Here is a 288,358-nt window from a genome sequence, read left to right as displayed (position 1 = left end):
TAAATCCATTAGCAAGCTTTGTCAACATTGTTGTGCAGGTGCAACTAGACAGTTATAGGCAATGTACCAGTATGAAACAGAAATTAAAATTTATCAGCCTTTCCACTAGCAGCACCTCACTCAGGAATAAAATTTTACAATGTCAGTTGTATGAGCATCACTAAAAGCATCTCTTTTGTGACCTTGAGATTTTATCACAAGACAGCAAAACAAACCTTTGAAAAATCTCCTGGGAAAAAGTTAGGAATAAATAACATGTATTTCTGGGGTGGGGGTCTCCATGAATAATGCACAAAAAATCCAGACATACACCCCCTCCACTAATATCAGCTTAATCTTTAGTGAATTCTTTGGTTGAAACAGAACTTCTTTTTATTATTAATAAAGGTTTATTTTTATTGCAGCATATTCTCCAGTCTCCAGACCACATCCAGGACACTATAAAAACACATAAGAGCACCCCTGACAAACATGTTCTGTGAGACGGTCTCTGTCTGCCCTGAGGCATGACTAAGCTAAATAGTGTGGAATGACAGCATTACTCTCATATTAACTCTGAGCAATAAAGGTCTGGATTCTCCCATTTATTTCTATAGAAATTTCATATGAAATAATTCATTTGGGGTCATGTAGAAAGCCAGGAGCAGAAGTAGAAACAGAACCCAAAATTAATTCCCAGCTCGTTTTTCTAATCTCCCTTCCCTTTAAAGCCATCTTTTAATATTCAGATTATATCAAGAACATGTGAAAAGAACATGCCAAAATAATGTGCATATTTCCCTTCACTAAACAGAAGGGAAACAAGACACTGAATAGATTCAATAATTTGCAAAACTTTACAAATGCAAGATTTCCTTAGCTCTTCCTAGACATCCTCCTGGAGTCCTGAGGATGTTTTCCATAGAGGTCTCTGCAGGAGATGCTCTGTGGAGCACTGCTGGTTCTTCATCCTGTGTGGCGGCCACTGTCCTTGGTCACACCGTGCCAGCCCACGCTCACTGTTTGCCAGTGCTGCTGGGGCTACACAGCACTGGAAGATATATCCTGGTGCTCTGTGCCACCTTCCCTGGGGCATTCTCCTGGCATTTGAAATAAAACAGTATCGTTTCCCACACCTCTCACACTGCTGCCCACAGTTTGGGTATTTTTCTGCCTACCCTTTGTGCTGTTTTTATTCTTGAATGGACAAGATCAGGACTCCACCATTTCCACTTGCCTCCTAGGTAAGTTTTGCTTAGACTTGAGCATATGTGGTTGGTTTAGCCTTTTGGGGATAGTCTGATCACCTTACTCTGTAGGGCCATTTATTTAAGGTCCCTTTTCTCTCCTTGAAACTCCTCTAGAATTGCAAGCCCATCAGTGGCAATCCCGGAGCTCCCTGCTCTCTGAAGAAGATATCTACCCTCTTCATCAGCTAAAACCACAGAAACACTACCTTGTATGCACACAGTCCTGTTTTGTTCAGGGTGGGTAAGGTTGGAAGGGACCACAGTGGGTCACCTGGTACAATCTCCCTGCTCAAGCAGGGCCATCCAGAACTGCATCTATGGGAACAAGCCCAGCCAGCTGCACCTGTGGTTCAGTTAATTAGAATCAAAAAGGAGTGTTTCGGCCCTGACCATGTTTGGACAAAGACAGTAGTGCTGTGTTCATGGTTTACCATGACTAAATACAGTCACAGAATAATAGTGCAATTGTGTGAAGTCAAAACATTAGGTCAGCAAAAATCTTGGGAATTCTGGTTAACTGCGTGGCAGCACCAGGTGCTGTTTACCAAATAATGCTAAAAAAAGGGAAACACAGAGGGAAATCTGTAGAGAAATCCCGAAAACTGGATCGTGTGTGTGCAGTCCCATTCATCCATCACTGATAGCATCTAGATAGTTCTTGAATATCCCCAGTGAGGGAGACTCCACAGCCTCTCTGGTCAATCTGTTCCAGTGCTCAGTCACCCACTCAGTAAAGAAGTTTTTCCCCATACTCAGGTGGAACTTCCTGTGCATCACTTTCTGCCCATTGCCTCTTGTCCTACTGCTTGGCACCACCAAGAAGAGCCTGGATCCATCCTCTTGGCACCCTCCCTTCAGATACTTACAGACATCAAGGAGATCCCCTCTCAGTTCAGTCTTCTCAAGATTGAACAGGCCCAGCTCTCTCAGCCTTTCCTCATAAAAGAGATACCCCAGTCCCTTAAACATATTTGTCACCTTACTCTGGACCCTCTCCAGGAGTTCAATGTCTCTCTTGTATTGAGGAGCCCAAAACTGGACACAGAACTCCAGATGTGCCTCACCAAGGCTGAGTAGAGGGGCAGGATCATCTCCCTCGACCTGCTGGCAATGCTCTTCCTAGTGCACCCTAGGATACCATTGCTCTTCTTGGACACAAAGACACACTGCTGGCTCATGGACAACTTGTTGTCCACCAGGACCCTCAGGTCCTTTTCCATGGAGCTGCTTTCCAACAGTTGGCCCCGAGCCTGTGCTGGTGCATGGGGTTATTCTTCCCCAGGTGCAGGACCCTGCATTTGCCTTTTCATTTCCCTCCACTGCCTCAGGCATTGATCCCACACAGTATGACTTCTACACATTTTACGACGAAGCGAATCAAAAAGACTTCACGTTTCATCTTGGTTTGTGTGGCCAGCTCAGGACTCAGATCGAGTGATTGCTTCTCCTTTTGCCTCACTTAGGCAAAGGTCTCTGTCAGGAGTTACATCTCTAGCTGCATCATCTAAATAAATGCATCCTCAAACCACATGAACCATGTTTCAGTCTTCAATCACAATTTTCACCGCAAACGTGGGCCTAGCTCCACCAAGACATCTTTATAGCATAAAAATACTCTCTTCTTAACATCATCTTATGGGACTAATCCCAAGTTGGTCATCAGAAGAAAAATCATCAAGTAGCTGACCATTTCTATTATTTTGCTGAGTGAAAGAAACAAACAACTCACCAAAATCAAAATGAAGAGAGTTCAAGCAATCAAGTCCTGCTGAACATTTGTATGAGTAAAGCAATTTGAAACCCGCATTAACTAGCTAAACCTCTGGCACTAAAGATAAAAATAATTTTCTTCAACTGTAAGTGCATTAGATTACATATGGAAAAACTGAGACTGGAATGTCCTTGAAGCAAAATGTCAGAGACTCGCCATTCCAATTCCAAAACCAGTTCCTATTTCGGAGGAAAATCACAGAGTTGCCTCCTAAATATAGATAATTATTCTCAGGAATGACTGAAGAAATGTCCTGCATGGACTGCAAGTCAAAATGAGAAATGCTATTTCAAATTTAGGGAAGACAAGCTCATGAGACCCATTAAGAATTTAGATAGTGTTAGCTTCATGATTCTGCTTCACATGTTTTTTTTGCTGTTTGAGACAATAAACTCTAACAATTATTCTAGTCTATATAGTAACATCCTTATAAAATGCAACAGTGTTTTACACAGTGTTCTTCACCATTTTGCATGGCTGAGAATTGTAAGTACCAAGAACAGAAGAAAGGGGTCTTGATCTCAGGGCTTCTTGGCACACTGACCTGTTCCCAGTGTACAGCAGAGAGCATCCTTTCCTATCTCCTTGGAGCAGACTTTAAACCTCTTCCCTCATGCATGGGGTGGCCCTCAGCTATCTTGACTCAAGCTTCCTCCTGGCTCTTAAGCTGAGACAGGTTTTGCCTACCAGTTCTTTACCATTCCAAAGAGTGATAAACTGCACTTCGCTTACACAGTGCTTAAGAAAACACACTGTATTGCCCATGATGAGGAATATGTTGCATTTGCTGTTAGATATTATCTTGAAATACAGTAAATCTATAGATTTGGAAGAGATATCAGTCTAATTCAGCTACTGCCCAAGAAAAAAAATCATGCAGTACCCATCTTCTTTTACTTTCAGTAGACTCAAAATGCTCTCTTGACCACAACTCTCAAAGGATACTGCTACAGATAGATTTCCAGAATGAACACTGGAGACTAGAAAAGCACACTGCAAAACCCCATGTGTTATTTTTATTATGAGAATTGATAAAACCTCACCGCTAGTTTTATAATAGCCTGTTAAAACCATAAAGAACCAGAGAGACAGCTGTGTGTCTGTGCTTGGGCATTAAGTTCACAGTATGGAATATACAAGCAGGCATACTGCTACTCTGGTCTCAAAGCTCACTGCAGAACAATATCCTACAGAGTTATCTGTCAAACTGCAAATATTTCCTTTACAGCTACCCTGAAGAACTTTTGCTCATGCTAGCATATTGAACTTTTGGATGGGCCTGCTCCTAAAAAGACTGGCTAATGGCTTCTTCTATCACCTTCTTTTAAGCAAATGCTACTGAATTTGGGCAGAGATAGACACTTTTACCAGGCACAATACTGTTTTTGTAAAGGCATGTAAGACCTGTTTCTGAAAATTCAATATGCTTTGTAGATTAAGGACAGAAAATGCCATCTGCTAATCTGCTTCTGCCTCAGAGAAAGAAGCACTGCATACGCTGTTTCTGATGGTTTGAGGTTACAGCCTTTCTCTGCTGCTCAGGAAAAATATGCAATGCGTGTCATAAAATCAGTTACACTGAGTTCTTTGTAGTTTATCCCACAGTGCCACTGTCTGCCAGGGGGTTTCCTGCTCACCAACAGCCAGTGAAACAGTTCTCCAGTTACATACGGCGTGGTAACCTAACCAGCTGTAATGGTTTGACCAGACACTGGTATTTAGCAATGCCTGCCAGCTGCATGGCTACCTGCTGTGCTGCCAGAAGCAAGTGCTCTTGCAATTCACCTCCTTTCTTGGGCTTCTCCTTTTGGTCTGGAACACAAATGGGTGAGAAGGTACAAAGCCTCTCAGTCACCAGTTTGTGAGGGAGCACGCAGACATACTCACAGTTCTGGAAGAATAACACAAGCCTTGTCCAACTTGCATGTGGCTTAAGACCCTGATCTTTGGTAGAACTCATGAGAGCACTGCCTTAGGATAGTCAGCCAGACGTATCGAAGAGCAGCAGAAGGGACACAAGAGTGACCTCCATCTCTTTTTGTTTACACAAGAAGTTCAAATACTACTCCAGGCCACGTTCTGTTCTTAGGCCTTTTAGTTCTTCACGAAAAATAAATCAAACCACCAATCTTGAGCTTCTGGTCGTTATCAAAAGGCAAGAGAGGAATTAAAAAAAAATAGAACAGATTTATGAATATTCCAGAAACTTAACTAGAGCAGGTGCATCTGGAAATGGGATGGGCAGAGAGGGAGAATTATTTTTCTGATTAGTTGCCTATCTCCAGTGACCACCTGAAAATCAGGCCTCTCTGAATTGTCTCATGCTGAGTATTCCACATCACTACTTCAAAACTCTTGACCTAAAAAGCAAATGTGTATTTTTAAATAATTAATAGCATTCTCTAAATGGAATTTTCCAGCCCCAAATAAGATGTGCAGTTGAGTTCCCCTGAGAAGAGGTATTTATAATGGAAACATTGACACAAGTGAAATGATGATGCACTGAGTAGCATTAAAGCTTAGCACATGCTTAGTCATCTCATTCTTCTTATCAAATTGGACCTAGTCCCACAAACCTATCATGGCACTTTGCTTGTTTGCTTGGCCTCAATTTAAACACCCCTACAGCTTACAAAAACGTATTACCAGTCCAAGTGCTTTCAAAGTCTAACATTAATAAAACCCACAACTCGATATGTACACAAAGAGCCAGGCCTGGCACCCAGCAAAAAGGGCTGTACTCCAGTTGCCTCTGCTGTAACTTTGGCATAGGCATCTGGGAATCTTCCTGCAGAACTACTACACCCAAATTACCTCAGAAGCAAGGCAAGACCCTTCAGCCTGGCCACCAGTCGCTCTGCTTTGTCCCTCGTGTGTTGGCTGATGCATGCATTTCCAAAAGAGGTTACATCATCATTTTGGTAAATGACCTTTACAGATTTAGGGCCAAAACCTGCCTTTTGCCATATATACACACATATGCATATATGTATACACATGTGCATATACACACGCACACACAAACACATACATATTTTTTACAGTATCAAAAGCAGCATAAACTATGTTTTTGAAGGCCTTAAGAGGTCAGACCCAAACCTGGACAGTGCCATCACTTTTTCTCCAGCCCTATAAATGTGTCTGTAGGATTTGTCCTCCCTACATGTTGGAGCATGAGTAACCTGGACCTTTACTAATTGAGGTTGCTTTTGAAACTGGATCTCCTACCTAAATTTTATGCTATCTGGGACAAAGCTGGACTAGAAAGTCCCTGAAAAGACGCCAGACATGCTATAAAATACATAAACCTACTTTTAAGACAGACCAAAGGGGAAGAATGACAAAGAACCAGGAAAAGATCCAGGGACAAGAAAACGACGGGCAGTAGTTGAACAAAACATGTGATTACTTGGTGTAAGATACAGAGACACGTATCAGTGAAACATCTGTATCCTTGCAAGCAACAGGATTTTTTCGTTGATTTCCATGAGTTCAGAAGCTCATTCTCTGAATTTTGTCATGAGTTAGACACATGTGAAGAGAAGTTGTGGACCTGGTGGTAAAATTTGGACAGCAGAAGAGAGAAAATTTCCACAAAAATTATTACAATTTTTCAGCCAAAAATCAAAATACTCTAACCCAAACCATTAACAGCATATATAATTCCTGCATTCAGGAATCAGTGGAGATTTCACCTTACACTAGCCATATTCTCTTGTTAAAATATATGTCAACTACCTACCAGATTCACGAACCTGCTCTCAAATATGGGCTAAGGCTTTTGGGTCAGACTACCTTTTTTCCATGACAAAGCATGGTTTCCTTTTGTTGACAAGAACAAGCACATCCTGAGAAACCCACCAATTCGTTCATCATATCTGAGATGAAATGGTTTCAACAGAGATAAAAATGAGATATTTCCCCTCAGCAACTTAAGAGTCTTACATGGATATAAAAGTAAGTGGATGCAAAAGTCTGTCTAATCATCCTTCATCCTACCCCTTCCTTTCACATCAGACTGTATGCAAAAATCTCCTATTAGCCCAAGTGGGAAGAGGAGGAAAACACTTTGCATCACAAACACACTTGATATTTCTTTCAGGAAAACACTCTCCAATCACAATGTTCAGCATTTCAAAGCCTAAAAGCCCAGACTCACCCACTCTGATAGAGACCAGAGTTAAGGTATTGACCAAAAAACATCACTGGTTTATAATAATGCATTTGTCTAATCGGATACATTGCAACTCTTTAAAGTTTATCACACTGGCTGCAGGCAAGAAATTCCTTGAGCATTCACAATCAGGAAATTTCCACGTCAGCATCCTCTTGAACAACAAAAAACACGCTGCAATATTTCCCAGCGGTATTCTGAAGCCAGTCAATAAAGGGGGAAAAAAGCCAAACACATTTTTAACTTCATAACCTCAGTCTTTAATATCACATTTAAATTATATTAGTGACGCATGCTGCAGATAAGTAAATAAATAAGCAGAAGATTAAAAAAGCGCAGCCAGGCAGGTCTTATCGTGACGTGAGGCAGTAATGTTTTATTCATCCTATGAGAAGAGAGAGGAGTTTGCAGCTACCCAGGGAGAGCTGTTTCAGACGCATGGGGAAGGGGAAGGATAGGACACAGCTCAGTGATGCTCTTAAGCAGCAGGGATGAAGGTGGGGGAGTGGAAGTGCAAATAGAATTTCCCCCCTAAATGTTCAGGTGGCTTCACTGGATGTTTATTAATCAGGGAAAGAGCTATTTATTTCAGACAGGAGGAGAGTCAGCTGCTCTGTCAAAAGCAAAATAAGGGACACTCAGGACACTGCAGGCTGCTGTTTCTGCCTGATGGCAGGTGTGTTGTGTCCCTAAGCTGTGCTCCCACTCACACCAACAGGGATCAACTGGGCAGCACTGGGACCAGCTGCCTTTCAATCTTCTTGGGCTCTCTGCTCTCTAAGATGCTTCCCTTGTTATTTGGCCATGGCAGGGTAGAGCAGGATCTGAGCATAGCATTGACCCCATAATGGATCCTTGACCATGACAGTATCTTTGCTACAACTGTCCCACAGGCTGTGGGGTAAGAGAGCTGGATTTACCCCACCTGCACATGTTGTGCATCACTCCACAGAAAACTGTTACTACAGGGAGAGCATGCATTCTTTCCCATGCCATTTACTTTTACAGAGCCATTTGCCCTCACTTTCTCCAAAATACAGATGTATCTTTCAAACTGAGGGAAAACTAAGACACTTCCTAGGTTTATAACAAGGGCCTGAGTAGATGTGGGACCAGCACCTCACAACCAGACCACTGAAGGTGCTACACTGTGAGATGCAGGTTTATGGGTAACTGCCACACACATTCCCTGTGGGAAAATTTAGAAACAGAGCATGCTGCAGTGGCAGAAGGCATCACAACTTCTGTGAAGTAACATAATTTCAGAAATGATGGGCAACAAAACCTCCCACTGGACTCAAGAGCAGCTGCTAAATCTCAGCACTTCTGAGAGGCAGGCCATGCTGCGAAAGCAGTCATGAACCTTTGAAGATTCCAACATCCCAAATCATAAGCTGAAAAATGCATAGTAATAATAAAAATATAAATAAGCAAGAAAATCATTGCTATGAAGGACTGGTAATAGAACACAGTGAGGAGCTCACTGTTGATTATAGCATCAACAAATCTCCCTTGTGAACCAGAGGTAATAATATCTATAAGATGCAGAAAAAACACCTGTCTCCATTGACCTTGTGTTCCTCCTCACTGACCCTCCATTTTGTTTACACTAGCCACATACAGGTGTAATTGCTTGCAGGGACTTATCAGCACAGTTCAAAACAAAACAGGAAAAGAACCGGCTGGGAAAAAAGCAAATGTTCGTGAAGTCTCCAGACATGCCTACAATTCATATTCATAATCTCCCTATCTGAGCAGCCAAAGAACAAGCTCTAACAGTAGGAGGTCATGTACTTTTGCAGGAATTGTGCAAAAACATGAACTGCATTCCAACTGCTACAGCACCTAAGCAGTACTTCAGGGTTTCCTATGGCACCTCGATACAGAGAAGAAAGTAACTGGTCAAGTTCCCTACTTCATCCAGGTCTGGCAGATTCTGGTTTCATGTATCACCAGCAGGACCCAGGTAACTTACCCAATTTCCAGACATTATGTACCTATCTCTTCTCTCTTCCACGCTCAAAAGACAGAGTCTTCTGAGTCACTCCTCACACAGAAGCTATTCCATATCTATGGTAACACTTTCATACTTGCTGCCCTTTTCTGAACGTTTTCCAGCTTTAATATACCCTTTAGAAATGAGGGGAACAGCACACTGTAATCAAAGTGTGTGTGAATCATAGATCTATACAGTGGCACAGTGACATTTTCAATTCTGCTCTCTATTCCTTTCCCAATCACTGCAAACATTTGATTTGCCTCTTCAACTGCTGCTGAGATACAGGTATCCCCAAAAGAGTGTCATGAAAACTTTTATTCTTTGCCACACTTAATAGAGTTCACCCACGGGCAACCGCAGAAGAAGAATGTTTTTATTTTAAAAAAGACATTTCCAGACAGATATTCTTCAAGCTCTCTTTGGTTTTTGAGTATACAGTAATAATAAACATACTAATTGGAGCATTCCAAGTGCAACAAGGAAAAATATCAGACCACCTTCTGCTCTTCAGTCGTGGCATAAGTTAAAACTTTTGAGGACACAGGAGTGGTGTGAATAGGCAGCTTCAACTTGCACCACTAACAAAAGTGAAAGCAAGAAAATGAGGTGCAGTGGGGCTTCATTCTGTGCATTCCTGTTGTTTGCCCATTCCTTCTCCCTTCTCTGTGCCCATACCCCCAAGTCCCTTACTTTGGACAGCAGAGATGGACAGAGGACACTGGTGCCCCAGGCAGGGCAGAGCAGAAAGGTGGCACACAGGCAGCATGGTCATGGAGGCACTCCCCAGCCCAGGGTGAGCTGGCTCTGGCTCATGATGCTTCGGACCTGGCTTTGAACTTCTGGAAAAACAGAAACCAAAAATGCTCACACTACTATTCCCCAGTTCCCTGACTGTGCTCTCTCGTGTGAAGCACTGCAGAGCACACTACAATCTATCAGCAGCATCACAGGGAACACTCCATGTGGGTGCACAGTTAACTGCAAATGTTTTTACACCACTTACACTCCTGTCATCCCCCAAGAGTCACAGTCATCGAGGTATGTGACAATTTCCAGACAAGCCAATGCATTTCATTTACAACCTTCTTGTCTCAGTACAGTGTGGATTTTGTTCCCTGCACCTGAGGGATATGATAGAGTAATGATCAGTGCGTGCCAAAATTTGGCAATGAAGAGACAACCTAATAAAGGAGATAAAGAAGCATCTGACAGGAAAGAAAAAAATCGGTTTTCTGCTGAACATTTCCCCTTAGTGCATGTAGGAGCCAAAAGCAAGAGAGACACACACAGAAGCACTCTTGGGTGATTAAGTCCAGGAAGTGAGTGCTGAGAGCAGCACCAATAGGATAATTTGAGAAACTTCTCATTTTGTCAGATTTCAGCAGGTTAATTAATCTTTTGCAGAAATTGACCTGTTTTGCCAAAGCAGCCATAGCTGACAGGCAACTTCCCTTCAAAAACCTAGTTTGCTAGCAAATTTCTGACAGCCTCTACACTCCCTGCTGTTTGGGAGATCAGGCTTTGGGACCCTAACATTTCCAGAGCAAACAGCTATGCAGACTGTCCCCCATTCCAGGGACAGCAGAGGCTGCAGTGCCAGGAATCAGCAAGAGGCAAGCAAATGGATTGTCCTATAGCCTTCCACAGCTCTGTCCTCTGATGGTCCCTTGGCACACTTTGATCAGATTTACTCTGAAGGGAGTTCAGGAGAAAAAAAAAAACTGCTTTCTGCTCAGAAAATCCTGCCTTCTGCACATGCACCTTAGTCCTCAATGATGTTAAATCTTTCCACTTGGTTCTGGTGACAGGACCCAGGCTCTCATCCACACTGCAGGCACATCACCTATTCCCTCTGTGTGCTGTGCTCCTCATCTGCAAGGCAGGCAAGGTGCATCACAGACAGATTACAAATTTAAGGGCTGATGTTCACAGCAGTGGAAAGACCAGTGCATTACTATTAATATTCTTCAGAGATCCTTTGTCCACCTAGCAGCTGAACATGACCAGATTCCCAATTACCTCATTTTCATTTATGCCGGGGTCCCTTACACAAGGCAGAAGCACAGATGGACCATAAGACAGGAATAGATCATATTAATTGCAGCTCAGAGTCTCTTTAAACCAGACACAGTGACATAAAGGGGCTTTTCTGTAAAGGAGAATCTGGTCCATCAGTCTTTTTAATGCCCATAAGCAGGTGATAACAAGCTGCAGTGCACTTTACAGATGGCTGGCAGCACGTAATACAGAGTAACACACTGTAAATAGAGCCACTACCTTGTGAAGGCATCACATGCTGTAAATTGTAAGAGGAATAATGCTTTTAGCAGTGAACTTCAACATGGGGTTTAGGTTATGTACCAGCTGTGGGCTTTCACATAGGAAATTGTTCTTAACAAATGCAAGTGTGGCAGCCTTAACTGAGCAGTCAGATCAGATGGCAAATATAAGGAAAATGTGTTATTTTCCCTGTTTTAAAATTACATATAGTAACCATTTTGCTATAGTCCTTCAGCTTTTAACCTGTTCTGGGCATGAATGTCATCACCATAGAGACATTATTCAGCAACAGAGAACCCCAATATGGTTTTCTCTGCCTCTGTATCCCAACTCTTGATGGTTTCTGTCTGGGATCTGATCCAGATGAGGACATCAGATCCGGTGTCTTCTCCTTTTTTTCATATCTTTCAAGGTAGGATTGTATTCCTCTTATGCAAAGAGAAGTCTGAGCAAAATATGTGAAGAAAACCCCCATATAGAAGTCCCATGCACGCATACAAAGAAGTACCAAGAGCAGTCCTGGTACATCAGTGGACAGCTCTCTCCCTTCTGTGCAATACATCCCAACCTGATACAACAAAGCACTGTGGTTTCTGATTGTCCATGTATTTCACCAAGAAGAGAAAATGCTTCAGAAATACTTCAACTACTCCGGGCTAATCAGTAATTTCATGTTTATCTTGAGCAATAGCACAACTTCAGCAGAAAACAGGCAAGTGTAAACATAATCAGAGACATAAACCAGTCAGATCAGATGGGGACGAAGGGCCCATCTTGTGTGTTCTCTAAAGGGGTTGCTGGTACCTTCAGTAAGTGCCAGTGCAGGTTTTTATGCCTCTGTGTGTTCTCCCAGTTGGTTCAGTTATGATTCTTCCTTTCACAAGCACAGCTTCTCTGTTGCCATAGCAGAAAGTGACCTTCAAAAATCAACCATGACAAGTTTTTACAGTAACAGGACCTTTGTTTTATGAGCTTAAATTAATCAGTTAATCTTATCTACTGTGTAGACATGTTTGTGATCCAAAGCTGTTATTGCCTGCAGTGAGATTTGTTAAGGCTCCAGGATTTGGGTTCAAAGCTCATGAAAAGGGCATCCTCAATTTGAAAAGCCTCTTAACTGATTAATCTCACTATAAATGACAAGAAGTATTTTATATTATTTGCTTATTGGAAGCCCTCTGCCCATGAGTTTTGAGAGTCAGCCTCAGTAACATTTGCTCAGAAGATGCTGTCCATGTGTATGCACTTAAAGGCTCTCCTGTAATCTGTGCCTTTCATTTGGCACTCTCTGGTGTATGAAGACACAAAGCAAGTTTGTCTTTAACAAAAAGTGACAACATGTCAACCAAGCAATAGAGACAGGACTTGCAGGATGTAGTGAGAAGTGGTCTGCAGCTGGTCCCTAAAACCATAATCAACAAATCATTCAGGTTGGAAAAGACCTCTGAGATCATCAAGTCCAGCCTTTGACTCACTACCACATTGTCAACTAGACCATGGCACAAAGTGCCATGTCCAGTCGTTTCTTGAACACCTCCAGACTCCATCACCTCCCTGGCCAGCCCATTCCAATGCTTAACAGCCATTTCTGCGAGGGAATTCTTCCTGATGGCCAACCTGAACCTCCTATGGTGCAGATTAAGGCCATTTCCTCTTGTCCTGTCACTTGTTATCTGGGAGAAGAGGCCAACCCCCACCTGGCTACAGCCTTCTTTCAGGGTAGAGAGTGATGAGGTCATCCCTGAGCCTCCTTCTATCCAAGTTAAACACACAGCTTTCTCAGTCACTTCTCATAGGACTTATGCTCCAGATCCTTAACCACTTCCATTCTTCCACTGCCCTTCTCTGGACATGGTCCAGCACCTCAGTGTCCTCTCTGAAATGAGAGGCCCAGAACCGGACACAGGATTCGAGGTGCAGCCTCAACAATGCCAAGTACAGAGGGACAATCACTTCCCTGGTCCTGCTGGCCACACTATTTCTCATACAAGCCAGGATGCCATTGGCCTTCTTGCCCACTTGGGCACACTGCTGGCTCCTGTTCAGCCACTGTTGACCAGCATCCCGAGGCCACTCTGCCCCCAGCCTGTAGCCCTGCATGGGGTTGTTGTGACCCAAGTGCAGGACCTGGCACTTGGCCTTGTCGAACCTCATCCCGTTGGCCTCGGCCCATCAATCCAGATCCCTTTGCAGAGTCTTCCTACCCTCCTGGCAGATCAATACTCCCACCCAACATGGTGCCATCTGCAAATTATCTCACAGTACACTCAATCCCCTCTTCTAGATCATCAATAATTATGGGTTACATTTGAGTACAACAGTAATGATAAAAGAGTGCTGTGGCTCTTGGGAAATTTCTGATGATGGACAAAGACCTACTGATCTGCAAAAAAATGTGATCTGAGAAAATATATGGCCAAACTGGACTTTCTTACTTTGACTAAAAAAAGACTTCACTGAAAATGAAAAGCAAATTTTGACTGCATGTTCACATTTCATCCTCATGTGAGAAACCTAGTAACAGATGAGGGGTAGTATGACTAGTCCTCCAAGAAAAAAAAGAAAAACTTCTGATGTTCTTAGAGTGAAACAAGGTTGACAGATAAGCTATAGCTTCCTGAATATGTGAAGTAGTAATGTATAATTTTCAGAAGTTACTTTGCCTTTTGTAATTCTAAATCCTGCTGATTTTTAGTGAGAATTATCACCACATTTTCATAAGCACTTAGGAGTGTTATGTACCATTTTCAGAAGTCAAAGTATTATGAGCTTAAAATGATGTGCACTGATGTAAGTCCATAAAACTCAGTTCCTTTACTGCTGTTGGGAATGGAGCTAAAGGATCCTAAGCCATGTCAATAGCTGTGGAAAAAATTACACAAGAACCTATCATGCTAATGAACTCAACCACTTGAAATATTTTGTTCTTCTAATTGCCCTGTATAAATCTGACCACACTGGCCAGGTCTTTACAAAGAAATTAACTTAGAAATCCAAATGAAGGAAGACAGATATTCTTAAAAATCCAACCCTCTCTTTTCCAGCTCTATCTCATCATGCTGATCTATTAGCTCCATACATCATCCTGGCACTGCTATCCTAGTGATGTCTTACAAAGCATTTGGCAGCAGCAGAAAGAATCCCTAGGGAAGCTATTTTCTTCTGATATAATTATTTTTCAATCTTATAGATGAAGTGTTTAATTAAAACAGAAGAACACAGCTTGGAGAACCATGAAGAACATGCATTAAATCTTGGTCCATGCTCTCAGAAGCTCACAGAACTGAGATGCATCAAGCTGATGATGAAAAATGAAGACACCGAAGAGGTAGGTCACACTATGAAATGTTTTCCCAGATTTCACCGTGAACAAAATATAATACATGCCATGTGTTTGCAATTCCCATTTAAGCTAACTGTCCACTCAGCAGTAGCCAAAGGCAAGGCTTGAGGTGAACAGACTGTACAAGTTGTGTGAACAACTGAAAGCACCATGGGTAGCAGCACCTCCCTCACCCACAGCCACATCCAAACTGAGCTTTTCTGACACTCCCGAGTACATCAGTGACCAGGCTGATTTTCTGGTAACCAGTTAATAAAGTAAAAAATATCTTAAGACACACTTTCAGATTAAACTGTGCTGTTGCCTTGCACTAGCCCTTCAGCTGTTCTGATAAGATAGCAAGTTGGGTCAAAGTATAAATATTCAATAATGAAACCTTATTCTTGATAATAAGAATACTTTAGTTTTCAGCCCTACAAAACCATGTTTTTGGTTCACATGCTGGAAAAAATATCTTCTAAGGCAGATGTGGCTATAACATGTATCTTGTTTAAATTTAGGAATTAAAAGATTTTTGTTTATCAGTACAGCAAGCAGCAGTACTTCCCAAGCCCTTAATCTTACTGCAGATCCATTTTCTATCGCTGCATTTCTCTACATCATGATTTTTCCCAACCTGATTAACCAACGAAATTGATCTTATCAAGAGATCAAAACAATACTGTGAAAAAAGTGCCCATACTGAAAAAAAACATATTTCAGAGCATACATGGGAGAAAAAACATGTATGCTTAAATAGACAGCTCTCCAGGGATAGGGAGGAAAAATGTGCTCTGAACTGATTCACCACATAGACGATAAAAATAAAATAGGTTTTCACTGGACTAGTCGCTTCATCCCTAGCTAGGATTAAATTCATTTAATCAACAGTACACACATTATATCACCAAAAAAAAAAAAAAAATCGAACATGCAGTTAAAACTTGCAAGAATTGCTATTCATTATAGTTTTAAGAGACGTAGATTTAAAATCTAGAGCCTTCTTAAAAGTACTGGTCACTCTCGGTTTACTCGGCAGTTCCTTTTTTACCCACTGTTTTGAGTGTTCTTTAACAACAAGCTCAACTCTTTTTCTTTTAAAATTAACCTTTCCTAATTTTCATAAATTTTCGCCATTTATTTTCATAAATGTGTACACAACTACCACTGGGTAGTACAACTGCTAGAAGAACCCAGTTGTTGTCAATGCCCCTTTTTAAATCTTAACATGTGGCTAGATTCCACAGAAGAGCTCATAAAATACCACTAAGCATGCAATATAAAATTCAGCTCTAACCAACCATCTCCTTGTAGCTTCTTGAAGTAATTTGTCTGTAATTAATGTAAATCCATTTAATTACAGAATCAGTCAAATAAATGTAACCGCATATCGACAGTGAGGAATTTCAAATAGCTCTGTTTCTATTCATAAATCTATACAAACCTCACCAATCAACCTGGAAGACACAAGTACAGACATGCTGTAAATTCATCCGTGTTTAGAAGACTACAAAATTCTGGCCTAAGTGGCAGCAAAAGAAAGAGACTGTGATCACAGCATTCTTTTTTGTTTGACCCTACAGTAACAGAAGTTGGGGAGGTAGAAAACCTCACAAGGCACAGATTTGCTACAAAGCCTCAGTCTTTCTGGGGCATTTTAGTTGCAGCTTGTGCCTTCGCTAATCTCTCTGTGAAGTAGCAAACTGCTATGTCTCAAGGATGCAAAAGCCTCACTGTAGCCTCTTTTTATATTTCAATTATCCATCCAAGAGTAGGCTACCATAATTCTTCATTAATGTAGGATCAACAGGGTCATCACCATTTCAAACAGCGTCAGAGGCTGAGCCTGTTAAAAATACATATTTTATCAAGGGCTTTTTTTCTTCAAACAGGAGAATAGTGAGCAGAGTCCCTCTACATTAGCTAATCCTCCAGGCTCTCATTTAAATAACTTCATTAACTTTATCTAGAAATTAGACTGGGTAATACCAAGTCATAACACTGAATCCAAACAAACACAAGACACTGAAAAAAAAAATGTTATCAATTATTACCTAGCCGTGTTGGACTGGATCAGGCACATATCTAGATAATATCATCAGATTTATCCAATGCCTCTCCTTGATAAATCTTCCTCAAGTTAACAAAGCTAGAGTCTCAAAGTAACACATAAAGAATTTAATAATCCATAAAGAAAGATGTATTACTTCTAGACTGATATTAACTCCTTATTTGAAAAAGAGAATAATTATTTGAGTACAGATGATTTATGGACAGAGACTAAGCTACTACCAGCTTATAATTAGAAATCCTCCTCTTTCTTAGACTACGTGATATTTCTAATCAAGAAAATATCTTGCTGGGCAGAGAACACAATCATGTCTCTACCTCCTGTAGTTAAAACTACAGCAATCTCTTCACCATTATCTTTAATCTCTGGTACTGAGAAAGCTTGGTCTTAGTCTTGGCCTTATTACTTAATCCAACACAAGTAATGACAGTGTGAACAGGCCATCTTAGATAAGGTGTGAGAGAGAACTAGATCTCTGCAAATCAAATATGCCTGAAAAGTCGTGGTACAGAAGAGGAAGTGTTCTGCACGTGTCAGTATTGTGAAACATCAGTGTACTATGCACCAACCTAAGTACTGAATGTGAAGTATATAACTCAAAAATATTTTCTAGTCACAAGACTCAGGAAAGAAGTATTTCCATCCATATGTGTCAGGAGACATTTGCACCATCTCTGTTTCAGTAACTGGATGACTTGCAGCACAACAGTTCTGTTTATCCTTCCACCTACTTGTATTCCACAGAGAATGGAAAAAACCATTATCAGCTGAGATTTACAAAAATCATTTACAACCATGAAATGTTCTACAGAGGTCTAGTTAGAGCATGGATCCTTCATCATCCATGTTGTTGCGTGAAGGTAAGTCGAGATTATATACGCCATCAAGCCAGAATACTTACATTAAAATGACTGCATCTGATGAACATTCACATTTGAGATCTTGGGTAGGGCCAGGAAACAGAAATATCTAAGCATTGAAATTGGATGCATATTTAATACCATCTTCCAAAGCTTCTCAGCGTTCTGGAGTGGGAATGCCCTTGTGTCCCCATTTAGGCCTATTTGAAGCAATGACATTTAAGTGATTGTAGATTTTAAGTTGCCATTATAGACTGTGTTTGTATTACCTTAGCACATAACAAGGTTTTGGCCAAGAATGTCCTCATAGCTTTCCCTCTCAGTTATTCACTTTTTAGTTGTACCCTATCAAAACAGTTTGTATTATCCTTCCTTCCCTAATCAGTTTCAAAGGTAGAAAACACTATTTGTTGCATTTATTCAACCAGGTTTATGTGCTAACTTCAGAATAACAGACTGAGAATCATTTTCAGCTGCAGTGCAGAAAGCAGACAGGGATGGGCAGTGCCATTTACTCTCTAGTTGCTACTGTCAATCAGCTCAAGTTCACTTTCAGATAGCCCTAACTTCTTGCTGCTTAGTTGGATGGTACAAGGTAAACCCAAGTCTCATTCACTGGAAAATTCTTTTCCATGAGATCTTTCCAGATAACCCAAAACACTCAATCAGTTGGATGAGTTCTTGAATGAATTTCAGACACTCTGATTATTATCATCATTTATCCTCAAACTACCTCTGCAATCAGAGAAGAGGCCTCAGATGAGAAGAGCCCCCACTGTGCTCCACACCAAAATCCTCACACTGGGACTTGGTGCCTACACCAAGGAGCATAAAGTCAAAATGAAGGGTGAGATACATGAGCAAGTGAGGAAGAAATTTGCCACAAATCCAGTGTGCAGCAGAGCCAGGACCCAAACGCAGCTCTGCAGAGCTCCAATCCCAGCTTCTAACCACCTCCTCATTTAAGCCATTCCTTTTGAAATAGACCCCACCACATTTTTTTCCACATTGCAATTTAAATTTTAAATCTTTTGCTGCATTTCGTTTGAAATAGTCCAGTTTACTTAGCATTTCCAAGCACACTTGAACACATATGCAATTAACAAGTCTCTTATCTCACCGTGATAGCATAGGCTGCATTTTAAATACAAAGAAAGACTCATAAAAGCATGTAGAAAGATAGTTCTGCTTCTCACTCACTCATTTGTTTGAGACACAGTAGATCCTGCACATAGTGTATAATAAAGACAACTCCTGACACAGTGCCATTTGTGTCATATGGAAATACAAAACAGCACGGAAAACTGTGGGTGCATAGAGGCATAACTGAGAGAAAACTAAAAAACACAATTTGGGGGTTCATAAAATGTGGTGGAGTTTTTTCATATCTTCATGCTGCCCTTTTCCCCATAACTTCTATGCCTTTCATATCCTGGCCATAAGTAGCACTCTGATAAAGTCAGTGGTACAACTTCCATTGACTTAACCATGCCAGAAGCCAATTTCCTGAAATACTGTAAGAAAACCTTGTCTTACAGTATATCCTCCTTGACCAGAGAAATACTATCAATCTACCAAATTTGTTCTAGTGGGAACCAAACATGAAATCTCTCCACCTCCCTGATTTTCATACACTTCCAGCTTCACTCTGTAATTACAGTCATCCTTCAAAACAAAACAGTCCTTTGTTTCCATACTCCTTTTTTTCACCATCATCAAAAGCAATGTAATTATTTAGACTGATGGATTACTATCAGAAGAAGAGTTTTTTGATTACATGTAAAAGGACTATTTGGCAATATTTTTAGCACTGCAGTAATGTTTTTTTCATAAACTAATACTATAGATTAAAACAAACAAACAAAAAAAAGCCCATCCTAAATTTCTTTGCTTCACGCTGCACAAGGGTTGTTTTCTCCTAGCAAGCCAGTATGAAATACAAAAGATCAATCCAAGATGATGGCCCCAGCTAAAGAGGCTTGGTGAGTCATTTGTTTTAAATGAAAATAATTTTCCATTTACCAGACAATCTACCTGAGACAACCGCTATCATTTTTCTTCCCCTTTAAACACAGGATACAGAAAAAGTGAGGCAGAATGATGGTACCTCCAAACCAGGAGGAAGAAAACTGATTTCCATATCTTTCACAGCATTTTTAATCCAAGATTCTCAGACTATTCCAATTATCAAATATAGTCAACCTCCTCTTATAAATATACCTCTTCTACTGTCTGTACCTCATTTCCAAAAAAAAAAAAAATAAAGACAAATTACTATCCAAAGTACACAGAATAACAGGCTACTGGTAGAGTCCAGCAATACATAAGGTTGGCACTTTCAGCTACTCAGAGTTGATTAAATTCTCTCAACACAGCGACAGAGCACAACAGATCATCTGTAAAATAGCTATAGTCACACTGGAATATGTCATTATCATCAGTTAGATTAGTGTTTACTTTTATCAGAGCTTTGTAACTGGTAGCATCTTGCCTACAAGGATTATAAGGAACTATTTGATTAGGGCCTAATGTTGATTCATGTAATCACAATCAAGGTGATATTTATTGCATAACTAAAGAACACTTTGTATTTTCAAAAATAATACTGAATTTTGGTCCATTTGGGATTTTCTGTGATTTCAAGCAGAACATCCTACCTTTCCAGGATTTAGAAATCCAGCAGAGAGGCATGTTTTGACCTGAAGTTTCACATAATACACACTGGCTTGCTTTTAGCTTGCTTTGTCACATGCCATGCACAGTGCCCGGCAGAACTTTGGAGCTGATCCTGCAAAGCAGCGCCCAGATTTAAGATTCCAAATAAATTAATTAATTAATTAAAAATCAACCATGACTACACAGAACCAAAGACACTGGCAGAAGCACCTGGCTCTTGCACAGGCCAGCTATCAGCAGGAGAAAGTCTCATTCTCTTCTTTGCCTCACCACCCCTTTACTACAATAAGTTCTGCAGTAGGGTTGAATGTCTCCCACCAGCTTAGGAACAGCAGGTGCTTCCCCTTTTCTGGTCACAACTGCTTTTTTTTTTGACCAAAACAAAACACAAAACATGGTGTTCTCATGTGCCTATGGTGCCCAGAGAGATGCCTATGGTTCTTTTGTAGGACACCTACAGAAAACAAGTTTAGAAAGAGCATCAAGGGTAGTGTTACACATTCTCTGACCCATTCCAATAGCAATAGCACCCATAACCTTTTTCTCAGAAACTTATTTATCCTCTTCTTAAAAACCTGTATGCAAGTTGTTTATGCAGCCCTGCTGTTAGAAAGCTTTCCCCACTCTCTAATAGTTTTCCTCCAAGGGAGTTTAAGCCCACCATTTGTTGTGCAATCTGCACCACACACGGAGCATACCTCCTTCTCTGAGGTAGCCATTTTATTTTATCTTATGAACTCTCACAGCTATGAAGCTATCCTGTCTCTAGATTAAACAGGTTAATCCTTTCAAACTTTCCTCACTGCCTGTGTTCCCCAGATCTCTGATCTTCACTCACTCCAAGCCTCCATGTGGGGCCTGAAAGAAGGCAAAAGGTTCCAGCTGCAGCTGCACTGGTGCCAACCACAGCACAAAGGTTGCAGGCTATGGTCTTTTTTATGTTACCTTGCATCACTATGAGAGCCTCAACTGCTGTTCAGTTTGTTATTTGCCATAACCCCACATCCTTCCTTGAGAGACTGCCAGCAAACCGCTCATTATCTTTTAATCTCACACAAATTTATACCTCGTCATAGGACTCTGTGCCTGTCCTTGAACTGAATCCCACTTAATTCAAATGAGTTCTTCTAATTGTCAAGATTCTTTTGAATGTTAATCCTTTCATCCAAATGCTTGCAGCCTTTCCAGCTGAGCATGGCCTAGAAATGCACTACCTATATTTTCTAGTTCCTTCCACAAATCACTGCTCTTTGAACTGACAGGAACTAGACTTACCACACCCTCCTGAGGAATCCCATACATGGCCCCATTTGAACACAAACTCACAGGCTTTTCAAGACTCTCCCCACAATAACACTCTCATTTTGTGTGCCATTAGTTTACAACAATATCATTCAAAATACTATCAAGAGGCTCTCCTGCAGTGAAGATACAAGTTGTCACTTCCTTATTGACACAGTCTGCTATCCAAATGTGTAAAGAAATTAAGATCGTTGTCATGGTTTAACACATTTGGCTGTATTAACATCTCATTGTATTCAAGATGGTTTCTTTTAAACTTTCCTTTCCAGTGCTTTTCTAAAACTGAAGTTCTCTGCTTTTCCCCTCAGCCCACTGCTTCCATTCACAAAGCTATTTCAAATGTTGCCCCACTCTGAAACCTCACCCATCCTTCCCTAGTTCTGAGAAGCAATTCCTGATGGATTTTTACTGAGTCAGCCATTCCCCTTTCAACACTTCAACTGCCCCAACTTATTTCCCTATTTTAACCTGAGCTGTTATCCATTCTCACCAAGGTTAGCTGCAGGACCTGCCTGATCATTGCTAAGAATTTTTTAAAAACTAAATCCAAGGGGGAAAAAAAAATCCCTCAAAAATATTAAATGGTTCTCCCTGACATCAGCTTGTTGTTCAGATAAAAGCTTTATCCTGATTTGCCAGTCAGCTCTAGGGAAAACAACACGACCTTTCTTCTTTACCCTGAAACTTCCTGCTGGCAGAGCTCCCAACACACTGTAGCTCCATGAACAACCCCACAGCCTCCCTAACCTGCCTCCTCCTCCCTCACCTCCTCCACCTGCATGCTGTTTCCTTTCCCAGCATCATTCAGCCATGTGATTTATCCCACTCAATCTCTGACATGGCTAATTAAGCCATCTTTTTGATTGCACATAAAAATGCTCAGGTCCTTCTGCTAGAGTCAAGTATCTTTTTTGAGAGAAAAAGAAAAACTGCTTCTAGAACAAAATATCTAAACAAGACTTCTACTCCAGGAGTCTAGAGTAGGATTTTTAAGAGACAGACCCTAATTTACCTGTTTTAATTCACCTCAAGCATAGGTGAATTAAGTCCTCCTATTACTCCACTCCTGATTATTCTCAATGAAGTCTCCTATAAAACAGTGCACAAGCTGCTTTCTTCCTTGTTATGTTTCCTTATCTGTAGTGTTTAAGCCATTTATATTATTTTCTTCACTACTAAGCAGATTTGTCAAAATTACTTTGACAAGTAATTTTAATTACAAAAACAATCTTTTTTTCAATTAAACCTTTCTCTCCACTCCATTTTAACCTTGAAAAAAACCTTTAAAAGCCAATTTGTTATAAGCATCTGATGTAACCAACAATCATGACACCACTAATCAAAAACAAAAATAAAATTCTTGAGACAAACTAGATAAACAGCCAAAAAAGAGCTAAAGAAGTTAAATACCTGGCTGCTTGGTGTAATTATCTTTGCCCTCCTTTCCCACACTATTTAATCTTACTTTAAATAAACTCCTCCTTATGTGGGTTCACACCTGGCTGTCAGCTTTTAGGAGCACTCACCCAGAAGAGCACACAAGGACTGCTACAGTTACTAAGCCTTGGGTATAAACCATTAGTAGCAGGTTCCTTTAAAAAAAAAAAAGGAACAGGGACAGGGGGGGCATGGATGGCCCTGAGCTCCCATGGTGTCCCCTAAACAAGACAACCAGTGAGGTTTGCTGTCTCCTCAGAGGTGACACAGGGAGACACAGCACAACTCAAAAGACCACCAAAGTCTCTGTAAACTACCTTTTCAAATGTAGTTTCAAAGGCACCTTTCAAAGGGCCCTCCCGCAAGGCTCGATACCACCAGCATCCTTGACACAGCACCTTTCCTCTGCTGTCCTAAGGACCTCCCATGCCTATTCCCCTCAGCAAATTTTACCACTAATAACAGTGTTACAGGAAAGAAAGAGCATAAACTGACATGGAAACACTGATGTTCTAAAGCATAGCAGGGCAAACACAGGCACGGTCACAGACTGGGCAATAAACCCTTGCATTAAGTACACTGCAGGACCCCAGGTTAGGAAATCATGGAGTACTCACTAGCTCCCAGCCAGCCTGGATAGATTTTTTTATTTTTTTTTTTAGCTCCATCTGGTGGGCAAACAAGCTGCTTTCTGGGCCACAAACAGCCATTCCCTTTTAATAGTCACTGTTTTATGAGAAAAAGAGATTATTAAGGAAGATAGTCTTCATTAACAGCAATTTTTGCTTCTCCTGGGAAGAACTCCATTTATAAAGAGTAAAATACATCCCTGCTGGCTGGGATCATTTCCTGCACGTCTCTTTCTATTTCTACATATTTCTGTTAAAGACCTGTGTTTACCTTCACAAGTCCCAGACAACTGAAACTACAGTCCCAAAAAACAGTCATGTCTCCTAGGACTCAAAGTACTCTGGTGAAAGCAATCATCAGGCAATTCATGAACAGCTCCTAGGCAGAAATGGAGTAAACAGAACACCTGCAAGTGGACTGTCTGCTGCTACTACTGTGCACAGCCACAGCACAGTCACTGGGCTCGATTCCTTCAGTCATTACCCAGGGATTTGATTCTGCTTGGAAGAGTGGAAGGAGTTGTAAACTGCACCCCCACTGTGCATGTTTCCTCAATAAAGACCTTACCTAGCTCTTCCCTAACAAGATGGATGACAAGTAAATGAACTGCAATAGGAACTCATGACAAAAAATTCAGTAACTCCTTGAACTTGTCCTTGTCCGTATGTTTCAAAAAAAATAAACATTACATAGGAAAAAGGTCCAGCAAAAGGCAGGACATTATAATACATGGCTGCATTTAAATTCATGATGGATTTCATTTGTTCATCCCATTGACAGGCTCTGGAATAATTTTTCCTTCTCTGTTGTCAGATTTTTTTATACTTGAGAAACAATAGGGGTCTAATAATTGAACTAAGGAACAAGATAGTCTCAGCCATTTTGTCTATGCACTCAGGCTAATGACAGAAGCAAAAAGAAAATATTTAGTTAAGTATCTGTCTGCAAGCTGGATGCAAACCAACAGCATTAATAACCCCCTTTAAGACAGACATATGGACCAAAGCCCTAGATCATATCTCTGTAATTGTGATTACAATAGGTTTCTAGTCACTGAAATATGTGTCCCAGTTTAACAAGGTCCCTGCTGTCACTATTTTTTGAAGTTAAAGCAATAAATAGTTCTGCAGTCTCGATTTCTGTTTTAAAAAAGAAACAATCCTTATGGTATTGCTATGGCCTTTTCAACATCAGAGTTCCCTTCTGTCTTTATCCTTTTTATTACATTTGAGTTAATTTATTACATGACAAAAATATTTCTCCCACTCACAACCCTCCATTTGCAATAGCAACTGTATTTAACTGCATTTAATAAGTATCAACTTTTTTTAATTTAGAGCTGAGTAAAAATGGTTTCTTATCAAGCAAATCTACTCCTTCTTAAGCTATATTTAGTAATTATCATGACCAAAATCTATTTTTTTAATTCCTGAAGATGCAGACTTAGCTCATCTTACACTTGTCATAGCAAAACATCTTATAAAGGAAGATATTGTCCTTATTGTATAGGTGATGGGGCTGGTGAGGCACAAAGAGATGAAGTGTTTCCCCTCTGGAGGTCAAAATAGGAACTGAGTGCAGCTCCATGGATTTTGATGCAGTACCATATCCCACGACATGATATAGATCCTTCACATACTCTATTGCTAAAGCTCTTTGCTATGTAAAAGCTTCTCAGTTTGCAAAGGTATCTTCTGGCAGCTCTGAAAAAAGAACAGGTTCTGTTTCAATCCAGCTACATTTTCTGCTTGAGCTCACACGGCGGACACCCTCCTGGAAAAGCGGGGCTGTGCCTCTCACTTGCTCATTAAATGACATGCAGCTGTTTATTATCCATGGTATCTATGTTTCTCAGAGGAGACAGACTGCCTGAATATGCAGCTATGTACTCATATGTGAGCAGCACTGATGAGTCACATCATGAAATTTTACTCATCTAATCTAATTGAATCTATCCCAGACTGTAATAACACTAAAGGGGGAAAAAAAAAAGGGGGGGGGGGGGAATTTCACAGCCTCTGTTCCCTTTTTCATAAAAAGCTCAGCTCTGAGTGTAATACACCAGGGCAATATTTGAATGCTACAGTGCACAGATGCAGTCACACAGAAAATTAGAACTGCTCCAAATTAAAAAAAAAAAAAAAGCTATATTACATAGCTGCATCAGTACGAGCTCAACAGTGGAAAAGTACTTCATCTGCTTAGCCCCCTTTCTACTCTGTTGGTGACGTCAGTCAGGCACTAATGAAAGCCCAATTAGCATATCACCTTGTGTGTTTGAATGTACAAGTGGAGCAGCTGATGATTCTCTTCTGAGATTTTAAATAACTACCAAAGCTGAGCCAGAGCTGCTGCTTGGTAGGAAAGATTTAGCTTCATAACATACCCAGTTCCCTCTGCAACACAAACAAATGTGCCAACGGCAGAAAAAAAACCCAATCCAGAACAGATACATTCCTCTGAGGAAAGCAACACAAACCAGCTCCAATTTTGAACAGCATTTCACTTGGCCCTTATTCAAGAATAAACTGAGTTTGAAAACTGCATTGACTATTTGCTCACAAAAATCAGAGCATATACCTGGATGAGCTTTAGGAAAGCCAGCTACCTTGTCAATTTTCCAGTTAATAGTGACTAAAGAGCAAACAGCCACAGGACAGAAAGTGCATCCTTCTACTGTAAAAGAACGCCCTGCTATCAGCCAGCATAGAAAAGAAAGGCAATTTGCAGACCATGCAAGTTCAAACCTTGACTGAAGTCTCTGATGGGAAGGGAGTTCTATGATTTCAGAGCTCTGTGATTCCCCCCAACCCTCATTTAGCCACCAGTGCCCAAGGGAGGACAGCAATGCATGGCCCTCCTCCCATCCTTCTTACCTGAACACCTGCATCCAGCTACTTGTGCCATAAGCACAGATGTGAGTGCTGCCATCCAGAGAGCCACAAGTCATTTTTAGCACAGCATTGCATCAGTAGTTGGGACTAGATTTCAAATGACCAAAATGAATAGTGGAGATGGGAGGTCAAAGAGGAACCAACCTGCTGAAGCAATGTAACACTGAGGGACAAGAGAGGAAAAAATGAAAGACCTAATTCTGTAGCAAGAAACTGCCTATTAAACTCCCTGTACGTGGACTGAAAGCAGACACAGAGGCTTCTGCCAGACCTTAGAGAAATCCTAAAGGACACCACTGTTTTGCAGCATTTGAGGGCTAGAAACTGAAAAATCTATGTCAATCCAACAGCAATGACAGGGAAGTGCAGTGCTCTAAGCTAGAACTTCAACCCTGACCCAGATAAAGAGTATCTAAAAGAAAGAGGAATTCAAGCCCAGCGGGACTTCCTTGCAATCTCTGTTGAAGTGACAAGACTACTTATGAGGTTCCATTGGATTTGTAAAGTGCTAGTGTTGATCATTCTGCCTGAACGGACAGAAATCAAACCCCAAACACACAAATACACCAAGAGCAACCCTTCAATTCCCATACAAGTTTCTGTCCACTCCCTAGTCCCTTTACATAGTGAGTCTTCCCATCTGACCATGGCAGTCTTAGGACACCAAACAATCTGTGAGCATCAGTGAACGCTTCACAAGCAGATCAAACCACAACAGATTTAGAAAGGCTGTGTTAAATGAGATCATGTCCTTGAGTGATTTTCAGGCTCAATCCATGCTCTTACTCATAGTCAATCACATCAGCATTTGCCAGGTTTTGCAGACAAAAGGCAAAATGCTAACAAGTCAAATAAGAAGATGATACTACATTTAAATCTTTATTAAACACAGATGTAATTAAAGTTTGGGGTTTGATTTGGCAGGTATCCTCTATAAATAATCTTTCTGTTTCACTGTTCTTTCTCATTAATGCTTCACCAAAATCAAGAGATGTCCTTCAGCTCCTCCCCCACCCTTGGGGATAATCAAATGTTTTATAGCTCTGCAGACCTTAAAAGGGCCAAACACTACAGCTGTAGATGAAAGGGAATTATCTTCAAGGTGCTTTCTCTCATTTTCTTGCCTGGGGTGGGGAGACTTACCAGATAGCTGAGACAAAAGAGCAGGGCCCTGTTCCAAAGTGCAGAATAAGAACACAGACTGGATATCGTGGCTCATTCCAAGTGGTGATCTATCTTCTAAATGATCTATAGGAAAAAGAGACAATATTGAAAAACTTTAACACTGGAGTGAGGTACTTCTTGCCAGATTATATATTTCATCTTATCGTTTCTCATGAGAGATATTATTTTGCTAATTACATCTAATGACTTTTTATGGTAGAAATTTTCCAAAAGATTTTACATTCATTCTCACAGCACTAAAGAGAACCTGTCATGTTGATCCAAGCCCATACTTAAGCTTTTTAACAAATAAAGAAGGCACAAACAGTTGTGATGAAAAAATCCACACATCAACAGAAATGTGTTTTATTTTGAGATCTCCTTGTTTTCTTTTGAAAACATCCTTCCATTACACCATAAATTAAAGCAGACCAGAAATACAAGCTGAGCTTTTCTTTTAGCATTCAATAAACTCAGTGTACAACAGAAATCAGGAAAAGGAATACCAGCTGCATAAACAACAAGAAAAATGACATCTAATGGCATTTATTTCAATACTCAGAATAGCATCCAAGATCAGCATTTTTAAACAATCACTCTATAAATTGGAATACAGGAGTGTCTCCTTATAGCATTCTAACACTGAAGAAGGTAAAAAAATCCCAAAACTAACCTTTAAAACTAGATCAGTTGGCAAATCAGTTCCAGCAAAAGGGTATTTGAACAGAGCAGCAATCACAATTGGATCTGATCTTTGGACAAGTTTTCTTCCCAAACAGTCTTACAGCCTTAAAATCCCCCAGAAATACCTGGACAAGAGCAAAAGCGACAGCAATAACACAACTGAAACAAACATAATGAGATCTTTTCCCCAGAGTGATTTAGAGACACAGGGTATAAGAGATTTAAAAGCGCTCTTGTCCAATTTCAGGTCATTAACACCTGCAGAGTGGGAGTGAACGGCTACATCATCCAAAGGCAATGCTTTGCATTGACTTTCCTTAACGCATCAGCAGCTCCAACTAAACTTCCAAAATGTCCCTAATGTGCTCTGCAACAACACACGGGCAGCTATATCCTCTCTTATTCTAGAGGAAACAAAATTTAAATCCAATACAGTCAGCAGTTTCATCCAAGTAAAATGAAAGGGGAACTGAGCTTTCTCTTTCAAAATTGACAAAGTGATTTGCAAGCTGTAATGTAGAGTTCCTGCTTCCCCTTCCTGGGGGCTGAATAATGAATCTGCACACCGAGTATCTGGGAATCTAGAAGTACTCACTTCTCAAAGACTACGACTTGAAATGACTAATCTGAATCAATAATAAGGACACAACTGATTCTTTATTTGCTTCCAGTGGTTGCCCTTATCGACTTACAGTGTACTACATTTCAAAAATTCATAGGGGTCTTTGTTTGCTTCCAGAAAAAACATTTATTTCAGATAATCTTGCCTCCACAAAGTTATTTTTCAATTTTCTTCAGTCACTGCTGTGCCTTCAGGAATGTCTGATTACCCATAAAATGCTTTTTGACAGCTCAGATTCATTACTAAATTACCACATTTAAATTTTTCATGTGCACAGGGCAATTACTTTTATGAATGACTGCCAGCAACATTTCACTAAATCTGAATGAATTTTTAAAGGATTCTAATTGCCACTTAGATGCCCCTATAACTCTTGTTTTAAAGGTTTTCATTTCTTTTAGTCATACTTACCAGTGTTCCATGCAAACATGTTCCCTCTCACATTTTATATCACAGAAAATTATTTACATCAGAAACAAAGAAATATGAAACTGGTGGTACTACATAACCAGTTAGACTACACAGTAGAAATGATTCATAGTCAAAGTCTTGAGAATGAATAATTATCTGTAACTCTCATTTGGAGCTTTTGCATCAAGTTACATTATTCATTTGGGTTTTGGCAGGAGAAATTAATGAATACCAACTTGACAGACACCTTAAAAAATTATAAATTTTTCAAGTAGTTGGGCCAAACTAAACCTTTAATATGTCCAGTGAAAGAAAAAAGGGAGGTGCACAAGCAATGGGGGCTTTAAAAATTTTAAAAAGCATAGATAAAAATACATGTTCAGAAAGGACAGGTGGGTTTTAAATGACACCACTAAGATAGGCTGGATTTCTGACTTGTCTCCCAGTGGAGTGTCATCAGGAAATTTCATTAACACAGTCTAATTTTTATGCCAAGGTTGCTAATTAAAATGATAAACAAGATCAGAAATAAACAAATCATTGATGAACTCCCCCAATAAAGCTCAGCTAGACTTATGTTTCTCTTTAAAGTGCCACACTTCATGGCAAGTTCTTCATCCAAGTGCTTGCCCATTTCAGAGGTTTTTCTATTTCTCCTTCCACTTTCCCCGATCTCTATCAGTTTGTAGGGAGGCATCAAATCAAATGTTCCCTTCAAAACCAGACGGGTTGATGTTCCTTTAACTCTTTTGTCTAGAAGGTCCAAGATCAGGTTAACAGGAAAGAAACAGAAGCAGATGTCTACAATGCCTCCCGGAAGCTGTCATGAGTTAGGTCTAGAGAGCAAACCCAGCTGCTGCATGGACAGCAAACATGAACACAGAGCTCCAAGCAGGACCAGTGAGAGCTGGCAAGTCAGGACACCACTGAGAATGCTTGTCCAAGTCACCCATGCTGTGCATGGGCAGAAAACTGGGAGTATCCCAGGCAAGATATGGGGCAGAGAGGAAGCTGCATCCATGACAGAATTACAGCATGGAGATTCAAGCACAGACATAACTGAGCTGTTGCAGGTTCTCAGAGATAAGCAGTAATTAAAGAAGGCAAGAGGTCTAAGAGAGACATTTGAAGAAGGTCCCATCAAAAGGGACATGTTGAAAAATAATCTATTAAAAGGGCTTACTTTAATTATATGTGAAACAAATGACCTATTAAAATCCAACACTCTTGGATTGCCTTGCCGGTTTTGCCACTGGCTGACTGCAGAAATGTGGGCAATCCAGTGAACTACATCTCTCTGATTCCATTTTTAGTGGAGGGAGAACTGTAGAAAGCATGTGGCAAATCCACTTCTGTGAAGATTTTGAAATCTTCTGATGAATGTGCTGCAAGCCATTTCTAAGCAACATCAATCTTCTACAGCAGCAATCTATTTCTCTGTGACCTTCAGCAAAGGCCAAAACCCGAGGGATGGATGCCAGCAGTGAGTTACATTCTGGTATTCAACCCTGCACAGGATCCAAGAAGGGTTTTCATCTGCATCTAAACTCTAATTAGCAGCTCTCAAAGCTGTGTTTGATAACTTTATTCCAACATTAAACATCAGCCCTTAATACTTTCCTGTATCACTGTCCAAAATACACAGCTATAGATGAAGAATTGCTTGGAAAAGGAGATTCCAGCAAAACCTGCCACCTGTGAGAAACATTCCATTGTATCACAGAGGCAAGGACAGGTCAAACCTGGCTGAAGCTAAGCCAAGAGAGCAGTAAACTGCCAGTGTTACTCCCTGGTTCCCAGTGGTGCCACTGATCCCGCGTACAGTAACTTAATGCATCCTGGTCTTTGATCAGTTCTAATACAGCCCAGCTGGGCCCTGGCCTCAGCCTTCTGGCATGCTTAGATACAGATAAGTGGTATGTAAGTTTACTTCTACACAGCAGGCACAGTGGGTTGTGCTTTGCAGTTGCTGTGGAGTGATTTAAAAGAATTCTAGGTTGCTCTGATAACTGCCTACGTACAGGAAAAGCTGGGTTTTTTCGCCCCCCATACATTAGGGTACAAGCTACCATTTCCAAAGATCCTCAATGTTTTACCAATCAGAGTCCTGCCACAACAACTGAAAGAGTTTGAAGAAGCTACCTCAACACGTTCTTTTTTTTGCTTTGCCTCTTCTCCAGCATCCCACTTAAAATTCCTCCCAGATGACCAATACTGAATGGCTCTCCAAAAATGCTGAGGGTCTTTTGCCTTATCTCATTCTGTGAATAAAGATTTCCATTGCAAGGAACAGCTTTTGCGCCAGTTAACAGCTTGTTAACACTCCTAGCAGAAGGGAAACTCCACAAACTTTTCTAGCCTTTCCTGGAGATGTGATTACAATGGTAACTATTTGGAAAACGGAGGCTGTTCCCCTTGGGTCAATCGTGTTGCCCAGACACTAAAATTAACTGCATTCATTTATTTCTTAAAAACATCACAATGACAAAAATAGATGTCAAGCCTGGATGGTGCCTGTCCTTCTCATTCCTTCTTCCCCACTACACATGAAATGTAGCAGACTGTCCTTAGCAAAACAGAGTAAACAGGAACAAGTGGTGGAACTGGGATTTATTTAAGAACCAAAGATGTGAGAGATTTTACCCAGCCTGATTACCTCACATGAATTCACTTGCTCTCCTCCAAGCTTTATACACTCAGCTTTGACTGTTCCTCCCCAGAGGAATATCATTGTTAGCCTGAGAAAGTTAAGCAGTAAGTTCTTTTAGATCTTGCTGTGCAGCTGTGTGCAGCCACCAGCCTCAGGCACGACTGGTCAGGGTCCCTGCACATCTCCAAGCATTTGTCTCCATGCAGTTCACTGATTTCCAGGATCTACACCCATTTCCAGGTTTGGTACTCCAACCAGTTTCTTCCCCTCTTTCTTTCCAGGTCCCTTTCTTTTCAAGATCACTTCTTTTTGGAAAGTCACCTTTTTGGCTTCCTCTTCTGTCCAGCACCCAAGCCTCTGTTTCTCCCAGTCTAAACCAGGACACAGTCTCATCATTGCTGGTTCTTTCTCAGGCCTGTTTAGGATTTGGATCATTACTTGAAGGACATGGGACATGCCAATACTTTTTAGTCCACGTGCTATCAAAATTTACAACTGACCCATACCAACAGCAGCTAGCAAGCTTCTGCTTCTGCTTCAGAGTTCAAAAGTTCAGCTTCAGACATTCACATACATAATGATCTGCCAGCTGTGTGTGCTCACAGTTCCAGCTATTTCTTCACCTAAGACACAGACAGATACGTTATAGCCATGTTGAGACAAACTGAAATCTGCAGATCATTTCCACATAAGAGCCATCGCTCCCAGGAGACCAGCATGGTAACCGGATTAGGTAATGTGTCATCCTCTAGTCTCAGTTAACTCCCCACACGTGCTCTGGAGTCAGTTCAAAAGAAAGCAAATTGCCTTCATCCAAAATGCACTGCAGTCCATGGATGGATTTCTCTACTGAGAACGACTGAATCAGGCCCCAGTCGTGGGCTGTCATAGCGCTTGGGCGTTTGTCTGCTCCATGTGCAGCCACAGCAAAGTATTGGCAAGGCAGCACAAAACCACAAGCCCCGATTCATTATGTTTTTTCACATCTCAGTAGGGAAGAAGCAATTAAAAGTATCATAGGAATATTCTCAAGTGGATTTTAAAAAGTTTTGAAGCTGGTTAAACCCTTTATTCAAAGCTGACAATGGTTATTCTTAATAGCTCAGAGTAGGGAGATTTAATGCTTTACGTAAGACCAAATGACAGTCAGGAAAATTCAGAAAAGCTTTAGGCCTTCTAGAGGATCTATTTTGTTCTAGCTAGATCAGTGGACCTAATAAAAGTTTATCTGTCTCATATCCTCAGGCTATCAAAGCTACAAGAACACTATCTTCTTAATAACTTAGTATCTTACCAACACTGAGAATGTGATTTCATGAAAGTGTTTCCTGTGAGAAAGGAGACAAAAACAGATGGAACCACACTCTGGAAGACTTACCATGCTATTTATACTTCAGGAAAGGTATTTGCTTTCCATGGGAACTCAAAGCTATCCATCAGTACTAAATTTGAGTTAAGTGTATTTTTATAGTTTTCAAATAAGACAATAGATAATGTATCTGGTTTAACTGTTTTTCCCCCAACACATTAAGAGAGTCAATCTGTTGAGTTTATCAGTGGCAGAAACTTTCATTAACATACAAATAACTGTATGTTGTACATACACCCAGAGAAGAGGCCACTTTACACTGCAGCTTCCATCTGTCGAGCTATGGTTCCAGTACTGCAATACCCAAGCAGCTCAGACATCTCACAATATAACTCACCCCCTTGAGACTAGGGATATACCATCATTCCTAGTTTGCATTTAGGTAGCAAGAGATGACTGATCAACCTAAAGACACCTCAAGTCTATAGAACTACTGTAATCTGAACTTCATTCACCTGTGCCCCAAGCTGATGGTCCTCAGTGCAGAACAGTCCCTCTTGGGGGATGGCTGTTACCCTCCACAGTTCACTTCAGGTGGCCCTGTTCCTACACTGCTGACAGAATTATTATCCATCATGTTAGTAGCCCTCTGTTCACTAAGAACAGAAAAAGTAGTGTTGAGAGCTAAAAATCCCCGAAACACAGCTATATACATCATGGACAGTCACAGCTAATTGCCTTGACACTCGGACAAAGAAGAGACAATACTAGTAACATTGAAAAAAGAGTTATCCTCAGCCCAGCCATGCACTGCTGTCTCCTCTTTTTTTAAGTGGCACATCCCTGTCTCTTTAATTACAGCAGGCAGGATGTGAACAGATGCTTACTGCACCCAGCAGCCCAATGATTCAGGCAAACTTTTAGCTATCAGCAAATCCTTTAGGTAGCTGACTCAGGCAAACAAGATGTGCAGATTCCCCAGAACTGATTAAACACTGGGTTTGCACAAGCTTGGCTCATTGACCACAGCTGCTGGAGGTACAAATGTCCTCAGCTGACAGCCCTGTTCTCATTTTGGGTTGAAAACAAAAATGTCAGCATTCGCTGACATCTTGTCTGGAGTTGGGACAAAATACCCCAAATCAGTAGGAGGTGAGGAATTCCTGCATGAAATGAATCACAGGTTGAAGTTATTCAGATAATCAAAAAGAAAAGCAGAGAACAAGATATAGGCTACAGGGATACTCAACCTGCAGTTCTCTAGATAAATCTGATGGATTTATGTACTGCTTACAGACATCTCAGTTACGAGGCCTGGCTCTGTAACTACCTCCCAAGGAAACAAAATCCACACAGATCTTCAATGACATACAAGCAGCACGTGAATTCAATTTCTTTAATAATCAAAACTAAATCCCTAGCAGTTCCTGCTGTTGTGTCCATTCCTAGCTTCTGCAGGCACTTTATCAGCCTTTACAACACATCCACTGGTTTCTGCTGTGAAAAGGTTTCCAGTTTCACACCATCCAGAAAGAAGATACTCCAAAATCCTGTGCTACAACATGCAGGTGCTTCTTGACAGCCTCTCTAGCAATAAGTAGGCACAGTTCTGGAAAAAAATGAATGGATCTTGCAATTCTTCATCTCTCACCACATCTGTGTCTGTTCCTGCCACATCTTTTATTCCGCCCTCTCCCTCTACACCCTTTCCCTTATCCATAGAAGAAACCCTCTCTTTGGTAAAGATGAGGCTTTCATAATCCACTTGCTGATGAGAAAAGCAGCAATGGAAGTAAGCACACATGCCTATTTCCTTATGTACCTTTAGGATGCCATAGAATTTTTCTTCAGCTCTGACTGAATGAATCTGAACACTGGAAAGATACAGACGAGCACTAGGATGCCTGCTGTAACCAAACAAGCATTGATGGTTAGTGTGGGGATGCTGGGAGAATGTTATATATAAGAAGTCATACTAAGTGCCAAAGCTCAAATTCCTCAGAGTTTTACAGGTCTTTTAAATATCACAGCTAATTATATCCAACACCCAGACTTTCTGAGACAACTATAAAAATACAACAGATGTCACAGTTTAACTATATTGGTTCATGAAGTTTCTTTCACTTTGAACTTCATGGGTTCAAATTTTAAGTGTAGATTCCCCACAAACAAGAAGCTACTGTTCATTAGGAGTCCTATCATGCAAGGTGCTGAGCATCCCTGCAAGCTTCAATCATCTGGGAACAGTCAGTAAAAGAGATGAGGACCACAGCTTGTAGGATCAGGCCCTGAGAATGGTAGTGCAATGCAGACTGCCAGACTGAAAGACTGTCCAAGACGGTATCTTCCTATGAGCATAGTAAATAGGCTTTAGAACAGTCTGAGAAGGAAAGGAATAGAGAAACCCCTTCCCTCAAAACATGTACGTGCCATTCAATGTTTTGCTCATTTGCCATCCAACAGATGGCTCTGTTGCCATCCAACATTTTTCTCATAATGTCATCCAATATTTTGCTCCTATTGAGCAAAAAGTCACATGGCCTTCAAGGCGTTTGTGAGTCACTCAGGTTAAGGAGTCCATGTAGTCCAGTTGCTTGGAGGACAAACTTTTGCTGGTGAAAAAGAAGGAAAGGGAAGGAGGTGAAATGGAAGGAACCTTCTTTCCTACAGGACAATAATTCTGGATTAGTGATGGGAGTAAAAGAGAAAACTGCATTGCTAATCACTCTCTCTCTGGAAAAAAAGAAAAATCTGCATTCTCATTTTGCATATGCAAATGCAGAGCCTGCAGTGACTTTTTGGATTAGCAGATTGTACCATCACTATACCCACTTATCAATTAGCCTCCAAATGATTTCCCAGGTCCCAAGGAACCAGAAAGAGTTATCATCAGTGCCCAGCAATAATATAGTATTTCAGCACTCTAAATATCTAACAGGAAAAATGATAAATAATCGTCTTAAGAACTCCACTGGTTCTTAGCTTTGCTAAAATAAACAGTACTATGTTATTCCATTATAATACAAATACTTTGCATTTCCTATTTTATTCTGGTGCCATTTTCCCTTCTTCTGAATGATCATAAGGTCAAGCTGGAAGAAGGGGAAAGAATCTCGTAAAATGCTAAATCTACAGGAACTGAGGTTGCTTAGCACTCCACAGAGTGCAGACGAATGACAATAAAACAAATAGACTCGAGGGAAGAAACTGAAATTGTTATTCAGTCCTTACCCAGACAGTCTTACTGGTATGTATTGGATTTTCATCACTGAAAGGTTGAACAAAGGAGTAAAAGGATTTGCTCCTGAAAAGTCAGAGAATTCGCAGGGTAACAACCAAAACTATTCTCTTAACACTGCTGCTACCACCGTGCCTATGAAACTCAGCCACAGATAAACCCCACTGTGCTAAACCCTACCCAAGGACAGAAGAAATAGTTCCAATCTCAAAAAAAGAATTAAACTGACACACCAAAGGAGTATGAATTAAACAGAGGAAAGCAAGGAGAACATGCTGTCTCTATTGTCAGGCTGTCCCAAGCCTGGCTTGACCACTGTAGACACCAGTGAAAAGGAAAGCTTTAAGGAAGGTTTTGTTAGGGGTAACAAATGTCTGTGGAGAGCTCCTCCCAAACATCAGAGCTAGCATGAGTCCAAACACCAATATGGTCATAGGAAACTAAGTCCAGCCTAAATGGACAGCAATTCTGACACCCCAATAATGAATGAGAGAGGAAAGATGAGTGGTAGTAGCCTTGGATAGGCCATCAAAGGGAAGGTTAGAAATGTAATGTTTAACCAAATGGCCAGCGCACGGAGAAACACAAAGAGAGAAGTGACGTAGCCAAAGGGACAGAACCCAGGTTTAGATCTAGACCTGTCTTCTTTGGTCACACCCAGGCTGAGAAAAAGTCACTCTGCTTACAAATCTTGCTCACAAGTAGAAGGGCAGTGCCCTGGCATAGGGAACAAACCCAAAGCAGGACACACTGAAGAGCTTGCATGGGAAGATTAAAAGCTCCACATAAATAAGGATCAGCCTGGGCTAGTGATGACTTGTATCCCTGACATGATAACCAAAACTGCAGTTTAGACAGAAGATAATGAGTGCAGAGGTAATTCTGTGAAAGCAGAAAAGTCATTATTTATGGAATATATTACTTTTTGGCTACATACACATATAAAAGAGAAAGAAGGAGAGAGAGCAGACAACTATGAGACCCAGAAATGCAGAATGTGTGGCAGAAGAATTACCCACTTAAACACTATCTCGTAAATAAAGAACAACAGAAATGTTTAGAGTAGATGTAGATATGTCCAAGAAAGAGCAGTCCCACACAGCCAAAAAGAACACGCCCAGAAACAAACAAGGTTTGAAACATTTTTCTTTCGTTTATGATTCACCAGTGCACTCCAGACTGTGTACCAACATTATGTGTAACAGTCTGAAGACTGCTCTTAAAACTTACCAGCTTTGACCACAGCATCATTCCCAAGGAAAAAAGATCAGTGGATTAAGAATCTGGACCTAGTCACCTTTTCTCTGGCTATGTTCCCAGCCAGCAGCAGAGAGAAGATGGTCCCTCAGCTGCCACCCCAAGCCAAAGGCCATTCTCCAGCAGGGAATCCCTGCAGTGATAGCAGGCTGTGTCTGTCCTGCATCACCAGCATCCTGAGAGTCCAGACCAACCTCTGCACTGCAGTTTGATTCTGAACACCTCAAAAGCACCTGGGCATCCAAACCCAGACACAAACACATTGTCAGAGAAAGAGAAACGCACTCAGCGAAGCGAATAAATGAAAAATGAAGTTCAAATCGATCCCATAACTGATGTGAAGGCTATTACAGGGAATTTTGTGGTTTTATTTGGTGTTATGTGGACCATTTTATTTGATATTGTTTTATAAATGGTTTCTATCGGTGCATATGACTGACTGATTACAGCGTATGTAATTTCACTGTATCAGGCTACTCCCCACAACACATAGCAATATAAATTACCTTCTGGTGAGATTTATGAGGTTTTCCTCATTCCCCTTGTTTTACAAAAAATGGAGTTTTAAAGCCAATCAACTCGTGCCACTCCTAAAAACACACCTACAAAAATAGTCTTAAGATAACCCAGAGTTAAAGAAACCCAACAATTAGGCAGTTATGAAAGAGCAACGCTCAGTTATGGGAAAAGGCATATGCTAATCACCAGCTGGAATCAACAAAGAACTTTGTCAACACACATATTTTCAACACATTGCAACACCAGGTACCCAGAACGCTGTCCTTTCAAGGTTGTACAATCCCTCAGCTTTCACTGGAGTGATAGCTATAAACTTTTCACTCAGACATGGTCCTTAGCCATATACGCTCATAATATTTTAATAGTGAAGTTTAACTAATATTTTCACAATTTCAAACTCAGTAAGAATTACTTACTTAGTCAGTATTTCTATATTTTTAATTTCTTACTGAGTTTGGAATCCTGAATCACTAAATGCTTCCAAACACTTAACATTCAGGATTTTTTTCCACATATATATATTACATATTGTAAAACATACAAGAAACAACCTCGTGCTCAGCAGAAAAGAACTGCTTGTCTAACAACAGCGAGGCAAAAAACTTACACTGCTCAGGCAAACTGCTATGAAATAAATTTATTCTAAATGGGTAGACTGACTGCTCTCATGGTTACACACAAGAACTTGCTTGAAGTGGACAAACAGGACGTTGCTCAAAATAATTTTCTCATCTGAGTCTACTCACTGCTCAAGTAGTGAATAGTAGGTTTTCTACAGACCTGTTTTTATCTTCTTATCTAATATCCTGCAGGGGAAATAAGCTTTCTATTTTCTTCAGAGTATGGCCACAGTGAAGAAATTTCAAGATACATCTTATGAAAGGATCTCACGGAGGCATGAGAGCCTTGAAGCTATCTACATTTATGCATCAACATTTAATTTCAGTAAATGTAAAGACTCTTCTCTTTTTTTTCACGGCAGATGGACCCGAAATATCTGTATGCAGGTTCAGATATGGATTCACTGCTTGAATTTAGTCATCTTATTTAGTTTCTTTTACTGTTCCAAAGCATGCTATTCCAAAAGGATGATGTCTTGACTATTTTGGTGATAACAGTATGCAGTTCTGTCATTTTCAGGTTCTTATACCACACTCACATATCTAATGTCCAGGTACCGTAAAGTAACACACTGAGTGCAGGTGTATTGGTTATTATCACATGCTGGTTTTTTCTTCCTTCACTTCCTAGGGAAAAGGACCAAGGTGTAGGAAGGAAAGAGTATTGCTTGCAAATTAGCTGATGCAGGCTAATATGCATTTATTTTATAGCAGGTAACAGTAACAGAATTACAAAAAAATGCAGTGGATAACAACCCCAAGAAACTATATAATCCATATTCTGCCCCATGAAAGAATCAGCTGTCCTTCCTGACAAAGTCTAGTAAGTCTTTATTGTCTTTCAGTGGTCCCCACTGCCTCCTTATGCGGTATTTAGTTTGCTCCATTTTCTTGATTATCTAGTACCTGTCCCAAATCCTTCTTGTTGCAAATTAGGCCCACTCATTTAGAGAAGAGATTTTTTTTCCCTTCTTCTTTTAAGAGTATCATTATTTCCTCATTGCATGGACGGCTCATACTCTCCCTTCACCACTTGCTCAACAGAAGTCTGGATAGCTTTGATTCCCTCAAATTCCCTTACCACCAACCTTGTGCTTCAGTGAATTCTTCTCATTTTTCAGAAAGCCCCACAAATCATCATCTATTTGATCTTCCTGGTGGGCTAAGCTGGAAAAGGTCTTAATCATGAAGTTTTCTATATTCTTCTCCCTTTCCACACCCATGAATCTTACTCATATTTTGGGATTTCAAAGCAAGTATACCTACTACTAATAAAAGGGGAAAAACCTACTTCTTTATTTACATCTCACTTCTCTGAGCAAGTGATATTCCCTTTTACCCCAATTCATATATAGTTCTCCAAAAAGGTAAGTCATACTGTTTATCACATATCAAAATTTCCAGTTCCTTTTATTTATTCCCTCACTTCAGTATATTCTTCATATAAAAGACCATTTTTTCTAGGCTTTATTCCTAGCATGTGTCATACTGATAGAAATTTTCCCTTGGGACATTCAAAATTCCATCTTCTAAAGAGCTCTAATTTTATGTGACTCGGTTCAGAGAAAGAAAAAGGTTTAAAATTTCTGCCTTGATATAACTCACTCACTTCCAGTCGCTCCTACATAAACAGAAAGTTATAAAAAGCCTAATTTACACACAGTATTTTTTTGTCTGCCTGTTCAATGTCATTATAATGTTAACATTATAATGCTGTAGAAAGGCAGGTGTTGCCAGCAATGGGCTAAGTGGAAACATTAATGTGACAGTTTATTAATGAATTCCATCTCACAAACCCTAATGTAACAAAAAGAATCATAAATAAATGCCTGATCTGTTAAAGTAATATATGGCCTTCACACTGAGACATAGGCCCACTTTAAATTTCTTGGCAATTTTAAGTTCAGGCTGCTAACACTTTGAAGGATAATATACTAGCTAAAAGCTGTAATGTTTTAAGGTAGGTTCGTGCTTGCATGTAATTTTCAGTGAAGTTCATTACTATTGGAAGGCTCTGGATCAATAGTGCTGGTTTTGAGCATATTTACCTTAGACTTTTCCCCATGGTCTTACCCACGTGAAACACAATTCAGCTTAGCTAGTACTTAGTGAGCCCTTGCTGGTTTCTCAACTTCTGAGGACCAATTCTAATTTAAAAATAACATAAGATACTAGGCATGAGACAGTTTGTTGGCTATAGGGAAAGCCCTAAAGTAATCTCCCACCTTTAAAGCAGGCAATATTTACAGCTCTGTGCCCCCTTGCCCTGGTGACCCATCCTCACTCCTGTGCTGTCAGACAAGGCTGCGCCTGCATGTGGGGAACCAGAGGGGAGAACTGGGTTAAAACAAACCTGATTGTCACACTTGCACTGCCACAAGGCAAGGTGCTGTATGGGAAGGAACGGTAGGGAGGGAAACAGCTGTTTCTTTCAGTAGCTGTGCTGGCTTCCTCCCTGGTTAAGGCACTCCTGAAAACCTGATGTCCATTTACTGCTGAAAATCAGACAGGATGAATCCAGGTCTCCCTCAGTTTTTCTCTCTTGTACATACAACAGACTGAAAGAGAACTGTACTGTTCAGCTGGGACAACATTTTTGCATGGGGTGAAGGAGAACTGAGCGAGATAAAGTCTGTCACATTCCTTTTCATAATCACACACAGATGTTCCATATTAAAAACTAATATTTACTGAAATACTTTCAAAGTTGCATCAGAACTCCTCAGAGTGTGTTAAAAATAAGCACATGCAAAATATTACATTTAGCTGGGAGCCAGATTCCTTCACCAAAACTACAGACAACTACACAACTGTTTCTCTGCTAATATGGTGAGCCAAATCAATCCCTTTCCTCTAAACACCTCTGAACTCTGGGACTGGTTTTATCTCAGACTGTATTTGGCCAAATGATTGTTACCCTCCAGTGAGTACATGACCACATACAAGAAGTTCACAGCATGATCAGTTTATTACATGAAGAAATGTAATAAACTGTGATTTAAATTTAATAGCCTCAGACAAATTTGCCTGTTTGTTCAACAGAATGAACTTTTAACCTTCACTCATTTACACAGATCCAAGATTCCTACACTGCACACAGCAATTCAAATTGCCTCAGCAATTAAAAGAATCATAGAATGGTTTGGGTTGGAAGGAACCTTAAAGATCATCTAATTACAACCCCCTTGCCATGGGTAGAGACACTTTACATTAGACCAGGTTGCTCAAAGCTCTGTTCAACCTGACCTTGAACACTTCCAGGGAGGGGGTATCCACAACTTCTCTGGGCAACTTGCTCCAATGCCTCACCACCCCCATAAGAAATGTTTGTTTCCCCTAATAATGATAAGTAACAGCAACAACAACAATAATAATAATAATTCAGCACATGTGTTTCTGATAAGGCTGAGATAAATAGGATGGCCTCAAATTCCTATTTGATTAAGAGACCATCATATGACAAATCCAGCAGAATCAAGTATCTGTCTGAAACCCAGGGAAAGTGCTTGATTTACAGCAGCTAAGTGGACGTCTGCCATGATTTTCGCACACTTTGCTATCTTGGCTGACCTCTCCCAGACGTATTTTCTGCACACCAACAGATTTCACATGTTTTTAAATATGGTGACAACAGGGAATTCATAAATAATACATCTCCACTGAAATATAACTGCCACGTCTGAGCAGTTCCGGCTCCAGGCTTGATCTGCAGCAAAAGCCAGACAGCTCAAGTTTATAGCAGCTCTCCCCATTCTGCAGCTACACTTAAAACGACTCCACTTGTACTCAGCTGTCCAGATGTGGAGAGCTCAAGCTAATGGTACCTAAATACAAGCATGAAATGTTGCCTCTTGTCAGGAAGAGTTACAGTCATGCATGACAAATTTAGGTAGGTAAAAGTGCAGAAAGTACATCAGATGAAGTGTGTACGTGAATACTTTGTTTCAAAAAACAAAGATCAACTTGTTGGATTTCTGTTTGTTTTTTCAATTTGTCTTCAGCATCATTCATAGCCATCACATGGGAATGTCAAAGAGCATTCATGGACTCAAATAACACTGCTCTCCTGCAATTCCAGGCCATGTTCCCTGCACCCCTTACACAGTACTTTAGGGACTACTAATTTTCTGTTTGAGTACTAAATATAGAAGTCAAGCTTGATGGAAATCCCTCTATTCTTCCTTGCTTCTCAAATTGCCTGAACTGTTATCCGGGATCAGAAATCACAGGAGAAATAGGATTTGCTCTAGACCCCAGATTTGCAATTCTAGCCTTTAGCATGAAAAATGAGAAGTATAGGCAACATACAGAGGAATTTTCACAGAAGCAAGTACACATTTGATACTTTTGTGTTCTCACCATCTCCATTTTCTCTTCTGAAGTTTCTTTTCTATATTTCCTGATCATCTACAGTAAAGACTCTGTATACTGCTTGGGACACCACAAAGGGTCTGATCTGAAATCACCAGTCACAGACTGATGCTAAAAACTTCTTTCTCTGCACATGCACACACATCCTGCTCCAAAAATCATCAGAAACCACCATGTTCTGCCTGATTACAACCATAAGGCACCATCTGAGACAGAAACTGAGACCAGACTCCCTTGTTACTACCTCAGATTCAACAGATTTGCAAATATAAAAACGTTCCATCTTTCTGCCCTGTAAAAAACATGTCACAGCTCACACAAGAAAAGCCGCTCAAAATCCTAAACCATGCACCATCAAACAGCGACGTGAGGTAAAATGTCTCTTTATGCATGAAAAATCTTATCATCTCTAGTACCTGGAGTGCTCAGAGCAACTTCTAAACTTACTTTAACTATTCCATGTAGGCACTCCCACACAGATGATTTATAATTTCCTGAAGTTTTTTAAAATACTTAGGAAAAAGTTAAAGCAGCCACCAAGGTACCTTCACAAGCAAGAGCCTGGTATTCCGTGGGTGTGAGAACCACAAAGGACAGCCAAGACTTTCTGACACAGGGAAAGGGAGTCCTGTTACTCTCTTCACTCAAATGTACAGTCCTTGCAATGAGAGATGGGAAAGTCCAAGCCATCTCCAAGTCTAACAAGAAGGGTCATTCCCCTGGGCTTATCCACCCGTCAGTTCCCGATTAGTCAATACATGTATTCTTGTACCTCACATCCTGGGAAAGAAACTGTTGGTGTAATCAATCTCACAGCTATGCACATTGCCCACTTGCTCAGTCAAAATTCTCGCTTCCTTTGTCTCATTCCATTACTCCTAAACACCACCCTCAAAACATCCTTCTATGAGGAGTTCTGCACTCCCCTCCTGTGCCTTCTAAACATCATATTTGCAGTTCGTAATTAATCACATGGTTCTTTTCTACTGTTAATGTTGTACTTTGGCCATTTTAGCTTCCATTGCTATTACCAATGATGTCATCTCCCAGTAGAGCTAGATGGAACTAGGGTAGAGAAAACTCTGTTAAGGAAAAGCAGAAAGAGAATTCCCAGGTTGTCACTCCTCAGACAGCGTAAAGTATTCTGCCTTCTGAGAACTTTGTTATGAAAGGAGAGTACATTCTTCCAAGTCCTAGAAAAATCCTAGTGAATTCTCCCTCCTGTGGTTTGTCCTTCCATCCTTTCCCACAAAGAACCATAATACAGGAGGCAGCTATGTGTTGGTAGGGCTAGTGGTCTTGTTTCTTTTAATGTGCCCCTTCCTTGCCATGGATATGTATGAGTCAAGGAAATGCATGCTGGAGTAGGGAGCAAGTTGGTCTCTAAGAATTATGCAAAAGATCAGGGTCATCATCAGATGGACAGTTAGGGTAGAGCTCTGAAATCCAGGGCAGGGCCAGACACGAGGAGTGAGTTACAAAACACACACTCTTCCACACTCACAGGCTAGCAGGGTCCGCACTGAGCACTGTCCTTCCTGTGGAGAACTGGGACAATTCCTGATGATACATGAATGACCAAATGCTAGAGCAGGCAAATCCACCTACTCTGCTGAGCAGAGGACAGCTCCGATGGTGCAGCCGTGTGCCTGGCTGAGTGCAGTTAAGTGCTTGCTAATACCCTATGCACGCACTGGGAACTGTAATGGCTCTTTGTGAGATGTTTTCCAGATACTGCCTGACTCTTCCACAGAGTCGGCAGCTCTCATTAACATTTTAATAAATTGGGTCAATAATTGCAGCAAAAGCCCCAATGCTCTGATGTAGTGCTAAGCTGAAAAAGGACAGGGAACAGCACTTGACTGGAGTGCATCCCAGTGCTACACGGGGCCACCTCTGCACTTGTAAATCTGGTCAAGCTCGGTCTAAAGATCATAGTCATCCTTTTGAGAAATGCCATGATTTGGAGTTGCCCTTCACAGTGGACAGGAATGTTTCATGGTCTGCTCCTGGCAGTCAGTCAGTGACTGAGCTGCTCAAGGGAAAGGGCTGCAGTCGAGCAAAGGCAGGCAGAAATCCCAGGAGCCCGACAGCACGTCTACACAACAGGCAGCTCTCCAAAAGGTCCAATAAGCAGATGTGCAGGTAGGCACAAGGGTCTGCAAGGGCAAGGTCATGTTGTCCTCTAATCCACCAATGCCTTGTTTGTTGCCTGTGATGGGCCCCAAGCCAAAAAGACAGGCCCTAAATTCCATGTTTATCTTGAGACAAACCAAACAAGGTAACTTAACATGATAAACTCTTTCCAGCATTGCAAAGTTCTCCCTCTGTAGGAGACAGACAAAATGTATGTGCATCTTGAAACCAAAAAAGTTCTTGCTTCTCTTGTACATCAAACTTTTTCTCCTTCTTTACCCAAGGTCTTTCAGAGGAGTCCCAGTGCTGGTGAAATGCCAGATACATCTACAATACAAAAGATAGCACCAAAATTGGCTGTGAACCTGCTGGTAACTATTTGCCCTATGCTACACTTCTCCCAACAGCTGTATTTTGCTTTATTGGCCTGGTAAATTACCATGTACAGTCGCTTCTATTCCTCTGTGCCTTCTCCCCTTAATGGCTGCTGAAAAGGGATCCCAAGGAACAGAAAAGCTTTGGATGTTCAGCCCACATGAATGATTGTCTATACCAGCTAACATCTCTTCCACAGAGATACTCTTCTTTTTCTTCAGTGAACAATAGAAATATGTGCAATCAAATCTGATGTTGCTATGACTAGCTGATTGGGCAAATTATATAAGCTTTTATACACTAGTGAATTCCATAGAATAAAACCATTTTTCTTGTTTTTTAATATATGTAAACATTTAAACTTTTTTTAAAATCTATTCTTTGTATGCAAATCTCTGTCATTAGTTTGTTTTTTTCCATTTTCTCTCGTTTTCACGTTTAAATCATTCTGTAGGAAAAATAACTGTTGGTGGGGTCTTTTTAAGCTACAATATCCAATTTTATGGGAAGCTATTTTGAAAGTGTACAAAGGAGGACCTGACCACTGGGTCATACTAAAAACTGAGACGTAGACTTTTGCCTTTAAAGTCCCCTATCAAACTACAAAACAGTTTATCCCGTTTCTCTAGCAAACATCTCCTCTCTGAATAGTTTAGGTTGCAGAAATTTTCAGTCCTCCTCTGCAGTAAATTTGCAAGATTTCCATTGATATTTCACTGTAAATGGGAGCAGAGTTCAAACTCTTTGAAGTAACAGCTAAAGAACCTCACAAAGAACACCTCTCTGACAAAAAATGTTGCTTTTCTAAGTGTTATTTTTATGTAGTGCGAAGTACTTCAGAAAGAGTAGCAGTAACTGTGGCATCTAATAAGGTAACTCCACCTGCCAGGTAAACAGTTTAGAAAAAAATCATGCTGTCCAACAGGTTGAGTATTTTTCTTTCCAGAGGAAAATTTCTTTGCTTTAAAGCATCTGATGATGTCTACTCTCTTTTCGTTTTCTGACGTGTGTTCTGACATTCCAACATGTTGTACTTTGCAAGTATGTGACAAAATTAGTTTTTGACAAAAACAAAGGCATCCTTTAAAGAAATTCACTCCTTCCATCTAGAATAAAACCTAGCATCTACAGCTGCATCTCTAGTGGACTTTTACCCTCATACACTAAGAAAAGTGCCCTCATATGAAATTCTGACTTGAAGGTTTGAGTTTAAAAGCAGGTTTGTCCCTAAAACAAAAAAGTGGACATTCACAAATACATACAATTTATAGACTGAATGTATTGCAATGTTTGTTGTGTTTTACTTTCACATAAGCTACTTACTGTGATAGGACAAAAAAGGGAATATAGCTATTTTCTGTATACATAATACATATAGTATATACACAGGTCTATCATACATATATAATATAAGCCCCCTGAAAACATCAATGACAAAGATAAACAATAGCTCAACTGTTGGTGATGAAAAAGCCATGTAAAAAGTTGGAACAAACTAAACCAAATGTTTTCACTGGAGCAATGTCATAATTTTCTTTTTTTCTTGACAGCTTATCAGAAATTGATCCAAATAGCAACTCAAACTCTGTTTTTATTTGAGTGGTTTTTAATGATAAGGAGTAAATGGTACAAAAAATGTAATGTAAAAGATGTTCATGTTCATTCATGTTGAGTCACAGACAAACTCAGCTGCAGTCTTGGACTCCAAAGTTTAGACATAGAAGAAAACAACACTATTCATTCTAATTTTAATAAAATTATTTCTAACTTCTATTCCACTTGTGGCTTCTTCTGGGAACTGGATGAAGAAATCCTGAAATAGGTATATGCTGTACCACCCATTTATACACTTGCACAGGAAGGGAAAATACTACACTCTGCAATGTGCAACAGGACTGTGAGTCAGAACTGCAACTGGAACCTCAGTTTTGTACTTCTGGACCCTTAGCTATTTTAAACACAGTCTTAACACTAAGTTGGCATGAGATTTTGCATTTCTAATATAAGACTCAGTACTCAAACCCAACACTATTTTCAGGACCTGTGTAAGGAAGCAAAAGCTTTCCTTTAGCCTTGCTACTACTGCCTGCCCATATTAGTTTTCTGGGGAGCTAAGTAAAAGATGTCTGACTTTGCTGGTAAGGATTCTTGCATCCACCAGCTTTGTGGCTGGACCTTTCCTGCCCCTGCTGCTCCCTGGCACTGCTCGTGGGCTTGCATGGCAGTCCCATGGCTTTCCACCTGAGTTCTGACCCCAGCTAAACCCATACATGCAAGGTTAACAGAATCTTGCCATAACAGCAACATGGCTCAGGAGTCTTCTTTTCATCCATTACTATTTTCCCAGAGATGCACTTTCTCTCCATATAAGGAGAAAGGAGGAAGAATGCAGCTGTTGCAGAGAAGGCTGTCAAATCCTGTAGTCACCTAAATGACCACTGCACTGAGATCCAGAGCTGAAAACCTCTCTGCTGCTGCCTAGAATAGTGCATCTTAACATCTCTCTTCTTCTGCTACCCCTTAATAGCTTCCATGAAAGAGTAAGTACCTCAGAGAGCAAAGTAACTATAAGCATGGATGATAAAAACACATTCAGCAAGAATGTCTCATACCACTTCCCTCTCCCTGTTGGCACTAAGATGACCATATGCTCTGTGTTTTAAGGACTAAAAAAGCATATCAAAAATCCCAAGCACATTATTTTCACATCTTATTTGCATAACAGATGAATAGTTTTTAAACAAAATCACATCAGTAGCCCATTAGCATCCATATTAAGACACTGGGAGGACACACTCCACAGCACAAAAGAGGAAAAACTTGCTTTTCAGAGATATGTCCTCCTCTTGACTCCTACCTACACTAGACTAAGGGTAAAAGAGGCATGAACAAAGAGTCAGGAGGCCAAAGCAACCACATATCTCACGACACAGAGCAGACACTTATCTCTGTTCACTGAGATCCTTCACATCCACTGGAATGGTGTCTAGGTGACAAGGACTGTCAAGAGGCAAGCAATATATCTATCTGCTTACTGTATTTATAAAAACAAAATTATAAAAAGAAAATGGAAAGGCTATCAGAGTAGCACAGTCCCTGCTGGAAAATTGTTCCAAGCAGTGCTTAACTTTTCCTATAGTGTTTACACCCTGGAAAAGCAGCTTCACTGAGGAGAAGGCATGAACAATATGCCATAGGAAAGACTTGCTGAGGAAGATCCATGCTAATTATGTGGGGCAAAGGGAGCCACATCTATCTTCATCTTCTTTGGGAAGGGGAAATCACTGTTTAGTTATGGCCAACACATGCCTCACTGAAGCAATGAGGCTACTAAAAAAGTTGTCTGGAGCATCAGCTCACCTTGCAACTGCTCTTGTACTCCACCAGAAAACCTAGAGCAACCTTGAGGAGCCTTTCCATGATACCCCTCAGCTGTGGGACTGCAGCAAATCAGTTTTCACTCCCTCAAGTCTGTGACACACAGCAGACAACCAGGCCTACAAAGTGAGAGGGGTTCAATGTTCCACTTAATCAGGTTAGTGCTGATACTTCATGTTCAGACAGGATGTTTTACTCAGAGACCCACATCACACTGCATGAATATTAAATTTAAAACCCCATTACATGCCTCTGTAATGGAAAATTCCTTTTATTGCACAGAATTATACGGGCTTGAGTGAAGGAAAGCCCAGTTATAAATAATTCACCCAAATAATGAAACAATCTTGAGACCTGGAAGGAATGCTTCATATGCGGTTCTTTAATGAAAAAATGGCCTCTTTTTGTCTTTTCTTTGCAACTCAGACTTCTTTTTTTTTTTAAAGCAATGCCTATTTTTTGTCAAAATACCCCATAAAATTATTGAATGCCAAATTATTTTCTTAGCCAACCCAAATGCTATTTTTTTAAGGCATTGGTCCATATAAACACAATCTTTGGCTGACTTTCTTAAAAACCTTTGAAGAACCTGTTGTGCTCTCCAGCTCATTCACTTGAGGAATGGGTGGGAAGCTCAGCAATCTATCCATTGCTTTCTATCTCCAGCTTTCCACCACTAGTATTGCTACATGGGGAGACACAGCAAGGTCTTAGTTATATGCTGGGCTCATAGGAATTCAAGTATAGCTGGAATGCCTCCACCCTACTTTTTGCCACTGTGGGACAGACAGCTAAACTCACCCCCAGTATATTAAAATCTAGGTTCTGTAACACCAAAGTTCATATACTCCAACCCTTGCAACCTCTTAAGGAAGTAATAAAAACATTTTACTGAACAGAGACAGATTTTGGCCCTCAGACACTGCTCCTGCAATACAGTAGCAGCTACAGAGCGTCACAGAGCCTGCATATATTTGTACAGTGTCACCATCTTTGTCCTTGGCACAGGGGCAAAGTCAGGGATAGAGGTGTGACCGAGGCATTCTGTGCTCCAGAAACAGAAGCAGTTGGGTACAGCGTCTGCAAGAGCACCCACAGGGGCTGCTCTAATTTAAACTGGCCTCTGAGCAGCTCAGAAGCTGAAGAACAGAAGCAGAGATGGCCTCAAGCCACTGTTGTACTCTCTTCCTGAAACTGCACCTTCTGAAGCACAGCAGAAAATAACAGCAGATTGTAAGAGGGCCAGGAATGAAGCTGGGCAGAACAAAGTCTCATTACCAAACAGTCTCTTTTACCCAGACACCAACAACACCCCAAAACTGCGGCCCTGCTGCAAGTTAGCATTGCTTGATGTGTCAGCTAAGAGGAAGAAGGAAATGTCTCAGCTTCTAATCATGTTTATTCCAGCAGCAGTAGAAATAATGTCATTTCACTTCCACAGCATTGCTTTGGAACCCACTGGAAACTAGGAGCAGTCAGCCCCTCTTTGCATACAGAACTGATCAAAATTTGACTTTTGATCTTGGTATCATCCCAGATTCTCAAAGCAATCACTTTGGGACTTTTCCTAATCAGAGGAAGAGGGTTAAACAGGTAACAAGCAAAGAACTTCGCTGTGTCTTACAAGTAAAGAATCTCACTCAAGCACAGTGCACTGATAGCAGACTGCATATTTCTGATGGATTAGGTTGGCTGCTAAATGAAACTACTCTTTCCTAATATACATGCTCTCAACGGGGAGAGTTGGGAACAGAGGAAGAGAGGAGCAAGGAGGAAGAAAAAGCATTTATCCCACAACACAGTGAACACACAGAAGCTAAAGCAGGAAGCTGGAAAGTCTCTCATGACCCACACGAGCTTTAAGACAATCTCCTGGACATTCAGCCCTGCTAGTGAAAGGCTTTGGCAAACCCAGAGGGGAGAAATGCTTTCTTTTATGCCACTGCTGACTGCTACACATCTGATGGTGGGGCACAAGTTCTAGCTTAGCAAAGTTAATTTCTCACTTGGACTCACTCAATTTTGGAATTGAGAGGAATGGAATAGCCTCCAGATATGTCTCCAGATACAGTCCAGGTTCAAGGTCATGGAATGTTCAGGATTTTACTTCAAACCAAATCAGAGTTAGGTTTCTCCTGTAAATTTAAAAGAGAGATACAGGTTTCTAGAGCCTTCTGTGATCCACAGCATTTCTGGGAAATATCGTGTATTCTTGGGCCTAATTACTGACAGATTCAAGCACACAAATAGATCCCTAGTCTCCAAATAATTTTAAATAGAAATGCTGGGTTTATTGGCCAAAATGATCTCAAAAACTGAGTCTACAGCAGCTGCAGCATGCAACTGAAAGCATTTCTCTAGCCACCTCTGTTACCTTTCAGTATTGGTCACCCTGCCTCTCCTTGCCAGCACTGAATAGAGAGATCATTCCAAAAGCGAATGAAAACCTAATGCTGAGCTTTTATATATGGAAAGCCAGCATTCCCAAACTCACTGAGATAGCCAGCACGTGGCACACCAACCACATGATGAGAAGGCATTAATAAGCTCCTCATGGAAAGAGGAGTTTTCCTGGGCCTGCCACACACTTTGTGTGCACACTTGGCCTGGGGACAAGGGGCCCTCATGGCACCCGATCTCCCCTCAGGAATCTCTTAGCAAGTTATTTACCAGGTTTCCTCTGCCTCAGGGGGAGAGAGTGAGCACAGAGGAACCAGCAGGTGTGAAACCAGCACTAAAGGGGCTTTCATGCAGCTGGTGTTGCCCTCAGTAAAAGACATCTTCTCCTGCATGACCTTATTCCTCCATAGATCCTCCTGTTGCTACTATGAGGGTAACCAAACGCTCTATCTCATATGGGTGTTGCAAGAGGAAGTGCAACAAATCTTCAAAGTGCTGTGGTAGTCAAGTAAACGAGTCTTTACCTTAAAACACAAGAATTTGTTTCGAAAGCAGAGTGGGCTTTTGTATATTTATAACAAATACAAAGCAAATAAAATAATGTGAATGAAATACAAAGCGACAAAAATAACTAAAAATGCCAATTTTTATTATTTGCATTGGAGGGGTAACTAGCCATTTTGCAAAGACAAGAAAGGCAAGAAAGCTGTATTTTAGCCCAATTAATCAAAACTAATGAGCCCCTAAAACCTTATGTTTCTCTCAATCAACAAACTATCAGCAGTGACACTATAGTAGCCTTTCTCCATCAAAGAGCAGCCCAGGGGCCATCTAATGACACTGCAGTGTGAGTGACTCAGAGTTTTTCCATAAAGTAAAGCTTGCCTAAATTTCCAGACCAGATGGTTGAACTGTGAGACAATCCATCAGATGGCTCTGAAGTGTTTAATACAATTAAGGATATGCAATCTGGAAATGCCCTGGGCTCAGATAATTTGTCCACAGATTTCTGTAAAGCTTTTAGAAACAAACCCACACAGTTTCCTTCTGAACAAGGTTAATGATTTCTTAGCCAACAGCAAGGAGATCAGCCATTAAGGGAAGCAAACAGAATCCCTTCCTAATGCCCTCTCACCCCTGTAATGGGTAAGACAACAAAGGAGCAGAACATCATCTCAGGAAGAACTTCTTCACTGAAGGGGTTGTTAAGCATTGGAATGGACTGCCCTGGGAGGTGGTGGAGATGCCATCCCAGGAGGTGTTCAAGAAACAACTGGACATGGCACTTCGTGCCATGATCTAGTTGACAAGGTGATGATCAGTCAAAGGGTGAACTCAATGATCTTAGAGGTCTTTTCCAACCTAAATGATTCTGTGACCAACACCTGAGAAACATCATGAAATAGGATCTGTTTTTTAACAGCAAACATTTTATGTGCATAATGCTACTCATCCAAGCAAAGGAAACATTAATCCTCTCTACACTCCTCAATTATACCTGCACAGATAAGAAAACTGACACACGTTTCTCCACAGCTTGTCCCCATCAAGGAAATGGTGGGAGAACAGCACATACTAGACCCACCTGCCTTTTCCTCTTTACTCACCCTCTTCTCCTTTTCTTTGTTTTCCATGTGCACCACCATCAGCCTAAGGAAGCAGCTCTCAAACCCCTATCATTTTGGCAAGCTCAGGAAGACAGCTTGCCTTTGACACCAGGAGAGACACAGGACTCCCAGCGAAGGGGACAAGCCCACACTTCCCACTTCAGAACAGCAGAGCCGAGCGGAGAGTGACTGTGAACAGAATCACACCAATACATGGTCCTACCTACCCTTTGTCAGTCATCTCCTTACCAGGAACAGGAATACCTGGTAGCAAACATCCCACATATGACACCTCTCACATATATATTTATTTTGCCTACTGTAGACTGAAGGGAGAGACTTCCTGCCTAAACATACACTCACGGACTGGCAGAGGAAAGGAAATAAATGGAGGAGAGGTTGAGCTGCTGCAGCACAAAGGTAAAAACTAGCACCATGGATGAATTCAAGATCTCCTGCTTGCAGGTGTGCTTTGTGATCTGTTAAAGGGCTGCAGGGAGATGACCACAACACCACAGTGGCTGTAGTGGGCGGTGTAAGTCACAGAATCATTAGTGTTAGAAGGGACCTTTGGAGATCATCTAGTCCAAGCCCCCTGCCAAGGCAGGGTCACCTGCCAAGCCCTCTCCTCTCCAGGCTGAGTTTCCCAGCCCATAACATTTCCTTTGGACCCTGCAGCTCATGATGGAGGCTGTTGTGCAGCCACACAAGTCCCACTCTTACTACGGCTCAACAACCAGAAGGGAAAATATGTCACTGCACAACTGAGAATTGTATTGAGAACTGTATTTGTTGCCCATGCTCAGATGAACAAATGAAGGCCTTATAGATTAGCTTCAGTTCCTGGCTCCACCAGCTCCTGGGTGTTTGTTTTCATATGTTTCTTTTCTGCTTCAGGTATTGATCTGTTATATATCTATGCACACAGGGAATATCCTTTTCCATTGTGCAAGATACCTCATGTAGCTATTCCTTTTTAAATGGCCATACACTACACTTGACAGCATACCAAAAAGCAAGAGAAAACCTCTTACTATATATTTGATTATGTATAATAAATGGAGATTGTGCCTGTAAAAACAGAGTGGGGAATCGGATGTTAGATTACAAAGAGCAAACAGGACATAAAAGGCATTTCAGGATGGAAAACCCCATCTACCTAGTACCCTGGAAGATCAGAACTCAGTCAGTAAGTAATTATTTAACAAAATAGGATCTCCAAGCCTGTAAATGCTACTCCACAGCACCTTACAGCCTTTAAAACCTGGGGTTTATGGCAGATCAAAACTAAAAACACCACATGCATTCCTGCCTTAAATATCTTGGTTTATATCTCTCTCAGAATGCTGGAAGGACACAACACAACTTCAGTGTTTGGGATGTTAGGCTTGCTGATGAATGCCAGACAAGTGCATAAGGATGTAACAGGAGCAATTATGGGTGGACTGCACCCCTCCTTGCATTATGTAGCACACGAGCCCACACGTATCGGCCACTAGCTGGAAACCCCTCCTGCTCAAAACAAGTTACAAGCTGTCTCCTCCAGACTGGATATAGGATTAGCTCCCTTCCACTTCCTGCAGCACAAATGCCCCATAACACTTTGCTCAAGCTGGCAGATGCAGCAACAGACACAAGGAGTGCAGGAGCCATACCAGTTTGAAGCGTCACTCTTCCCAGAAGAAGACTGACAGGTTTAAGGGGGTGAGAAGTGACCTGCTACAACCTTACATACGAGCAAGTGCTTCCATCCTTTAGAGCTGTCATGTAGTATGAAATTCATAGTTTTCATGCAGATTATTTGTAAATGAGTTCAATATATACTGGAACTTTCTTTAGTGTTTATAAGCAGTTGCACACAGCTTGGCAGCCCTCGAGATACATTCTCTAATTTCTCCAATACTTACTTGTAATCATCTCACATGACCTGTCTCACACATTGCTCATAAGCTCGCTGTGCTCCACACATCAATATCTCACCCTGCATGTAATGTCTGCCAAAAACCCCTATGCACAGCTCAGCTTCACTCTCAACCTGCTATACTCCCTCGCTTCCCAAGTTCATAAAAAACACCTTCCCTAGGCAGTTGCTTCAAACAAATTCTTGTCTACAAATGCTTTGATAAATGGTCTGTATTACCAGAAGGATGTTATCTATTAGGTAACGTTACTGGTAATGCTGAGATTGGGTCTCCTGGTACACTTCCATGATGTTTTCTATTATTTAGCAGAACTACTGATGAAAGTCAGATGACAAAGATAAAAAGTAAAAGGAAAATAAAGTCTTCACGCATTGTGCCATGGTCTGTCTTTCAGAGACAGATGGAAACTTGCAAAATGATGAGCTTCAAACTGTATGTGACCCAGTGGGTTTAGTGACACTACACATCATCAGCTGCCTGGCCCTGGCAGAGAAAGGCAGGTGGGATTACACAGGGGAAAGACTTCCTTGGCCTCTGTATGTATGGGGTAGTATGGGAGTTGGAAAATCACTTCATCCTGCTCTAAATCTGTGTGTGATATTTTGGCTGACAAAGACATCTTCCTTATTTTGTTTTGATAAAAACTTTGGACAAATTATCATTTGTGTGGTTTTACAGATACCAAATCTGACAGTTTCAGACAATGTCCTTTCCTGCAGAACAAGGACAATTTCAACCTCAGTGTGTAATTCAAATCTCATAATGTCATTGGACAATTGCAGATTAGAGCTCTGAAAAGGTCTCACTTTCTTCCCCCTGCTTCTGAGGTGAAAATGAAAGCCAGAGGGGAGCACTTGATGAAGATTTTGCTGATGGGATCACCTGCAGCTTTCTCTGTTGGTACTGATCACAGCTTATAAATTCAGATAAATAATTATTTTCATGAAATAGCATCCCACAAACCAAATTATTTTTCTATCCAGAAGTAGCTATGACATATAAAAAGGATATTAAGCACAAGCAGTATAGTTTGAAATGTAAGCATCTCAAAAGAATGTCCAGTTCCTCAATTACATGGCTCAAATCATGATTTAAAATCATCAGCTTAGATTGTCAGAGGCTCAGGTTGTCATCTAGCATTGATAAGAACAGCACAGTATAAGGCAGGATCTGAGCTTCACAATGGAAACACGGATAAACAACTTGCTCCAATTTGCTCCCAGAAGTAATCAGCTCTATGTCCTTCACTTGTACTACGACCTGCCATGCAACTTACGTAAATCGCTCACCCTCCACAAAGTACATCAACTGGATGTACCACAGCTCCTTCTCTAATACAGGGACTAGTTGAATTCATGATCAGCCAGAAGAGCTTTGTCATGTTAACTGAGTAAGAGAGTCCACATTTACAGCGTAGTATAACTCCTGCTGCCAGGAGTACGAAAGTACCTTCACCTGTGCCTGTCACAGGAGCACCCAGAATCTAGGGTGCACCCACAGGGACCTGCAAGGCAGCCACTGTCAGACAAGATGATCATCTAAAATCAGACAGCTACATCCAAGCGTAAGGAGCACTTAAGGAAGAAGCTTCCTCAAGGACAATGCATTTCACTTTCCACTGGTGAGGCCTGATACCATGAATCTGGGACTCCTGGCAACTGGCAGTGCCCATCAGCACAAGTAAAACTGATGACAGAGCACCCAAAACAGGTGGACAGGGAACATATGCTCACACTGTTCCCACCTCTGAGGCTGTATTTGGGTACCATGTACCAGAAACAACATCTACACGTTATTCCAGCCCGGCTGGGGCACAACACACTGATCCACAGAACGAGCCTCAGTCTCACTGATGCTCCTCTACAAAGCAATGCTCAAAGAGAACACAAGCTTCAAGCTTCCTTCAGTTGCACCACAAGAAACATGCTAAAATGGGAATGGGAGAATGTGTTTGGAGAAGGCATTTAAGGGAATAACCTTATAGGTTATGAGATAAAGGCTTTCAGGCTCTGCCAATTCATCTAAACAATACTGTGATCAGGGGCAAGGGCTTTGGGAGCTTCATCTACATATTATTCAAGTTTATTAGATTGATGAGTTTTCCATTGTTTTTTCTCTTGGCAAAGGTGCATTTGTAAAAGAAGCAGTATTTCAACTAAGCTGGAAAAAGCAGTCCCTCCCTACTTCCCCCCAAACATACACAAAGGACACTAAATGCACACTGCAGCAGCCAATAGCTGCTGGTTTTATCAATATTTCCTAATCTGTCCCCCAGCAGGTCAGGTGGAAAGAAAGGGTCACTCTCTGGGGCTTCTTCAGCTGAAGTTTGATTGATCAGCTCTTGCTGAACCAAATTGTTTCTGTAAGTGCTTCTGTAAACAAACTAATTACAAACCCCTACTAGACCGTATTTAGTTTATGTATTTAGCAGTGACACCTGCACTAGCTAAATCAGACTGGAACAAGCATACCTACCTCTGGCACAGTATCTACTGAAGAAAGCATATTAGCTTTCTTTTTGTTCACCGTTTTTTCTCCTTTCCCTCAAACCCAGCGACCCTTTGTGACAAAGATTTATAGAATCAGCAGTCTAAAGGGGGTCACTGCAGAGCAAGCAAGCATAAAATGAAAATGGAAGAGGTAACTGGAGATTAGCTTAAACCAAGATTCATGTCATACAATTATCACCATAAATTCAGGAGTTCAGGGGAGACAGCATCGTGCTATTACTTCTCACTAAGCACGTCAGAAGTGATTTAGGAGAAGTGACCATCGGTTCTGCTAGAAACAACAACTTATTCTTGAAATTACCTTGACTTGCTACTTGCTGCTTTAAACATGATCCACCTTCCAGTCTGCAATTCTCAATTCTCATGAGGAAATACAGCAAGATCTGAGATTTTCAGCAAGATATTTGTAAAAACATCCCTTTGCTGGGATTGCTGAGGAACATTCACTAGGGAAAGAAAAGTAGAAATGAACACCAAAGAACAGAAAGTCTCTTTGCATTGATTTATTCTCCAGTTCACATTCTTAGGCACTGAATTATCCATCTCCTATATAAAATGATGTATTTATTACTATCTATTTTCCAGACATCATATATACCAAGAATTATCCTTACAGAGAATTCTCAGTCCAAGGACACATTTAAGGGGTTGGGTACAAGCAAACCCACGCTTCTTTGACTGTCCTTCTCAGCTTTGTGCACTAAAAATAATGTGGGTTTCTCTACTCTTGTTTTGTAGGCAAGTCCAAGGACTCTAAATGTTAGACGTTTATGTGAGGCATAAGAATGGTTTAAGATTGACCACGTGCACTCCACACCAGCAAAGTATCTGGTGGATTGGAGATTAAACTAGTGCTTCTGCATTACAGCTGCTTCTTTTTCTATTCTCCAAAGGACTTTAGAAGTGTATGTATTTATTCTGGGAAGAATCCAAACAAGTTTCATTCACTTGTTCTATAAAATCATAATAGCTGAGTCAGTCTTTAAAAGCATGTCTTTTTTTAGTGTTTATCCTTCATATGCTCTTATTTAACATAAATAGGAATGGATCAATTTTTGTTTACTTGAAGATGTGAACACTTCTTTTTTCCAGAACTGTTTGAAAAAGAAATTTCTCAGTCATAATCTCTTGTTGCATATTAATGGACACAAGAACCTTCGACCTTGAAGCAACTCTGCTTTAACTGTAAAAACTAAATGAAAAGTTAATTAATATTTTTTACAGAACCACGACAATTCACCATTGGTCTGATTTATCACAGTGTTAGAATTGCTTTCGCCAAAAGAACAGCCACAATTAAGCAAAAGGTAAGTGTAATTTTCAGTAAGTTTTTGCCCAGGATTGTACCAGTAGAAAGGTCACCCGAGCTGGGTCCTCTGTAGGTAAGACATCCTCTCTTTTTGAATTTTTTTCTGGAACACCAACAGAGAGCTTTTCCACTGTGCTGAACAAATGCTAGCAGGAAAACAAAAATGCCTCATAAACACACCCACAACACAATCCTATAATTCATAATGTCTGAACTAGAAGACTAAGAACATTTCATATATAAGCTGCTAAATTATTCCCCACTTTGTAAGGTAAGATGTATTTGATAGCCCAGAAAGTGTAAAGCCACTATAAGAGCTAAGAAATACCAGGCAAAGGATATTCCATGTAATCTACATTTTAACTGCTCTGCTGATAAGGAACATGGTCTTTATACACTGGATGTCATGCTCTGGGTCACAGTGGATGATCCATCCCTTGTTTCAAAGCCTGTGCTGCAGTGCATGGAGTGATTCCCTGTTCCTCTCCTCATTCTCACTGGGAATGACTGTGGAGGTTAATCAGTACAACAACAGATGAGGCTTCCAGCAAGACATTGCATCTCTCAAAAGAAGATGTACTAGAAGGCACAGAAAAAGGCTATGGACTGGTACAAGCCAGGCATTTCTGCATACTTCTGAATACCACTGAAAGTGATGCTACTTAAATACTTTGCTGATCTAAGATCAAAACACGTTCAGATTCATATACAGAAACTCCTCATGGGATCACAGAATAAGCTGGATAGGAAGAGTCATCTAGTCCAACCCCCCTACAATGAACAAGGACATCCTCGATTAAATCAGATTGCTTATCACCTCCTTTCACTCCCACTGGACTTTTAAGTCTTGTATTTACCAATATAAGTAGTAGACTGATTCGATTACGATTTATTTGGCAGAAGTACCTCTGCCTCCTGACCTTGATCACTTCCTGTTTTTGCATACACAGAAATACTGACCCAGTCTTTCCACAGGGGTTGAATCAGTTCCATTCCACATTGCAGAAACCATGGACTTGGTAAATCCACTGCCTTTCAACTAGTCCTGGCTGGAGGTTACAAATTAATCACTTCTAAATTCACTCACATAATAGCAAAGTAAATCAGGACAAGCCTTTCCCAACACACTAGACGAATTAATGCATCAGTTACCTAAGTGAATTAAGATGCTTAATGTACCTTCTCTACCCTATGGCAGGTTGAGGCATCCTTCAATTAAATTTCAGTCAGGAGAAGCATTATTAGGCATGTATAAGCTTTGAAAGAGATCTGTCATGTATGAAGAGCAGCTGCTGATATTTATGCCCTACAGAGAGGCTCACTTGGGAGTCTGATTACCATGGTCTAATGTTCTGATTTGAAAATTACACTCCAGAACAATTTATCCCCTCATGCAGATGTGATCTAACCTCATCAGTTCCATTTGACATTCTCAGTGGTGCTTTTAACACTTCTGGACACATTTGATCATGGAGTCAGCTTGACAATTCTGCTTGAGGGGATTTGTCAAAGCCATTAGAGTGCAGACTGGATGCCAGTGTCTGAAGGATGTAGTATCACCTGCATTAGTCTTCACTGGCTAGATGGGACCTCAGTGGTAGATATATCTGCCCTACTATATAGAGAGCTAATTTAACAGAGACAAGCCTCAGACCAACAGCTTTACATACAGCTTAATCCAAATCCTCAAGATTCAAAACATTTTCATTCATTCTCGTCCCATTCATTTTCAGCTCCACATAATGTGTTATGTTTGGGAAAGCCAAAGAAAACAGATAGTACCCTCAGGACAGTTATAGTCTCAGCATTTCCAAACCAATCAAACCAGGAAGAATGGTAAAGGAGACACAAACCCAATCACAAAGCTGAACTGTGGGTCCAAGCTTACTCAGAAAAAAGGATGTTCAAGGGTCTGCAGACAGTTTGGTCCTTCAGAAGCAAAGGAGGGACTTGGAAAAGCCCATTTATCACCGAAAACCTGACAATTCTTTGTCAGCCAAAGCCTACTCTGAAACAGTAGCACCTTCCTGAAACTCAAGGAGGTGAGATTTTCCACGCTGAGTGGGCAGGCTTACAGAAACAGTGTCAGAAGAGGTGCTGGTCGCTCAAAAGCTGGCCTTCAAAACCTTTCCAAAATGTGATTCAAAAATGCTACGCAGCAGCAACTTTGTGAGGAGGAGCTTCTACCAATCACTAACATATGGCTGGGAGCAGAATCACAGCTTCCCAGCATTCAGGACACTTCTCAGATTGTTTTCTGGTTCATTTCTAACATAAACCAGATCTGAGCATAGGATACTCAGTCGGTTTGCTATCCTAAAACAAAGCCATTGTTAGATTTTATGCAGTGAGGTTGCAGCATATCTATGGACTACCTGCTATTTTTGTGCACCTCGTCAGCTGCAGATACTCCCGACTTGGTCAGTGTACACAGCACCCTCAGCAGATTGGCAGCTGAAGACAACAACACCAGAGCACACAGAACTGCAGCCACCTGCACAATCCACATTCAACACCTCCACCTGCAACAGAAACCAAGGGACTGGATTGCAGAGGACATGAAAATTCACAAATGGGAAAGTTAAGCTGGATGGACTTGGATAGTCCTGTCCACATACAGGCCTCTCAGTTGTTCTCTGGATGAAATGTGTTGCTCAGCAGCTCTGCTCTTCTCTCCCAGGAAAACACATTCATCTTCCTACTTATTAGACTGGACCAACATAGGCCACAGAACAAACTGAATAGAAAAGAGTGTTGGATGGGAGGTTTCTTCATACTTTTCCTTACTGGAGTAAGGATGGGGACTCTGGATTTCCTGGTTCCTCTGCCTCACACTCATTTCCGAATTGTCTGTTTTCCAAAGAACTTTAAAATCTTGATGGGAAAATGTGATCAGTATGTTTTTAGATTGGTTTTATTTGGAAAAGGGTTTATGTAACCACAGCGGTTGCCAACCCCTCTTCCAAGTAACCTTCAAATCTGCTAACTGATTTTAGACAAATTTGAGAGGATTAACAGCCTCAAAGATGGTCCTCACATTCCTGCACTTTTTGGAAACCAGCAATTGAGCAGAGACCTTCAGGTCAGTGTCTCGAGAGGGAGAATGCAGCTATTCCACCCTCTGCTCAGCAGCACAGACATGCATAGACATGTATATACATACAAAGACATGAACATGCATGTTTAGGGCAGACTGACCAGCACACGCACAGCTCTGGGTCAGCTATTTCCTGCCTCGTGGGCTTCTGCAGGGGACATGCAAGGACAAGAAGCTGGGTGATGGCAGCACACAGCTTTCAGTGTGCTAATGCTTTCGGGCAGCTGGCACGGCTGACACACGGGCCAGGGCTGAGGGGCACCGTGCAGCCAACACTTCATCTGCAGGGAGCTCGGGGTGGGTTCAACACGGATCAGGGCGGGGGGAAAGCACAGAGGACAGTGCACGCAGCTGCACTGCTCAGAGCACAGAAGACGTGTGGGTGTTGCTGCACTTTCTTCCCCCGCCCACCCAAAACCAGCCAGTCCCTCGTGGTGGCTCCAGGAGAGGAAGCCCTCGTGCTGCCCCGGAGGGGTGAAGCGCTGGGTGACCGTGCTTTGTCCTCCCCCGCTGGGCTCCAGGAGTGTCTCTGTCTTCAAGGCAAAGGCCAGGCTTGGTTTAGTCCCCTTCTGCACTCTGAAGAGTGCTACTATGTCCTTTGGCTAAGACCCAGGCCTTCTAAATGTTTTCCAGAAAGAGATGATCTTTTTTATAGCAGCATAGATGGACACAACTTCTTCTGAAGCCAGGGCAGGAAAGGAGAAATATTCTATCTCTTTCCCAGACTACATAACTGTCATGAAAACATCTTTCACTTGTAGCTGTGTAATATCTTGAAGCAGGTAGTATCTTGATTTTTTTTTTTAAAGAACTTAAGGATCACCAGCTACTTTGCTATCACAACAAGAAACACTTTATTATAATAAATAGCTTCAAATCTGATCTGGATCAGAGAAGTAACCCTGAAGCAATAAAATTAGATTACTCCTTTCTTGTTTCAGGGAGATGAAATCATAAAGTATTTGAAGACAACATTTCTTCTGCTTGCATCCCTCACATTAATTAAAAACACAACAGGAGAGAATAATGAGGCAGGGACAGCACTGTTCCCCTACAGTATGACTTAGGAAAAGTGATGTTTCTCCAAAGAGAAGTACTGATGCTCAAACATGAGCAATGAGCACCACAACATCCATTACACGGGCTGGCCTAAGAGCAAAGAGAGATGCGTGGATTCTGTCTTTACACATTCCTTGTGTGCTCTGTCACCTTTCTGAAGAACACAAAGAACTGAATTTTCACCGACACATCAATCCCTGCCTCCTCTTCAAAGCTGCACATAAATGCTGTTAAAAAGACAAGATTTTTTTTTTTTTTTGCATGTGATAATGGCTGTTTGTCCAAAAGAAGAGTATTACCAAAGTAAATTACCAAAGTAATTTTGAAAGGGCATCATATCTGTTGTGGTCTTGAACTTCTTTCCCATGGAAAGCAGAGTGTCAGGGAAGAGGAAGGCTGCACACCAGGATCTCTCACACTACTTTGGAATAGGGATGCAAGCAGTGCACAACCTTATACTTGAAAAGAGACTTCATAGCACCTTACCCAGTTTCTGTTTTAAATGGTAATTGTTAATGGAAAAATCACAGCAGATAATTTTTCCTGATTTTTTTAATCTAGTTCTAGCTCACGTTTTGTAGCCAATGTTTCAAAGACAAGTGGATCATTCCTGTGTAATTCGAAGAACAGTGATTTTTAAAAGAATTTATTGGTTCATAACTGCGGAACCACAGGGAGTTTCCTCAGGCACATCTCAATCAAACAGGACTTAAAGCTCCACAGGAAGAAGAGAAGGCGAGCCTCCACCATATGTTTAGATCCTTCCATGCCTAAAATACCCCAAGGACCACCTCCAAAAGCCACCCATATGCAGCAGGAAATGTTCCCTTGATTTTAATAACATATTACTCAAAAAAACCCCGTGCATTTGCACAAGACAAAGTAATCCATTGGCACTTGCCAATTAAAATGGATACACTAAACTCAAATACCTTCTGGTTACTACAGTTTCTTTAAGACACAAAGCCCAACAGTGCTGAATCTGTCAAACCATTAAAACCCACAGAACACCTTATTTCACAAGAAGACTGAAGCTGTGCTGCAATTCCTTTTTCACAAAACTTAACAAGGAAAGGCGAGCATACCAGTTTTGCAGCTCTATACATCTGATGAGGTAGTCCCAGGTGCACTAGGCTTCCCTCAGGACACAGAAAATCAGGTGCAATGAGGACAAAGGTAGGCAAGCCATGACAGCCTGTTAGGAGACACACCATGTCTGCAGAGAAAATATTTCCTGCTATTTATTTCATACTATTGCAGCCCAAAATGGGTCGCTGGTTTGTGCAACAAAGAACCAAACCCTGTGAAACACCAGTGAAACTGAATTCAGCAGGGAATTGGGTGGCAAGCTGGGTAAAGGAGTTTAGAAAAGAGAATACAGTAGTATAAGAGAATTTCCAGGGATAATTCATGAACCAGCTGTCTGAAGAGCCATTTCCTTTGTTCCCTTCTCCTGTTAGCATTTGAATGCAAGATATGGCAATAAGATCATATGGAATATGTATGAGATTACCTCACTGTGCTTAACGAGATGGACATAAACTCACAGCAACACAGTTGTCATCTGTGGACTGACACCAGCTTTACAAGCAGTTAAACACATATTTGTTCAGTGGGGCTGTTAAGGACAGCCACAGAGCTAATCAGCAACAAATAAGTCATTCTTTAATAACACCTTAGTCCAGACTGAGCAAGACCACACTTATTCTTACATTAGCCACCCTATTTTCTAGCTTGATACTTCATCTCAGTGTAGAGAAGGTCTAGGATATATCTTTCAAACCCTGCTCCTTCTTTACAGCTTTTCTCAGGAAGAAGAAACTTTTCTGTGTGTTGCTCCCAATAACGTCCAGCATTCCTCCCTACCATGGGAGCGTCTCTTACAAAACTCTCCGACAGGAAAGCAAAAGCCAAACGTGTGGTACCAGCCAGGCAGTTTGCAGAGGGCCTGTGTACTTCTTTCACAGGGCTTTTACCAAACGGCTCCTATTAGCCCTCCACTGCTTTCGGTATTAATTCACTGAACCGGATGAAAAGAACCCATGCTTGGGAAAGTCCTGGTTTAAGCAAGGGGACACACAACACAAGTTTAATCTTACTGCAAATCAGCAGAAATTTTACGGAGCACGTATAAACGTGCATCTTTACACGTTTGGCACACATTTAAAGGTAAGTCATCCTACAGATCTTTCTTAAAAAACCTGTGTGGTAAAAACTCACTTTTCGGCACTTGAAGTCTGTTAAAAGGATTTTTCTCATCTCTTGACGCAGTCCTTAGGTTCCACCTAGTGGCTTTCAACAGCCATGAACAGCAGACTAGATAGGCATTTATCGCCTGAATGCTTCATTTTCACATCTGTGCGTCTAGCTGCCGAAAGAATCATAGTCTTCTTTAGACGTATGATTTATCTTGTCATCTCCCTGAAAAGTCTCTTGGTCTTCTGAAGGAAATCTTCCAACTACAGTTATTCTAGTTTAAACATCTAAATCGAACGGGTATTAAATTAAACCAAAGGTTATTCCTGTGCTAACGAGACTGAGCACGTGGACTGGCCAAGAGCATTAGCAGCTTGCAGACAGGAGCTCTGCAGTGCTGCTGTGCCTATTAGACAAAGCAGCTGCCGTGTCCCAGCCGGGTCTCAGCAGGATACCTGCTCCCCTAACACAATTCAGGGGTACAAACCTGTCACACCCAGCGAGATGTCTCTGAACCGCTGACATTGTCAGCATCGACCCCCATCACAGTCAGCTGAGAAACAGGCACCATGACTTAGATGACTTATTGTAGAGGTTTACCTCCAGGTGAGATGAATTACATCCCAGAAGTGTCTAATTTGCATTACAAAGAGAAGTCAGGGAGCTTACTGATAGCGTGGTACTACCACCACACCCTCTGAATCCCACCCAGGGTGTTTGACTAAGAAAGACTGTCTTGTGACACAGTATTTGAGGTGTAGCCCGCCGGTGCAGTGAGCTCTAAGCGGGCAGCAAAATATGGAAGCAGGGAAATCACAACAGTTACACATTTGCATTTAAGTTAAAAAGCCCAGTGGTGGCAGGCAGCCATACTATCACAGAAGACTTATTTCAACACTGTTCTATTCTCAGAATACATCTTATCCTGCTGCTCAGATGTGTTAGACTGATGAAGGTAGAATTGTCTTATAGCATGAGAAGTGTAAGACAGTTTTGCTCCTGCCTGCTTTAAGGTTATAAAACAAGCTATGCTTATATTTCATTTCCCTGAGGCATTAGCACAACACTCACCACAGACATTTTAGCCCTCTTTAGAAGAGCTTTACCAGCCCTAAAGAGTCACTATCTTCAAAGGAAAGGGCAAAAAGGCGACCAAAGAAATGTGAAACTTCATTAATTTATCAGCTGCCACACTGGAGGTCAAAAGCAGATACTTTAAAGTAATTTTAGTGGCTTACATAAACAATAAGACAGAGTTCACCAGAACTGGTCTAGCTTGTCCACAGAGATCATATCCATTTAAAGAAAAGGTGAAATAAAAACTACAGAAAAAAATAAAAAGAGGAAGTTGACCTAGTTCATAATTTGTGGACTGTGGGATGGATGAAAGGCCTTTAACTCCCTAATTCAGCTTTTTCTGTCTATTCTCATTTCAAGGAGCTTTACTTTTGGTCACACGCAGTTCGAAGCTCGCACCCAGCAAATCATGTCTGCTTTTCTAGAACATTACTCCAGTGTGCAGCTAAACTGCTCAGATTTATTACCCTGTAGTGGTGTCTCTCAATTTCCTCTCCACAGCTTATCTTTTCACCGTCACCTAAGCTTTCATGGAGCGGGTCTACACGTGACAGACTGGCTCTTTTATGCAAAGAAAAGGAGAAAATCCTCAAATGGCCTCAAACTTCCTTGCTCAGTAAAAATCAAGAGAGGAATGGAAGGCTGCACAACGCCTATCCTGCTGTTGGGTTCATCCCCCAGTCAAACCAGACTTGTGGTTTATTTGCAAGAGAGTTAAACCAGTTTTCCTGCAGCGGTTATTTCACAAAACCTAATAGGTTTTACAACAGCGAGTTGATTATAATCTACTTAAGCTGACTCTTTCTCCCCACTCTGCACAAAACCACGTGCTGTGCAGCCTTACCTCCCAAAACCTTCCGTCAGGGAGGGGCTGCTCCCTCCTTCCCAGCACTGGGGGGACGCGGAATCAATGCCGGGAGCAATCCTCTCGTAAGCCTCAGGGTACCACCGAAACACCCCCACCAGCACGGCAACTTCTCCCGGAATTTGCGGCAGGTGCGACCGCCCACTGATGAAGGGGGGAAGGGCGCCGGCCACCCTCGGGCAGTGCCGTGGAGGTGGGCTGGGAGCGGGATTCACACCCCCGCCACGGGCAGCTTTTCCCATGGAAAACGCAGGTGCGGGGCGGCTCCAGGGGTCCGGCTCAGTGCCGGGGGTGTTGAGATGAGACGCCCCCAAACAGCTCCAAGGGGCCGGGAGCCTCGGAAGCCCCCGCGGCGGGACTGCCGCCGCTCCGCCTCCCTGGCGCTCCGGCGAGCAGACACTCCGCGCAGGGCAGGGCTCGGGGGGCGGCGAGCGGACGGTGCCCACCCGGCCCCTGCGGCTGGAGGCACCCCCGGAATCCAGGAGGAGCGCGGGGAAGCGGCGCGGGAGAGGGCCAGGAGCCGTCGGCAGGGCTGGAAATGATAGGTGGCTCCATAGCTCAGTGGTTAGAGCACTGGTCTTGTAAACCAGGGGTCGCGAGTTCGATCCTCGCTGGGGCCTTTACAGCTTTTCCTCCTCTTTTTTATCATTATCTTCCCGCTGACCGAACTGGGGGCTTGGGGTCGCTCACCGCCGGCTGAGAGCCGCGGCAGCGGGGAGGTGCTTTTTGCATTCCCGACCCGGTGTTTCCAGGGGGTGGCGGTCGCAGACGAACGTAACGCTGGGACTGCAAAATGACGTCATGGGCCCGGCGGCCTCCGAGGCCCAGGGCGGGAGCGCAGGTCCGGACCCGGCTGCGCTTCCCGGATAAATACATTTGTCTGGAACTGAACTTTTGAGGGTTGTGACAGCCTCGCGTCCCCGTGGGTGGTCTCAAAGCGGAGGATGGTTCCACCTCACTGCTCAGATGTAACTTGGGTGTTTGAGGGTGTTTCCTTGGCTCCTCCCCTGTCTCAATTTAAAGCTGTTCCCCCTCGTCCTGGCACTACATGACCTTGTAAAAACTCCCTCCTCATCTTTCTTGTGGGCCTCCTTTACGGACTAAAAGCCTGCTATAAGGTCTCCCTGGAACCTTTTCTGCTCCAGGCTGAACAACCCCAATTCTCTCAGTCTGTGTATTCATAGGAGGTGCTCCAACCCTCTGAGCATCTTGGTGGGCCCCCCTTTAAAAAGGAAAAAAAAATCTAATTTCATTGTCTGAAAGACAACTGCTCTTGAAATATACTTTTCACTGCGTCTCAAACAAAAAAAAAAAAAAGAGGAAGGTGAGGTCGTTGACATATCTCTTCCATATTCTTTGATCAAAGATGAAAGTCCCAGAATTTGGAGGCACTCAGATTTATTAGACAGTCATGCACAGATAAATCTTACCAGTGAATGTCCATCAGAGACTCTCATAATCACTTATGTCAGAAAAGGACATCATAGGAGGATTTGCAAAGAAAGTTAATATTAGGAGGCTGGTGCACTTTAGGATTAATAAAACCTATATAGAGACTGCTAGCACTGCCAGTAACAGAGGCACACCCGGGAGCACTGGTGCAATAAGTCAGTCAAATTCTCTTTTATTTGGTCACTATTCAAGACATTTGTTTCACCATCTTACAAGTGACTTGCTTATTCTGGTACATCACTAAGCTTCAAAAGCTGCTTCTTCCTCCTCTTCTCCAGTTTTCCCTTAGCTAGTGCTGCGTTCTTCGGAAGAACCTTCTTGGGTCTGGCTAGGTGGGAGCTCTTCCTTTTAGGCAAAGGTGGTGCTGGTGTAGTTCTGGAGCTGTGTGCAACCTTTTGTCCCTGCCTTGGCTTGTGAGGTTTAGCCTCAGCTTTGATTCTCTTTCTCTCTTTACCAGATGGAGCTGGTTGTACTGTTGATGCTTTTATTTTGGTGGATGGGGGTTTATTTGCTTTCTTAGAAGAAACAGCTGGGATGGCTGCAGGAAGGGTAGAAGATTTTTTTGGAGGCTTGGCTGTTGAAGGCTCATTAAGCAGCTCAAGGACAGTCTCTGAGGAAAATAATTAACATGGTTCAGCATCCCTGCTTTAAGACAAAAGGCTAATTCAGAGATACAACTGATAGAAATCCTTAGTAGAGCTACAGTTAAGAAAAATAGCTGACATTCTGAAAGAAGAAATGCACACTATAAAGCTCTCTTCTTCCATCAAAAGACCCTTGGTTTTCTTGGAAATAAAATGTTTAATTTTAGAAATTATGAATGTATATTTAAGGAAAGTTACTTCCAGGCAGAGTATGATGAAACCTTGCACCCTTTTTTGGCAGACTTAACGATACAAATTTTTCATATTACACTAATATCTGGAAATCCCAGACGAGATAACCTCAACTTGCTAAACACCATTTCTACTCAAGATGGAACTCCTGCCCTAGTTGCATGAGACTTTAAGACAGATGATGGCCAGAAGGAAGGAAGATTGACTCCCCTAGAGGTACAGAGAGGGGATTATTTGATTCAAGAAGGTTGTCACTGAGTCAGGCATAAGCGCTCAGAACTTCCCAGACCTAATCCAATGCTTGACTCAAAGCCATCAGTGCCCATGTACACTACTATTTGGCAACACGGGAAAAAAGAAAACAGAGAACGAGATTAAGAAAAAGCATGGCATCTTGTAGATGGCAGAAGCACAGGTTAAATGTGATAGCCAAACTTCAAGATTGGTCCTGCTCAGTGCTTTAGTTTTTAAGACTGCTAAAGATTCCAATCACATCCTGGAAAGATGGCTATATGTTTTGCTTGTCAGTAAAATGAGAAGCCTGACAACTTACTTGCACGTGGAACAAACGGTATCTGCTTACTCTTTGTTTTCACTGGAACAGGCTTGTATTTACACTTCCCAGGTGGAGCTCTCCTTGGAAAACAGAAACCCATATGCAGATGTCAGAGATTGTTAGGGAACTTTATTTATTTCATAGGCACACATCAATCACCTGTTGTCATTTGCCTCTGGTGGAACAGGCACGAAAGCACTTTAGGCACCCGGAGTGAAACACAGGTGGAATTCAAGAGCCTACACAAGGCTGCAAGCCACAAAATCCCTGTCCCAATAGCAGCTGGAAGGCTACAGCTTCTCTTCTACCACTCTTCTTGTCAAGTTTCTGTCATCAGACAGCCTGGGCTGTCTTTATCCGGCATCCATAGCCGGTTGGTTTGTTTGTTTGTGTGTGGGATGCTGGCCTGTCTGTGTGAACTCGATGCCCGCCACTGAATTCACGGGCATTTCATTTCAGACTATCCATCACTTTGGATTGTCCTCACCAATACTGGCTCATGCATCCTGCCTTGGAGCAGGGGAGTCTCACTCATGCACACAGGGCTTGTCAGTGACAGTTCTCTGCCCTCCCTCACAGTGCAGCACAAGGATCTCTGCACACACAGCAGAATGTTCCCACACAGCCCCACAACATTAGTGTGACCTTCAAAGGGAGCTGCTTCGGACACAACGTGGTGCTGCAGTGAGAGGGGTGAGACAGGAAAGAAACAGGCAAGGAGTGAGGGAGGAACAACTGCAAAGAATATGTGTCCATGTTCTTCTCCTGCTGTTCCCTGACAATTTCCCACAGTACAAAAGCACACAAAAAACCCAAACCTACGTTTTCCCCAAGGTAAAGCTGTCACATATTAAATGATGGGAAGGGGGTACAAAGAAGCACAACACACCTGTGTTTTCCCTTACCCACCAAGGGAACTGCTGTAGGACAAATAAGAACAGGTTCTTCCAATTTGGCATGCTTGACAGCACAGAGCAAAGCAAAGCATAACCTAAGGCATCACATTTTCTTATGATTAGCATTCTCTTTCAGAGAGTGACAAGAGCCAAGTACTTCCTCCACACCATTTCAATTTTTAGAAAAAGGTTACTAAAGCAGAGTTGTTGGCATTGCTTGCAGGGATTGGGGGGGGGGGGGTGTGATCCCCCCCTCTTTCTCCTCTCTAATTTTTAAATCACTTCCTAACTCATTTTCCCTCTGCTTATGACTGAAGGAATTTGGTGCGAATCCAGGCACCACTCTGCTGTCTCCAAGAGTAGTGCTGGAAAGACAAGCTGAAATGGGGACAAATGGCACTGCTGTCACCAGTTTTCCTGGAAGGTTCCTAGGGAAGTTTGAGTTGCCATCAGGTGTATGGCAGTGGCCCTGACAATGTTTTGAAAGCAGGTATTTGTGTGGCTTGCTGCCCTTGCCAGCGTGCTGGCTGATGTGTGGGCAGGAGGCAGGGAGTGCCTGGCTGAGCAGACTGGGACTGCTCCCATCAGGGGAGCCAGTTATCCCAGCAAGACAGTAAAGGAAAAGCCCTATAAACAGCATTAAAATGCAAAGGATAAAGGAGAAATCTCCACTCATGGTACAGTCAGGAGGAGGCCGGAGTACAGCCCAGGAGCTGGAGGTGTTAGGACACTCTGCTCCAGGGCCAAGCATGCTCAGGCTCCAGGGGAGCACAACCCTGGACAAGCCTGCAACATGCTTAAACAAACAGACAAGGGCAAAGCTGACAGAGCAGCATCCGGGCTAAGGTAAACAAGGTGAAGCAGAAAATACAAGAATAAATTCCAGGGAGCCAAGGAAATAAGTGCCTGGTCCTGCTCTAGAAGTGAGGAACATGAAGCTTCAAAAGCACAGGGTCTTCATGGCACATTAGGGACTGGCATAGAGACTATAGAACTTTTTTCTTTGGTGAAATACAGCAGGCACAAGCTCTCGATATTTATGCAAGCTCACAAATATAGATTTTTTTTTAGTTGAAAATATTGTATTTTGGTCAGCCACAGTTAAAGCAGTTCAAAAACTTCCTGGCAAATGCTGTGTTAAAGGCAGGAGTCTCCTCAAGCAATTACAGCAAGTAAAAGACTCAAAAGTTCCTATTCCCATCACCTTGGTACAGAGCTTGAGTTTACCATCTAGCTTTGGATTTAACTTCACAAGAAAACATAACTTGATGTCTTCATTTTGTTAGTGCCTGAGGTCTCTGCAACAGCACAGACACATTTGCACTGTATCAGCTTTACAGGGTGATTTGAAATCCATTTAATGCTTTTTAGCAAGATCCAAAATATTGGGAGAGGAAAAAATTATGTAAGTGTGCTTATTATTGTAAAAACAGACTTTAGCAAGGATAATGCTTAATGGGGAAAAATATTTTGCTTGGAAAAACTCAAATTCAGACTCCAGTTATTATTTGAACACTGCATGAACCACCAGGTTTCACTCATCTTCATGAAGAAAACTACACTGTGGAGTACAATTCACTTATTTATATTAAAGTGCATGGTAGGTATTTGATGTAATGACCCTGAAGGATATGGGCTGTAGTTTTTAAAATATCACTGTGCTATATTTCAGATATGTAACCAAGGAGATATTCTTCTAATCCTTAACTCTCCCGGATCTTCCAAGGTATTTGCACTCTAGTTCCGATTTCTGTGTGCACAGATATGACGAGTGAGGAATAAATTCATTAAAACTGATTAAAGTTGCACCAGATGTAGAGTGGGTGAACAAAAACCAAGGACTGAATGTAGATGTCAGTGCGATTATCTATCAGTAGTACTTAGCATTCTTTTACTGTGGTACCTGGAGAGCATATGGTGATTATAGAAGAATTTGGCCTGGAAAAACATCTTTAACTACAAACCTTGCAGGATCAATAAGCTTGTAGAGCGATCCATGTGGTGCATAGGCACTGGGATAAGAAGTAGACATAAAATACAGCTCACCTAAATGGAAGTGAAAAAAGAAAACTGGTCTTAGATTCAAGTGCCCAAGCTGAATCCCAGTTCTCCATTTTCCTCTCTTTCCTGGCTCTTCACTAATTCATGTGGTCAGAAAAGAAAACCCCTTCAGTTACCCCCTCAGTCATGCCTTATGTCCAAGAAGCAGGCTTTGGCCTCACCCTGATCTGTGCAGGTGGGCTCCCACAGACACCAAATCGTCTTTTGGCCACAGCAGGGTCCACACAGAACCAGCAGCTCTCAATCAGGCAGAATGCCTGAGCAGGACCTTCATTACCTCATGTCTGTGGCTCTCCAAAAGGTTCATTTCCTCTGTATAAATATGTATTTTTTAAAACATGTTTGTACCGAAGAAACAGCCAGAAACTACAAATAGAGGGGAAGACCACACAAGAAATGTTTAGCCATCTCATAGTCATACCGAAAAAAAAAGAAGAAATCCAAAAAGAACTAAATTGGCTAATCCATGGAAGACAGAAGCTTCTTACTTCTCTATGGTAGTTGTGAAAGACACAAAGTTGTTTTCTAAAAGCACCACCAGAAGAGACATTTAATATCCACTCACTCCACCTGTTGTTAGAACGGTTAAAAATTGTATACATTATACAACAAAGCCTGCATCTCCATGAAGCTTTGACAGAATATGCTAACCAGACCATCTAGGATCTTTTCATTGCAAGCAAATCTCTTTTCTGCTGAGTGGTGAAGCATCAGAGCTCACTAAACCACACCTGTGTTCTCCAAAAACTCACAACTGCATTTTGTGTTACATAGCTATGTCAGGAGACTGTAGAAAAGTGCACAAAATATGCATTGGTACTTCCACCTTGGTGAGAGATCTGGTCATTGTGACCTTAATAATATCTCATGTGCTGAGACCTTTACACTAAATTTTAAAATGAGTAGCTTTCCTGATACCTAAATAAAGCCTTAGTCTATAATCCATAGTGTAAAGTGCTGATGTTTTGAATAAGACTGAGAAACTTATACTAGGGAAGCAGAGAAAATTCAGATAAGCTCTAAGAACTCAAGCGAGGATGAGCTGTTACAATGAAAAGGTGAATTGCATTGATATAGCCTTTTGATTAATGAAACAGTACAAACAAACATCAACAAGAGGACAAGGAAAGGCTGCAACAAACAGGAGCTCAGCCTCCTTAGAGAACCTGGCATATTTCACGTGAGGATCTGTCTCCTGAGCTCTCCATCAAGCCAACCTGCAATAGCCACACAGGGCAGGAGACCTCTCTGAACCACAGACCAACCCTCTCTGCCATGCTGAGACAGCCACAAACCTGTTTGCAATGCCTGCTCTGTAGGAACATGTGAGGAGCCACATAATTTTGCACATTCTCCCTACAACAGAGATCTGACAGTACAGTTTCCAGTGAAGGTATGGCTAGCACGATACCCACCTGCTTCATCCTCAGCAAATGAGATGATGAATTTGCTGTAAGAACTGATCATTCCAGGGAAAGCACAAGCTGTTGTGCTGCCAATGCAGATATCCTGCTTCTTCCACTTATTTGTCTTCTCATCTTCCTGTAAAGCCATAAGTCGACTAGATGAAAAATAAAACCCTGTGTTTTATGTTTCCATTATCAAAATTAGTTCCTGTCAAAATCATGCATTACTGAAAAAAAGTCAGTGAGGACCCTGATTGTTGGCTGATTTTTGGAAAAATAGGCCTGAACAAAAGCAAACGTATCCTAAGGATTCTAAATTGGAGTAAGTTTAGATTCCAACAAAAAAAGTTGTTAAAATAATCAAACAGAGCATTTAATCTAGTACACAGACATTCGACATTCTTATTTACTCCAGCTCAAAAGGGTTTGGGATGCTCCAATACACTTATTTGCCCAGATGAGGGTACCAAATGGGAGCTGCAGAGAAAACAATTAGTCTCACCCGTTCATGAAATCACCAAAAATATAAAGGCCATTCAAGTTGGGCGATTCACATCCTCTGTAGACATAACCTCCAGTAACTGACTTCCCCACACTGCGGCCGTATGCAAATATTGGGAGAACGTCATCTGTTAAACTCAGAGAAATAAAAAGTCAGAAAATTTACTTCCAGAGAGCATCAAAAAGCAACTGCTCGATGACACTGACAGGTAGAATTAAAAGAAGGACCAATACAGTTGAACAAAGCACACAGTGAAATTTCAGTAGGAACTCAGTACTTTACTCTAGGACAGAACAGGCCCAGGGGCTTTAAGGAGCTCTTTGTGTACTTGCTTATCAAGGCTTAGTCACAATGAGCTTCCATGACACATAGAACCAAGATTCTTTGCATCAAGCAAGCAATGCAGAAAGGTATCAGCCTGCAGGAAGTGTTATCTTGCAGGTTTGTGACTGCACCAATCATTTCAACAAGGATCATCTTTACTGATGTCAGTATTTTTAGAGAAGGGAGTAAGATCAAGCACTTGCAATTTAACTCAGCATCTTCATAGGTTCACTAACATTCTCAGCACAGAACATGAATAAGTGTGCTACCTCTGTTCTATGTCATGAGACTTTAATAAAATAAAGACTTTGTCTCTGGCAGTGCTAAAATTTAATTCAGCCCTTTCTCGTATTGAATTATTAGATCCCACAAAATTTTAGTCCTGTCCTCACTTTTTTCCCCAGGATCAAGTAGCTTGTCTTTAATGATGAGGATAAAGATCACAAATGCAATTCATTAAAAACCATAGATTAACCAGCAAAATCCAAGTCAGTTTTGTTTTCAATGGAGGACTGGGCCATTAGGAAAGCAACCAAACAAAACACTTGAGAGCTATGTGGGTACTGGCACAGCAGAGAGAAATGCACAATGCACTTGCACTGCACTTGTGCAGTAATGCACACTCTGCACTTGCCTGCTCATGCAAATGTTTCAGAAACACCTGCACAAGCTTGAGACCAGGTGTCTTCAGGTCTCAGCTTAAGGAACATTATAATAATATCCAGTTCTTCTATCATGCTTTGCAAAGACCTTTACAAAGACCACCAATTTCTACTCTTTCTTTGAGGCAGGAATTGAGTTTGTCCATCAAACCCACAGTCAGACCCAGAGAACAGCTTTTGGGCATTCTACTGCAACACCCTGCTTGCTAGAACACACTGCCTCTGCCACAGGAGTTGTTTCAGGGTCTCAGGATCAGCCTTGTCCACTCTCCTTAGCCACAGTCATGGCTCAGAGCCTCTGAACAGAATCTCTTTTCTACGTAAACCAAATCCATTGCTTTCCTGGCTTCACTGGGAAAACGCTGTCTACAAAATGCACAGGCTTTGAACTTGAACATCTTGTCAGGTGCAGTGTGTGGCAGGGAATTCCCTGAATAAGCAGAGTGTAATTTCATACCAACACCACAGGGCTGGGGAGAAGGGATTTCTGCTCTTAAGTAAACAATCTCTGTTTAACACACAACATGGGATTATTCAGCTTCACTGGAAAAACAGTGCTATAGCCCACTAAATATACACATGTGATAAAGTAATCGTCTATAAGAAAACTACTTCCTTACCCAAAGAGGAATTGTGGCAAAGCTTTGTGTCGTAGCATTCAAATCCCTCCTTCGCTCTCCAGCCGTAGTTCCCTCCTTTAACAATGAGGTCAATTTCTTCAAACCGGTTCTGCCCGACATCCCCACAGAATATCCTCCCTCTTCCCTTTTTTGTGACAGGGTCCCCTCTGTCAACTGCACAGCGCCACATGTTCCTGACCCCATAAGCATAAACCTCGGGGCGGGCCTCGGGATCAGACACAAACGGGTTATCAGGAGGGATGCGGTAAGGCTTTCCATCAGGACTTTTTCCATCCACATCGATCCTCAAAACTTTCCCCAACAAAGTACTCCTAAGGAGAACAACAGGAAAAGAAACCCCAGCATGAGAGCCAACTGAAAACACAAAAATTATCTTTCTCTTCCCCCTTTTCAAAGGAAAGTTATCTGTACAAAATTAATTACCCAACAGCTAGTATGTCTTGCAACCTTCTCAAATTAGAAGACTCTCTCTTCCCTAAACAACTTGGCTTTCAAAATGCAAAAGAATTTTTTTTAAATACTGCATTGGATAGACTTGCAGGTGCACAAGCACTTTCAGGAAGCACTCTTACTTTATTCTTCCACACTGGCTCACTTCCAAACCTTGTATCTTAGTGAACAAGCTCAAAGCTTTCACTTCCCTTCCTACTTACTTGTTCTGAGCATTTCCAAATTTTCCAAAAGGGTCTCCAGCTTTCCCTCCATCCCCTGTGAATAGATACATATAGCCATCTACACCAAAGAGCAGCTGCCCACCGTTATGATTTGCAGCTGGTTCCTCAAGCTCCAAAAGATTCCTGGGAAAAAAAAGAAAAGACAAAGAAGTCCAGATGTGGGTACCGGGAAGGACTGAACATTTGGGAGGCTGCAGAAAGATCACATCACCACTCCTACAGAAGAAAGCAGGGTGTCCCAGCTGTACAGATGTGCCTGTCAAACACATTGCTGGGTGGTATCTGATTTCCTGTGAGCCTGCAGCATCAGGCCACCTTCCTGCCGTGCAGCAGAGCTCCTTTCAGTGTGGCACCCCTCGAGGAAACACTTTTCCCATGAACCAAGCAGCATTCCTGCTTTGGCCTGCACTGCATTAGCACCTCCTGTGCTACAGAGCTCACCCACCACCACGGGCACAGGAGTACCACAGCTCTTCTGAAAACGACTGCAAATACACAATGCATTCCTCTGCAAGGAATACTTGTTGCCCTTTCAACTTTGGTTGTGGCAGGTGGGTTCTGCTTTCTTATATGAGAAGCAATTGGTGAATTTGAGGGCTTCAGAAGCATCATAGGGTGATTGTGAAATTCTAGAGAAAAGAAGATCATTTTTAACAAATTTTCCTCCATAATTGAGAATTAGCTTTTTTGTTAGCAGGGAACAGGGTAAGTGCACACATAGCAGATAAAAAGAGTGTATAGTACTGTAGCAAAGCATCCCCCTTCTCTTACAGTACAAAACACTTAGGGCAGATGTGAATTCCATAATAGGCTTAAGGCTGTTATTTCTCTTTAGAAGACAAGAGTACAAGACGGAGAGAGAAGATGACCCGGAAGTCTAGATCCCGGTCCTCTTTTCAATTCAATTTTGATTTACTGCGTGACCTTGAGCCAACCTGTCTCTGGTAGTCACTCACCTGAACCAGGGTGACTGGGAATGTGCAGGTTCTGCAAGTGGAAAGAATCATAGAATGGTTTGGTTGGAAGGGACCTTGAAGATCATCTAGTTCCAACCCCTTTGCTGTGGGCAGGGACACCTTGGACCAGACCAGGTTGCTCAGTCTGGCCTTGAACACTTCTGGAGATGGGACATCCACAACTTCTCTGGGAAACCTGTGCCAGTGCCTCACCACCCTCACAGTAAAGAATTTCTTCCTAATATCTAATCTAAACCTACTCTCAGTAGGTAGAATTCGAAGCCATTCCCCCGGTCCTGTCACTACACGCTCTTGTAAACAGTCTCTCTCCATCTTTCTTATAGGCTCCCTTAGGTACTGGAAGGCTGTTATTAGGTTACCCAAGAGCCTTCTCTTCTCCAAGGTGAACAATCCCCATTCTCTCAGCCTTTCCCCATAGGAGAGGTGCTCCACCCCTCTAGTCATCTTGGTAGCCCTCCCCTGGTCTCGCTCCAACAGGTCCCTATCCTTCCTGCACTGGGGATCTCAGAGCTGGATGCAGCACTCCACGTGGGGTCTCACGAGAGTGGAATAGAAGGGCAGAACCACTTCCCTCAACCTGCTGACCACGCTGCTTTGATGCAGCCCAGAACACAGCTGGCTTTCTGGGCTTCAAATGCACGTTGCTGGGTCATGTCCAGCCTCTCATCCACCAGCATCCCCAAGTCCTTCTCAGCAGGGCTGTTCTCAGTCCATTCATCCCTAGTCTGTACTGATACCTGGGGCTATCTGTCTCTCTGACAGAGACAGAGAAAAATGATTTCTCATTGTGACCTACAGTAGCATTCAACTTGAACTTTACCTTTCAGAGCGTGGATCAGCTTTGTTGGCATCAGACGCCAAAACCTTCAATTCGCTGATCCTGATCTTTTCCACTCGGTTCTTATCCATGTATGAGTAATAGATATAAAACTTCCCATTGTACTTGTACTTGGGGTGAAAAGCCATCCCCAGAAAACCCCTCTCATCCCCTAGCCATGGCGTAGCCAGCACTATACTTTTAATATCCAGAAAGGGCTCCTCCAGCCGGCTGCCATCGGGCAGGTAGACCCAGACGACGCCCACCTGCTCGGCCACGAACAGGCGGTGGGAGCGGTCGTTGGGATGCACCATGAGCACCGGGTTCCGCAGGCCGTTGGCAACCTCCCTCAGGCAGAGCTGGATACAGCCTCCCTGGTCCTCCACCACGGAGCCCAGGTTGTAGTTGAGGGCCGTGTTTCTCAGCACGTTGGGGAAGCAGTAGTCCTCGTCGTGCAGTTGGAGGAGGTTGCAGAAGCGTGTTCTGTTTGTCTCGCAGCATTCTTGGATGTGCTTGTCGCGCGTCAGCAGGCGGATGGCAGAGCGGCAGTGGGAATGAAACTCGGAGCAGTAGTCAAAGCAGAGCCCTGGGAGGCTTCTTAGAGGTGTCCGAGGGTTTTCTGCATCATAGAGGTGTGCAGCATACGGAGAACATTCCTAGAAAGTAAAAGAAATTAAGTATGTGACTGTGTACACACATCTGGGAGCAGCCAAGATGTCTTCATGAAAGCAAACTGGTTAATAAAATGAAAAATTAGTAATGCAGAGAACATAAAGAGTCACCTTTGATGTGGAGCAGTAGAAAGTCACTCAGGATATGGCCAAAATGGATTTAGAGATCAGTAGTAGTTTCCTTCATCAAAGAGCAAAATTCTTCCCAACGGAACTACAACTGTGGAGGATAGGGATTCTCCACTCACTCAGATGGGACTCAACAGTCTTGCAGAGGGGTAATCAGAGCAGGGTAACAGCTTAACAGAGGTCTGTAAACATCACAAGTGACACGGAGAAGTCACTTGTGATATTTACACTTACCCCCAGAAGAAAAATGAGGGAGCATCAGATAAAGGTAATAGGAGCCAGGTTAAAAAAAGAAGGGGAAACTCTGCCAGATGTAAATTGATGTACATATGTTAAAGATGTATATCAATTAAATACACAGGCTAAATTAATCTTTGGTCTGATGTTGTACTACTCCAGTCGTGTTCCTGCATGCACAGTATTACCAAAGCAGATGTAGTTGAGATATAAAACTGATTCAGGTAAGTAAATATCATCTTATGCAATTCATGTAGATATCATTGACTCTGTATGTGATTATCAGGAAAAAAACACTGCAAGCAACATTCTCAAGTCTTATGTATTTAAATTATGTTCCTTCAAAGATTACTAAGTTTTAGCTGTGCAAAATATAGGTTAAATTCTGAAAATCAGGCATTGCGTTTGAATTTGTACCTAAATTCTGGGCCAGAACTTCCATAAAACATTTCCATTAAAATCCCACCTCTATTTTAATCAGCAAAAAGTTGCAGAAGTTAAAACAGAAGAGACTAAACTCTGCAGAAATATTATTTTATTTGTTTCAATGCCAGCAGTTCAAAACAATCTATCCAGGTCTTTTTTGGGCACACATGTAGGAAGGTAAGTACGTAGGAAGTCGACGAACGAAGAACTACTGCATTAGCAATTTTTCTGCCTCATTAAACAAGTTTGCTTCATTAAACAAAATTAATTTAAAAAATCTGGGCAGCTATACAAGCAATGGCTTTTTTTTTTTTTTTTGTGCAAAAAGCAGCCTTTCTAGGGTATTTAATGTGAAGACTACAGTCCTTGATTCCAAACTTCACACAGCAAGCTGTTTCCTGTGCCCACAGAAGTACCCGAGGGCTTCTGGCCATAATAAGAACAGATACGATTTGTAAGTAGTAAAGGTCAGTTCTTGGATGGTGTAGCAAGTTTCTCACTTTTCATTGCTGCCATTTGGTTACTAAGCTGCATAGAATGAACTTGTTTCTGTTGCTCCTGCATCACATCTGTAAGGAACCTCTCCCACTTCCCAAATCGGAAGTCTCCAGCCTTGCAAAGGGAGGCCAAATCTCCTAGGCCTGCCCTTGCAGCCTGACTCCAGCCCTAGTTGGCAGAATCACACCATTTTGCCCATGTTTAATTTCTTTCCATAACAAGGAAGGGCACCACCAGACCCTGAGCACCATCCGCAAAAGTCAAAGCTTCACGTAAATGTCCTTCTCTTTCTGTTCTCACCTTCTTGAAGGAGAGCAGCTTTGGTGCAGGCATTTAACAACACTTGGCTGGCATTTCCTGCCCTGATGCTTATGGAGTCCATTAGCCATTGCTCACCCTGTCTGCTTTCACCACTACACACTCATGTATGCACCCCCAAATGGGCTGAGGTTTTAGTTATATTTATATTAGCACCATATTTGCACAAAATGTGGTGCTGATTTCAAGTGACTAGGAGGCAAGGAGAGGTGACAGCCTGATAAGGTGTTTCCAAGGAAAGGTATGGGAGAGTAGACGGAGCCTAACCTGCATTTCTAGTCCTGGGAATCTCCCTCATTCCCACTAGCATGTGGCTGCAGCTGGCTCACCGCTCCGTTGTGCACAAGTCACTGGAAAACTAAAGCTCCTCTCAGCTCTGTTCTGAAGTGATTACTTTATTAACACCCTTGAAAACATTTTTAATTTCTCTCAAATAAGTGGGAGCAGAGTCCATCTCCCAGACCAGCAACCTGAGAACATTAAAAAAACAGCTGCTTCTGAAACAAGGCATATTCTCACCACCTCTGAGCTTCCTCAACTCTGTTCTGCCAACAGGCTGCAGCATAAAGGTCTCCTACAGTTCATGCTCCTGAATAAGTGCAGCCCCTGAGCAGCTGCCATGCTTTCCCAGCCATTGGGCTTCCCCCCCAGTGTTTGCCTGACAAAACAATGCCTGCAGCACATAGACCCAGCAAGACACATGAGATGGAGGCTGTTCCTCAGGGTCTGTGTAAACTCCCAGGATTAGCTGGCCTTGCAGTCACTGTTGGTTGTCTGCTTTCATTTCACTCAAGCATGCAGAAAAATTAATCTCACTAATTTATAAAACCAAAGAAACTTCTAAGATCACATTGATGCTTCTCTGCTGTTTTGTAATAGCTTCTCTGAAGAGTATGCATTCAGAAATCAAGTCAAGCCTCTGATTAAAACTGGCTTAGAAAGTATGTTGCTTTCCCTGCATCAGCTCCCATCGCATGCTAATATCACAGCTTTCAATCATCTTGAACAAGGCTTAATTGACCTTTTTTGGTTTTTTAAGCCTCTCCTGTAGCAGTTTTCTGAACAGAGAAGCATCCTCCCAGCCATCAGCCAAACAGGTGTTCTAGCACACATGGCAAGGTTTGCATCCAGGGAAATTTTCTAGCCACACAACTTGTACAGCACCTCTTTAAGAACACTACAGGCAGTTTTCAGAGTTTCATATTCAGTTTTTAAGCTAAATCCTAGAACACCTCAGCTGGGTGTCAGCCTCTAAAACTCTAAGTTCCTAAAACAAGTGTAGCTAACTAAAATAGACCCAGATCTTGCCAGATGCAAACTGAAACAGCTCTGCCAGCAGAGCCAGATTGCTTTAGATGCCTCTTCTAACCTGTCAGTTTTTAAGAGAAATGAATCTGGTTTAGAGTGACAGCAGGAAATCCATGATCCAGAACACATCCCTGTATAATCATCTGTCTGTTAAGAAACACACAGCTCCACTGCCAAGGTAAGGTGTGCTCCATGGCATCCTTCTTGGGCTCTGTGGGACCAACGAGACTGCTGCTGTTGCCAAAACCAGCTTCCTCTGTGCAATGCTCAGCACTCCCCTCATTGCCACACCAGGAAGGTTGTCTGGTTTTTACTGTCTGCTGGGTTTGGCACTGAAGGGACATCTAACTGAATGAGCTGCTTTGTTGCAACACACAGCTACTGCTCTGATCTTCCCCAAAAATGTGAAATAATGCTACCTTTGCTAAATTAGAGCAGCTACTATTCAGGTTTATCAGTAAGCACCTACACCACTTTCCTGCAATGTTTTGTTCAAAAGGCAAAAGCTAACAATATTATTTTGTCCACCGCTGCTTCTGAGACTAATCTTTGTGTCCTAAGTTCCATATGGAGAATATCAATAAAAGCACTCCTTACCAACAGCAGCGGTTTATCTGAAGTCCTGCCATACACTGCAGAAATAAGCACTTGGCACAATTACATGCTGATCACATAAATGCATCTGTATTTTCATATTTAATGTGGCAATAAGTACATGTGAGCATTTCACAGGTAGTGACTACAAACTGTCAGGATACTGTGGAGGTGGTAGAATGGAGATATTATCATTTCACATCCCTTCCACGTGAGATCAGCAACAATTTCCAGCAAAGTGACTTCCTAAAGCAAAACCATTTGGTAGATCTTCACTCTTTCACTAATTCAACAGCCAAATAATATTTGCTAGAGAACCCAACATCATTTCCATGGTTGTCACCAACTTGACCAGGAAGAGCAACACATAACACAATCACAAGCTCCTCCTCAAAGATTTAACAGCAATCTTACTCTAAAAGATAGAAAAAATAGTAATAGCTTATAACTTTGAAAATCTATAAGTAAATAAGGGTGTGAGGTTTGGGGTTTTTTGGTTTGGTTTGGTTTGTTTGTTTACAAAATAGAACAAAATTACATTACGCCCTGCAGAATGAGCAATCAAAGAAGCAATGGTAAATTTTTATAGTGTTCTTTTTCTACCTGAAACAGGTAGAAAAATCTTCATAACATCAACACCGGTGGTTCTGCTAGGACCTGCAACACATCTTTTTCTGGTTTAGCAACTTTAAAGTCATAAACCACCCTGATGCTACTTTTTTCCAGCCCTGGTGCTGAAAGCATGTGTCCCTTACACCAAGGAGATGCCACAGTCTTGCCAGCATCCAAAAAGAGTGGAAACATTTTGATACACAGATAATACTTTAAAGCTAAGGAAATATTAACTGCAAGAGTTTTACACATTCTTAGAAAGATTAAGTGTGTCTTTTGGCTGCTTTGAATTTTGGCATGCAGTGAGTCCAGCTTTGTGTGACTACCAGTTGTTAAAAAGGCAGGTGGGTTCTGCTCTCTAATTACAGGGATGCAGAGGAGCTCAGCCAGAACAGTGCCTGTGGTCTTTCCTCCCTGCACAGTGCCCATTTCCATGAGCCAGGTGGGCAATGTGGATACAGCACTGATGAAAATGCTGTGACTGCAGCCTCGGGACCTTGCAGCAGCTGTTTGAAACCACTGCCTACTAAATTTTGTTCTACTTTAACAACCACACCATTTGGAGCATCCTCAGCAGGAACACAGTCAAAACACATCCTTCATGCAGTGCAGAGATCCAAACACTTCGCCCATAATTCCCACATCATTTGATTGTGTAGAATTTGTAATCCAGCACCTGGTAGCTGCAAGCAGAAGATAAATATTGATCTGTAATTCTCTCCTTCATTATGAAAAAATCAACTGAGCAGCAGGATTCCCATCATCATCTGCACTGGGCAATGCCTTCATAAACCATTATTGCTAGCAAATGTCACTATATATTGCCAGATTCCAGAGTGCTGCACCTTACACAAAGCATTTTGCAAAACGCACGCTGAGGATTAGGTGCCATTACCCTGTCAGTCCACCTTTTCCCTGCTCCCACACCTCCCTTCACAGCAACACGACCAGCCATAAGGAGCTATCGGAATCTCAACTGACCCCCAAACCAGCCCAAAGCATAGGACACATATATTATTTTTCTGCCCTACCTGACACAGGATATCTTTGATGTATGTTCCACACAGCTTATGCCCCCGGGGATCAATGTAATCCATGATATCCCAGTATTTTGCTGCAATGCTGTTGTCTCTCTCCTGGTCACAGCAGCCAAATTTTTCATAGGCAGAGCAGAACTCCAAGTGAAAAGGGGGCTGGAAAGGTGGCCCATAATCTAGACACTGAGGATGTCCCAGCACACAGCCTATCAGGCACAACAGGAGGAGGCAAAGACAGACATGTGGGCAAGAAAAGGAAACTCCAGAGCTGCTGCTGCTCCTTTCAGCCTGTGGCCAAATATTCACTTGCTTTGGTGTGGGTGTCCTGAGGTCAGATGTATAGAAATCCTGGACTTCTTCAGAGTATGGTTCATTCATCTTCTCCACTTTATTAACTGCCAGCCATGGAGCAGGCACTGAGGTTTGCTTACATTCCCTCTCCCTTTTTCCCTCTGAAGTTTACTACTTGGCAGGAGAGAAACCCTCAGGGCTGCCTCTTTGGTATTTCACACGTCACATAGCTGAACCCTCCCCTCTGGGCATTTCTGGGCACTCACAAATCTAATCCCTACATTTTATTTTAAATTGGCCAAGAAATCCTTTGCCCAGAAATATGGATAATAAAAATACAAGATATGATATGTATACACAGGACTTGATAATCTCTCCCCCTTTACAAGACACGAGTGAACAATTTTCAATTGCTAACTACCATTTTGTTCAGCTTTTAAAATGCACCAAACTTGGGTCTGGTTTCATAAGGACTGAACAGGGGTCATAAAATACAACCAAATTAAGGCAGCAGCAGTTAACCATAGGAAGAAGTAATTTCAGGACCGAAAGTTTTACAGGGATATTGATGTTACCCACAAATCCAGGTATATATTCAGGGTTAAAATGAGAAGAAATTCAGAAAGTGAAGGAGAAAAGATTTATTTAAAGCACCAGCACAACCTGAACTCAACTATGATATTCTGTGTTAACCCTGTACTGTGCTTAAGCTAATGAATTTTTAAGGGTTTGATCCCAGTTGATATTAAACTGATTTAAAGCTACACAAGACTTTTGCCCACTTTCCCCTCTGGTGAAGAATGCAGGAGCAAGCCCTTCCCATCAGCTGTGCATGCAGGTGCACCCTGTTTGTACACACTGTACTCAGCCTGTGTTTGAGTATGACACTTCCCTAACTTTGCTCATCCATAAGCAGAACAAGGAAACTTTGATCACAACCAAGTGGAAAGGGAAGCTGCAGGGAGAATCTCACATGTGAGGACACCTCCACTCATTCAAAACTTCCCCATCTCCCCACACATCACCATTCACTCCCAGGATCTAGCTCATGGAGAAGTCAACGCTCCCAGTCCTGGCTTCTCAGTACAATCACCACTGTAATGTGACACCTGAGAATACTCTGTGACCGTGAGCCTCCTTTAAGTCTTTACTGGGAGACAGTTATTTTAAATTTCTGGGGGTTTAACCTTCACCTATTTTGCTCTAGTACCTTGACTGTCCAGCAGCCTCACAATAATCCTGTCTGTGCTTAGACTTCAGTGAACTGGAAATGTGCCAATCACAAGATTTCAGCACTGTCAGGAGATAAAGCTTTTTAAATCCAACTATTTATATCTGCTGAAGTATCAGCTTATCTTGGTTATTGCTCTCGTACATTGCAGACAATCACTGAAATTAAGGCATTACTTTGGTGTCCAGAATGGGACAGCTGCTCAGAATACAGAGAACCTGCTTGGGAAAAGAAAGGCAGTAAGAATACATACAATCAATATGCTTTAAAAAGCAGCTGACATTTCATTACCTGGTTTGTCTTAAACTTTAGTAAAGACTTAATAGGAAAATGCAAGCAGGAGCATCAAAACAGTGGATGGAACAACAGGGAAGGCAGAAGAGGCAGAGCTGATGTGTAATTTTGTGTTATCGGTATGTTAGGTTTTAATATGAAAAATACCAGGGCAAGAGGTGGAATAACAGAGGGACAACAGACACTGGTCTGTGCAGAAAATGTGGATTCCCTGAAAAAGTTCCTTGACTCAGCACAAAGGAGAACAGCAAAGAAAAGATGTGATATTGCGTTCATGGAAAGAAAAAAAATCCTCACAAAAGCTTTACACACAGGATGGGGAAGGCAATTGATAGGAAAATCAAACTTAGAGCACAGAATTCAGAGCCAAAGCAGATCATTCCAATCCCCTAGGATTTATCACCTTCAAAGTACAACACACAGGCTTGAAAATACAGTATGCACTGAATAACTTGCACAGAAATTTCACTGAGGACTTGTGATCCATAGATTTGTCTCACATGGAAGTACTACAGTGTCAAGAAACAGCAAGTTTTTTGCAGGACAAGAGCAATGCTCAAGATAATTACACGAAATCTATGCCTGTGCTGCTCTTCTACTTCCTGACTGCAGGACAGTAGTTCTACCATCAGGAGAGGACATGATCCCCAGCAGCAGTCCTGCTTCCAGAGATCACAGGAGAAAGCTGGAAGCTCAGTGGATTAACAGATTTTTCAAAGACATCAAGCTCCTCTTTGTCCTCTCGCTGTCCTTACCTTCACCCCAGTATCTGATGCTTTGTTTCATATTTCTTCCTCAACAAAAGCTCCTCCACATGCCCCCAAAGGAGCACAGACAGTGGAAGGGGGAAGCCCAAATAACACCCTGTTGCGATGCTCCCAGGAGCATCACAGGAGAGTCACCAGCCCATCAAAGGCCTGTCTTTGCAAGTCCAGAGGAGCAGAGGAGCACAGTGGTAGGCAGGAAGCCAAATTAGGGACTCAAGGGAAGGGACACTCTGCCTGGTTGCCTCCCAGGGCTCTCCCAGGACAGGTTTAGTCCCACTGCCCAGGCATGAAACCCATCAAGATAAGTCACCGGGAGCAACAATCTGGACCACCTCTCTCAGCTAATGGGGGAGTTGCTTCCCAGGGGTGCGGGGCACTTTATGAGATGTTGGGGAAGAACATTTTGAAACTTCACAATCTAAATTAAAATAGTCAAAACCCAGCTGAAGATCTCCAACAAAACCCCCTGACTATTACAAAGCCAGGCAACAGCATTTCTTGGGAGTCAGAACTAAATGAGCACACAGGTTGGGAATGATGAGTAATTGCCTTTTTTTAACAGAACATACAGTTACAGCAAGTAGCTCTCAACACTAGAAACACTGTCTTAAGGCACATCTCACATGACCCATATTAATCCAGGCCAAAACTCCAGAGAAACACTGAGTTTTTAAAAGCACAGGTGTACTTACCCATAAACTACTCTGCTACTAAAGACATCTTTGTTTCATTCCCAGAGGTGGGTTCCAGCAGTTCATCCTCCAGAATTCTACAGATCTCTCATTAAAACAGAAGTAGTACTTGGAAAGCATTTTGTTGTTGTTTTCAAGCAAGCTGGAATGCTAGTTTGTAACAGCACATGAAGCTGTGCTTTCCAAACACAGCAACACTGCACATTTCAATTCATAGGCAAGACTGCAAAAAAAAAATTCCAGAAAGTCTCTTCCACCAAGTAGAGTTTTCAGTATTTCTGTGCCTCTGCTCTTTCAAAGCAGTGTGGCCATGCAGCTACAGCAACCTTTCACTCCTTCCTACCACCAATGTGAAAACAATCCCTGAACTGGACAGCCCCTAAGTATGACATATGGAAAAACTGCATCATCTGTTTGAACAAGCCGCAGTAGATGTTCACAATCAATAATTCTTCTCAATATACAATGCTATAAAAAGTGACTGATGGCTCTCCATTTTCCCTATTTCAGGAAATGATCAGTTATAAGCAGAAGCCAGGTAACCTTTACAGGTTGAAAACACGTTTTGACAGTGTGCCAAGTACTGTTCTTGGGTTAAGACATGTCACCTGTTATGAATGCCACTGCTAGTCCTGAATGGAGCTTGAACTGCTTTCTACCATCTATGCATCTAGACATGAGGAGGCTCAACCTTGCAATACTAGTGAAATAGAGATTCCAAACCATAGTGACTAAGTAATTTTCAAGCTGTATTTGAAATCAATGCTGTTTGCATTTCACACAGAAATACAGGACTAACATTAAAGAAATTCTTCAACCTCATCACTTGATTCATATTTGTTTTATTATAAAATAAATACAAACCAAAGAGGTTTTACAGAAGTATATAAAAAAGTCTAGTACTGAGTCGACAGGGTCTGCCCAGAAGTTTTAGAGTAGCACCAACCCAGATGTCAGTTTTACGGAGAGGAAAAAGTACAAGAACCTTAAGGATGCCTTCTAATCAAGGTTGCACAGAAGAATCAGAAAGACCAGATATTCTCAGGTAGACAGGATTGTGCCTGTTCACAAATTTCTTCAGAATCCGGAACCTTTTCACCTGAGCTTTGCAGCCTTGGTGTGATACATATTTAAAGTACTTGCCATCTAGGGAAAAAACAAACAAACTGTAAGTTATACCATGATACAAGTAAATACAAAATGCTCTCATTGTTTAAATCATATGCAAACATCTAAGAAACTTTTCAGTACTTGAAGGTATTAAAATCCAAGACATGCACATTAGAGATATAACTGTAGTGATAAATACTCTATCCTCACTTAACCCAGAAAACATTACATGTATATAAATTATGCTGTCTTGCAAAATATTTTTTTCTTTCTTAAATTTTTGCTCTGCAAATAGATCACAAAGCAAAATTTCAAGGGTGTAAAGCAGCATTGATATCATACATTAACTTATTATGCTGGATAAGGAAAATAGAGGCTCACATTGACACCAATAAGACACCAATAAGCACTAAAACTTCATTCAAGAAAATCAGAACTGGAACAATCTTTTTAGCCAGCTGGAAATAAAAGCTGCAAGACATTTGATAACGTACTAACAACCAAAAAACCCAACATTCATTATAAGAAATTGTTTTATTAAGTCCAGAAGATAAAGTTATAGAAACAAAGTTATAGACAACAAACAAGTTGACAATCAGAAGTCCACACCAGTGTATGAGCCATGGTCTCCATGACATATTCCCATTCTCAATTTAGCAGCTGATTCTTGGCCTGATCCTCCACTTGGTTTTGGCAGCATTCCAAACAATGCTACTGAAGAGGTAAAGATCTTCATCTTCGTATCAAACTGCTGATGGTTTTCACTCAAGACCCTCTGTCCTCCTCTTTCCTGCACTACAACACCCCCATGGTCCTTAATGTCCAGCTGCTCCCCAGCATTTGCTGAGACACTGCCTAGGCTGGCAGCCAGCAAGCAAACTCTCCACTGTCCTCACAACATTCCCTCAGGAGTGTGTTGTGCCTTTGTGAAATTGTGGTTTGAAGGTTAAACAAGATAAACAGTATTGTGACTGCTCAACAGGGCCAGATAAAACAGAATTCTAAACCAGGATAAGACAAGTTATGCAAAATATGCCTCATTGCTAAATATCAAACCAATTTAAACATTTTTCATGTGTAGCTCCAAAGACAAGGATATTTCCTAGAAGGAAGAAATTGCATTTCTTCCAAGGAGCAGAACAGCTGCATCCCATCTTATTAGGGCTAGAACTAGACAGCATTTCTGTTCTATGTAGTGAAAAGGAAAAAACATGTAGTATTACCCTTTCCCAGTAAAATTCCAGCCACCAGAGCTTTTTCATATGAAAGGCTTTTATTTTCCTGCCAGTTCCTTTTTGCCAAGTACCGGCTAAAATGGAAGGCTGGCCACCAGTCCTTCCTGGAGTTCCACTCTTGCTTGATCCAGTCAAGATGCTTCTCAGAGCTGGAAAAAGGTTAAACAAGTTACATAAAAGTTTAAATTGTGATGAAAAGATTATTAGGAGACACTGACACTTATAACAGGCTTGCTACAAGTCTCCTAAATTGCTAACATAGACATACCGACTTTATACTCAGACTGAAACACTAATCTAAACAGAAATAAGCTATTTTTTTAAATCACTGGCAACACTCGTTGAGGCAGGAGGCAGTCTAAATAAGACTTTAGCAGTCTTATTTAGATTTGGCAATAACACAAATTATGGTGTGAAATGAAGCAAGCCTTTTGACTTTTGTGCCAGTTTGTCAACAGTAATATGGAAGTTTCTTCAAGTTTGTCAACAAATTGGTAGTATGAAGGGGCTGGTTTGTTTTTAGGAACGGTTTGTGTTACTCTAGGCATACTCAAAGACTAACTTATCCCAAATAGTTATTACTGTTATTGCATAACACCCTTAAAAAGAATCATAAAATATGCTGAGTTGGAAGGGACCCACAAGGATCATCAAGTCCAACTCTAAACTGAGCATTTCAGAAACAAAAGCTCTTTCCAGTCCCTCAAGGGAGCCTACAAGGAAGCTGGAGAGGTTTTTGCAAGGGCCTGTAGTGACAGGACAAGAAGGAAAAGCTTCAAACTGAGAGAGGACAGGTTTAGATCAGATATTAGGAGAACTTCTTCACTCTGAGGGTGGTGAGGCACTGGAACATGTTGCACAGAGCAGCTGTGGATGCCCCATCCCTGGAAGTGTTCAAGGCCAGGTTGGACGGGGCTTGAGCAACCTGGTCTAGTGGAAGGTGTCCCTGTCCATGGCAGGGGGGCTGGAACTAGATGGTCTTCAAGGTCCCTTCCCAAACTATTCTAGGATTCTACAAAACCATCTGCAACAGGAAGCAACATTCCCATAAAATGACCAAGATGCCCAGTATATTTCAAGATACTCTGAAGTTGTGTATTCAAAAACAAAAACGAAGGCAAAGTTAGAGTATCATACTACTTTTAGTAATTTAGGCAACAACACTCCTAGCTCTAATCCACTAGCTTCTGGTCTTAACAGCAGATGCTGTGTAGGTAGAGGTGGCAATAAAGCAGTAGAATGGGTCAAATTCAGTGCCAAATTAATTTACTGGAAATATTTAGGGCTTGAAACACACAACAGCCTGTTTGTTGGGTAAAATAAAGCCTAGACATTGGAGGCCTCCTGGGTGCAGATTGTCAGAGATGGCTTCTTCTGAAATCAGAGGCCATGTCTGTCAGAGTTGGCAAGGACATCAATCCCCAGGCACATTGGCTCAGATTTTAACAATACACCCACCAGCTGCACCCTGTAACAGTTACCACCATCACACAACCCACCAATCTGCACGGTACCAGCCCTGGTGCAGCCCAGCAGTTCTCAAAACAGCTTCCAACAATGCACACGTAACAGAACTGAACAAACAACAACCTTCCTGTCACGAAAGAGGGCGATCAGTGACGGGCAGCAAATGCTACCCCAACATCTGAATAACTCTTTGTGCATAAAGATGTAACTTGTTAAAAAAACAAAACAAAACAAAACAAACACCACAGCTTTTTTCAGGAAATGCAGTACTGGAAATTTTGAATTCTTCTCAATACTTTCTTCTTCCCTCCTAACAAGAGCACACTGCAGCCAAGCAGTGCCACAGAACTCAGAGCAGGCCAGGCAACTCTTCCCTTCACCAGCAGGAAGAGAAAGGCTACACAGGGACACTTTGCCAATTGCCAAAGGCAGAGACTTGATACATTTGTTTTTAGCACATTGCATCAGAGATACTTACATTACAATTTGTTTCACCTGTCTTGCCAAGCAGCTCCATGCTTTTACATTTTCTTTCCAGCCAGCATAATCCAGGGCCGCAAAAATAACTTCTAGCCCCAGTCGACGCTTTTTTCTTTTCTCTGAAAAAAGGTTAAGCTGATTAATGACTTACTTAGACCAAGATGAACTCATTAGTAAGCAACAACTGAAATACAGATCTCTATCCTGCCTCCCCAAATGCTGCTACTGTCCCCATTACTGAGGGTGCCCCCTGTTGCCTTCTGCTGCTTCCAAGAGCTGAAGTTCAGGAATACTTCCTGTCTCTAGAAAACAACTCACACCAGAGACACTCTGTCCCTACTCCCATCCTGCTCAAACACTGCTGATTCAAGAGGAACACATACAACACTCACTTATCACACTTATCTTTTTCCAAAGAGAGTTGCTATTTCCAAAGCTCACTAATCAGTGCCTCCAACTGGCACCTCTGCTCAATACATTCTTCCCATAGGAAGGGACACAATGCCTCTGGAATACTTCAAATCCCAAGATGCCACCAAAAAAATCAAACCTGATACCAAAATGACTAAAGTGGACATTTCCCATCATTTGTTAGGTGTCACCAGAGTTCTTAAAACAACACTTGACCTATGACAGCAGGTAAATGAGGAAAAAGTTATGTTTACCTGTATAAATGTCTTCAAAAAATCAGGTTGTATTAATTAGCTAAGAAAAGTTAGCAAATGTATCACAAATGAACAGAAAAAGGGAGGTTCCAGCCAAACAGTCTTTTTTACCTCCTTCCAATGAAGAATCACAGAATAGTTTGGGTTGGAAGAGACTAAAGATCATCTAGTTCCAAACCCCCTGCCTTGGGCAGGGACACCTTCCACTAGACCAGGTTGCTCAAAGCCCCGTCCAACCTGGCCTTGAACACTTCCAGGGATGGGGCATCCACAGCTGCTCTGTGCAACCTGTTCCAGTGCCTCACCACCCTCACAGTCAAAAATTTCTTCCTAAAATCTCTTCTAAACATACCCTCTGTCAGTTTAAAGCCATTAAGCCTTATCATATTAGAAAGGAGAACAATCTTCATTCAGGGGTATTTCACGAACCTGTTGACCTGCTGGGACATACCAGATCACAATAAGACAGACAACTTGGAATACAATTGATCTGCATGGAAAAAAGTCTCCAAATTGGAAGACTTTTCTACCAACTCCAAGATAAAGCTCTCTTGATTAATCAATAACAATGAACTAAATAACAGATCCATCTCAATTCCTCTAGAAGAAAAAGAATAAATAAATGAATCAGAGATCCTCAAAAGGGAACGGAGACCCTGGAATTCAGAGTAGAGTACCTAAAAAAAAAATTAAATTATTTTTGAGATTCTGGCTGTGCCTTACAACAGTTTGCTTTGATCAGCCTTTAAAATGAGAAAGGCATTTGTTTACAGAAGTTTGTAAATGCCTACTCACACATTCAACTTAAAGGTTTCTGTGATTGGAAAGCTGGGATTTGGGTTGTTTTTTGGTTTTTTTTCTTAACAAACAAAACTACTTTAAAAAGCAGAAAAGAGAAAAGGTAGACTTACTTGATTTTTGAAGCATGGTATTAAAATCTATCATAAGTTCATGAGACGGAACAATATCATGCAAGATCTGAAAATTAAAAGGCAAAACCCAGACACATTATTTTCATGTGAAAACTTTTGAACACTTCTACCTGATCAAGAGAAGCACAGGCTTCAGAATTTTAGGAGACTAACTCAGAAAATTAAGCAATCTAGTACCTTACTGCCTTGGTGTAAAGAATGAGTGTCTAGGTCCATTTTGCACATCTGTGACACTACTCTGAGACACAATCGATGAAATACTTTGATAGCTGCTAAAAAAACACTACATGAGGCAAATACAATATAGATTGAAGCCCAAATCCAGAAGGCAATGTCATTTTCTTCCCAGGCCAGTCCTAGCTGCTCTGTCCACTGCTCTGTGCATTGGATCAGTTTCTGGACCTATGAAACCAGTTCTTTGATATGTCACTACTTTTTAAGAGGCTAGTGTCTAAAGCCACTGCTAAAAAGCCCTGAAAAGGTGGAATTGTATACATACACCCTACAGTTTAAAAGCCTAAACTTTATAAAGCTGTTTTTAAACACCACCGGCACTAACGAAAGCACATTAGTGCCATCAAGTGGCAACACAGACTGCAAAACATTGTTTGCAAGCAGTACGAAGATCAAGGAGTGAGGGTAAGGAAAGCAGACAATTAAAAGCAACTGTACAAAAGCTTAGTCAAGCAAGGTCTTGCCTGCCAACAACCAGCAGACATTAACTTTTATTTTAGCTTTAATGCACAGCTCATTAAAAACAAGCAGAGAAACTAACTGCTAGATAGGATCAATATGTGAAAGAGCAAGCATCTAATAATTTCTACAATATTGTGAAGGTCAAACTTTAACAGAAATCAATGCTTGTTATGTACAAGACTGCTGATACAGACTTGTAGGACCATGTAAATATGTTCTCTGAGCTTGCACACTGACTTTAAAAACTGATACGACGTATCAGTTAAAGGCAAAGCAAGAACTGGAATTCAAAGACAGTAAAGGATACTGCTCCCTCCTGTAACTTCCCTCTAACCCTCTGCTTCCCACAAAGAATACAACAGGGTAAATAATGTTACAGAGTTCAAGGGAACCAAAGTGTCAGACCACCACTAAACATGAATGACACAGACTGTATCTCCCATGGAACACATACCTTCAGTGCAGAGATGACTGATTTCTTTGATTCACCCTGTCTCTTCAGGAATTGGTAGAGGTAGACATGAGCATTGGGATTGGCAGGAAACTTTGAGTTGTAGGCGTATTCATTCAATACTTGGCGGGCTTCATTATGGTCTCCATAGAATTCCAACAGCTAGAAGAAGTTAAGTCATTAGTTTGCCAGATACATGTAATCGAACTCCTACAACTAACTTTGGACTACCACAAAACTATCCAATAGCACCATCTGTAGCTAAGAGTGCAGCATATTAGGTAAGACTAAGAACAGTGTATTTTCATTTTACTGGCTACCCTCATGACAGAGAGACAAAAGTTCATACATAGAAGCTACTATATGAGAAAATTCCTTAACACTTCATTGTCAAAGAATTACCAGCACTTGCTCTCTGGAAAAAGAGCCTGTCATGTCTTTAAAGAGAGAACTTGGTGGATGCCAGCACCAAGGAAAATTCCTTAAGATGTGCTTAGAAAAGTCAGAGCTTATCAGCACTGACAAAGAGTAAACAATTCCAAAGAGATTTTAAGGTTAATTTTATTTCTTAATTACAAATTCTAAGCAGATATTTAAAAAACCCAAAACAAAACATAGAGGGGCTGCATGTTTGGCACCTCTAACATTTAATGTATCCAGAAAAAACACTGCCCTGCCAAAAAACAGAGAACTTGTTTTCAAGAATTCAAACAAAAGCAACTATGCTCCAATTTCTGTAGCACCATGAAAAAAAAAATATGCAAGCTGTTTGTCTATTTCTTTCTCTTGACAATGCACAGATAAAGTCCTTTTTGTACTCTGTGCAGGCTCTGCAGTTCTACCAAGAGTAAACTGTGCTCTATATCAAAGCCAGTGACATACATATACAAATGCAGAGCTTTTAAAATATTTTGTTTTCACCCACACACACATAAAAAAGCTGCAGACAGGCATCTTAATGAAAATTAGACAAAAGAAATACATGTGTGAAACATGCCCTTACGTCCACATAGCATTTCACAAAGAGATCCCAGACTCCAGGTATTTTAATAATCTCCTTTAAGTTCACCGCTGCCTTCCGAAAGCAACTGTGCATTTCCTGTTCAACAGACAAGTCTGCAAATCCATCCAGACCTACCAAAACACCAAAGGATAACACAAAGTTAGCTCTGCCAAGCAAATGAAGACCTTGAAGAGGCGGCGCACCTGAGACGAACACATTTTGCTAAACAGGGACTCCAGGCAAAGAGCTTCTAAGAAAAGATGCCTCAGTTTTCTCAGGAATGAAACAAGAAATTTTCACTGCTCTTCAATCAAATTTATTATCCTGCAATTTCAGCTTATGGAGCACAGTAAGCAGTACTCCAAGACTCGAAGATGCTACCAGCACAAGGTCCATTAACCAAATCCAACACTTAGTTTTCACAGAAACAAGTTTCACAGAAACTGTTATCAGTTAGATTAGATCTTAATCTAACTGATAACATAGGTATATGCAGAATTAGATGTGACACACTTGTAGCAACTTAGGTATCTTTAAATAAACAGAAGTTCAAACACAAGTTTTCAGGGCTTTGCTATCACTCATAATTTGAGCAGCAATCAAGCAGTTGCACACCTATTAACCCACTGCTTTAAGTGAATACATTCCTCTGACATTATTTGGTTCTATTTCACGCTGCCTGGATATAAGAAATGTGACTCAAGGAGACAAAAAAGTTTCAGAACAGCCATACAGGGCACTTCAGAAAGGTGGGGGTCAGTGTGCTATTCCGGCACCACCATCACTGCTGATACAGAATCACGTATCAGCCATACCATCAAATGTTGACGTTCAGTAAAGGAAAAGGCATCATTGCAAACTGTGGTGCCTGCACAAGCCAGCTAGTTAAAGTTTACACCTCAATCCAAAAAACACTTACCACGCTCCAACAGGACGTTCTTCTGCTTAGACCAGCTATAGTAGTCCAACAGTCCCCTGTAGGCCTGAATCAGTTTCATTTCTTTATCCTGAAGGGCTGTTTGTTCTCCAAACCTCCAGCTTTCTGCCAGGGACAGGTTTTGGTAAGCTTCATCAATTTGCCCATTACAAAGGAGTTGAAAGACATGCTCCAAGCAGACCTGCAATTCAAACAGTCCAAACCACAGCACTTCACACCTCCAACTGAGAGATTTTCAGCAATACAGCAAAGTTCTACACACAGATTGTAGCAAAAGAGACTTCCTGACATGCACAAAAAATACTGCCAACACAGTTAATAAAGTATTTTAATTAGAAATTAAAATATTCCTTTTTATCCAAAAAGTATCTTTACAAAGAATTTTGGAGAAAAAGGAAAGAATGGGAGATTACAAGTGTCACTTTGGGGAGAGAGATAAGACAAGAACCTATATATTTCTTTCTGTCTGAAGATGCTGGAAAAACATCAGTAATTAAAAGCATATCTGACATAGAAAGATACTTTCTGCCCCACAGGTTTCAAAAGCTTCAGTCTTTTCCCTTCCCAGCAATACCTTCTCAGGAAAAAGGCTGAAGCACTTGAAATCTGTGGGGCAGAAAGCCACCCATCAGGTGGCAGACACTCAGTGCTACTTATCAAGGCAGCAGAAAGCAGTTGTCTCAAAAACCTGCTCATCTTTAACAAGTGCTGTACCTGTTTTAGATCTAGAAATGACATGAGGAAACCCAGTTGGGTTGCATTTGCTGATTTTTCATTTGTCTACCCAACTGCAGAGCACCTGAAAGAGGGATGTCCTACCACCCTATCATGTTGATTAGGCACTGGATCAAAGCCTAAACCTCCACTTAACTCTAGCAAACTCTTGTACACAACTTCCTTCAAAGACCTTCAACAGAATGAAAGACAGAAGCACCATCCCAAGTAAGAAACAGCCAAGGAAACCAAAACAGTATAGGTTTGAATGAGCCACTCCAGGAAAAAACCCTGCAGCTGAGTGACACAGATGTGCACAGTGTGCTGTTTCATAGTCAGATTAGCTACTCAAAAAGTGAGATAACGATAGCAACATTTAAGTCAGGAGCACAGCGGTCAAATTAAGGACTGGAAACAAAACTTGGCAGGTGTTAACCTGTAATTAGATGTCATTGAGGCATGCATGAAAATCAATTTAACTGTTTCAAATTCAAATTAAAAGCTTAATTAAAGGGTTTAGGCACTTCTAAGAACTGACAATATGCATTTGTGATCAAATATATAGGCCAAAAGAGATAAGGTTAGCTATAAAATAACATTAAAATATCATGCAGTTGGTAACTCAAATGTATTATCTTTTTCTTCTTTTGACGCTGATGTCAGTAATATATTTCAAAAGAGAGACTCGGAAGCTAATATTCAAAAAGTGTTCAGGTAAATGTAGAAAATCATCAAGACTGCTTTAAGTATACTCACCTTCAAATACCTTTTTACTCCTAAAGTTTTCATCTGTTCCATGAAACAGTTGAACTCTTTCATGCTGCTATGGGAATGATGGCACAAAATTTCAGTTCCTATTCTCCAAATCATCTATGTATGGGGAGCAAGAGATTCAAAAACAACCTTAGTACAAAAATGGCAACAGTCACCATATATACAGTCTTATCAAACTTAGTTACTGTAGCACATAAAAAAATGTACAGTTGAATCGTGAATAAAAAAATAACACTATTATCTACTGCTGTAGTAACTTACATATTCATCTTGTAAGACTTTTACAGTCATTCAGTGCATGCTTCATAATTACTCATTATAAATGCAGCACTCCAGCAAAGCTTATGGAAACTGCATTGTCAGAAGGTTCCTCCCTCCCATCACTGAAAAATTATGTTCTCCTTTGATATTATCCCACTGAGACAGAAGGTATACACAGTTCTTTGAACATAGTAATAAAAATTATTTCCAATTAGATGCAGTTTCCCATCTACATGCACCTGTTTTAAAGGTCTGCAAGTTAGCAATATTCAAGTACTCCATTTCTTTAAGAGCTCTGATCCCTTTCCTTCCACTTGCTTCCATCTCAGTACCTGTGAGGAGTTTTGCAAGTACTGGAAGAGCCAGTAACGACCTAAATAAGCCACTAACTTTCAAACAGATTCTGACTGACGCCTGTGCCAGAGGCAAACACACTCACTGCTTTTCCATTTTAGAAGACTACTTTAAGCTGACTTTTCATAGATACACTCCTGATGGAATTAATTTATACCAAGCCAAGTTTTCATCTCTTGTGCTGAGAATCTGTGTTAAAAAAAAAACAACAACCAACGCCAAAAAAAAACCAAAAACCCCCACACTAAACCCAACACAACCCCACAAAACCAGCCTGCAAGCCCAAAGAACTTTTCAGGACTGCTGAGAACCCTGTCAGGAAAAACACTGCAGGTTCTCAGCACCCCTGAAAGCGAGACCTCAGCAGAATCAAGCTCTAGCAAGATGGGTTAAACCCTCAGCAGAGACATGTCTGTGCAGGGGCAGGCTTTTGGTGAGTAACTGGACAGCATTTGCCTTGAGCATTTACAGTGAGGAGGTCTGGTGTAGTTCCTGCAGCCTGCCACTCAAGAGTTTCTACATCAACATCTGAATAGTTGCTCATTTGCTTTTAGAAGCTTCACTGTCTTTATTTTCTAGTCTAATTTATGAAAGTTGAGTAATTTTTCAGGTCTTACCTGCGATTCTTTTTTTTTTTTTAATTTAAAAAAAAAATCAAACCTGTAATTAATTAATTAAGACAAATGTTGGTCCTGAAGTGTCATAGATGCTGCTTGCAAGTATTTTTTCAACTGCAAAAGAACTCAGATAACAGACATGGACTTACCTCTGATGGACCGATGGGTTCTCTGGAATAGTCCTTCTCCAGTGACTCAACATAGAAGGTCAGAAACTCTGCAGCCCTTTTCCACTGCTTTTGTAGCATGGCATCCTGAATGTAACTTAGACACGCTTCCTTGCTCTTCTTGAAGTTCACTTTGTGTTCATGGGAAGATGCTAAACAAACAAACAAACAACAAAAAGGTCAACCGAGCCCACAACTGTCACCTATTCAGATGACAATGTGCCCCCCATTTCAGTATCTTTCTTATATGATCTTTCTTGGACACTACAGAAAGTGATCTTAGACTCTGTGGTTTTGAAGATAAACACACCCACAAGTCCACAGTAAAAAAAAAAAAACTATGGGAAAAGTTGAAAATATAGTATGAAATGGCATTTTCTACAAACAGCACACAGCTGCAGACACTTAAAACAGTGACGAGCCAATTATTTCACACTACTGCTGTACCAGAATTAGAAGCCCACAGCGCTTAGACAGCTTCACAGCACATTTTGTGATATTTTAGGGACAACTCTCTTCACTTATTAATCATCATCTAAGTTTGTGACCCCAGTCTGCTGAAGATTTGCATACATGTATACAAACAGGCTATTCCAGTGCCAAAGCAAAGCAATTCCCACAAAGATAAATGTAGATAATTATTCTCTTTTGAGTACAAAAGAGGCCATTTAGCCTTTTTACATGAATAGTGGGTCAACTTATGTTAAAACCAGCACTTCGTGCCCAGATCTGTTTAAAAATCACGGCTGCATGCCATGGCCCTACAACAATGTTCATCCATAAAAGCCTTCTGCAAGACACATGAAGTGTTCACCAAGGCACCTCCTACCTGGAGGAGGCAAAGGAATTACCTAACTTAGCCAGCATTTGAGTTATCACAGAATCACAGAACTGCTAGGATTGGAAGGGACCTCTGGAGATCATCCAGTCCAACCCCCCTTACCAAGGCAGGGCCACCTCTGGCAGGTGACACAGGAACTCGACAAGGTGGGTTTTGAATGTCTCCAGAGAAGGTGACTCCATGGTCTCCCTGGGCAGCCTGTTCCAGTGCTCTGCCACCCTCAATGTAAAGAAGTTCTTCCTCATGTTGAGGTGAAACTTCTTGTGTTTTAGTTTATAGCCACTGCTTCTCATCCTGTCGCTGGGCAGCACTGAAAAGAGTCTGGCACTGTCCTCTTGGCATCCGCCTTTGAGATCTTTATATGCAATAGTGTGATTCCCTCTCAGTCTTCTCTTCTCCAGACTAAACAGGCCCAGCTCCTGCAGTCTCCCCTCATAAGAGATGCTCCAGACCCCTTATCATGTTTGTGGCCCTCTGCTGGACCCTCTCCGGTAGCTCCTTGTCTTTCTTGTACTGAGGAGCCCCGAACTGGCCACAGCACTGCAGCTGTGCCTCACCAGGGCCGAGCGGAGGGGCAGGATCACCTCCCTGCACTCCCTAATGCACCCCAGGACATCACCTGGCCGCAAGGGCACGCTGCCGGCTCATAAGACAACTAAGGCTATTTTCTAATCTCTTTCTCCCCGCTAACAGACGATTTGGAGAACGGGAGCTGAAATTTGGTGCCATCCTTCCCAAGGCAGCAGGAAGGAGCTCACAACAAGAACTCACGCAGCCAGCGCCGCCCTTACCCGGCTGGTGGAGGAGCACCGGCAGGAAGGGCAGGTGCAGGGGCGGCTGCAAGGTGCTCCCTGCCGGGGCGGCGGGGCTCCTCCTCCTCCCCACCGCGGCCTCCTCATCCTCCTCCTCCTCCAGGAAGCTGTCCATGGCGCCGCGGGCAGACCAGCACCTCCTCAGCTCATCCGCAGCGGGCAGTTGGCACCTCCCACCTCGTGAGGCAAGATCCGCCGGCCAAGCCGAACCCGGAGGGTCAGCTCGGACTGGGCGGGCAGCAACCGGACCTCCTCCTCACGCCGGCGATTCCCGGCAGGCGCGTGCGGCATGGGCGGGGCGATCCCGGCGGGCACCGGCGCCCTGAGGAACATGGAGCGGCTTTGCCGCCATGACCGGCGAGGGGGGCGGGAGAGCGGGGCATCGCCGCCGCCATGATGGAAGCGGGCGCTCCGTGTCCCCGTGGCGGCGGGGCGGGGTGCGCTTTTCCTCGCTTCCCTCTGCCTATGGAAGTGGGAAAATGAGGAATGTCGGCCAAGGGTGAAGCAGGAGGGATGGGGAGAGGCACAGGACGATAGCCGGGAGTGTGTAGTGGTGTGGTAGGGCGGCGTTTAATTCTACGCGTATCACAAACAAAGCGTCACTAGAGCCCTGGCTAATGCACAGGTTACTCTCAAAGTGACTTAGCGAGGTCCTTTGTCACTCTTTCCATTAGCTGTGTTGCTGCTTTTCTGTAAGTTCGTAATTCATCATGTTCTACAGAAGTAAAGGATTCCCAGTCAAAATCCTGTGCCTTGTAGAGCAACAATGTTGCCTATGCTACCGCAGAATACCTGGATTCTGGGCCTCTGCCTCAACCACAGATTCTGATTTGTACAAGTTTCTGCTGGGACTTGTTTCTTTAAACCACTTGTGGAAACTGAGTTTTTCGCGGACTGTTTTGATGTGGGTAAAGTCCAGTTTTCTGTGTACAGTTTTACAGAGTTTTTTCAGAACAGCTCTAAAATGGGAGAGTGTGTAAACAATCAACTGGCTCAGATTGAAGGTTCATGTAATGCAGTATCCTGGTTCAGCTGTGATCAATAACGTGTGTCAAGAGAATAGTACAAGGCAGAACAGTTGTTTGCAGTGTATGAACACTGAACCTCAGTACCATACCTTAGTACGACATTTAATAAGTGTGTAGGGACAACAGAAGTCTCCCTTTACTTTTTCTGTATTTTTAATCCTGTGTTCTTCCAGTATACAACCAGCATTTCAGTTCATAAATATTTTGTATTTTTAATTGACTATTAACTTACTGGACTAGTGATGATAAACTGTCATATAGCACCACCTCTCTAAGAGTGTCATCTTCTTTTACTGTCCTTTATAATTGACACCTTCCGTGAGTATCTCATTGATCTTTGGTGTTCCCCAAGCGTGATGGCACTTCCTACAACACTTCTGATCTTTTGTTAGATCAATTCCCTGATTTCAGTGTCCAGCTTACCCCACTTTATTTGCAAAAGTTTTCATGTTTGCATAGAAGGATATTTACATTTGGCTTGTTATTTTTATTTTCCTATGTCATACATGGGTGAGAGTTTTTGCAGATTCTTAGATAAACTTAGCCAACTGATCTTGTTAGTGGGTATTAGTTATTTTAGTAGGTATTTTACTGCAGAATAGATAGGAGAGCTGCTTTGTAACTGTAGATACACACAAAATGTTAGATTTCCCATGTACAGTGGGGCTACTCTCATAGTTGAATACATCTGTTTCCAACACTGGGGTTGAAGACTGAAGGAAATTTTGCCTAAAATATCTAAATTGAAGTAAGTAAAATATTTCTTGTTTGTGTCACACATTGGGGAAAGCTGGGTATGTTAATAATAAGTGGGTATGCTTTTACTCTGAAATACTTGAAATTTTAGGGAATGCTGGACAGTTGCAGTGGTAATCCTGTGTATACCTATTGGCTGCTTGCTATTGCACAATAAAGGCAATGACTTATGCAAGAACTATGTGATCTTGTTTTTCTTCACATCTCCCTTTCTTGCCCTTGTCTTTATGACCAACAGATACCGTTACCTTTTGTCTTGGTCTTTTAATAAAGATAAGTTTGATAACTTTGTACTGATGGAAAATTACTAAACAGCTCTTTCTTCACAAGAGATTGGACCTAAAGGTGTGGGCACTAGAACACAAGAAATATTAGTGTTGAGGGGAAAATGCTTGTGTTTCATTTGTACAGTCATCGTAAAATGTGACTTGAATTCATTTACTTCTATATTGTAAATTGTGACAAAATTCACTTCTAGGTTTTCTGAGTTAGGCTCTCCTAGAGCTTTTTATTAGCCAATATCAGCAATGGCAAATACGTATCACCTCATTCTACAGGAAGTGAAACACAAAAATGTCAAGAAAATTACAGGAGGGCTACAGCCACGATATTGCACTAGGTCTGGAGAACAAAGGCACTGGATGAATGAATCATTGCATTCCATTGTACCATGTGGATCCTCAGGATTGACAGGCAGGATGTCCAAGGTGGGCAAAGAGGTACCGACACTTCATTGCAGCACTAAGGTAGATACCTGTTTCTACCTTGATACTTTTTTGTAGTGTGATTAAAACATTAAACTGCTCGAGACGGAGGCTGAAAATTAAATGTTTACATATTTTTCAGAGGTTACATAGCAGTAACTAAACTTGGATCTCAGGCCCTGTATGATGGAGAAATGAGAGTCTGTAGAGCAAAAAAATCAGTAGCCATGAGGATGGGATAAGAACACATGCAATTAGAAGTGGTGATGGCTAACTCTTGAGATGTAGCATTTAAAAGGGCTCTTAAAAAAAACCTCAGCTGCCCAGAGTTGTCCTTTGACATTCACAAAAAAAAGCAGAAACATTCACCTTGACTATGAGTTCCGCTGAGTGCCTGTTCATTTTGGGAGCAGCTTCAGACTCTGCCCTTTGGAAAGTGAAAAAAAATTAAAATTAACCAGCAAGAGGACTGTCTTATGTTACCTGTCCATTCTTGGCTGTGTCATTTATTTTCTTTGTCCGCTCAGAGGCTCTGCTAATTAACATGAGACTGAAAAGAAGGAGGGATAAAAAGTTTTGGTTTTCAGCTGTACATTAGCATTGTCACTTCTTGCTGTCATCCTGCTATTTTAGATCTCTAAAGCAACATGAAAGTGACAGATGTGAAGAAAAGGGAATGCTAACCCAAACTATTCTGGAATTCTGTGATTTCATGATTCTTTTCTGCTCTCTCCCCACGGAGTTGTGCAGCTTTCCTTCACCAGAACTGCTTCTGACACAGCAACTTCCATTCAAAACAGAAGATTGTAAAGGCCAGAGAACAGTAAGTTCAAGCCTGTGTAACCAATTGAATTCACGTTGTTGGTGATTATGGTTCTAAAAATCTTCATTTCTTTCTTTTACCATTGCAGCATAATTCCAAGAATGTGAAATGTGTATAGGTAATTTTGATGAGAGGACTTTGGAACACCAGTGTATTTATTTCTCATTAACTACTCACTGTTTTAGTGTTACTGTGTATGTAATAAGCCAAATTCTTCTGCTCTCAAAACTTTGGCACGTGGTGGGATTTTGGGACCTTCCTGTGCCAGGCCAGGAATTGGACTTAGTGATCCTTGTGGGTCCCTTCCAACTCAGGATTCTGCAAGGGCGGGCACAGATGTGTGCAAGCACATCTTTCTGTTTGCAAACATTCAATACCTAAAATATACCAGCAAGTGGAAGCTGCAGCTACAGAAGGGCAAGGATAGGCCTGGTGGGGAATCCTGTATTTTCGGCTGCCTGGTGTGAAACCCTGCACTTTCCCCAGTGGGACCACGGCTGAGTGAGTTCAGAAACCCGCTTTCACTGCAGGTGTAACCTCAGGCTCTCGGAGGCCGCTGAGGGAGGCGACGGCTGCTCCTCCCCAGCGGAGATGAGAACTGCTCGGCAGGGCAGCAGGGAGAGCAGCCAGAGGGATGTTCGAGTCTGTCATATCCTTACAGGGGCCGAGTACATCCTTCCTGCAACGCGGCCAGGCCGCTGCGCCGCTCGCTACTCCAGCGATCCTCTACTAGCGAGACCCTCTATTAGTAAGCACAAATAAGAGGTAGAACCTTCCCTCTTCTCTCCCCTGCGGAGCGAGCCTGAAAAAGAGCCGGCGATCTGACAAAGATCCCTGCCCGGCGCGGCGGCAGGGATCGGGATGGGGATCAGAGCGGGGATCGGGATGGGGATCAGAACGGGGATCGGGATGCCGCCGGCAGAGAGGGAGGGTCCGTGCGCTGCTCTCCCTCCCTCCCTCCGCCGCGGCGGCGGCGGGGCCGCGCTTGTCCCTCCCCCGCCACATCGCCCTCCCGCCGGCGCTGCTGACGTGTCTGCTCCCTCCCTCCCTCCTCCGTCCCTCCTTCCCTGCCGGCGCCTGCCGACATGGCCGCAGCCCCGCCGCCGGACCCCCGGCTGCTGCTCGCCCTGCTGCTGCTGCTGCCCCCGCCGCCCCTGCGCTGCTCCGCCGCCGCCGCCGCGCCCGACCTGGGCCGCCGCTTCGCCGAGCGCAAGCGCTGCGCCGACCCCGAGTGCAGCAGTGAGTGGGGGCGGCGGGGGAAGGTGGTGGTGGGCGACGATGCCTCCCGGAGGCGCTTCCCAAAGCCCCCTTCCCCCCGCTCCCTCCTGGCTTTGGAACGGAAACTGGGGAGAATCGGGAAAACGGGAACGCGGCGCCCACGCGCGCCGTTCCGCTCCCCTTGGCCAAGTTTTCAGGTCCCCGCAGCTCCGTGGTTGTTTTTTTTTTGGTTTTTTTTTTGTCTCTTGCAAAGCCCTGTCGTGGTAAACCCGCTCTCTGGGTGTTCTCTGTGCGTGGGATAATTTCAGGACTTGATTCGCTGGGACGTGGATGTCATCTTTCTAATTTAACATTAATAATTAGCTTCATAGTGCACCTCAGAAATGTAATTCTCCAATGCTTTGTCAAACGCTTGTCTTGATCAGAATACTTGCTTTTTTATTTTTTATAACTAAATATAACTATTTAGTTATATTTTCTATAACTAACTTAATCTCTTATTTTAGCTATACTTTCACTTAAGTTATCTCTTGACTCAATCTGGAAAAATAGGAAAGCGGTGCTTGCGGAGAGGTCTTGTTTACTGCCAGTTGGCAAAGTCCCTCTTAACGAAACGGGTGTATTATTACTATTGTTATTTTTTTTAAGTAGTACTCTTCTCTTTGTTTTCTTTGGACAGTGTTAATGTGCCGAGGGAAGGCAATGCGGGATTTTAAAGGTCCAGATTGTCGCTTCGTAAATTTTAAGAAGGGAGAAGCGGTGTACGTGTATTACAAACTAGTAGGAAAATCAACAGAGCTTTGGGCTGGAAGTGTAAGTACTGTAAAGCATTTCTTCTTCTCGCTCTTCTTGGTGCTTTCTATTGGCAGTCTATTTTTCTTCCTTTTGCTTTTTAAGAGAATGCTTAGAGTTTTGAATATGACTAAATAACATAACGAATGCCATTTTTTCTTGAGACCAGTGGGAAATGGGATGAGGTTTGATCAAACCTAAGTGTTGTGAAAAATGGGCAACCCTAATGTGTGCTAAAAACTGTTAGAAAACTGCCTTTGTGTTGGAAACCTCCCATTGCAGCACTGTAAGTCGTGGCCCTGGGCCTGTCTGGAAGCTGAGCCACCCTTCCCACTTTGGGTGGCTTAAGCCTCTGGTTGTGTTTTCCCAGAACGTGGTCTCATCCTGCTCTTTGTAATCCTGCTAAAGATCGCTCCATGTACATCTTTTAATTGCTTTTCTCTTCCTAATATTCGTCTGCAGTTGGAGGGAAAAAAGCAGCAAAACTAAAAAGGATTAAGGTAAATTTGATTTTTTTAAAAGGTCTCTCTCTCTCTCAGCCGCGCTGTAGCAGCTTGGAGAGTAGTGGCCTTGCCTGAGTCAGCGTCTTTGGGCAATCTGAGAAGCTTCTGCTAACGGAAAAAGAACATCCCCATACTTGCAGTTTTTTCATAGAAAACTCCTCTTGACTTTCATAAGCACGTTATTTGCCTGACAGAAACAGAACTGAGATACCCCAGAGGAAGAGCAGTTTTTGTGGGCTTCCCTTGAAAATGCTGGCAATCTGGAGGTTGCTTAAACCTAGTCCCTGTTGCTTTCTCCCCGTGTTTACCCTATAACCTTTTTTGTGTCCAGATTGTTTACTTCAACCTCCTTTCTTACTCTGGTCTTCCCAAGGGATAGAAAATTGGGCAAGTGGTCCAAGGTGCTCGAAATCACACCTGCGTGTTGACTGTGGGACTAGTGGTTTAGTGAAACTCAGGATGTATCACTTTCTGTAACCACTTCAGGCTGGGCGTGGACAGCCAAGCTCTCAGTAAGAGCTGAATCCAATTAGAACGATACAGAAGAGAGCAGAAAAACTGTAGCACGTGGTTAAAGACGAGTTTATAATTGTATCGTGCTGGTAATTCCCTCCTGACGGGTACTGTACCATAAATAATCTGGTTAATTAGCTGGTACAGGTTTCCAGGGCTACTGGGTCTTGAGACACGGAGTAGCAGCGTGGGGCCAATTTTGCATCTTCTTATGAGGTGTAATGCGGGCTGCAAGATCAGGCAGCAGGTTGAGGTAATTGCTGAGTTAATATTCAGTTGCATTATTCGCTGATAGGAAGCTCATGCAACAGTTAGGTGTGTCTCCAAGTTAAAAGGATGTTTGCTTTGAGTTTAACAAGTAAAAGCTGAAGTTGGCAGGTCTGAAAGAATTTCAAAGCTCCATTTTATTTTTTGTCATTTTTCAATTGTGTTACACTATTTTCAATGTTCCTTTTACAGCTGTGCTGACAGACTGATTTCTTTTGCTTGGTGGCTGTAACCATTATTTCTTTTTCGCCCAGTTTGACTGACGGCTGCTGCATTAATTGTACCACTGCAACACTCGGCGTGGAGGTGCTGCAGCAGGGTCAGAGGTGCCTGCCCTTGCATGTTGAGTCTGCTCCTGTCCCTGGCTCACAGATAGCACTGGGGTCTCTCTCCTGCAGTGTGACTTCCCGTGCCAGATTTGGCTGAGCAGCTTGATTTCCCATGCCAGGTTTGGCTGGGCAGCTTGATTTATGCAGACCAGCCGTGCCTGCTGTGTGCAGTCTCGGAGCTAGGGGGAAGCTGCTCCTTGCTAATTAAAAACAGGCTACCCAGTGAGATCTGCCATCGAACGAATTCCAGTGGAAGGCATGTTACCTTCTGCCACAGCCCTTTACATTTTGCCCACATTGCATCACTTCATGTGGGCTTTGTGGGCATCACTTGATCCCACACATCTGCCCTACCGCCTTTTTCCATTCCCCAAAGTTTTAGGGGGAAAGGATTTGTTAGGGGCTAATAGAAACTTTGAAATCAAGGGATAACTGGGATTCTGATCTTCAGGTGTGGGCAGAGGTTAGGAGAATGTGTGTATGAGAAGCTTCAACTAATGCAACCTTATTTGAAACAAGTTGTAAATACAGATTCTGATCCTGAAATCGATTTGGAGGAGCCATGAGAAATACAACAGTATTTCTGACCTGAAGAGAGATGATCTGATAAGAAAAGGAGCCTTTCACCAAGTCTGAAAAATCTATAGCAGTTAGGTCTGGGCTTTATTTGCCTTTGCTTTCCTAATTCACTCCACCCTTTTCAAGCCATTGTTGATTATTTTTTTTTTTTTGCCCTGTGCCAGCAGACATGTTGTATTTTGATAAAATAGGTCCCTTATTTTATGATCCCAGTCTTGTATACTTTATTGCTTACAGAGCACACACTATGCTCATTGGGTATTTTGCATGTGAAAAAATTCTGCAACCCAGTTGTATATTCTATACATTATATAGCATGCAGTTTTTAGCAGAGCTATCTAAACCTCAGTAATAAAGCAAACCCAAAAGCTTGGAAAATATTCTATGACCACTATTTAATGGTCATTTTACGTTGTGAATTTCATGAATACATCAGTTTCCTCTTCAGCATCAACCTTGTGTTGCTTACTCCATCAAGTTGTTATGTAGACTCTCCTCCTCTGCATTTCCCCTGCACTCTGCCCTCACTTCAGCAGGGTCCAGAACTCCCAAAGTAATTCAGGTAATTCCAAGTAAAAACTGCTGCTTTTTAAGAAAACCTTTTTGTCAAATACACTTTAAGATTGTTGTTTTATCTTACGGCAAAGAGATGAACTTTATGCCTATGATTCAAGGTTGAGAAAACTATTTCTGGCCTAACATTACAAGAAATGGACTTGTTTGCAGACTGTGGCTTTTTGGGTGGTTGCTTTTTGGGTTGTTTTTTTCTTTTGCTTGCTTGTTTGTTTGTTTGTTTTCAAATCTTGTACATAAGTTAGTAAAAAGAAAGACAGGAGGGGTACATTTAAGGTAAGAGAGGAAGACAGAGTATGTCTGGAAGACCCAGAGGATCAGGGAAATTCTGTGTTTTCTTAAAAATGCCAGCATTCAGCAAGGGCAGAACGAACGAGCTCATCTTTGCCCAATAATGTTCTGCAGTTTTAGGTGCCTGTGCTTTAGGGATGTGGGCTTTAAGACTAAAAACATGTGAACCTCTTTTTTCCCAGCTGTCTATTTTCTGGTAGGTGGTGTGAGGGTCTGGCTTCTTGGTCAGTGAATCTGCTGCAGCTGCCTGTCACACGTGGGCACTGGTGGGGACAGATGCTGCACACACAGCTACGTGCTTTGTCCATGCACAACACTTCAGCTGGAAAGAGAGTGGAAATGAAAGATGCACTTTTTTCTCCCTTATTTACTTGGCATTCACAATGCCTTTCCTCTCTCATGTCTGTAGAGAATGAAGAATGTTTCCTTTATTTGCACAATGAGGCATTTTTTTCCTTTACAAGAGAGGACTTGTAGGGAGAGAAGGAGATGAAATTTTGGGCAAGCAGATCCCATATGGCTCATAAACCACAGAAGTGGCAAACTGGGTCACTGCAGAGGACTTGTATGGTCAGCAGCTTGGATTATAATAAATGAGTTTCAAGTTGTGATGCCTGATTATAATTGGAGTGAAAGAGATTAGTAAGAAGACTACTTTGAAGCTTCAGCTTTTGTTTTCAGAAGGATTGTTTAAAACTAGAGTAGAAGTTTGGAGAGAAAAACAACCCTATTTAGAGTAAAACCGTAGCATGCCATGCAAGGATGAGCTTTTGATTTGATTTGGCAAAATTAATTTCTCATTCCTGGTAATTCCCAATAATAAACCTGTATTCATTATCTATTTTCTGTAAGAGAGTATATGTGTTTGCAAAAGGTGGGGAGCGAACAGTTTGGTTTTTTAAATATATTTGTAACTAACTTCAGAGATATCAACTATGGAAGGCAAGATTTGAATGAGAAATAGTAAAAAAAGGAAGTCATCAGGGCTTACTTTGCATATTGAAACAAACACCACCAAAATTATTAGTATCTATTATTTACTAGATACTAATTCCCTTTCTTTTTTTCTATGCTGTTGTAAATCCAGAAAACTTCAACTCAGGTTAACCTGTTTCAGTGCAATCAGTGTAACAATACATATGTCTCTGTATCCCTAATTGTTTTGACATAACTGGTTTCTTCTTTAATTTGATCTTTAGCTGAGTGCTCTTCCCAAAAAAACTCTTCAAGAAAATGGGCAGTTGTCATTTTCCTCCTATAACAAATGATTGAGGAAATGACCAACATTATTTTTCCCCCCAGATATTTTGGTCATCCAGGAACTCTGTACCTTTTTAGGTGTGTCTAATTACCTGAATTATCTAATCTGTGTAGTGATAGCATGCTATTAATATCAGCTTCTTGACAGCTGTTGTCAGAACTCTCAAGTGACAGTGTTACTGTGTAGATATTATCTGGTGATTGATAAGAGAGATTCTTGTCTTCCACTGTTTGCCTTGGCTTAACATGTTGACTTGCTTGAAAATAGCCATTTGTGATTGATTTTTGCTTGTGTTAGGCAACGAAGAGCAACAGTGCATTTGCAGAGGAGGGTATATTTTCCACACAGGTTTTAAAATGATTAGTACTTCAGGTACAATTTTGCATTTTCCTACAATCCGCTTTAAGAATTTATTTTTTTCCTGTAAGTTACAAAGTGAGCACACTCTGGGCTATAATATTGTGCATGGATGTAAATCTTATTAGTCGAAGATCCTCTTCTGCTTGCTGCTTGAGAAAATCCTCGAGGCATGTGTGGTGCCCCTGAGAGCACACAATAGCAGCTAAAGTACATGAGCCAGAATGCGTGGGCTTCCTTCCCAGCTCTCCTAATAATTTGTTATATGTCAGGCTTCAAAACATGAACAGTAAAAACCTACCAGCTTCACAAGGCTGTTGTGAAATGCAGTATAAAACCTCAGTGAAAACTATAAGTAAGGTGTCACTGGTCTTTCATTCACTGTGTTAAACGTAATTTAGAATACTTGGGAGTCAGTTTGACATATTTGTTACTGGTGTCTGCAATTAGGATTTTTGACATAGTTGCATGATTTCTAAAGCTTCTCTACGGCTTTTTGTTTGCTTATGTTTTTGTTTTGTGACAGGTTGGAAGTGATTTTGGATATTTTCCAAAGGATTTACTTGAAATAAATCATAATTATTCCAATGAGGAGCTAGAATTGCCAACAGATGTAAGTATTCTTTTTTTTTTTTTTTTCAATTGGGCTTCTTACTGTTTCCTAACCTCAGCACTCAGTAAAATCCCTGAGGAGGAGAATGGGAATATTGTGATTCTTAGTAACTTTTTGTTAGTAAGCAGCTACATATATGCAAGGGTGCACATATATGTTGGGGGTGGATGTTTGTGCAGCTATGTATGTGGACGAGTGTGAAAGGATCAGCCCAAAATGTGGGCATTGATCTTTCTTTCCTTGAATGTTATGGTTTTCTTCTAATGGAATCTGCTTGGATTGAACTCTAGAAGTGCCACTAGCTGGCTTGAGCATAGGCTCTTTGGTATGTGTTCAGAACGGTTTCTTTTCCCAAACTTTTGAAGTTTAAAGTACTGTCAGAAACAAAGAGGACCTGATACACTTAGCCCTTTGATTCTAGAATTGGTCCTTCAGCCCTTTCACGCATGAATGGGTTTCATGCACTAATAGCTGGTAACTCCACAGTTGTGTGAGTTAAGGCCTCTGAGGCTGCAGCGTTAGACAGAAAGCCGGTCATATCCTGGGCTGAATCCAAAGCGGTTTGGCCAGCAGGTCAAGGGAGGTGATTCTGCCCCTCTGCTCCACTCTGGTGAGACCACACCTGCATCCAGCTCTGGGGTCCCCAGCACAGGAAGGACACTGACCTGTTGAAGTGAGTCCAGAGGTGGCCACTAAGATCATTAGAGAGATGGAGCACCTCTTTTATGAGGAAAGGCTGAGAGAACTGGGTTTGTTCAGCCTGGAAAAAAGAAGGCTTTGGGGTGACCTAACTTTGGCCTTCCAGTATCTGAAGGGAGCCCACAAGAAAGTTGGAGAGAGACCATTCATAAGAGCATGTAATGACAGGAGAAGAGGGAATGGCTTCAAACTGAAAGTAGGTTTAGATTAGATATTAGGAAGAAATTACTGTGAGGGTGGTGAGGCAGTGGCACAGGTTGCCCAGAGGAGTCATGGATGCCCCATCCCTGAAAGTGTTCAAGGCCAGGTTGGATGGGACTTTGAGCAACCTGGTCTAGAGGAAGTTGTCCCTGCCCATCGTAGGAGAATTGGAACTAAATTATCTTTAAGGTCCCTTCCAATCCAAACCATTCTATGCAATCATGTTCAGTGTCTTGCACTGCTTCTATTTATTTTTCAGAAATTGTGTGACAGGGAGCTTCAACTTGGAGGACTTGGTCATTTAAGGAGAGATCAGCTAAAAGAGATTGTGACAAACAAGCTTAGCAACATTTGTTCTCTTCACTGGCATTCAGCAATAGACTCGTTTTAGATTCAGGATATATGATGACGAGTAAAGTGTAATACTGTCAACTCTGTTGCTGACTTCCACTTTGTTCCTTGCTAGGAGGTCTCTGGAAGGGCAAAGCCAAACACTTTTTGTTTAGGCTTTTATGAGTCCTTGGGTGAAACCTCCACCGATTTCAGAACTTTGGTTAAGGACGCAAGAGGTTAATTCTGCATGATTAACATAAGTTACTTTGCTGCTGCATCTCTCTCTAACTAGGAAAATGGATTTGGTGTCATCACTGTAATAAAGAAAATAATAATTTTTGACTACATATTGTTTTTCATTTCAGGAAACAGACTTTGTTTGCTTTGATGGCGGAAGGGATGACTTTGATAATTATAATGTGGATGAGCTTTTAAAGTCATTGCAAGAGATGATAGCAAATGAAGGGGAAGCTGAATCGAGTGATCCAGGGACAAAACCAGCTGAAGGAACAGAGAGGGATAAGGAGACTGAACAGGCTGGTAGAGTAATGTCCCCTGGTGCTTTGGAGACAGGCGAGCGAAGCGCTGAAGAAGACAAGGAAAACCTTGTCTTGACACACGAAGTAGATAGTTCTCTTACAGAAGGAACTGAAAATACTGGGGGAGACTCCAGTGCCAATAGTCACAAAGAAAACTCTCAGGGAGATCAAATTGCACATGAGCACTTGAAAGGCATGCTACATGGGAAATTAAAAGGGCTAGAAAGTGAAAATACCAAAAACACTAGTATTCCTCAGGGTGAAACAAGTCAACTCGACCAAGAGAATGAAGAAGTCAATGCCTACACACTTTTAAACAGAGAGCTCTCTGTGAACTTGAAAACAAAATTTGGCTCAACTGCTGATGCTGTTGTATCAGATGATGAAGTGACTCGCCTTGTTACGTCACTGGAAGATGATTTAAATGATGATTTGAGCATTAATCCTGCTGATGCAGAGGAGGAGCCAGACTTTGAAGATCAGTCTGCAGAAATCCCTTTGCTGTCTTTTATGGCAGAGGATGAAATTACATCCCCAGAGGATTTAGAAGATGATGGAAACGATGACGTTGAGTCACAAAACCATGAACCTGATGAAGATGCAAAGGGTGCTACAAAGCTAAATAACCAAAGAGAAAATGAGGAGAAACCCAATTCAGATGCATTAATTCTTGAGGATGCCTTCAGTAGGAGCAAGAGGTCAGGTGACAGTGGAAGTGTGGACAGGTCCGAATCTAAACAGACAAAAGAGAAACAGGATGACGTGGTGCTAATTAGTAAAAGAGAAGCACCAGCAAAAACTCAGCCTGAGGATCTCTCCAAAGAACTCCTTAGAAAGGAACCTGTAGGTTCTGGTGATCTGAGTTCAAAAGAACAAACAAACAAAACTGAACAGTTTGAAGAGCAGCTCACTGATGGAGGAGAGTCACATCCTGGAGTGCTTAAGAGTACAGCTGTGCCTGATTCTCCCTCTTTGCCTAGTCCAGAAGATAATCTGGAGTCCAAATCATTTGTTAAAAACAAGCAAGATGCTTTACAACCATCTGCTGATGGTATCAACGAAAGTCCCGAAAGAATGCCGCTTGCTCAAACAGAGAAAAGTGAGAAAAAGTTTGAGGGTGATACCTCAGAGGAGGTCTTGGAGAGTGATTTAAAGCACAAAAGGTCGTGGGACAAAACAAATGAGAAAGAAAGAGCTGAGAACAAGCCTTCTGTTGATGTTCCAGCCAAACCAGTGGAAGAGGTAAAAAATGCATCTCAAAGTGACTTAGGAGATACTGACCCCTTGAGAGTGAAAGTGGAGCACAGAATGCCTGCAGTGGAGAAAGAACTTCTTGGACATGAGGAAGATTTAAATCAAAGAGGGGAGACCGATCATGAAAATAAAAAACCTGCCTCTCCTAACAAAGAACCGGCAATAAAAAATAGAAACATGAAAGAAACTCCTGCAGGGGAGGGAGACCCAAGCCATAGTGGAGCTGTTGAGCAACATAGGCCATGGGAAAATGAGACTGAGTATTTAGAGGCAGATGCGAATGAAGAACTTTCAAGAAATCCTGGCAAGATGCCAGTATTTGAAGAAAGCATTGACAGAAGTTCCCCAGAAGAAAAATCAAAAAGCACTACACAGAATACTGATACAGAGAATCTTACTCAGCAAGGAACTGCTCGTACTGAGGATGCAGATTCAGACAGAAATCTTGGCACAGATTTAGCTAAAGAAAGAACTCTAAGACCAGAATTGCAATCTGAAGAGCCACATGCTGAAGATGACCCTGACCTGAAACAAGAAGAGGACGAGCTGCTGGAAGATGAGAATGCAGCAAGTGCAAAGCTGTCACAAGTAAGGGCTGCAAATGTACAGGGTGATACACTAAATGTTGAAAATACAAATCCTGAATTGGAAGGACTTAGTGAAGCTGTTTCAGGAACCCCAAATCCTACTTACAAAACAGGAGAGGACACAAACTCAGTTTCTAAGGAGGATAAAAGAACAATCAGCATGCAAAATGCAAGTGAGACTGGGAACAAAGATGTTGATGTACCAATGAGAAAAGATGCTAAATTGGATGAGATGGAACATGTCATGGAAGATGATGATGAGTCTTCTGAAACTGAGGAGCCATCAGCTGTGGAAGAAGATAATTTCCAATCTCCTGACACAGAAAACAGCGATGACTTTGACCAAAAGAAAGACCATCTCCCAGAGGGCATTTCACAAAAAGACTCAAAAGAGGTGCAAAATTTAGAGCATACAAGAAATGACCAGCAGCAATCTGCGCATTTCCCCAGCCCTGCTGACAGCTCAGCAGCCACGAATGACACCGTAACAGACTTCAGTGAGTCTGTGAAGCGGCTCACAATAATAAGAGATTTTCTGGATGAGAAGCGTGTGATGCGTCTCCAAAAGTACCTTGGGTTCCAACACGTGGTCAGGATAGAAGCCATGTTCCATGACATGAAGGTGGAGATGGAGCTTGCTCGTAAGGCAAGCCATAATAACGGAGATGTAGAAAAAGCCTTGGACCAGATACTTGAGTTTTCGGAATCGAACATTATGGATGTTGTAGGAAAAGTTCTGGATTCCAGAGTGGCAGAAAATAAAGAGGAGGTGGTGAAAGAGATGGATTTGTATGATGAGGAGAGTGCACTGATGGATGACATTCAAGAATTAATATATTCTTTAAGGAGTAAATATTCGTCTGCTAGTGAGAGTGTCCCACTTGCATCTGCTCCAGAACAGGAAGATGACCAGCTGCACTTTCAAGGTAGGATGTCAAACCAGTTAATAAATAGATGAAACAGAAGTAAAACCCTATCCCAGGCAACACTATGTAACCCTGAGAAGCCTTAAGAAGAGTGTGAGGGAGTAGAATTGAAAGAGGCCTTGTGAAATCTTCTGGGATTTTGCTTATTTTTCATGCGTGTTTTCAGTGTTGTGATGAGTGGCTCAGGGACAAGTCCTGAGAGGAAATGTTGAGCTCAGCATGCCTGTTCTTATGGGCCAAGTTCTCTGTAAGATAAGGGGGATCCATGCATGGATATGGCTAGAAGTAGCTAGTCAGGACATGTCTGTACCTCCTTAAGAAACAGAGATTCATATATACTAATGTGCTGAATTTTCTGGAGGGTTTAGAACAGTCTTTTTTTCCTGAATTAGTTAGCACCTAATTATGAGAGATCCAGTGATTAATGCAAAGTTGAGGTACTAAATCCCTGCACCTAAAATCTCTGGTGTCTCTATTATATTTTTTTCCCACATTCGTAAAAGAGCAGCATGTAGGTAGAAATACTGAACAAAGAGATCTTTTCACGGGGGAAGAACCAGAGATACAGTCTGCTGCAAACTTGCTGGGTTTTCTAATTACTGTGTAAGATGTTAAGATACACTCTTAGCAAGGCTCCTTTTACAGTAGTACATGTTAAGTATGTCATTTGTGACAAGGTCATGAGTGATGAAAATATTTCACCTTGCAGTGTTTCACTGCAAGGTCAGTGGTTGATATCTTGCATAAATTTCATAGAAACATTTAATTAGACGTTACTGAAAGTTGATTGAGAATATATTGAAAGCAATACACAGGCAGAAATATTTTAAAAGTGTCAAGAAAGACAGCTGTGGGTAAGAAATATACATTAGCTCAGTGCTTAATTCCGGTCTCCTTGTCTGTCACAGATGGTGCAAAAGAGGCTGAATATGGCAGAGTTACCATCAGAAACCCGAATGCCATCGATGAGGGCAATCAGGAATTTCAGCAGCTTGATGATAACAGGCCAGAGCAGCCTATTGAGGAGGAAGAGAGGGCTGTTAATATTCCACCTGAGCATGAAGAGGCCAACTTCTCAAATAATGGGGAAGCTGAAGAAGGTTATGACAGTGAAAGAGGATCGCTCCTGGAAGATGCTTCCTTTGGGTCGGTTGATTCAGAACAAAGTGCCAGGGAAGATATTGCTGCAGGTAACCATTTGGAATTGGGTTATTTTGTTCTTTTGCTCTTGAAGAGGTGCATGGTTGAATGTATTTTTAGGCAAATACCAGGGGTTTTCACTAATATTTTTACTGTCCGTTGTTGTAATACTAATGGCTTTCCCTGATCCATGGCAGTCCCTCTAGTGGCAGTACTGTGTCATGAAGTTATCTCAGCACAGCAGTTTTTCTGTCATTTCTCAATGTAGGAATAAGAAAAGTGCTCCTGTGAGTATCATAGTTAGAGCTCTGTGCTTGGGCTTGTGGACTGTGTCTCAGGACGGTAGTGGATAAAGAGCAGGAATCACGGGAAGCATACCATTAGCCCAGGTTTCTTCCTTGCAGGGACTGACAGCCCTATGTCATGTGCTGTAGACTGGACTGCCCATAGAATCATGTGCCCTCTCTTCTCACTCTTTTTAGCCTGTGTCTCTAGGCTGTATTACTTTCCAGGAAAGATGGTGTGCACCTTCACCCTCAAGCAGTTCAGTAATGTCTCTGTGTGTTGGAGTAGGAGCAATGTTTGTCTCTCTTTGGATGAGGCATTATCCCTCTGGAGCTAGAGTGCTGATCTGTGCTGACTCGTCATTGTGCCAAGAAGGGATCCTATTACTGTCATCTTCCCTAGCTCTGTTTTGGCATGAAACTATCTTTGACTCTATTCTCGGTGCTAAGCTCGGCTTTGCTGTTCTGCATTCACCTCTGATTATGCTTAATAAATCTGTCTCCACTGAGCATTTAGAAAAAGAATTCAGGCACATCTTGCCTAGCTGTTGTACGCTCCTGAGGTGCTGTACCATCCCCATAGCGAAGTATTTTTGAGCAGCTTCTAAGATGTGCGGGAAGCTCTATGTTGAATGCAAAGACACCTAATGAATTTTAAATGGCTGGTGGATAACTTACGTGGTTAAGCAGTCAGATGTCCAGATGTCCAGTGTCTGTGTTTCAGACCACCTTGCATTCCTTCCTAAGGGAGGTTAAATGTTTGCCAGGATTTCCTACGAGGGCTGGTAGAAGTGCTGCGCAGTAACAGGGCAGACGCTGTCGAGCCGCTGGTCACAGCAGCTGTTCTGCGGTGTAACAACAGGCAGGTGGCTGTGGAATCTGCTGGCCTGGACTCGTGGCAGGATTCAGGTCAGGGTAGAGGTGTGAAGATTGTTTAAAGCTTATGCCACAGTAACAGGGTACCCACGAGAGTTCAGGGAGCGTTTGGACAGTGCTCTCAGGCACACGGAGTGACGCTTGGGGATGCCCTGTCAGGGCTAAGGGTTGGACTCTATGAGCCTTGAGAGTCCCTTCCAGCTCAGGATATTTTGTGATCCTGTGGACAGTGCTGGAAACTAATCGTAAGGATAGGAAATGAAGAATGTGTGCTGCTCTGTTGCCGACTCGCAGCTGGCGGAGCTGTGAGTGCTCTGTCAGAGGCAGAGCTCGGCAAAGTGACGCTGCACAGCGGCGTCCCGCCCTGTAACGCCGCTTGCGGATTTATCAGCGTTATTTTCCGAGGACTTTCCGCCTTTTTCCTCGGTGCCTTGGAGCCCCGGGGGCCGCGACCTGACCGCGGGGCCGCTGCGGGGCGTCCCCGGCGCTGCCCCTTCCCTGAGGTGACGCCGCCCCTCCCTCTCCTCCCCCCTCAGGTGCCGGCCGGGCCGCGGGCGCCCCCTGGCGGGCGGCGCTGGGCGCGGCGCGGGAGCTGCTGCGGCGGGTGAGTGGCGGCGGCGGCGCGCGCGCGGTGACGCGGCGGGGGGGCGGGGCGGCCGCGAGGGGGCGGGGCGGGGCGGGCGGTGCGCGAGCGGGGAGGGAAGGGAGGGAGGAGGGAAAGGGAGGAGGGAAGGGCTGACGTGTGCCTGGCGCTCCCGGGCCGCCATGGATCCCGCGGGAGGCTGCGGGCGGCCGGCGGAGCTCCCGCCGGGGCGGCGGCTGCTGCAGGTGAGGGTGGCGGCGGGCGGGCGGTGAGGAGCGGCGGAGGGGCCCCGCCGGCCAGGCCCGGCCCGGGCGGTGACACCGTCCCCCGAGCGAGGGGCGTCCCTGAGGGGGTCACCCCGCCGCGCCCCTCCGTGAGGGGGGGCTGGCGTCTCGCGCCCCTGCCCCGCAGCGTGGGGCGATCCCGAGGGAGCGGAGGCGGCCGCTGGCGCCCGGGATCCCTGCCGGGCCTCCCGGGGTGGCGGGGAGAGCTCTCCCCTGGGCCGGGCTCTGCAGGGGCAGATGTGCGCCCTCCTTCTGGTCCCTGGTCGCTGTCGGCTGCAGAGAGGGTAGGGAGGGAGAAGGCAGCGGTTCCCGCGTGGGTCGCACAGTGTGTTCCCTGAGCGCCATGTCATGTCACTATCAGCCCTGCAGCGCGTACCAGGCACTCACACCCCCACCAGGTGCTCTCTGGCCTCCAGGTAGAGGAGGAGGCACCTGCGTATGACCCTGTGGCCGGGGAGACAGCTGGGGAGAGGTCTGAGCCATTTTCACTGGACTGTGACAGACGTCCAGATGTAAAACTGTTTGGATTTTTTTTCTATATTTTTTTCCATCCTTTTGGCTTTATTTGTAAGCAACTCAGATAGCTACAAGTGCTGTGTAACACAAAATGTGAGCACCGGCAGACTGTCACTGCCAGGTGCCCTCCTGATACTTGGAGTTTTGCGTTGAAATGCAGGCAGCGAGCTGCTCTGTGGTTTTCTTAATTTTCGGTTTTCAGTTTGCGCAAAAACTGCAAGAAAGCTCTAGATGGTTCTCTGGTTTTATGAGAGAGATAAAAGCACCTCGCAGACTGTTTCTTTTGCCCGAGTATTTAATGAAAACATGCTCATAGCTGTCAATGCTGTTGGTTTTCAGTTGGTTGCCACCCTGCCTGAGGAAATGCGTCCTGGGCCTGATTTCCATGGACTTCCATGGGAGCCTGTTATTATGACTGCCTTAGTGGGAATTGTCACGCTTGCTATTTTTTTCTGGAGAACCTGCCTTTCAGTGAGTATACTTCATGCTTGCCTGCTGATGTTTCACTTACTGAGCGGTCCTTTGTATGGTTGAACTGTTTCAGCATTACTGGGCTCAAAGCAGTATGTAGTCTTTCATGGTTTTACTTTTTCTGTTTAGAGCATTAATGTGAACTAAACACTGGGCTGAATAGCTAAAGTAAGTTGCAATTTTCTTTGAGCTAAGAAGCATTTTCTTTAAGCTGTTAATTGAAGATCTCTTAGCACAAGGCGATTTTAAAGTAAAATAGAGGCGTATGATGTAAATAAAGAAGCTTTAGGAAAGGGTCAGCATATCTTTGAAATGAGAAGCCTTCCACGTGCTTGAGCCTGTTGCTGACTACCTCCAAAACAAGCAGTTAATCCTCCCCCCTTCATGTTGTCCAGCTGCTTGTAGGCACTGCATTTAGAAACCTAAAACCCTGCTATTAATTCTCACTGGAGACCTCCTTCCCCACTGTTCTCCTCACTCTACGTTTGTCCCCTTTCTTACATGGATAATTTTCTGTGCAACAAAAACACCATCACCAGCTCTCAAGTATAGCAGTGCATCTCCCTGGGAGCTGAGATGAGAATCAAACAGGCCAATTTCTTTTACAGCTGTCAGGTGCAGTCATGATATGCTCTAGAAATCTGTGGAATACTTTATATTTGCCTGACAAAAGTGAATTAAAACTAAATATTATCTGTAAACAATATTGGTAGTTTTTTTCCTTGCTTGGTTGAGGTATTGAATACACGGGGTCCGTTTCAAACACAGAGCAGTGTAAATAGAAGAGCTTCTGAAATTCTTCTTTTTCCGTGTTAATTTTGAAACAAGCACCTGTCACATAAACATACATTGCTTTAAAGGGGATCAGAACTGGGGTTTTGTGTTTGTTCATGACTGTGGTTTAGTGCAAAATGGCTTCATTTTCTTTCAAATTGGATATAGGCAGTTACCACTATCCTTTTAGTGAGTGAGTAAACAGACGTTTTCTAAGGCTCTGGGACAGGGGTTTAGCCTAGAAGCTTTTATTAGAAAACAACCTAAGCTCGTTTGTAGTGTTACTCAACACTTGTTGGCAGTGATAGATGTATCTTCCATATGCTGCTTTAATCTGCATATAAGTGGTGGCTTTTTTCTATAGGGAAAATTAATAAAGTTTTTCACTTACCACTTTTTATGACTAATCTTTTTTCTTTTTTTCTTTTTTTTTTGTGTTCTCTCTCTTCTGTAGGTAAAGAGTAGAATATATCAAGGTAAGTTTCTCTCTGCTTTTCAGTGTAGTTGATGCTTGGGCATGTAAAAGTTTTGAAGATTGTTAGATTGTTTCAGGGGACCAATTATTCATATATTCATCGCTCCTTTTCAAAGAGAATGCTAAGTCCAAGGTTACAGTGTAAGTTTGGCCAGTAGATTAGTTAAATCTGAAGATTTAAATTTTGCCTGTGATAATGCTTTGATCACACCTGCAAAATAAAGGGCAAGGAACAGCTCCACCTTGTTCAAAATAAATGAACCATGGGTTTACTGATGTGGTGGTCATGGGGCAGTTTGTTTTGGTTTTCTGACTAGCAGTGGATCTACTTTTGCTTGCTGTTTCTCTCAGAAAGCAGGAGCTAGTTCCTCTTGCCTTTTTGGATTGAGGGGATCCTGAAGCTGACTGCTGGGCACTTGCAATGAGACACTCTAATTGTAGACCTAAATTGGCAGGTGTTCCTGTGGGTAGCACATTGCTTCTTACAAGAGTGTTTCTCCAGCTTCAGGTTTCTAAAACTGAAGTGTACTGAGTGGGAAAAAAATTGGGTTAAAAGTAGGGTGATTGCTGAAATTCATAATTGAATACAAATTGAAAATATGGAAGAATTGCCTTCACAGGAACTCTCTGCCTCTTCCTTACAAACCATACTATTTACCATTCATTCCTCTCTAGTTTCATTGTGGTTATGCTGCAATTTTCTTCTGTACAGTTAATGCAGAATTGATGAGCTGAAAAAAGTCCATCTTAGATCTGTAAGGTGACTTCTGTAGAGCAGGAAAAACATTGGTATTGATGGTGTAGAAATTACTTAGCAGCACAGCCCACCCTAAACCAGTGAGGAACACAGATCTAATTTCACTCCCCCCAATATTCTCCTGTATGATGCTGTACAGAAACTGGTGAAGCTAGGAACAAATAGATGTTCCTTAATCTTGATAAAGCTCATGTTATTATAATCTTTACCCTAAATAATAGAATACTAACAGTGACAAAAATAAAGATAGATTACATTTAGAGTCATAAAGAAAAAATCTATTGTTCTCTCCTAATGACAGTAGTGAAATTGTGAGACCAAGCTAATGAAAGGATTCCTGTCCCCCTTAAACAGCTCAGAGCTGTCTCGTACCTTGGCAGTCACTTGCTGCCTGTCCTATCCCCAGAGTGGGAAAGGCTGGGGATGTCCCAGGAGCCCTCGTGGGGGAGGGGAGGGAAGGAGGAGTAGCAGTTACCATTGCACCCTGTGGGATGCAGTTGGAACATCCAGTGCTTCTTGTTCTGCAGGATTTGCTGTGAGGCAAATGGCACTTGCAGCATTCAGATACAGACAGAGGTGGCTTAGGACTTGAAAAACAACTACAATTGGGTGGTTTTTTTATTAATTTGCAATAAAATAATTTAAGTATGTTAATGAGTTTTGGTGAATCCTGAGGATTGGTTGGTGACTTGTTCAAGGTGAGAAGCAAATGCATGCCTAAAGGCTCTTGCTTGGTCAAAGCATTTTTGAGCTCTAAGCATCCCAGTTCCTTGAGATTTATTGATGCTGTCTCCTAGCCGACAGTCTCCTTTTTGTTCCCAGTAGGAACAGAACAGAGCTTTCATCCTCTTACCTTTGCTGACCAAACATTCAGCTTCAATGTAGCAGAAGGTTGGTGGGGGAGGTGTTGCACCTCCCAGACTGTCCGAGCAGCATTCTGAGACTGCTCTGAGACCCTTGCTTGCCAGTTCTTCCCATGAACATACCTCATCTGTGCACAGCCAGCACCTTACTCTGCTCTGGATTCTGTGACCAGCTCCTGTGAAGTGAATGCAAGAGCTTTGTGCTTTGTGTCAGTGTTCAATGCTTTACTATCTTGTTTTCAATCTAACTCTAAATGAAAGCTGGAGATGCAGAAAGGGCTGACTGCCAAGGAATTGGCACTATCCTGATTTATGCTTTTAAGTCATTACCTGAAGACATTCCCTAAAGTGGTAGTAATGATAGCTGATTTTTTTTTCTGCTAGTATATGAAGTACAGTTATTGTAAGCTTTCTTTTTCTTCCTAGTGACTGAAAAGCAACTTGCTGAAAAGATTAAAAACCTTCTGCAAGAAAAAACAGAAATCTTAGAAAAGTTGTCAGAATATGATCAAAAGGTATTTTTCTCAGTTCTTGTCCTTTGCTTCTGTTATTGCTTTAGTGACACAGTCAATTCAATAGCTAATGTATTATCTTCTATTATGCTGGCAATTTCCTCAGTTCTGTGTGGTTGTTTCTGTGCTTAGATAAAGGAAGCAAAGGAATCCATGAAAGTGGCCCAAGAACAAAAAGACATTCTCTCCGATGAAACTGCAGGGCTTAAGGTAAGAAACAGTTAGTTAACTCTGTACTGACAGCAGAAATATCAGTTAAAATAGTTTGCTTTAGGTTGGTCTTTTACCCCTTTTTTTTTTTCTTTTAAGGACACTGTCAAAGAACTGGAAGAAGCAAAGCATCAGCTGGATGACAAAGTGAAAAATCTGCACACAATGCTTGAAACAGAGAGAAAAAAGAATGAGAAGAAACAGAACAAGGTTAGAGCAACGACACTCATGTTTTCTATTGTTCTTAACTTGGTGTGCCCTGAAAGCTGGTCCCAACCTGATGAGTTAGATAGTATTAGAACAAGCAAGGTGAGCCACCTCAAAAAGAACTGAAATGAAATTTCATGTTCATCCCAGGCTCTAGCGGGAGAATCTGTTTGCTTGGTTTGGTTTGGGGTTTTGTTTGGTTTTTTATTTGGGGTTTTGGTTTTGTTATTTGTTTTGGTTTTCGATGGTTTGCTTTTTTTTTTTTTTTTTGTAATAACTTGATGGATTTGTGCAGTTTTGTGCTTTCACAAACAAACAAATGTATTCAGGTCATGGCCTAGTCTAATACTCCTAGCTGGAGCCAGAAAGCTTCTTGACAGTATAAGCAGAACAGAAGGTTTCAGGTTTGTGAGAGATGTTTCCTTGTGCTTAGAGAAGCATCTAGCTCTACAGTAAATGTGAGGATCTCTAAGCTGCCTCTTGTTCTTGTTTTCTTTTTTTTTTTTTTCTTCTTTTTAAGGCCTGATTTTTCTGTATCAACAAGTTCTTTGCTCTTGTTTTTGATCAAAGGTTGCTGCTAATGACAGCAGTGTGTGTTCCTTTCATAGTAGGCTGCACAGGTGTACGGGGAACTTCCTTGCCACAAACAGGAGGAGTCATAGGTGGCAGCTGATTCCAATGTGCTGAATGTTTCTATTCCTTACTTTATTGATAAGGCAACACTGTGTTGCTGCCAGTCTAATGGCTGCTTTAAATGGAAATTCTTTGGTGTTTTGACTTTTCTTCCGTACTTCCAGATTATACAGGGAAAATAATCACTCGGGCTGAGGCATGTACCTGGCTAATACTTTGTCACCGCTCATCTTTTTCTTACATAGCTCTCTGAAACCCAGAAGTCCGTGGAGAAACTGCAGGAGGCTATCAATGTGCATTCTGCAGAGCTTTCAGAGGTAAAGCATGATTTACACCCTCTCAACAGTCACAAGTTCTTGTACCAGGAAAATTCGTATCTATGTAATAGAAAATGCTGTCTTGGCAGGCTCCAGTTTGTGTGTGCATATGTGCCTTTTTCCTTTCCATTTTACCAGGTTATATGTAGCTCTACTGTAGTTTGACTTACTCTTTTTGCTCCTTTTTTGTTTCACATGTAGGTGCAGTTAGCCCTTAATGAAGCTAAACTAAGTGAAGAAAAGGTGAAATCTGAGCTGCTTCATGTGCAGGAAGAGAATGCTAGGCTGAAAAAGAGCAAGGAGCAGGTAAGTTATGCTCAGGCCAGGCAACCTTGTATTTAGAAGGAAATATCAGGGCTTTATTCCTGGAGGTTTTTTTGCATATTACTTCAACATGTGTCCATTTTCTTAGCATGGCAGAATTCCATGTTTCCTATTATCACGATAAAATTTAAATGCTTTGTGCCTGCCTGCACAGACTTTTTGTGCAGGTGAGCTTTGTACATGTCTCTGGTACGAGGGCTTTGCCAGTTCCAGTGGTTCAGTTTTGGTCAGCAATGTCACAGGAAGTCTGTGCTGATGTGGTAGTCACTGATTGCCACTTGGGATCAGGACCCAAGGAAGTAATGGTAAAGAATTGCCAAAAAGCAATTCTGAAGTGAAGCTAAGTGGGGAGGACCTTTAACCCTGAAATGTTGTGACAGTTCTTTTACAAATAATTGTAAATATTTGTTTTCTTTCTCCATGTATGAAGTAGGTGGCCTTTTAAGGGATGAGTTTTGGTTACCTCTGGACTGCAGTTAATTCCTTGTATTTCAAAGTGTATGAGCAGTTTGATTCTGATGTTGGGATATTAGCAGAGAAAATGTCAGATCTGTAAAGTCACCTAATAATAAACTGCAGAAATATTCCCAGCATCCAGTTCTGCCAATGGAACAGCAATGTGCCTGATAACTATGAAGTTTACCCTTTATCTGTGACCTGTGGTGATCAGTTATCAGCAGAGCTGGCAGTAAAATAGACTTTAATTACATACACCCTGGACTAAAAATAAAGCAAGTAATCATCTTGCCTTGGTGCTTCATACAGCTGCTAAAAGAAGCTGAAGGTTGGAGTGAGAGGCATTCTGAGCTCCGTGAGCAGATCCAAATGTATCAGAAATCTCAGAAGGACATAGAAGAAACACTTGCCTACAAAGAAAATGAAATTGAAGTAGGTTCTTTATAACCAGATTGCCTCGAATATTATGCATCATAAAATACTTTGTCATACTTTGCAAAATGCAGAGCAGTTCTTCCTCAGCGAACCTTTGATTTCATTACTAGGTTTTAACTAACTGCATTATGCAGCTGAAGCAGCTGGACATGGATCCAGAGGCCAAGAAGGACGAGAAGGGGTGTGAGTGGAGCCCAGGAGATGACCTGGCCAACGGAGAGTTGCCAGGTACAGTAATCCTGCCCTGTGGCTGAAGCACATGTGGTGTGTTCCTAGCATGTCACAGAGGGAACAAGGACAATCCATGCATAGAGCTGCCTGTGGGTTAACAGGCTGACAGCTTTGATCCTCAAACACATAATAGCCCCTAGCTGAAGGGAAGAGCTGTCAAATAGGCCAGTAATTGCTTTTAGATGCCCTTTTAGGTAAATCATGAGTGTAATGACACAGTTGTAAAGATTGCGTATAAAGGTTGGCAATTAAGGGCACTCTGAAAGCTGAGAATCTCAGCTTTGTTGTTATGGTACATTTATTTTTAATATGAATTTTTAATGAACATTCTGCTTGGCTCCAGCAAGATAACTAATTTAGGTAATCACATTTTTTAAATCTGAAAGACCAAAATAGATGTTTTCAAAACTATTCAGGCAGTTTGTCATTTATGATGTTGCACGTGTGTTTGCTACATCTCTGGTTTTGAAATCCTCTTTTTTCCCTTTTTTTACTTTTTTCTATCTATGGTATATGTGGGCTGGAAATTTCCACTGTTTGATTTTCAGATACTCAGCACAGTAATAGATGCTACTTTCACATTAATATTAGTGTGGTGTCCAGAAGTGACAAGAAGCAATCTTCTGAACACCTTTTTGAATAAATCTAATAGTTCTGTTGTGTTGGTCGTGGATTTGCTATTGTGCTTTGTTCCTCACCTCACACTCTTGGGTTTGGTTTTTTTGTTTGTTTTTTTAAACCGTGTAAGAAGACCTATCCTAAAGTGTAGGGAATGTTATTTTTTACAGCTGTAGAGTGTAAGGACTTGGGGTTAAGAAACAGAGTAAAAAAATATTTTCTCTTTTAGATACTGAGAGTGAGAAGATGAAGACTCAGATTAAGCAAATGATGGATGTCTCCAGGGTATGTTGCACAACATGTTTAATAAATGCAGTCACATTACTGCTATGCCTGTGATCAGAAACACTCAGCTCCTCTTTTCAGGTAAAAACTATGTTGTCCATAGTTGAAGAAGACAGAAATCTTCTGCAGTCCAAACTGAATGATGAAGTAGCAGCAAGACATGAGCTGGAAGGTAGGTTTAGCAAAAGAATTGTTTGTGGTTTAAAAAGAAACAGAGTGTGTAAGTGGCATAATGGCTCTCATTGCAACTTCAACTTCCTCACTTACCTTCGCTTCTCCAACAGAGAAAATAAAAACGTTGGAACATGACTCCTCTTCGCTCCAGTCAGCCAAAACTCAACTGGAAAATGAATGCAAAACTCTTCAGCAGAAAGTGGAGATACTTGGTGAACTCTACCAGCAGAAGGAGATGGCACTCCAGAAGTAAGCCTTTCCTTACTCTGCCACAACACAGGATATTATATCATTGCCACTGTCCAAATGCTCTTTGCTCAGAAGGATCAAATAACTTGAAGTTATAGTTGGAATGAAAGATGATGACTGCCCTTTCAGTGCAGTTGAAGCTGGTACTTGGTATTTTAGCCCGGTAAGCTTCTTGCATTCTCAAAGGGCTGAATTAAGGCTGAGTTGCTGATGGCAACTGAGGTGAATGAACTGTGAGCAGTGAGGATCCATTGTGTATCTATGTTCATTCCTCATTTATTTATTCATTTATTTACTTACTGAAATGTCTGTAATACCATCTCAACTGGGGAAAATTTGAGAATAGAATTCAGGGACATTTTCTGCTAAATTCTACAGAAAGCTGAAATTGTGATGGAGAAGCAATTGAAATTTCTAAGGTTTGAGTGTGTAGGTTGGGGGAAGCAAAAGGTTGGAACAAGCCAAGGAAGTGAGGCTATACAGCACCTCACTAGTGAAACTGCCTGACCTTGCAACTTCAGGATCCACATGTAGGAAACACACAATGGAGAAGTGAAGGGTAGCCCACCTTTCAAGAAAACTTCCTCTTGACCTCTGTAAAGAATGTCTGTTCTTTCCAAAACTTACAAGAGGTCACACTGCCTGTTACTACTTCTTTATTAGAATAAAGAACTTCTTGCACTTTTTTTTTTCCTGGAAAAATGCTTTGACATGTAGCCAAGGAAATGGATTATGTTGAGCTGGCTGTTAGCAACAGCTAACTTGCTGCTAGTTTCATGGTTCCAGTTTTGTGGGATAGCTCTTCTAAATTAGGAACACATTATGGGCCTTTTAAATACTTTCAGAAAAATGTCAAAAATAAAAAAAAAAATAGTGAACTGTGAGAGTAAGAGGTTAGAAAAAGACTGTGATAATTGGTCATGTAGTAAATTGGTATGTTGAATACTTAGAAAAATCTTCTTTCTCCACAGTTAATGACTATTGGATGTGTTTATCACCTGGGCCCCAAATTCTCCCCTTTTCACTACACATTCCATTTCTTCATTTCCCTTGGTTAATGTCAGTTCAGTGTATTTCCGTGTTTGTACCTTTGTAAATCTGGATTATGATCTGTAGAACTGCTAAGAAAACTACAGGATCTGAAGAGATGGACTGTCTGCAGTCGATAGATCCTGACAGATCTTTGGATGCTGACAGAACTTTCTCTGTGTGCTTAATTTTAGGGTTTTATACACAAAGGGTTTGTCTGTTCAAAAGACAGTATTTCTGTTTCTTAAAAAAAAAAAAATCTTTTTTTCTCTGTGTTCTCACACATTTTTACAGATTCTGATGTTGCTGCTGTTAGCAGGGGAGTACATTGATTTTGATTTGTAGTAGATGCAGAATGGTGGACTATATATATATTTTTTTCCCTTATGCAGAAAACTAACCCAGGAAGAGTATGAGCGTCAGGAGAAGGAACAGAAATTGTCTGCTGCAGATGAAAAAGCCGTGCTGGCCATCGAGGAAGTGAAAGTTTATAAGTAACTTGAGTTTCTGAAGATTATTGCTTTCCTTTTGTTTCATCCATTGAGGAAAATTCATTCAAACCTCTCCCCTTTCCCTCTTTTTCCTTCTGTACAGGCAAAGGATCCAAGATATGGAAGAAGAACTGCAGAAAACAGAGAGATCTTACAAGAATCAGGTAAACTTGCTTGCTGGTTATTGTGTCATCTTTTACTGCGTCATTCCAGTGCTCTGGTAGTTGGACAAAAACCAATACTTCTTTTCTTCTCAGATCGCTGCTCATGAGAAAAAGGCACACGACAATTGGGTAAGAATGTTCTTCCTTTTCTTATGCAAACAGTTTGTATTTGACTTCACATTGGTGCCATTAATTCAGTTGACAAAATTTTATCTACCAGCTCATTGCCCGCTCAGCTGAGAGAGCTCTGGCTGAGGAAAAAAGAGAAGCAGCCAACCTGAGACAAAAGTGAGTATGGAACCAGACCCTCTTTATTCCTCTTTGAACGTGCTGTGTGTTGCTTGGGAGAGAAGAAGCTCTAGCAGTGCCAGGTGCTCATTTAGCTTGCTCAGAATGTGCAGTGCATATTTGAGAGACTAATTTTAACCACTATTAAACTGTTTTGGTGGTTAAAATAAGATCTCTTGGTGAAAGTGGTAAAGTTTTACAATGGAGTTTGCTTTGTTGCATTATAATAAATATAACTCACAGGTATTGTTTGAATAGTAACAAGAAACCTTTATTTTTCAAAATTAGATTAATAGAAGTAAACCAAAAAATCGTCATGCTTCAAAGACCAGTAATTGTAAAGCCAACTCCAGGCAGACCCGATCGCCAAGTCCCGCCACGACGAGGTAAGTCCTGCTGGTTCTCCCAAGACTTTGTTCTTGGAGTCAGTACATCATAAAAAAATAAGGCTATTTTAAATTACAGAAAAGTAAATCACGTGGTTTTAATTCTTTGGCATAGGTCCCTTAAGCAGAGATGGCTCTTCTGGCCCATCACCTGTGAGTGGAGGAAATCCATCCCCCACACAGATGGTAGAAGTTCCTGCTCGGCCCCTTTCTGCTCCTCGAAGGGAAGGCGCAAGGGGTGAATTTGGTAAGCACTGAAGCTTCCCTTGTGTGACAACTCTTATGCTACAAACACAGAACACTAAGGTCAGATCTTGATTCTAGGGGTAGTGTTAAGTATTGATACCTACTTTATTAATACATAAACGAGGGGTTGGAGGGGAGGTTAATAGAAATAGCTCAAGGCCATGTTGATCAGAATCTCTGGGGTTCTTGTTTCCCTTAATGTACAGTGGTGGATGGCCCCCCTGCTCTGCGAAGGCCACCAGAGTTACCTGGAAGGATGTCTGTTCCTGGTAAGTTATGTTTTCTGCAACCAACTGCATCTTATTCAGTTACCCTTTCACTTCAAAAAGGCAATTTTAAACCCACCTTCCTTACCCTATGCACAGTAAGACAGGCATTTGTGGCTCTCTTTACAGATATTGGGCCTGCTGTAGCATCCCTGATCAGCAGTGAGCCAAGAACCTCCTCCCCTTCCACAGCAATGGATGGAGTGGTAAGCTGAGAAAACCCCAACCCTCAGGAAGCGTTTCTGCTACATGATGCACTGTACTTCTGCTGCTTCTTTAACTGTATCATGTTCTGTCTTGTCTGTATCCTGTCACTATCCTTATTTGCTGTCAAAAAAACCCCCAAAAGCAACCCTCTCCCAAAGAGTCTGAAGCCCCCAGTGTAGCTACCGATTCACCTTCATCCAGTGAACCAGCTGCAGTGAGTATCCAGAGGCTGAACATGGTGTTACGCTGCTGTGCTGGAGAGGAGTAACAGGCTTGGTGTTCTGAACTGCTTAGTAACAAATGCTCTGCACTAACCAGGGGCTCCTACCTCTGCCTCAAAGGGCTTCTCTCATGATGAAGTTGCTTTCTGGTTTTTGTGGAATTGAGGAAATGAGATGTTTCTTGTTAAGGACTGTGGGCAAACACTCTGGAGTGACTACAGCAATAATCCTAAGCAGCTGACTTACCTGTGGTGTTTAAGCACAATTCCATGTGGAATTCAAAGTTCCAGGCCCTTTACCAAAGGGGGTGTCCACCGAGGACACTTCGAAAGGGATCGAACTTCAGCTAAAGAAAACTCATCTTCTCACACAGTTACACTAACCACTCACTCCGGGGTAGTGCCTGCAGTGTCCTGGGTAAAGGGAAGATGATGGTGCAGTAACTCCCTATTTTCTACCAGGTTAATGTTTTGGGGTATGTTGGTTTTGCACCTCTTTGCCTCTGGGTGAGTGGTCGTGGTGTTCAGCAGTGTCATTGCTTCTCCAATGCAGTAAGGCACTGAGGTATGACCTCATCTCACACAGGGTAATGCCAGTGCCAAAGGCCCATCTCCTTTCCCTGGGACACCCCTCATGCCCTCCCCAGTGATGGGACCTCCTCCTCCACCGCCTGTTCGCTACGGACCACCGCCACCTCCTCTCCGTGGGCACTTCGGGCCTCGGCCTCACCCTGCGCCCCAAGGTACGGCTGCATCCCTCTGGGCACGACTGCAGAACCTAGGTGTGCTTTTCCTTAATGCACCGCTGCCCAGTGCTCCATGGGCTCCAGCTGCCTTGCTCAATAAGCTTGGACTGGGTGGGTTTTTTCAAGCTTTCTTAATGCCAAGGTATTAAGAAGGTATTTTTCCTTGTTTAGTCTGAAAAGGAATCAGCATCTAAAGTCCCTAGAATATAATTCATGGGCTGTGAAGTTTGCATGTGATGGACCCCAGAGCTGCCCTAGAAAATGAAGGAAGTGAGGAACAAGTCAGGAGCTTCACTATCTAGCTTAAAGCAAGATTTCATTTAACTGCATGATTTCTTTTCCTTCCAGTTTGTGGTGCTCCCTTGCCACCTCCGGCTGCAAGAGATTTCTTACCTGGTCCACGTTTAGGAATAAGAGATTTGCCTCCTGGCCCACTCCCGCCTCCCCCAGATCCCAGAGGCTATGCACGTGGGCACCCTCCTTTTCGACCCCTAGGCCCTCCTGGCCCCAGGGATTATCCTCCAGGCCCACGGCTACCCCCACAAGCTTCCAGAGACTATACACCTCCTCCCAACAGAGACTTGCCTCCCTCGGCACCCAGAGACTAACGTGGCTGCCGGGCTCCAAGGACTACGCACAGCCCCAGCACAGGGCCCTGATGGGACAGCAGCTCCACACAGCTGGCTCCAGTGCACGGCCCGCCGCTGGGATCGTAGGGAACGGCTCTTGGTTTGAAGACATTGGTCTCATTTCAGTATATCTCAGCTTTTGCAGGATTAATTTTTATCCAGTTGCTACAGACATCTTACGTGCATTTATGATCACAAACTCATCCATCCACTTGGGCTGCAAGAACCTTTTTGTGGTGGACTTGAACCTACTCTAAAAGTGCAATAGAAGGAAATACCTGTGTGGATAGTTTTAATTCTATGTAGCCTTTGTAACCAGTTGGCGAATGAACTAATTTCGTTAAAAATGTAAATCAAATCATTTCCTGTGGAAATAATTTTATAAGTAAAATGCTATCCAACCTGCCTTCTCCATCTCATCATTGAGCTGCAGTTACTGTAGGCCAAGGATTTTCACGAGGACTCTAATGATCTGGGGGTTTTTAAAAAAGATGTCTGGTCGGAGATCAGAAGCACAAATGACACTGTATTCAAAGGAAAGTTATAATAAAAAGCAAAATTCCTTTTGCTAAACCCCAAAGGCTTTGTTTCAGTGCCACTCTTTGTTCGGAAAAGACACTGGTTCAGTAATGTGACCAGAAAATGCTACACTTCTGAGTTCAAGAATTGAATCAAGGCCAAATTGCTGCTGCTGCTGCCGCAGGGTTAATGACGCTGTTACCCTTATGCTGGATTAGTCTGGCATGTTATGGACTTGTTTCACGTAATGAGGACCACGGAGGATACAGCTTCCAGAGCTGGAAACCTTTATGAAGTTGTGTAGTTACTGGGGAAACACAGGTGAACTCTCCACTAGATGGACTTAGAAATTTCCTAATTGCTTTCTGCTTTCAAGACCAGCTTGCAGCATTAAGCAAGGTGTGAGCCGAGTTTCATCTTACTCAATGTTTAAGGCCAATTTAAGACCAATTACTCAGTGTTTAAGACCCTAACCCAATTCAGCTTCCTGTATTTTGAAGTCTGTATTTTGAAAGCCTCTTTTACTTAGTTTAAGAAAAGTAGCTTTCTGTAAAGCACAGTGGGTGTATGTAAACCATGTTAACCTGTACTGCAGACACAGAACACTGAATAACTTTAAAAACACGCCCTACACTTGTAGCTGAGTATTAGTGCAGGTATTTGGAATACCAGGCCCCTTACTGTCTCAGTGAGTAACGTTTCTCAAAAGTGCACTGCACAAAAGTAATCCTTAGGGAGGAAAAAAGGAAGACAACTAGGAATAATAAAAAACCCTACTAGGGAGGCCATTACAGCTTTACTGCCAGAGTACAAGCAGCCATTAAACTTGCCATCTAGGTGTTATATTCTTACAGTACAAGTGTAAAGCTTTAGATTCAAGATGAAAGACAAGCTAGAACATCACTGAAGCATAAAACAATACCAAAGCTTGTGGTGTGGGCAGCAGCAGTCCTTTCAGTGAGAGACAGTTCACAGAAAATTGCAGGGGATAGAAGCAACTTTAAAAATGGTATTTCACACTCAACAGACATCAATTCACAATTAGTTAAATACAAAGCTCTACTTGTGTATTTAACAAAAATATTTCAAAGTTGACATTTCTTATAACTGGCATTAATACAGACAGCTACAAGCTGGGGAAGGGTCAAGGTAAGCAGCAGAAGTTTGTGGTTCAGGGGGTAGTATTTCAATTGGCACGGTGGCCATCGACACACGCGTTGATGACATACATGTTTGAAAGTCGGGTTCTCCAAGTTCAGGCTCTTTCCTTCTTCATACAAGGCTTTGTGATGTTTAGTGTCTCCTCCCTTGCCCATCCCAGCTAGTGTGAAAAACTTAAAAGCTGGATGGAATGGCCCTCTGGATGCCCCAGGAGGAGGCACCTTGGACACACACAGGTGAGGGCAGTGCTTACAGCGGGCTGCAAGGAACAGGTGCAGAGCCGGACAGAGCCCCAGAACCCTCCCTTGCTGAGTGAGAGAGGCCTTCCAGGGACACTCAGTGTCACAGATCCTTCAGTCAGAGCACGTCCTGAGCCAGCCAGGGACCACTGACAGGTAACACACCTACTGCCCAAGCTCAGAGTTATTTGCAGCCATAGACTAACAAACACTTTGCTCCGTCCTTTTGCAGAGTTCAAAGGATGATGTTTGGTTGGTTTTTAGGAATGTGTGTATCCACATTTTGTCTGGTCTCCAGAATGCTGCATTCAGAGGTATTTCCATGACTTGTAGGGATAACTTTTCAGGCCTTGATAGTTACCCTATCACCTGTAATACCATTGGGGTATTGTAAAGAACCATAAACAGGACAATTCAATTGGCCTTTTTTTTTCCCCCCTCCAACCAGCAGTGGAATTTGAGAAAGTGTTGCTGACTTCTGTCATAACACCTAAATAATGTCATCTCTAGATATACCAGAACAGAAGAAAGGCAAGAAGATTAGGACATTCAAAACCAGCTTTTTATCCTAATCAGTAAGGTAAAGCCAAAAATGCTGAACACCTGCCTGGAGACAGACAAGTAGCAGGAGGAAAAGTAACATCTCATACTGTAACATCTTGGGGTTATATGACAGAGAAGACGAATGGATGATACACCTGCATCCAGGCTGTTTAAAATAATTGACACTATTGTGGGAGCTGGGTCCTCAGTTAGCATAGCAGAGTATTCAGGCACTAGGTTAGATATGCAAGAAGTTTATCAAACCTTAAAGTATCGTATTAAATATCCACGCAAATATATGAAAAATTTGACTGGGTTCTACTTCTGTCCCTTTATTAGGTCAAAAGATGAATGCAAGTGTGTCATAATAAGCCAATGTCCTGCAGCTTATTACACACCAAATCAAAAATATAGAAAATAAATGATAATCCTATCTACTTACATAAAAAGGTAATTTTTAGAGTAAGTTTCCAGACTTGCACAAAATATGCAGAAAACTGCATACAATCAGTTTCCATAAGAACAGCAGTTTCATGTAAAAGGTGGGTCGGCCTGCTAGCCAGATCTGCTTTATACAAAGCTCTGGAAAATCAACATTTCAACACTGAGGGGCCTGTCCTGCTGTCACTGCAATGGTGAAACACCCACTGCCACCAGGACAGAGCCCTGGAGCAGCCTCTCTATCCCCCACCCACCTTTGCAAACCACTCTCTGACAAGATACAGAAAAAAAATAGCTCTATTAGGGAGTAACAGTGATTTAAAGGATTGTAACATGTATCCAAAAATCAGTACAAGTGGATCAGGCAAGGCTGTTAAAATCATAGTTCAGTGTTCTCATCTGCAGTTGTCCTGCTCCTCGACCTGACCACGGCCAAGCAGCTGTTGGAGGAGCTGTGCTGTGGCCACCCACCCGACCTGCCCACCTCCTCTCTCACTTCAAAGCACCTGCAGTACCTCAAGCTCCTTCCCACCCCACCTCATCCTTCTCTCCCAGTCTTCTGCCACCCTGTCCACTACAGAGGACTCTGAAATGCAGATGAGAGGAACTACAATAGCACAGCAAGTGTAAACAGTTAGTAGGCCTGCCACGTCTTTATTGCTGCAGGTTTGGCAGAGGGGCAGTCTCCATCCCTGGGTGGAAGTTGAGGCAAAAGGATAGTAACGGTTAAGATAAAAAGTGATGAACAGCAAACTTAGGAAAAGCAATCAACATATTTCAGGGCTCTCAGAAAAATCTGTATCTGGAAGTTACTGAAAAAAACCTTGCACTTGCATGGTGGGCTTGCCCCTGACCCTGAAGTAGTGCTGTGCAGTGTGTGATGGTCCCGTCTGACCTACTGGCATGAATACAGTCGGATCTTTCCGCCCCTCGGAGGCTAAGGCTACTACACACAGCTACCAGGACGTGTGGTTCAGTTCACAGAAGTCTCACAACTAGGGTCATTCCTTGTGCAGTGTTTGATGGAGGTGAAGGTAAAGTGGTTTCTTGGTCAACAGTTGCAATTTCTTCCTTTTAAAGTCAGTGGGTTTTTTGTACCTGTAACCACAAGAAAGTGAGTTAATCCAAGTGCTAAGTAAGGGCTGCGCAGGAAGATGATGGCAAACTAGAAAGCTCGTCCTGTACAGATCTTATTACCCTAATCTTTTAAATACATCTGACAAGGCTTATTGGAAGCAACAAGAATGAGTAGATTTACAGGAAGAAACTCAAACCAGTATTCTCTCTGGCTTATTTTTTTAACAGAACAAAGATTTCAATATGTAAATGAGTGTAATATTTTTGTAAGGAGATTCCCAACATAATGCTCTGGACTGTAAGAGACCCGGTATCAGTTACTCAGTACTTCAGAAGTACTCCAGCTATCATAGACTAAGTGCTTTTCCTAAAGGTGCCCAGAATTGCAAGGTTCATCTTCTTCTTAAAAAAAACCAACCCCCAAACCCCTCACTCAGACCTTCAGCCACGCAGCAAGGGTAGGATGCACACCACAACCACTGCAGCATAACTGGCTGATCTATTTGTCTCCTTATTAGGGCAAGGGGAGAAAAAAACACAACCACCCAATAATGCTTTGAAATGTTCATAAAATTTGCAAATTGATACCTCATTTCTCAAATCAGCTTTCCTTTACAGAAGTTCTGTACCAAAAGATTGTGAGTTGATTATTTTTTTTAAATATAGCTGATCTGAAAGTCAAGCTAAACTCCAAATTAAAATCTCCCATACAGACTTTTTTAACTTCATACAAAATTAGGTTACGAACACCAGCATTTTATTTGGAAATGGTCTAATTTCTGAGAAGAGTCCCTAACCATCTTACTTGCCTAAAAGCAGTTTATCTTCCCTTCTTTATTAAAAATAGAATATTCTTTATGGAAGTCAATCTAATGAGTCCAAGAAACTTTCCTTGATGCAACAAGTCACACATTGTAACTGAAGTCTAGTTCATTTCTTCACTCATTGTCATCCATAATTGTGAGTCACTTACAGTTCTATAACAATTGCCCCAGGTTTAATTTCATCCATCTCCATGAAAGCAAAGCACTTGGTGCTAGTAAACCTTTTCTTAGGCTTGTAGTGTTTGAATTCAAAGAAAATAGCTGCACCTAGAGTGAAAAATGGTTTAATAGAGAAGTTAGCAATTATGGCTAATAGTTATCTGCCAAGAAAACTTATTGCTGCCTGTACATTGGAGGGAATTATCTCCAATAATGCTTCTGTTACTTACTCAAAAGCTACTCTGTGTTCTTAAAATGCTCATCACTCTCACAACAGCTTGTCCTCTTCACTCAATTGCTCATAGCAGGTAACAATGACTGAGCAGGTGATAAAGCAGCTCAATACCCGTGTAGTAGAGCAGACTGCTGCATTTTTATCTCTTTTCATTTCTCCCTTGTCTGCAAGTCATTGCAAGGACCAATTTGAAAGCGACAGGATGCAAAGGTCTATTTTTATCCTTGTCTGGATCTCAAGCCCTGCAGCACCAGCTCAGGCACAGCCTGTTTATTAGATCAGGAGCAGACCAGTGCCTGTGCTTCCAAAGCTCCCGGGCCCTGTTTCAGGTCCCTGGTACCACATACCTTTTGTTAGTCTTTCAATGTGTTTCTGAATCTCGATGTCCACATTAAAATGGACATATGTGTCCTCCTTTCTCAAAGCCACGGGAGTATCTTGCACAGGAGTCAGATCTATCCCATTTAAATCTGGAGGAAAGAACAGCATGAGAATGGCAGAAGCTTCTCAGACTTAAGGTCCTGCTTTAAAGGATTCATGAGTCACTCCTAATCCTGCCACAAAAAGTTAATGCACACCTGGATTTTCCCCTTAAACTTAAAAAAGGGGCAATCATGCCTCTTCACAGTCATTTAATTTTCTTCTTGATTGCAACATGAAAGCAGCTAAAGTTCTGACAGTATTTCAGATGAAAAGTTGGAATTCTCCCTCTTTTTATTTTTAAGAGTTCATTTCTTTCCACTCTCAGCAAAAGATTCCATTCCCTCTGCACACAGGACTCCAGCAGAGCTTCAGCCTGAGTGGGATATGTACCAAAGGCTGCCCTCCACACAGGGTCTGCAGGGCACAGCTGGCACAGCTTCCACAATCTGGATATGCCCTGTCTTGTGCCTAGACCCAAAGTCCATTATTTCTCTCGGTTTTTCCAAGGATAGAGGCATTGTGGGGCCACAGGCTAGACTCCAGCTCCCAGCACCGGCCACTGGTTGTGCTGCTCAGGCACAGCCACCACAGATTCTCACTAAGCCTCTGCTGTTTTCAAGAGTACATGTGTCCTCTTACTCCCTCCCCTCTCATTACTGATCCCTTTCCCTCTGGCAAAGGAAGTTGCTAAGACATGGCCAAGATTACAAGTATGGACACGTTGTGCTTGGGGCACAGGCTGAGGTCGGGGCCCTGGAGCACCACTGATGCCCTTCATCCAGGGTATGGGCTGGGATTTGCCAATGTCACATCAGGAATTAACCTCTTTCCAAACCTGCAGAAGAGCATCTTGGTATAGAACCAAGGAAAACACCTGCTCAGTGTCTTCAGACTCCTAATAGTGAGAAAAAGACTTTTCAGAGTTACTTTTCTTGACTAAAAATCTTGAGAAATAAAGTATCAAAAGGCACCATTAGCAGACTAGGTGATAGCCTGCCCCCTCCACTTTTTGATCCTATTTTCTACATCATTCCTTGGCAGTCACCATTTACAGGTAAGTGAGTTAGGAAATAGAAAGCCACATGTTAACAGGCAGACTTGTTGGGAAAGCAAGCCTAGCAATACACAGTCTCCCTTAGTTCCAGAAAGGAAATGAGAGCTAGCTCTGAAGGCAAGCAGCAGTTTTACCACTATGTAATAAAACAAACACTTTGGTGGCAAGGAACAAGGAATGTTTGCTTTAAAAGTTCAGATATGGACTCAAGTGACACTTGATACTGTGACCCTTCCTTCTGCCAGCAAACATCTCTGGTGGAGGAAGCACTGACTGCACATCTAACAAGTCCCTACGTTTGGTATCCAATGGCACATCTAAAGAGGACACATACAAGGTCGTTATCACAACTGATAACCAGAGGCTGCTGGCTCAGCTACAAATTTTTATACAATAAACAAAAACAAAATACCTCCAAAGATTGTAAAGAGAAGCAGAAGTCAAGCAGGGCAGGCTAAGGGTAAACAACTTTGACTACAGGGGCTTCCTGCTAAGAAATGCAAAATGGGGAACAGACACTCCCACTAGGAGTGTGAATACCAAAAATCTCAGTGTCAAGCAGAAGACATCAACCATGCTGCCATTTAAAACAGAGAAATCCTAATACTACCTATCCTGGAATGACAGAGAAAGAAGTTCTTCCAGATTCATGGAAGCTCTCAGAGGGGGAGGCCATTTGCCTACCATGCTTTGGCCAAAACATTTCACTGCCAAGGCTAACATATATTTTATATTTTATTTCACTTCCAAGCTTTGCTTCCCAGCTTTATACCCATTCCTCTAAACATTAGGGCTTGGAAAGATTATATTTGCTTTATTACAAAATTAGTTTATTAAGAGGGCAAGAATGGAGTCAGCAGGCTGTGGTTCACCATCTCCAGAAAGCCCAGAGACCAGTATGTGTTGGGGAGTACGAGCACTCCAAACAGATCTTAGAGCCAGCTGAACAAGCTGGAATGGAGAAGCACTGCCTGCCAAGTCACTGACACTCACTCAGCTCCCAGCACGGGGAAGGCACCCTGGAGTGCACAGACAAGTGTGTATCCTGCACAGATTCCCTTCCCAGTATCTCTCAAATACAGAATTTTTCCACCCTTGATTAAAGCAGAAGCCTTAAGTCCACAATATAAAATGCAAGTAACAACAAACATTTTTCCCAGCAGGCTGAAAAATCAATGCAGCTTTCAGAAAATGCACTCTGTCCAAACTAGCGGTGAGGAGCCAGGAACAGAAATCATTACCCTTTACACTGACAGTGATGTAAGGATCAATGCACTGCCCAGCATCTTTCAGACCAATTTTCTCTATGTTGATAGTGAGTAACGTCATCCCGGGTTCAGATGGCAATCTGGGTAACAAAGTACCTGGAAAGAGTAAAGCACATTATTAACCCTTTGTGTCATCTTACAGCAGAGGCCTTGTTTGTCCCATCTTCTCTCATGGAAGATGATGTTCTCCTTAAGGGGTTCGAAGCTCCAGGATTCATATCCCAGTAGTACACAGCACTATGGGAATGTCTGTGTGCAGAGACACACAGCATCATTTGACAGATTTCAAAGCCCACACGAAAAAGCGAGGACTGTCTCAAGTCAAATCAATTCATGAAAAACTAATGCCATAACAACAGAGAGGAGCTTTGTTCAAAGTGTTATTTCTTGCTGTCACGCAGAATAATTCATTCATGGAACTCGCTTTATATCATCTTGGAGGATTAAATTTGGGAGGCTGGATTCAATCTGCAGTTGAAGGAGCTTCAGACACTTAATCAGGAGTCCCACCCCATTGAGCATGACTTGGCTTCATGCTGAACATTTACACTGGGAGATTAAGGAGGAAAATGGCCTTGGTGCAAATCCCACAGCACATAAGGGAACTAGAGGATTGATTCTCAATTATCTCAGTTCTACTGGCCTCTACTTAAAGAGAGAAAAAATAGTATCTGCATCCCCCAAGTTGGCTTCTGCCTTAAGGAAGGAGTTTCCAGCTCTGCATGAAGAACAGTTTGTATCAAAACTTGGTGGTCAGCATAAACGAATCCTCACAGTGCTAAGGAAGACTGTGCAGCTGGCAAGAAATCCAAACTGCTCAAACTTACTAAGAGCCACAATATTCTGTCATCAACAATGGAGTAGGTTATTTCATGCTGAATTTAGCAAAAACCGACACACTTCAAGCCTCTCTCCAGCATTAGATGAATTAGCACCAGAACAGAAAAAGCTCGGACTCAAGAGCAAGTTTGATTTAAAGTTTTGGTTTTCTAATGAAAAAAAAAGTTATCCCCAGGCTTAAGATCTAAAGAAAGTAATAATTTCCTTTGACAAGTCCGAGTTTTTCCTTGATACGTTTTTTTCCTCTTGAGGAGCTGGAGAACCAAGGACTTGTTGTCCTGTGAGAGAAAATGATTTCGCAAGAGGGGACCATGTATTCTGCCCTTAGAACTAGAGCCACAGCTTCAGCAAGATTTCATCAGCATTCCTGAACCCAGTCTCCCTCTCAGGATCATTAGCAAGACCTGAATTCACATCCATGATGCTGTATGTTTCTGTATTCCCTGTCCTTGTGGCTGGCAGGCTCATGGCCTCCAAAGTACCATGTCTGCAGCCACTTCACAACACACCACAGCAGAACTCGACCCACTGTTCTGAAGCAAAGACTTCTGATATTGGGTGAGAAATGTTAAAAGTAAACTCAGAAGAGAGCCCTCATTTCTGCAAAGCAGCACATGCTCTAGTTAACCTTGCTGTCTCTCTTGAACAGATGTTCAAAGACAGAGTCCTTACTTCAATCTAAATGAAGGTAGAAGCAAGCCCCCCTTCTCTTTGGCACAAAACTTTCCTCTGGCATTTCTCAGTTGCCTCCTAAAAGCAGCATGGCCCCCAAGAGCCAGGAACAACTCGGCCTTCAGTTTTTCCTGTCCACCACTCAAAGGGTGATGTGATACTTGATAGAGAAATCACCAGAAAGATGCATCAGACTGGCATTTATTGTAAAAATAGTGGCCTAAGAAAAATTATTCCGTTTTTGCAAAATGGTTTCCAGAATATGTGACATTGCAGAGTTGCAATGAACAGAACAGTCAAGGCCACTTCCAGGAGATAAGAGAACAGTAGGACAGAAAGTCTCCAAGGAACAGTTTCCTTTCTGCATCAGTGAGAGGAACAGTGGACTAGAGCAGCTGAGTGTAACCTGTCCCCCGTGAGTCACAGCCCTTCAGTCAGGCCTGGTGCTGAAGCCTCTGCAGCCACCTCAGACAGGAGCCATCAGCTGACAGTGGCCTCCCCACAGTACAACTTCACTGAGGCTGGGCACATCACACTGCTCTCTGCCCCCATGGCTCTGGCCCATGGGCCTGCAGCAGGCTCACACTGGGGCCTTTCAGGAGAAAACTGCCAGCCATTCCAGACACAACCACAGGGCATCTTTGCCAGAGTGGGAAGGAGCATCTACAAATGATTTAAGTGTCCTCCTACAAAGCGTGTTTCAGAGCCATGACAATGATCCAACCCTACAACTCTCTGCCACCAAGACACAGGTGCTCAGTCTCTCCCTTCCCAAACTCCAGTTCAGAGGTGGAGAAAAAACTGACAAGTCTGCTGGGTTCACAAATGAAAATGGTTCACAGAAGAACCCACTGCAAGCACAGCACTGGAATAAAGTCATATATAACCAGGAGAAAGGCAGGAAACCTTTGCTGTTAGAGGCAGCAAGCCATTGGTCAGTTCAGCTCCCTATAGCACAGAAGTCTAAGTACTCTGTGTGTAAGATTTCCCAGAAATGTATATTCCAGTAAATAAAATCCAGCTACACCTACCCTTGGCTACACAACTTAGAATGCCTTCATTAGCACAGCAGGACTTCTAGAGAGCTATGTAAGGTGTGTCAACAGATACAAGCTTCACTTTTTCTGGTACCGAAGGCAAACAAAGATCAGTACAGAGGTGCCCAGCACTGCAATTGTTACCAACAACTGTATTTTGAGGACTGGAACTGAGAGCTGAATGAAGAACATCACAGCTACGGGAACATGACCAAAGAAATAACTGTACCTACTAAAAGGTTCTCATACCTTCATTGGCTCCTGGGTTAGATGGATGGGGCAATGTGATAACCATGAAGCCATGCATGTAGAAGACAAGACCATGATCAGTTAGACAATACAGTCACACACTATGGATTAAAGGCATAACGAAGCAAGGAGTGCAACATGGTTCTGTTAATTCAGTATGGGAAGTTCACTTCATTTATAAGGCTCAACCCAGAAGGCTGCAAACTGCTTTTGTTTAAGCCTCATCAACCAAAGGAAGAGCAACAGACCAACCTCCAGTCAGGTAAGAAACCTCACAGTAATTTGCATTCAGTGGGGAAAACAAAATCTGTGTTAAAGTACTGCAAAACCACCTCAGGAGTTTAGATTATTGTAGCTATGGGGAAGTTTACCTTAATGCAAAAAAAGTAATTCAGAAAAGTCAGATATGAAGTCTATTAAATAGATGACAATGTAAAAGAGCAAGTAAGTTCACGAGTTGCTCTCACCTCCTCTTAAAAGCATGATCTTACTGAGAAATAATTCTGTAAGAAGTATATGCCCCAAACATCTCTTCTTTCAAACTTGGCTCCCCTTCTTCTTTGAAAATGATTTAACTGTAAAGTCAGTCTGTTTATCATTAGCTTATATTGTTTCTTAGTCCATATACAGCTTTTATGTCCACTACATACCTACAGCTCTGATGGGTTGCAGAGGTACCTGTTGGCACTGTGGCAATGGTCACAACCTTACTGATTCACCACCACACCAAGAGCCACTCAAGGTCTCTCTGCTGTACTTTGGACAGACAGAATGCATCTCCATAAATGGATTTATCATGGTGAATAACAAGGATCGAGACAGCAAGTGTCAGCAACCAAAATTCACAACACATTACAGCCTATTTGTGAGCTTGGCACAAACAAGTGTAGCCTGTGCACATCTACATCAGTCCAGCCTGCAGGGACCACATTCAGTACCATGCCCTGGCTCACATCTAAGGACACAGACGTGTTTTCTCCAGGCACAAGTAACGCAGCACCCCAGCTCTTTCAACCGTAATTCCAGTACTAGTTTCCTTACTTCTTATCTCATTTCTGAAATACAAAGTTTGTCAACCAGCTCTGTTTCTCCTGCAATTACACCAGGAACCTGAAGAACCTCTGCTGGAACATCTAAATTGTCAAAACCTGAAGCTACAGGTATATCCAGTTCTACAAGTGCTTTCAAGCGGACAAGGACTTAAGCTATCAAAACCAACATCCCCTCTTTATCCTCTCAGAGCTTGGCTTCACTCTAAGCCACTGTCTCACCAGACAACGCAACACAAAAATCACCAGCAGCAATTTATCACATCTCTAGCAGGATGTGATGCTCCTTGCAGGAGAAACACTGCCACAATTTACATTTTAATGCATTTGAAACACTGCACACAGTACAGTTAAGAAAGTGCACGGGATAAAAATACTGATCTTGAATAAGGAATAAAGGCTAATTATTTGAGGTAGATGGTACCACCCTCACAGGTTATTCATACAACTATTTCACAATGAGACATTGTTCGCTGAGAAAAAAGTTCCCTGGCCACCTTTGTGGTTCTCCAATACAGCATAAGAGTTTACATTAGCTTGTTGCTCCTCACCCAAACTTTTCAAATCACGGGGGAGAAAGGAGCTTCTCAGAGACAGAATTTAGAGATGCTACATAGGCTGGTATGGCAAGGCAAGTGCCCCTACCTGGAACCCTAGCAGGAAAAGAATTTGGAGACCCTGCTCCAGCTCCTCCTTCCTCGTCATCCTCCTCAAACTCCAAGTGTTCCTCTTCTCCAGGTGCTAAAATCTTCCTGTAAAACACAAAAAAGAAGAATGAGACCAACAATCACTCATCATCTGGCATTCAACTCACAAGCCAGTATCTGGGTACAGAGCAGGGACAACATGCTTTAATGTCATTTCATACTTCTTAACTTCTGCCTGTACCTATAGATTCTGACAAAGATTGCAGGAGCTCAGGCCAATAGAAAGCACAGTCTAAAAACAAGACACAATACTGGCAATTTCAGATGTAGGGATGTACCTAGTCCTGATTTTACCAAAAGTATGGCCTTGATTTTTAGTGGTAGCTAGACAAACAGAACACAAAAGTTCTTTTATTAACCAGTTTACACAAAGCAGTACAGCAAGTTGGTGGCTCTAGAAATTCTAACCAGGCCCCAGGCTATGCTCCCTTTCAGATATGTATCCATACATGAAGTGAACCAGTTCTCGCTTACCTGAGTGGGACAGGCTGAACATCAAAGGGGAACTCCTTGTTGTAAGTGAGGATATTCTTTAGGACTGCAGAGAGGGGAAAAAATAAGAATCCATACTCATAAATCAGCACTAATTCTACTACTTTGCAAAGCTATCTACATTCTAACAGCATCTTCACACACGAATAATAATAACAGTATTTAAAAAATAATCACACAAAAGGCACCCCTGTTCTCTCATATTTTAAACACAGCACAGCTGTGATCCAAGATATATCACTTTAACATTCAGAGAGGTGAGCTGCAACTCCAGAGCGAAATCACCACCACACTCACACAGACAGGGAAGTAAATGGGGCAATAACCAAAAGCATCATGAGAAAAAGCTACAGACCCCAGGGTGACGGTAACAATCTTTGGTGGCCATTGAAAGGAGGGGGTGGTGTTACTGGCATCAGCTCCAAACAGACTGAAGTCTCCAGAACTGACACACTTCAGCACACATGGAGGCTGCACATTCAGGTAGCCACCATGGGAGACCAAGTGTGCTGGTAACACAAAGCTTTGGTGAGATTTCCTACTTCTTCATTTCACATGCTTTGTGGTTTTGTTTGGTGGTGGTGGCGGCTTTGTTTGTTTTTTCTTTTTATCTGTCCTTGGATGTCTGGGAAGGTTGGCAAAATTCAGAAGAGAGTGCAATATCTGAGCACCAAGCCCCATAGACACCAACTATATCTCCAGCATTCTGTGGAGAACAGCTTTGCCATTTTTATTGGAAGCTTGACTCAAGTTTTAGTAATCACAACTTTAGCTATTATTTCCAGACACATTTACCAGTAAAAGCAAAACTTCCAAAAGCACATGAATGAAATAAGCATTTAATGACTCAAGGGCCTAAAAATTTAGAAGAAAACACCTGCTGGGAGAGGCACTCTCCTACCAGACAATGAATATCCCAGACTGGGTAGGGGGAGAGAAAAAAAAAAAGTGATTCCTCTCACAGAGCCTCACTTTGCAATAAGCCCTCTCAGAGCACAGGAAATCTCCCCTTACAACTACTGAATGAGAACAAAACTCTTTTCAAACAAATGATTGGTATGATTACACAAATACCAAGAAGTACTTAAATACCAGTTATGTTTAAGGAACCACTGCCAGGCCCCTCTGCCTGTGCTACAACTCAGCCAGTGGAGGAGAGCTTCTCTCTCTGTCTTCACACTCACATCAGCCAGCATGGGCTCCAGCATTAGCTTACCAGACACCATCTGAATGCTCTAAGAATGAAGTATCCCTCAGGGAAACTATAAGGAACCTAAAAAGTCTTTCCAGTCTTTACTCACACTGATTTTTTTTTTTTTTCTGATTTCTGTACCACTATATGGGAGGTTAAGTACTGCCTGATTCCAGCCAGACACAATACATAAATACAGAGGAAGGTTTAGGCTGCCTTCAGTGAGAGCTAGCAAACCAAACTGATGCCATGTCTCTCTCTCCAAAGGCTTCTGCTCTAAAAGATCAGTAATGCAGATCTCAACATGAATCTTAAGAATGACAGACACTTCCCAACAGAAAAGAAGCTGATCAATAGCAGACAGTCATCTTCCAGTGCAGCTGAGGTTCAGGAAAGGAAGGGGATTTTTACCAGTCTCAGAATTCCCCAGCTCTGGGAGAGCTACACCACATCAGAGACAGAAAGTGAAGCTATCCCAGGCAGAAAAACCCCAGTAAAGTGAGATCTCTTACAGATCATAGAGACATTATACAGAAGAGACAAAAGTAGCTATCCTCCCATCTTCCAACAGTTGGTAAGTACTAGATTCCTCTCTTCCTAGTAACCAGTTATTCTCACTACTTGAACGAACAGCCCCTGAAAAAACCCTCCTAGTAATACATTTCGGACATCACTAGAGGGCACAAAACGCTCCACTGACACGAGCGCAGGCAAGAGGCAACAGTTTTACAGCGCCTAAAATCCTGATGCTGCCCGAGGCCGGGCTGAGCACACACCCTCCTGCCACAGAGCCCACCCTCCTGCACACGGGCACTGGGTGGGCACCAGACCTGCACACAGGAGCTGCCTTCAGACACACTGGCGGAGTTGGGAACAAAGGTGATGCTGAATGTTCAGCTCAGAAGCAGAATCTCTTGCCTTTTGCTGCAGAAAGCTATGGCTCAAGTTTTTAAAAAGGTTTCAACTTTGTCTCATCACCAATAGCAAATAATTTTTCAAAGTTGTAACACAGCAGTTACTGAAGTGCTGGTTTAAACATCGTAAGGATAAGCAGCAAAACTACCACACTCACCTGGTGAAATACTTATTCAGTCACTAAAAAAATAGAAGCTAATCAGTAAAACTTTGAGGAAAAGGAAAATCCTTTGCATCTACCACAAGTGTGACTTTCAGTTGATTCAAATAAAAATAACCAGATCATAGGAAAAAAAATTAGGTTACAACAAACAGGAATCTCCCTTGTAATACCAAGTAAGACATCAAAGTTTTAAAAGTTTGGTTTGGGCTTTTTTTGGTCTCTGTTTCATTTTCAAAAATATGAATCACCCCTGGGAGAAAAGAGACCTTTCCCTTTGTAAGAGCTGCTACTTGGGAACATGATTCACAGTAAGTTCTCCATGTGTGAGGCAGACTAATGGGAAGATCCCAGTATCATGGCCTCCACCTATGTTGTTTTCCAAGAGAAAGCTTTTTAAAAATATTGTTCTGCAGGATCTCCTGTAGAAGCTCTCTTTTCTTTTGTGATGTTGGACAATACCACATTGATTTATCACCAGTTGGCACTTCCTTGAAAGATTTCAAAAGAAATTGTCAACATGAGCCATAAGACCAGGACATATTAACTGTGACAGTGATTTTTTGTGATACCTGTAGTGATTTTTTTTTAAATAGACAACGTAAAATAATTCAGATACCAGGCTCCCCAGTACAACCCAGTATCTACCTGTCTTGTAATACACATACACTGAGTTTGACCCTAGTTGCTTAGTGGCTAGAATTATCACCCAGGAGCACAGGCACAAGGGATGCCCCAGCCCATCCATTTGTACTGTGTATTCTAACACTGCTATAAGCTCCCACAAAGAAAAGGATTTGTGAGATCCAGTGTGCTAACAATGACTTCACACAGTGCAGTCTCAAAAGAACTATTTGTATGTATGGACCCTCCTGTAGCATTATTGTAGCACAAACGATTCAGTGACAAATCCCATAAACAAACAAAAGTAGCCAACTGCTTCACTTTCTAAGCTGCATGAAATGTAAGCTCAAGTAGGAAAAGTTAGAACTTGACAACAAAGATTGGGGGGGGGGGAAGTAAATCTAACAACACCCAAACCAAATTTCTCAGCCATTTTGACAGCTTCAGGCACGAAAGTAATTAAAACAAGCCAAATTGTGTGAATAGCTGTTTTGTGTGAATAGCTGTTTTCGTTCCACCCTAATGGAATGGCTTGACCTAACAAAGGAATCACTTATTTGCATTGCCAGCCCAGATTTTTTTAGCTTTTTCTAGTGCAACACAAAACAAAATTGACAACACACAAATTAAAACACTATTTTATGAGATGGCTGGTGTTGGCCTGATTAAGATTTACTCTATTCAAGATACACTTAAAAACCACAAAACAAAGGCACAATTCAGAGAGAAAGAGGCCAGAACGATCCAAGTTAGACAGCAGCATTAAGAACATCAATGTTCAATTGTTGTCGTAGAGGCACTCGTTCTCCTCCAAGGAAAATAACTCTGTGTATTTGAAAACCGATGGCCACACACTCTTCCTCAGTTTTAATATAGTTGCTTGTTGTATGAGGCATAGGCTGAATGCACTTCACACAGCTGAACAGTTTTTTTGACAGCTAAAAATCCGTTTTCTGATGGAGGGCAAGATAAGCAACAGGACTGCTGCACAGTAATCGAAATTTTGGACAGGATTCCCCTCCCTCTCCCACCATTCAGTCACTCACAGGGCATTTGCAAAACGGAGTCTAAAACCCACAGTCATTAAATGATTACAACATTTTAAATACTTTGTAAACAGAAAGGGCAGTATCTATACAAAAAAAGCCCGAATCAGAGGATTCAGAGGTCAGATATGCAAGATGTAGCCTGAGAAAGACCAAATATTCCAACACACAGTTAAACCCCTTCCTGAGTTATGATCTTCACAGATCTGGTGGTCTTGTAACATACCTTCACTTACCATTTTCAGGGAACAGTTTAAAAGCATTTGGAGTCTATGTTTTGGTAGAGATATTAGGAAACTCAGCTCAATGCCCCACTTCTTGACAAGCTTTTCCTTTAGGATCCTGTGCAGAGAAGCTCAGCCTAATCATGAAGGGGAAGCACTTCCCTGCCCATCATATTTATCCCCAGGATCACCCTTAATGATACAACTGTGTCATAAGCAAAATGTAACCAACTGTCAGCATGAAAAAAGCTCTTCCACATCTGCTGTTCCCCAAGAACTGCAGAAACATTGACATTCAGGATAATACTGGTTAGATGTGGAAGCTCTAATCATAAGGATGCTTTGAGAACACAGCAGCCAGTGTTACAGGAAGGAAAATGAAGCTGATAAATAGATACTTCCTACATGAAAAAGTTATTTCTGGATTGACATACCAAGACCTGACCCAGGATCAGTTGGGAAAAAACAACATCACACAAAACCCTTCAAAGACTGACTCACATCCTCATTTTGACTCTTAACTTAATTAATCTGGTAGCTTTACGGTGGGAGGTGACAAGTGATTGGCTACCATGAGCACAAGTTAAATATTTTCAGAAGAAAAAATAAATTTCATGCTGCAAGGAGGAAGACCACAAAGTGCTGAAATTCAGTTCAAGCAAGAAAAGTGCAGGTAAATGATATTATATACTACTGGATACCTTAAAATACTATTTTGTGCAAAAATTAGCAACACTCAAATTACTTATTTAATAATAAAGATGAATATATTATCTGAAACATTCAGAATACTATGAAGTTACCCACATTACATTCCTTAATACACATCAGTTTCTGTCTACATGGTAGCAGACATTTGGAAGAACCACCTAAAACCACATTGTGGTCAGTCAGTATTTGTGATGCTGTCATGTTTTCCACTGTCATGATAAATGTCATTCACTTAAAACACAAAGATACTACTTACTTGGTTCCAACTTCTTCAGATCCTCAAGCTTAAACTCATCCTGTGATTGGGTGGACTAGGACATCACAAAGAAAGAGTTAAATGTTAGGATGCACCTCCTCTCAGACAGAGCTACCACATCTTAGAATAAGCATGCAGGGTGCCTCCTTTGTTCAAGTGTACTAGGTTACTTCAAAGCTACATGCTAAAGAACCCAAATAAAATTTCCCCAACAAAGGGTAGGTTTCACAGGTGAGGCAGGAAGGATGTTACTTCTCATTTATTGAGAACAAACTTAACCCATGTTCCAAGCTCTAACGCAAGATAAATATTTTTAAAGGAACTAGTTCCAAATTTTTACTTAATACACACAGGAACATTCACAGTTCAACACTGAAACATGGGCAGAAATTACAGCATACAGAATGAGTTTGACAAAATTCAACTAAGAGCTCACTGCAAATGGAAGAGGAATTACCACCTTGCCTTTCTCCATGATGCAGTTTCCTCATCTGTCTGTAGCATATACGTGTCTGGTTCTCAGTAAGCCTATTTGACTTACTAACCCAACAGAAAAACTCTTAATTTTTTGTTCTGAGGTAGCTCACCAGCAGTTTGGTAAGCTGAACTAGCTTGTTCTGAGACAACAAGTGGTGCAAATAAGAGGACTGACATTGGACGTCCTCTTTTAGGTGGAGGATCAGGTCTTACCTACTATGTGACTGCACCCTTGGCATCTCTTAAGATTACCCATTGTTTCCAACATTTAAGGCCCAGTGAGGTTTTTTCTTGATTTTGTCCAAGAGTGGCTAGGGACCTTCTGCAAGACTATGTAAGGACAGCAAAGCAGCTATACCCTTCCTGTTAGGTGAGTGGGAAAAGATAACCACACTCACTGCTTTAACCTCTCCTAAGAAACCATAACCAAACTGCAGGAAAACAAACCCCTCCTCAAAGCGAAGTGGATGAGAAGTTCCAGTAGCCTCACATGAGGATAGAAAATCTTTGAGTTACTGCTGAGGAATCAACAGCAAGGAAGGCTGGTTTTGCACGACATCTCCCCAGCTTGGCAGGTTATGACATGGCTGCACCTTCTGCTGTTGCCCCGAGACGTGTCCCACAGTGGAACACGCCTGCCCTCATCACAGTCATGGTGACCCAGAGCAAATGCAACACCCCTCAAACACCCCAGGTTAGACCAAAATAGAACAACAGGTAGAGCTAACCAAGGAATTCCTCAAACACTGCATGGCCTGGAGACTGGGCAGCCTCACCTCATTAGTCCAGCTCCAGCAGCTGTATCCCAGCCTCTCAGGTAATTGAAGGCAGCACAATTGAAGGAGCTGCTGCACCTTCTAGAGCCACACGAAGTGCTCTGGAGTGCTGCTGTGAGTAACTTGATGCAAAATTTGCCTTTCACCACTCTTGGTTGGTAAAGAGGTAATCCAGTAACCCAAACTTCACTTCCATTGATTCATCCCTTCCCTATCCACAGTCTTTCGGAAACTTCTCTCACTTGCCTTTCATTTTAGGGATAAGATTGTGCTGAGAGAAAAAGATATTCACTTCCATGACATCTACTTTCAGTCTAGAAAAAAGCCCAAAGAGTAGTTTATAAACCATTGTTTTCCCACATTTTTCTACAGCACTGCTAGTTTTCGTGACTGCTAAAAAGTCATTTTTATTCTACACACACACTCTTCCTCATGGTCTATTATGACTTGTGAAGCAGCTGAATTAGTGCAAGGGTCACTCGGGATTTTTTTACCCTTGCACACAAGTTAGGAAGACAAACTAAACAGTTCTGAAGGAGGAAAATGAGACAGAGAACCAAAGACACAAAATGTGCAGTTAAATTCCTGAAAAAACCCTCGCAGATGCTCATATACACACTGCAAGTCCTTTTCAAGGCAGTCACCTGGGGCATCATGTCGACAATCTGGAAATTCCAAGTGTTCAAGGGTTTGTTCACCCTGTTTTCAGAAGTTTTAGCTATTTCTGAAGACACTAAACGAGCTTTAAAAAGCTCTACAGTTACCTATTGCTAAAGGATGAAGTCAAACAGGAAAAAGAGTGATACCTGTAAAGCTGCACTTCTCAGTTCCAAGCATGTTGCAATTTTAGCTATGGTTTTCTGAAAGGGAAAAAAATATAATTTAGTACTGAAACGGCATTCTTCCAGATTCACATTTTTAAAGAATATAAATACAAACAATTGCTTTTTCTTGCAAAGATTTCAGATCTATTATTCAGTACCAGATCATTCAGCATCAAAAGCCTTTTTTATACACAAGATTTTCTGAAAGCACAATTGATGAAACAGACATCTGCCACTTAACTCCCCTCCCACAGCCCAGCAACACAGATGGGGGTCATTCACTCAGCAGAAACTGTAATAATGCTTCTCACATCATAAACTGTTTATAAACTCAACTGCTCTCAGGTGATAGGGGACTGAAGAAAAATAAAACCAAACCAACCAGTGTATTAACTTCTGAGAACTTGAGTGGCTTGTTCTTATTTGCTCTTTTAGGAGCCATGCCTACAGCTCCTCTATCAGGCTCACAGTCTCAGCAAACCAAGTCCACCCTCCTCAGATGTTACAGCAGCACTGAAAAAACACAGTTCGCTTCTGCAAGTTTCAGTGGAAGTATAAAGGTGGATTATTTTTCTAACTTTCTATTTTTGGCATTTTAAGAGATTTAAACACCAAGTGAATCATGGAATATATTCTTCGATTCAAACTTCTCAGCAATCTAAAATATGTCTGACCATAACTGAATTTCTCATTTTCATTTAAAAATGCAGAACAGAGGGAAGGGCTTCAAAACCCATTGCAAGCAGTCTTACTTTGAAGATAGTGTTAACCTTTTATGTCTCACAAAACAGTCATGTTTGTTTCTGTCACTACCAGCTGAAAGGAGGAGTTAGGACTTCCATATCTCTTATCAAGTGGACACAACTGCCCAATGTGTTTTACTTTACCTTGCCATCACAAGTTTGTTCATTAACTAAAAGCTTTTGGTGAATTAAAACTCAGACTATCTGCAGAGATAAGGGCCACATATAAATTCAAAATGCTCTGTGGAACACTTATAAGGCAAGAAAACCATCAAGAATGAAGCTACAAAGAAAAGCAGTTTATTTTCAAAGTAAATTTTCCCCCAGAAGGAAGATTAAAGTTGAAATATGCACCTGTAACTCATTCTCTCCTTTTAAAAAAGGCAGTATTAAAACAGCTCCCCCACAAGCTGGACGTAAGGGGAGGATAAGATTTCCTAGAGCACAACTCTAGCATCAAAGAACTTCAAGAGTATGGGCACCTGGCAAGTTATGCAGTGTCAGTCAAAAGCCAAAATGGAGGGTTACATTTTTAGGGCTCCAAGAGGTTGGTAGCAGCAGATAAAAACCAAGGCACCTTCCTCCATCATCTGCCCTGAGAGATGTCACAACTCCTCCTCAGTCAGCTCCTGGGCCACCACTAGTTTCATTAGGCTGGGCTAAAAGCTAAGGGACTCCAGTTTCAGTTCACCTTAGGGCACACTGAAAGGTGAAAGAGCTCAGGAGCTGAATCATAAGCAGATCACACACCAACACCTCCACCAACAGCTGAAGTGTGCAAAAGCCTCAGACACCTGATTTTCATCTGCCACCACAGGCTCATCAAAGCTTTTGAAGCCCTTTCTCCCCAGCTGACATCTCCTCTCGCCTTAAACATTCTGTTACAACATGGCATCGGGCCAGACTTTAATTTCTCACAGTTTTTACTACTGTCCATTGTATGGAGGTCTTTCAAAAAAATTTAGTTCTTCTGAGCACCTTCCAGGAAAGCAGCAAGTGCTGGGTATTAACACAGGACACACAGTTTTCTCCTCTGCCAAGGATGCAGCACATGCAGCATATGCAGCAGCAGTGTTTGGGAATTTCAGCATGGAGTAACATGACCATATGCATGCATGCAACATGGCAGAGAAAAATATTAACAGTTCCATTTCTGTGGAGGCTCATTCTGCAGCCTAGGTTCAGTCAACAAATTCCCACCTCCCCAAAATAAATTCTGCTACTACAGAACAGAGACCCATGACTGGATCTCCAGCACAGCTTGTAAAAACACAGATATTTTCAAAAACAAAGGAGCACATACAGTCCTGGATTCACGTTGAGATTTCCAGACTCGCACTGCACACACGGGTGTTGTGGATTTATCTACATGTACTTTCAGGCTGGATGGGAGGACACCAGGTAGCACTAGAGAAGCAGATTCTCAGTTCCTATAATTATAAAACACTACATCCTCCTAATGAGCTGCAGTGTAACAAAAGGAATTCCTTTTCATATTTGAGAACATCTGGAAAGATTCATTTGCAAAGGTAGATTCTCAAAGAGGAAGGTGTGAAGTAATGGGTAAAAGAAAGGAATCCAGAGGTTCCCTAGGGAAGGGAGGGGAATCTCTGAGGTTTGACTGCAGCTCTAACATTTGCAAAAACCCAGCTGTTTCAATGGTTTGGGTGTTGACTGCCGAGCAAAAAAAAAACATGCCCATCCTGTGTTAGATCAAAACCCCTCCAACTACACAACAGAAAGAGGGCTACAAGTTTGCAGGGTGCCAGCACACAGTCTCCATGCCCCATCACAGAACAGACTTTCATGTGGCTCTTCTCCTCCTGGTCCCTCATGCAGAGCATTAAGCCCACACCATAAGGGAGGTCTCAGAAACACCACTCAAGTCCTGTGTCTGTTGTCAATTCACCAATAAGTTCAGCAACACCACTATTCCCTATGCTGCAGATTCATAACTGCCTGAACTAGGAACCTCCTAACAGAACAAAGAGCAGCACAAAAATGTGTGTCCTCCGGCTCCTGGGGGCTGAAGGGCAATAAATGGCTCTAGAAACAGATTAATTTAAGAGAGTTTGGGAGTCTTAAAATAGTAAAGAATAGGTTTTATATGGAATCTATTGAAATATGGCAAGCTCCCAGCAGGCATTATTCATAACTATTTTTTTAAGGGACCACACCCAACCCAAAAGTTAAAAATGCAGCTAAACACTGCTATCATTTTCAGCTGCAACTATCCCATGCAAAGGCTCCTTTTTGCAGCAGGGAAAACATTCTGCATCTCATTAGAAAGACTAAAGCCGTAATTAACTTTGCTAGTTTAAAATAGTTAAGATTCAGTTTTATGTAAACTTGTGATTAGAACGGGAAAAAAATCAGTTGATCTTGTAGTCAAGGTTTCTTCAGTGCAGTTGTGTGAGTAATGACTGTGCTAACTGTAATGCAGTCAAAGATGTTTGCATAAATACAGAGCCAGAGCGGAGTTTGGCTTTAACGAAAGGTTTAGGCTGTTAGAAGACCAGTAGTTTAATGAATCATGCTAAAACCGTTCAACAGTGCTCTTATTTCAACAAGTTATCATTGCACAAAAAGCACGATTTTCTAATGCTGAAGAGAACTCAGCCGAGCACAAAAACAGTTACACGAGAAGCAACAACTGCGGTTGGGAGAGGGCTTTAAAGGTCACATTTATTGCATAGAGAACTGGGTGAGAGTAATTGTAGCTGGAGGCAAGCTGACAACCACGGCCAAGCCTAACTGGAACAATTCATATCGCAAAACACAGCGGCTGATCATGAATGAAGACAGGATTTTTTAGAGAATGAAGGTAAAATAATGAACAGGAGGATTAAACGTGTTAAGACTAAGGTAAATTCACCAGTAACTGTATCTGCTAATGTTCCATACATGCAGCTTCTAGGTGATGAAACTGTTGCCCGGCCTCCTTACAGCTGTTGAAGGGTGGCTAGATTTAAACACAACCATTTTCTGTTTATAGTATCTGCAGAGAAATTCTTCAATAAAATTCACAATCACTAATGAAGATTCCAACACTGTCAATTATCCAAGTGAAGACAGAGCCTTCCCTAAGGACTGAAACTACAGAATTATGTCCAGCAATAGTTATAAGATGACAACCCCTCAGAAGTTGAAAATACAGGAATGAACAGCAAAATCTGGAGACCAGTCTGCTCTATCAAGGCAAGCAGCATATAGTGTTTCAAAACAGACTCTTCAGACCAAGAGCAAAAAGGCAAGATATGACTATTTAGAAGTCTGAATTCTTACACAAACAAGACATTTATTATAAGATAAATGATAACTGGCTCACAGTATGCCTAGGAAAGAAACTGGTAATATCTGTCAAGTGTTTTTAGATTAATAGATTGTATGATTAGATTAGCAAGTAACACACCATCAATTATGGTGTTGCCATGTCTGCACTGTAACACCACCTGTGATACATGAAATAAACCCAAATGTGGTAAAAGTTTATACAGGCAGATAGGGCTGAGGATTTGAACTTTGTCTTATCCTTTCCCCGTAGCTGTAAAGTGAGTAGCTTTCCCTTGGTACTGCTGAAACCCACCGTCCCTACAGAGTACACAAGCAAGAAACAATGACATCCTCACAGTAATTCTCAGCAGCATGGAAGATCCTTTGGAAAATACATAACTGGAAATCTATAAAAAAAATGGAATGGGGGTAGATCAAGCAACTGGAAATCATAATGAGCTTCATGGCCTTTCAATCTGTGAAATTCTGTGTGCAGCCTTGGCCAGGGATATCAGACAAGCAAACCCTGAAGTTTACACACTCTTCTACATTCAAAAAAAATGAAAAGGTGGCTCTTATACAACATGCAGAACCTTAGAAAGTCAAGATAATAGGGAAGAGGCTTTTTGGAACCACAAGGAAATATCATGTTGGCGGATGCACTGGCAGGAACACAGTTGTAGCTGTTTTGGTAGCTGATTTTTTAAAGGGTGGTGAGAAAGAAGATACACTTCTGTTTAACCAAACTGCTTGCAAAGCCAGCAGTCTGCCAAGTGAATGATATTAGCAATGACAGTAATTGGTCATGATCACTAAATGATATACTGGCTGAGCTCCTGCAGAAACAGGGAAGACCAGAACAGCAAAGACCTTTACATAACACTAAAAGGTTTTGCTGTAAAGCATTTTAAGTGCTTCTTTCAAAGCAGTAGGAAGACTCTTAGTTTTGCTGTGACTAGCATTCCTCATGGTAGAGGTGGGAAAGAGAGTGTTCTTCCAACAAAATGTTGGGGAATTGGGCTGTGCATGTGGCTAATCAAACAGTTACTGCCATTTGATAACCAGACTCAAAGTTTCACTGCATCAGCCACTTGCTGATCTGCAAAAAATAGCAAGTGATATAAATGCAAACCTCTTTTGCAAATTTTATCAGCCTCAGAAACAGGTATCACTCTGCAAGGATTTAAAACCACCACTCTTTACTTTTTTCAGAAGACTGTTGCCTTAAGACACGATTACAGTTGTGCATCTCACATCTGAGGTCAGTTATCTCCACTTCCTGAGCCCCCCAGGCCTTCCCTCATGGCTGACCTCATTCACTTCCACAATCTGGTCCAAGGTCCTTTTCATAAGACTCAGGGAACATCTGGAAGCAAAGTCCTGTGCGGTTCTGGTTCCCATACTCACAGGAGATGATGTCTCCAGAAGTGAGATTAACAACTTCGCCTTCATGGAGTAACTACATTTTCAAAAGTCTCCACAGAGGGGAAACACGCTGCAGAGATAACTGTAGCTGAGAATGATGGAGAAAGCTACCAGCAAGGGATAGAGAGCAGAAGCAATCAAAGAGTAAACAGCTGTCCAACATTAACAAGGCTCTCAAGGCTTACAGTTCAGGAAAAGTGGACCAAATCCTTCTCCAAGATTAAAACTTGCTTTAAGGCAACCATGAGTTTTATCACCTTCTTTGCAGAAGGTAAACAGAACACACAAGACCAGCTCTTTGCTTTTCTTATTGGTACAGGTTAAGGAAACAGTTACAAACCTCTGTCAAATTCTACAAAGGTGCATTTCTTCATATGAGTTTCTTTAAACACATCAAGTTCATCTCGAATTTCTGTAGCCAGGACCCGTTTTCAGGACTAACATCTCCAAGCACAGATCCTATTACTCCAGCACTCTATTATCATGAGACTCTGAGCTAGCAAATGGCAATTTCCTGGTAACGGCTTTGCTCAAAAAAGTGTTCTTATGACCAAGAAATCTGGAAATACAAGTCTCTAGTTTGGTATTCCTAGAGAAAAGCATGTCTTTATAGGACACAAGAAAATTTAAGAGGGCCTCATATCTCAGAAGATTTTATTTTGCAGTAAATGCTTGAGCATATGAGACCCCAGTTAGCACTGTCTACTTAGTTCCACCACAGAACTGCAGTAGTATGTTACTGAGACGAGAAACAGCCTTTTCAACTGAGGGGAGGGAGGGAGGAGTAAAGTAATTCCAATATTTTGAAAGATTATAAACAAATTATGTTCTAAGAGGCTACTAGGGAGTATTCTGCCAGGACCCTTCCCTGTCAGGTGTTACATGTTAAGCTAACATCCCCCTCACACACCCTCCATGTCTGCAGTTCACGACATTTTGTATTTAGACCTCACAACATAAATTGTACTAACATTGAATAAGCAAGTTATCAAACATCACCCAAAAAAAGAAACACCCAGGTTACGAAGGACTCTGGCCAGCACGCATGACATTTAGTGCTACACAACAGAACATCCGTCACATCTCATGACAGCAACTGTTTCAGCCATGCTGGGCTCTGTTTCTGTTTGCGTATATTGAGGGAGGAAAAAAGGTCTCACAAGGCTCTGGCCAGCAAGATCAAAAAACATAACACACATCAACATCTCTGAGTCAAGCTCCTTGACTGAGCAAACAGCAAATGCTCACCTTTTGATCTTCTGTGAATTCCGAGTTGTTGTGCTGAGACTGCGCCTCTTTTTGTAGGTGCCTTGCTAATCTGGATGGGGGAAAAGAAAACTGTAGAGTGGGAACACAACATAAACACACCCCCTTCCCCTGGCTCCACAATATGTGTCAGACAAAAGGTCCACAGACTGCTGCTTCAAATAGTTTTAGAAGGTTTTTTTGGTTGTTGTGTTTTTGGAGGTTTTTTTAAACAAAGTTTTCTATAGCCCTGGTAAGTCCATACTTAAAAAAAACCCAGAAGGTGGACAAAGTGACAAAGTATGGAACCACATCAGGCAGGAAAGGCTACGTATATAATGCATCATGAAGGGAGAACAGGTAAGAAGGTTCTTCTAGCCAACAACCCCTTTTATAAGCACTGACCTTTTTTCTCTCACCATCTTCTTTTATCCTAACAAACTGTAGCCCCTGTGAAGACTCACTGTGATACAATCCCACGTGCATTTCACAGGGAGAGTCTGAGACACGTCAGATTGCCAGGAGGCAAGGACTGCCAGGGTGAGGGCACCCCGGGTTTATGGCACATGGTCTCCCAGCGCTGGAAGGCAGGCACAGGACTGCTTGGCCCAGGCTGCCGGGGTGGATCAGCTCACATTTGTGCCTGTCAGCATCCCAGGCGGAGCAGAGACCCCACCCCTTGTCACCACGGAGGCGGGAGTACCAAGGGTTCGGCAAGTAACAGTAAGCAAACAGCTCGAGAAAGCGAAAGGAAGCTGGAGGGAAGCTATGGGAAGAGTTACAGTTTCCGTCCCGGGAGGAAAGAGAACATTAAACAAGCAAAACCTCTGGGCAATTGTTGCCATTCCCTGTAAATAATTTTTTTTACAAGCAGAGCAGGAGGGAGGACAGGGGGTTGAGGGGAAACCCAGGGACAGCAGCAGTACCCAGGACATCGCAATACTTTTCCACCTGGAACATCCAAGTTTGCACTGTTAAAGGGATTCTGCTTCTCTCCACCATTGGCTTGGTTTCTGGGGGGAGGTTAAAATACATACACCAAGATGCACACAGCAGAACAGATTACTGTCAAAGCCTGTGGCAGAAACAAAGACCAGAACTCAGTTTCTTTGCTTTTTCTCAAAATAAACTCTCTTTAAAAACTCTATAAGGATTGAGGCAGCTGCAGCTTTTAACTGGAACCAGCAAAAACACAACTGAACAGGACGAGTAACTGCACAACGCGGTGCTGTTGTCCCCCTTAGTAAAAAGTAATGATTTGAGAAAACATCACCATAGCAGCAACATGCCACCCACAACAGGCAGCACCACAGCATTAACATTTCTGCAAGCATCAATAACACAACCCTCTTTCCATTTGTCACTAATACAAAAAAAAAAAAATAATCCACCCTAATCCAAATAAATGCATCTGGCATCCCACTTGAGGCTCACTCAAAGTTGGATTAGACCAAGTTCCACAGATGGGGACGTTCAACAGGGAAACCACTGCTAACAGCTCGAAGGGCTCCTGTGTGAGTAAGCACCTGAATGAACGAAGGCTAATCTTTGCACCAAGCTTCTTGCACTTCCAGGAGTAACAAAGACCTGAGTGGAAGGACACAGGAGGTAAATAACTCTTACGTGAGCATCCATCAGGACTTAGCTTAGATTTGGGAAAATCTTTCTCAGCATCAGAAAGCTCACTGTAACCAGCTTCTCCTCAGGCTCCCAGTGTTGATCAGTACAGACTGTGGCGGTGTTCACAGCATCTGGACAACAGCAGCACCACACCTGTTCATCCCATCTCAGGGTGCCATTGGAGAGGGCAACAACAAAAACCCCAGACCATGATGTCTCTCCAGAACTACAGGTTGGTATCTTGTCTGCTGCATGCTTGCAAATTCTACTCCACAGCTTGAAATTGTTATTAATTTACCTGCTAAATCTACAAACAGCAGATATACATAGAGAAAAGGTTTTACTCCTCCCTAGGAATTACCTGCCTGTAATCCCTTGATCTTCTCTCTCCTTTCTTCTCAGTCCTGGAACCACACAGTTCATCTACTGAGGACTACTCAGTAGAAACTCACTGATAAGAGCAGCTTACAACACACCACTACCCAAGAGGAGCTTTCTTACAGATATCACACTGCTCCAAAGTCAGAGCAGAGCCAGGGCGTGGAGATCACCTCAGTTCTCATCCGACACAAGCGATGGAGGGAGGAAAGGAACAGAAGTTGTACTTCAGCTCTCACACTGGACTGTCTGCAAATGTTTAGTGACCTCACCTGTCAGTGAAGTGTGATCAGAAGGAAAAGCACAAAGACCTTTCATTCTGAAGAAACATCATTTTATAAAACTGGCTGCTGAGACTGCTAAGATAGTTTAAAGCATTAGGATCCTACTGGATTCCTTGTAGATACCCACGTAAGGGCAGTTAGTAAAAATATCTTCTTTTTCTTTTCAATGATTTTTTTTTCTGTTGAGATACAGATCTGGAAGAGAATTTCTTTTCATCACTGTGCCAAGGTTTGGATAGTAACAGCTTGCCCTACTCAAAAGACCATCCGAAAACTGCAAATAACTGAACTTGCATCATCCCACCTGGTAAGTGAATGAAATTATGAGATTACAGACTCTCACGACCACGCTGTCCATGGCCAGGAGACTTAGTTACTCTGAATGGCAACTGAACTGGTAGCCAGTGTGGTTACAGCCCGTCCCTGAACAGTGCTACAAGATCCCTCAGAGAGCATCCCTTCAGCTGACTTACTCTTGGGAACAAGTGCAAACACTCTTGATGACTTCCAGAAAATTCACCAAGAGAAACTTAGCCTGAAATACTTAGATCACAAAGAAATAACTTTCACCTTCATGATGAATGGAGTAGTAGGGGAGAGCATCTGACTAAAGTTACCAGGTGTGTTACTAAGGATACCAACAGTGCTCTATAGACAATACTCCTCTGGTGCCAGAGGATTCATGGATGGTGCAGTCCCACCCAGTGCCACCAAATCTGACTGGGGTGCCAGGTTCCTCACATTCCCACCCCGATTTCATCAGGAGCAAAGCACACAAGTGTGTGACGAACCCCTTTTCACTCTGAGGGGTTGGTTAGGATTTTTTTTTTTTCGGTTAAGGCTAGTGCTTCTGCAGCCCATTTGCCAGGTCCCCCCTCCCTTCCCCACAAGCGTGGGGCAAACAGGGCGATGGGATGGAAGCATCCCGGCCCAGGGTTGCCGCGGGGGCTCCACCAACCAACCACTCCGGCGGTCCACGCTGGGGTTGGAAGGGACCCTAAAGACCATCCCGGTCCATCCCCGTGCCATGGGCAGGGGCACCTCCCGCCAGACCCGGCTGCTCCAAGCCCCGCGCCGCCCTCACAGAGGGTAGGACGGGCCGGCTCCCGCCTCGCCCACGGCCGGGCTCCCGCGCCGAGGGACACCCCGACCCCCGGCCCTGCGCCCCGGGGAAGGGCCGGGGGGCCCCAGGGGTGCGGCGGCCGCGGCCTGAGCTCGGCAGGGCCCCCCTGCCCTGCCCTGCCCCGCCCGGGGCCGCTCCCTCCCCGGGGCCGCACTCACATCTGGTACTCGTCGATGGCCTCCACCAGCTGCCCCCAGGAGTCGAAGTCGGTGCCCTTCCTGAAGCTGGCGCCCCAGCGCTGCAGGAGGCTGCGGGCCGCCTCCGACATAGCCCCAGCGCTAGGGCACCATGCTCACCCCGCGCCGGGGCACCGCCAGCGCCGGCACCGCCCCGCCCGGCCCCGGGACACCCGAGCGCGGCGGCGGCGCCTCCCGCCCGCACCGCCCCGCACCGCCCCGCACCGCCCCGGCGGGGAGGTGGCGCCGGCCGCGCCCGCCCCGCCATCGCTACCGGGGCAAAGGGGCCCCGGCGCCGCTTCCGCCTCGGTACCGCCATGGCGCCGGTCACGGGGCCGCGCCCCGCCCTCCGCCCCGCCCTCCGCTCCCGGCCGTGCCGCCGCCGCAGGCCCGCCCACAGGTAAGCCCCGGCGACCCCCGGCAGCGCCGCGGGTGCTTCGCCCCTCCCGGACGGCCTCTGCCGTCGCTGCGGTGCCGGTGTCCCCCCGCACCCGCCTATGTTGGTGGCGCTGAGGCGTCCCTCCCGCGGGAGGGCCGCGGGCCCCGGCCGTGCCTCCGCGCCCCCTGTGCCGGGAGGAGCCCCCAGAGCCGCGGGGCTGCGGCGGGGGCGGCCCGGGGACACCGGGCGGGGAGGGGAAGGGAGGGGGCGAGCGGCGGGATCGATGCGATCGGGCCGCGGCGGGGGGACGCCATCGGCTTTCGGCTGGCGCTGCCTGCGGCGGCGGGCGCGTGACGCGGGGCCGGGAGCGGCGGGGCCGGGGCGGAACGGGGGGAACCGGGAGCGCTGTGAGGGACAGACTGACAGACCCGGAACGGGGGGAACCGGGAGCGCTGTGAGGGACAGACTGACAGACCCGGAACGGGGGGAACCGGGAGCGCTGTGAGGGACAGACTGACAGACCCGGAACGGGGGGAACCGGGAGCGCTGTGAGGGACAGACTGACAGACCCGGAACGGGGGGAACCGGGAGCGCTGTGAGGGACAGACTGACAGACCCGGAACGGGGGTCACGGGAGCGCTGTGAGGGACAGACTGACAGACCCGAAACGGGGGTCCCGGGGCCTCGGAGCCCTGCGAGGGACTGACAGACCGACCAGGAACGGGGGCGACCGAGCGTGCGACAGACCGCTGCGCAGGTGGGTGGGGTGTCGCGATAGGTGCTGGCAGGAGACGTCGTGATAGGTGCTGACATGATGAACGAGTCTCGATATGCGCTGACGTGAACAAGTCGCAATAGGCACTGAAACCATAAACAAGTCGCGATAGGTACTGGCATGAAGAACAAGCCCCCTGCTCGGTCAGGAGGACCTGCACAGTGCCAGAGGGTCGCTGTTTGGCAGATCTCCTTGGATTTCTTATTATAGCCAAGCTGCAGAGTGTTTTGTAAGGATGAACTTAGAAGGTTCCAAAAGAGCCGTGAGGTGATGGGGGGTCCCGGGGGTCTCGAGTCCAGCGCCCTGCTCAGAGCAGGGTCAGCTCTGAGGTCACTCCAAGGGCTCAGGACTTTGTCCAGTGGGGACTTTGAGAATGGGAGACCACACAACTTGTTCCTCAGTCCTTCTGTCCTCCTGGTGAAGGGGTTTCTCCTTTGATCCCGTACAGCCTTCCCATGTTTCAGCATCTGCCCGTTCTGTTTCATCACCACTGTGGTGAAGCTCATTGCAATGCTTGTGTTATATTCGTTTACTGAAGGTGAGGTGAAAGAGAAGTGATGGTCAGTTTTATCTGTACTTCCAGGTCTGTCACATGTAAGCAAATAGATCCATGTTTTCAGGCAGGATTACTGTGTGACTGCAGGTTCATCCATACCAATGGCTCTGCAATAAAAGTGACTTGTAGATTGACCAGACACAGCAGAAAAGGAAGCTCAGGGTTGATCTTACCCCTCTCTACAACTGCCTGAAAGGAGGGCGTAGGCAGGTGGGTTTCAGCCTCTTCTCCCAGGCAAATAATGACAGGACAGGAGGAAATGGCCTCAAGCTCTGCCAGGGGAGGTTTAAGTTGGACATCAGGAGGAATTTCTTCATGTAAAAGGTTGTTAAACATTGAAAGGGACTGCCCAGGGAGGTGGTGGAGTCCCTGTCCCTGGAAGTGTTTAAGGAAAGACTGGACGTGGCACTTGGTGGCACCACCCTAGTTGACAGGGTGGTGTTTGGTCAGAGGTTGGACTCAATGATCTGAAAGGTCTTTTCCAACCTATTTGATTCTGTGATTCTGAGATATTTTTCATGTAATTTACAGGTATGTTCAGCCTTCTGCAGGAGGTAACAACTGAGGGGATTTATTTCTTTGCTAGGAAAGTATGTGCTCACAAAGAGCAAAGCAGGTGATAGATTTTTGCCTAACTTAAAATAGTTGCCTCAGAAAGCATCTGTATTTCTCAAACTAATGATGGATGATGAAGACAAGGCATATGGAAACTCAGCGTTTCAGATGGGGAAAAAAAGAATTCTAACTTCAAATTAATTTCATGCCTAATTGTTTACATTTGGAATGTGTTTTTATGTGTAGCACCTCGGTTGTACCTGTTCCTGCAGCTGTTCTTTCCTTTCCACACTTTAGGCTTGGCGTAAACAACACTAAGGAGAGAAAATGACCCACTGGTTCCACCGCAACCCTTTGAAGGCTACAGCTCCTGTTTCATTTAATTATTACGGGGTAGCCACCACTCCAGCTGCAGCAAAGGTTTGCAAGTAAGTGTTCCTTTGACTAATTTCACTCTGTTTGGAGGGCATCCTTAAAAGTAATGGTTACTCTTCAGTTTTTGAGCTGAAGATGACTGGAAGTGTAGGCAGCGAGACAGTAAGACACTGCTAACACTGAACATTTGATTACAAAGAATGAATTCTCCAGTTTTCAAGTCTCTGAGTGCACAGCAAGGCCAATTATAACAATGCAGCAGCAAAAGACGAAACATTTCATTGTCTTTCTGATGACTGTGCATTCCTGTGCAATATATTCCTAATTTCCATAAGTGGATAAGGCCTGACTGTTCTATTGTAGATAGGAATGTAATGGAAAGAGATCTCAGCTTATTTTGCCGATCTGTTCTTATCTCTTCATCTCACCCCATTCTAATGTTGAAGAATGTTCCTGCTTGTTACTTCCCTCCCCCCCCCCCAACCTCTTGGTAGGTAAAGGCATAGTTATTTTAGTTTGCATTAAAACAATAGATTGAGTACTGATTATTCATTGCTGTCTGTCCAAAGTGGATTCTGCTAAAGAGTCAGTCGTGTCCATCCAAGGGAGAAAGGAAGATTTTTCTATATTTATTGGCATCTTCCTCATAAAATCCCTTTCCAGGCCTTCAGGTAGCTAAATGGAATGCTTAGCTTCACCTTCTGAGCCAAAAGGGTGGTGCTATACATGGATGGGTACTTTCTATAGTACATTTTGGAGTAGAACATCCTAGGTTTATTTTTTCTTTTTTTTTTTTTTCTCCTCCACGTAGTGATTTGAGATTATCCCGAACACGACTCTTGGAGCTGTTTACAGACTCCAGTTGTAATCCAGAAATGATGAAGAATGCAACTGACCTGTACTTTTCACTCCTGCAAGGTAGGCAATGCTACTGATACATCAGGAGGTGTATCAGCTGAGTTTTAATGGTGCTTCTCAGAATGTGTATTGTGCTGATCTTCTGTAAGGAAGCTTTGTACTTTTTAGGAAGGATAATGTCTGTGTGGGTTCTGTGCTTGATACCAGTCATGGGACTGGCCAGGCCCTTTTTCCAAGTTTCGGTGTGTTTCGTGACCCTGCCAGTACTATGTGATGGCAGTCCTGTCCTCCTCCTTTTAACCTTATCCTGCTTCCTGCTGGAGGAGAAAATATTATTTGTCTCTTAGGTAGTGGTGAGTTGTTCCTTAAGTATAAGTTGAGTCTGTTAATCAGTTGATAGGATTTGCTCTTCAGCGTAAACTTCTAGTTTTTCTAATACCAGATCATAGACTTGTTGCAAGTTTACACTTCTGCTGCTTGTCTTAGGTGTACATATAGGTGCTCATTAGCACAGTATCTACATTTTCAGTAGATGGTCAGCTGTGATCATTCCCTTCAAATCTCCCTTCTGCCGATATTTTAATGATTCCTCTCAGCCAAGTTTCTTGGGACCGAGTTTTCAGGAGTCAGCTGAGTCATGGAAACTGATCTTTCAGTCTGTGGAAAGTGAAGCAGCTCACGTTGGTTTAGTTTCCTCAGTCCCTGGGAGGGTGTAAGCCAATGCCACATCTAGATAAAGGTGAGATAGGAGTTGATGTTGCTGCAGTCAAGATTTGGAGAGTTGCTTTGGGAAAACATCATGCTTGGCCACTAAAATCTTCTGCATGTGAAAGGAATGAGTATTTTTCATCTTTATAAACATGTGACAGCACCTAAAGTTGTAGCCCCAAAAGCTGCTGTGGCTAGTCTTGAGTTCTTAAAGTCTGTAAGACCTGATCAGACCAAGGTGTTTCTTAAGCCTCCCTGAGAAATTCCTTGGGCCTGCATATGCTGGGATTTGAACATCTCATAGCGTGACCTTCATCCCACTAACTGCTGCTTTCTGGGCTGCTGGATATAAAGAGCCAATTTCCTGTAGCCCTGGAGACAAAAGAGGTGATGACTGGGTGAGTCAATGCTTACAAGCCCTTTTCCCTCTCCCTTTTGACCAGGAAGCTTTTCCTGGAATTTCCTGATTGCCATTATGGTGACAGGGACAGCCACTCACTCACCTCAGGCAGCCTCAGCCATCCTGTACCTGGGTCAGTCCAACTCCTAATTAGTCACAAACATCTGCAAGGTTTTCCTTGAGCAGTCAAGACTCACAGGATTTGGTAACCTGCTGGGCAAGGAGTTTCTTGTAGTAGTCAGTTTTTTTGTTTTCTAAATTTTGCTCTCAAGATACTGAGGAATAAAAGCCTCAGGAAGTAACACGGATTTTTGGTGCAGAAAGAAACATTCCTTTATCTCTGTCTGTATTCTTATTGATCCCTCTCCATCATTCCTTGTTTCTGTTTCTTACTTTGAGATTGCCTGTCGGTACCTTTTTTTATTCCATAGGTTTTATCCTTTCACTGGATAACTCTTCCCAGGAGTGCAAGTTGAGATACATTCAGAATTTCAAGTGGACAGACACGTTACAAGGACAAGTCCCAAGGTGCGTGTGCTTCTATGAGTACAGGGTATGCAGCTGTTGTCTGCTGCTCTGTTAGAGATGTGCTCATGTGCCAGCACAGGCCTGAAGAAAAGCTGAGAAGTGTAGCAAAGTGTTGGACACAAAGTAGTTTCCAAAAACATGTTTCTGTGTGTTTTTGATAACTGCTGTACTGTGTTGGGTGTTCTGAAGCGTGTGTGGCCTTTATGTAAAGGTGTGGTAATGCACAGTAATGATGGAAGGATCCATTGAGTCTTAGTTGATCTACAGACTGAATCTGCAGTTGGCTACAGCAGCACAAAGAACCTTGAGGGTGTTAGTAAATTGAGTATGATAACAAAACTTACTGCAGTTTAAAACCTTTTCATTTGGCACTGTTACCTGGCCAGTCACTTCTCCATGTTTTGCTGTACCAGTGTTCCTGAAGATCTGACTTTGCTCTTGTCCTCTGAAGCTCCTGGTCCACGTACTCTTGGTTCAAACAAACAAATCTTCTGTTTTAAGTAGGAATATAGATCTGTAACCTGCTGGATTATTCAGCTGTCTCTTGCTATTGTAGGTAATTGTGTGGTATAACCACGCCTACAAATTTGTCAAGCTTTAGCTAGAAGTGCTTGACTTCCTCAAAGCTTTTATTCCCCTTGGAAGAAAATCTGTTGATTAGGACTTTCTTCTGATTTTCTCACGGTCACAGACACTTGTACTTGTGCCAGCTTTATTCTTCCCACTCCCACACCTTTTTTTTTTTTTTTTAGAGGTTTGCTAGTTCTGAAACCATACTGAGCTTGTGATTCTAAGTTCAATCTTTTCAAAGACCGTGTTTTTAGCTTCTGAAACTTCCTGCTATTTGCACATGCTGTTTGTCTGCAGTTACATAAATAGTTGCAATAACATGCGTTTGAGAGAGATGTAATAGGTTCTGACTTATTAACTTAGCAGTACAACTTTAAAGTAGACATTCCAGAGCAAGGCTTTCCACAAAATGTGCAATTTAAAAAAAAAAAAAAAAAGAGATGGAAAAATGTCAGCCACACCCAAAGCTAAACAAGTCTCAAGTTACAGTTTTAAAATAAAAGTTCCCAAAAGGGAAGGGTGGGCATCCGAATGTGGGAGATTCTAATTACGAGCTCTTAAAGGGAATAAGTAAAAATATCTAAGTCTCTCTTAGGCAGTTCAGCAAGTAGGAGGTTCTGAATTGGAAATCATTGATATCTTAAATGAAATACATTTTATGGAGAGAAATGTCAACTTATGCTACATAAATTATCAGCAGATGCAGTTTGTCAGGGCAAAATTGAAGACACTGAGTTGTTTGGATTTTTTTTGTCTGTCTTTCTTTAGTGCCCAGCAGGATGCAGTGTTTGAACTGGTTTCTATGGGATTTAATGTAGCTCTGTGGTACACAAAATATGCATCAAGACTCGCTGGAAAAGAAGAGTAAGTGTTTTCCTTTTCTTAGTAATTCTATTGCAGCAATATTCCACTAAAGATTTAGCAGGTTCTGGGTTTTGACTGCTGTAGTGCATGTCCAGCTGAGACAGTAGGAGTTCAAGGAGGTGGTTTGCCTTCACTCACTCACATGCTGTAATGTGCAAGTGCACTTCAGTCCCTTGTTGCATCTGTAAGCCAAGTGCACTAGTACCACGTGACTGTGATACAGAGAAAGTGTCAGTTGTGAATAAACCCTTCATCAGTCCTGCTCTAAATGTCTGAGTACTAAATTGAGATTCTCAGAATCACAGCTCTGCTGACTTCTAGCCCTACAGATTTCTAAATCTTTGGCTTTTAACACCGAGGTTGCCTTTTACTTGAAAGTCATTACAAGGTCTTATGTTTCTTTTTTTCAAGCAAGTTCTATTTGATTATTTAATAATTGGACACTGTAAGAAATTTCTTTACCATAAGGGTGGCACAGCAGCAGGACAGGTCACTTAGAGAATTAGTGGACTCTTGATTCTTGAAGGATTTAAGATTCATCTAGACAAAGCCACAACTGACCTGATCTACTGTTGTTGATAGTTGTGCCCCAAAGCAGGAGGTGGGACTAAATGTCACCTAGAGGCCCTTTCTAAGTCACGTTTCCTTGACTCATTCTGTATTCTTAGTATAACAGAAGATGAAGCAAAGGATGTTCACAGAAGCCTGAAGATAGCAGCTGGGATTTTTAAACACCTGAAGGTAGAAAAACTGTCTTTGCTGTTTGTTCTTCAAGGTGTCTCCAAATACTTGATCTGTTGTCTTAGAAAAGCCTTTGCTTTTCTGATGATTTTACAGAATACACAGGTACCTCAGACTACCTGAATGACAGAGGAAAAAGAAGGGTAGTAATATGTTGTGCTACCACTCAATCCCTGCTACTCATTCCCAATGGCAGTGGAGGAGTAATTTGTCTGCTTGCCCAGTATCACATTCAACAGTGAGGTACCTTCACTCAGTGCCCCATCCATTTAGGAATGAGGCACTGGTTTTGCACTGACAGCAGTGGTATTAAGTCTAAACTAACTCTGAGACTTGCTTTTTGTTTAGGAAAGTCACATTCCAAAATTGATTACACCTGTTGAAAAGGGAAGAGATTTAGAAGCTCGACTTATAGACTCTTACATCATACAGTGCCAAGCTGAAGCTCAAGAAGGTACCTTCAATTATATGTTTGTTGGGTGTGGGAAATGACAGTCTTTGTGGGTCACTTGATGTCTTTTGAACTCTGCTTGGCAGCAAGGTCATGTTTTTTTTTATTCTCTTGAAGTACTGTGGCTTAGTAGGGCAGATTGCTTTTAAAGAAACTTAAGTTGCAATTATAGAAGAAAAATCCCAAAAATCAATCTGATATTACAAAGGTAATAAGGAATATCTTCCACTTTGGAAGGACTTGCATGTAACATTCATCCCTTCTCTTTTTCCTTTCATGCAACCTTTTCACCACCATGCTTGCCTAATGTAAATTCCCAGTTCCTTTACTTTAAAATATTTGCAGCTTATGTTTATTAGCTAGTCTTAAGGATGACATTCCTTCAGTTTGTCTATTAAATTGGGATCGTTTCATCGAAGAAAAAAAATCTGTCTTTATACTGCAGTTTGCTTGACTGCACAACATTCATTTTCCGTTTATGCAGGGGTTTTAAAACCCCCAATTCCTCTGCTGATTTGATGTGAAGAGACATTTCAATTAAACTTGTACTGTGGTGTGGAACTTTTTTTCAGTGACAATTGCTCGGGCTATTGAGCTGAAACATAATCCAGGACTAATAGCTGCTCTTGCTTATGAAACAGCTAACTTCTACCAAAAAACTGGTAAGTGTCTTGTTTTGTATCCTTAGTGACTTGGTTTGTGCCTTCCTGCCAGCAGACATACTTTGCCCACCCATAAATTGCAATATTAACGGTTTCTCAGTGGATATGTTTTGTATATTTAGCTTCTATTTAGCACATTTAAGGCTTCAGTTGCCAGCATATATTTTGATAAGGCCTTTTGTTTTTGTGGGAATCTTTCTGTAGCTCGTGGTAGGAAATGTTAGTGAGGGCAGGCAGAAGACAGAGTAATGTCTTGAGAACATGTGCTGGCAGCAGACAAATGGCCTGATGTAACTGATGTGTGCTCCAGCTGCCCTTGGGCAGCAGATTCTGATACAGATCATGAAGTGTGTAGCAAGTTAATAATGTACATCCTTCCAGATGAGTAAGCTGATCTTGTGCTTACTGGGCAAGTGGGAAGAGTGCAAAAGCATGGGAGTCAGGAGAACATTGTAACACGTCACATTATAGGTCGCTACTTGAACTTAAACTAGGAACAAGCTTTGAAATGCTGCCTAAAAATACTTCTGAGAATTAGCCATCCAAACTTAGGGGACAGCAGTTACAGGGATTCTAGGGAAAACTGCATGATAGCTGCATATTTTTTTGGTTTTCTCGCATAGTTTCTCTATGCCTAGTAATTTTTGTCACTTGTTTCTGGCTACTTTATAGTAAGATCTATTGCTAAGTTTAAGAATTCTGGTCTTTGAGTGTATTTGGGATTTTTCTTTTTGGAAAAGTCCTAAGAATAACTTCATGTGTGTGTTCATAGATCAGACATTATCTAGTTTGGATCCGACCTATGCAGGAAAATGGAGGAAGTACTTAAACTTGAAGAGCTGCTTCTATATGGCCTACGTAAGTATTTTCATTGACAGCAGTCACAGTTTGTTGTATAAGGGCTGGATAGGGAATGGAGGCTAGGTATTTCCTTGGCTTTCTTTCCATGCTCTGAAGAGAGATTGTACAGTGTCAGTGGCATTTGAAGTGTTTTTGTTGAGCCAAGTGCAGTTACTGCAGTGTGGAATTTATTGTGATCACGTATCGCTAAGTGAACCAATTCAGGCTGAGCATAATACTCGTCTTCCATTATCTGCATCACAATGGAATTCTAGGCATAATTCAGAGCTGATCATCGTTTTGAAAGCCCTGAATGAAACTGAATCAAGTACCACCACTAGGTACCATTCCAAGTGCTGTCCCTGTTTGCCTGACTGATCTCTTAGCAAGTGCAGTGGCACCTTTGGAATCCTCAGCTGCTCAGTTTGCTGTTTGTTTCTTGCTACAGCCTGTCATCTGGCTTTTTCATACTGCACAAAAGGCCCAAACTAAGCAGTTAACACAATTGTCTTTCTCTTAGGTTAAACCTGTAGCTAAAAGTTTTGCTTGCCTTATTAGCAGGTTTGAGAGGTGAGGGAGGGTCAGAGTTGTGGTACTTTTTTTTAACTTGTGTGATATGGGCAATGGTAAATTTTGGTACATCTGTGCTGTGAGAACAGACATTAAAGGACAGGGTGCAAGGTAGGTATTAGTTGGTGGGATTGTTTCTTCACCTGTGGTATTTAGTATTTAAACTCAGCTCCTGATAATAGATAAGAGGCAATTCAGTTCTCACTGGAATACAGTACTATCTTCAAGCATGGGTGTGAAGAAATGAAACTTTTTGGGGTGAAAAAGTTATTTAGACTGTGGCAAAACATCTCAGCCAGCAGAACACCTCATCTCTTCCAGGTTCAGTGGTGTTTGTCACAGATTCTGTTTTTGAGTGTTCTGGTAGTTTCAGTTTTTAGTCTTTGCTTTGTAAACTTAACTGGGGTTCATCCTCTTTCTGTGATGAGGCTTAGTGCTGCACATTGACACAGTCTCACTGTGAGAGGTGAGGGGAACTGTCAACTGGAACTGTCTGCCAGTGCTTTTGGTCAAACAGCTTCATGGAGCTCAAAGTTACTCTTGACTAGACTTGAGACAGCCTGGTTCATACCTGCCTCATGATGTTTATGTTGCACTGTTCAGTGAACACTGCTTTGACTTGCATTCCCAAATTGTCAGCTGTCTGCAGGGAATGGCACCTTCACAGAAATGCATCTCTGATGTAAGGGACAGCACAAGGGAATTGGTTCAGGAAGTGCCCAGTTGGTAATGATTTTCTTCTCTCCTATCAGGCATACTGTTACCATGGCCAAACATTACTGGCGAGTGATAAATGTGGGGAAGCAATCAGATCTCTGCAGGAATCAGAAAAATGTAAGTGTGGCTGAGACTGGATTACAGTGTGTACCTGTTCTATTTTGCTCTATTGTGTTTATTTGGTCTCCCATGAACTTAGGATTTTATCTGTCACCTGCTCTGAAAATCCAGCACATCTTTGAAGGAGACAGTGCTTTTTTTTTTTTTGTCTTACCAAAGACTGTCTTTGGTAACAGTGCTGCAGAAAATTCCATCTTCACTTCTCAGCCTGCTAAAGACTGGCTTTGGACTGCCTGCAATATACACTGTAAAAAACAATGGTCTTGTTGTCATGTTTTCTGGTCTATATGTTAGGTTACTGCAGCCATTTCTGCTTTGGGGGTTGCTTTACCTTATATTAAATAGTAAATCGAGACCCTGCTTGTTTGCTTTTAAACAGGTTTCAGTAACTTATTTCCTTTCTATTCATTTGAAAGATAGATTAAGGCAAGTTTGCAGTAGTTCAAGGTCTTCTGCCCATTCTTCTGTCTTCAAAACTATTGCTATCCCAACAGCCTGCACTGCATAACTTTACCACAGTGTATAAAAAATGCTCAAATCTTCAGATCGGAAACTTAAAGATTAATTTTAAAAATAAATTAAAAATTTATTAGGAACGAACTAAGTTGGACTACTTGCAGTAAAACAAATACTGTGGTTTTTATTGTGCCTGCTGGTCAGAGGAGAGTGCTTCTTTTCCCACTGCATATTGTTGTTTGGTGTAGGACATCAACTGTGCATGGACAGCTTCATGCCCTCTCTTTTTCCCTATCATGTGACACAGTTCTTGGGTTTATTGTTGCATTTTGCCCCACACATAAGACTGCTTTCCTGTGTCTTCCCACCCAAAAAGCTATCTTTTTTTTTTTTTTTTCTGTTCCTAGTCACTTGTTGGATGCAGTATATCTTGGCTGGAAGTACTGCCTTTGAACTAGTTTGTTTTTGTTTCTAAGAAGCCTGAATGCATTCTGGTATCTTCTAAAAGTGAAGCACTGTAGAGCAGAACTGTGATTTAAGAGGGTTGTGTAAATTATTTTTATTTCATTTCTTTCTTGCAAAGTTTTTTCCAAGGCTGAAGCATTGTGCAAAGAATATGGAGAAACCAAAGGACCTGGGACTACTGCCAAACCTTCTGGACATCTCTTCTTTAGGAAATTAGGAAGTTTGATTAAGACAACACTAGAAAAGTGCCAGAGAGAGAATGGATTTATGTAAGTAATTCATGGTTGGTACAATACTCTGTATAAAGTGTTATTACCTCATTTGCCATTATTTCAAGATGGGATGGTAAATTTTACTCCCCAGGTGTTACATTCCTTTAGGGCATGGCATGTAACTTAAAGATAAATTTGCAATTCTGTAGTTTTCTCTTAGCAGATTTGCTATGGAGCTGTGCTGTCACACTCTGTGTTCTTACCAGTTCTCCAGGGTAGGTTGGACTGACACCTGGAGAGGTTAAGCAGTTCTCTTCCTTCATTCCTCAGCCCCTTTGTTACGTTTCCCCCAGCAAAAGAGAAAGGCCTGCAGAGGTTGTTGTGTTGCTCTAATGCCCTCTTCCTGGCTGCTGGAATCTAGTAGGCAAAAGAGGACAGAGGGGGTGATTCTGCTTTGCAAGCAGGGAAGTCAAAACCTGGTCATGCCTTCAGTGAAGAACATTCTTAAGGTAGTAGGAGCTTTACCCATCTAAATATAATTAGAATTTTGAGTAGGGCTTTCTGTTAGTTACTGCCCCTTCCAAAAAGGGTTTGGAAGTGGTTTAAGATACCAAGATTAGTTTGGCTTTAGAATTCCTTTGTTCATTTATTTCTCCCCTTCCCTCCTTTTACGATTTAGCATTCCATAATAGGTTTGTTATTTCCCTTTTTATATTTAAAGACCTGCATAATGGGGGAATTGACTAAACAAAAATGATTGTCAAGTACATCAAGCAGAGCTGCAAATAAAAAAAGAAATGCTCACCTCTTCTGCTTTGGTTCAAATAACCATTGCCATAGCTTACAGCAGCAGCATACAGGAGATTTCAACAAATCCATGTCCCTCTAGAGCCAACCTTTGAAAGAGAAACCAGTGACTGTTTTGGGAGATGTGCCCACCACAGAGCTCTGCTGCAGCACAGCAGTAAGGTAGTGTGTGTCAGTATTTGTGAGTTTTCAGCTCATTGATCTGCCAGGGGTAGAGTTACACCCTGATTCAGGCTTTGCCTTGTAGCCAAGTCTTTGTGGGTGTTGCAGTGTTGTTGCCATCATGTACTGTGGCACATTAAGACTAATTTAGGAAAAGAACTGTCCTCTTCCTCTTTCTTGGGAAGTATTTTAAATCCCCATTTGTATTTTGAAGGAGTTTTTTGGACAAAAGGTGCTCTTCTCATTGAAGCACTGGGAATAGTGGTTATCAAGTAGGAGAAAACCTGCCTCACTGTTAGGGATGAACAGTAATACCAAGAAGGAATTGCTTTTATTCTTGTGAATCTTGCTGACAGAATGCGTGTTAGACGGTGCCTTAATGAAATGGAAGAGAGCAGCGGTGACTGCCACTGTAAAAACCCAGATTGTTTTTCTTTAGAGATGCAAACAAGACTTGCAGAGATGATGCATTGTATTTTCAATACATTTCTGTATTCTTTTACAGCTATTTTCAGAAGGTGCCAGCAGAGGCTCCCCAGCTAGAACTGAAAGCAAACTATGGCTTAGTAGAGCCTGTTCCTTTTGAGTTTCCTGCCTTGAATGCACACTGGACTCCTGAAACACTTGCAGCATTTGATCTCACCAAGAGGCCGAAGGATGACACTGTAAGATAACCTGGTGTACTGTTCTTTCCTGTTAGCTTTATTCTGTGTATCCTACAGAGTTACCATGTTGCTCTTCTGTAATATTCCCCAGCTCAGGGCAGGATGTAGACACAAGGCTGCAAATTTCTGCAGGGGCAAGTCAATTAACCTCTGCCACACTGTAAGCATCTGGGAATTCAGAGACATTTTTTAACTAAGTCCTGAATAGGAGGAAACCCTTTAATGTGTGTAATAGGCTGAAATGGAGTGACAGGAGTGAATGCTATAGAAAGATTCTTTTTTAGAAGAGGACTTGTTTAAGGATGCTGAAACAGAGAATATTTGGCTTTTCCCCCTTGCTTGAGGTGTACTCGAAGTCTTCAGCCTTGAAAAGAGAAGGGACTGTTACAATATGTAAAGTTAATCATGTATAAATACTGTGCAGATACAGTGGCTTGTACTTGTGGTATTTAGTTGTTGTTTTTTTCTTCTTGTTTGCAGGCTAAACCAAAACCAGATGAAGAAGTAAAACCTCTGAAGGAACCAGATATAAAGCCTCAAAAAGACAGTGGATGCCAGATTTCTTAAGTGCCATGAGTGTTTCAAACTCACTTTGAAACTCTATTAATAGGACTCTGGGGCTTTAGTTCTGATCTCCTTTTTTTTGATTCTCCTTTTTAAACTTAGAAGACTAATTTAATTTACCTTCATTAATATGTGTCTATCTTGCTTGAGAATGTGGTGGATTTCTAGGAGGTTATTTATATCTGATTTATTTTTGGTTTTAGTGGGATATCATAGAATGAGTGGGCTTAAATGTTCCTGTTGTGCCTCTAGAAAGTTTCTTTTTGTGGGTTTAGTTTTACCCACAAATAGCACAGGAAGTATCATGATTGTAATGCTAGAGGATTTTTCCATTACATTATATGCTATGTAATGTTAAATTCTGCAAACATAGGTTTGCATGAACAGTTATATTTATTCAAGTTTTGTCATTCAGGCTTAGCACCCTGTCATATTCCAATTCACGTAATTGTAGTGAGCAAAGAAAATCTGGGTTTGTTTTATAACACCCCTGTGGTATTTCAGAGGACTTTCACAGTTCTTGGAAAACCTTAAGTTCTGCATAACTGGAGCACAATTTGTATTCTGAAACTATTAGCCTCTGTTCTTTCCTCTATAGAATAGGGTTCTTGTATCAGAATTTGTAGTAAGGTACTTTAGCTTGTCTGTCCTTTAATTAAAATCCTTTAATATCCAAGTGTATCTGAAAGTGATGCAGCAAGTAATAGGAAAATGCTTAAAAGTAATGCATCACTGTGTCATTAATTCAAAGTTTTTGAATCCTGAAAGATTTGGTAAGTTTGAAAGCTGCAGACAGTTAAAATCTCTTGGCACTGGAATTCAGGGAGTTGTCATGTGTAAGGTAATGGAATTGTAACTGAGTTGCTGTGCTTCCATCTGGGTAGTGTCTGTAAGAAGCTGTCAGGAGAACAGGGAGGAAAGATGAGCTGAAGAGTTGATGGCACAACTGGGAAACCAAGCTCTAGATTCCCTTTATGCCCTGCGTCAATAGTGATACTACTCAGCTTTTGCAGTATTGCACTGAAATCAGCTCCTTAGGAAGAAAACTTGCCAAAAGCCAAGCCCAATCAAGACTGAGAAAGAAAGTATTTTGTAGAACTTGCTGCTTCCATTTTTGCCTCCTGTGGAGCATTCTTTAGTGCTGAGCACTGCAAAACACCCGTGACAGCAAAACCATAGCTTTCTGATTTGCTGCAAGGGCAAAGGAATATGATGCATGTGTTGGTGTGAGAGCCTTGCAATCCCTGGTGCCTGTTGCTGCATTTCACTTTACCTGAGAAAGAAACTGAACAGCCTGACAACGTTCACTGTTTCAACAAACATGATGGCATATGCACTTATCGCTATGTACACTGTAAACACATTCCTCCCTTTGTTCTCTTTGGATTTGTCTTCCACTGTGGTTTAATTCAGTGCTTTTGCTTGAAGTCTTTCATGGGGCTCAGAGTCACTTAGCTTAGAGGGCTGGTGTGTAGCTCCTTGAAGGCCTGTGGAACAAAAGCTTTTGAGGAGGTTAATAGGAAACTCAAGACTCTTCCTGTGACACTGGACCAAACTACGGAATTTGTTACTGCAAAAGGCAGAGGCTTTTTAATGCTGGCAGTCCTGGGTGAATCAAATGCAGAATTCATTGCTTCCTGTGGTGGATTTTTCTTTCTGCCAGTTCTGCACATAAAAATAAGTGTAAAATGAGCTGAATTTCTTTGGAAGAAGTTTCTGTTCTGTAAGGGCCTATGTGATTAGAGAATAATGAGTATCAAGAAGAATATTTATCTAAAATTGATCCATTTCTTCTGGTGTTGCACTGGGGCCTGGGGTATGTTTTATGAAGAATTACTCGGATCTCTTCATAACTTGATCAAGTGACTCATTTGACTTCTTGCATTGTTAAAAGACCAGCGCAGGTTTTGCCAGAATGGAACATGGGGCTACTTTGCTTGTACAGATGTTAATTCTAAAAATGTATTACATCTGTAGTCATGTACATTTGCTTATCCTGCCGCCTTTCAGGATCAACATGCAGTTAACTCAGTTTGATAATCATGATTTTTTTTTTAGTTACTGATCTCTGTTTGTGTTAATTCGTGCATGTCTCAACTTAATTACTTTTCTTTCTGTGCAGACTAGATTCCTTTTTCCTTCCTCCCCTCATTTTCCCTTCCATCTGCTACACGCCATGGCACAGACTTGCCTGTGTTTGCTAATGCATGTGTAGGTCCTGGGACTCATTTCTTGTTGAGGCTTTTACCCATGGGTGTATTCCTGTATAGGAATATCTTAAAATTAACAGATCATGACTAAATCATTCCCAAACAACTTGGTAGGAAAGATTATTTTATGGATTGGAATCCTTTGGATGCTTTCTCAAACCGAGTGGTTTGTCTGGATCAAGTTCACTTTAAATAGTTTGGGGCATAACCAAGTGAATTGTGTCAGATGGTGACATTACTTAAGCCTAGCTGTGTAACCTCTTATGCCATAGCTGTTTCAGTAAATATGATGTAGTAGTTTAAAAATAGACTAATGGAACAAACTAATTCACTTAGCATGTGTTGCTTTTCAAGACAAACTTTGTTTACTTGTAGCTAAAATCCTATGGCAAACACTGGATGCCCAAAAAATAAGAAACTGGTGACTGTTTAGTTTGCAATGCATAGAGAGCTGTGAGCCAATGAGCAGTTTTCTGTTTTGGTTTTGTTGGGTAGTAGGAAGAATTATTGTAAATAGGATGTAGATTAACTGTCCAATGTGCTTAAGAATAAGGATGAATGGACTGGAAGTTTCAGGTAATCTGGAAACCTAGCAGCCATGCTCCTTCTAGTATAGTTCCCTTTAGTAATTTTTACAAATGAGGTATTTTGAATGGTGACTTTTTAATACTCTAATGCCGCAAGAGCCTGTTTCTGTGGCCTCTCTCTGGTTTTAGAGGCTCTTGTGGCTAAACCTGCAAATCTCTTTGGTGTAAATAGTCTTTAAAAATTTGTGCCCAGTCTGAAGTAGGACAAAACTGCAGCTGAATAAAATACAGAGTGCTGGGCCCTCTGTTTTGTGCTTTAAAAATAAAAAGTGATTGTCTTTAATCTAATATAAAACAAACCATTAAGCTCTTTGTAAGATTTCTATTTAAATACCTTCCTCCATGTATTTAAATACATTCCTTCCTTGTTTCGTGTTCCTGGGTTTACAGTAGTTAAACTCCATCCAGCATGTGACACACCTACAACTGAGGGACTAAGCCTGGCCCTTGGATGCTGATGTCTGCCTCCCACTGGATTTGGTAGAGGAATTTTGCCTGTCAGCCTAAGGATGGCGTTTGGTCACTTAGATGTTCAGCATGGATATGTGGTGTGTCTGTAATGACGGTAGTGGTTTGTACTCTAAGCAGGAAAATGGATCCCTGTATCTGTGTAGAATATAGACAACTTTGCACTTTAGAAATTTCTTGTCTTGCAACTTTGGTACAATACAATATGGTTGTAAATACTCCTTCCTGGCATTTTAGTTTTGTTGCACTGATCTCAGTACTGTGCTATCAGTAAGGTTATAATGGGAAGCATTACTAAAATGTATTTTTAATTGTCTATGTTGAAACAAACTCATGAAGCATCTCTGCCTTAAGAACATGAGAGGAGGGAACACGAGAGGAGGCAGTAGTTCATCTATCTTCCATGGGAGTTCAGAGAAATGAGAAGTTTCTGTCTGTTGGCTGCTGGGTGATACATTTCATCCCATCCCCTTGTCTAGTATCTAAACTGAAGTTTCAGCATTAACATAAATCCTGTTCATGCCTATTAATTATCCCTAAGGACAAAAATCTGTCTCTAAAGTTCATGACTAAATTATCATAGCAGCATAAGCTGCTTTTTTTGTGTGTGGTTTTTTTCTATAACTGGCCCAGTTGAGTGAGGAATAAAGTACAGGGAGTATGACAGACATGGAAAAGCCCCTGCAGTGTGTCCCTGTCTCCCGATTGTGAGTTCAGTGTAAAGGCGTTTCCACAGTGACTGTTGGTTTCACTCAGACCTTTCTCTGCTGCTGATGCTCCCAAATTCAACCAATGTCTCATGGCAACCAAGGGGACCTTTGATTAGCTTTTTATGTAGGAAGGCCCACCTCCTTTGGTGTTGATGCCTTCATGGATTACAACCTTCCTGAAGCCATCCTGTACTCTTGAGTGATCCCACTTCAACGGAATCAGCTTTGATAACATTGACCGAGCAGCCTTATTTTGTGAAGACAGTCACCATGCAATCTTAAGCTTCATAGTTTGAAAGTTTGTATATAACCACGAACTTCAGAATATCATTTAAAATAAACAATCTTAAAGTATCACGTTTTGTTTCATCATTTAAAATTTCAAGTATAGTAGCAAGAAAAAGGCTCTGTCTTGAATGTTACTTTCTCCAATTTTATACAGCTTTATTAATTATAGAAAATACTTAATCCTTGCAGTAGGCTGAAAGGAAGACTTAAATGAGCAAGATACTTGGGTGCATATGGAAGTAGTAGCTACAATGACACACGTCAAGTTGTGGGGCGGGAAGAGAGGAGATGGAATTTCCAAACTTCTGTTTTAAAAAAAAAAAGTAATTAGATAGGATTTCATATGGCTATACAAAATTCTGGTACTTGCCAGGGTCTGTGACATTATAGGATATTCTATATACTACGTGAAGGAGTTATTTGGGAATAACCCCAGATTGCTGGCTACTTCTCTAAGTTGTCAGCCTGTGGCAAGCAGATTTGTGGGGAATGTTTCTTCATTTTCTGAGGCACAGCTTGCTCTGTTCATTTTTAGTGTAAATACACACTAATTCCTTTCAGCCTTTCAGGATTTAGCACAGTTTCTGGAGGAAAAAAATAATCTCTATTATCACAGTGACGTCTGTCTTTTTGTCTGACATAAGATTTACCCACCCAACCAGGGAGCCAACCAAACAGGTCATTGCGTTTGGAGAGCGTTCATAATATTACTGTGTAGTCGCTAGACTGGATATACATTTTCCTTTCCTCTATAAGGAAAAGGATCTTTTCAGCGTGGGAAACACATACCTGTCTTACTGTGTGCTTTTTCTAGTGTCTTGTAAGCTGCTTTTCATGCCTCCACTTAAAAAAAGGCGAATTCCTTGGCTTTCCTTGCTAAAAAAATCGCCGTGGGAAAAAAAGTGTATTTCCTTGCTTTATTGCTTTCCTTATTTTCTTGCACACTTGAGAAAGAAGTAAAATCACTAGTAATAGTGCTTATAGCTAACATTTGCAGCAGGAGCAATGTCAAACACAGCTGCCACCCCCACCAGCATTTGCTCGAGGGAGAAGGCATTTAGAGACCTCTTAACAGCCCAGCTTGGATGGGCTGGGAAGGCAGCAGCCAGCAAGCCAGGACAGCAGACCTTCCGTGTCTCCTGGAGCATGGCATCCAGCAGGAGCAGGTCCTGTCTCCTGGAGCATGGCATCCAGCAGGAGCAGGTCCTGTCTCCTGGAGCATGGCATCCAGCAGGAGCAGGTCCTGTCTCCTGGAGCATGGCATCCAGCAGGAGCAGGTCCTGTCTCCTGGAGCATGGCATCCAGCAGGAGCAGGTCTTGTCTCCTGGAGCATGGCATCCAGCAGGAGCAGATCCTCAATGGCTGGGCTCAGCAGGCTGGGGCACACGTAGGTGTCCAGGTCACTGCAGCTCATCCTGCTGGTGGCTGTGATGCAGCCAAAGTGCTGGAGGAGGGACAGCAGCTGCTTAGGGAGGAGGAGGAGGAGGTTAGCCGCAGGCAGCTCGCTGATGACCCTGAGGGAACAGCGGCAGCATGTTCAGAAAACAGCTGTTGCCCAGCCTTGCCTGAGGCAGGGGGAGCCAGTGGATGTGCTGTGCCTCTTCCCAGGTGCTCCCAGCCAGCAGTCAGGGCTCCTGCTCAACAGGCAGGTGCTGCCCACGCTCGCTCAGCTCACAGATCTCCTTCGGGCTGACCTTGGCCATCGCTGCCATCCACTCCTCGCGGAGCCTGTTCACCAGGAGCTTGGAGGAGGTGCTCCAGAGGAAGTCCTGCAAAGTCAAGGGCTCCAGATGAGCTTTTGAAGGCTAATCCACCCAGGAGCTCCTGGTCTCAGGATTCCAGCTAAAGTCTCTCTCAGTAGGTTTCCCAGGTACCTTTGTGGCAGTTCCTGTCAATCTGTAAGTTTGTCTCATAAAATAGGGGTTTGATTCCTTGTCTATGATATTCTAGATGAAGCCTCACTAGCACATTGTGTTCAGTCTTCCCTATCTGAACCAGACACATATCTGCTGGCGTCACCAAGGAACATCTGTCTCTCAGAACCATGTGGTGGTCTCTAATAATGTTGCTTCGTGCCCCCAATCTTTCTGTCTGGCTTTCCCAAAGAAGGATTCACCTTCAGTTTGCAATGTCCATGTTGATGGCCCCTGGATGTAGGGCTGCATTTGCTTTGTGAATTGCTGTCAAATCTGAATGTCTGGTACCTTCTCCTCTGTGATACCCAGACCCCCTTTGCTGACAGTACTTCCCCAATTTTTGCCACACAACTTAGTCAATACCTTCTCCCCAAACATCGTCTAACACAGTGTGTAACAGCACCAGAAGAGCCCTCTTGAATATATTAAAAAAATCCTATAGGACTGTAGTGGAGTGATAGCCACCAAGGGGCAGCAGAGCTTGTCTTTTCCTGCAGTTTTTTCCACACAACTGCCAGCACAGACAGTGTGCACCCAGGAGTGGCACCGCAGCTTTAGAATGAGAACAGGTGTCACAATTTACACCTTCTACATCATTTTATACTGAAAAGAACATCTCTGTAATTACTGATGGGGTGGCATCCAGGAGCCCCTGCCTGCTCTGTGACCTACCTCTCCATCAAGATCACTGCCAAGGCAGTAAACTTCAGACCTCTCCTCCCTGCTACACAGGGTAGGGATACATGTGCAGGCAGGTTTCAAGGAAAAATGATGGATTATATTGATACCTGCATTGAGACTGCAGGCTTAAATGGTGTTATAAGAGGAAGCATTTCACATGTCCATAAGGTAAATATTTACAAAAGGTAAATAATGCATAGTCAGAGTGCAGGAACAACTGATTTTGCAAACTTTTAATAAATAAACACTAATAAAAAGTGGTAAATTTAACAGACTCTCGAATGCAACTGAAAAGCTGTTTTGAACCTAACGCTGGGTATGTATGGAACTTCTGCAAGTACTGGCCTGAAAGAGCTTCTCCCATGTTGCAAAATCCTGCCTTAGCCACGACTGATTTCAATCCAAATGGAGTGGTATAAATAAAGCAGATCTTTTATCTTTCTTCTCTCCTTCTTTACCGTTTTATTTTTCTCATTTACAGTTAGTCCAGAACTCAGATCTTGAAGAGCACGAAAATCTACAGCAGAATGAAAACATGATTTAAATGGAACATTTGATTCTTCCTGGCCTGATTACAGGAATACAAATAAGAAACAATTCCATGGGTATCAATGTGGCCGTAGTAATGTAATCTCAGTATAACCACAAAAATATATCAGCTTGCAGATACAAGATTGGCATAAATAAATGTTTGTCTATTCCACCTGAGAAGAGCTGCTCCTTTTCCCCTTCTGCCTCTGGTTACTGTTAGACACGTTATTCCAATCAGCACTTGTTTGCAGCTGGTGTTTTAAAATGTACTGAAGGGGATAAGAGAAGATTAATTCCTCAGTCTGTAAACTCAGAGATGGTCTTGCTGTCCTAGTTTTATCTGTTGCCGCACAAGGTTGTTAAAATGTCATTTGGAGCCCTTGTCTTTTAGAAATGGATCATGACCAATGACAACTTCAGTTTACTTACATGCTGAATTTTATGTGAATTTGATTTTGAAGTAACTGTTTTTAATACAAACAAGCCTTTGAACTAAAATAAAGGTTTTGCTTAAAATTAAGTAGTGGAGTTTTTTTCCCCCAATTGATATTGATGTCTGATAAAAATGACATTGGTTTATCTTATTAAGTACAGGTGCGAGTTTGCTGAAATTCCTTCTGTACCTGTGGTTGTGGGCTGAGTGTTATAATCTCATGTCTGGTGCTTCCCTTAGCCTGCCTAAGAATTTCAAGGAAAGAAGGTCTCTCCATTTCTCCCTTTTCTTCTGCTCTCTTTGTGCAAAAGCTGACAGATCCACCCTCAGCCTGGGAGCACGATTGTTCTTTGAATCAGCCCTGTCTTCAAACAGCTCCTTTCTCATCTGTCCAGCAAAATGGGCAGGGCTGATGCATCACCACTTTTTATTTTCCCCATCTGCTACTCCAAAAATAAAATTAATTTCAGCTGTAAAAATACAGAATTAACACTCAATTTGCCTATATTATATTATGTTGTATTTTTCCCCACAGCTTCTATTAGAAGTCAAAACTAAGCAACAATTCAATGTGATTGTGGGATACGGACTAAGGGTTGGTGCACAGGAATTAAATGTTGTGTTAGTTTGACCTAATGTGAACAAGCATGATTAAAGGAACAGGAATGATAGTTTTGCTTACAGAAAGTTACTTACTATAGGTAATAAAAATGTTCGCTTAAATTACATTTACCATAGCTTGTGAAAACTTTACCAGAAGCACAGTTCTTGCCCCTTGTGGAGTGAAAGCTGTTTTGGGGAGTGGGTGTAAAACTTCTCTGGTGTGTGGATGGGGAATATACTGAACTGTCTGTACAGAACTGACAGTTCTGTTTTCTGCTGGGGAAGTTCCCTAAAATTGGAAGAAAATACTTTGATAGAAATTTTGCATTTTTAATATTTCAGAAAGTCTTAACCTATGTCCCTTCTACACACAAATCTTCCCTTGAGCTTGTATATTTGGATCCAGGGCAAATGTTCAGAGAGACAGTAAAAGCTGAACCCGTGACCGTCTCTAGACTCCGAAGCACTCTAGTTCCTCTGTGATTTAAAGCAGTGAACCAAACAAAGAATTGTTTACACATGGACTAGAAAAAAACCATTATTTTACTCCTATCCATATTTTCAAATATTTGGAAGTCCTTTTCTTCCCCCCATCGGACAAAATACTTCAGTGCTAACGACACATTATGAGCAACTGAAAAGAAAGGTTTTGATAAATGTCAGTGACCTTTATTACTGTATTGAAATCAGTGTAACCCACAATATGATATATAAGTAGAAAGCAAGCAGATTGGTTTTGAGATAAATCTATTGCAGTTTTGTGAAAAGCAGTTCAGCATCTGAAACTGGACTGGCATAATGAAAGGAAGAGCATGGTGTGAATGTAGTGAGGGTGTTTCTTCGGGGGAGCAGGAGAAACTGGACCAGAGGCAAGAACTGAAACTGTGAAGGAAAATGGTCACAGCAACACCTGTTACAAGAACACTGCTTCAGAAATCTGACTGTAGGATTGCCAAGGTTTGGCCAAGGTTTACTCCAGGCAAATGTCTGACATTTTTCCACAGGCAGTGCAGTGCTGGGTCCAAAAAACTGGGGCCTGAAAGCAGTTGCATTGAGTTCATTTTCTTCAGCAACTGCCTAAAATATTAAAATATGTCAGTTCAATTTCTGAATCCCTACACAGAGCAACGCCAGAGTAAGGCAGACGTATGTAAGGAGATGGAAGTGGTAATTGTTCTGAGGTAGCGATGAGGCCATGCAATGAATTAAACAAAGGGGAACTTGTCTAATTGAAACATGACCTAGGAGAATTTTTTTGGACAGGGAATAAAGTGAGATATGGCTGTCCCAGAAATGCTGGCCACATCTTCAGGAAAAGTTGTAAAGGCTAGATTATGAAGGAGGTTTCTCAAACAAGGAGAATATTCTCATTAAGTACATGAACTGTGCTGTGTCATCTCATCTGCTGATCCTTTATGTTCATATGTGCGATCACTTCATAGAATTTTCTGCTATCATGTAAAATGCCTGTTGCAAAAAGGCCTTTAGTAGAAGGAGGATGTTCCAGTTATTGTTTGTATTTTATGTGTTTTCAGTTTGTGAACCCTTGGACGGACACTTGCCATGCTGTTTGGACTCAATGTACCTGGATACAATTACACAGTAGGACAACGTAAGAGGACATAGAACCAGGTAAATAAGATCTGAACATTGCCTGGGAAACTCCAGAGGATGTGCTTCATCAGGCTTTATTTTAGCTCTGCTATTATGCTTTATGCCAGAGAAGATGTTAAAAGATGATTTCAGCCCTTAACAATCTACTGTCAGACCAAAGTTGTTTCTGGAATACTTTTTTCACTGTTCCACTTAAAGCTATTTGAAAGCTTTAGTAGAGCTTTGAGTGTGATTATTAGTTTATATGTCCCATTACATACACCAGTCCTCCTGTACTGTACCTTCTGAAGTTACTGCACTAAAGATGGATTTTGATTGCAAATGATATTTGAAAGTGAACAAACAAGTCAGGACAACCCAAAACGATGAGGTGGAGGTTCATGTGAAAGTTGATGTGGATGTGTGGTCAGCTTGTTCACTCCAATATCGGTTCTGGTAGCAGAATCAGAAATCAGTGCTGGTCTAGGCTTTGGAGATAAATACTGGCCCAAGTTTTGGTGCTGAAGTTGGGGGGTTTTTAACCTGAGGAAAAATCTCAAGAAATAGAGGAGCACCCTAGAAACCTTTGTCTAACCATAAAGGCCTTTGTGGAATGTAGGTGATACAAAACCCCTCTCAAAACCCAAATTCTAAAACATTTTTCTGTCACCAGCTCCCTGAAAGTCTCTGACGTGTGTTGTTCTGTTGCAACACTCCTGGTTTTATTAGTGGTGTTTGCTGTTGGGCAATCCATCTGAATAACATTATGTAACTCCAATTATCCTTCACTAATTCCTGCCAGTAAGAGAATAACCTGCTCTGCTTTGTTGTGCTGCAGGACTGGTTATTGACAGTTATTGCAACAATGGTGGTTGTACAAGACGTTTACCTGACCAAAGACATATCCCAGGGCCTCTTGAGGAAACACTGTGTGGATGATCAACCCAGTGAAACTTTGTGACTAAGGATGCATGAAAATGGTGGTGGAGTTTTTCTAGCAATAACACTCTACAGAAAAGATGGGATATTTTTAAATATGAGGTTAGCAGATTATTGACTTCACAATTATAAATTCAGTTTTCGTTGCTGAAGACTGCCTATAAATGAAGGAGTCCCAAAAATTGTTGAAACTTGAAACTGTCTGAATCTGTATTTCAGGTTCTAGTCTGACAGTTTAACTTTAGAGATGAATCACGTATGGGCTCTTGTGATTTAGTACAACACAACTTCCCTGAAGCTCTGAATAACCAGCCTGTGCCTGTTTGTGCTTTAAAGTGAAATGTCTCCTTTGGAAAAGGGATACCTAAAAACTGATAGTGTATTTTTCCAAGTTTTAGGCATGATATAACTGAATTTTAAAACATGACCTCAGCCCTGGCATCATATTGTGAAGTCTTCCATTTCAGCTTGATTCTTATCAAATTCTATTCTTATTTCTTTTTAACAGACTTAAATTTGAACTTTTGACTCATAAAACTATTTAACAGCATTTATCAGTTGCTTAGGGGAGGGAGTAACTTCAGAGGAAAAGGGTAGCAGAGGAGGCTTTGCAGTTGGGACCATGCTTGAAACACGAACCAGAGGTGAATACAGTTCACCCTCCCTGCTCTAACACTGACTTCTTGCACCTTTTTGCTGCTAAAGCAAAACTGATTCATTTTTAAACCATAGCAGCAGATTTGAGGACTCTGGTTCCACATTGTTGCTTTTAAGACTTACTTTAACTATGTTTTGTGGGCTCTGATACTGCAAATGTCTTATTACTACTTCACCGCATAAGCCACAGCCATAAATCAACCATATGTGGTGGAGTCTCTGTGCTCAAGGTAAGTAGAAGCACTGGGAAAATTATCATTCTTCAGTTCTTCTAACAGTAGATGCCTTTTATCTAATTAATATTTTACTGTTTTGTCTTGAGGAATATGGGGATGGTGGAGAGAGCTCTAAGAGATATGATGTGGACTTTTTAGAGTGAAAAATCCACTTTGGGGTACAGGGTGTTGAAGACAGATTAGGTAAGGATACAGTGGGTTTCTCACAAAGTGCTTTTGCAAGTATTAATGAAGTTTCAGAATGTGACCCAAAAAGTGTCTCAGTAACTGGTTGTTGCCATTCTCATTTATCTCTGATTAAAGTAACTTAAGTGAGTGAATTATTATCAGCTATGGCATAACACATCTCCTCCCTTTGTCCAGCCAGTAAGATTTTAATGTGTAGTAGAGAAAAAAAGCAACACAATCATGGAAGAGAAAAGGGAGTTTTGTGAGGAATAACATGGCCTCTGTGGCATCTACTGCTTTATTTAAGCTACAGAGATAGTTGGAACTTGTAATCTGATTCCCACTTAACTGAAGCTCTTATTTTCTGATGCATGCATCTTGGCCCTGTCATTAGCTGATCACTTCTGAGTAGGGAAAACTTACTGCTTGTTGCATTACAATGGAATTCAATATCCTGATATACCTAAATCAACCTGCAGAGCCCTCCTCTGTTCTGGCAGATGCAGATTTTTTTTTTTCTCACTCATCAAAGTAACCGAATGAAAAAAATAAGAACTTTAGCTGGATGAAAACATGTAAAATTTACCTATATTCAACAAAGCAAGTGGTCAAACATAAATAATAGCGACTTTATTAATTCTTGCTCTCCAGATTCCATATTTTTTTGCAAATTAAAATGTCGGTATTCATAAAGAAGGTAGATTTGCTTTATGGATCAGCCAAGTTAATAAAAGAAGACCACACTTACCCTAGTTAATATGCTGCTTCAGTAATCTCCTATGAGATACTAAACACTATCCTAAGCTACTCTTTGTTGCACTTTTTGGGGTACTGGTATGCATGAAGAAAGTCAGGGGAGCTGCTGGAAGAGTGGATTATGTAAATGCAAGACAAGTTTTCTGGACAATGCTTTTGAAGAGACATCTAAGTTATGCTTTCCCCTGACATTTTCATGGTAGTTGAGAAAAAGCACGTCCACAATTTGATTTTCCATGTGCCTATGTGGTTTCTGCCTAGATAAACAGAATAAACAAAACTCTCCAGTTGCTGGGCTCTCAGCTGAAAATGCAAATCAGTGCTACTCTGCTGGATGTCCTAATCTTTCCTCTTTTTTGTCCTTTTTTTTTTTTTTAATAAAAGATCACTCTAATTGTAATGGTTTAAAGTATGAGAATACTTACAAGAGTAATATTCCTTTCAAAAAGCTGTTTTTTTTCTCAACTAGAGAAAACCAAGACTCAGAAGTAGAACCACTGAAAGCAGATATTTCTGAAAGCAGATATTTCATTCATCTACGTGCAAATCACTACTAAAAGCCATGCTTGAGTTTCACAGGAAAGATTGGAAGTGACACAACCTCCAAAACAAAATGGGAAGCTCAGTCTATTTCTGCGTAACTCGTGCTGTGAGTGATTGAAAGTTGTGAATTTTTCATCTCTTCCTCACCAGTTGCTGAGTGTCTCATTTCCTTGGCCTTTCTGTTTTTTTCCTAATTTTAGAACTGAAGAATTGAATTTGTCACCTTTCAGCTCTTGCTGAATAAGCCAGTGGTCAGCCTTAATAAGTGTTCCAGATAAGAGAGCACACTCCACAGGCCTGTCTGCACTGCTGGATGAAACACTAAAACTTAAATTATTTCCATTACAAAGAACTGTTGTCTTATGATAATTTTGTTGCATATTAAGTGCCAGGACTTGAGAAAGTAATTCTGTGGTCGAAGCAGTGGAATTTATTCCTATTAGTTGATCTCTAATCTGTTTCTTTGCTGCCTCTAGTTTGTACATGTTGGCAAGCTGAGGAGAAAGGTGAGATCTGGATGGAATCTCCCAGTGAAGGGCACTTTCTGGGAACCTACTCCATCAGCTCAGTTGGGTTCCACCTGTTGAAAAATCAAATGGAGTTGTTTGCTTTACCTCTTTTTGGAAAGTAATTTGAAAGGAGCTTTTCCTCTTCCTTTGGTAGAATTTTCTTGTATTTTGTCCTTCATGAACAATTAAGGGAATATGCAAACTACTGCTGACACCTGAAGAGTCAGCTCATGGGCTCTCCTCCTAAATGTGCCTCTCTGTCACCCCAGGGCCTGAAGTTGCAGGTGGGAAGCAAATTCCTGGTGCTTATGTTTCTGGTATCTGATCTGATGTGATGGCAGTTCTATATGTGCCTCAGAAAGAGGCAGCTGAGCTGTGATCCATTCACCTCATTCCTGTGCTCCAGCAGCTTTAATTAAGGATAAAGCTCTGTTTTAACAGCTGTTGCACAAATATGAAATAAAAGATGGTGTTTACCAGCAAGAACCTACTTCTATTTCACAAGAGGATAGATAGGTTGTGTGCTGTACGTGAACAGGCAGGGCTCATGCCTCTGTACGAGCTGGCAAGGGCAAAGCAGCTGTGAAACAGAGCATAGTCTTCAGTACCACATGGTTCCCACAAACCCCGAAGTTCAAAGCCCCAGTGACCCATCTGCCTCTGAATTCAGCCAGTCTTCTGCAGCTTAAGGGAGGACAGGTTGTTTCTGGCCACTGCTGAAAGGCAGATATTTTCTAGTTGTTGACAAAAAAGAAAAAAAAGAAATTCTGGATCCCAGTCCATGTCCTTGTTAATAATTTAAAATGCCTTTTCTGAGGAACACCTAGCTGCTCTTTCATCAAACCTGCAAAGAGAGGTTCTACAGTGGCATTGTAAGAATTCTGTGCTAAATGCTTTGACAAAAAACATGCATGCTCTGAAATGAAATCTTATTTACTGTGATGTTATTAAAGTGCTAAATAAACAGACAAACTCAGAAGGGCTGGTAGGATGTGGGCGGGTGAATAAATAAGCTTTGATGCTTATGTCAGTCAATGCTAATTTCTATCCTTTGAAGAAAGTATGATAAACACAGCTGTCAGAATTGTGATCTGAAATTGCTCTAATTAAATTAGATTTTCACTAGAATGAAAGCAGCTGAGCACCTTGTTTTGTTTCCTCTTTAGCCGGACTAGTTCAGAGAATAATGACTTTCCAATTCTTTCATGGCCAGGTAGGGAGGGTAAGATTTTTTAAATATAAGAATCTGAATATGCACAAGACTATTGTATAAAATTCTGTATTCATATTCCTTCTGTTGTATTTGCTGTTCAGGATTTGTATCTTGATTTAGAATCTGAGATCTTCAAGAGGGAGTTATCTGTGCTGGCCACTAAATGCTTTCTGTGTAGTAATGTGGGGACATTATGTAAGTCCCTTGTACGTCTCTTAAATTTGTATGTAGCAGTAAAAGACAGACAAGGGTGTTTCGGTGGTTAAGAACTATTTTACTCATGATCATGGACTGTGGATAAGAATAATAATTAGCAGTCACCATAAATAAAGACATGAAGGTTAAAAGACAACAACCAAGTCAGATGATCTCTGTATAATCCTTCTTTTTCTATCTCTTCTTTGTTTCAAAAACCAACTCGTTCCTTGTTGTTGATAGATGGAAAGACGTGTTATTCCAAGCCTTGCAGTTTTACTTTACAAATGAAATTTTGATTGGGCTTTGATCTGGATGGCTCCTCCTTTTCAGGAGAGCTGAAAATGAAGCAAAGTGATAAATTATTTCAGTACTTTCAATTTATTTTTTTTTGGTGACCATTACTTTCCAAAGCAATCTAATTAGTTACAGAGAACAGCATATCCAGAAGTAAATAACCGATATATATACATGTATGTTTGATTTGTGAGTGCTATTGATTTTAATTTCATTAATGTAAAAGAGATCTGTGTCAGAATTTAGTGCCATAAAAGAAAAATATGAATTTATATATTGCTAGATTTATATAGAGAAATATTATATTAATTTACAAATATATCTTCTACCGGTGCCATCTATCAATGTCCAAAATGTGTTAATTATGGCAAATCGATCTGATGAGAAATTCCATTAGTTACAGCATCTCTTCCATGCGTGGGCACTAGATGGCACTGAAAGACAGGAGCTGTGGTGTGGAAACCTGGGTATTTTATATTTCTGGAGGTTAGCGTACTTCGGTGGAGGATCACCGAAGCATAAACGATGTCCTGTAATCCATTTTGTGGGAGAAAAAAAAAAAAAAAAAAAGAGGATTCACAGGAATTACAGAAGCTATATTGCATGACTCAGTTGTTGCTTGAGCCTATAGAAGAAATCAGCACAATTAGAAATGAAGTGGCAGAACATGATATTAAGTGATCAGGGCTGACAGCAAAGTCCCTCTGCAGATGAGGGTGCTGGAGCGTTTCCCTCTCTCATTTGCTCATGTTGCTTCACAGAAAATCTCCTCTAAAATTCAGATGCTCTCTCCCATTCACCATAGCGCTCCTTGAGTGCGGTTCTAGTCCCAGACTTTCCAGTGTCAAAAACATCAACTTCCACAGCATTTCACGCTCTGATTCTGCCCCGGTCTGCCCAAACACAAACCCTTGGGCTGGTGCAGGAGACACACCACTGGCGTTCAGGATGAGGTCTGAGTCAGATCTAGAGATTATAACGAGTCTTTAATAAAAACCATGTCAAGTGAACCCCAGAGGGAGGATGAGGAGAAAGGGAGGGGATGGGAGTCTGACTCAGTCTGCAAGCTCTGGCTCTCAAACCATCGCCAGCCTGACCCGGGGTGTTTCATGTGCTTCAGAGTGGTTTTCAGAGAGCCAATTACCCTTACGATGGGATGAAAGTGTAACAGCTTGTCATGTGCAGGGGATCACTGCAGATTATCCTATGTGTTATGCTGGTCTTTAAAATTGCAAATACATACTTTTATTCAGACCGCAAAAGGAAGCACTCAAAGGTTAGGAAACTCCACGTCCCTGAGTAACAACACAATCGTATCTCAGCCCATTCTGTGCACTAAATGAGACAGAGGCCCTTTGGGATACAAAGGTACGCAACTGTGTAATTAAAAACTACGGCCTATGAACAAGTTGGCACAATTACAGCTGTTGTAAGCTTTCCCTAGGATTTCAGCACCGGATTTACCCGTGTAGATAACATTGTTTTCTATGTGCAGTTTTATATGCAATATTGACATGTTTTTAAAGACGAAGGGTGGTCCATTGCACGTGCGAGGACTCTGCAGGGGCCGGAGGAGGGATCCGTGCCGCGGCCTGGGATAAAACTCTCCTGGGACCACTGTGACCTTCTTTCAATGAAGGGGAATCTTTTCAACCCCAGACTGGATTTTCCCACAGTTTAGATATACTTATAGAAGCGCGTGTATCAGACTGCGGCTGTCCGCAGAGTTTCAGGCACCCTCCCCTCGCACCAACCACCGCCGCGGGAGGCGGGCGGGGAGCGGGGCGGGCGCTCAGGCGAACCCCGCGCCACGCTCAAGATGGCGGGCGCCGGGCCGGGCGCCACGCTCAAGATGGCGGCTCTGCCCGCCCCGCCCTCCCCGCCCTGCCGGCGGTGACTTCCGGAGGGAGAGGGAGAGGGCGTCCGTCCCATGGTAACTGCGCCACGGTGGGGACGCCGCGGCCGCCGCTCGCCTACTCCCGCCGCCCGGCCCGCGACGACGGGCAGCCGCCGCCTCCGGGGCCCCGCCGCCGGCAGCCGCCAGGTCGCGAGGTGAGCGCAGCCCGCCGGGCGGGCGGGCCCCGCGGGGCGGGCTCTCCGCGCCGCCGCCGAGGTATCAGGTCGGGCCGGCGGCTCGGGGGAGGAGAAGGAGGAGGAGGAGGCGGCGGCGACGGCCCCGTGCTCGTGTAGCGGGGCAGGAACCCCCGGTCCGGCGGAGCCGCGCCCGCGGGACACCGGCGGCCCCTCCGCGGGGAGAGCCCTGGTGGGAGCGGAGGTGCCCTTGTGTCGCCTGAGCCTTACCTTAAAACGTCATGTAAAAATGAACTGATTTTTTTACCTTCACTTCTGAATTTCTGTGTTTATTTTAGTGGGAGCTGGGGCCTTTTTGGGTTTTGGTGTTTTGTTTCTTCTTTTTTTTCCCCTTTATTTAACGGTGTTCAGGCACATAACTTTTCCGTTTGTTACCTACTGAGGTATGATCAGCCTTTCATGTGCCTCTGGTCTTTGTTCAGACATAGGCTGCTCGTAGTTGCCTTATTTTATTTGCTGGGAGCAAGGACTCGTTGAGAACGTAAGGTCTACAGGCAGTGGTTTCGAAAGGCAGCTCATGTGGCACCCTTTGTCTTGGGAAATAAGGATACGGTGATTCCCGACTTCTGTCTGCAGGACCGATGTTGTCATCAGCTGCTTAAGCATTGCTTCCAGTGGTGGTGGGAAATGCTGGGGGTGTATTGGAGAGCCCATTATGGCAGAGGTCTGTCCAGAGGGACGCAGAAGCCCCTTTAATTTCTGGGTTCAGTGCGAGCAGCCAGGTTACCAGAGTTATCAGAGATGGCACCTGCAGCCATTGGAATGATCTCCCACTGTACACCACTTTTGGAATGAGTTACCTTCTGAGTGAGGGACAACTCACCTGCTGGTTTTTTCCCATCTTCCTTCTAGTAGAGGAGGAGAGGATATTAGAAGTTTAATGGAAAATGCTTCTGTGAGGGTGGCAATAGGACACTCCATCTGTTTTTCTCAGCCACTGGAGAAGATGGAAAAACAGAGTGTGGCAGAATGGTCGATGGTACACGTTGTATGTCAGTAAATGAAAGCCAGCTCTTTTTAGGAGGGAGGTGAAGAGCTGTAGTTACTCAAAGCACGTGTGTGATCTAAATGAGCAAAAAGCCGTCTGATCAGAATTGCAAGTAGCTTGTTATAGAATACCTGGCTTGGACAAACCTGTGAAATAGTAATAGAATGTTTCAGATGTTCACAGAATATTCTGAGTTGAAAGGGACCCACAAAGATCATCAAGTCTAACTCTTAAGTGAATGGGCCGTATGGGGATTGAATCCACAACCTTGGCATGATTAGCACCATGCTCTAACCGAGCCAACCCACTCCCCCAAACACTTAGGACAAGGCATCTAAATTGTCAGTGGGCTTATAAATGTGCTCAACTTTATAAGTGTTGACTGGTGGAACTGCAGGCAAATAAATGTGCAAGGAAGCAGTTGGGATGAATTGAGACTGGAAGGAAGAAGGGATTTCTTAATTGGACAAAGGAATAAGAGCCTGAAGCAAGCAGCCTGCAGGGATGGAAGTGAAAGAGATCTAGTGTGAAACAGCCAAGGGGGGGGGGGGAGATGTAGCTATTTTTGGAGCAGAGAAATGTGTATTAGAAAAATATATACTTGAAACATTGGCACGGCACCAAGACTGCCAGAGTTCAAGAAGCATTGGGACAATGTTCTCAGACACACTGTGTGATTCTTGGGATTGTCCTCTTCAGAGCCAGGAGTTGAAGTGGATGATCCTTGTGGTTCCCTTCTAAATTGGAATATTGTGTGATTCTGTGATTTGTAGACTCCTGTGGCAGATACTTTAGCTTATAATCACTAAATTGTTGATGCTAACATTCTTATAAACGTTCACACTGTATGATAATGTATATAACATGTACAAGTTATATTTATTTTACATTCAGAACAAAACATGAATGTATGTAAAATAAATGACTTGTGCTGCTTCAGTTTTTCAGTAGCTGCCAGAAACTGGTTTCAGTAGCTCCCAGAAACTGCAACTAGTACTGGGATGCTGCTGTGCTTATTGCTGAATGTATGTGTGAACTGAGATACAAATTAAAGAGGCAAACAAACATCCAGGTGTGGGGTTTTGTTTTTTGGGGTTTTTTTTTGCTTAAATAATTATCTTTAAATGTGAAACAAAGTAACAAAACAGCCTTTGACGTTCATATTCTGTTCAGCAGTAGAATGGTTGAACTATACCATGATTGTAGTGTAAGGTATTTTGGCAGTCATTAAATAGAAAGAAAAATGAAATTCTGCAGAAAGATTTATTTCGTCCTTTATAGGGAAGGGAGTAATATCCTGTAGTAATATAATAGCCTAGCTTGAGGACACAGTTATTTTGAGATTAGAAGCTTAAATGTGTATGTTGGTTAAAAGCAGATGGATGTTGAAACTGGGACCTGACACTATAGTGGTGCAAAATAGAGATGACTGTCATAGGATTTGAAACTTTATGGCATGACTCTGGAGGGGTTTTTTCCCTTTTGGGGGGCACAGTCTTCATGTAGGAAATAAAATGCAACAGTTGGGTTTTCCATTTTTTGTAGCCTGCTTTTGAGCTCATTGTAGTGAAGTTAAGCTTTTGGAAAATTATGTGAAATGATAAATAGGGCCACAGCAACGTCTGTTTGCCTTCATGGCACCTGGAAGAGGGCAGTGTCAGTGGCTTGGCTCTCCTGTCTGTGGAGCAATACCTTTGCTTTAAGGTGATGCCCTTCTCTTGCTCAGTAGTGCATGGGAGACATGACTTCAGGATGAAGCTTGTTCTCTTTCTTAGCAGACAGGCTTTCAACATTGCTGAGGACATGGGGATTTTCTCTTCAAATGATTTCTTTTCAGTCCTCCTTTCCAAATCTGCTACAATTGCAGATTCCTGACTCTGTTGGAGAATGCCATGTGAAGCTATTTTTGACTGATCAGAGAATTACTGTAGGAGGAACAAAAGACAGTGCTGGGGGAGAAGTGGTCCCAAGGGGCCTTGAGAAGAAAGAGATGGAATTCAGATTAGTAGCCTCCAAAAAAATCTTGCTGTAGAAGAGGTGAAAAATAAGACTATAAAAGAACAAAGGTAAAAAGAACATGTGAAAACACTTAGTTCTCATAATGTTACCCTTTCCCATGAGGAGGCTTTTTGAATGGCTTTCATAGTAATGCTTCTCATATGTTGACTGTAGATTTAAGCAGTAAGCTTGACTTTTTCTCTAAGCCTTTAACAGAGATGATTGATTTACTAGCTTTGATAGAGGGATAGAATTACTTTCAAACTTTGAAATATATAATAAGCACCTCAGATAATTAGCAAGCCTACAACTATCTCTCTTTAAAGTGATCAATGGCATTAATTTGGTTTGGTAACTATGGCTATTTTCTTGTTCAGCAGCCATATGGTATTTCTGAGTTTAGTGTGATTTCCTGTGAACAGTTTTTACAAAGTCTGCTGGGCTTTGGTGTGAAGTGCAGCAAAAATTAAATACTACAGGAAGGTGTGAAAATGTTCCTATATTAAAGAAAAAAAAAGCAGGTTGCTTTAACTTTGGTGTAAGAGTAGATTGTAGTCTCTAAATCACACATTCAGTAAGACTGTAATGCTAAAATAGTCAAACCTTGTAACTACTGCTTGTTTGATACTGAAGTTTTTAATGCAAATAACTATCAACAGATTGGTGTTTTGTTGTAAACAAAATACTTTTTAGCTCTACCATAAAAATGAGACCTCTGTTAAAGTAAAATACCCTTTTAAGGGGTTTTCTTCTTGAGGTGTGATACATTAATGGTGTTGTTGAATGTCATTAATAGAATAGCCACAGGAAATTTCCATCTGAATTTTGATTTTTGAGGCTTGCATTAGTCAAAAAAAGTGTGAATTTTATCTGCCACATGAGGAATGGCTGAGGGAACTGGGATTGTTTAGTCTGGAGAAAAGGAGCCTCAGAGAGACCTTATTGCTTTCTATAACTACCTGAAAGGAGGTTGTAGCCAGGTGGGAGTTGGTCTTTTGCTCCCAGGTAGCAAGTGATAGGACAGGAATAAACAGCCTCAGGTTGCTCCAGGGGAGGTTTAGATTGGATATTTGGAAAAATGTCTTCATTGAAAGGGTGGTCGAGCATTGGAACAGGCTGCCCAGGGAAGTGCTGTTGTCACTATCCCTATAAACATTCAAAAATGTGTAGATGTGGTGCTTAGTGATGTGGTTTAGTGGTGGACTTGGCAGTGTTGGGTTAATGGCTGGACTCGATGATCTTAGAGGTCTTTTCCAGCCTAAATGATTCTGTGATTCAAAATCAAGAGACTTTGAGAAATATAGAATACGTTTTGAGGAAGGTAGAATAACAGAGAGGATTCTTTGGTTGGGAAGGTCTGACCTGTATGTGAAGCAATTTTATAGAAGTGAAACATGCTTATAAATAGCAGCTTAAATTATTCTGGGAGATTCTCCAGCATTCAATATTAACAGAAATAAATCTGTCTGTGAGAGTTGTGGGGAAGGGGAACCAGTGTCAGATGGTGATCTGGGAAGAAGATCTGGAAGTGGAAACAGTCAGGCCAGGTGAGTGGGGAAAAGAAAAGGAATGAAAGAGGTGTTGGGGAAATGGAGTGGGGCAGAGCCAGGGGTCATGGGAGACTAAAGATGATGCTGATGTAGGGTAGCAAAGACCTTGCAAGAATAAGGTTTTCTGGTTAGTAAAGGTGGCACTGAGGAAAGATGGAGAAATTGTTTGGTATATAGGCAGGAAAGTGCCACTTAATTTAAAGTAGGAATACTCCTGAAAGGAGTGACAGGCACCAGAAAAAGAACTAGTGACTGTAAGGTGTGTGATCTTGGAACATGTGGTTGGAAGTGGTAATAGGGGCATGTGAAGCCCATTCCAGTGAGGGGAATCTGAGTTCTGAGGTGGGGAACTGGAGGTCTTGTGGTATGGAGACAGCTGGAGATGTGCATCCCCAAAGAAGAGAAGCTGTATGGGTAACCTCAAGAGGGACATGTTAGCTTGCCATGCTGGATGTCCTCAGCAGTGCAGAGCCCAGAGTGTTGGTGACGGTGTGCTCAGCTTATAGAAGCTGAGAAGGAAACACTCTGCCCTCCCTGTTCTTATCCCTCTCCCCATCTTTATCCTCTATGGGAGATGTGAAAAACTTGCTTTCTGGTGGGTTGGTATAGTCAATATATGACTGGGAATAATATTAACTTTCTGCATTCAAGTCTCTGAAGAAAGGTCTTGCTGTGTATTTTAATGTATAGCATTGTTGTTTTTGTAGAAACAGACAAACGCAGCATGATAAAAACATTCTTGTGCTGTCTATAGTACAACATAACTCTTGTGCTATGTAACACAAATTAATAAAAATGACTGAATTAAGCCATAACTATTAGCAGATGGATCCTGTGGTTTAGTCTTGTGTAGTCTCTCCTTGTTAATGAACTTCACATGCAGATAAAATGGGAGGGAGATAGACTTTAATGGGAGAAAATGTTTGCCTTCTCATCTGAAAACACTTATGTTCCTGGGTGAAGCGTGCGTGCTCAGTAATAGTCCTTTCTTGTGCAGAGCCATAGTGTTTAGAAATTAAACTATTGTTATTCTTGGGTTGACAAGCGTATCTCCCCCTCCTACAACTTCAATTCTTATCTTCTCTCTTTATGTAACTAAGGTTGGTCAGGGGCTGTAAACAGCCTTGTTTTAGACTTCCTGGTATTTCTCTGTGCCATTGCCATCCTTGCACGTGATAAGACCTGCCTGTCCGTGCTGAACCAGGGAGTAAATTTCAAAGGAGGTAAGGTTTATTGCCACAGCTGATACTGTGCTTGTGCCTTGCTTTTCAAAAGCGTTTGCTGTTTACTGAGTGTTTGAACAGAGTCTCAATGAGAATTGTTTCAGGTTTCAAAGTTTAAGCGCAGCATCAGCATCATCTTCCTGGGGCTTGTACTGTCTGATCAATGAGTATGTTTAAAAAGTATTTTAGACGTGAACTGACTGACTTAAGAACTGTTTCTTTCAGTGCTTCTCTCTTTAAGGCATCTTTTCCAAAGCCATTTTTAATTGTAGTTGTAACATAAGAATTTTTCTGTGTTTTGTGTTAGAGGAGATGCATTTGCCAATAATGCGTGTTTGAGCTGCCTTTCGGGAAGTGTTTGTCAGGATTAAATATTTATAGACACAATGGAGCATCAGTAGTGAGATTTGAGAAGACACATTTTGTAAACACAAAATTCATTTTACCTGGAATGTGAGTGGAATGGTACAGCTCAGATTACACTTGTGCTTCAGGGTAGTGATGGAATTAAAGCTCAGAGTTTCGTAGTTTGTTTGTTGTTTTTTGTTGGTTTTCTTTTTTTTTTTTTTTGTAAGGCCTCATTTGTGATCTTCAGAGTTTTGCACTTTCCTATTAGTTGTTACAAGATATGGAGGGTACTCGATACTTATAGGCTGGGACTGAAGAAGCTTTTAGACTTGATGTGAACTTAAAAGACTTTCTTAGGTATTTTTTTCCCCTTTTGTTTGCTGCAAGTAGTTGCTGTGCTCAGCAATACAGCTGATAGGATCCATTTCTAATAGTAAAACTGTTTGATATGGATACACCCCTGCTGGGCAGCACTTCTTGAAGTTGCATAAAAACTGGGTGATGTGGAGATATCTTTAGGTGGGAGGAAGGAAGAGGGGGATTTTGAGAACTACATAATTAATTGAAGATTGCTGCAGTTATGATGTTTTGGGCTTACAAAATCACAGAGTACCATGCCACATAGTTTGAATATGTAAGTAAGCTAAAATATTTTCTTTAATACGTATGCTGCTCAAACTAATTATATAAAGCTGAAGGGAATTTTTGCCTCTTGGAGTAAACTTTACCCTAGTCTTAAACATATGTTCTCACTTATTGTTGATAGCTTCTTTAATACCATAAAAAACTACAGCAGGTATTGCAAGAATTCAGTAACTTAATCTTAACCCTTTGAAGTTAAATCATCTGAAATGCATGTCATGCTGATACCTTTATAAAAACATAATGGAATTAAAACTGAAATAATTATTAAAACCAAGATCATTAATATAGTGTAGAACCTACGTCTGTGGCAGTAAAGATCCTGAATAATCCTAGATACTTTTTAGGTATTTTCTTTGACAGTGAAACTTGTTGAACTGAAAAAGCAAGATTTATATTAAGGGTTTTGGAAATGTGTCATTGTGTAATAATGTTTCTACATTAAACTGAAGAAAGTAGTGTTGTGGTTGACTGTGAAATGTAACTGGCTTTTTTTATGTGTTACTGCTTAACTATTGCATCAGTAAACTGATTTTCTCTGCTTTTCTTTGCTGTCAAGCAAAGCCTGTTTGATCTGCTGCAAGCTCAATACTTTTGCAACTTGTTCTCTGTTAAAAATGGTAGAGATGGCATTAGTGGGAAAACAATTACTTGCTTTGTAAGCAGCGTGAATGAGTTATGACTAAGTATATTGATTTGCCTGGCCAACACAAACTCCAGACAGATTTATTTTTTTTTTTCCATGGCCTTTCCATAAGAGGGTCACATGGCTGGTTGTTATTGCCCTGGATATGGTTGATTTCTACAAACCTAACTGCTTTCTGGGGAAATGGAAAGGTTTTTAAATTATTTTTTCAAATAGATTTTGATCACTGATGTGTGATGTTGAATGGATTGGGGGAGGCTTATCCCTCTCTTAGCTTCTCTTACTTTGCAAAACTCTTTAACTTCTCTTTGATGTGGCTCTGCCAATTGCATACACAATAAAAGAATTACTGACTTTCAAAAATATATGAATTTCTAGGGTTTTTTTTTTACTATCTAGGCAGGAGAAACCACATCTCTTTGCTTGTGCCAAACGTGGTTTTGTTTTTTCTTAAATTTCCCACCTTCTTTTCTTTTCCACTAAACCCCCAAAGGTGATTTGAGTATGCTGTTCAGAGTTTCTTGCTGCATTTAGAATGTAGGGTGCTAAATCTGTAAATCCCACAAACTGAAGCCCTAGTAATGGGATTATGAGACACTGAGATGACTCCTTACTTTTGCAGTCCAACAGGAATTAACAGAGCTCCCTCTTGTCGGGTACCTTCAGCATTGCCCTTTCCAGCTGAGAGATGGTTCTGGTGGTCAGTGCCCTACTGTCAGAGGTTTTAAGTTAAAATTTAGTAAACTGGTAATAATGGGTCTGAATGATATCCCCAAATGATTGTACTGCTTTACTCTTCAAATTCTGGATTTGTACTTTAAAATATGGATTTCTTTCCATAAATTGATTAAGAACATGTATTAGTTGGAAGTTCTGACATTGAGACAAAGTTAAGCAATTTTAGAATAAGGGTTAAATGGTAAATAAGGTAAAATAATGGAAGTGCATGATACAAAGGGATTGTACTGTACAATGAGCTGTTTACATTAATATATTCCTGTCTCTAAAGAGGTTTTTCTGTAGGCCTAACTCTTCTATGATCTTTTCAGGCACATTTGATACAAAGGACATCCTTTTATCCTTACTTTAATTAAGACAGTGTACTTATAGAATAGTTTATGGTGAGAAGAAGAATAAGGGCTTGGCCTGCTACTGAGTGAAGAAACATAACGTGATGCTTAGAAAACTGTATGTTCAGTGCACTTGTTGCTTCAGATCTCTTTATTGCAGGTTAAGCTGTAATTACACCTGACCCCAGAAACAGAGGAACTTTTCTTAGATAAAGAAGATGATGAAGAACAGTTACAAAAGTGGTAATTTGAAAAGCAGGTGAAATTTTAATGAAGGATAGTTTGGTTTGCCTCGTTCCTGGTCGCAGAACCGGTATCAGCTTCCATGTAGACATATAAAGTTCTTTAAATGGGGAGAGAAGCCAAGCCCAGTACCTGTGTCTGTGTGGGACAGGTGGAAAAGAAGCACTGGAGATCTGGAGTCCACTTCCTAAAACATTGCAACAAATGTGAACTATTTGATAAGCTTTTTTAGTAACAAGTAATAAAGGTGATAAATAAACATAAATGTGGGTTTTCTCAAACCAAAATTCACAACCTCTCAAGTCTCATTTCATGGCATGATATCCAGTCTTGTTTGGTAGAAACAAATATGTTCTTAGTTTAATTAGTTATTCTAATGGATTTTTCTGTGGGATAAGCAAGGATGTTTCTCTAAATACTGTAAAGTTGGTGAAAAACCTTAGTTTCATGGATCACTGTCAGACCAGAGGATGTCTAGACTGAATGATCTCTGCAGGGTTCTGTCAGTAATTTTGACTTAAGTGAAACGTTAAGGCAATGCAGTATTAACAGCAGATGGTATCAAGCTAGGAATTGCTGCCAGTGCACTGGAAAACGTGGTTAGGGTTCAGAACAACTTAAAGGAAATAGAGAAGCAGTCTGAGAGGGGGAAAAACCCATGCCTTTTGGATAAGGACAAGACTTAAGATTCTCTATTTATTGTCATCTCTACCGAAGACTGTGGGGCAGTAGAATGAGCTTGGTGCAAAGTGTCTGGGAGTGTTGCTGTTAAGAAGACAGATGTGATTCTGTTAACACAGATGATGCAAACAGCTCAGGTGTGCTGTGACGTGTATTCAGGTTAAGTTTCTGTACAGCACCTGACAGTCCTCCATGCTAGGCTTAGGCATTTCACCCCAGGAAAAGCTACAGTACTTTGAGAGAGCATAGAGGAAAGTAAAGGATAAAGTCTTGAAAATGTAATTATTTTATTCACAGAGATATAGAACTGTTTCCCTTAAAGAACAGAAGACTACAGAGAGAAGGAAGAATTGTTTTCAGGTGAGATATAAACAAGGAGAGTGTTTTTCAGTGTAGTCACTCTGACAACAGAACCACTGATAATGTGTTTAAACTGCAACAAAGATGGTGTAAATGGGCATTAGAAAATAGATTGCTTGGGAAGACTTATGGTATTTCCATTTTTAGAGTGCCTCATAAGGCACAGATTAACTATGTCTAGACCATGTTTTTCTCTCCCAGTCCTGAGAGGCAGGATTAGCAGATTTATTGAGCTCCTTTCTAACCATTAGAGAATTAGAAAATCCTAGAAGGCTTTCTAGAAAGCAGGGGCATTCGAATTAAAAAGGTATCAAAGTGTTTAATAGCATTGGGCCCATGTTAATCACCTTCTCATTTCGTGCTAATGGGTCTTGCTATCAAAATTGCACATCTGTACTCTCTCATTTCCACTCCCTGCTCTTCAAAGAAAAGTAATATTGCATTGGAGGAGAGGGGGAAATACTTTTATAAATCTTCTGGCTCACTTCCATTTCATGTCTGTAAATATCTTCCAGTTGATACAGTAAGTGTATACTGATGGCTGCAAACTTCCAGAATCAAACTTTATTCCCCAGCTATATATAAAATTGCTTTGGGGATGAGGGAGAAATTAGACTCTTACCCCATGGTAAGTTTGATATCAGATTCTTAGATTTCAGACTGCTTTACTCATTACTCTGAGTTAGAATTAAGATATAATATAAACCATTCCCTCATCAGCAGATACCTGTCTTTATCTTGCATGCCTTTTTTTCTAAACCTGGCAATTAAAATGCATGAATAAGAGGCAATGTACTCTGGTAGCAGGAACTTGGGCCTGGGAGACAGAACTGTCAGCATCTTCATCTTAGACATGTTGTTGAATTACGATTTGCTGAAGGGCATGTTTAATTCCTGGCCCTCTTTTCCACACACAGAATGTAATGCTGTAAGGATTAATTTTTTTGTTTCTAGCTGCAGAGATGAAAACTCTCAAACATGTCTTTCCACATTAAAACTTAGAATGTAAGCCCAAGGTTTTCATTCATGGATTTTTAGGGTCTTTGATTTATTCTGATACAGTATCTTCAGGTTAAAGAACAATAATTTAAATTTTGGTAGGTTGAAAAATACCTATGACTATGGTATTTTCCCTAGTCTTTGTGTATGGAAAATGCAAACTCCTCTTTTCTTCCTTTGCTTTTTTCCCCCACTACTATTGAAGAGAGCTCCTTTCTCAAGGAATTCAGATGTATGGTCTAGTTGTTGATTTGTTTCATTTATAAGGGTACAGAAAGCTTGCAGAATTCAAATTTTGTTGGAATCCCAGTTCTTTTCCAAGTGAGAAGGCTGTATCAGTATTAACTGGTTTGACTTGTAGCACTGTTATAGAAATGCAGCTAGCCTAAGGATTTATTTTTTAATTTTAGTTCCATGTGAGGCTGAGGGCAATGCTCATGATGTCATTCTGGTTGGACAAACCAGCAGTGTTGAAGAGTGAGAGGGTGTGTGAGGTCTTTAGGGCAATGATTTACCTTTGTTAAAACTGGTAGCATCAGGATGAAATCCCTGCAGGCTTCTTTCTGCAGGTGCTGTTTTAAGGCCTCCACAGACGTTTGCATTTAAATTTGTTATTAGCGTCACCTCACAGGGTTTATAGTTCGTTCAGTGAATTCTTTGTGAAAGAACTGGCATCATTTTTTAAAAGGTTATGTTCAATTCTTGTTTCCACAGCACAAGTTGCCATGGATATGTCAGGTTCTTAATGTTTGTTTACAGAGGAGTGAGGTAGAGAAGGTTCATGCTAACTATTTACAAATGAATGTTCTGCTTTCAAATGATGCTGTTCTCATTGGGACTTAACTGGCCAGTGAATGTAAATTCTACTCTCTGCTTTGAAAATGGATTAAATTCACTTTGAAATTACTTAATGCAGAGATGTTCCTGTGTATATCTTTACTCTGCACTAGCTTGTCAGTTGTTGAGGTTGCTTTATTCCCTCTGCAGTAAAATAACCCTGCTGATTTTGCCCTGTGTAGTGTGTTGGAGTCCTGTCAATCAGCATTTAAATAGGGAGGGCACGTGCCCAGAACTGAGGAATGCAGTATTGCCACTGTAAAACCTGCTGTATCTCATGGACCTGCATGAGGCAAGAAAAGGTCCTAGACTTGCCATGAATGGTGAAAAGGGGATGGTGACATAACAAGGAAATTAAGCCATAAAACTCCTGCATGTGTAGATCAAATGCCCAGGAGAGACTACTTACATAATACAACACTTAAAGTATGTTTCTGGTCAGTTCTCTGCCTTCCAAATCCTCTGCTTCGCTCCTTCCTAACTGCTCATTTACTTTTCTCCTCTTCCAAAATAAAGACCACAAAGATAAATGTGTTTATATAACCTCTGAAATCCTGATTCAGAAATACAGACTGCTGACTTTCAAGCCCATGCAAACTACCTGCTCAGCACACCAGACTCTGCTATTAAGTAACCACTAGAAAAAGTATACAGTTAAAACAGAAGTCAAACATTAACTTGTTCCTTTCCCAGGTCACACTGGAAGAGGCTCGGGCAGGCATGTTTGAAAGCTGAAGAAAATGAACCCTGTCTTTGTCATAGGGAAGGTAAAAGTAGACTAAGTGCTGCTCATGTCTTGTTGTAAGCTGTGCAGTCCTTAAGGACAAGATAAACAACTGCTGCAGGACACATGGATAGTTTTATTTTTGTCAAATAAGCCAAAAGAGAAGGCAAAAGTCAAGAGGCAACATAGTGGACCTGAATGAAAAGGTGAACGTACTCTTGTGGAAAGTGGAAGATAAGGAAGAAACACCTGTTAAAGAAGCAGCTGTGTTGGAGATAGGTGACTGCTTTTACTGGGGCAAAAGAAACAGCAGCAGTTGTCTTGGTAAAATCGAGCCTCGTTTACGTGCTGTGATAAACTTAACTGTGAAACTCCACAGCCACAATGACTCTGTCCCCTTCCACTTCATCATCAAAGGCAGGGGGAGAAGCCTGGGCAGGATTGAACTGTACCAGTCAGTTCCCTTACGAGCTCTACTGTCAACCTTTTAAAGTTATCTCACATGTAAAGTTTATTAAAAGTATTTTGATGGAAGTGTGAGAGTCTTATACCTTGTGTGTTCCAAAAATCTGAAATGTCTGTGCAAAGAAATGTCATGTGTATTTTAAAATGTGTAAATGAAATACCCTCAGTGTGCTAATTTTAGTGCAGTATGTCTGAGCTGAGTTTCCAAATGAAGGTAACAAGATGTTCTATGGGTTTAGTATCCATAGCAATAGCCAGAGATGTCTTTGTGAGGTGATAGGTACAGATACAGCTGTGTTATAGGCTATGCATGTGTAATAGAAGAGCTCTTTCATTGCTTTTATAGGTATAGTGTAAACCTTGAGTGACTTGTTCAAGCTAAATACACCTTCATTTTCCACTCAGAAACAGGAACATGGAGTCTGTACTTCCTGCACCTCTTTGGAGATACAGTTTGGTTGGGTCCTTCTATGTAGCCAAACATCTGTTCAGGAGTGTGTGCCAGAGAGAGAACCTTTATCTTGCAGAATAGTGAGGCAAGCTGTAGTCTAGTTTTCTTTGACACGAGTTCAACTTCTTTGGGCAGAAAGTGAGCTTGGATTTCAGGAGGCTAGAATCACATGTCTAGGACTAAATGAAGTTGTGAGAATTTTCACTGGAATCTCCGAGAAAAGGATTTTTAACTTCAAGTTTTGAGGTCTGATGTGGTGTGGCTCCCTGTCCTGCCTCTAATATATAGCCCATGTACCACAAATGTACAAATTTGTCAGGATATTACAGCATGACAGTGCTTGGGGATGAATGCCTTTTGCAGTCTATGCTTATTAGGTGTTGTCTTAACAATACCAATCTGTCTCTGCTGATAATCACCAGTTACCAAATGCTCTTGGGGTAGCGTGCTTTTATGGCAGTTCAAGCCTAATTTCCAAGTAGATTTCTAGATAAAAAGCCTCTGTGTTTGGTTGTTTTGGTTTTTTTTTCAATCATCCCATGTGTTTATTTTCCATACCTGGAAATTGTGCTTGGGCTAGTGACAGGGAAGAATATCCAAAGTTCTGTATACATCTGTTGGATTACTTCATTTTCCATCAATCCTCTGGCCTGACCCAACAGCCAGCTTCCAATGCTGACGCTGCCAGCCATCAAGATCCTAAATATTCACGGAGCACTCTATTAAATGTTTTCAGATTAACACTTATTGCACAGTAGAAAGTGCCTCAGATGCAGAATGTCAGGGGGAAAAAATAAGATACCCAGAATTTTGTTCTCTTATTCCAAGAGGGGTGACTGCTCCTATGAGTGTGTTGACATGGAGGAAGCTGAGCAGCCACCTTGTTCTTACACTTGCCTCTGTATTACTCTTCTGGAACAGCTCATGGGATATGAGGTACATTTGGAACTAAATAGCCACTTAGATGAGGCATTAAAGTGAGAATGCTCATCTGTTAGATTCTGGTTTACTTAATACTTATCTGTTTTTTTCCTCAGTTTTTTCACATAAGATTCCTTATCTCATGCAAGAAATTGAAGCTTGTTCTATGAGCCATAAAAATCAATCTTAATATTCCGAATTTATGAGACTTAATTATTGTTGTTTCTCTGTAATCTGCTTTTGAGGTAATTATTTTCCTTCGAGAGAGGAATAAATTTGCATTACTGTTTAAAAGATTCACATTTGAGAAGTTTGTCCCAAACCATGGGTTAGGTTTAAACCTTGAAATTCCCCTTGTATGCAGATGGGATGTGGGAGTTTCCTGAGAGTTTGTGATTTGCACTTCTATGCTGCTTTGTGCAAACAGTACTTGATAGCAGGAGTTTCTCTCCAGCTGTATTTTTGCAGAGATTTGTTATTCTTTATTTGATCCACATGCTCTTTATTAATCTTCTGTGCTGAATGCCTGAGAGAAATTGTGATAGGTAGGTATGCTGAGTTTAATTAATGAAGGCGTCATTGTATATATCTGAAAGTTCTATAGGGGACCTCTTTGCTGGCTGGAGCTGTGTATGTGACTGTTCTGTAAGGCTGCCAGGGTTTGAGAAAATTCATACTGAGAAATGGTATTTTTATAGTTTCTTGAAGGGTGTGGTTGAGTTCATACTGTTCTTATCCACGTAAGAGAAATGACTGTCTAAACAGTATGTCTTGATTCTCTCCCAAAGTAGTAGCAAGCAGGTGTGTGGATTTGCAAAGTAAAGGAATAAAAAATTATTCTTGCCATATTTTTTCATTCTCACTTAAATAGCTGAATTATTTAATCTTCCTACCTGTTACTTTTAGTGATAATTCAGCTGAAAGTTTGAGAATGGATTCTTTGCTTCTGGTGCTCTTGATGTGATGTGCATCACCTATAAAGTTCTGACTAGGGCAGAGACCTACGGCCTTGGATGCCTTTTTTTGTTGTGTTATGTTTTTTTATGAAACATAAGTGTACTAATTTTAGGTATTGTTCTTTTCTCTTATTATAAGGCATTTAGTGCTAGAATTCTATATCCCAATGTCTGTAAAGGAACCTCTTAAGTAGTGAAATTAATAGAATTACTGTGAGCATGTGATTTTTTTTGTGAAACTCTGAATTAAGCACATAAAAAGTTACTCTTTTCAGTGTCTTGCTGTGCTAGAAAGAAAGATTTCTACACACAGAGAGCTCTACATAGTTTTGAAGGCATGGCAAGAATGTCAGTGTTCATAAGTAAACTGCACTTTCAAGTAAAGTGGCAATGCACTTAAAATTGATGTTATAAAGCCTACTTATTGGCTGATAAGTGATCTGTAACCTTTAATTTCTTCCTATATATAAGCTTTTACATATTTTAGGGAATAAAAGATTAATAATTTGAGATTCATTTATTTAAAATATATTTTTGTGTTGGCATTTGTGCATTTGGTATCACCTCTCGAGCGGGTTTTTTGCATGGATGTGCATGTTAGGGATGTGTACTGGGGACTCTCTGCTAGGGATTTCTTAGGTCTGTAAAACTCTGTTAGTGCGCAGAGCACTCGCTCACTCTCCTGTCCTAGAAACAGTTGTTGCCCACAAATGCTGGCATTCCTGTGAACCTTACAGTTATAATGGTGTTGAAGGGAGTCTTTGAAGTGCAAATACACATTATTAGAGCGTTGTATGTATTATACTGACTCATATTTAGCAGAAGACTGTGGCTTGCCTCAATCCTGCAGAGCTGCAGTTAAACTTTTATTTGCTTTCCCTGATATTTTAGACTTTTTAGCAGCTGTCATTAACATGCAGTTGAACAGTTTGAGTGCTAGTTGGAAACAGGTGGTGCATGCTCCGGATATCTTGAGATACAAATGATGAACAACAATGTTGTTACTGAAAATGTAGATATTTGTGTCAGCTTGTGTTGGTTTTGTTTTAGCAGGACTTTGATATTCTTTGCTGTGGAGGAGTATGTACAAAGTGTTCAAAAATGAATTTAGGGATAAAATGTTGCTGAAACATTAGTTCATTATAGATGGCTAAGGCTGTACAAAACCAGCATAGAATTCACTGACTTGATTGTAGAGGGTATGGATTAAACCAGCGGCAGAATGTCATAACTTGCAGCTGAAAGACAGCTTTGTATGAAGCATTTCATTTAGCCTGCTATGATTCCCACCAGAATATTCCCGAGTTCACTGAATGTGGCATGTGTACAACTGAGAGATACACTTGCAGAACACAGTGGTATCTTTTACAAGCAGACACTTTGGGATGGCTTAAACTTCAGGCAGGGGCTGTTATTTTGTACCTTATTTGGATAGTAGAAACATAGTTTGCAGTAGCCTATATCCTGTAGCATAGCATTAGTTTTGTGTCTTAAATCTGTTGGCAAATTGAGCCTTTTAAACTTGCAGCTAAAAGTGCATCGTGTTGGGTGCACTGTAATCGAAGACTTTAGGGAAGAAGAATAAAATTGAGGCAATTAATTGGGCCTCCTTAATTGAATCTGTGGCTGAAACACTCTTATTAAATCTTTTAAAAATATTTACCATATCTTTCTACAATGTTGTTGTGCTAATCTATTCAGTCAAGTAAATGAGGGTTGATTCAGACCTTTCTTTTAAGTGAAATCCCCAGACCATTAAGCCAGCTAAAATAAATGTAGACATTTGGTTTTCATTAGTGTTGTAACTGAAACAAAAACATTTTAATGACTGATCCCAGAGTGTTTTGAAGTTTTTGCAACTTTGCTAGGAAGGTATTTAAACTGTAGTATCAGTTGCAAGTTGGCCATAAGCCAGGTTTTCAAAGCTGTTTCAAAGCAAGATGTTGGGTTGCCAGAGTGTTATGAAACAAGAAGAGTTTGAGAGGAGAGAAGCAGTAGAAGGTAGTTACAATAAAATTTGCACTGGTGAAATGAAATTACCTGCTAAAAGGACACAGTGACAATATCTGTGCTGTATTAAATTTGCTGCTTTGTTAAAGAGCTGTTTCAGTTATTTGGGAAGAAACACAATTTTGAGCTCTAATACTTACATGAATAAAGAATCAACTACCCCAGAATCAGTGTACTTATTAGATAGTTTTCGGTATCTTAAGCTTGCACAAAATAAGACCCTCTTCTGAGTAAAGAACTTGTATGTTGCTTACAAGATCTAATTTAAAAAATGCTTTTGGGGAAGATATTTAAGTTGGTCTTGATAGATGATGGCAGTGAAATCTGATAAAAATTAACATGTGGACTTGGTCTTTGACAAATAAAATAATCTGTAGCTCTACATTCATGGAGATTATTAAAGTGCAGTAAGAGGAAGATTCCTTATTCTGAGTCATGCTGTAGTCACAATAATGTCTCATGGAAAACTTGCTGAAGTTGTTGAAACCTTCTGGGTGATCAGGGGTCAGCTGGGGAGCCAGGGGGGCTGGATATCAAGAGCTTCATCGTGTCCAAACTGCATTCTTGTGGTTGTTGCTTGGCCTGGGTGTGCAGAGTCCCAGTAGTGGTGTTTACCAGAGTAATCTTAGGTCTTGGTGTTTGTATTTTATTTTTTTTTTTTTTGGTCCTGATGGGTGATTTGGGTTTAAGTGGCAATTAGGAAAAGACCAGATTACTTCATTTAGGCTATAGAAATGCACAGTTATTTCAGCTAGGGAAAACCAGCACTTCTAGGAGAAAAAAACCCCCAAAGCAAAACCAACAAAACTACCAACAAAAACAAACAAAGCCAAAAAAACCCTGCTCAGATGGAATTACTGAACTGTCTATCTGAATAAGTTTGAATTTTGATGGATTCAGCTTCACAGTTGTAACCTTACTGAAGTGATTTAGTTTAGAAGTTTAATTGACAAAAATCAGGTGTTCCTAAAAAAATCCCTCTATCATAAGCAGGAAGCAGTGATCTGAGAGTGGCTAAAGGTCTGGGTAGCTTCTGAGGGTTTCATCCCAATACTTGATTTTATATATTCCCCTTTTAGGAATAATGTTGTTATGTGGAAGGTGTATAGCCAAGCTGAACTGAAGTAAATTGTTGTATCTTTTGCAAGTATTATGTTGCTGTGTATCTGTTCTATTATTTCAATGTATGGTATCTCATGTACAATATATACTCTTTTCACTGACTTTATAAGGATTCTGTAACTTTCTTTAAGCTTTGAACAGAAATATAACATTTTACAACATCAGTTTTGCATGCCATGAAATTTTTATTTGAATGCTTGAATTAAAGGTTTTTACAAATGTCAGATAATGAAAAGTTGAGATATGATAATGAGGCTGCCCTTCTGGGAAGGGTTTGAAAGGCAGTCTGCCTTTCCTCTTCTCCTATGTTCTGTCTCTGGAATATTTCTTTTGTGGTTTCATTACTGGGATGTTTTAGCTGATTTGTCTCATGTACTAAAGCATTTGGAGAATAGCTGCAATTCTGAGACTGAATTAAAGGAATGGCTTATTTCTCACATGCATGCAGGTGAAGAAAACATGGTGTACTTATACCTTCACGTTCTGCAAATGGAAATAATGCAACAGATGCAGATGGATATTTGCTTTGGTACCTTTAGCTACAGGTTAGAAATACATTCATATTTATTTAAGCTTTTTTCGCTAGGCTGTGTAATAGTTACCTGACCACAAGATTGTAATAGGGCAAAAGATTTTTGCCCTCTCTTATGGTTAAACTCAAGATACCTTGCCTCAGATGAAGATTTTTTGGTAGTACTGGTTGTGTGTTTTTCAACTATGAGAAGAAACAGTTCGTCACAATTCAGCGTAAGGAAGAACTTCGTTTCATGATCATGAAATGCTAGAAACTCATATATAATTGTACTGTGCTTTGAAACTGCTTCAGTCATATTTATTTTTTTATATTTTCTCCCATTCTAATAGGCATTAGAGATTTTAAAAAATGTTATTTTTGTCTAATTTTAGAACTTAAATTTCTTGAGAGCGTTTAGTTGGGACTTACTACTGTGTGGTAGCACCATAATCTTGATACTGAATACTAAATATTAACTTGGTGCTAGTACAAACATGGAAAGAAACATCTGATCTAGCCTAGGGCAAGGAAAAGCTTATTAGTAAGGGGAGAGCTGTTCAGTCCCCCTTTTTTGTACCAATTTATTCACTACTTTGTTTTAATACTCTGGTAGAGGTGAGATAGAGATGGCAGAGGACTGAATAGCAGCGAGAAGGCCAAAAGAAGCCAAGTCCTTACTTGTACAAGGCCTGTCAGAATGCTGGGTATGAACAGGGGGAACGATGCTTTTGCAAGCGCAGAGGAACAGGAACAGAGTAAGCAGGAAGAAAAGAGAGTGCACCTTTATTAAGCTGGAGAAAAGGCAAGCTTAGGAAGAACGTGCAGAAAGTGCTGTCATAGGTAGTTGAAAGAATCTGTTTGCTGGGGGAATCTTGGTCTAATTGTTTAGGAGAGAGCTTATCATGGATAAGTTCAAATGGTTAAGGACTAGCCAATGGCAGTCAGTCAGGCTCCCTTTAGAATAAACGGAGAGAGACTCACACCTTTCAAATGTCATTTTCAAAGAGAGTATTAAGACAAATGTTTCAGCAAGCAGGTAATCGCTTCCAGTCCTGGGGGTGAAGTTGCACATTGCAGCTGAGCCAGTGCAGTGGCCTTGTCTTTGCACCAGCTCTGGCCTGTGTCAAGTCCACCTTTGAGGCAGCTTGGCTTGTTGGGAAGGGGGAAATATAACTCAGTATGAGGGGCTCTGAGGGAGAATGGTTTTCTGTGATCTTTGCCAACAGAAGGAGCTCGGTTTGGGGGCTGAAGAACACCAATCAGGTCTGGTGGGGCAGGGATGGGACTGGAATCCTATCATAAGGAATCTTACCTCAAAGAGTGTCAAGCTATTTGCTATGGTTTGAGCCAGAGGCGTGAAAAGCTTAACACCTTACACAGAGGATGTTTACCTCTCTTCCAATAGTCTTTCTGTTGGCATTAATAGTATGAGCAGGTAGAAGTTCTTGTCCATAAAAATTTACAGTGCACTAAACCTTGCTGTATTCCACGGATAGCATCATGTGCCAGTGAATTCTAAAGGCTGATTGATTTCAAAGACATCAAGATGCCAAATTTAGATTTTTATTGAATGTTCTCTTGTTCAGGAGCAGAGAGCTTGCTTTGTTTCTGTTGTATTTCTCTCTACTGTTAGGCTGCAACTGGGAACAATATTCTTTCTAATGAGACTCCTGAGCATGGAGCTCCAGTAAGAGCAACAACATCTGTCTGTAATAAGGCTTTGCTCTTTCTCCTGCTTTGTTATTTCCATATGCCAAATGCTTGGTGGCTTCCTCCAGCTCAATCTTGCTCAAAGCACAGGAGGTGCAGGGAAGAAAATGAAGGTGCTGTATGCAAATGCATGAGAAGGAGGCAGCTGGGGGGGAAACAAGGTGAGGTGGGACTATAACATGCAAGTCTCATGAATGTGTGAGACTCCCTAAGTCTTTGAGGCAATGAGGACAGAATTTCCCAATTCTGGCTGACTTCTCTGTGCAGTTATTCCCCATAGAATTTTCAGTATAGTGTACTCCTTTTCCTTGCAAGGGAAACTTGTGTAACTTCAGTGCCTTTTCGTATAGATGGGCAGGTTTTCCCTCACCTTCTGGGAAAGCGTTAACAGTCAGAATGACAAGTGTGTTATTATGCTGGAGAGAGTTAAGATGGAGGTTAGATGGAAATTCTATGGTTGGGAATTGGTTTCTGGATACTGGTAGAGAAGAAGAAAAGCGGGGACTTAGAGAAAGATGCTGCAGCACGGACAAGCACTTTACTTTTGAGAGAAGGACCTGAGGAATCAATGAAGAACAACAGTGAAGAGGTCTCAGATGGCAGTTGCATTAAAGGTAAATTTTACTAGTAAAGTAATTGACTCTAAATAAGAACCAATCAAATGAGCCATTACTACCTCTAAAGAACTGGAAGCAGAAAAGTTGAATTTATCAGATTTAAAAGGCAATTAAGTAAACGAGGATTCTTTTTACTGAATCTTTTTATTGTTTTCATTGTTCTTTTAATTATTGTTATATCTGATTTGACTCTGTTACAAAGCAGGTAGAACAATTAAATGATTTAAAATATGGTTAGTCTGTGCCTAACTTCCATCCCACCCTAATGGCTGTCCTTGGGTGGGATGGAAGTTAGGCACAGACTGTGGAGGGTGAGGTCTTGCAGTAGAGGAGGGTGTGCCTTAAGATTACATCAATGCTTAACTTAAACGTTGATCATGTCAGTGGAAGCAAAACAATTTCTATGTGATTCATGGAATTGCTGATTTGGTTGGTTTTTTCCCTCCTGTTTGCTTCATTGCTTGGATAAGTAGTGAAGTCTGGAGATGACTGTAGGAACACTTACTTGAAATTTAGAATTAGCCCTTTTCCATTTGATGAAAGAAAAAGTACAACCATCTGGGTGAAGATACTGGCACAGTTTCTTTCTAGAAATGGAAAATGTGTGGGGTTTTTAGGTGATAGAACATGGAGTGAAACTTGCAAATTGAAGCTTGCGTGTGTGTGCTTTCCTCTTCCCATGTCCACATTACCCCATCAACATCTCTAAAGGGACAGTGGCTGAATAGCAGGCTGGAAATATTTACCTTCTTCATTTCCAAGTAGAACTACACAATAGTACCTAAAGATCAGAGTTATACTGTGTGTTCTTCCTGTGAGCCATGGAAGTTCTAATCATTTAATTGCAAAGTAGTTATGAAAAAGCAGCGTCCAGCACTAACTACTTTTACAAAGCAAATAAACTTATAGAAATGCAAATATTGCAATTCTTGGATTGTAAGAAGCATAGAAAATTTGACCATATTTTTGCAGAATTGATGTTATAGAGATAGGGCCTCTGCCATATCTGAAACTCACCTGAAAATAATGGACTCCATTATGCAAAGAGTAAAAAAACCTTTCATAGTTATGAATTTATGGCTTAAATAGCTTCCAGGTAAAGCATTGTCCATCTTGTGACAGTCATACTTTGCTCTGAAGAATCATATTTTGTTGGTTTTGAGGCTTGAGAAATTCTTATCTTGTGAATTGATTCAGCACAATCATTCCTCTATTTCAATCACAGAAATGTAAGTACCTGCAGTTATAGAGGCAGCAGTGTGTAGCATTATAGCTACTTTCTACAGGAGACATGATTTCATGAGCTGCAGAAAGCAGTAATGCCTTTGCTAATGCATAAATACATATGCTTCAGCACCACTGCTAATGGTTTCTCATAACTTGGTAAATGTTGGAGAGAACTGTGTAATTTCTGTACTGATTTACATGTAGTTTCTGCTACTGTATGAAACCAACCTGCCTCTAAAGTAATCAAGAAAAGGGACTTCTGCCTCACTTTCATCCAGCAAGAAGAATCCTAGCTTTCTTTTTCTTACTGAACGTTCACTTTAATGTTCCACTACTGCCATTGATGACATTAAAAATTCTAGAAGCAAAATTTTAACATGATTAACCTGAGACATTAAGCAGAGATTACTTTAGAATTTCTTAAGCATTCTTGGTTCATGAAAAGTAGAGCAAATCAGCAGACTGTGAAATAGCTATCAGTCTGCCTTGAAGTTTTAAGCTGGGAGTGGGAGTGCTGGAATGCCAGATTTCTGCCTCCTCCCTGGCTTCTACTTTTTGAGACTTTGTACTGCACTTTTTCAAAGAAAGGTCATGAGTAGGAATATAGTCCTCTGCTGTTCCTGAGTGCTCGAAGTCCTCTGCGAGGAGAGAGTGAGAGGAGTGATAAACTGCTTTTTCTCTTTCCATTACCTCATCCTTCCACCTCCTTGTTTTTTCAGCATAAGCTGGTGTTGCAGACACTACTTTTTTTTTTTCCTCCTCTTACACTGACCTGATGGGCAAATTGCATGTTTTAATGGTTTGGTGCAAAAAAACCTAGCTTTTGGTTGTGCTGTGCTGTAAAATGGAAGCATGTACATACTGTGTTTCTGCTTAGCTTAGCAATTACAGGAGAGAATAGCATTTGTATTACTCTTTTCATTTCTCAAAGCTAGATGAGTATCTTTTCATAGATTATTTCATGACCTGGGGAGGGAATGACAAACCACCTCACTACTTGCATTTACTCTCTATCCCATACAGCAGTTCACAAGAGCATGTCCTGGCTGGGGAATGGAGCAGAGTTTCTCAGACACATTTTAGCTCTGTGAGTTATTTAGTGGCAGCAGCTGCTTCCATCTGTGTACATGTGCAGGAAGAGATGTTCAGCTGAGCAGGCGGCTGTGCTTTTTGTTGTGGTGTGCATAATGCTCACATATGGTCTCAGTTTGCAAATCTGCAGAATATGGCATTTTTTTATGAAGCTCATTGAGCAAAATATGGCTGAAAAGCAGTGTATATGTTTATATTTTAAAAACAAACAAACAACCTCCAAAACCCACTCTGAATCTTGTTGTGGTAATTTGAAGGCGTAGCCTGTTTGGTCATCTATCAAAATTATTTTCTGTTGTAAAAGACAGGTATATTATTTTTCTTTGTGTACTCCATCCCACAAGTGAAATATTGCTTTCTGTCTAGGTTTCCAGAGAGTGAACCAGGGCTTTTGGCCTGTACTCCCAGTTCTGACAGTGCACCTAGAATCTATTTGCAACTGGCTGACATAATCTCAAGCAAAGTTTCAGTTCACTTGGTCTGTGAACCTCAGCCCACAAAATATATTCTCAATGCAAATACATCTGTTTGGGCATTGCAATATTAGTCATTATAAATGAAGAACTTCAGATTTATTTATAAAAAAACTCCCTGAAAACAGCAAACTCAAAAGCATGAATTCTATTTTAGGATAAAGACAACTGAATTTTCCCTTTTCCTTCTAAAATAATCTGGATATGATATAACACATGTAACTCTTTTTTGCCAAAATAGTGGCCACTTGCCCTACTGCTTGTGTTATTGAAGCTCAGCAGCCAATTATTTTCTCTGATACTGTGATTAAACACTTGTTTCACTTGTGCTTGCAGACTGAAAGTGCACTTCTGCACCAGACAGATTAATATATTGACAACTTAGCTTTTCTGAAGAGGAATTGTGACTTGAAAATCTTATGAGGGAGTCAGTGAATATGAAGGAAGAGTTTATTAGAAACAATAAACCTTCAGGTTAATTTGGACAATGTGTGGCAGAATCTAGGCAATATATAGCAATGTATGTATGGCACAGAACAGTGTTTTCACTTAATTGCCACAAAAACTTGGAGTTTGAGAGCAGAAAATGAGCAGACAGACTAAGGAAGCTGATATATTGGCACACATATCTTAAAAAGGTAGTATCATGTGTGACATGGAAGAGGGACTTCTGACACATACCTGTGAGTTCAAACAGGACAAGTTCAGGTGTGGTGCTACTGAAGGTCAGCTGGAGAGAAAACAAGCTGGATTTGTAGTGCCCTGCAATCTGAACAGAAAGATTAGGAACCATGGCATAACTAGTGTTTAAAACCATCTAATTACTTTAAGGTATTTGGAGCCAACAGCTAAGTTCAGGTGCTTCCACAGAAACTTTTGTATATGGGCATAAATAACATTAGCTAAAAAAAATTAGAAGCAGAGCTGCTCAAATATTCTGTCAGTCTATTCTTATGCTTCTTGTGGAGTACAATGTTTTTTTAAAAAAAAAATCTATATTTTTTCAAATGTTGTTGGAAATACTGACTCCCATTCTGCAATACTGTATCTACCAGTGATCAGTATAGACATGTCCCACTTTGAAGTGGTCTGTATTTAATTACCTTGTTGAAATTCCAAGCAGAACTCCACTTAAGACATTTACATTGAGATTCCCTTGTGAGAATGATCAGTTCAAACTCTGTTTCTTTTCAGTCCAGGTATAAGTACTTTTTAACTCTTCTAAACTTTAAGAAAAATTGGATTTCATGGAAAAAACCTGTATAGAAAATGTGAAGTGGTATGGTATTCTGATACTGATAATGAGAAACTTTGTTCTGATCTCTCTCTCCTGAGTATCCTTTGCAGAGATGTGATCTTCATAAATGAGTACAAGTAGTTTGTACTAGTTTATTTTCCACCTCAGATAAAGAATATAGAAACATGAGATCATATGCCTGATGTAAATCAAGTGTTAAGAGTATTAGAAATCTCCCGTCATTTGCACAAAAATATTTACCTTTGGATTATTTGAATTATACAGGTTTGATTACATTTTGGGTACTGAGTAAGGTACTTTATATTCATGTAGCAGACAAGATCAGCATGATGCTTACAATTTCTTGGACTGATAATTCATGTAGCTTTCTGCACCCAGCTCAAACTGCGTCATAAAGGCCTTGATTGGAATATCCTTGGGAGTCTTGTGGCCTGGTGGTAATCTCTGAGGTATGCTGAGATAACTTCAGGCCATTTTTGAAGGCAAGTCTGCTCCCCTCTCATCAGTCCTGAGTTTTCTAATGAGTAAAGCTTTTTGATCAGGAGAAATGAGTTTTCTATTTAAAAAAAAAAGTCATCTTGGTGGTTTAATGCAGTGGAAACAGGCATCTCTGTGCCTAGAAATTCTTGACTCATTGAGACTGTTAGTACTGAAATCAAGCCATCCATTCAATTTACATGAGCAGTGAAAAAGTTGCCTGATAACTGCCTGAAGCTGATTATCAACTAGCATGTTGGAGATCTTCATTTCTTATTCCTAATATCTAAGCTTTATAGTTACTTTCCAAACCATTTTGCGTGCATATGTTTAGTGTTTTGGTATCTTTGCAAGTGCCTTGGTTTGAGGTTAAGAAGCCATTTAAAATTTCCTTGGTTTTTAATACTCAGTTTTATAAATATTTAAAAAGCTACTTGTTGATAATTGCCTTGTTTTGTTGGTAGTATCCAAACTTAAATACAGAGGGTAGATGTTGTTCTCTTCTGCTGTGTTGTTTCAGACTTGAAAATTTTTGCTCAAAGATACTGCAGATGAAATAATAAACCCATTCCAGAGAAAATGGAAATGCGATGATAATTCCTAATAATTTTGTTAGGTAAAAATTGTGTCTTGGTCTAAAAGTGCCAAGTTAAACATAGTTCTGACAAGAAGTCATCTTACACAAAATGTAGAAGTTAGATTTTAATTGTATTAGACAAACTAAAAGAGGGGGCTGCTGGTCAAGTGATGTGAAAGGGGGGGGAAAATCAATATTAATCTATTTGATAGAGGGATTTGCAGGGGAATTTTAAGGAGTTGTACAGATGTTGGGCTAGTAGTTGCTGGGCTCTCTGGATAATGGTAGGGTGAAGTTATGGCTATAGCTCTGATTGGCTCAAAACCAGCAAGAGGATGGGAGGTCCCTGTTGAAACTCCATTGGTATGACTGGTTTGGGTGAATAAGCAGCAAAGTATGGGAAGAGAATGACTACAACCCTAAACTCTCCTTTAAGAGAAAAGTTGTGCCAATTCAAGGCACCCAGGAGCCACTACTCAAAAACAATTCAAGTGTACAAAAAAAGTGTAAGAAAGCTGAGGGATGCCTCCAGATACTACCAGCCATGAGGCTTTTGGGAAAGGAAAATGTCCTTTTCTAACTTAAACTTCTGTGATGCCAGTCCCAGTAGCTCCAAGACAGACACATATTTTTCATAGTTTAAAACTTTCTGTCTTTTTTTTAAAGTTGAGAGATGAGGAAGTTGATGTGACTGTCATTTTCAAGTAATGGAAATTATCTTTGCATCTTATCTCTGTGACTTCTCCAGGACAGTTTTCTTTCATAGCCTACGAGATTTACAAGCAATTCTTTGTCTGCTTCATCCCTATGCCATGGGTGTCACCAGCCAGTGTATGTGTGTCCCATTTGTGAGGTGTTCCTGCTGACACTGTGCTGCTCAAACTCACAAAGCATCCTTCAGATACAAGGTTGTCTGTACTGAGCAGCTGCCAGAAGTTGAAGGTAGCTGAGGGCAGCACAGCTCTGCAGGCAGGGGAGCTGCTGTTTCCAGCCTGTTCAGATGACAAATTTGGTTCATGTTACTGCTGATGGAGAGAAGGTGTTACAAATGGAAGAGTGAGGCCAAGAGCTGCTGTTGGGATTGGACTGAAGTCAGTGAGTCCAAGGCAGGACATGCACCTCTCCTAGTTGGGTGGTGTAGCAGTACTGGGGAAGCAACAGATACCCTTTGTTCTTTTTTTTTTTTTTTTTTTTTTGACAAAATGTCTAGCTAACTGGTAATTTGATGTATCAAAATTATATGTACTAATGTTTTACTGTTCTAAGAGTTTATTAAAAGCATTGCTTGTCTTGTCTTCTCTTCCTTCCTTTCTGTCCCCCAGCACAGATTGTATGAGGAAGAGAGAGAATCTGCCCTGACAAAGGAATTTCTAAACCTCATCTTAAGCTTTTACTGTGCAAAAAGCATTGTCAGTCCAGAGTGGGCAAAAGTTCATGCCAGGACAAACAAGATGCTGCGTTCAGATGCAGAAGGTTGCATGGGACAGCAGTTTTTGCAGCATGTGAATGCAAATAGTGAATCAGCAGTGCCCAGATAGCAGACAACGGTGGGGTCATGGGGTTTCTTAAAACAGCACACAGTAAGATTTATGACTTAGAATATCACAGACAGTGCATTAAGGCTATTTCTAATGTGCAAAAAACCCCATGCATAGGTTTGAGTGTTGAAGTGGTCAATAAGTTTGCCCTGTTAACCCTTCTCAGGACAGTGAACTTCCCCGTACAGCAGCTGAGACACAACCTCACTCGATATCCCTACTTAACTTTTTGTTCTGGAAACTAAGTGTATGTGTCTTTGCATGTATGTCTGTGCTCCCTCTGCCTCGTGATGTGTTGGATTTGTGCTGCTTATAACTTTTTTCAAGTAAAACAGATGTGACTGGCTAAAGAACCTTATTTTTTCCTCTTGCTTGGAATCTACTTTAGATTGCCTGGGATGTAAGAGGGGAAGTCAAATATTGCAAAACGTTGTTCTAAGCTGTGACAGTGAATGCCTGATTATCTTAAGTCTCCAAAGAGTGTGCTGATTGAACCAGCACAATCCTTCCACAAATACTGTTTTCTCTCAAACTGATAAAAAGTTAAGTCATCTTCTTACCTGTGACAAGCTGCTTCAGGAATTTTTGCCTCTTTTTGACTTTTAGGGAGGGAAGTAAGTTTTAAGGGGTTTATTATTATACCCAGCTCTTATCTAAGGCAGATCCTTGGGTTCTAACCTGATGATGACATACATTCAGTATTTGCTCTTCTGTAATGTTATTCTGGCTCCCAGACTGATTTACCCTCTTCTAGTCCTTTCATTTTCTTCTCAGAAAGTTTGTCCAAAAGACAGGATTTACTTTCAGATGTGTAACACTTTCAAATGCAGACTTCCAGCAGTACTGGGTGTTTGACTTCACATTTAGGGCAAGTTGAAGTCCTACTTTACCATGTGTATTGTCATTTTTATTTGTCTCATCTCTGCCTGGTTCAGCTTATTCTTGTGGCCATATTGAGAAGGTGTCCTGTAGTGGGGATACCAGTTTTGGTTGTTCTCCTGCTGACCTCCCATCACAAATTCACAGTGGATGTCTGAGCTTCTGTCTGTCAAGCCATGTTCTTGATGCTGTGATATCCACCTTGGCATCTGTTTTGTGGGAAACTTCATTGAACCAGGTGCTCAGCATATGAGATAGTTGTGCACAAATAGTGGCTGGCAGTGGTTGGGCTAAAATCCTCAAAGTGCCTAAACAGGGTGTAGTAAAGATATGCCTGTCCCTAAAACCCTAAAAGAATCTGTTGGTAGCATATTCTCCATTTAGTTCCATTGATATTTAGGATTTTTTGTGTGTCAAAACAGCAGTGCTCAATTCAGCTACAGAACTCTCACTGTTTGTATTGTTTCTACCTGCCTGAGGTCTATTGCTTTAAAAAATATTTCAAAAAGGAACACATTGTATGGTACTTTAAAGCAATGTGCTGTTTGATTATGTACTGAATAATTAAGGTAATTTGCTTTTATTGGCAGTAATAATATTGGTATGTAAGCTTTGGCATTTATTTTTCAGGGGTGAATACATTCTAAAAAAGATATTTTAGAACCATTTAATGGAAAACTTCTAAAGACCTATCTGTTTCATTTCTTTTTTTTTTTGCTATTGGAAACACAAAATACATAGGTAGCCAAATTACTTTCCAGCACAACCTGCTAGCAGGCAAAAGGTTTTCTGCCCCAGTGCTGCAGTTCATTAAAGAGCTGTAAGCAGAAATGCTGGAAAAGTTTGCTGTAGGCGTGTGACAAGAGATTCCTGATAACCTCAAGGCTGCCTCCCAAATGATCTTATTAATTCTGTGAGTAATCCGGGGAAAACCAGTAGGGTTTCTTTGACTTTTGCCCTCCAAGGTTGCAGTTTTTACAGCTTGGAGCAGCTATTAGTAACAATAGCTCTTGAAGTGTAATTTAAAAAACCCCGGGAAGTGTGTTCCTGTTTTTCTTTCCGATGCAGTTACAGCTGACAAGTCCTCTTCCTTTAGCCCCTGGTTCAGTGTGCTGCTGTTCCTGGAAACCCGTTTGGAATGTTCTAATGAAGACTTTCACTTGCCTGAAGTACATCAAATGTAGCACATGAGCCTGGTTTCCAGCAGAGACTTCATTGTGCGTGCAGTCAGCTGTTTCTCAAGAGTCACACTGTCGGCTGGGTAAGGAAGGAAAGGGTTGCTTTGTGCAGGCTCTGGGAGGTTTTAATTCTTCTGTACTGGGAAGACTGCTGTTAACAGTTGTCAGCTCATTTGTGTTCAAGGTAACTAACCCAGAGCCAGGAAGTGATATCTTTTCTAGCTTTTAGTGAGGAGCATCGATTAAAATTTAGATTGTGTTCTGCACTGATGGATAGAAGAAAGTGCAAAAAATATTTGCATCTCTTCTTGTGAACACGTTCTCTTATTTACCTAGCTTGAAGTGGGATTTTTTTTTCAGTTTCCCTTTCAGAATTGTTTTCATTATCATTAAAATCTTCTATTGAAGAGTAGCACAAAGAGCTATTTTAAATTGCCGTTCTCCTTATGCAGCACTTTTCAGAGTGGTATCATCCCACCTAGAACTGGACTACTTCTTTCCAGGTGCCTTTTCTCATTCTGTTTCATTTTGCCTTTGCTTTCCAGAGTTGACATCATATATTCTTGCATTGGAGAGTATCTTGCATTCCTGGGAGTATCAGACACTAACTGTTCTGAAAGGCTTGTATCTGTGACCTGTTGTCTGGATGTTACTTACCAAATATACATGACTGTTATGTCTCTCTTTAAATATTTCCCCTTTTTAAGACTGTTTATTACTATGCAAATTAACCTCGGCCCGTTCTTTAAAACTGCTTTTCCAGCTGAAGGTGGGGATGCTTACCTTGCTAGTCAGTCTTAGCAACGTATTTCTTTGCTGTATACCCACATAATTTTGGGGCTGTTACAGGTTTTCAGTTTGGCTAGCTGCCTTATCTCTCTGCTTTTAATTCAGATTTGGTGAAAGCATACCTTTTAAACCACATAAGTGGGAAAGCACATAATTGGATGGAATAAAGAGTTTTAAAGAGTTTGGTCCTGTCCTCAGGAGTGTTTAACCTTTGGTTACTGCAGTTAGGAGACTATGAAAAGTTCTGATTTTTTTTCAGCTTTTTAAAATTTTATTACAGTTATTGGTTTTGAAGCCAGCAGATGTGTTGCTCAATGCACCAAACAAGTAGATAATTTTATTGTGATTGCACTTATCTTTGGAAATATTTTCCATTTTTTGATAGCTGTTAAGCCTGAAGTCACATTATAATCCTGAAAAGTTATAATATTCAGTATCGCTGGTTAGTATTATTTCCATTATTAGCTTAGAAAAATCACAAAATCCAGTAATGCTATTTGGAAACGTGCTTTTTTTCCTCCATATAGTTCTGATAAGAAAACCTACCTTTTGTAGCTTGCTCATGAACTAGATAAAATGAGAGTTCATATTTCTTTTTATGCTTATCTGTCATTGTTCTTCAGAGACAGCAAAAGTGTCTTAATTTCTGATTTGAGAAATATTTACATCTCAGGACCAGGCCATAGAAACATCTCTCTCCCTGTTAGGTATAATATGTGTGGCTGTTGGTGGCATTTAAGCATGTTCTCCTTTTTGCTTCTCACTTTTTCTGGTTAAAGTCTATAAGGTCAATCTTGTAAAACAGTTTCTTAAATACTGTTAGAGACATATTGACCTATGTGGGAAATATTTCCAAATTGTAGTTAGTGACATACAACACACCTTGGCTTCCCTGCTTTGTAAACCAGATTTGTGATACTTGGTGAGTTTAGATAGTCAGAGGAGATGCAGCATTTAAAATGTTTCAGGCATTTTGATTTCTGGTACTCACAGCTGATCTCAGATCCCATTGCAGATGGGGTTGAATGATGTGTCTTTATCCCTTCAGTAAGCATATAGGACAGGCTTCTAACTGTTCATCCCACAGCAACTTCTTGGTTATATGTTGAACCTGTCCTGCACATCTGAACTTCTTGCCATGATAAGCAGTGTTTGTGCAGGCAGGTATTCTGCACCCTGAGGCTGCCTACAGGACAGGTGCAGACATTTGCCCTGCCCTATCTAGGCTGTTGCTTCTAGAAAGTAGCCTTCCAAGTTTCTGGCTCTGCTGATTTAGGTGATTTTGTTATTAGGAAAATTCAGGAAAAGAGGAGATAGAAGGAGGAGATGAGAAGGAAGGAGGGAAGAAAAGTAATAAATAAGAGAAATGGTGCTGTGCCTGGAGTATAAGGAGAGATGGTCATTGATAGACTGGCAGAACTGTGTGAAATGGGTTTGGTACTAACAACCATAGCTTTGAAGTATTTTTGTCCTTGTTTTATAAAAGCTATGTCTTGTCCATAATTGTTTTGCTGCCTTAGACTGAAAAGCAGAGTTTGACAGCCTCTGTTTTCTTCCCTCTTTCCTGATTTGCACATGTAGTGTTCTGAGTTGGATATTGAGAAACTGTAGCTCCCCACTGTGCAGAAAAGCAGTTTTAAGTTTCTTTATGTTCTTCTGTGGATTACTACATACTTGTACAGATTCGTAAGGAATTCTTTAATATATAGGACTGATGATCTCATTTAGATTCTTATCCACCAAGTTTTCAGCATCCATAAGGGGGGAAAATCCAACTTTATCAGATGGAATAGACACACAAAGAAATGTTTGCTTTGATAACAAAAGAGGCTCAGTGCTCAAAAAGACTTTTCTGGAAGGATTTTCTTCTAGTTAGAGTGCTTAATTTGACAACTTCAAAATAATACTATAATATATTTGATAGTTTTATTCACTGCTTCAGCTAAGATTGCACAATCAATGGCTTTAGTAAGTTTTAAGTAGCCTCCTGTATGTCCTTAGCGACAGATTTCTGTTAAGTAGCAGAATTTAACTCAGTGTGTGCTTACAAAAATAAGAAAAGGAAAACTGTTTTTGTCTCGGATTACTCAATAGTATCTTGTATGTTTACATCTCCTTTACATTTACTGTATCTTAATAGATTACGGGTTTGATTTAATGAATAAATAGGTTATGGAGTATTTCTCTTTTAAATCATTATGCTGAATGCATGATGCCAGCAAAGACCAAGCTGACTTCCTCGTTCAATAGCAATGACTAAGATGTCCCTGCAGAGACCCCAAAAGATCCAGTAGGCATAAAAATGGCACTTAGTTTTCTTTTTCATGCTGTTTATGCTTGCATTTTGTTTGTGTTGCCTTAGAATTTTTTATTAAGCTTTTCTTGAATCCTTATCTATAATGACAGTTTGATTTTTCAGAAGATAATTGAAGTGGCGTATACAGTAAAATAACTTTTCTACAACTTAGTGCTAAATGTTTCCAGCTTTGGGTGCAGTTTAATCGCATCTGTGCTTTATGAAAAATGTAAATCTGCAGTTCTCTAAGGAATGTTTATTAATACCTTTAGTGTTTATCATTGTGCATGAGGAAGGTGTACATAATCCCTCTGTGTTAGAAAGACCCTTCAATTTAAATTTATTAAAGATTACTTTACCCTGTCAGGAGCAAAGTGTCCCCTAAATCCAGTTCCCTCCCATGAAAGCGTGAGAATTTCTCCACTGCTTGGGGTCTGTGCAAATCATCTGCACTACAAAAGAGCCCCGGCTTCTTCCATTTTAGGAATCTGGGAAGTGTAAATATTTAGAAGTGCTGGCATAACAATAGCAGAAGTAGAAGAAAATTAAAGTTTGGGATCCAGTGCTGAGACACATTTGGCTTAAACCGTGGGTGAAAAAAAGAAAAGCTTTTTGGTAAATTGGTGAAGGTTTACAGTTTTCATTTTTAGATTAAGGGAAAAGCAGAACTGTTTTATGTAGAATAAACTACCCAGTTTTGAAAAGGTGGCCTTTTTAGTTCTTGTGTAGGATTTTTTGCTTTTTCTGTTGGACCAGAGTATGTTGTTGTTCAGTTCCTTTCTGACAGGTTGCTGGAACTAATATTTCACTGAGCAAATACCAGCACTGTTAAGTGAACAGAACTTTTTGTGGAAGACTGCAGCTGCCATGAGAACTTCTTGAGTGTAAAGCTTAGAGGCTGTAGGTTGAGTGAATATATGAAGTAGACTGAAATTAAGACCATGGCATAGAGATTGGTTTCGTTACAGGAACTCTGGTGTTTGGGTTGCAAAGTATTTTGCTCTATGAAAGATTTTTTTTATAGAATCTCTGAGATAATTTTCAGCATCCGTTGTTTTCAACAGCTGTTCAATATTGAGCAGAAAAGTTCATCTGTCCTCGGAATAGCAAGAAAAATGTATTCCTTATCTTGATAAATTCAGTTCAGCTTGAATAACTCTTCGGATATTAAAACCAGTTTTCTTGGTGCATTTCACTTATCTTTGGGAGATTTTTGGCACTATATTCAAATTCCTAAACATGTCTAAAGATTGAAGTCTGTTTCTGCCAGAATTTGCTGTGTGACTTATGAGCCTTTGTAAAGATCATTATAGTAACTTAAGCTGATACTTGGCTTGTGTTTATACAAGACAACTCCAAATAATCCTTTAACTTTATTTTGAACAGTGCTATGTTTTTCAGAATGAGACCATGTAGAGTTGGCTGCAAAAAGGAAACTGTACTTTTGCAAAGAACTTTAGTGTTTTGAAATGTGATTTTTTTTTCCCTTTTAATCCAATTAAAAAAAAAACCAAAAAAATTTTGCATTTCATTGTAGAAGAAAATAGAGTTTGATCTCCACAGGTAGGAGACCCTGCTGGGTAGCCATATCTGATATCTTAGGGCTCTTAACTCTCACTCAGCTTGCTCTAAGTTCTGTAGGTCTTCAGAAAAAGCAGGTTTCCAGTTAGTCCTGTTGGAAAGTCATCAAACTTCACCATCACCGTCATCTTATTTTTCGTTCCCCTTCATATAATTTTGGTTTTTACGGTTTCCAGATGGTAGATAATTCAGCACAGCCCCTGATAGAGTTTGTTGAATTTCAGATCACCTCGTGTCTTGAAGGCTGGCAGAAGTTGCTCTGCAAGAGGAGCTAGATCCCTGAAATACAGTGTCATAGTATTTGGAGACAGAGTTGTTCAGATCACTTCAAGACTTCAGTGTCTATGAGTTTCCGTATAAATTTCTCAGCATTTTGGTTACTTACTTATATGGATATTTGTTATTCAAAGTTTCATTTGCAGGATGACAAACACTTCAGTATTTAAGTGCCTGTCCTTTCGTGTCTTAATCTTACTGAGGGTGCTTGCAAAATTCTGTGAAGTGGAACAATTCAAAGAAATTGTTATTTCAGTAGGGTCATTTGTTCAACCTAGACAACCTAAAGAGTGTGGTCATTTTTTCAGCCTTGACACCCAGTGCCAAGAGGTAATTGAGCAATGAGGTCTTTCTCTCTACCACAAAGTTACATAAACTAGTACAGCACAAATGACGTTTGCCTGCCTTGTTCAAAATCAGATGTGCCCTGGGCAAAAGGTGATACTGAATCTCACAGCTGATTAATCAATCACTTTTTCAGCCTTTTGCATCATTGTCTGTTATGGGTATGTCTGGTTGTTGCATGAGATACATTAGTTAGTAAAACAAAACCCCTTAAAAGATTAAGCAGAAAAAAGAAATTACGAAAGGAACTAAATTTATAGTAAACTGAATTTAGACCATGAAACCTGCACTTTATGGTAGTTTAGTGTCTTAATTGCAAATTAGTGTCAATCTACTTCAGATTCAGGGTCTTTGGCAACTGTGGAATTTTGCTCATAGTTCCAGGGAACTTGTGACCAGAGTCAGTGGGATTCTATGATCTTTGCACAATAACATTCAACTGGTAAAATAAATCATAACAGAGCATGTTTTAAATCTATTTAAGGCTTGTGAGACTATGAGAACTTTATTAGGTTCCTCTTCAATACTAGTGAACATGCTTCAGTTGTGACAGATGACCCTCATTTTAGCGTAAGATTTACCGTGACCGTTCATGGGGTGTTCCATTTCTTCCCCAGTAATTCACCTATTGCACCATTTTTCCTTATGAACCATCAGAATTCAAGTTGTTTATTTTATCCTGTGTAGAAACAGGGATTTCAAAATGGTTTTGGCTAGAATGGAATCTCATTACTGCTAGGAGTTCTTGAAGTAACCTCTGACAAAGCAGATCAGCACTTAGGAGGGACAGCAGGGAAGAAGGTTCTCCTTGTGCATGGGAGGAGCTGAGAGCTTGGTCTAAGCAAATGTAACGCTCCAGTCCCTTGAGGTCCCAACAGCAAGGGACACTGGTGTGCTGGGGAGCAGAGGCTGTGCCCAGTGCTGCTTCTACCAGTGCCCCAGTGTCCAAGTTCCACTGGGACAGTAGGACACAAGTGTCTCCAAATGCCTGGCAAAGTTTGGATATAGTTGCCGGGCAGCTGTATCAGAGCTTTGCGAAAAGGAAGACTTGGATTTAACGCCAAAATCCATCTGAAGGATTTCAAGCTGAGCTTTCTCACTGAGTAGTGGACTCTTAACTACTCAGCTGTTTATTAGATTGGGATCAAGGGCATCCTTCATACGACTAGGAATGCAAAATTTACAGGACCAGAGCAAGGGAGAGTGCAAGTAGGAGAAACAGGACTTTATAATCCAGTGATGAGGTCACTTCCCTGGGAGGGGGAAACACAGGCTGTACTTCAAGGACTGTGTGTGTATTTTACAGGAAACAGTACACAGAGTTTATTAACTGTCTTGGAAGCTTAAGCAGAACTAAGCATAGCCAATAAAGTGGTAGATTGAACAATTTCTGTCTAAGGTCCTTGAGTGAAACTTTAAAGTGGCAGTAATAAACACAGAATGAAAGTAAGATTTTTGTACATATGGGGTTTTTTGTTGTTTTTTTTTTTTTTTCAGATATTGCAAAACTGATTCATTTCATAACAGAATTTTGCACGTTGAAAGCTTTTGTTTGATCTTATTGTAAACCTCTGTCTAATCTTACTTTAAATGTGCTGATCAAGCTACAGTTTGTATACTTGCCAAAAAAATTATTCTTGATTTGTGTTATAGTTTTAAGAGAAATGAGCATATTTGAAATCAATAGAAATTGTACATCCACATCTGTGGATATAAAATGTTGATGTAATAGTGGTGCATGCCAGAACTCGTATATTCCTCAGTTTATAACTTCAAAGTGAAAACAATGAAAATGTATTATGCATGATTAAATTAGGGTATTAAGACAGGTTCTTTATTTATTGTGTTTACCTCTAATTTAGATGGTTTAAAAAACTCAATTGCTATTAGCTAAATTTACAGTGGCAGTTTTAGGTTTCTAGGAAGCTCCTGTGACCTCTGTAAAGAGGTAATTCAGTGAACCTGTCACTAATAATTTCATTCTGCAGCTAATAGTAATGGGTTTAATCCAGAAATTATGAACTGGGCCCCGCTTCCCTGAGGGAAGTATTTCTTTCCACCTTTAAATGTAAGGAGGCGTGAGCACAGTAAATTTAACAGGACCTGGCTGTTCTTTTTTTTTTTTTTTTTTTGAAGTCGTGAGGCTTTTGTGAAGTACTGTGCAGAATCCAGTAATGCACAGCACAATTGTCCTTGAATTTCCTACCCTCTGAAAGCAGACACGTGTTTCACCCATGCCATTTTAATGGAATACAACTTTATTTGCTGTCACTCGTGTTTACCTGCAGCCCTGCAAAGTGGCTCATCGTGGCTGGTATGTTTTAGATGTGTTCTGGGCACATGAAGGCTGACTGTTCTCAGTCATCCTCTGGCTGATAATCTGAAGAGTATGGATGCTCCTGCTCAGTGTTTACAGTAGCCATGCAAGTAGCTTAGAAATGCAGCACTTGTGAAGAAAGTCACAGAAGATAATGATGTCGTTTAACTGTTGACTTGTTTTCTCCCAAAGAAAAAGTGCAGTCATTCAAGAAGAAACCTGGGAAAATGCCTTCAGTGGCTTTACCAGTTGTACTCCACTATGTTTTAGTATTGAATTAGAATGCTAATCACTGAGTTCTTTTCCATCTTGTCCTAATGAAAGAAATTCCTGTATGTAGGGGACTGGAATTTCAGTTTGTAAGCGTTTCAAACACAGCCCTTTGTTTCTGCTTTGTTATTTTGTGAGAATTCAAAACTAGTTCAGAAATAACTTGTTTTACAGAAAACCTACAGCCAGAAATTGTGCCGTGCTTATCACTGCAATTTACAGCTCTACCTTTTAGTTACATTCTGTATGCTGCATGCTTTTCCTTTAGCAATTTTTGAAAGTTTCTCTTTAGTCCTTAGTATCAACTATGAAGCCTATTGCTTTTACAGAATGTACTGTTGTATACACATTATAGGTGTATGTTCTCCTAAGCAGACCTAAATCATCAGTGCCACTGAAAGAAGTGCATCTCCCCACTCCAGCTGGTTATCCTTGCCTGTTATGGTCACTACCCTTACACCAACAAACAAACTTGTGCAAGTATGTGGTGAGTTGAATTTAGAAAATTTATTGGGATTAAAACTAATCCCTGAAGTGGAAGTGTGTGGATGAGCGTGATGAGCACATGTTTGTGTGATAGGCACTTGCCTCTTAAAATTACCACTTAGCTTTGAAATTCCTTGTCCTCTGACCTCAGGCCAAGCATTCCAGGTTCCTTTTTCTCCCTTTTTCCCAGCCCCCTTCCCCTTGAAATGTGCAGCTTGCTCTTACCCCTGGTTTATAATACACCAGTAATCAAGGAGCTCAGGGTCACCTGTTCCCGCTTGCCATGCACAAATACTGTTGGTCCTGCCTGGCATCTCACACTCAGTTGTACTGGAAAGGCAGAAAGAACACTGATGGATATTACAGTCTCTTCTAATGCCTAGCAATAACTTTGTGTGCCTTTGCCTTTGAGTAATATGACCAGATCCATGTGATGCTTTTTTGTTCACCACGAGGAAAAAAAAATGTAGGGATATGTTATGCAACCATGAAGAACAAGTCATCCAAAACTGATTGGGATGCTTCCCTCAAGGTTAGATTATTTTTTTATTCTGCCCCTAAAGCAAACTCTTTGGGAAAGCCTTTTTTTGCTGATAGATTTATGCATATGCTGTTTTTGAAAGGGCATATGTAAAGATTAATATCATCTGACAAATGGAGCAATCTTTTTGCGGCTGCTCTTTTTTCAATAGCTGATTGGGCTGGGAGTTCTTGCTGGGAAGGTCAGTATCTTATGCATGCATTGCTCATACTAAAATGGTATCTGGCTGGTGACTGTTAAGCACAATAGACTAAACAAGGCTGTTCTGTAAAATAAGATTTAAAATTATAAAAAGAATATTCAGGTTTTAATATCTGAACACTCGTTATAAAGGTTCAATGACTTGGTAGTAAACTGATTTCTTAGCTTTATTAAAATCAGCAGTGCCTGTGCCCTGGAACAGGTACTGGCCCAATTAAGTGAGCTGAAAGCAGGGTAGCTGCAAGGGGGCCAAGCTTTTCTCCCAGCCATGGACTGGCCGTGCAGCTGCTGCTGCCCCAGGGCTGGCAGAAGGCTTGGACAGCTGCTGTTCCCTTGTCTCCATGTCCGGTGTGGAGGTGGTTTGCTGGTGTTGACTTTGTACAGCTGTGGTACTGCAAGCATGTACCCAGTCACTCTTCTTTGCCAGGATATAAAAAAAAAAATCTCCAGTTTTAGTCTCTAATGACCAGAAGTGACTAGTGTTCTCGCAATTCCCATACCCTGGTTTCTTCTGCAGACTGGTATCAGTCCTGCTGCTTCAGAGTCCTGATCCTCAGAGCCTGGGTACAGAAAGAAACTGTACTCCTAAATACATTTCAGCACCTGATCCTCTTTAGATTCCTTAATTCTTACAATCTGATACTAGAGTTCATGTAACCAGTAGAGAACTGAATCCTACTGCAGTGACTCTGGTGGAAACTGAGCATGTTTAGCCTGTAGTAATTGGAAAAAACCAGTATTGTCCAGCTGAATTTCTGCATACATCAGACTGTAATAAAAGTAATCTAATTGAAGTCTGTTCTTGAATTCCATCTTTAAGTAGGTATCCAACTGTATTTATTGACTGTAAATCTCAAGAGGTACCATCAGGTTTGAAAAGCATTCAGGAACATCATCTTAGACATTTGGTCAATACTGGACATCTTCAACGTAAAAACCTGGTTTGTTAAATGGACTTTGTGCAGAGAAGTAATATATCTGGGTTTGTAATGCAACAGTAATGCAATTTTTGTGTACCCTGTGCTTTTCCAGAGGATTTTTTTATTTGAGAATTGATCAGGAAGGTATACAATTGCAATTTTGTACTGACAACACAAGTTTTGTACTGTACACTCAAGAACTGTGTGACTCCAAGGAACCTGTGCACTGCAGAAAATGCCAAAGTAGTTTTTTGAGAAGACATGCCTCCCTACCCCCAGGCATAGTACAAAAGAAAGAGAGATAGCATAAAAACAAAGTAGGGGAATGTTACGTGGGTGTTTCATAGTTTAGACTTGTCTCAAAGTTTTTGCCTTAGAGTAGCAGGTGAAACAGCCATGGATCAAACTTAGTGAACAGCTTTGGAAATTATGTGACTTGCATATGATAGCCAGTCTTTTAGTCTAAACAGTGAACTCGGAGGGTCCCAGAGAAATCTGACATCTCCTTCTAAAGCTGTGGAGGTTGGTGCTCTGAAAGGTCTGGTTCTTGATTTATCTGAATGTATGAGGAATTCCCAGGCTCACATCTGTTTGCTAAGAGACAGCCAGAGAAGACTGACTTCCCATTTCAGGGGCTGTGTTTGAGTAAGCCTGTGGCAGGCAAGCAGCCTAGTGAGCAAACATTGAGTCTGTGCTCAAATAGCATTTTCTCTTGCCTTGTCTGTCAGGCCTTCGTTAGTGTGTCAGAAAAGCTCACATCAAATAAGAGGTCCTCTGTGGGCTCTAGCAATGCTTGTTTACTCCAAACACTTAGATCTTTTTTTTTCCTGAAGAAAGAGATTAGCTTTGATGCTTATTTCACTTTCCTAATGAGGAAAGGTGAAGGTACAATGTTGGTTATGCACAAAAGGAGAGGGAGCTCTTTCATGCATTGTTTGAAGGTTTAGGCAGTTAATTTTGAAAATCTTTTCGAAGAGAAAGTAAGTAAGAAGTTGGTAGGGGTTTCCACTTCTGTTTTACTAAGCCAAGGGAACAGCATGGTGGGTTGAATGTTGAACTTGCAATAGGTAGAAGGAGTGTTTCAGAACTACAGTTGTCACCTAGTTTGCTCTTAAATGAATAGCAAGAACCTTCTGCTTAGCTGTGTAAGTGAATGAAATGAACAACAAAATGAATAATTTTCTGATACCTGCAACATAAAAGTTTATTTCACACATAGCTGTTTATATTACATAAACATTATGTGGCAATACTTATGCAGTTGTAATAAATATTGGTGTTACACTTTTAGTTCCCCTAAATTAAGTTCAAAACAAGCCCCTGTCTTAAAAATAATTGATACCTTAGTGTTCTAAAAGAATCCCTTGCATTGCAAGACTATTTCCTGAGCTAAGAATATGAATTTGACAAAAGCGACTTTTCCTTCCTTTACTTCCCTAACTCAAATAGAAATAGTGGTATTTGTGGTATCTGGACTGTTGCTATATGAATTTCTCCAAATGATGAGAGAAAGGCAGCTCTTTGTTATTTCTTTGATTATAGACAAGTTAACCTTAATGTGGTGGTAACTGTAACAATATTAGTAAGGCACATTTCTCCTGTAGGGGAAAAAAATTATACTGCAGTAGTTGCTTTCGCTAACATCAGGCTGGTGGTTGTAATTTAAGTACTGGTGCTGTAGAAGTGGTAGAATTACTGCTTTTTATGTCACTTGTTTATTTTATGTTCAGATAAAGCATTCTGTTAGTTTTTCCCTCTGGTCAGTCTGGACTATTTTACAAGTGACATTATACATGTTTGCACTTACATAAGATACACTCACATTTAGTTACTTCATAGTGGAAAAGGTACACCTGTGAGAAAGGAATGTGAATGAGAAAATGTAACTGTGTGTAAACATGTTTATGCAGCTGCATTTTAATGTAACTTATTATTGGAGCACTCTGCTTAGAGAATGAAACTTTTATAGCTGAAGACAAGCTATTAAAAGTTCCTTCAAAACATTGTAAGCTGTAGATAAATCAAGTATAGATATTCAGTTCTGCTTCCAAATTTATTTGTATTTTTAACAAGTTTTCTTGATATTAGTATTTGAAGACTATTTGAGATGCTAATAAAACTGTCTTATAAACTTTCCTTATTAAAGCAGTTTTGCAGATTATTAAATCTGATATTTTCTTCTGTTTTTCATGATTAATACGCAACTTTGGTTTTTATTTTAGTAATGTAAATAATTTCATCCAATGTGGGGAATTTTAAAACTTAATAGCTTTTTAAGACTTTTGTGTGATGTGGGACTTGAGTTACTGTGGAGCCTCAGATATGCGTTTCAATGCAGAGTACATGTGGTTTGGAAACATGGAAGATAAAAGGTTTATGTCTATTAGATCTCCACTGAAAAAATCATTAAATGTATGTATTTATACTCTATAAGTAGATAAAACAAGACAGTCTTATATGTCATAAAACTCAACCTTCACATGATCTGATTTAAAATCTCAGGATCTCAGCGAAAAAAGTTAGAGAAATACTGCTAGTGCCTTGTTGCAGTTGGGGGAGGTGGGGGGAAGGCTGTAAAATGTCATTGTCATACTTTGAGAGCTTTTTAAAGAAATCAATAAAGGAAATAGTTTAGAATCAGGCTGTATTTGTTTGCAGATTCCTACTGAACTGACTCTTTAATTACACTAGGGACTGAGAGCACATTGTTCTAGGCACCTCATGAACAATGGAAGACCCTCTTTTACCCCCAGAAATTTATTTCTGTGCTTCAACTTTTAGTGTTATCTAAGATGATATGACTTTAAATGTCCGGTTTCCAGAATATTAAAAAGAATATGTTGGCATCTGTTTTATTTAATGTCATGTGTAGAGTTTAAATTTTCCAAATCCAAGCCAGAAGTCATTTGCTTATCTTAAAAAAAACCAAAACAAAACAAAAAACCAAAACAAAAAAAAAAACAACAAAAACCCCCACCACCAAAAAAAAAAAAAAAAAAGGAAAAAAAAACAAACCCCAAACCCCCCCAAAATGCCAAAGAAACTAAACAAGAAAAACAATGAAAAACCCCACCTAAATAGAGCATGATCAGTGAGCATGTCTTAACATTTCCACTGTCGCTGGTGCTGGAGAAAAAACTGCTTTGCAAGGCTTAAAGATTTTTCAGCCTGTAAAGTCACTTAATTCTCAGCCTTTCTCGAGGTTATCAATTATGAAAGATTTTGTGATGAAGTCTGGATGAGTGAAAGCTGGAGAAGGACAGTCAATTCACTTCACGTCATCTATTGATCAGACAGTATTTCATCCTTGTGGAGTCTGAAAATGGAGGACTCAATACTTAAGGCTTCTGCCTTAGGCATATGATGATACTGAATCAGTTTTGCTCATATTACAACCCATGTTTATAAGAAGGTCTGTCTTCTCCACTTCAAGGGGAAGAAAAAAGAGTGTGTAGAAGAATGCCAATGTAAGAGGATGCTAGTTTTTATAGCTAATATCTTGTATTTAATTCTCTTCCTTTTCTTCGTCCTGTATCTCAAATAAATAAACCCACAGATCTAAGTACCAGTTTTTCATTGGTGGGTGCTTTTGGTTTTATATTTTACAATATTCTCTTTCATCTCTGGATGGGTAACTTAGATTGTGAATTAACTCCAATGCTCAGAGGTTCCTCGATGCCAATTTTGAAAGTTTCCAACTCCATTTCCTTACAAACACAGCCATTCTCTTTTCAGGCTCAGTTTATGTCTGGGAGAAGACAACTCCAGTCTGTGTGGCTGCAGTCTCAGATAAGCCAGTTGGTGTCTTCACCTCATATTTCTGGATGGAAGAGCACGTGGGAGCCCCATGTAGGCACTTTTGGATACCTCTGCAAAACTGTCAGGTGTGACAATCTGTGGCAGTCTAATAATCTCTGATGATAGACCTAATAATCTCTGATGGATCAAGCTGACTCAGCCCAAATCACTTTCTCAATACTGTGCTGGCACATCCCATGTGCTGCTAGAATCTGGAAGATCACAGCATTTGCCCTCTGTGCCTCTAAATAATTAAAATAGATGCTGTTATCTTAGTAATACTTCAAGTGCTGCACAAAAATATACTTTAGTATAAAAAGTAGTAAATGAATGGTTGGTCCCTACCATATTTCTCCTGCTACATTGTTTATTTTAAATGGCATTTGGTAAATTGCCTGCTGCAAGTACTGGGCTGTAGCATGTAAGAGGCAACAGAGAATATTGCGTCCAAGAAAAAAAACACCAGCCAGGAAATTCTGTAGGTGGATAGGAATTGTAATAAAAATTCAGTGTAGCTATAATAAAATACGTGCAGAGTATATGTGCCACGTGCAAGAACTCATTTTGTCATTTTAACCTTTAATTGGCTCTTTTATTCCATACTCCCTTACTCTCCCCAGTTCATTAGCAATTCAACAGAATTCCTACAGCACCTCTGGTCCCCTCTGTCTGGCCTTCAAGGATTTCAGAAGCCTCTGGGCTTCTTCCCTGAGCATTTGCTTAGTCCTTCAGCATGAATTTGTCCCCAGAGAACCCCAGACTTCCTCCAGCTCTTATTAACATCCAACACTGTCAAAGTCTTTCAGCTTCTTCTGAATCTCTCTTTTAATCTTTAAGAGAGTGACACTGTGATGAGAAGAAGCTGTGGTTAATGTCATATTAAGCTCAGAAGGGCAGATGAAGGCATCCAGCTAAGAGAAAGTGCAGGGCACAGCTGCACCTACAGCGGTGCAAGGGTGGCAGCTCTTGATCATGGGCAGCCAAAGGTGGGAGAAGAAGTGGCTGACACTGGCATTGCCTGGTGTCTTCAGTTTAGGAGAGGCTATGAAAGGGTCATGGCCAAGTATTGCAGCTCTTTGGGTCTTGTTGGAAGAGAGTGGTTAAACTTGATGCATTAGAACACAGTGTGTCAGCCCTGCTCTGTAAATACAAGCTTTGGGTTTTTTTGGACTCATCTTCTTACATATTATACAGGCTACAGTTCATTTGAATATCCAACATGGTTATCATCATAACACTATTTACTGTTTTCCTAAGTACTGCATATAGAGTTCTGGGAACTCTATTGGTATTTTTACTACTACTTGATTTTGTTTGTTAAGCATACCATGAAAAATATTATTTTAAAATCTCAGTTAAAAAAACCCCAAACATTATGATAGAAAAATGGACAAACTATCTCTTATGATAACTAACTTTAAAGAATTTTTCTCTGATCAGAACATGAAAAGTACTTTTGTTTACCCAGAGCAGTGTGTCTTTCTTCAAGGGGTTGAAGTTAAAATCACAAATTTTTAAGTGATCCACAAAATGTAAAAACTAATAGTTTTAAAGATGGCATAATAGTAAAATTTTATTCTGCTAATTTTCTCTTTACTGGGTAGTGAAACTTTGGGTAGTGAAACTTTGAGAGTTTGTTTTATGATAGAAATTCTGTCACTTGTAAAATGTCTTGGTAGATCCATAGGTGGGTGGAACTTCCTGATGCATGGAGCATCATATTGACTTAAACCAGGGCTGAATTAGTAATGCAGATATCCTGCAGATTTTCTGTGTAGATGCATTTCCAGTGAATAGAGCAGAGTGTTATTTCTCTTCTACAGGCTTCCACGATCAAATTTGACATCCCTGGTCTGCCTTGAATCAGTCAAAATTCTTCCATCCTTTCCCACCTTCCCCCAGTTTTCCTGTACCTGCACTCCATATGGTGCAGAGCCCAATTTATTTCATAATCACTTGCAAATAAAGAAGTCAGCATTTGTCTGATATTGCATTTAAGTATGATGCAGAAGGGGATGTTAAAGGATGTATGATGGAAGTGTCCATACTAGGAATGTGCTGGTGGGACGCTGCACAACTGCATCTCTGCAAGGCTAGAGTGTAGCATGGGAGAAAAGTTTCTTAGCTCTTGGTGTTGAGTTTGGTTTTCAGATACTGTAGAGGCAATAATCGACCATGAGTCTGTAATTCAAATATATGATACACTATTTAAATCCCATTTGGACAGGAATAATTTTATTAAGCATAACCGATGAACATACATTATACATTCATTTTACTGTTGTTCTTTGGAACAAAGTATCTGCAGTAAATTTGTGTAATAAGAAATTATTTTCTGCAGTGGATATAATCAAAGAGTTTTAGTAGACTAATCCTTTAGATTTTTATAGTACTTTTCCTTATAGATATAAAAGCAGTGAGCAAATATTATATGCCTCTTGTCACTTCTTTGAGGTGGTTAGCAAATACAAGGGATACAGTATCTACAGTGAACTGATGCACAGTAATATTTACACATTTAAGAAATACTTTTATTAGTAGATATGTTTGTCAAAAATATGTGGAATTGTGTCACTTTGGAAAAGTAACTTTGAGATTATTCTTCTGATGCTCCCAGGATATATTATGCATTTCACATATTCAGAAAGTGAACACTGTGCTATGTTAATTTTGAATTATGGTTAAGAGTTACCTGCTTTGTGGTGGTGCTGGTTTGCTCAATAAATATATTTGAGTTTCTTTTATAGGAACTGACCTGGATCATTGGCACTGAATGGCTCTACCTTAGAATAAAAGCAAGTTTTCTGTTAAAGAATCCATTAATGTTAGAAAAATGATGTTTTAAATAGGATTGAGAGTGTGGGGGTGATGAGACAAGGCAGCTGATGCCAGTGAAATTTTCCAGTTGAAGCTCAGTGAGAAAGTCAAGGAAGACTGGTTTAAAAAAAAAAAAAGTTTCCCCTTAAAAGTGGGGAAGCAGCACATTTTCTCACGACCTGCTAAAGACCAGATCCAATGACCAGGAAGAGCTGCCATGTGTAAAAACGTGGACCAGAATTGGGATGCATAATTCTAAGGTCACACTAGGGAAACTGAGCCTCAGTGTTTCCTTTGGTTAGATTTATTTGCTTTACAAAGAGTAAAGATGCTTATAGATGAGAAATTCCTTTTGCTCCAGCCTCTTTAACTTGATCCTGAAATCGGAGCTCCTTTCAGCGGAGGGGAAGGAGAGCATTTCTAAAAGCCTGTCAGCTTTTTGAATTGTGACCATGGAGTTTTCAGGGTTTTGCATCGTCTTTAATAATTAAGTTTGTATTTATTAAGTCTTATAAAAAATGTTTCTGAGAAGTATGTGGAGATGGTTACTTTTGAACTACCAGGTCTTCAAGTGCTCAGATGTGGAAGATGCTTTATTAGGTACAAATGCCATGCAATCTGGTGGGGTAAAAACACCTTTATCCTGTCGTGGTTTTTTTTATTGTTGGAGATCTGTTAGAGATTTGTAGCCACAGAGCAACATTTTGTAAGAAATGCCTGATGAAGGAAGAGCTTGGGGCTGGGGAACAAGCCATTGCCGGGAGGTAGTGAGTGCTGGCATGAGTTTGAAAAGCGCTCCAAATGACCCTCGGTGCTGTTTTCGGTCTCCCGCTTTCCTCAGCTCTTTCCCCTTCCAAATATATTGGTGGCAAGGTGATGCCACTTGTGCTTTCCACGTAGGCGTGTGCTCGGAGGCCTGACGAGGAGCCGGCGGGTCGCACCGCCGCGGTGGGGGCCGGCAGGTGAAGGCGCAGCGCTGGGCTCAGATCCCCGCACCAGCCTCCCCCGAACCAGAGCCGAGGGGGCTGGGACCGAGGGCGGGAGCGGCCCCGGGGCTCCCGCGGCAGCAGGAGCGGCGCAGGGAGGAGCCGGCGGGCGCTGCCAGCGCCGTGACCTGCGGCGGGGAGGGGCGGCCCGGCCCGGCTCCGGCACGGCCCCGACCGGCTCTGCCCGAGCTGCTCCCCGCCCGCGGCCGCTGCGGGGGCGAGCGGCGGAGCGGGTCCGGCTGCGGAAGAGCGGGAGCGTAGCCGGGGGATACCTGGATCGAGAGGGGGCTGCTGCCACCTCCTTCCTGCCGATCTGCTCCGGCGAGCGGCTGGTGAGTGTCGAGAGGTGCGTCCCGTCCGGTCGCTTCGGACCTGGCCGTGCGCTCAGAGAGCGTGAGGATGTAGGTTTAATTTGGTGGGTGCAGGTTGAACTTAGTGCGTACCTTCAGTTTATTTACGCTGCCAATGCTACTTAGTAGGGCAAATAGACTCCTGGGCTTGTGAAGGACTGCAGCCGGGTAGAAGTGCCGGGGAGCTTAGCACAGGACCGTGCCAGCGCTGAAGAGCGCGGTGGGAAAAGTAAAGCGCCCCCCCCGACTCCAGGTCCGGCTCTTTGAACAGATGCGCCGTGATAAAAGTGGTATATGAGGTTTATCGTTTGACCTTCGGAGCGCGGCTCAGCAAATGGGAGACTTAAAACCAACTCATGCTTGGGAAATGAAGCGGGAAACAAAAAAAAGTTCTCCTATGTTTAGCTTTCGAAGAAAATTATTGCTGGACTGCCAATGTAAAACTGCTTTGCTGTATTTTCTGTCGCTAAATGCAAAGAATGCCCTGTATTTATCAAATAGGTGTGACTGCTGATGTGTACCTGCCTGATGTGCCCTGACATTCTCACTGAGTCTCTGCTTTCTTTAATATACAGTAATTGTGAAATTATGTTAGTATTTCTGTTAAAATGTGAAGAAAAGTGCTATTATTAGTAACAATTCTTTAAAGATGTTCAAACATAGCTTTTAAGTTTGGATAGAAAACAAAAAATCTGATTCTAAGCAGATGGTCGAGAGGTTTCTTAACCTTTTATGTAATGCTAATATAGTCGTGGTGATGGTAGGTAGAGCTGGGGCTGTATCCTAAAGAGTGTTTGTTGCTTTTGTGTCCCTTTACAGCTGTAATAATTTAAATGTTAATCCCACAGCGTGATGAAGTAAGAACCTGTGGAACGTTCAATTTCAAGTAACTCTTCTTACATCCAGAAGGAGACATATTTTGGTTTCCCTCCCCCTCTGTGTAAGCAGGATTAGAGCTATTTTTGATCAGAATATTTGCAATTACAAAAATTTAAATGTCTTTCACATGGTAATGGAAAGTCAGTAAATTGTGTAAATAAGATTTGGTGCAATGACAGTGTGGCAGTTATAAGCAGTGTTATTTTAACAGCTTCCTGTGCTCCTAAACTGTGCTGAGATATACCTGTTTTCCAGAACTATGCACATTTTTTCTTGAAGTAGTATAGTTCCAATAATTTCTGCTTGTAGCTGTATCTCATTCCAAAACTCAGAGTATTTGAAGCTTTTTTGGGTTTTCTTAATACATTTTTTTTTCCATTTTCCCTACATAGATGTGCTTCGGGGGTCTTTTTGGGTTTTTTGTTTGGTTTTTTTTTAATAAAACTTTAGGATCATACAAAAATTCTGGAAAAGAATTCAGGGCTCCTTGTTGTTGCATCTATCTATAGTTTAATTATATTTATTGTAAATTTTGATTTTGGAAAGGTTTTGTAGGTAAAGCACAGCAGTCGATTTCTTTAGTCAAAGCCCTGCAAATAATTTTTAGAAATGGTCTGCTGTTGTTTTGCTGCCTGTGCCAGGAAAAGTAACTTTAGCTTAAAAGAAAAGCAAAATCTATTTCTGAAGGACTGAAGAATACTGGTTTTCCCACCCTTTGCAGTCTCTCCCAGCTCTCTCACCCCACAGCTGTCGCTGGTGGGTCAGTTCATGTGCCAGCTTGGCAATGCTGGTTTGCCAGTGCCCAGCTGTACATGAGCTGTGGTCCTGGCATGGTGACATCTGGAAACTCCCTGTCACAGGAATTGCAGTTCCCAAGCCAGCCTGCGACAGAGGAAATGAGCTCATGGTGTCTCAGGTTTGGGAAGGGACAGCTTCTCAGCCTCACAGGCTGTGGAGGCAGATGGCAGGGATAGCTGGCTCTCAAAACACTTGGAGGTGGGGAAATTCCCCTTCTACAAACCTCTTCTGCTTCGTAATTGTCTTCTAACCTTATGGTACAAGTACTTAGATTGCTGAAAATCTGCTTGTTAATAGGACAACATTAGTTGATAAAGTGGGTATTTATAGACTGTGCAGAAAATAAACTGACCATAAGGGAATTTCTCAAAAATAGGAGCTACTTTGTATCAATCCTCAAAGTGAAGTGGCTGCATTAATAAATGTATCCGGTAAACTCGTGTGCTAACAAGAATTCAGGACTCTTCTAGAAGCTGAAATACATATATTTCATATACTTAAAATACCTGGGGGGGGGGGGGGGGAAGGAAAAGACAGGCTTGGCTTGTTCTGGGAAGCGTCTGTATTTTGTACAGTGAAAGCTTTTCAGAGAAGACCTGGTGGTTAACAGCTGAAATGGAAAAGCAAGAATTGGGGTATTGAGAGAAACCAAGCACCACATATGATAGCACCAGAGTAAGAGCTGGAGAATTTGAAAAATGTCTAGCTGAGAGCCAAAATGGAGATCAACAACCATAAAACATTAAAAAGCTGTTTGACTTGCTAAAGACCATTGCCATGATAGATAACTAGACATCTCCCATAAAGCCCAGTATCAAACACCAGGCACCACCTGTTACTCCTGAGACCACTGAGAAAAAGCAAAGATACAAAGAATTTTGGTTATGTGAAGGAGGAGAAAACCCTCCTTGAGAGTTGCTGTGCACTGGCTGGCACAGGAAGCAAAGTCTGGAGAGGATTTAACTGAATTTACAGATTGTGAGACCATGTAACCCATTTCCCACATTTAAAAACTTTAGCATCTTATGGGACTGCAAGGCCACTATAATATTTCATCTAGGATCAGACTGACAGGTAGTGCTGGGATTGTTAAATGTTTCTTATTTCAAAAATGCACTGCTTCTAGAATCTGGCTGGTTTAGATGAAATTCTAACATAAAAAGATGTTTTTGTTACTTCACATATCGTGTTCATCTCAGAACCACGGTGCTTTGTAGCTGACAGGTCTGCAAAGTCCATAAAACTCGGACTGGTCCAGCTGGCTGAGTAGTGCAATGCTGACTACAGATGAAAGGCTTTAGATAACTTTTAAATGAAATTTGAGTTTTGTCCTACCTTAAATGAAAAATTTAAAGTTTTATAACAGGTTGCTTTTGGTTTTGTGCAAGGTACAGATTTTGGTTTTTGGTTTTTTTCCTATGTGGTTAAAGCAACCCTCAGCACTTGGCTGTTTGTCATCTTCTAAAGATCTATAAATTATCTGTACTAGTATACTAGGTTTCCACTACGTCATTCCCTCTTGGATTTGCACTTCTATCATTCCCAATAGCAGGCATTATGAGTCCAGATGGGATTTGTTGAACCAATGTTGTTTTAAGTCTGGCGTTTTGTTGGGTTTTTTTTAAAGAAACTTAAAGAAAAATTCTTTCAGTTGCAGCCAAAGGAACAGGTGAACTTAATCCAACTCTAAAAAGAACATACTAGTTGGGCAGCAGCGAATCCTACGTAGTTTCAGTGTGGCACAGCATTACTTTATTTCCTCAAGGGCTTGCAATGCAGTTGGCAGATGTCTGCTGGGTAAGCTGCGTTCATTGTTAGCTCCACAAATAATAGATGGATTACTCCATAAAACCGTCACGAAGTAATGCTGCCTTTGCAGACCATGGTACTTTCCAGATACAACGCTCTTCCGAGCTGTTGTTTTGAACTGTGTGGCTAAAGTGCTTTCTGAGCACTTACTCTTCTCAAGTACAGAGTAATTAAAGATGATTCTAGTTTTCTTCCCTTAGCAGTCCAGCTGGCATAATTTCTAAAGAGATGATCATGTTTAAAATACCTTGTGTCCATCTAGAGAGGTGGGTACCTAAGTGGGATGTATTAAACACGTAGGTTAACACTTTTTCTGATTGTATTTAGTCTTCTATTAAGTAGGGCTGCCTGCATTAAAAGCTGTGTTTTCTACAACCTCATTATTCAGAATACCTGCCCAACTGCTCCAGAGCTTTCAGGTATAAATTCTTATAAGTGAAAACCCCACCTTATTGGAGAATACCAGATCCTAAAGCAGTCTGAGGAATGCAGCAAAAATAAACATTGAAAGAATACAGACTTCCCAAAGACTGCATTATCAAAGATTCTTATTTTTAGGTTTTTTTCATTATGAACATGTTCTTTGATTTCCCATGCCCACTTCTTATTAAAATCTGACTGTGCTTTTAGTTGTTGCATTTTAACTGGCTTATTTGCTCATCCTCTAAAGGAAAGATTCTCGGTTAACTGTTTTGGGTCATTGTTAAATCTCTCAGGAAGTTCCCAGTCACTGCAGTTGTGGCAGAGGAGACAAAATACAACAGAGAGATAAAAATGTAATCTAAGAATCTATTTTAGTGTGACAGCTGCAGGTGAAGTTTTGCTGTCAGTGGATTTGCAGTCACTTCTATAGAGCGTGACACAAATGAAGTACCACTCTACAGAATTTTTAATACCCTTAAACATGAATGAAACCAAACTCAGATGACATTAGACTTGTTAAATTACACGACTGTCTTGCATTTCTTTAAAAAAAGAAAAACTGCTGAACCAAATGAAAATGTACAGCCCAGCTCACATTCTAGAGAATTGAGTCCCAGTTCTTCTTAGCTATGACTGAATGAAATACTTAATCAGATGGCTACCTTAGCATGCAAAGTAGTCTGTCTTACTTTAATATTGAAAAAGGTGCTTCGTTGCTTTGCTCAGAAACTCCATGGAAGTGGACAGAACTCAGTAGTTTCTCAGGGCTTAGGAATAAAGGAAGAATCAGCTTGATCTGTTAAAATTTTTATAGCTTGAAGTGGTTCATGAATAGCTTGTTCAAAAGGAGAACAAAGGTAGAATTATATGTTGTGGTACTGATGGCGATCTTTTCTTTGAATTTACTAGTTCTAAAAAGTCTTTCTGAAGACAGTGTTTAAAACAAAAGGTATGTGGGTAGATATTACATCCGTTGAAAATAAAGCATTTTATCTTTGATCATATTAAATGGAAGCTGCTGGACTGTCTGGAACAAAAGTTATTAATTCCCATGTCAGTGTTCACAAGGGGCACAGATACACCAAAGGGCCCAAGCCTATGTGTCTGTGTTGGGATTGCCCAGCTGCCGTGGGCACAAGTCAGCTCGCATCTCTGTTTGGAACGTGTCTGCCTTGTGCATAAATGTGTGGTTTCCTTTATAAAGTGATTTGAAACAGCTACTAAAAATTACGTGTTGGTATCTCAATTGCTGCAGGTGTTATGGGCCTAAAGCCAAAGGATGGTGGGTCTGTCTTCTTGAAGGGCTAGATGTTTGCAGTATCTCCATGCTTTATTTTCAGTAATTCCAGTAGACAGTAACTTTGATCAGCGTACAGCATTTCAAGTGGTGATTTGGATGTGTGAAACTAATTTAGAAACAGAAATGTAACAGCATTGCCGTGCAGCCTATCTCTTACGTGAGTGAACATGAAAATAAGCAGCCAGAAATTCCTAAAATGCTGCCAGACACCTCGAGAGGAGCTTTCTCTGCCCTGATGTCCAGGTCTCTCTCTGTCCACTGAGGTCTGAAGTTGCCTACAGCGCAAGGAAAAAACAGGCTGTTCAAACACAGCGGTATTTCATGTAACTAATATGTCTCTTCAGACCGAAATGAAGTTCAGCCAGCCACTTGAATTTACTCTCTGTGCTCAGCAGAAAGTTCTCCATGGGCTTGACTTGCCTGGGCCAGGGGAGGGGGTGCCCATCAGGAATGTATGGAATTGGAGGCTGGAAAAAATATGCTTGTCAAGCAGCATATTCTCCTGTTCTGAGTGGTTATCTAAATGAAAGTGATTTCCCAGGGCATCTGGCTCGGCACATGATCTAGAACAAATAGCAGAGGATTAATTTTCATCTCACAAGTAAAGGATTTAGCTCTGTCTACGGGAGATGCTGTGCGGGGGGCTGCCAGGGGTAGCATTCCTGTCATCAAAGCACTTTCTGCTCAGAATTAGCATTCAGGCAATTAAATGGCTCAGCTGGCTGGGCAGGCTTAGAGCTTTAAGCACTCAGCAAAGGTATGAGGGAAGAAAATGGGTTAGAAACTTCCTTGTTTATCTGCCTTAATCTGTATGTTGTGTCTTTCTGCAAAGTTCAGTGTGTGTAATGCAAACCTTGCAATTTGGACTTGGAATGTTGTTGACTAAATTTGGTATTAAAAAGGTGACATTAAGTTAGCCAAAAAGCTGTTGTGATCAACTGTTTCTGGTTTTTAAGGAGGTGTTGATTTATTCTTATAAGTAGTACATAATTAGTGTTCTTTCTTTTTCTTTCTCCTCCTCCCTCACCTAGCCCATCTAAATCTAATTTGGGTAACAAACTCCTATCTGAGTGTGATGTTTGACTTTTCATGTTATTTAGCAAAATAATGATCTCCAAGTTATTTTAATATTTTAATAAAATAAGATTATAGTTAAGACAGGAGAAATTGGCTGCTGTGAGGACCTCACGCAAGTTTTCATCTTGAGCCACGGTCACTTTTCCAGTGTTAATAGTTCTCATTTATTTACATTTTGCTTGAAAAAGATGAAACTTTAGAAGAAAATCTTTTAATATCCTTTATTTACAGCACAGTATATTTCTTTGCTGCCTTTAGAATACATGTCTCTCGGAAGCAAGAGCTTCTCCATCAGCAGTAATTCAATCTTGGGATTATTTTTTTGTAAACTTGGGAAAAACATGTGGTTGTATCCTATCTTTTTGGTATTCATAACGCTCCTGCTAAAGGCCTAGTGTAGTATTCAGAAATTCTGGTATGTCTGCTGAAGTGGCTTGATTTATTTAAATAAGGTATTTCAAAAGAATGTCTTTGAAAACATGAATATACCTCATTTTCAATAGAAATTGGAGATAGGAAAGAAGGTTATTGAAGCCAGCACATAAATGATTATTAAACAATCTCTGCTGTGTGGTCCTGTCTCCTGCAGGTTTTCAAAGCACACAGGCAAATTGCAGTGCAAGGTGTGGATGATTACACAGTTCATACCAAAATCTCTTTTTATAAATAGTGGCTATAACTTAGCCTTGTGCAAAATGATCTTGTTCCTGTGCATCTCAACCATTACTTGTTAGCTGTGTCACAGCTGTGACACTGTCAAATTCATAGACTGTCTATTCATTTGACTTACAGTTTGGTTTAAGCACTGAGAAATTTACACAACCTCACTCTTAACATTTTGTTGGACAAATTTAGGTCCTTCAAAACATCTCTTTCAATGTGGGTGTGACTCCTTTCTATTTCCCTGTGTTGTGAAAGACGAAGATGAGAGCAGAGCTTTACTCACTTTATTCTAAAGTTATTTCTGAGCATCTGAAAACCCTGCAGCTCTGTAAACCTGACTTTTTTTGTTTCATCAGGAGCATCACAGATCCATCGAGGCCTCGGAGCATGGCCATGAGCAACGTCAGTGACTCTGTGGTTCTGAGCAATGGCAGCATCTTGTCAAATGCCACTGGCACAGGTATTGTTGCAGCCAATGACGGAGACGCCACGGTCCAACAACTCCCATCCAAGGAAACACCAAGAACAAAACCAAGTCCAAATGGCTGCCTGCAGCTTAATGGTACAATCAAACCGTCCTTTCTGCCTTTAGACAACCAAAGAACTCAGCAGATGTTGTCGCAATGCTGCCACCCTTGTCCGTACCATCATTCTTTAAGTAGCCATACTAGCAAGCAAGAATGTAATTCAGTGGTTGGCAGCTCAGCACCATCTCCCATGACTTCGTGCTGCATGCAGCCACACACTGAGTATTCAGCATCTCTTTGCCAAAAACACACCCCCGTGTATCAACCTGCCTGTTGTCTTCAGCCCTCCCCGTCCTTCTGCCTTCACCATCAGTGGCCTGACCATTTCCAGCATCACCCTGTGCAGCAGCACATAGCCAGGATAAGGTAAGCAGATTGCAGCATTTTTTAGTTCTCAGTGTGGGTAACCTTTTCCATAATTGTTTCATTTTCTTACAAAAGTAGAGGATCTAAAAGGAAGATGAACCAAATTTCTTCCACAGTGATTTTTACAGGGTAGTCTTTGATGCATTACCAACTTTTTTTTTTTTCCCCGAAGAAATCAAGTTGGGAGACTAGTGTTGCAGGGCTGCGTGAATATTCCTGAAGTAAATTAATTCTTTCTGTGGGGGGGAAAAGGCTGTTTTTTCTTTTTCTTGGGGATTGTTTGAAAGCTCATTAGCTCTTTTACAAGACACAGTGTACACCTGTATTGTGTGAAAAAAAACAATACAGGAATAGCTAAGAATACACCAGAAGAACTGGTATGTTTGCATAGTCTAATCAAAACACACATTTCCTTAAGAAGATGCATGTAAAAAACACATTCAACAATTCTAATCATAATTGTACTGGGTGTTTTTTCTTTGTCAGGTCAGCAGGTTAAGTGTGTTGCCCCCATGCCTTCTTTTAGTGTATGTTACCTGCTAAACTTTGAAGTTGTGCTTGGATTGAGAAATTTTGGATTGTTCCAGGTTTTACCCCTTTCTATTCTACACTTCATACAAACTTGCCTCTTTATACTTGATAACTGTGGGGTTCCAGTGACAGTAGTCCCAGCTACAAGGAGCAGCAAACACAAGGAAAATCTTTTACAGCCTCCTAGTCCTGGGCAAAATCAGTCAATCCAAGGGGCAGTTTGTGAAAACCAAATTCCCTGTTGAAGAAAGACACTTCGAAGCTTTTAAGCAAGGTTATTTTTTTCTGAGTTGCAATTGGGCCAAAATGGGTGAATTTTTCTTGGAGTACTAAAAGCTAACCTTCTCCCTGTTCTCCAACATCTGCATCCTTGTTTGAAACTTTGAACTACAGGTATTTCTCAGTCAGTTATAATGATTCTGTCTTGATGAAATATATGAACTAATTTTAAACTTCTGAAAATATCAGACTGGGAAAAATATGTAATGTGGAAAAAGTCAAAGTGAATAAACCTTTTTTTCCTTAAGGTGAAAGCAGATGAAAATAAGGATGATAATACAAAGTGCAAGTCAGCTTTCTTCTGCCAGTTATTCCACTTACAAATGGAAAAAATCTTAGTTGTCGGAACTGCTTGCAATCAAACATGTTTTTTCCATGCCATGCTTGTTTAAATGTCAAGTAAAGATGAAAACTCTCATATAATTTTGTATGCAAAGGTATGCAGAAGGTTGAGCCATTACAGAATCAGTCAGTCATACTTTTCAAACTGTCAGAATGGATGCACTGATTTCACTGTTTTACTCCCTGTGCAGCAGGACTGTTAAACTTCATCTATGTTCCACAGTCTTGAGGAAGGGAAAAAATGCAATCCATAATCTGGGGTTTTGTTCTTAGCCTATAAATAAGGACAGTAAAAATTTCTTCTGGATATAGTAAAATAACATCTTCTGTAACATTTCACAAATACAAAGATTACTTGAATGTCTCTGATTGAACTCTTGAACTGAGATGTTTTGTTTTTTGTTTTTTTTCTTCTTGCACTTCCTTGCCATAGTACACATTTCTACATGAATGTACATAAATTATAGATGATGATTTGTTGTAAATGGTTTGTCTTACTGTTAGCAGTCAAAACAAGATGCTATCTGACCTTTAAGGCACCTATACTTATTTAACCAGCTATATGTGCTAACATACTCTGCATATCCCTATCAAATGATTGCTGTTTCATTTCTGGACTTGCTTCTAGCTAAGGTAATGGAGTGCTAAAAAGAATAGGTGATAAATGTGTATTCATTTTTTACATGCTCAGGTAACTTTCTGTACACAGAAGAGTAACACTTAGATGTATGATATTTTTATATAATCTTTGTTCCACACTCAAATTTTATTACAGTTTGAGCTTATAATCTGCACAACAGCTTATTCTCCACATATTTTTATTACAAGGCTCACTGGAAATTATCCAGCTTTGTAACACGTGCGCATTTTAGCAGGGTTGTTTAAAATACACATTCTCATACAATACTTCAATTAAATTCAGTGTGTCATCAAATTTAGTTAATAATATAATAATAAAATAATAAATTTAATTTTGGTTCTTTGTATTTTTAAAAAATGCATTCAAATATCGTTATAATTTTAAGAACAGGGGAAAGATGTGATTAGATAGATAGAGGGGGATGAACACTCTTTGCAAACTGTATCTCTGACACTTACGGTTCTGGGCAGGTAACCAATTGTTTCAGCACGACAGGTTTTGTCAGGTTTTGAAGCCCAAGGCTTAACATTTGTCAGTGACCTAATATTAAAGGAATGTGGCTCTTGTATATCATTGCAGATTGGAGTGTGTAAAGACAGATTGAAAAAATGCCAGGTTGAAAAAATGCCACAATTGTCCTATCCTCTTAAAGCTGGCTGGATCTGGAATTTTGTAGTTGGGTTCAGCTTTGAAGTTGAAACTAAATTATATGGAAACCTCATCTATACACCCTAACTTGAAAGTCTGGGCAGCTGGTAATCTTTTTAGATTGGTGAAAAAGTCTTGCAGCATGAAAGAAAATATTTTTATTGGTTTGCAACATGATTGTGGCAAAAAATTCTACTGTTAAAGTAAGTAAAATAGGTCAACTGTTAAGTTGTAATGATTCTGATTATTTTTATAAATTTTTCTGAGGTTAGAAGATCTTGAGTAAAGTTTTTTGTGTTATTTTGTAGTAGTTCATGAAAACATGTTCATACCTCTCTTTTTAGTGGGCATGTTATCTTGACCACAAAAACACTCTCTGGGAAGTTCTCACCGTCTCTCCCTAACAGAATGCAGTTGTCTGGGAATTTGGTTTGCTTTCTAACAAATAATTTCTAAACTTACCAGTTTGGAGCATTGTATGATTAGTGCTTTTCAGTACTGTTGGAAGATTTTTTTTTCTACCCTGCTCCTTTGGAGGACTCATGCTGAAGTATGAACCCTTTTTGCCAGAACACATTTGTATATCTCAGGAAACCTATGAAGCTTAGAGCCACTGGAAGGTGGGTAGTTATTTCCCCTCCTTTGCTGCCACCTGCTTCTGTAGTCATCAGCAACCTTCAAGGTGGAGCAGAAATGAGGAAAAAACAAATAAGGATGTCAATCTTAAGAAGTGGATAAAGCATGAAGACTGATTCATGACAACTGGAAGTTAGGAGTTAGGAGCCACCAGAGAAGTGTAAAACTATGCAGCCCAGCAGCATGTTTAGTGGGATGAAAGAAAGATAAAATAAATAACGAAGGGTTGCACACTTTAGGAGAACTAAACACTACAATAAAAAAAATAAACCCAGAAAATTCTTACAATCTTTCCTGGTATTTTCTGAAATCCATTCTTTGTATAGGAGTGTATGCATGTAAATAGGAGTGGAAGAGGAAGAATGTGCAGAGATTGTTCAGTAAGTTGTCTCAGGATTGTGGCAGGCATGGGGATAACAGTGATGTTGTCTCTGGTACCAAATTGGGTTGCTTCTCTCAGACTTTTATGGGAAATTTTTAATAGGAAAATGCCAGTTAAAAGCTACCTGTATCCTTCCTAATCTTGATATTCTTTTGGAATCTCTCTTTAATGATAAAATTTAGAAAGCTCAGGTCTGTGGACTCGGAGACAAAAGGTAGGGGAGAAGAGGTCGGGAAGCTGTGAAAGAACTGCTGGTGCTGCTGATAAGGAAAATGCTCCAGACTGCCAGTGTGTGTGGTGCTTGCACTTTTGCAGCATCAAACCAATAAATTCATACAAGTACTTTTTGCTCAGGGCAGATCTGCTTTATATCACCTACTGTTATTTACATTTCAAGACTATACTGTTAATGCTTTTGACTAAAGCAGATAAGTAAAGAGAACTGTTTCGGAAAAACATCTGAATTATCTGTGGTAGAAAAGACAGGATAAAAGGACATATGGGATGATCTCTCCACAATCATACAGTCATCTCTAGCGAGAACACGAAAAAAAAAAAATCTGTTTAAAGCCTCACAGAGTCATTAGTTTGGCTAAAATTTAAGACTTCGGGATAGATGTAAATTGCTCCTCATCCCCCACCAGCCTAGTTTGGAGTGTTTAGCTCCCAAAGCTTAGTTAGTTTAAATTGCTGTTTAGTTTTCGCTTGCTAGACTAATTTATATTCTAAAGAAGGCAAAAACCAGCGTCAGGAAACTGGTAAAGCATTCATACCTCCAGACTTACAGTACAGCTTTCTTTCAGTTAGATTTAAACCTTCTTTTGAACTGTTTTGGCATTGTGGATTTATGTGATGGTTCTGGGATTCTAGGTTCTGGTGTGTCTCAGAGTTCTGTGCCACACACTGTTTAAACAGCACTGCAGATATACTTGAATACTTACACTTCATTTAGTACTTTAAAAAGAAGATCTATAAAAATGAAAAAGCTGTGAAGTGAGGGTAGAACACTACAACTCCCTCTTACCCATTTTATATTTTCCTTCTAGTTATTTCACATAAAGATTAGAACCAGAAAAAAAAATCTCTTGTTTTTTCAAAAAGCAAGGGAATGTTTTCCAAATACCAATCTTAATAACAAGACTTTGTTATGAAACAGTTCCCTGCTTGATTCCAGGAAAAGGATAATTGTTATCTAGTACATTCTGCATGGCTTGCAGAGCTGATTATATGTATACGTGTGTACAAAATATTTTCAAATATTCTCATTTCAGCAACATTAACTGTTCACAACAACTCCTATATGGAGTTTTTTAAACAACCTATCCTATCTTAATATTTTCCATTTTGAAAGTTGTTAGCTTCTGCTTTTTTGATGCATTGAAAGATATTTTTGTTTTCACTTGTTATATGAAATTGGTACTAATGTCATTTGTACAAAATACGTATGCATATACTGTGTTAAAATGTTAATAAAAGAGACTTTCTGCTTTCCTCTAGGAAGACTAAAGACAGGTATATTTAAAAAAGCCCTTTAGGTCAGGTTTCTGAAGATCAGATTTCTGAAACGTTTTATCAAGCTTTAGCAAGTAAAAGGCACAAGCTGTCACCATCATTTCATTTGGTGTTCAGGATGTTGCAAATCTCTTGGTTCGTGCTGTAGATCTGGAGTTCCTGTATATTGCTGATTTGTACAGAAACAATACTAATTCTGGCTATATTCTCATTTAAGCCATTTATTCTATGCCAAAATAGGAGTTCTTCCCATAAGGAGGAGACTGGAGGCATATGGGAACCACAAACTGGATGCTTCCTTTTCTGTCACAGCATTAATAGCCCAGTGGATTACTTAGGGATTTTGATGTAGCTGAGAAAAAGGAAAGGGAATGTGAAGCCATCTCATGCATCTGAGTCCAAATTTGGGATTCTTTGTTGTGCACGTGTGGAGAAAGAGCTCTCCCTGTGACCAAATGAACTGATTCTTTTCTTTCTTGAAAATTATTTTTCATATCCATCCCATTTGAGCTGTGCTTTCTCATTTTCACACATTTTTATTTTAGTCTTTCATTATCCCATTATCATTATTTAAGGGGTTTATTCTGTTTTTATTAATTCATTTACTCTTCCCCTGATAACTAGTGTGCATTGCTGGCTGTGTAAACAACATGCTGCACTTTGTAGTGCTGAAAGCAAAGGGCTGACACACAGAGACCAGAATACAAATAAAAATGCCATTTGTAATTCAGTGGCTGAACAAATTAAAAATAGCATGCCTAGAAAAATATTAAGTGCACTTAAAAAAACCAACCCTCATTCGTTGGGCTGTCCAAGGGATCTTTACAGGCTTTTAATTTTACTAATTAGGCATTAGTATTTGTCTAGACTTCAGATTGCTTTGAATCAAGTATTTTTGCCATAGGAAAAAGATACTTAGAAGGTTCCTGCTCTGGTCTGAGTGCAGCTGAGTACCAGCCTGGCCATGTTTTGCTCTGCAGGCCCTGCTATTTACAGGCTCCACCTTCCATGTGTGGTTGAAGATGAATTTCCTGTGCCCTGTATCCTTCACCTTTCCTTGAACAAAAGAAGACCTCGCACATAACCAGCAATCTGCTGGGCCTTTGAACTCGTCTTCAGAAGATGTAAAGCTGATAATATGAGGGAAATCATCAAAAACATGGGGCCTTTCTTTTGTACTAAATTGACTGGAAAACCAGCATCAGCTGTGTTCACTCTTGAAAAGAACTAATAGGTGGAAATTTTGAGATTACTTTTAAAACTGAGCATTTGCATACATTTATTTAGGAAAAAAACCAACCATGGCAGAACAACCAAAATTATGGCAGTTTGTTGGAATGTTTTGACCATGTTTAGTTGTTCTCAAATACTTTTAATTCAGTTGGAGGTTGTAGTAAGGTTCAGATGTGAATGAAGACAACAGTAGACAACAAAGAGCAGAAGTCTAAACTATGTTTGGCCAGTGACCTGATTTTCAGCACTTAAAGAGATGGGGTTTGAAAGATTTGGGTATTTCTACTTAAAAGTTTTCAGTCTTCATTATGATGGGGGAAGGGACAGAATGAGAAGCATTGACTTTGAAAAGCTCTTTATGAGTTGCCATAATTGTCTCTGTCTCTAACTCCTTCCAAAACCACTTGTCCTTCCTCTCTGATATGTCGGTGTTGTCTGCATCTCCTAGTAAATAATAATAATTGATGTGAATGCTTTTAATTAGTCAGTGGTGCTTGAACAGCAAAAACAAAAACAAAATAAAAACCCAAACACAATGCAAGAGGGAAATACAGAGAGTGCCTGAGCAATTTGGCATTAATTTTGCTACACTAAGATTGCTGTGAGATTTCTTTGCAGGATATCTGCTGAATAAAGGAATCTGTAAAGCCTGGACTATCAATGCAAAATAGAAATGCAATGGTACCACTAACAGATCAGCAAAGGTGAGGGAAGTTATAGGTAGAAATCCTGATGATATTTCAGAGAGCCTGGCCCTTCTATTTGCAAATTAGGGTGTGTTTTGTTTTTTTTTTCTAATAAAATCATAAATAGATGAATGTACTGGACTAGAAGAGCTTACATGCATCACTTCTCCCACTTCTCCCATATTTTCTGTCGTGTTAACAGGATACCTTTCCGCAAAATTCATGCTTTACACTTTCAGTTTATAGACTGTTTAGTTTGTTCCATCAAATGGATGAACTTTTGCTAACTTTTTGCTGAATAGTTTTGATTACATTAAATCTCTTCTATAGCCTGTTTAATCTTACAGTGCTTTTTTGTTGTCTCAGCTGCAATACTGGAAACCTTAAATGTTCAGTGAATATTCCCTTTTTTTGCTTGCTTCTTACTAAGCATGCAAAACAAATTAATGTCAGGAGATACAGACGATAATGTCTCATTATGTATGTACAGGTTTTCATCAGTGCCAGTGTAAGCTGAAGAGCCTTCTTTGTGTAATTGCATACTAAAACCTTTTAAATCTTTTAATTGAGTTGAATATACACTTGTTTTATATCACTTAGAAGTTATGACATTCTAAGTGACTAAATTCACAGATGTTGGAACAGCAGTTCAACACTGAAATATATGTTTGAGGTGAAATACTTTACTAAATTTAGAACAAAGATGCTTAAGTAACAGTGTTTTCATTTGCTGCAAGAGATAACATATGCAGAAAGATAAAAACTATTGTTTGTACCCATAGTAAGGTGAATAATTTGGAGAAATTTTAAGTGCTTTCAGTCTATCTTCAAGCACGCTCTCTGGTCAAAAGAGGTTTTCTGAGAACAAAAATGAACCCCATGGTGACTTACATGCACAAATTCTTACATCTGCACAGGAAGGAAGACTAAAGCATGTACCAGTTGAGGTGTGATTTATGACAGTCTGAAGTCTCCCTACGCCAGAGTCAAACTTACATATGCTTAATGTCAGTCATTACTGCCTATAAGAGCATTCATTTCAGCCTTTGTGGAGAAGTACTGTGATAAAAATAGGCACCCTTGTACATCTCTTTCATTCTTCTTGGTATCATGGGATGGAGTTTTTCTTCTGTGTATATTGTGATTTCTTGGGTGACGTTAATTTCCTGTCTGTCAGAGAAATACAAGATGGGACCATGACCTTGTGTTGCTCCATTCAACTGGGAAGTGTAATAAAAACAGCTTTGAAATAAAATATTTCGAAGGAAGGAACTTTTTGCCAGTAAAAATGCTGAAAACTACTCTAGTCATCATTTAAATCCCAGAACATATCTATTAATTTCACTGTAATTACCAAGAAAAGAAAAAAGACTAATGATTTTATAGTTGTGAAGGATCTTGAAATAATATTAGTCTGCTCCAAATTAGCTGTTGGCTTGTTTTCAAATAATGATTCATGGTGGTATTTTACTAAGCTTTTTTTAATTGTCTTAAATAGTTCAGAACTTTTGTTTAATTTGCCAGGCAGTGCTATATGTGGTTCTGCCCTTAGTGTTTCAGAAGTTAAAGGAATATATATATATATAGCTTCAATTAAACCTTTTGAAGAAGTATATACTTTAAATTGTGTATAAACTATGCCATTTGAAGCTGGGACAATCCAGCTTCAGTATGTTTGATGGCAATTTTCTTATTGACAGTTTTGGAGAAGTGTTTAAAAGTGGCTACACTCATTGGAGAAAAGTTTAGGGAAAGAAGAATAAAAGAAAAGTGTTTATAGGATCTGTATTATTTGGCTCCTTGATATGCTGTCAGATTTTCCTACAGAGAAGATGGTTTAATTCCTGTTCAAGTAGATGCTATTAAGGAAAAGAGCCAGCTTTCCTAGTAATTGATAATATTTACTCAGTTTTTGAAGATGAAAGAGGGAATATGTTAAAAGTCAGTATTGCAAACATGAGTTTCTAAGGAATCTTGAACTGAAGACTTGGTAAGTAAATCCTGGGCTCCTGCATCTATATCTTCCATATGGAGCAGCAAGGAAAGGGAGAGGGGAAAAAAACCAACAACCCCCCCGAGCTTTGGAGATGATTATAGGAGCATTTCAATTTCAAGTCACCTGTATAATATAAATTTATAGCAGTTTTAATTTTAGCATGTAATAAATCATGCAGGGATAGAATAGAATAGAATAGACTATTTCATTTGGAAGAGACCTACAGGGATCATCTAGGCCAGCTGCCTAACCCATTCAGGTCTCACTGAGTTAAAGCATGTTATTGAGGCCATTGTCCAAATGCCTCTTGAGCGCTGACAGGTCTGGGACATCGACCACCTCTCTGGGAAGTCTGTTCCAGTGTTTGTCCACCTTCTCGGTAAAGAAATGTCCAATCTAAACCTCCCCGGCTCATCTTTGAACCATTCCCACACGTCCCATCATGGATCCTAGGGAGAAGAGATCCTCAAGAAGCTGGAGAGAGCAATGAGGTCGCTGCTCAGCCTCCTTTTCTCCAAACTAGACAAGCCCAAAGTCCTCAACCGCTCGTCGTAGGACATCACTCCCAGCCCTGTTGCTTGACTTCCAAATGAAAATTCACACATGCAGGATGTCAGTATGATTGCATTGACCTTTTGCCATCTCTGATGACTTGATGGAAACGTATTTTCCTGTTGTAATGTGACATGAGAAGTTTGTGAATGGGAGATACCTGTTACTTTTTCAGAGTGGGTTAATAAAGTTTAATATTGATTTCATAGCAGAGAGGAAATTAATGAAATGTTGGCTTAGTTAAGTATGTAGGGTCTGCCACACTCTGTAGGGTTTTACCCAGTGTGCATACTGTAGGTCAGAAAGCATACACGTCTATGCTTAAATTTAAATCAGAAATAGAGCAAGGATCACTCAGACAATGATTTTGTTGTTTTTAACATCTTCCTTACAGCTGCTTTCCTTGCAGAAAGGCAATGTTATTTGCTCATACTTGCTGTGAACACAGAACAGATGCTCAGTTGGAACTGAAGAGGTAGGTAAGAACACAAGAAAAGGAGACAAGAACCTTTATAAAGCTTGATATCTCAACTATAAAAATGTGAATTCACATCTGTAATACAGTTCCCAAATAGCATATTGATTTTTGGTTTGCATAGTTTCATTTTGCTTAATGTTATGCAAAAGAATAGTCTTAGCAGAAATAATTCATGTGTACAACATTAAGCAAAGCTGCAACATTGACATTTCATGCATTTTAATGGGATGAAATAGCAGTTAGTTTCAGATCATTTCACCCAGATAATCTAGAGATTAAAAAAATGAAATCCTTTTGGATTATTTTATGTGGAGGAAAAAAAAACCTGAAAATTCGTTACATTTCTCCTGCTTTCGGTAAAACCTTAAAAAAGCAACTTTTCAAAAAAATAAATTTTCTGTCATCTTTACAACAACCTTCTGCTATGGGTTGTCCTGTTCTTCCTTTAAAGATCTAAACAAGTAAAGCTAAATGCAGGCAAATAAAATGAACACTGCATGTTTAAAAAACAACTAGATAAAGTTCATGGTTAGAATCAAGGAAAACTACGCATCAGAGCAAGAAATTTAATTGGGAGTCTTGTAAAAAACTTTTTTGGCAACTTAATCCATAGGATTTGTTGTCTGAGTGACTGTAGTGATTGTTAAAATGATAAAGCACATAGGTGTTATATCTGATATAGCAGGAAAAGCTAGCTTCATATTTAAGAGCAATTCAGATTGTTCTCATGGGTCAATGACATTCTGAAAACATGCGGATTTTCTTCCTCTGCAGGGATTTAGTTTGTATTGTATGTTCTAATGGAGAATGTACAATATGATGCATATCTTGTTCTATCCTGTAGGGATTTAACTTATCCATGAGTGTAATAATGACAAAACCCTACCTTTTATCACTTCTGGTAACCAGATCTACCAACAAAGGGAATAATTTCCCTCTGGCAAAGTAAAGCATTGAGGTTAAACACCTCATAATCCTTGGACAGGAGAGTCTTTATATTTCTTTTTGGTTGTTTTTTCTTCAGTAAATACAGCTATTTATTGCAACTTAGCATTTTTGACTGAAGTGAATCTTTAAATGAAAAGCAAGAGTGCAAAATTGGTTTATCTAATATTGGCTTTTTAACGATTTTCTTTTTGTATCAGTATGTTTAGGCACCTGTGGTATACAAGGTGATTCAGAAAGAAGATAGATATAGTTACCATCCTAAAGAGTACACTATTTCACAAATATGCTATGTGTTTTTATGGGTGTGATATTATTTGTATCAAGAGAAATAATACATTCCTCTTAGAAATACCTACAGGAGGGAAAGTAGAATTAAGATTATGTGAGACTCTCAGTGTTTGTCTGAATTGCCAGAAGCTGAAGATGTTGCACATTTATTGCAATGTCTACAATTTTCATTTACTCTGGACCCTGTTTTGCTTAGAGCAGTTGTCACGATTGCTTCTGCTGCTGTTGTGTGTCTGCAGTACTGTCAGTGATTGCTTTACATGCCTCTGACACCTTTATGATAAATAGCTGTAATGTATACATTTATTTTCAAACTTCTGTGCAGCTCAGCTCCAAAACGAAGGAGACCAGCCACCTGACCAGTTTTCTTTGAATGATTGTTTGGAAAATTGGGCTTTTCCTAATCTGTCAAGTTGCTCTCAGGAACCATTTCCATACTACCCTTGAGCCTGGGTTTGAGCCCTGAAATTAAGGTTGGCTGTCACCGTTCATATCCAAACAACACTGAGCATGGATCTCAGCTGGATTTGCTAAGGGATGGCATTTATCGGCAGTCAGTACTTTCTCCATTAGAGACCAGTTCCTGCAATTAAATGGGAAAAGACTTTCTACCTTGCAAAGGTGTGTATCTTTTTGAGATGCTTCTAGTCCAGCCAGCTGGGGGTTTCTAATGAACTTCTTGATGGCAGGCAGTGCAATTAGTGCTGGTTCCAGCTGGGAGGTGGTACCAGGGCTGGAAGCTGAGTCAGCTGCAGCAAAACACCAGAGTCAGCTGGATATTATATATATTATATATGGAGAGCAGCTTTCTGCTTTCCTTAGCTGCTGTCTCCCAGGAATGAAACAGAGGACAAGCACCCATACTGAGTGTTTTAGATTTATCTGATGCTGTTAGTTGTTTCCTCACACCTTAAAATAGGGCACAGCAATCCCAGGCCATGCCTTTGTGCTGCCCCATGCCAGGGTGGTAACCCCACAGGCATTAATTTCAGCTTAAAGTCTAAGTGTCTTGTTGTTCCTCCAAGGAAAAAATGAGGAAAAATTCTCTATCCACTCTACATCTACCCACTGTGAAAGAGAAATTAATTACATCTAAGTGACATGAAGTAAATCAGAAATCAAATGTTTAGCCAGGTCAATATCCAGAATTGTAATAGGAATTTCAGGAAGGTGTTGTTTGGATAAGTTAGTATGAAGATATGATTTGGAATGTGTTGATGCCTTTTAACTGACTCTTAAAAAAAAAAAAGGTACTGTCAGTGTAAGCAGCAATGTTCCTTTTCAAAATCATATTAATATCTCTTTCAACCTGTTAGGTTATTGATAGCTGCTAACACTTTTTAAAAACTATGGTTGCTCCACAACAGCTAGAAAACTCTCTTCAAAGTATGCCTGTTTTCCTAATTTTCTGTTCATGGAAATGAATAGAAACCCTTCTGCAGGGTTTCTTGCACCCACTAAGGAAGCAGGAGGCATTGATTCCTTGTGGTGTGAGGCAAAGGGCTTACTTAAATTGATACCTGTTTCACGACTAAAGTTTGTGAAGAAACTGCAAAAGAATGTCTTGGAATGTCTAGATACTTTTATTGTCCTCTGATGTGTTCAGTCTTGTGTTTCCCTGAAATGCATTAGATTAATGAAGCACACTGCAAATGCAGTAAATCATCCATAATGTTAAATTCATTTTTAACAGTCCAGTGTTGAGGAACATGTTCATGAAATATTGCTCTGTGCTATGTAATGTCCAGGTGACATGAAAGTTATAGAACTAGGTTTAATAATACATAGGATTTCCACAATTTTCTATTGTGATTCTTGAAATTAAGACCAAACTTCCCTCTCTGATATACCAATCTATTAACTTCCATGTGAGAACTGATTCAGTGCTGTAACCAAAATGAGACATTGGCTTCATTGGGAACCTGAAATCAGGATATTGCCCTGTGGCACAGCGTGATCCCCTCTAGGAAGCTGTAGCACTAGTCATCATCTTTCTCAGAATGAAAAATATGTAAGGCAATGATATTTTTTATATGTGTGAACTGACCCTATTCAATTTGGTATGTACACAAAGGTACAAATGTTTTCTATTACCTCACTGTTCAAAATATTGGTAGAAACACGGAGGCTAAGTGCTAATTTAGTCTGAAAAGGTGAATATTAGAGCTGTAGCAGTCCAGTCCAAACCAGTGCCCTGATCCATCCCCCCAATACTCTGTTATTTCCTACAGTAAACTTGCTTATATTACAGCAACCCTTTTTAAAGGCACCACTGGTCCTTCTCACCATGTTGCACAGAAGGATGCTGGTCAACCGAAATACATTTCATATTGAGAAACACCTGGGGGTTTTAACCAATCTGTGTATCTTTTCTTTATGTATTTCTTAGTTGTATGATGCTCAGACAAAACTTGCTATTGGGAAAGAACAGGATGAAGCAAAGCATCTGTTGGGCAGGGGCTGACAGTCGCAGTAAATGATGGTAGAATAGAGCCTGTCCCTTTCTCCCCCTTTCCCTTTGCCCCCCTCTGTGCACAGTGTATTAGGTTTTAATCAGTGACTGCAGTTTATGTCAATAACTTGGTTGTGCTGGTCTGGTCACAAACAACTGTGATTGTCACTTTCTGCTGTCAGGCTTGTGAGAACTGGGTTCAGAGGTAATTTAATACACAGATCAACTTGGCTTTTGTCCCAGCAAAATAATGGAATTCAACATTTCTTTCTCATGAAAACCAATGAGAATTGGTTTTTGTCTGCACTTGTTTTTGGAGGTTAGTGGTGTTATTTAAACTGGCTCAATGAAAGTATAATACTTCAGAAATTAGATACGGCAGCATTAATTAAGTGGGAAAGATCTGTTTTTGCCATGCATTTCTGTATTTTAGAGCATAACTAAAGAATTTTTGGGGCATAGTTTTCAGGGATAACTTTTCCTATCTACCAATATAATAGAGTCATCACAACAGCTGCAAGGAATTGGTTACACTGCTGGAATTCACCCGGGTGTACACAGGTTTTTTCAATGCATGCTTTTCGAAACAAAACAGTTTGATAGCAGGTGTGACCTTTAACCCTCCCTAACTTTGAAGAACTTAATCATCATCATTTGTTCTACACTGAATATATTTTGCAGGTGGAGGAAACAGAGGGGAATGTAGTTTGGTTTTGATGGGAAAGGGGGAGGATAAGGAGTGGTTGTGTTGGTATTTTTACTCCTTTTGTGTAAACCAAATTAGGCAAAGTTATTTTTTGAAAGTTCTGTCTAAAACAAATTTTACATTCTGTTTAGAAAATCTGTTTTGCCAGATCTCAGTTACAGAGATGTATTTGAAAGACAGGGTAAAGCTTGAAAAGAGAGATTTAAAACATGCCTATCCACTAAGAATTTGCATACAGAAAGGGCTGGGAGGGCTGTGTAGAGTGAATATACAAGAAGATACATTGAGAAGATGTCAGCATCATCCCTGGAGTGTTATCAGTTACATGTTGGTCCTTTCCAATAACTTTGTCTTGCCAGCTTTGCGGGGACCTCAGATGAGATTCTGTACCTCTCTGTCTGAGCAAAGCCTTGAGTTGTCACAGAAACCTTTATACAAGTCAGCATAATTACAAAGCTTGTACTAGCTGTTGTCCTTGGGTGGCTGTTGCATGTGCCACACTGTTGTCTGGTGTTGTTGCTCATGACAGGGCCCATTATGACACAGATGAAAACAGGACTCACTGTCAGAAGTGACTGAGCATATTTGGAAATTCAGATCTTTACAAATAAAATCTAGAAATTCATGTTTGAACGACAGTAAATATGTCTGTTCATATTTCTCTCTCATCTGTAAACCCAAGAGTCTGTGCTGCAGTTACAAAAATCTGTTATACCCAACTCTGTAGCTTTACCCCCTTTTCCATGGATATGTGGAGGCACACGTTCAGTTTGTGCTCTGCATTGGTGCTGAATTACTGCATGAAAGGGCTTGTCTGTTCAAGCTTTTCTCTTCATACAACATCCTGTTACTGATAACGTCAGATTCAAGTTTAGTGAGTTCTGACTTCAGTACCTAGTTTCTTACAGTCCAGTCTAGCCTTAGTTGAGAAAAGCTGATTTTGTGGTTGAGGCTGTAGATCAGATGGCAAACAATCCCTTGAACCTGCCACAACATCTTTTCAGGCTCAGGCAACTTACTGTTGCAAAGCCGTTTCAGAACTCTGTTTGTTTGGGTTTCTGTACATTTTGGCTGCTGCTGAGTCTGTTGTTCTTGTAGTGGTACTGGAAGGTTTTGGCATCAGGTGAGAAATTGGGTATGGTCAGTACCTCTGAAGGTCAGATTTGTGCATCTTGGACTGGCAGTCTGAGGGTTGGTGACATTTCATAAATTTAATCTTCACTTTTGTGGCTGGATTTAACAAAGGATCTTTGTCTATACCTTTCCCTAATCCTCGAGTTACTGCAACTGCAGATTGGTTATTCTGCTTTTCTCCTGCTTTTCTCCAGCTTCCACATGGCTGCAAGGAGCAACTCTTACTACTGTGCAGTACCTACAGGCATGTCCCAGTTAACAGCTGCATAGGGTTGGAGCATTTCCAAACAACAGTGAATTACAGCTGATAGAGATTTGCTTTTATAGAATTCTTATTTTGTACAGCGGTTCTCAACTGCATTTCCATCACACTTTTGCTATCCTGTTATTTAGCAGTGCTTTGAATCTGTATCTGAAGTGGCCTGTTGCTGCATAAAGAGCTGGTTTGCATTGGATTGTACTTTTTGTTTGGTGTAACAGCATTGTGTTTCACAGGTTCAGATTTCTGTGGATTATTTCACCTTCACCTTACAGTTGCTCAGAGTTAGAGATAGATGGAGTCTGAGCAGTCCTCACACCTGGTGTGGGCATGGTTGCAGCTACCTTGAGATGATTATACCAGAGTGTTTTGGTTCTCTTGGATGAGGATTTCAACCCAATGTGTTGAATCTTGTACTTCGAAGGACAGCAAATTTATTTTCTGTGTACTAAATTAAGCTTTTCTGAAAATCTCTGAGGAGCCTGAGGTTTGAACTGTTATTCTGGTGGTGTGAAAGCATACAAATCTGTGCTTTTGGCAACCTCAGTGTAAAATTACTAAATGATCTGTTTTATGCAATAGCTGTTTCTTTATTCATTGCTTTCTGTACTTTTTTAAAGAAGTAATATTAAATATGTCTTTGGTGGTGAGACAAGTCCATAACTTAACTGAAGGCATAGTATGATTACATCTTTGGAGTGGTTGTACATTGCAGTTGTAGACAGGAAGTTCTTGAAAGGACTTGCAAATTCTTCATGGAAGTTTTTTATTTTAAGTGAAATAGATGTGAGACTTACTGATCCAGTAGCTAACAAAATGAAGTCCTCACTGAAGTGCTAGATAAGAATAATTTTCACTTGGGTTTGCTATCTCCTCATCAAAATAATGTTAGATTTTTAAGAAATAAGAAAAACATGCATAAAAATTATTTTAGAGAGGTACTCTTTGTCATTCTATTTCCTGTATTATGGCAAAACAGAATTTATGGCCAAAATAATTTTTCATAATGGAATTACAAAGGTCAATTAAGAAGGTTTGTGGATTGCAAAGTCAGAGCAGGGTGTTGTGATTGTCTGTTCCCATCATGTGCAAACTTTGTCACGATTTTCAATGGTACTGAATTTTTACCATGTTACTTTATTTGGTCTCATGTTGAAAACTGGAAAAGCCTCTGGAATAGTAATGCCAAAAATCAGCTGCATAAAATTCCACTTTTGAAAACCCAGCTGTCTGTAGCAGTAATTATTCTCTGAATTACTTGTTTGCAAAGACTCAATTGAATATGATTGTGGGCCTTTCAAAATAATTCGTATTCCAAAATATCTGATATTTAGCATTTATTTGCTTATCCATGTATGGGAAGAATTAAACAAATTGGTAGATGCATGCATATTTCATATATTTTCAATTACTCTCTTTTTTCCTCCTTCTAGGCCAGCCAGACCATTCAAGTTACCAAAAAGGTAAGGTCCAGTGCTGTCACACGTGAGGTTTGCAGAATGTTATTCCCCGCACAATGCAAGAATAAGGAATATTCAAAGAAAATAATAAACAATCAAATTAAAACAGATTTTAAAAGAAAAAGGTACTTCTTTATGCAGTGGGTAGTGAATTTCTGAAACTGCCATGGGAGACTGTGGAGGCAGATAGCATCAGCAAGGCCAAACAACATTTAGGAGAATTGATCTACAATGGGTCTCTAAATAAACACTGGAAGAAAGAGGCGGACAAGTTCTTTAACTTCCCTAATTGTAACACATCTGTGAATTCTGGAGGAGCAGGAAGGGGATAGAATGCAGAAGGTGGCCAAACTCAGGTGCTCTATTTATGGAAAGACAAGCAGGCTCTTCATTAATACTGGGCCAGAATTTAAAAACCTGTGCAGATTTCAATGCTTCTTGTTTTCATCTATTTAATGGCATTTTTATTCCAATCTGTACCATTCTCTTTGTGTGTATGTACACGAGCATGAAAACTCCATGCCTCGGTACTTTTTTGATTAAGGGCTACTCTAAGAAGTGGCTTGGGTGTATCATCAATAATGATAAATCAACCTGACAGACAGGTTCAGAAAATTTCATCATAATTGTTTTTTCTTCTTCTAAAACCAAAAGCCCCATGCAATCAGGAGCACTAGGTTTGGATTGTATATGCTCTGAAGAATGGCAGGGTCATAGAAAATAACAGAGCAACATATCTAAAGCTGTCAATGCAACAATAATGGCAACAGGAAACCATCTCAAGTGAAAATATATTAAAAACATAATCCCTCTTTAAGATTTGCCTTCAGTAAAGAACAGGGCTGTTTGTTAAGTACCTGTTTTGGGTTACATAAATCTGTGTGTTGCTATGAATTCAGTCACACAAATATCTGTTGCTCTAGTGACCATTTTACAATACAGACACTTTATATCGTACATTTCTGTCTCTGTATGAGGGTGGGTAGTGATTTAAGTTGAGTACATCTGCATACAGGTGCTGATTTGAAAAGCTGAACATTAGCCACGCATTATACTGTAGCTTAAAATGGGAAGGAAAACTAAACAGTATCTTCTGTGCCTTCTCCTTCTGAAGAAACTAGCTGAGGTCTTGGATCACCCTGGGGCAAATTGCTTGAAACCAGTGGTGCTTTTAGTGGTGCTAAATAGCTGAGATAAATACAGATTGAATTACTGTATCTCCTAAGCATTTTGAGTTAATTAAAACATGAAGAAAAAAACCAAACCAAACCTTTTTTAAGTGTGTGAAAAACATCAGGAGACAATAAATCAATGAAAGCTATATGCATTTTAATGGTATGATAGCTAAAAGTTGTAGTATCATTCTAACAACTAGACTGAAAGAAGGGGCAAAATGGCATAAAGAATGATCTTTCAGTCAGTGTCAGACTTAAGAGAATTCATCATTCAGTGCTTGAGTAGTTTGGAGGGGGGAAAAAAAAGAGAATAAGGTATCACTGTGGCTACATGTCTGAGTCATTACACAACCAAAAAATAGTTTTAATTAGGCATCAAAAAGCAGTAGGTGTTATCTTGATTTAGAAAAGTGCTAAAGGATGTGCTTAGCACTAAGGATATCCTTTCTGAATGTGATTCCTCGACAGAGGAATTGATGTAAGCGTTTTCCTCTTGGACTCGGGCATTTTCAGGCAAGTGGTCATTTACGCAGAACCAGGGCAGTGGCTTACTTTTCATGGAGAAAAGAAAAAGTAATTAAGCTCATTTTATGGCTCTTTAATGGGTGAAAAATAACTGCCATCTGTTCAGCCACGTACAGTGGGTTGGGGTTGAAGCTGGTTATAGGCAACTTGGTTGGAACCAGAGCCCTCAGCAGCACCAAACAATGCTCAGACAGGTAAAATTTAGTGTGGCTAATCCTTTTTGTCAGCTCAGGTCAGCTTTGCTTATCTGAATTTCAGTTTGTGATACAAGAAATAGGACAAATTTGCAGGAGTAAACAAGCACTTACTGTTTCCAGTTTGTGGCTTATTATCACGTTAAACACTTTACCTAGGACATAGTTTCTTTTACAGCTAGTGACTGAAAGAATTTAACCAAATTAAGAGCTGCTCAGCTGAGAGTAGAAGTGTAGAGACAACATGTCAAAGTGGTAAATCTGGCACTAGTGACGAATAGGAAAATAAATCTTTTGAGTATGACTTTTATGACTGCAGAGCAAATGTCTGTAATAGCTAGTCAGTCTAGCTTGGTGTTTATGAAAACATTTAGTCCTATAAATGGGAAAACTCTCTTAGGTCATTTACTTCCCTTCACTTCTACTTTGTACAATTGCTCATTTGGAAAGCTGCCCCATTGTGATTCACTTTAATAAAAACTTTAACTTCAGATTGCTTTTCAAGCCTTTACTAATTAACCTCTTGTGTGAGAATGTAAGAGTTATTTCATTTTTACCTAATAGGAAATTGAGATACACCCAGTGCTTTGGACTTCCTTTCTCCTTAAAGCTGCACTTAGAGCCCTATATGTGCCTATTTCCACAAGCTATGGAAAGTCAGCCATAAACTTCCTCACTGCTGTGGATTTTATAGTTAGAATGCTGGGAAAACATTGCTGGAGTGAAGAGATGGCCATTCCCTCCCTCTTAGCAGCAGGACAGAAAAATTCTGTAGAGCTGGTAGTTGTAGTGTGATTAGCTAATAAGTTGCTCTTAAAACTGAAAAAGAGCCATGATCTTTTAAGACAGTAGAAATAACTAAAGGATAAGTAAAACTATAAACTTTCATGTTACACTGCTTGTAAGTTGAGGAGGAAGTAAGAGTGTAGATCTTCTTGATCAATATTTAGTGTGTACAGAGACCATCCGTATAGAATGATTCATAGCCTATAATTATTTTTCTAATGTCTTTTAAACTTTAGGGGACTTCCTGTACTCTCTTTACTTTAGACAATGTTGTTTTTGAAACATAAACTCTACGAATTCAAGTCTTTACTGTAAGAAAAATTATTTAGAAATTAAGATTTCTGGGTATCACTTAATTTCTGATACTTTTCTGTAAATTTAACAAAAATAAAAATATTTTACAAAATTAATGAAAGTTAGATTTGCATATAAAAATTCTCGCACTCTTAAAATTTAGAATGAACTAGGTATTAAAATGGAAGGATGTATGTTATGCTAGAAGACTAGATAGCTAATGCAGATTAGTTTATGTATTCTGTTGCTGCTCCCTCGCATCTTTAAATTTACAAGAGCTTTCATGGATCATTAGTATGTAGGGCTTGAGTATTTTTTTAATGACTGTTGTAAAAATAGGGGAAATGTTTTCTTTTGGGTTCTACTTTAAAAGTGATTTTTTTTTTCTCTCTTTGATTTTTTTTCTTTAAAATGCTTAAGTTTTCAAAAAAGAAATAGTGATGTCTTTCTATCATTAAATTTTTAACAAAGTATCAAGTTTTAGTGATCCCCAATCGTGGATAATATCCATGCCAAACATAAAGTTAAGGAAAAAGTATTTATATAAAAAAAATGTATTTAATCTTAAGCAACAGTTTTCAATTCACATTTTTTGGGGGGGCATTTTTTTGTGTAAAAGTATTTTATGTGAATTATTGCTGTGGCAGTTTTAAATGCTGAACATGTACTAAGCAACAGAAGTATCTATTTTAGTCCACAGTTAATCATCTTTGTAGCAGGACGAAGAAGATCTAAGATAAAGCCTGCATTTTTGTCAGAATCCTGAGGGGAAAAAATAATAGTCTGATATGAAAAGCTTTCTATATAAGAATAGAAAGTTTTAAGGAGATTTGATAGAAAGGTGGAGGGGGGTTCTTACTTTAAGAAAAAGGAAAAAAACCCCAACAAATGTGTGGAAAAAATGTTTCCAAATGGCTTCTGTCCATTAGTGATAGCCAGCTTAATTTCCTGTAAGAGTAACAAAGAACACAGGTCAGTGTTTCAACACAGCTCTTTGGAGAAATGTGGATTAATTTTGTGTCTAACTTTCATTTCTGTAACATCTCTCTCTGCCCCTCTCCCGTAGCTATGCCGCGCTGATCGCAGACTGGCCTGTGGTGGTCCTGGGCATGTGCACCGTGTTAATTGTGGTGTGTGCCCTGGTTGGAATATTAGTTCCAGATCTTCCAGATTTCTCTGATCCACTGCTCGTAAGTAAATATTAATCAATAAGTATTTTCTGTTTGCCGTTTTTTCAGTGACGCCAGGAAACAGCAAATGCAAGTACAGCGATTGGTGGATTCCTCTTGAATTGAGATCTGCCCAGAGAGAAAAACTGAGCCTTAGTATGCCTGAAAAAGTTCCTTGTACTATGAATCTGTTTGGGAAACAATTTACGGGGAGACTCAATTGGTAGTGAGCTTGCAGAAGCAATTTCTGTCTAATGAATCCATGAAAAAAATTAATTGTTAAAGACCCTTGCAATTCCTCTAATTAAAAAAGAAAAAAGTATGAAATCTTGACATTGGAACAGCAAATGGTGATACAAAGCAGCAGTGGTCATCAGAGAGTGTTATCCACTAGTTTAAATTCTCTCTGCATTTTGATATTGAAAGGTCATATGTCCTTTAGCAGAACTGCTGTAGATTGATAATGTAAATGCATCCCAGTTTTCGATGTACGGCACAGTACAACACAGACCATACGTTCTAAATCAGGTTTCAAAGAGTGAGGGCCAGTATTTAAGGAAAGGGCATTCCAATGGCCTTCTGGGGATGAAATGATATCCGTATTGGAAAACTAAACGTAATTTTTATCAGATTCTATTAAATACTGAGCTCATTTCTTACTTTTCCTGAACTGTCTTACCCAGGAGTAACTTTCAGGACTTTTTATTGAAAATATTGCATTTAATTATTAACTTCAAATAAAAATATACTGTTCCTATAAGTTATTGTTATTTATAGGATAGTATGTATATCTGTACATATCCATATGTAATGGATATTTCTTGAAAACAGTCAAGTTGTTAAAATTGTTTCAATGTCACTTTTAAAATTAGGTAAAGATTTGACTTACTCTTGGAGGAATAGAGCAGATATACTTTAGAGTTCTTTAATCATATTTAATCAATAAAGAGTGATAATTGAGATAATGAAGAGGACTTTGTAGAATGCCCTTACTCTGAAAACTAAGTGTTGAACGTTTGGTAGACTAAATCATCTCTTCTCGGGGAGAGAAGTAGTACGTGCAAGAATTCTTAATCCCTCGTCACTCTATACAGTCAGTCATTATTTTGTCTGACCTGTCATAAAGCATTTTACCTTTAGAAGTAGATGCCTGGAGTAATTATGCTTCATAATGAAAACTATCCATCACTTTGATCGTGTTTCCGCTTTCCCGTTTGAGCTGAAGAATGAAAACTATTAATGGAATTTTGTGATTTTCTCCTCTTAGGGTTTTGAACCAAGAGGGACAGCCATAGGACAGAGGTTGGTCACATGGAACAATATGGTGAAAAACACAGGGTACAAAGCAACACTTGCAAACTATCCTTTCAAATATGCAGATGAGCAAGCTAAAAGGTAGGAATTTGTATTTTAAATGTAGTTTATTTTACTAGTGTTTTTTGTTTGTGCGTAGCACTTGCGCTGGTACTCTCTGAAGTTAATATATGTACTTCCACTGATTTCAATAAATATTGAGTCTGATCATCTACAGTTCCCAAGGCCTTTCAAATCAGGCTAGGTATTTCTTAAAAGGTGTTTAATTTTAGTTTTCTCTTAGAGTTATGGATATTTTGAGAACTAGACTCGATGTCATTTCCTTTGAAGTCTCTTAATTTAAAGAAAAAATTAAATTAATGTTTCAGTTTTTGTATACCAAAGGCACATTGGTGAAAATATGTTTTATCATATGTAAGAGCTGTTAGGGTGTGTGATGTGTTTGGATGCTCCTTCTTTTAACAATTTCTTTGCTAAGTTAAGGTAAAACTATTTATTCTGGTTTAGTCATCAAGATGACAGATGGTCAGATGATCACTATGAAAGAGAGAAGAGGCAAGCAGAGTGGAACTTCCACAAGGATACCTTTTTCTGTGATATTCCAAGTAAGTGAAGAAATGATGTAAGGAACATTAAAAACTTCTGTCAGTTGAATGTTTTCTGAACTCTTCTATGCATTCTATGCCATGTAGGAAAATTTGCTTAGCATATATGCACAATAAGCACTTCCTTTCTGTGTGTGGAACTCTTGAGAAAATTGGGCTGAAATGTTCTCTTGGTTCTTCCTCAGAAGCAATTGTATTTACTTAAAGTGCTTCCTTTAAGTGTTTCCATTTCCTGTAAAGAATTTTATTAGTTTTTGGTGATGCTAATCATTGTAAAAGCAGTGCTTTGTGTGACTATAGAGGTAGAGCTTAATTCACTTTAGGGAAGAAGTTGTGTTTATCTGTGCCATTAGCTTACTTCTAGAAAACCTAAATCAAAATACTTTTCCTCTGTATATCTGAAAAGACATCCACTGATCATCTTGTAGAGAATTTGGGGGTTTGTTTAGGGAAAAAAAAAAGCACACCAAAAAAATCCCTAAAAAAAACAAAGATAAAAAATCCCCACCTTAAAACACTGGGGGCTTATGAAGCTGACCAAGTCAAACTAGAGGACAAAAAAAGACAAAGAAATCTATTGACCTTTTACAGGGCATACTGCAGAACTTTGATAAGTCCTGTTCTGGCAGAGAGCATGCATTAGCAGATGTAGATCTTGCCTTTGTTCATATAACGACTTGAGCTCTTTTGCGGCAACTTCCATATGTGAGGACTGATAACCAAGCACAAAAACATAATTGTGAAATTATTTGTTTATATTACTTGATCTAAGAGAGGGATGACCAGTGAAAACTGGGGTGAAGAACAGATTTTATTATTTTTTTTTTCAATTACAGTATGGTCTTATATTTAAGTGAGAGGCTGTGAGCAAGGTCGTCATTTCTGCTCGTGTGAGCAGAACCGGATTAGACTGAGCATATCATGAGTAAGGAAGAGGAAATGTACTCGAAACTCTGCTGAGCATTTACTGCAACTTGAAGGAGAATTAACTCCTCTTATCCTGCCTGCTGTTTCTGCACAGTCTCAGTCTCATTCTTTCCACTGCTGTTTCTGTGTAGTCTCAGTTGTGACAGTCATGAAGGAATTGTGCTTCTATGGGAAAATTTGCCAGTCCATTATGTAAAGAAAACAGTTGATTTCCTCTTGACCCATTTTTGTCATTCCTGGTATCTTTCTTTGTCTGCTCCAGGATCTGCAGATTTCAGTTCCCTTGATCCTAAAGCATGGTCTGACATCATAAAGCACAACCCCCAAGTCTTTTCATTACAGTCTTGTGGAAGGCAAAAATTCTGCGGATTCACAGCAGTGGGAAAAATTCAGCCTTTTGTTCTTTTGGAATATTTTAATTAATGTGATAATGTTTTTTAACCCAAAGTACCATATTGTGTTATGCAGTACCATATATTTCTGTTTGTATCTGTTTCCCTCGTGAGCTATGCATTCAGATCTCACTGCCACTAAGTAATTATTTCCCTTCCTAAAAGCTGTCTTCTGATAAATGCGATTTAATTTGTAATTTAAGCTCTGTGTGTCTAAACTGTGGAATTTTTAAAAATGGCCTCAAGGATATCGCAACAATTTCCACTCCAGTCATTTGCTTCTAAAGCAAAAACATTCTTGTAGAAACAGCTTTATAATTATTATTTATATTCCCAAATGACTTACTAAATCAGCCTTTGATTACTATTATCAGCGTACTGCCATTATGCTGTGCCAAGAATTTCATAGTTTGCTGATTAGATCTTTTGATTTTTATTTGTTTGTCATATTTCAGAAGATAGTTTGCTTGAATAGAAGTCTGTAGAGCTTCTAAGTGGTATATAGTATTGAAGATGCCATATTTACTATAAGCACTTTAAGGAAATAGAAACTTTCATGTGGAGTGAGTCTTACAGATAAATAGCTCGTCTGGAAAAGAAGGTGAATTCCCGTGACCTGACAAAGATTTCATCTGTGTCATTTGAACAGTGGGGTTTTACCTCAGCCTTTGATACCAGGCACACCCAAACAATCAATAAACCCCCCCTCTTGTAATTTCAGGTGATCGCTATTCACGAGTGGTGTTTACATCAACAGAAGGAGAGAATTTATGGAATTTGAATGCAATTAAGTCAATGTGCAATGTAGATAACTTGAGGGTAAGTAAATATGGCATTTAATTTGTTTAACTTGCAGATATGGAGCATGTATTTGAAATTTTGTTTTGCTGCCCATTGCCATCCAGCATATGAGAGGACTTCACATTGTTCCCATCCTGTCAAGCAGTCAGTCAGCATGCAGGCAAAGTTAAAAAACAATTTTCAGTTTGTAAATCAGAGTACATAGGGGGATTTCTTTGGTTTTGCTGCTAACAACATCCAGAATGGGGTAGAGGAGGGTTGCTTCAGGAGTTTTTTTGCAGAATATGGACTGTTAACATTCGCTATGTGTTTCCTCATAGAATGTAATTCCATGGAGTTTTGTTATTGTTTCCCAGCAAAAAATTAATTTTGCTTGCTTTTTCACCTTCAGGTGAACTAACTGCATCCTCATAGCATATGCAGTTTTCTCTGACTCCCAGTGGGGTCACTCAATTTTTTTTTCTCTTAGTTTAAATGGAGATCATGTGGATATCAACAGAACATAGATACAGTGGCTAGAAATATAGCCCACTTAATTAGATGTGGATAATGATGCGTACAGAGAAATATTAGTTTTCTCTTCAGAACTGAGGAAGTGAAAGACAACGTTTTGTCATTGTCTGTCTGGCCCCCTGTATTTTTACTTGACTTTCCTTGTACTCGGTACCCTGCATAGTCAAAATAACCTTTGGAACAGCCAGGTTCAGAGGCTATTGTACAGCCAGCTTCTTTTACATGTGTTACAACGTAATTTAGCACTCTGATTGAAATCAATGTCCAGTTTTGACTGAAGGAAGTTAACTGACAAAGGCTGAAATAAAATAAGCATCCAGATAGTACATTTGTAAAATATAAGCTTGTCACTTGCTGGAGTGAACTCCTTTGAAGTGCTGAGTAGCCATGAACTTTTGCATTGGTGAATTTGCATGGAAATAAAGCAATAAGGTTTTCTTCTGTTAATATTGATCTATTTATTTCCATTTTTTCCTCCTTCAGAACAAAAGTAATCACAAACAAATCCATATTATACCACATTTATTTAATGAGGATATTTTCATTATTAGATTTGTTTATCATTGCCTTTTAGACAACTGTGTTAATTTAGCAAATTTCCAAATATTTTCCCTACAACAGCTGTCGTTTGCTTTGTTAAAACGTTGAGCTGTAATGAAACATTGTGTAATGAATCTCCCTTGCACTCTGCTGACAGGCATTTTGTCCTGGTTGGCCTCACTTGGTGGAAGTCGTTTTTGTCCTCATGTCCTCATGAAGTGTTCCTTATTTCCCCGTCAAAGATTATTGCACTGACAGGATGGCTCATGTGGTTGTTCTGTGTCTCTTTTGATCAGAATGAGCCAGGTGAGAGCAAAGTACAGTATTTAAACTAACCCAGCTCAGTTTTGCATGAACTGAGTTAGGGAGTAATCATACTGCCAGTTCAATCAGGAGATTCAGTGGAGTAATTTACAAGGGTGAAAACTGAGAGTTAGGGATGAGATACTAAACTGTTGAAGTTTAGTAACATAGGCAGCTAATGCAGGTAAATCCCAGGTAGTATAGGTCATTGCAAAGCAATGCAGTCTGAATTAAAAAACCATAATAATTCTATTTAACAGAAGACGGTTAATTACATCTGAAGAATAATCTCTGTAATGATTGCATTACTCTTGAGGAATTTTTCTTTTGTTCCTCCCTGTATGCACACTTTGATAATAATGTATTATTTCAAACACTGCTTTGCTTTCTGAGGGAAGGATGAAACTACTTTACTTCAAAAAGAAAGCACCACACATCTTATATCCATAAAACCAGCTCTTCCTTTGAAATAAGAACACTTCAGAAAATTAAATTTTGGCTATTTCATCTACATCCACAGTTGTGTAGATATTTATAGAGGAAATTGTTGCAAATAATGTTTCTGTGGATCTTTATTTGTAATTTACTTGTAATTTACTTCAGAATATAGTAATTGAATACCACAGCTGAGCAGAATAACAGTGCCTCATGATAGCAACATTGATTTTTAGCTAGTTAGTTTACAAAACAGAGTGATATGGTTAGGTTTTGCCATCATTGTTGGTCTGCGTATGTAAATCTATAATAAAAATTAGATATTCAGGGCTCAGAAAGGGCTGAGGCTTTTTTCATAATTTCTTTTTTTTAAATGCTTGTTACTTACAAATAACATTTTTGAATTATTTAAACACTTTCTAACAGTTTCCAAGGACTTTTAACACTTCTTAGAACTCACAAAGTGCTGTGCTATGCCCCAACTTGTGAATGCTGAGTTCTGGTAGCAGCCAGTCCCTAGGGAGGATGCTGACTTGCACTGCAGTGATCGGAAGAAATCTATGACTCCAGTGACCTCCTGGTCTTATGAACTCTCTTGTGGCTGTGGTTATTTTTGCTGTTGAATTCAAGCTTGCCTAGCGCCACAGTTCTGTTGAAATAAGTGGCAGAGCTTTCTCTGCCCAAAGATGGGAAAATCAGACACTATTTTCTGCAAATCCAAACCTTAGAATTTGTATATTTTTCTGATGATAAGCAGGATTTCAGCACCAAGCTTTAGCATGGCACTAACAGTATATCCTCATGTGTTAATTGTATTCCCATCTGCTTGTAACTATTTTGACTATATGTTTTACTGACACTTAGGGGCTCCATCCTGCAGCTGCTCAGCATATGGTAGTCCTATAATCTTTATGGAAACTCTACATGCAAAATAGTTACAGGAGGTGCTCTAACTTTTTACTAGTTGAATAAGAAGAGCCTTTCTTTTTTTCACCTGTTCATTGCAGAATGTTTTCCCTATAAACCATAAACTGGTACTTTATAAGCTTCAAAGACTGTGTGTTATCTCTTCAGACTGCTTCCCCAAAACTGTGTATTCGTGAATGTCTGTTACTGCGGAGATCCATTTGGGCAGATCTGCCCACAGATGCAGCATGTGTGCAGGTTGCCCTGCTTGATTTCCTTACTTGTTCCAAAATAAATTAAAATGTTGCCAGTGGCAGACCAGGCCTGGCAACAGCAAAAACGGCCTTTTCAGTTCTTTTGGTTCACCAACAAAGCTCAATGCTACAACCTATTAACATTTTTACGTAGTATTTTAATGAGCTATCAGGAGCTAAATTTTGTATTTTAATTTCTGATTTCCAGCTGCCAGCTCATGTTACTTTACCTTTGGCAGCAGTTACTTCAGCAGTGGATGTTTATGGCCTGCAGCGAGTGTTGAAGAACAGTATATATACCTCATTGTCCCGTCTTGATCTTGAATACATAGAGAAGACAATACAAACCTTTCCTCCCAATTTGCCTATTATATCCTCATAGGACTAACCTGGAGATGTGCCATGAAAAACACAGATATGCTATTCCAGTGCTTCCTTTTATTTAGTAGGTTGTTCAGTTTTTCCTGAGTTTGCATGTGTGAGTGTTTTTATCTGGAAACAATCAAATGTGAATTATCCTGTTTTTTGAGAATGCCAGTTTGTTATTGTTCAGAAACTGGTTGACAAAATTTAGTCCATATTAAAGCTTTTATAACTGCCGTGAGAATCCCCAAGTGCATTTTGTGTGCGTTATAAAGGATTGCTAATAATAAACCTGCGCAATTTTGCAGAAGAAAAAAGAAGGAAGAACAAAGAGACTGTGGTTTACTTCAGTTCACCTAAATTTAAGGCATACATAGATAATGATTTCAGGGCCCAATCCTGTAAACTGAAGCACATGGCCATATTAACATGATTGTACTAATATGTGTAACTTGATGAAGGCTGAACTTTTACATATGTCTATATACATATTAGGCTACATAAGGACTAATTCTACTTTGTCACATATAACAGGCTGCAAGTTCTGTTTTTTAACGTTTATGTTCCTTGTGCCCTACCAAGATGGAGTTTTTTCAACTTGAGAAAATTTCCCTTATCTAACCTTGCTACTTAAGAGTTTCACTTCTGTTTTATTGATTCAGTTTTGCATAGAAGTGCCTTACGGTGATTTAGCTAAATCATGCTTTTACTGACTTCAGCTAAGTCTGGAATATTCTTGAAGCAGAAAAAGAATATCCCCATAAGGGATTAACAGTCATTCAGTTCAGGAGAGTCCTTAACGAAGATGTTAAAATTGCTATCGTCTCTGTAAAGCGCTGGTAGGAGTTCCTGACCTTTGGGCAGTCGCTTGAGTTGGCAACAGCAGTCCTCCCCCATGTCCCAGCTTTCCCCTCTCTGCACTTGCCACTGGTGTCTGCTTGTCCCCATGACTTCTCTGGCCTTGCTGCTGCTGCTGCAGCTTCCTCCACTCCACTCCTGAGTCAACTCTTTGGACTTTGTCCCACCACGGGTGCAGCATGCAGAGGCATGACTGTTGTCTCTGCGCATCAGGGCTTATTTTGGGGTGCTTCATGACAGTGGAATTATCTTGTGCTTTGGAAATCCTGCCTGACTTAGGGATGTTCAGTGCCTGAGTGGCAGGCTGAGCAGGTCAGGGGCAGTGTCTGTCAGCAGCACAAGAGGTAAAAGAGAGTCATAAAGTCAGGGTTGTAGAGGAGAGGTCAGGTGATGGAAGTGGTCTGTCACATCCTTTCTTTCTGGATGGTAAGTTTCCTAGGAACTTCAGGATATGATTCCAAGCAGAATGAAACTTCACTGATTTATGGCTGATTGGTTATTTTCAGGAATATAGCGTGAGATAACAGAAGAGAATTAACTGTCCTCAGTCTGGAAAGAAACAAAATACCTCAGCGCATCTTCAGACAATAGAAATACAATACTCTTAATGCTTGTGTCAATTCTATGCCACTGTGATGAGTTACTGCTGGTTTAGTCTGCTGCATGTAAGAGGATACATATCAAAAACAGTGTGTGTGGAAATAAGAATTTAAAATGTTAACACAGAAGGACCGTAAACTGCATTTTCATAATTTTCGGTTGGTTTTGTGGGGGTTTTGGGGGAGAAGTAGGGGTTGGATTGGGTTGGGTTTTTTGTTTGTTTGGAGGTTTTTTGTGAGTGAACGTTTCTAATAATTTGGACTGTTACTTTAAACTGGACTGTTTGCCCTGCCTGTCTTTATACAGATCAGATCCCATTCCCAGTTTGGTGACCTTTGCCAGAGAGCCACTGCTGCTTCATGCTGTCCCAGCTGGACACTGGGCAACTATATTGCTATTCTGAACAACAGGTCATCGTGTCAAAAAATTGTAGAACGGGACGTCTCTCACACCCTAAAGCTGCTTCGCACATGTGCCAAATACTACTACAATGGAACCCTGGGGCCGGACTGCTGGGATATGAATGCCAAAAGGAAGGACCAACTCAAGTGTACAAACGTACCTCGCAAATGTACCAAGTACAATGCTGTTTACCAGATCCTTCACTACCTAGTGGACAAGGATTTTCTAAGCCCAAAGACAGCTGACTATGTCTTACCAGCTTTAAAATACAGCATGCTCTTCTCCCCGACTGAGAAAGGGGAAAGCATGATGAGTATTTACCTAGATAACTTTGAGAACTGGAACGCTTCTGATGGTGTAACAACCGTCACAGGGATTGAGTTTGGAATAAAACATAGGTTGTTTCAAGATTACCTGTTGATGGATACTGTGTATCCTGCCATAGCCATTGTAATTGTTCTGTTAGTTATGTGTGTGTACACGAAGTCCATGTTTATCACGCTGATGACTATGTTTGCAATAATTAGTTCCTTGATTATTTCTTATTTTCTCTATCGGGTAGTATTTAATTTTGAGTTCTTTCCATTCATGAATCTCACGGCATTAATTATCCTTGTTGGGATTGGAGCAGACGATGCTTTTGTCTTATGTGACGTTTGGAACTACACGAAGTTTGATAAACCTCATGCTGGAACCTCTGAGACAGTGAGCATCACGTTGCAGCACGCTGCTCTTTCCATGTTTGTCACGAGTTTTACAACCGCTGCTGCCTTCTATGCGAATTACGTCAGCAATATCACAGCAATCAGGTGTTTTGGTGTTTATGCTGGCACTGCCATTTTGGTGAATTACGTTTTGATGGTTACATGGCTGCCTGCTGTAGTTGTATTACATGAACGATACCTTCTCAATATTTTCAGTTGCTTTAAGAAACCTCAGCAGAGGGTATACAACAACAAAAACTGCTGGACAGTGTTGTGCCAAATGTTCCACAAGATTATTTTTGCGGTTTCAGAAGCATCCAGGATATTTTTTGAAAAAGTTTTGCCATGCATTGTTATCAAATTTCGATATATTTGGCTTTTCTGGTTCCTTGCCTTAACAATTGGTGGAGCATATATTGTGTGTGTAAATCCAAAGATGAAACTGCCGTCGCTGGAGCTCTCTGAGTTTCAGGTATTTAGGTCTTCCCACCCATTTGAGCGATACGATGCAGAATACAAAAAACTTTTTATGTTTGAACGTGTCCACCATGGAGAGGAGCTCCACATGCCCATTACAGTAATCTGGGGTGTGACACCTGAGGATAATGGTGACCCTTTAAACCCTAAAAGCAAAGGAAAGCTGCAGCTAGATACCAGTTTTAATATTGCTAGCCCAGCTTCACAGGTCTGGATTTTACGTTTCTGTCAGAAGTTAAGAAACCAAACCTTTTTTTATCAGACTGAAGAACAAGACTTCACAAGCTGCTTCATTGAAACATTTAAGCAGTGGATGGAAAATCAAGACTGTGATGAGCCATCTCTTTACCCCTGCTGCAGCCACTGGAGCTTTCCATACAAACAAGAAGTTTTTGAATTATGTATCAAGAGAGCTATAATGGAGCTAGAAAGAAGCACAGGGTACCATTTAGATAGCAAAACCCCAGGGCCTCGCTTTGACCTTAATGACACCATCAGGGCCGTGGTGTTGGAGTTCCAAAGCACCTACCTCTTCACCCTGGCTTATGAGAAAATGCATCAGTTCTACAAAGAGGTGGACTCATGGATTTCAAATGAGCTTAGTTCTGCTCCTGAAGGTCTTAGCAATGGTTGGTTTGTGAGTAACCTTGAATTTTATGATCTTCAGGACAGTCTTTCTGATGGTACTCTGATTGCCATGGGTCTTTCAGTTGCTGTTGCATTTAGTGTAATGCTTCTTACAACTTGGAATATAATCATAAGCCTCTATGCAATAGTTTCAATAGCCGGAACTATTTTCGTCACTGTAGGTTCTCTGGTTCTTCTGGGATGGGAGCTAAATGTGTTAGAATCTGTCACAATTTCAGTGGCCGTTGGCTTATCAGTAGACTTTGCTGTTCATTATGGAGTGGCTTATCGCTTAGCCCCTGACCCTGACCGAGAGGGAAAAGTCATTTTTTCTCTAAGCCGTATGGGTTCTGCTATTGCAATGGCTGCCTTGACTACATTTGTAGCTGGAGCAATGATGATGCCCTCAACAGTGTTGGCATACACGCAGCTTGGCACTTTTATGATGCTTATAATGTGCATTAGCTGGGCTTTTGCAACGTTCTTCTTTCAGTGCATGTGCCGATGCCTTGGACCCCAGGGCACTTGTGGCCAGATCCCACTACCAAAAAAATTGCGGTGTAATGCCTTCTCTCAGACCTTTTCAGGAGGCCAAGGAGGCAGAGGTCACAATAAATCACATCCTGTTAGCAAGTATCAGCTGGACTCCAGAAGTCAAAAACCAGAAATGGAGCATGAGCACTATGAGCTTGAGCCCCTGGCGTCACAAACCGGTATCTGCAACCCTGCAGAGAAGGTGACGTACGAAGAAACTCATATCTGCTCAGAGCTCTTCAGCAGCAGGCCCCAAAACATGTGTGTGCCAATGCATCCAGCCTATAATAGTGAAGTGAGTAAAAGCATAAAAAATGTTGCTGGTTCAGCTGTGCTGCAGACTTCTATTGACCAACACACCATATGCCCAGTTTTCTCTCAAAACAGGCAGTGCAGCTGTCCTGATGCATATAAGCAAGTGACAGTGAAGTGGAGTCCACACTCATGTCAGCAGTTAAGTGACACCTTCTGTTACCAGTGTTCTCCTTCTCCGGGAACTGTACAGATCCAGAGTTCTGTAGCTCCTATAAATGCTTTACAGCAAGCTGCTGAAGGTTATGTACATCCAGTCCAGCATGTCCTCCACTGCAGTTGCCTTCAAGGAAGGCTCAAAAGAACGATGACGCAGAACTCGCTGCCTAAAAATTTTTTCCTCCAGTCCATGCAACAGTTTCAGGCACATCAAAGGATAAACAGGGCAGATACACATGCTCATCAAAACCCAGAGGAAAATGTAAGAACTGTTCCAAAGGTGATGAGCTCCTCACAGTTTCTCTGCCGAAACGCAGGACCTCTAATAGTACGTTGCTCTGAATGTGAGAACAGCATCTTAAATAACCAAAAGGGATTGTGTCAGCAGACAGACAAGTGTGATGAAAAGGGTGGTACAGAAGCGAATGGGGTTGAAAGCAAGAAAGCCTCTCTGTCCAAGCAGAAAAAAGAGAAAGCTGAGAGCAAGGTAGATCAGCATTCTTTGCAGAATGAGCAGGTTTTGAAGGCCGACCAAAATGATAAAAAGCACCTGCTGAGTAGGTCAGTGAGAGAGGCTCACCACGAGGGTTGCCGTGAAAGTTCACACTGTTGTAGCAAGGCTATCGCAGTGAAGTGCAATTCTGTTGACTGTCAAATGCCAAACATCGAAGCCAATGTGCCTCCTATGTTAATGCGCCCAGAACTTTCCAATGAAAGTTTGTTAATAAAAACACTATAATAAACCTTTAATTTGGCAATCCTGTGTCTTTCTTCTAAAAGTTAAGTTTAAAACACTAAAAAAGGAAAGTTCTGAATAAATATGAATTATAATTTGCCTTTTGGAATGAAAAATGTATTTTATAGAACAGTAACATTTATACATTTCATAAAGCCATGACATGTAGTAAAACCTGATGTTGTCCAGAATGTTTTTTTGCCGTAACTCATAAGATGGATTATGCTTCATTTAGTTTCTTTCCAAGGGATTAGGGTTTGATTTCTCCTTATAAACCATCTCAAGAAACAAAGTGTTGCAAAGAAAATCCCTTTTTCTGAAGCCAGGGCTTGTGAGATTGATAATATATGGGTCAGACTGAGATGGCCACATTTCCTGAGTACATTACTTACCTTTATTCTACTGCTGCATTGGCAGGCTTATGCACACCTTGAAACAGTGGCAGAACTATAATTGTTTTCATTCAAGTTTGTCTGAAAGACCAGCTCTTCAGGGCAGGCTATTTTGGAATATTTTTTATCTATTCATCCTGACAAAATCTGAAGAAAGGCTCTTGGAAGCCAACAGCATGTGCACTGCCCTTGTTGCATTTCTGTGTATATAGTGCAGTAAAACATTTTAAACTGCCCTTTCTGGCAGTTACTATAAAGACTTTACCATTAAATCCCAGAGAATACAGGCGAAAACAATAGTAAGTGAACGTTATTTACTTCTCAGTAATGACAAGAAAAATACAGTTTCTGTGGATGACAGATGTATGTACATAAAATCAGGGCTTATAAAATTGGGTAGGAAGTGCCTTTCAATGCTGAACTTTTTCCCACAAAGTTAATCTTCTGTGGAGAAAGGTGTAGTCAATGCAGACTTACTGTCAACAGTATTAGATTAAGTCAATCAAAAGGCTCAAATGCATAAATTAAAATATTGTGTTCTGAGTGTCCCTACCGGGAGAAGTTCCGAGATGAAGTTACAAATACTGAAGTAAACCATGTAACCAAGATGTTTGACTTCAGATGTTGTATCTGTGTAAGGGTTTAGCCAAATGATAGCTGCGAATAGTCGTGGGGTCTCATAATTCAGGGAGAGTGGATTTGAAAGCTGGAAATGTGTAGTGTGTCATAATTGCTATGTACCTTAATGACAAATCTCTCTTCCTACAATCATTTGGTTATGCTGGTTATGTTGATTTATTAGGCACAGAAGATAGATTTCATAGGTTGGTGTGATATCATGTACTTGGTCTGTAATGAATACCTGGAGGAAAAGCCTGGCTTCTTCTGTCCTGATGTTCATGTTGAAGGGATACAGAAGATTCATATCTTACAACAAACCACTTTGGTTTTTCTGGGAGTAGTGATGTTGGTGCTTACATATCCCAGTGACTGAAACAGAATAAGAGGTTGAAATCTACAGAAAAAGCTAAAATAATTTGATATGGTTTAAGAAGCGTATCATTCTTTCTTAGTTAGAAAACTCAGTTTTAGCTGCCTGGAAACTTGTCTCTCAATTTAGAGCCCAATTCTTTCTAAACATTTGTAATGAGAGCAATCCAAGGCTTTTCTGTGCACCTCAGAGGCCATTAATTATAAAGAGCTAAGACTTGCAGTGCTAGCAATATGAAGAAATTAAAAGGGATAAGAAATAAACTGGGCTATTGCTGTTGCTATTTTCCAACTATTTTCCTGCCCACTGCACCTGCTTAAGTGCAGTGTGAGTCTGGCCTTGCCAAAGCAATGTGTAATGCTTGCATAGTGCCTGTCACCTCAGCTGTCATTCACAACAGTGCCTTTGAGACCTTAGTGGCCTCAGGGGAGGTCCCCAGCTAATGCATCTACAGAACAGAGGACTTTTTGAGCTGATGAGCTCAAAACTGAAATTTTTTTCCTAAGCCAGGTTTCCATCCTGTGTGAGGAAGCCGCTTTTGACTGCTTATATTAATAACTGGTTTTATAATGGTGAGGTAAGCGACAGGGATTAATGTTATATTTCCGTTATGATTTATATGTTCTTAAAGGCTAATACAGTGAAAAAATGGGGCAGATAAGGAGTTGTGATGTAATGTGCTCTTAGAAAAGCTTGAAGTGAACTCATGTACTTGGCTAGTGAACAGGATCACTGCTATATTTGCCTTTTGTGACTTTGCCATTACCCTCCTGCTAACTGCTTTATCCTTTCCAAATCAGTAGCTGGACAAGCAGCAATCATGGACTTAGATAAGTTTAATACTTATGGACATGGCACTGTGTGTGTGTGTGTGTGTGTGTGTGTGTGTGTGCACTGCATCTATGTCAGTTCATGTGTGGACTCTAAAATCCAAGCTATGGAGAGTGGAAGAGAATAGGAGTTGGTTCCAGTGAGAGGTGAAGACTAATGAAGCTATGCACTACTCTATCCCCAGAAAATTCAGGAGAGAAATAAATAAATACTAATAATTAAGTTTTTACCAGCTGCTAGGAGCAAGCAAGGAGAGGTGGGATTCTTTTCCACGCCACGAAATCTTAACAAGAACCATTACGTCCTAGTGAGACATCTCTCAAAGACTTGCCAATGACAGCCAAGTCCCAAGGATAGCTGATGAGCCTAAAATACTCCAATTTCCATTAACTGATTTGCTATCACTGAGGTCCTCCCATGCATTGGGATTGCACAGGGAATATGGGTGTGTGCACACCACACAGTGTGGCTCAGTGTGGTGCTTCTCTTGTAGGCTGCCCAGGTGGGCTAAGGGCCCTACCACTGGCAGTGGCTGATGCTTACTCCATGAAGTAACATGGTCCTGGCTTTACAAGATGCAGAACTTTATTTCTATGGATAATCCACAGTGGGGTGTTTGGGAATTGTTCTGTCAGTGATGACATGTATCTTGAGACATGACAGGCGAGATTTCTAGGAAAGATGTTACAGCAACTTGATCATGTAAAGTGTCTTTAAAGTGACATCTCTTTGATTATTCAAGGAAGGAAAGAGACTTTATGTAGGAAGACAGTTGCCTGTTTATGGGTCTTAAGTTTGCTGGTATGCTTTCTTAAGGAATAAAAAAGTACAAGCCAGAATCTTCCTGGAAGTGGAGCTTACATCTGAGACCAATTCATTCAAATTCACTTCACCCAGGGGAAAAAAAAAAGATATTTAATGTATTAGATACCTTAGTTATCTGTATTGTCCTTAGGGTCTGTGTTTTTCAGGTCATAATCACATTTAGATTGTGGGTAATACATTGATTAGTTTCAAAAAAAATGATACAAGAATTTACATTAAGTCCTCTAAAATATTACATCA

At 41.0% G+C, this 288,358-nt stretch overlaps 6 protein-coding genes and 1 non-coding gene across 13 annotated transcripts; 4 read left to right on the top strand and 3 right to left on the bottom strand.

The window, feature by feature from the left end:
* Positions 1–67,968: 67,968 nt before the first annotated feature.
* Positions 67,969–68,041, top strand: TRNAT-UGU (transfer RNA threonine (anticodon UGU)). Its single transcript has one exon. It is a non-coding gene; the product is annotated as a tRNA-Thr (tRNA).
* A 984-nt stretch (positions 68,042–69,025) lies between these two features.
* On the bottom strand, positions 69,026–89,051 carry HHIPL2 (HHIP like 2). The gene is made up of 9 exons (XM_064648139.1): positions 85,050–89,051; positions 79,229–79,881; positions 77,411–77,554; positions 76,737–77,068; positions 75,131–75,257; positions 74,638–74,783; positions 73,126–73,207; positions 70,263–70,345; positions 69,026–69,483 (listed from the first exon to the last, which is right to left on the bottom strand). The coding sequence occupies exons 1-9, from the start codon at positions 85,431–85,433 to the stop codon at positions 69,098–69,100; spliced, it is 2,337 nt and encodes a 778-aa protein (XP_064504209.1). The 5' UTR covers positions 85,434–89,051; the 3' UTR covers positions 69,026–69,097.
* Positions 89,052–89,152: 101 nt separating this feature from the next.
* On the bottom strand, positions 89,153–102,170 carry TAF1A (TATA-box binding protein associated factor, RNA polymerase I subunit A). The gene is made up of 10 exons (XM_064648138.1): positions 101,826–102,170; positions 100,176–100,345; positions 98,777–98,890; positions 97,289–97,487; positions 96,370–96,500; positions 95,370–95,528; positions 94,199–94,265; positions 92,621–92,741; positions 90,664–90,824; positions 89,153–89,476 (listed from the first exon to the last, which is right to left on the bottom strand). Exons 1-10 carry the CDS (start codon positions 101,959–101,961, stop codon positions 89,334–89,336), a joined length of 1,401 nt encoding a protein of 466 aa, XP_064504208.1. The 5' UTR covers positions 101,962–102,170; the 3' UTR covers positions 89,153–89,333.
* A 4,053-nt stretch (positions 102,171–106,223) lies between these two features.
* MIA3 (MIA SH3 domain ER export factor 3) lies at positions 106,224–133,918 on the top strand. Of its 3 annotated transcripts, none has more exons than XM_064648131.1 (29): positions 106,224–106,396; positions 107,055–107,188; positions 112,367–112,453; positions 114,052–116,992; positions 117,901–118,182; positions 119,829–119,896; positions 121,015–121,146; positions 122,375–122,396; positions 124,442–124,530; positions 124,660–124,737; positions 124,837–124,947; positions 125,823–125,894; positions 126,096–126,200; positions 126,984–127,106; positions 127,220–127,337; positions 128,188–128,243; positions 128,325–128,415; positions 128,528–128,666; positions 130,088–130,189; positions 130,290–130,350; positions 130,444–130,479; positions 130,571–130,638; positions 130,927–131,024; positions 131,140–131,271; positions 131,477–131,539; positions 131,666–131,742; positions 131,886–131,957; positions 132,550–132,706; positions 133,058–133,918. In XM_064648131.1, the coding sequence occupies exons 1-29, from the start codon at positions 106,243–106,245 to the stop codon at positions 133,315–133,317; spliced, it is 5,928 nt and encodes a 1,975-aa protein (XP_064504201.1). In that variant the 5' UTR covers positions 106,224–106,242; the 3' UTR covers positions 133,318–133,918. The 3 variants fall into 3 exon arrangements, with proteins under 3 accessions (XP_064504201.1, XP_064504203.1, XP_064504204.1); XM_064648134.1 differs by lacking the exon at positions 106,224–106,396 and adding an exon at positions 106,413–106,572; XM_064648133.1 differs by lacking the exon at positions 131,886–131,957.
* Positions 133,919–135,797: 1,879 nt separating this feature from the next.
* On the bottom strand, positions 135,798–163,996 carry AIDA (axin interactor, dorsalization associated). Its single transcript, XM_064648137.1, has 10 exons — positions 163,782–163,996; positions 160,222–160,291; positions 153,515–153,568; positions 151,456–151,510; positions 146,310–146,373; positions 145,774–145,880; positions 141,255–141,377; positions 138,884–139,006; positions 138,292–138,409; positions 135,798–137,339 (listed from the first exon to the last, which is right to left on the bottom strand). The coding sequence occupies exons 1-10, from the start codon at positions 163,889–163,891 to the stop codon at positions 137,243–137,245; spliced, it is 921 nt and encodes a 306-aa protein (XP_064504207.1). The 5' UTR covers positions 163,892–163,996; the 3' UTR covers positions 135,798–137,242.
* A 64-nt stretch (positions 163,997–164,060) lies between these two features.
* BROX (BRO1 domain and CAAX motif containing) lies at positions 164,061–182,128 on the top strand. Of its 2 annotated transcripts, none has more exons than XM_064648136.1 (13): positions 164,061–164,199; positions 166,362–166,492; positions 167,251–167,357; positions 168,837–168,933; positions 170,272–170,367; positions 171,036–171,108; positions 171,457–171,562; positions 172,132–172,221; positions 172,994–173,079; positions 174,384–174,465; positions 175,508–175,658; positions 177,076–177,235; positions 177,716–182,128. In XM_064648136.1, exons 2-13 carry the CDS (start codon positions 166,392–166,394, stop codon positions 177,800–177,802), a joined length of 1,236 nt encoding a protein of 411 aa, XP_064504206.1. In that variant the 5' UTR covers positions 164,061–164,199; positions 166,362–166,391; the 3' UTR covers positions 177,803–182,128. The 2 variants fall into 2 exon arrangements, with proteins under 2 accessions (XP_064504206.1, XP_064504205.1); XM_064648135.1 differs by lacking the exon at positions 164,061–164,199 and adding an exon at positions 164,537–164,935.
* A 13,061-nt stretch (positions 182,129–195,189) lies between these two features.
* On the top strand, positions 195,190–285,093 carry DISP1 (dispatched RND transporter family member 1). Of its 4 annotated transcripts, XM_064648130.1 has the most exons (9): positions 195,190–195,384; positions 250,476–251,012; positions 260,844–260,924; positions 268,148–268,177; positions 272,215–272,338; positions 273,585–273,712; positions 274,139–274,236; positions 276,277–276,374; positions 281,435–285,093. In XM_064648130.1, the coding sequence occupies exons 1-9, from the start codon at positions 195,263–195,265 to the stop codon at positions 285,080–285,082; spliced, it is 4,866 nt and encodes a 1,621-aa protein (XP_064504200.1). In that variant the 5' UTR covers positions 195,190–195,262; the 3' UTR covers positions 285,083–285,093. The 4 variants fall into 4 exon arrangements, with proteins under 4 accessions (XP_064504200.1, XP_064504197.1, XP_064504199.1 ...); XM_064648127.1 differs by lacking the exon at positions 260,844–260,924 and having other exon boundaries at positions 195,192–195,384; XM_064648129.1 differs by lacking the exons at positions 195,190–195,384; positions 260,844–260,924 and adding an exon at positions 242,956–243,166.
* Positions 285,094–288,358: the final 3,265 nt, after the last annotated feature.

Source organism: Pseudopipra pipra, chromosome 3 (genome assembly GCF_036250125.1).
Source record: "Pseudopipra pipra isolate bDixPip1 chromosome 3, bDixPip1.hap1, whole genome shotgun sequence".
NCBI classification, from domain to species: Eukaryota; Metazoa; Chordata; class Aves; order Passeriformes; family Pipridae; genus Pseudopipra; species Pseudopipra pipra.
Note: the sequence above shows the minus strand (reverse complement) of the source record. Positions and strands in the feature narration are given on the sequence as shown.

Excerpts from the sequence above, each read along its gene's own strand:
- HHIPL2 (XM_064648139.1), bottom strand. The coding sequence starts at position 85,433 with ATGAATGAACCATACTCTGAAGAAGTCCAGGATTTCTATACATCTGAC. Across the intron at positions 77,069-77,410 it reads TTTGGAAATGCTCAGAACAA|GAGTACTTTGTTGGGGAAAG; the intron begins GTAAGTAGGAAG and ends TGTTCTCCTTAG. Across the intron at positions 74,784-75,130 it reads TTTGGTGATTTCATGAACGG|TCGACTTATGGCTTTACAGG; the intron begins GTGAGACTAATT and ends TTTTTCATCTAG.
- MIA3 (XM_064648131.1), top strand. The coding sequence starts at position 106,243 with ATGGCCGCAGCCCCGCCGCCGGACCCCCGGCTGCTGCTCGCCCTGCTG. Across the intron at positions 118,183-119,828 it reads CAGGGAAGATATTGCTGCAG|GTGCCGGCCGGGCCGCGGGC; the intron begins GTAACCATTTGG and ends CTCCCCCCTCAG. Across the intron at positions 119,897-121,014 it reads CGCGGGAGCTGCTGCGGCGG|TTGGTTGCCACCCTGCCTGA; the intron begins GTGAGTGGCGGC and ends GTTGGTTTTCAG.
- BROX (XM_064648136.1), top strand. The coding sequence starts at position 166,392 with ATGACCCACTGGTTCCACCGCAACCCTTTGAAGGCTACAGCTCCTGTT. Across the intron at positions 168,934-170,271 it reads TTACAAGGACAAGTCCCAAG|TGCCCAGCAGGATGCAGTGT; the intron begins GTGCGTGTGCTT and ends GTCTTTCTTTAG. Across the intron at positions 172,222-172,993 it reads TAACTTCTACCAAAAAACTG|ATCAGACATTATCTAGTTTG; the intron begins GTAAGTGTCTTG and ends GTGTGTTCATAG.
- TAF1A (XM_064648138.1), bottom strand. The coding sequence starts at position 101,961 with ATGGACAGCTTCCTGGAGGAGGAGGAGGATGAGGAGGCCGCGGTGGGG. Across the intron at positions 100,346-101,825 it reads GGTGCTCCTCCACCAGCCGG|CATCTTCCCATGAACACAAA; the intron begins GTAAGGGCGGCG and ends TTGTTTGTTTAG. Across the intron at positions 95,529-96,369 it reads TTGTGAAATGCTATGTGGAC|CTGTTGGAATTCTATGGAGA; the intron begins GTAAGGGCATGT and ends AACTTCTTCTAG.
- AIDA (XM_064648137.1), bottom strand. The coding sequence starts at position 163,891 with ATGTCGGAGGCGGCCCGCAGCCTCCTGCAGCGCTGGGGCGCCAGCTTC. Across the intron at positions 151,511-153,514 it reads TGAGAAGTGCAGCTTTACAG|TCCACCCAATCACAGGATGA; the intron begins GTATCACTCTTT and ends GTGATGTCCTAG. Across the intron at positions 145,881-146,309 it reads GTTCAGCCTGTCCCACTCAG|GAAGATTTTAGCACCTGGAG; the intron begins GTAAGCGAGAAC and ends TGTGTTTTACAG.
- DISP1 (XM_064648130.1), top strand. The coding sequence starts at position 195,263 with ATGGTAACTGCGCCACGGTGGGGACGCCGCGGCCGCCGCTCGCCTACT. Across the intron at positions 273,713-274,138 it reads GCAGATGAGCAAGCTAAAAG|TCATCAAGATGACAGATGGT; the intron begins GTAGGAATTTGT and ends ATTCTGGTTTAG. Across the intron at positions 274,237-276,276 it reads CTTTTTCTGTGATATTCCAA|GTGATCGCTATTCACGAGTG; the intron begins GTAAGTGAAGAA and ends TTGTAATTTCAG.